This window comes from Mauremys reevesii, linkage group 8 (assembly GCF_016161935.1).
Source record: "Mauremys reevesii isolate NIE-2019 linkage group 8, ASM1616193v1, whole genome shotgun sequence".
Lineage (NCBI taxonomy): Eukaryota > Metazoa > Chordata > Testudines > Geoemydidae > Mauremys > Mauremys reevesii.
The window spans coordinates 105,792,105-106,076,365 of record NC_052630.1 but is presented as its reverse complement, the minus strand read 5'-3'; the positions used below and the strand labels follow the sequence as shown (position 1 = coordinate 106,076,365).

General features: G+C 54.7%; 3 protein-coding genes and 3 non-coding genes across 9 annotated transcripts in view; 4 read left to right on the top strand and 2 right to left on the bottom strand.

The window, feature by feature from the left end:
• BTBD19 (BTB domain containing 19) overlaps positions 1-36,132 on the top strand; it is a 66,403-nt gene extending 30,271 nt beyond the window's left edge. Inside the window, exons 4-8 of one of the 3 annotated variants that reach the window (XM_039483077.1) lie at positions 11,052-11,111; positions 32,146-32,214; positions 32,650-32,781; positions 33,567-33,692; positions 34,769-36,132. In XM_039483077.1, coding sequence (XP_039339011.1) covers positions 11,052-11,111; positions 32,146-32,214; positions 32,650-32,781; positions 33,567-33,692; positions 34,769-34,891 — 510 coding nt within the window. In that variant the 3' untranslated portion in view covers positions 34,892-36,132. The remainder of the gene's footprint in view (positions 1-11,051; positions 11,112-32,145; positions 32,215-32,649; positions 32,782-33,566; positions 33,693-34,768) is intronic. The other 2 variants (XM_039483078.1, XM_039483080.1) reach the window with 2 other exon arrangements.
• Positions 36,133-40,080: 3,948 nt separating this feature from the next.
• Positions 40,081-40,244, top strand: LOC120371231. The gene has a single exon (XR_005584226.1). It is a non-coding gene; the product is annotated as a U1 spliceosomal RNA (small nuclear RNA).
• A 4,130-nt stretch (positions 40,245-44,374) lies between these two features.
• Positions 44,375-44,538, top strand: LOC120371221. Its single transcript, XR_005584216.1, has one exon. It is a non-coding gene; the product is annotated as a U1 spliceosomal RNA (small nuclear RNA).
• A 4,452-nt stretch (positions 44,539-48,990) lies between these two features.
• On the top strand, positions 48,991-49,154 carry LOC120371210. The gene has a single exon (XR_005584205.1). It is a non-coding gene; the product is annotated as a U1 spliceosomal RNA (small nuclear RNA).
• A 6,677-nt stretch (positions 49,155-55,831) lies between these two features.
• PTCH2 (patched 2) lies at positions 55,832-83,212 on the bottom strand. The gene is made up of 22 exons (XM_039484998.1): positions 83,149-83,212; positions 82,835-82,904; positions 82,268-82,359; positions 77,023-77,218; positions 75,858-75,979; positions 74,968-75,115; positions 74,003-74,134; positions 73,769-73,924; positions 72,900-72,992; positions 71,223-71,348; positions 69,800-69,918; positions 68,499-68,895; positions 67,896-68,208; positions 64,699-64,841; positions 63,911-64,091; positions 63,263-63,546; positions 61,454-61,591; positions 60,363-60,505; positions 59,045-59,144; positions 58,363-58,617; positions 57,722-58,138; positions 55,832-56,073 (listed from the first exon to the last, which is right to left on the bottom strand). Exons 2-21 carry the CDS (start codon positions 82,844-82,846, stop codon positions 57,722-57,724), a joined length of 3,567 nt encoding a protein of 1,188 aa, XP_039340932.1. The 5' UTR covers positions 82,847-82,904; positions 83,149-83,212; the 3' UTR covers positions 55,832-56,073.
• Positions 83,213-141,949: 58,737 nt separating this feature from the next.
• Positions 141,950-282,588, bottom strand: EIF2B3 (eukaryotic translation initiation factor 2B subunit gamma). 2 transcript variants are annotated; one of them, XM_039485799.1, is made up of 12 exons: positions 282,465-282,588; positions 280,663-280,825; positions 276,511-276,650; positions 252,468-252,627; positions 245,683-245,794; positions 209,306-209,395; positions 186,985-187,112; positions 177,278-177,468; positions 173,449-173,529; positions 171,597-171,745; positions 154,053-154,156; positions 141,950-142,150 (listed from the first exon to the last, which is right to left on the bottom strand). In XM_039485799.1, exons 2-12 carry the CDS (start codon positions 280,808-280,810, stop codon positions 142,098-142,100), a joined length of 1,356 nt encoding a protein of 451 aa, XP_039341733.1. In that variant the 5' UTR covers positions 280,811-280,825; positions 282,465-282,588; the 3' UTR covers positions 141,950-142,097. The 2 variants fall into 2 exon arrangements, with proteins under 2 accessions (XP_039341733.1, XP_039341734.1); XM_039485800.1 differs by lacking the exons at positions 280,663-280,825; positions 282,465-282,588 and adding an exon at positions 279,408-279,482.
• Between the last annotated feature and the right edge of the window lie 1,673 nt (positions 282,589-284,261).

The window sequence follows — 284,261 nt, the reverse complement described above, 5'->3', positions numbered from 1 at the left end:
GGGCTGTGGGTCAGGATTGAGGGGCACGGGGGGGGCGAGAGTCCAGGGCTGGGGTAGCAGGAGCTGCAGATTGGGAGTGAGGGGCACCGGCTGAGCTGTGTCCTGGCCTAGCGCAGCGGGCGGAGGGTGCTGCTGGAAGGCCCTCTCCATGTGCTGCCTGCAGCTGGGCGCAGGCTCTGCTGATAACGGCAATCGGTCCGTGCCCCTCACTGGAGCAGACGGGATGTTCTCCGCAGCACTGCCCAGCCCAGTTCTCTCTGTCCCTGGCCCCCTTCTCTGTGCTCTGGGGTTTCATTCCCAGTGGGGTGGTCACCGGGTGACCCTGCGGAGCCATGGATCAGGGTGCCCACAGCCAGCCCTGCCCCGCAGGTGCCCAACACCCAGCCAGGAAGGTGCCAGTGAATTCCCTGCTGTGTGCCCCAGCTTGGCAGATGGGCCTGGCAGAAAGGTGGGAGCACGGGGGGCTGGCACGCGCTGCGGGGTTAACGAGAGGCCTGGCTGCCAGCCCCCAGGCACAAGGCCGGCTGTTTGCTTTGAGCCCAGGTTTGCCTCAGCATGGCCTATGGCTGGGAAAAGCTGGGCCTGCTTTCCTCCCCGCTGGGGCCAACAGGACAATGTCACGGAGCCCCCGGGCGCTGCTCTGGAGCTGCTCCCCACAAAGCCTGGCAGGACTCTGGGGAGCCTCCTCTCCCTCGGAGCAGCCTGTCTGCAGGGCAAGAAGCTCACACGGCTTCACCTCCTGGGTCTCTCCTTGGAGCATTCAGCATCCTCTGCCCCTCCGTGCGCTTCCCCCAGCGAGTCCGCCCAGGCGGGGTCCTGGGGGGGCCACAGGGTCCTGCACCCCCACTTTGCAGTCAGACGTGACTCTCAGCCAGCCAGTGACACAGAGGTTTATTCGATGACGGGAACAGGGTCTAACACAGAGCTTGTAGGTACAGAGAACAGGACCCCTCGGTCGGCTCCATCCTGGGGGGCAGTGAGCCAGACCCCCACGTCTGCCCTCACTTCTCGTCCCCAGCCAGCTCCAGACTGAAACACCCTCCAGCCCCTCCTCCTCTGCTGAGTTCCTTTCCCGGGCCAGGAGCTCACCTGACCTCTTTGTTCTCCCCACCTTTAGCATCCCCTTGCAGCGGGGAAGGGCCTGGCCATTAGTTGCCAGGAGACAGAGGGTCGGCCAGAAACTGAGGCACCCACACAGGATTCAGAGGAAACATTAAGAACAGCCCCACTTCGTCACAGATGGCAGCTGCCGCCTCTGCTGATCTGCTCCCGAGCCCCTGGCTGGGCAGTCGTCATGTCTGGGCTCTGTGCGTTTTGTTGTCCCAGGCCTGCGGTGCATGGGTAAGGCCCCTCACCTCCTGGGGAGAGGGGAAAGTTTGCCAGCACTGGAAAGTGCCTGTGCACTACCTCCCCCTACAGGCTGGAATCAGACCTGCTCTACTCTGTGTCATAGGCCCTATACTACTCTCTGCTAATGAGGAGTCTCCCTTTGCTCCAGAGGCAGGGGCTGCTGCTTTGGGAGCCGGCTCTGAGTCGCTGTCACTGTGGCATTATCTGTAACTCTGGCATGCAGCTGGGTGAGAACCAGGAAGCCGTGGGTGGCCCTGGAGTTGATGCAACAGCACAAGTGACCTTCCAGCCAGGGGCTCTGCAGCGGTGCTGCGCCTGTGGCAGCCGCAGTGCTCTCGCTTTCCACATCCTTGCTACACTGACCTACCTGAAGGTGTGGCGTCAGCCCGGCTTGCAGCAGTGCTCTTGCACAGCCAACAGCTTCGCCTGCGAGCTCCCAGGCCCACACACAGGAGCTGGGCACCTTGCCAAATGCTGACAGGGCAGGGCCCATCCACCCATTGGGGCTGTACCAGCACTCACTGGGCGGGAACAGGCATTTGCGCCCTGGGTGAGCTCCAGCACGGCCTCGGGCGCTCTCAGCGCGCTTTGTTCAGCCTCGAAGCCCCCAGCGTCTGGGAAGTGGCTGCCACCAGCTCTGTGCCCCACGCCCTGCACGGCATGGCGGATGCAACGGGTGTACGAATGCAGCAGTGTCCTGGCAGTGGCTCCGGCCTGGCGGTGGGGAGTGGGGGGCTCTCCTGCATCCCACAGAGATTTCCCCTTAACTCTCTGTGCTGGGAAAAGGAGCCAACTCATGTGACGAAGTGGGACTGTTCTAAATGTTTCCTCTGAATACTGTGTGGGTGCCTCAGTTTCCCCAATGCATTTCTTAAGTCTCTAGGGGGTGGGATAAAGGCCAGTGTGCATAAATCACCGACACTCTGTCTCCTGGCAACAAATGGCCGGGGCCCTTTCCCCTGCAAGGGAGTGCTAAAGGTGAACAAAGAGATCAGGTGAGCTCCTGGCCTGGGAAAGGAACTCAGCAGAGGAGCGGGGGCTGGAGGGGGTTTCAGTCTGGAGCTGGCTGGGGACGGGAAGTGAGGGCAGACGGGGTTGTCTGGCTCACTGCCCCCCAGGATGGACCCGGCTGAGGGGTCCTGTTCTCTGTACCTACAAGCTCTGTGTGTTAGACCCTGTTCCTGTCATCGAATAAACCTCTGTGTTACTGGCTGGCTGAGAGTCACGTCTGACTGCGCAGTGGGAGTGCAGGACCCTGTGGCTTCACCAGGACCCCGCCGGGGCGGACTCGCTGTGGGAAGCGCACGGAGGGGCAGAAGATGCTGAATGCTCCAAGTCAGACCCAGGAGGTGAAGCCGTGGGAGCTTCTTGCCCTGCAGACAGTCTGCTCCGAGGGAGAGGAGGCTCCCCAGAGTCCTGCCTGGCTTTGTGGGGAGCAGTTCCAGAGCATCGCCCGGGGACTCCGTGACAGCTCAGTAGCCCCAGAGCCTCTCTTGAGCCATGCGAGCAACCCCGTGTCTGAGCTGGAGAAGTGAGGGGGCCAGTCCCTCTCGGCCTCTCTCTGCCACTGAGGGGGCCAGCCACTGCCTGTTGGTGATGCAGGCACCTGCCTGGTGGGACTGGTCTGAGATCCACCCAGCTCATTGCACGTGAGGGCCATCAGCCAGGAGTGTGTCCCAGCCCCCGCGTCAGCCCATCCGCTCGAGCTGGCGTTTGGGGAAGCTGGAGGCCAGTTCCCTCTGTGGCTCATCAATCTAGCTCTTTTCCTTCCAGAGCCGAAAGGATTTCTCCCCCTGGCTGGGTGGCTGGCCGGGCGGATGTGGCTGGGATAGGCCTGAGTCGGAAACCCAAAACATCGGCCTCTGCAACGGCTGCCAGGGACTGCAGGCCAGGGCCTGTGCGTCAGGAAGGGACCCGGAGGAGAGAGCGTTTCTGTGCTATTTTCTCATCACCTGTGGGCATAATGAGCCGGGCGGGAGGGGGTGGCTAACGAGTCCCAGCCCCTGTGATTAGACCAGAGACCTCCACCGGCCAGCCGGCTGCCTCCTTTCCTAACGCCCAGCGAGGCGATGTGGCTGCAGCAGGCGGGGGTGGGGGGTTGCCCTCTGGGATGCAGGTGGAGGGGTAAGCAGGAAGCAGTGGGAAATCCCCACCCAGGCGGCCTGGCTTGGCTGGGACGCAGATGCGAAGTTTAGGCTCCCTTCCCAGTGCTGGCAGGCCCAGCCCCTGATGCAACGGCCCCAAGGCCATAGCCGGCTTTTCCCACACAGCGTCTGGCACTGAAGCTGCTGATGCAGCTAGACCAGCCCTGCACCTCCCCAGTGCCCCAACTCTGCTGGATGGGAGCCCCTGCCCCGGGCACTGCAGAGCCCCCTCCGTGGCACAGGCTGGGGGTGAGTGGGGCAGCGGCTGCACAGATACACTTATCCCTTGGCCCGCGTATATGACACAGGCGTGGGGCCCCGCTGCTCCAGCCCCCTCCTTTCCACAGGCTGCCTTTGGCCCAGTGTCTGGGGCTGACAACACCCCATTGCTCAATAAGGACAAATGCAGAATACTACACTGAGGAAGGAACAATCAGTTGCACATACACAAAATGGGAACTGCCTGCCTGGGAAGGAATGTACAGCGGAAAGGGATCTGTGACCACAACCTAAGTATGAGTCAACAATTTGACACTGTTGCAAAAAAAGTGAACATCGTTCTGGGCTGTATTAGCAGGAGTGTTGTAAGCAAGACACAAGTAGTAATTCGTCTGCTCTACTCTGCACTGATTAGGCCTCAACTGGAGTATTGTGTCCAGTTCTGGGCACCGCATTTCAGGAAAGATGGGGACAAATTGGAGAAAGTCCAGAGAAGAGCAACAAAAATGATTAAAGGTTGAGAAAACCTGAGCTATGAGGGAAGATCGGGAACACTGGGTTTGTTTAGTCTGGACAAGAGACAACTGAGAGGGGACATGATCACAGTTTTCAAAGATATAAACGGTTGTTACAAGGAGGAGGGAGGTAAATTGTTCTCTGACACTAGGACAAGAAGCAATGGGCTTAAATCGCAGCCAGGGCGGTTTAGGCTGGACATCAGGAAACACTTCCTAACAATCAGGGTGGTTAAGCACTGGAATAAATTGCCCAGGGAGGGTGTGGAATCTCCATCACTGGAGGTGTTTAAGAGCAGGCTGGACAAACACCTGTCAGGGATGATCCAGATAATACTTAGTCCTGCCATGAGTGCAGGGGACTGGGGGGGGTGTGAGTGGGACCGTGGCGGGCAGGTGTGGCTGAGGGGAGCATGGGTGGGCAGGGCCATGGAGGAGTAGGCAGGGCTGAGGGGAGCATGACTGGGCGGGTGGGGCAGGGCCGTGGTGGAGCCGGCAGGATCGTGAGGCATGTGGCTGGTGGGCAGGTTCATGGGGCACATGGCGGGGCGGGTGGGGCCGTGATGGGGCGGGTGGGACTGTGGCAGGGCCAGTGGAGCCATGGCGGGGCAGGTGGGGCGGGGCAGTGGTGGAGCCGGCGGGACCGTGGCAGGGTCGTGGGGCCCATGGCAGAGTGGGTGGGGCCATGGGGCACATGGCGGGGCAGGCGCGGCCGTGGCAGAGCAGGGTTGGGCTGGGTGGGCTCTGATGGGGTGAGAGGCATCTCACCCGCGTGTCACATGGTGGGCTCAGCTCAGTGCCTCCTGGCGCTCCTCACCGGCGGGCTAGAGGGGCCACCCGTGGCTGCAGCAGGAAGTCGCCAGCTTCCCTAAGCCCTGGCTTCTAGTGCCAGCATCGCCCTCTGCTGCAATTTCCTTTGCCCGTGGTTCGCTTTCCGGGGCCGCGCTGGCTGGACACGCCCAGCTGGGAGCGGGGCCAGGCAGGCTGGCCCCGGTGCTGAGCAGGGCGTAGCCGCCAGGGGGTCCTGGGAGGGGCGCGGCTTTTCCTTCCTCTGCTCACAGCCGCTGGGTGAAACTGGGGGAGGCGGGGGCGGCCAGGCCGTAGCGGGGGTGACCCGTCCCCTCCGAGCAGTCGCTCCTGGAGCAAGCGGGTGCCTGGCCTGCTCCCCCTCTGCTGCACCATGTCACCTCCTCGCGCAGAGTCCTGGCCTTGTGGCTGCCTTCCCACACGGCCCACGGTCTCGCTCTCCCACGCCTCCCCGCGCAGGAACCTGGAGCCTCTCAGAGAAGCCTCAGAGCCTGGGGCAGGTCAGTGGGGTGGGGACAGGACTGAATCACAGTCTGGGGCGAGTCACCGCCAGCTGGCAGCAGAGCTGGGCCTGGAGCCGAGGCCTCCGGACCCATCCTCCAACCTCCTCCCTCGTCGGCAAAGCACCGGTGATGGGAACCCAGTGACCGCCGGGGCTGGCACCTCTCCCGAGGGAAGAGGGGCCATTGGGGAGAGACACCAACCCCAGCCCAGCTCCCGCTCCCTTCTCCTGGGAGCTTGGGGACGGACTGGGCGTGGTTGGGATCACGCACTCGCCCCCCCGGCACATCTTCACCCGTCAGAGCCAGGGTGGGCCATGCTCAGAGACTGGGCGCTCGGAGAGGGCGCTGCCCGGCGGGGCCTTGCTCACCGGCAGCACGTGATTGCCTGCTTTCTGACTGGCCGAGGAGTCAGCCCATCCTCCGGGCTCCAGGGGAGAGGAAAGAGCCCGAGGCCGCCGGGGCAGAGCAGGGCCGCCCAGAGGATTCAGGGGGCCTGGGGCAAAGCGGGGGAGCTGTGGTGCTTGTACTCACCCGGCGGCGGGGGGGCCCTCAGTCACTCCGCGTCTTCGGCAGCACTGAAGGGCTCCCCGCTGCCGAAATGCCGGCTGAAGACCCGGATTGCCACCGGGCCAGGGCTCGCGGGGCCCCTGCAGGGCCCGGGGCCTGGGGCAAATTGCCCCACTTGCCTCCCCCCCACCCCCGGGCGGCCCTGGGTCAGAATCTCAGGGCTTCGATTTCCTCTTGTTAACAGTAACAAGAAGGGTTTCTTCAGGGATGTTAGCAACAAGAAGAAAGTCAAGGAAAGTGTGGGCCCCTTGCTGAATGAGGGAGGCGACATAGTGACAGAGGATGTGGAAAAAGCTAATGTACTCGCTTTTTTTGCCTCTGCCTTCACAAACAAGGTCAGCTCCCAGACTACTGCACTAGGCAGCTGTGACGAAGTGGGACTGTTCTTAATGTTTCCTCTGAATACTGTGTGGGTGCCTCAGTTTCCCCTATGCATTTCTTAAGTCTCCAGCATGCATAAATGGCTGACACTCTGTCTCCTGGCAACAAATGACTGGGGCCCTTCCCCCCCTGCAAGGGAATAGCTAAAGGTGAACAAAGAGATCAGGTGAGCTCCTGGCCCGGGAAAGAGACAAAGGCCAGAAAGGAGGGGCTGGAGGGGGTTTCAGTCTGGAGCTGGCTGGGGACGGGAAGTGAGGGCAGACGTGGGGGTCTGGCTCGCTGGGCCCCAGGATGGACCCGGCTGAGGGGCTCCTGTTCTCTGTACCTACAAGCTCTGTTTTAGACCCTGTTCCTGTCAGCTAATGAATCTCTGTTTTACTGGCTGGCTGAGAGTCACGTCTGACTGCAGAGTTGGGGTGCAGGACCCTGTGGCTTCCCCAGGACCCCTCCTGGGCGGACTCGCTGGGGGAAGCGCACGGAGGGGCAGAGGATGCTGAATGCTCCAAGGTCAGACCCAGGAGGTGAAGCCGTGTGAGCTTCTTGCCCTGCAGACAGTCTGCTCCAAGGGAGAGGAGGCTCCCCAAAGTCCTGCCTGGCTTTGTGGGGAGCAGTTCCAGAGCATCGCCTGGGGACTCCGTGACAGCAGCACAGCATGGGGAGGAGGTGACCAGCCCTCTGTGGAGAAAGAAGTGGTTCGGGACTATTTAGAAAAGCTGGACGAGCACAAGTCCATGGGGCCAGATGCGCTGCATCTGAGGCTGCTGAAGGAGTTGGCGGATGTGATTGCAGAGCCATTGGCCATTATCTTTGAAAACTCATGGCGATCAGAGGAGGTCCCGGATGACTGGAAAAAGGCTAATGTAGTGCCCATCTTTAAAAAAGGGATGAAGGAGGATCCAGGGAACTACAGGCCAGTCAGCCTCACCTCAGTCCCTGGAAAAATCATGGAGCAGGTCCTCAAGGAATCAATTCTGAAGCACTTAGAGGAGAGGAAAGTGATCAGGAACAGTCAGCATGGATTCACCAAGGGCAGGTCATGCCTGACTAACCTAATTGCCTTCTATGATGAGATAACCGGCTCTGTGGATGAGGGGAAAGCAGTGGACGTGTTATTCCTTGACTTTAGCAAAGCTTTTGATACAGTCTCCCACAGTATTCTTGTCGGCAAGTTCAAGAAGTATGGGCTGGATGAATGGACTATAAGGTGGATAGAAAGCTGGCTAGGTCGTCAGGCTCAACGGGTAGTGATCAACGGCTCCATGTCTAGTTGGCAGCTGGTCTCAAGCTGCGTGCCCCAAGGCTCAGTCCTGGGGCCGGTTGTGTTCAATATCTTCATTAATGATCTGGAGGATGGCGTGGACTGCACTCTCAGCAAGTTTGCAGATGACACTGAACTGGCAGGAGTGGTAGATACGCTGGAGGGTAAGGATAGGATACAGAGTGACCTAGACAAATTGAAGGATTGGGCCAACAGAAACCTGATGAGGTTCAACAAGGACAAGTGCAGAGTCCTGCACTCAGGACGGAAGAATCCCATTCACTCCTCCAGACTAGGAACCGAATGGCTAGGCAGCAGTTCTGCAGAAAAGGACCTAGGGGTTACAGTGGACGAGAAGCTGGATATGAGTCGACAGCTTGCCCTTGTTGCCAAGAAGGCTAACGGCATTTTGGGCTGTATAAGTAGGAGCATTGCCAGCAGATCGAGGGACATGATCATTCCCCTCTATTTGACATTGGTGAGGCCTGATGTGGAGTACTGTGTCCAGTTTTGGGCCCCACACTACAAGAAGGATGTAGAAAAATTGGAAGAGTCCAGTGGAGGGCAACAAAAATGATTAGGGGGCTGGAGCACATGACTTATGAGGAGAGGCTGAGGGAACTGGGATTGTTTAGTCTGCAGAAGAGAAGAATGAGGGGGGATTTGATAGCTGCTTTCAGCTACCTGAAAGGGGGTTCCAAAGAGGATGGAGCCGTGGTGGCAGATGACAGAACAAGGAGCAATGGTCTCAAATTGCAGTGAGGGAGGTCTAGGTTGGATATTAGGAAACACTATTTCACTAGGAGGGTGGTGAAGCACTGGAATGGGTTCCCGAGGGAGGTGGTGGAATCTCCTTCCTGAGAGGTTTTTAAGGTCAGGCTTGACAAAGCCCTGGCTGGGATGATTTAGTTGGGAACTGGTCCTGCTTTGAGCAGAGGGTTGGACTAGATACCTCCTGAGGTCCCTTCCAACCCTGATAGTCTATGATGCAACCCCCATCCCTGCGGGGCTGCTGAGCGCCTGGGGCTGGGAAATCAGCCTGCGGAGAGGAACCTCTTCCCCAGCTGCTCCAGAGTCCGAGATCAGCTGGGGGTGGATTTCCATGGTGACGCTGGGGCTCCCCTTCCCAGAACCTTTTCTCTGACATCCTGCAGAGGGCTGGGGGCATCACTTGCTAGGTCCCCAGTGGCTGGGCCATTATCTGGGCCAGGCCCCAGCCAGCTAGGCATCACCCCCACCTGGTTCTCGGGGTTCTTCCTGCAAACAAAACAACCCCCCCACCTAGTTACCCAGGCAGCCCATCGGGTAAACTGAGGCACACACACAAGTCATACAAAATATTATGAAACGTTCCACTCTGTCACACCGGGGTCGGGCAATCCATTCCTCTTCAGTCACCCCCCTCTCCATTAATTTTGCAAGGGGTAGAGGTCAGGACCCGCACCTGGCCATCCCACTGGAATGGCGCAGCGGGAGCCCCCTGCCCCACCCCTCTTTAGTACATCTTGGGGTGGGGGAGCTTTGAAACCCCCTCATTTCCTCCAGCCACAGTGCCACATCCCTGCCGGTGCTGCCTGGCCTCCCTCTGCGAACCAACCAGCCCAGCGCATCTGGGAGCAGCAGCAAGGCCTAGTGGTTAAAGTAAGTGGCTGATGTTTGTAAGGTGCTTTGAGAGCCTTGCCTGGAGGCTGCGCTGGCTGGTGGCTCCGGGTCCCTTCAGCACTGATGGCTGGTTCCCAGGCGTAGTTTATACCGCTGGGTCCTTTGCCCTGGGGTCCCGGCATGAAGCCCAAAGGCAGCAGCACAACCGCAGGCAGGGCCTGGTGCCACTGCCTCGCCCAGGGCTGGGGAATTGAATGGTTTGCGTAGCAGTGGGGAGCGGTGTTAGCGCAGCTGCGCCGGGTCTGGTCGCTGGCACCTGCCGGCTGGGCCCGCCAGGGTCTGCATCGGCCTTGGAGCAGCCCACCCCCTGCAGGGCTGACCCGTGTGCAGTGCCGACGCGGAGCGAAGCCCCCCCAGGTCCGAGGGCCAAGCCCAGAGCCTCCGAGTGCCTAACTTCCATTGGAGTCAAATACCTTAAACACCCCGAAAAACAGGCCCGAGGGCTCACATGGCTCCTTAACCCCAGCAGCATAGGAGAAGTAACTAACCCCCCAAAACCAGCCACCCGGGGTGGGGAGGGTATTAACAACAGTGGGCAAAGCGGGGGGGCTTTTCCTCCAGCGGGGACCTGGGGGCACGGCAGGGGTGGGTGGCATGCTGGGATTTCCTCTGTTCGGCTCCAGACTGAGCTGAGCCGGGCACGTCCCAGATTCAAGGTTACACCGAAACTTGGTCCCTGTATGTACATTGGCCCATCGCATTGCAGCTGCTCTGCAGTTCATCCCTGTGACAAACTGGGGCTGTTCTTACTGTGGCCTGTGAATGCTGAGGGCGGGTTGGTGTTGGCCTGGGAGGACGGTCTGCACTGGGGATGGGAGACTGGCTGGAGAGAGAATACCTGACGGTGTAACGTGAGAACCCAGGAAGGGGTTGGAGGCCAGGTGACACCTCTGCCCGGGAAGCTGAACAAAGGCTGGAGAGTGAGAGGGTTTCAGGAGGTGGCTGGGGAATGGAGGGAAGGACAGACGGGGCTCTGACCCCCCAAGGGGGCTCTGATGCTCCTGGGACCCCAAGATGGACCTAACTGGGGAGGATCCTGTTTGTAGCGGCAAGGCCTGTCTGCGACTGTGTTCCTGGCTTCCGAATAAACCTTCTGCTTTACTGGCTGGCTGAGAGTCCCGGTGAATCGCAGGAAGCCGGGGGTGCAGGGCCCCGACTCCCCCACACTCCGTGACAATCCCACACTCGGCGGTGGGCTTGGTCACCTGGGAGGAACCCACACGCTGGCTCCTTTCAGCTTCCTCTTTCCCTGTCCATCTCCCTCTGGCTCTTTGTGATGCTTCCCGACATCCAGGCTGGTGCTCAGTTCACTGAGCCCTTTACCTGCCTAAGTGGGCACAACCGTTTCCAGGCCATGTTCACCACCCTGCCCCGTCTTCCACGAAATGCAGCCTCCCCCGGGTTGAGTGCCCCACGTCATGCCAGGCCTACGCCGTGACACTCCCCCGGATCCACCTGGCCGAGGGGCCCCGGCGAGGGGCTGGGGGCTCTCCCTTCTGCCAGCCTCCCCACGGTGCTGAGTCAGACTGGAACGGTGCGTGTCAGCGCCGTGGTGGGGATCTCCTGGCGGCGCTCGGTGTGGGCGGGGGAGTGACGGTGGCTTCTCTCTTCCCCCACAGTCTGTCTGTCTCTCTGTCTCCTGCAGCTGTGCATCGACTTCCTCACGGGCGCGCTGAGCGTGGAGCTGGTGTGCGAGGTGCTGCAGGTGAGTCCCCGCCCTCCCCTTCTGCTGGCTCTGCTCCCAGGGGCCCGCGACTGTGATGCCTCCTCCTCCGCTGCTCTCACACACAGCCCCGGACACGTGGGCGGCTCTCTGCCCTCACGCCGTGCGGCCCCAAACAGCTGGGCCCCAACCCCTGCCAGCTGGGCCCGGGCCAACCCCTGGGCAGACAGGGCACGTGGCCTGGGGCGGGGTGTTGATGGCGAGGAGCAGGTTGGCCTCTCTCCTGAAGGGTCCCCCAGCAGGATCTGGCCCCAGGCAGTGGGTTGATGTCTAAGGTGAGTGAGAGGAAGACTGGGGCAGTGGAGGTGGGCATCCTTGGGACCCTCTGAGGTGTCCCAGAGATCAGCTGAGGCGCCTGCGGCAGGGACGAGGGATGCCAGCGGGATCCCTTATGAGAACTGCCTCCGGCTTCGGGGATCCCCCCTGCCCAAGCGTTCCTCGGCTGCTCCCTGAGCCCCTCCTCCAAGATAGCCTGGGCCCCAGGTCCTGGGAGGGGGGTACTCGCAGCTCGGCCCAGCTGGGCCCACGGCGTGCGTCCTGCCAGAGAAGGGGGAGGCCGGGCATCTTGCGGGGCTGGAGTGCAGCAGCCCCTCTCCAAGCCCTGGCTTCGATCCCCCCTGCGCTGCCCGGGAGGGGAGCCAAGGCCCCATTCAGCCCCCCAGGGGGCCTATTGTGCGGGGGACTCTTTGTGCCCGGACACCTGCCCCTAAGGAAGTGAACTGGGCCATGCCGGCACAAAGGAGGCCAGCCAGGCAGCTGCAGCGTGTGGACGGGCCCTGCACCAGCCGGCCCTTTGTCTGCCGAGCCGGGGTTTTGGTGGAGGGGGTGATCCGCGTCGGTCCCCCCGCTGAGAGGTTTTAAGCCCTGGCTGGTTGGTTCCCATGGCAGCCAGCTCGCCCCGGAGGAAGCGTGGCCTGGCAGTCAGGTCAGGGGCCTGGCGGAGGAGCGGGGTGGGCTGGTATCAGCCGGGCTGTGCCATGCGGTGCCGAGTGGGGCATTGTTCTGTGCAGCCGGCTCCTGGTCCCTTCCCCGCAGGCTCCGGGGGCTGGGCCCCTTTGATCTAACAAAAGGCTCGTGCTGACTTTGTCTCCTTTGCCCTGATTTGTCCTTGCAGCTGCCTGGCGCGATCCCGAGCGCTGGCTGGGGGATGAGGCTAGAGCCATCGCGCTGGGTGGGACACGGGCACGGTGGGCAGCAGGGATCCCGGGACGACTTGAGTAGCCCCCCATGTGCCAGGTGCTTTGCAGGCCGGTTGGCGACCACGTCCCAGCCCCACAGAGCCAGTGTTCTGGATACGTCGCCTGCGTGGTGGTTGTGGGCCCCTGGGGGAAATCGAGGCCGGGTTCCATGCTGCCTGGGCGCTCGGGTGCTGTGGGACAAGCACAGTGTGGAAACCTGGCTGGAGGAGAAGGCAGAGCCCAGCTCCCAGCCCCTCGGTGCCAGGATGGAGCAGCCCTGGGGCAGGCCCGGCCGAGGAGGAGTGGATTGGCCCCTGGCTCTGGGCTCTCAGCTGTGGCTGTGGCATCCGTTCCCCTCAGCCCTGCCTCATGGGGGTGACAGCGAGTCCATGTGCCGGCTGTGGACCGAGGGGCTGAGAATCTCAGGGGTTTGGGGCCGGATCCAGAGCTCCCTGGAGTCAACCAGCCTTTGCACCAGGCCTTGTGACACCAGGCACAAGTCCTGGGCAGCCGGGATAGCCGGGTGCAGAGCGCTGCCCCAGACAGGAGCTCTGGGGGCTGCAGGGGGTGGCTTAGGTCCAATTCTGCCCTCATGGAGCTGGGGTAAGTCGGGAGCTGCCCGAGCCGGGCCCTGCAGGCTCAGCATACAGACGCAATGTGCCGCTCCTGGCCCGTAGGTCAGCGTGGCTCCGGGAGGTGGGGGGCAAGGACTGGGGCTGCCTGTCTCTGGAAGCCAGGGGGTCAGAGCTGGGCGCCTCGGAGGCCGTTTGCTCCCTGGCTGAACAAGACCATCAGGCTGGAGGTTGCAAAGGGGGAGGCACTCGCAGCCCAACGGGGCAGGGGGAGGGAGAGTCATGCTGCCTAAGTGACCAGCTCCACCGCCTCCGTCTCCCACCTTCGGGGAGCCCTGCCCTGAGTGCTGGTGCCCAGGCCTGGCGCTGCCTGGGCAGTGACCCGGCGGGTACAGACTGCAGGGCCGAGGGCTGCGCGAGGGAGCTTGCTGGGGCGGTGACCAAGTTCCCCACCGGGCCCGTTCCCACGCAGTCAGGCCCCTGCCTTGGGGCTCTGTGCAGGCATCGGGACGGGGTTTCTGCTGCTGAGCGCCTGGACCCAGCACGGCCTGTAGCTCTCCACGCTCCTGTTCTCCCTGGGAGAGGCCAGCGCCCGCCCCGCAGCCAGTTCTCCTCGCGGGTTGTGCCTGAGGCCCAAGGAAAATCTGGGCTGTCATGGAGTCCCCGGACGATACTCTGGAACTGCTCCCCACCAAGCCTGGCAGGACTCTGGGGAGCCTCCTCTCCCTTGGAGCAGCCTGTCTGCAGGGCAAGAAGCTCACACGGCTTCACCTCCTGGGTCTCTCCTTGGAGCATTCAGCATCCTCTGCCCCTCCGTGCGCTTCCCACAGCGAGTCCGCCCAGGCGGGGTCCTGGGGAAGCCACAGGGTCCTGCACCCCCACTTTGCAGTCAGACGTGACTCTCAGCCAGCCAGTAACACAGAGGTTTATTCGATTACAGGAACAGGGTCTAAAACAGAGCTTGTAGGTATAGCGAACGGGACCCCTCAGCCGGGTCTATTCTGGGGCCCAGCGAGGCAGACCCCCACGTCTGCCCTCACTTCCCGTCCCCAGCGAGCTCCAAACTGAAACCCCCTCCAGCCCCTCCTCTGCTCTGGCCTTTGTCTCTTTCCCGGGCCAGGAGGTCACCTGATCTCTTTGTTCTCCCACACCTTTAGCTTCCCCTTGCAGGAGGGAAGGGCCTGGGCCATTAGCTGCCAGGAGACAGAGTGTTGGCCATAACTGAGGCACCCACACAGTATTCAGAGGAAACATTAAGAACAGTCCCACTTCGTCACAGGGCCCCTCCTGGCTTAGCCTGGCCGCTTGTAACCCCGGGGACAGTCTCCGCACGGCAGGCGATGGCGCGTTCGGCTGATGCCCAGGCCCTGGGGGCTCCCTGGCTCTTTGAGCCGCTGTCCGCCTCGTCCCCACTGCCTGGCTGCTCGCTACGGGCACAGGATGGTGCTGCCACACCCAGGACCTGCGGGAAGCGGCTCGGAGGCTGTACTGGGGTGGGTGTTTGTGAACCTCACTGCTGCGCACAAGGAGACTCGCACAGCCCGGCCGCCGGGGAGGCAGGAGCTAGGACGCCGGAACGAATAGCCGCAGCAATGTGAAGTCAGCCCCTGGCCCGAGGCCCCTGCCTGGCTCAGGGCACAGACGGACAGTGCTCGCGTCCAGCCCCGCCTGCGATAACCAGCCACACTGACTGGATCCCAGCTGCTCCGGATCGGGCTCCCTTGTGCAGGGAGGGGTGGGCCCTGCCCGCAGAGTTTATAATCTCCGGTGCTGAGCCGAGTCCCCCATGAGCGAGGCTCTTAAACTACCTGGCTGGGCACCGGCGCAGAGGTAGCAAACCCTGAGCAGGAGCCAGGGCCAGATTTTCAAGTGCTCAGCATCCAGACCTGGAGGCAGATTTCCCCGAGCTGAGCGTGCGGCGTGGCGCGGTGCCGGGGAGCCCCAGCCCGCGCTGCCTCAGTGCGGTGCCCGGAGCGGAACAAGGAACTGGCCAGACGGGAGACGCCCCAGAAGTGTTGAGCTGTGGCTGGACCAGCGGGGAGGCCCTGCGGGCGGCCTGGCGGCTCAGGCACAGTGGAAGGAACGAGTCGATGCCCCCCGCTGGGCTCTCCGTTGGCCCAGGTGTCGTGGTGGGGAGCTCGGTGAAAGGTCTCAGTGCAGTCAGCAGCAGCCCAGCACGCCGGCCTGGCACGGGAAGAACAAGCCAGAGCACAGCAGCGGGGGCGGCCTGCCCTGGCCCCAGAGGTCAGCTCCGGCTGCCTGTCTCGGATCACAGGCAGCAGAGGCGGGGTGGATGCAGCCAAGGACTAGCGACTTGGAAAGACCCTCTGTGCGGGAAGAGGGGAGAGAGCTTGGCTACGCCGGGAGCAGTTGGACAAGGAGGGCCTGGGCATGAATCATAGACTCATAGACTCATAGATTTTAAGGTCAGAAGGGACCATTATGATCATCTAGTCTGACCTTCTGCACAATGCAGGCCACAGAATCTCACCCACCCACTCCTGTTACAACCCCGTGACCTATGTCTGAGTTACTGAAGTCCTCAAATTGTGGTTTGAAGACCTCAAGCTGCAGAGAATCCTCCAGCAAGTGACCCGTGCCCCATGCTGCAGAGGAAGGCGAAAAACCTCCAGGGCCTCTGCCAATCTGCCCTGGTGGAAAATTCCTTCCCGACCCCAAATATGGCGATCAGTTAAACCCTGAGCGTGTGGGCAAGACTCATCAGCCAGCACCCAGGAAAGAATTCTCTGTAGTAACTCAGATCCCATCCCATCTAACATCCCATCACAGACCACTGGGCATACTTACCTGCTGATAATCAAAGATCAGTTGCCAAATTAATTGCCAAAATTAGGCTATCCCATCATACCATCCCCTCCATAAACTTGTCAAGCTTAGTCTTAAAGCCAGATATGTCTTTTGCCCCCACTGCTCCCCTTGGAAGACTGCTCCAGAATTTCACTCCTCTAACGGTTAGAAACCTTCATCTAATTTCAAGTCTAAACTTCCTAGTGTCCAGTTTATATCAAGGCAACACATTTATGGAAGGGGAACGCTGGCCCAGGTATGCAGTGCTGGCCGAAGTCTCGGCAGAGTCTCTGTCACAGTCTACATAGTGTGTGACCCTGGGCACGTCACTTCACCGCTCCTTGCCTCAGTTTCCCATCTGTGACATGGGGACAATTATCCTTCCTTTGTTTTGCTTGGACTGGGAGCTGTCCGGTGCAGGGACTGTCTCTCTCTATCTTCAGTACCCGCACAACGGGGCCCCCATTGGTCAGCTGAGGCCAAGGAGCCACTGTCCTGACAGACCAGAATTAACCAGGGGTCCAGGAAGGATCAGCCCGTTAGAATTCCCAGTGACGTGTCCCGGAGGGTAAAGGGGATCTAAACCCGTCTGCTTCGTGGATTCAGACGCTTCCCCACTGGCCAGGTTCTCCCAGGACTGTCCGTCCTAGGATTTCCCGCACTTTTCTGGGCCTGGCCTCTGTCAGCGACAGGATACCAGGATAGATGGGCCCCTGGCCTGGTCTCTGCCAAATCTTGTGGCCCCGTGGTCCTTGCAAGGGGAGAGGCTGCGGGGGCAGCATGCCAGGCAGACAGCTCAGTAAGTGAGGACGGACCCGGGAGGCAGCGGCTCCTCCCTGCCTTGAATCGCGCTGGTTTCCCAGTGGGCAGGGACAGTGAAATCGCCCCATTTCTCCCTGCCAGCCTGTTCCCAAATTCCTCTCGCAGTGAGACCCAGCGCGGGAAGGGGCAGCCCCTTTTTCTACAAATCCCCCCTCCTACTCTCTTGCCTGCCAGGGTTCACCAGCTCTACCGATGCTAGTGGCTATCAGCACCTAGGAAGAGCTTTGCTCCCCTGGTGCCAGCTCTGGGTAGCGGGTGTGTGATGGGGCATCTGCCACACACTGGCCTATAAAGGGCTTAAGGGACCCTAAGGAGGCTGCACAGAAAGCAGCCAATAGGAGAGGGGCTGGGAGTGGCAGCCAATCAGGGCCGGGCAGGCCTACATAAGAAGGGCTGCTGAGCAGAGAAGCATCAGTTGCTCCCTGGAGCTCAAGGAGGGAGGACTGGCTGCTTTGGACAGAGCAGCGCTGGGTGGGATCAGGGGGGAGAGAGAGAGAGTGAGAGAGTGCAAGCTCCTGGCTGGCTGCTAAGACTGGCATGCTGAGGCCCCGAGATAAGGGTGGCGAAGGTACTGAAAGCGGCCCAGGGAAGCAGAATGAGAGGTTGGAGGGGATGCATTGTGTGGCTACTATCCACAGGGTCCCTGGGCTGGGACCCAGATGAGTGGACGGGCCTGGGTTCCTCCACCACTCACCACTGAGGAAGGGGCTGGACTGTCAGACGGTGGTACCTCCCCGTGGAAGGGGAGAGCATAGGGTGGGGCTTTGTCCTGAGAGGACGCTGCAGTCCTTGAAACGACACGGGTCCAGGAGGAGAAGTGATGGTGATGAGACATCACCAGAAGAGGGTGCTCTAGCTAGCAGAACTAATTCCCAGGACAGCCAGCAGGAGGCGCTAGCGTGATGAGTCGCAGCCCGTCACAGAATAGTTTCCTTGAAGCCCCAGCTCCTGGAGTCCCGTGATCACAGCAGAGGCAGTTTTCATTTCAAAAGACACAAGTTTCCAGCCCCCATCACTGCAGAAAACCAGGCGCAGGTGACCCCAAAAGGCTCTGAAAGCAGAAGGTGAAGCACCCTGAACATGTGCGGTCTCATGGTTTGGGGGGGCCTGCCTCCCTGGGGGTGGGCGACCACATTGGTCTGAGCAAGAGACTGGGAACCAGGCACTTCCCTGGTATTGTGACCCCATTGCGGCGAGCTGGTGATCATCCGCCGTGGCCGCACCCCTCTTGGAGAGCTCTGCTGGGCACAGTTAGGTTGTGGGATGCCCTTCAGCTGCCCCCGCTGGGCATATCAGGGCACCTCCTGCTGGGCACACATCTGTGCCTCACCCTTACTGCCCCAGGCGGCCTTCCACAGAGCCGGTCCCTGCTGATGCGCCCGTCACCGCAGCGTCTGGGCGCCCCGCACCGGCAGACTGGTGGGCTCCCTCCTGGGAATTCGGGGAGCTCCCTGCAGGCCTCGGCGTGGGGCAGCCGCGTGTAAAGAGCCGCGTGTGCCCCACTCAGCGAGCTGCAGAGCTAATAATAGCGCAGTGAGGTCAGCGCCGTTCCCCAGCGCTTCCTGTTTTGCTGCAAAGGGCGCCGTCTGCGGGTGGGGGTGGGGGTGAGGGTGGGGTGAGTGCGCCCAGGGCGGCGCAGTAACCTTTGCTGGGGGAGTTTACGTTCACGCCTGGTGACGCGCTTGGGACGCTCCCCGGGTCCCTGCCCCAGGCTGACATTAAAGCAGTGTGCGCTCCCCTCCCCCAGCCCCAGCCAGAGGCGTAACCCTCTGGGCAAGCTGCTCCCCTGGGCCGGGGGGCCTCCCCCATGCTGCCAGCTCCGCTGGGCTCCTAAGCCTGCAGTGGGCCAGCCCGGGGGGTGGAGGAGAGGGATGGCGGAGTCAGGAGTGGAGCAGGGGACGGCGAATGGGGCAGGGCAGATCCGGGGGCACCTGGCCCACTCTGGGTGAGGCAGGGCATGGCTGGCAATTCCTCCAGGTTCCTGGCTGATGGCTGGGTCTGGGCCAGCGCAGCCCCCCGGCCCCGACAGAAGGAGTTTGCCTGTCCGCCCCCCTCTGCTAGCGGCAGAGCTGCGCTCACATGTCCGTGGGGCCTGGGCTGGAGGCGGGGATGGGCTCTGCACCGTGCCATGGCTCCGGCTTGGGGATCCCCTGGGTCCATGGTGAGGATGCTGAGAGGGCAGAACGTGCCGCCGGGAGGCTGAGCCGGGCGCGTCCGGGGCAGCAGGAGCCAGGGAAGACCTGGTCGCGGGTCTGCCGTGCAGCGCAGCCAGAGCCGCACCGAGACAGCTCAGCACCAAACCCACAGTCGCTTCCCCTCTGGCGGCACCTGGGCCGAAGGGCTTGCGGAGGGAAACGCCCGCCGGCTGCTCAGCAGGGCCGAGGTCGAACTGCCGTGTCCAGACCGAGGCCCGTGCATCCATGGCCGGGAAGGTGCTGGCTTGGCAGCCATAGACTGATGGGCAGCAGGCCTGGCCCAGCCTGGCCCAGCTCCCCCTCCGCTCCCACTCCCAGTTCATGTCAGCGGGGATGGCGGCTTTCATTTCCACAGAGCCCCGAGGCGAGTCTGTCTCTCCGCCCACCCCCCGGAGACGAGCCAGGATCCCCCCATCACCCAGCCCAGGGCACCGTGCGGGGCAGGTCTCCCCGAGGGTTCACGTGCCCCCTGAAGGGAAAAGTCGAGCATCTCGTTCCGGAGTTGGTCTGCGACTGAGATGGTGCCGGCTGGGACCTTGCCGGCTCGACCGGCTGGAGCGTTAGAACAATCCTGCCTTGGCTGGCTGGGCCCGGCTGGGCCTGCCCTGGGAGGCGAGCGCCACTCGCGCTCAGCGTCAGATGGGGCACGAGAGGTGGGGCCAAGCGCCAGGGGAGGGCCAGGGAACAGAGCCAGCCGCTGGCAGCACAGACGAGAGGAGCAGGCTGGCAGGTGTGGGAGGAGAGGGCTCCTGCTGCCAGGCAAGCGGGTACGGGAGGAGCTGGGTGCCAGCTGTATTGCTGCTGGGACTCAGCGCCAGGGATCCCATCCTTTGGGGGGTCATTGCCCCCCGGGGGAGGGAGCTGAGCCTCTCATCCCTGGGCCCCATGTGCAGGGGGGCTGCGGGTCCCAGGCAGGTGATGTGGAAAGTTCCCATGGTGCAAAATGGGGCACATCAGCCCCCATGTTTGACACCGAGGGGCTGGCAGGCCACGCAGCAGGTTGGTCACGTCCAGGCCGAGCCGGGAGCAATCCACCGGGGTCACCCTTTGGCCTTAGAAACCTCACCATATCCAGCCAGATCAGCCGCTCTCTGGGCCCCATCCTATGAGGCACTGAGCACCAGGTGGGAGCCGGTCAGGACCTGGGAGGATCAGACCCTGCATAAAGCCCTCTGGTGGCAGTGGGGTGTTCCCCGCCCTGCTCTGTCTGGCCACGGGAGTCAGCCAAGCGGGGAGCGTAGAGGGGAAACCGAGGCGCAAGGCCACTCCTTGCAGCCAGTCTCCAGAGACCTGCTTCGGAGCAGGCTGGTGATGCCCTGGCCTCCTGGGGGATGCACCCCTCCACCCGGGCGGCTCCTGGCTCCCACCAGAGCCGAGGCTGCCTCTGCAGGGCAGGGGAGGGCTGAGAGCAGGCGCTGACAGAGGCAGTGATGTACAGTGGACAGAGCACTGGGCTGGCTCCTATTCTTGGCTCTGCCCCGGGCCTGCTGGGGGAACTTGGGCACGTTGTTCCCCCTCCCTGTGTCTCCCACTCTGCTGAGGAGCTCTTTGGGGCAGGGGCTGTCTGTCCCCCTGCACAGCACCCAGGGCCGGGGGCCTGATCTCAGCTGGGGGTCGGCGGGGGGCCCCGGCTCTGCCGGAAGAGAGTCAGCGAGGGCACCGGGTCTGCGAGGGCCGGGCCGGGGAGGGGAGGGGACGGGGCGGCTTTCCGAGGCGCAGGGAGATTTCCCCCCTGGGACTGCGAGCTGCTCTCGGTTGCTGATTGATTCAGAGAGTGGCTCAGAGCAGGGCTGGCGGCGAGGAGGAGGCCCCGGAGAACATGCTGACGCCGGGGTTTCTGTTCTGCTCCCAAGAGCCACGGGGCCTGCGCCGGTGCAGTCTGGAGTCGCTCAAAGGGCCCGATTCTCCCCTCGCTGACGCTGGCAGGCTGGTGGGGCCCTGAGAATGGAGCTGTGGGTTCCTAGCTGGAAGGGGCTCTGTCGCCCGGTGGTGCCTGCGTGAGAACTACCCCTGGCGGGTGTCATTCCCCCCCCGCTGACTGAGGAGGGCTGGACGTGACCACAAGACATGGGCAGGCAGGACTCCCGACAGCTCCTATTCCAGCCTGGCTCCCCTAGACACAGCTCTGCCGGTGCCCCTCACTCCTGACCTGCAGCCCGCCGGCTATTCCAGCCTGGCTCCCCCAACCCCAGCTCTGCTGGTGCCCCTCACTGCCAACCCGCAGCCAACCAGCTATTCCAGCCTGGGTCCCCCCCACCCCAGCTCTGTCGGTGCCCCTCACTCCCGACCCGCAGTCCCCCTGCTATTCCAGCCCAGCTCCCCTAGACACAGCCCTGCTGGTGCCCCTCAATCCCAACCCGCAGCCCCCTGCTAGCCCAGCCCTGGGCTCTACCCACCCCAGCTCTGACAGTGCCCCTCTCTCAGGCCTGTTAAAATCGAAGGGATTGTTGCCTGAAGCAGGGCTCAGAGTTCAGCCTGCCAGGAGCTGCTGGTGCTCAGGACATGAAATGAGCTGTGACGATGCGGTTCTGGCGGGACCCAACTGAGAGTGCCAGTTCAGGACCAATTGCTCAAACAGGGCAGTCACAGCCCTAGGCTGGGGTTTTTCCACCTCTAAGGCAAACCAAACCAGCCAGACAAAGAGGACTCTGGTCTCACCCCACTGGCTAACCACAAGTCACACAAGCAATTTCCTTAGACACCCCAGTCTCCCAGTATCACCACCAGTCCCACTCGTCCTGGGGATGAATGGTTATGAAAACCAACACCCCAATAAAAGAAAAAGGTTCCCTCGATCCCAAAGGACCAAGCCCCAGACCCAGGTCAATACACACATCAGATCTTACCCACAAATCACGCTGTTGCCAGTCCTTTAGAATCGAAAATCTAAAGGTTTATTCATAAAGGGAAAAAGGTAGAGATGAGAGCTAGAATTGGTTAAATGGAATCAATTACATACAGTAATGGCAAAGTTCTTAGTTCAGGCTTGTAGCAGTGATGGAGTAAAACTGCAGGTTCAAATCAAGTCTCTGGAACATCCCCTGCTGGGATGGGTCATTCAGTTCTTAGTTCAGAGCTTCAGTTTGTAGCAAAGTCCCTCCAGAGGTACGAAGCAGGACTGAAGACAAGATGGAGATGAGGCATCAGCCTTTTATAGGCTTTTCCAGGTGTAAGAACCTCTTTGTTCTTACTGTGGAAAATTACCGCAAAATGGAGTCTGGAGTCACATGGGCCAGTCCCTGCACTTTGCTGCATTACAAGGCATATCTGCCTCCTCTCCATGGGTCAATTGTGTAGCTGATGGTCCTTAATGGGCCATCAAGCAGGCTAGGCAGAGCTAACACCAACTTGTCTGGGGTGTCACCCAGAAGCACACCACAAGTTTGAAATACAGACAGGGTAGAGCCAATACTCATAACTTCAACTACAAAATGACACATGCACACAGACAGCATAGGTATAACCAGCAACCCAGAACCTGGTCTTACACACCTTATATGACGCCCTGTACATAAGATTTGGTGCCACTACAGGACCTCGGTTGCAACCATGTTCTATATAGTCCCATTATATCAATAACGTCACATGAGCCAAGAGAAATGCTCCCCCTGCTAGAGCATCGCCTAGGAACAAGGCGCATTTGTGGGTGGGGAGCTGCCCCTGGGCCAGCTGGACCAATGATCGATCTCTTCAGCTACAGCTGCCCCATGTCCTTAGGACGTTGCCTCGTGACGTTTCTGAGGCTGGCACATTCCACATAGGCTCTTGTTGTGTGGATGGTCATGGCAGACATTACCGGAGGGGTGTGGGGGAGTGGGCACTGTCACACAGCCAGCCAAGTGCGCGAGCAAGTGCTCAGTCTTGGGCAGACAAGCTGCGGGTGAGGCCCTGGTTCTGTGCAGAGGCAGCTGAGCAAGCCGCAGCAGCGTTATTCTCTGCTTTGGGCTCTGATTAGAGTCGTGGTTTGAGGCGGCTGCCAGCTGGGATTTCCCCTGTGCTGGTTGTGACCCGCTCTGGTCCAGGCCGGGTGCATGTGAGTAAATACGCCAATTGCACTTTGAATAGACCCTGACTCCACGTCACAGATTCCTCCTGCGCTGAGAAGCCACAAGGCTCTGGGCGCCTGCTAGCATCAGTGGAGGAGCAGGCGTTTCTGTGCTCCAGGGCTTGCTGCATGCCTCAGTGGGTCTGAGCAGGGCTGGGTGCATCGTGGCTAATGGAGTCCCGGTGCCATCAGACCCGGATGGGAGCCCTCCCTGAGCAGGCCCTAGCAGGAGTCTGCACTCATCATTCTCTCTGCTGGCAGCTTTCACCCGGCTCACGGCTCTGTGGTTGCTGTGATGCGGCTGGGGCTGGTCTGTCTCAGCAGGATTTCCCTGGCGCGGGCGGCTGGCACCACGTGAAGTGTTGCTCAGCGGAAAGAAGCAGGAGGGGAAATCGGTGTCAGGTGCCCTGGAAAGTGCCGGTGCGCGAGGTGACGGTTGGGCCCTGGCGCGTGGAACAATCCGTCTGGTAGGGGAAGGAGCCGCCCCGCAGGGGGGTTCCCCTGGCTCCCCTTCCAGGGCAGGTTTGGCAGTGATGTGTGCACAGACCTGTCCCCGAGGTCCTGCCCCCAGATCTGCATTCGCCCCCTGCAGCTGGCTGGGGGTGAGGGATGGAGCCCGTCCATTCCTGTCCAGGAGGGCCCCTGGTGCCCCTCCCTGCTGTCTGCTCCCATGTCAGGGACCCCAGCGAGGGCCCTGACCTAGACTCTGTCACTCGGTTGTGGGGTATTTCGCTGTGGGGCGCTCAGCACGGCCACCCGCTCTGAGACTGCGGCTAATGCAGCTGCTGGGCCGCGTCCCCCAGGCAGGCCCGGCTCCCGGGGAGTCGCTCTCTGGCTCTTGGGGCGTCGCTGGCTCCGAGGACGGACATTGCAGCTGGAAGGGATTTCACTCAGCAAAGCTGGATCCGTCTGGACGGTGCCCCTGCCCGGAGCGCAGCCGTGCCAGGTCCCTGGCTCTCTGCTCCCCCCGGCGTGTTCATGGGCAGGCCAGGCCCCTGACGCTCTGCTCCCCCCAGCTTGTTCATGGGCAGGCCAGGCCCCTGGCGCTCTGCTCCCCCCGGGGGTGTTTGGGGCCGGGCCCCTGGTGCTCTGCTCCCCCAGGGGTGTTTGGGGCCGGTCCAGGCCCCTGGCGCTCTGCTCCCCCAGGGGTGTTTGGGGCAGGGCCGGGCCCCTGGCTCTCTGCTCCCCCAGGGGTGTTTGGGGCAGGGCCGGGCCCCTGGCGCTCTGCTCCCCCCGGGGGTGTTTGGGGCAGGGCCGGGCCCCTGGCGCTCTGCTCCCCTGGTGGTGATTGGGGCCGGGCCGGGCCCCTGGCTCTCTGCTCCCCCCGGGGGTGTTTGGGGCCGGGCCCCTGGCGCTCTGCTCCCCCCGGGGGTGTTCAGGGGCCGGGCCCCTGGTGCTCTGTTCCCCCGGGGGTGTTTGGGGCAGGGCCGGGCCCCTGGCGCTCTGCTCCCCCAGGGGTGTTTGGGGCCAGGCCCCTGACACTCTGCTCCCCCAGGGGTGTTTGGGGCCGGGCCGGGCCCCTGGCGCTCTGCTCCCCTGGGGGTGTTTGGGGCAGGGCCGGGCCCCTGGCGCTCTGCTCCCCCGGGGGTGTTCAGGGACCGGGTCCCTGGCGCTCTGCTCCCCCAGGGGTGTTTGGGGCCGGGCCCCTGGCGCTCTGCTCCCCCGGGGGTGTTTGGAGCCGGGCCGGGCCCCTGGCGCTCTGCTCCCCCAGGGGTGTTTGGGGCCGGGCCGGGCCCCTGGCGCTCTGCTCCCCCGGGGGTGTTTGGGGCCGGGCCCCTGGCGCTCTGCTCCCCCGGGGGTGTTTGGGGCCGGGCCCCTGGCGCGCTGCTCCCGGGGTGTTTGGGCCAGGCCTCTGGCGCCTGCTCCCCGGGTGTTTGGGGCCGGGCCCCTGGCGCTCTGCTCCCCTGAGGGTGTTTGGGGCCAGGCCCCTGGCGCTCTGCTCCCCTGGGGGTGTTTGGGGCCGGGCCCCTGGCGCTCTGCTCCCCCGGGGGTGTTTGGGGCCGGGCCGGGCCCCTGGCGCTCTGCTCCCCCGGGGGTGTTTGGGGCCGGGCCGGGCCCCTGGCGCTCTGCTCCCCCCGGGGGTGTTTGGGGCCAGGCCGGGCCCCTGGCGCTCTGCTCCCCCGGGGGTGTTTGGGGCCGGGCCCCTGGCGCTCTGCTCCCCCGGGGGTGTTTGGGGCCGGGCCGGGCCCCTGGCGCTCTGCTCCCCTGGGGGTGTTTGGGGCCGGGCCCCTGGCGCTCTGCTCCCCCCGGGGGTGTTTGGGGCCGGGCCCCTGGCGCTCTGCTCCCCCCGGGGGTGTTTGGGGCCGGGCCCCTGGCGCTCTGCTCCCCCGGGGGTGTTTGGGGCAGGGCCGGGCCCCTGGCGCTCTGCTCCCCTGGGGGTGTTTGGGGCCGGGCCCCTGGCTCTCTGCTCCCCCCGGGGGTGTTTGGGGCAGGGCCGGGCCCCTGGCTCTCTGCTCCCCCAGGGGTGATTGGGGCCGGGCCCCAGGCCCTCAGCTCCCCCCGGGGGTGTTTGGGGCCGGGCCGGGCCCCTGGCGCTCTGCTCCCCCAGGGGTGTTTGGGGCAGGGCCGGGCCCCTGGCGCTCTGCTCCCCCAGGGGTGTTTGGGGCCAGGCCAGGCCCCTGGCGCTCTGCTCCCCCTGGGGGTGTTTGGGGCAGGGCCAGGCCCCTGGCGCTCTGCTCCCCTGGGGGTGTTTGGTGCCGGGCCCCTGGCGCTCCGCTCCCCCCGGGGGTGTTCAGGGGCCGGGCCCCTGGCGCTCTGCTCCCCCCGGGGGTGTTTGGGGCCGTTCTGACATCGCTGCTGTGGCAAGTCAGGCACTTCCTGTTTACCCTGCGGCGGGGAGGCCGTTGCCTGCAGGCGTTAGAACCGAAATACTTGCCCGGGCTGTGGTCACCCAGCCCCAGAGCGGGGACAGGAAAAGCGGGCCTGGGGGTGGGACTGTTTGTCCTCAAAACAACTGGGCGTAACTGTGTCACAACACACGCACACAATGAGGGGCACACACAGTCAGGTACACATGTGGTTGGTGCCCACACACACGTGGTGAGGCACAGACGTACATAGATCAGGTACACACACACACATGCAGGCACGTGATCAGTCACACACCCACGTGCAGGCACACCTGGCTGGGTACACACACACACACACACACACACACACTCACACACACGCACGCATCCAGAGTCAGGTACGCGCACACGTGGTCAGCTACACACATGTACGTACACACTTGCCGGGTGTGCGCGCACATACACACAGCGTCAGGATGCGCCCGGCTCCAGCCCATGTGGTAGCAAATCGCAACCTCAGCATGAGTCAGCAATGCGACGCTGTTGCAAAAAAAGCAGATGCAATTGTCGGTTGCATTAGCCGAGGCAGCGCCTGCAAGACACGGGAGGTGACAGTACCGCTGTACTTGGCGCTGGTTAGGCCTCAGCTGGAGACCTGGGTCCAGTTTTGGTCACCGCTGTAGAGAAAGGATCCGGAGGCGAGCGACAGAGATGATGAGAGGGATGGAACGCAGCCAGTCTTCAAATACTTGCAAGGCTGCCCCAAAATAGATGGCGAAAGTCGTTCTCTCTTGCCCCAGAGGGCAGGACAAGAGGCAACGGGCTCAGACTACAGCACAGCAGAATTAGGTTAAATCTCAGGACAAACGTCCTAACCACAAGGCCGGTCAGCCCATGGAACAGAGGCCTTGGGCGGTCCTGGCGCTAGATGGGAAAGGCAGGGCCCCTGGGTGCAGGGTGTGCCTGGGGGTGGGTACCAGGCCAGCGTAGGTGCCTGGCACTAGATGGAAAAGGCAGGGCCCCTGGGTGCAGGGTGTGCCTGGGGGTGGGTACCAGGCCAGCGTAGGTGCCTGGCGCTAGATGGGAAAGGCAGGGCCCCTGGGTGCAGGGTGTGCCTGGGGGTGGGTACCAGGCCAGCGTAGGTGCCTGGCACTAGATGGAAAAGGCAGGGCCCCTGGGTGCAGGGGTGTGCCTGGGGTGGGTACCAGGTCAGGGTAGGTGCCTGGCGCTAGATGGGAAAGGCAGGGCCCCTGGGTGCAGGGTGTGCCCAGGGGTGGGTACCAGGTCAGGGTAGATGCCTGGCACTAGATGGGAAAGGCAGGGCCCCTGGGTGCAGGATGTGCCCGGGGGTGGGTACCAGGTCAGGGTAGGTGCCTGGCGCTAGATGGGAAAGGCAGGGCCCCTGGGTGCAGGGTGTGCCCGGGGGGGTGGGTACCAGGTCAGGGTAGGTGCCTGGCGCTAGATGGGAAAGGCAGGGCCCCTGGGTGCAGGGTGTGCCCGGGGGTGGGTACCAGGCCAGCGTAGGTGCCTGGCGCTAGATGGGAAAGGCAGGGCCCCTGGGTGCAGGGTGTGCCCGGGGGTGGGTACCAGGCCAGGGTAGATGCCTGGCACTAGATGGGAAAGGCAGGGCCCCTGGGTGCAGGGTGTGCCTAGGGGTGGGTACCAGGCCAGCGTAGGTGCCTGGCACTAGATGGGAAAGGCAGGGCCCCTGGGTGCAGGGTGTGCCCGGGGGTGGGTACCAGGTCAGGGTAGGTGCCTGGCGCTAGATGGGAAAGGCAGGGCCCCTGGCTGCAGGGTGTGCCTAGGGGTGGGTACCAGGCCAGCGAGGTGCCTGGCACTAGATGGGAAAGGCAGGGCCCCTGGGTGCAGGGGTGTGCCCGGGGTGGGTACCAGGTCAGGTAGGTGCCTGGCACTAGATGGGAAAGGCAGGGCCCCTGGCTGCAGGGTGTGCCCCGGGGTGGGTACCAGGCCAGCGTAGGTGCCTGGCGCTAGATGGGAAAGGCAGGGCCCCTGGTTGCATCGAGTGACCCGGCGTGTGTACCAGGCCAGGGTAGATGCCTGGCACTAGATGGGAAAGGCAGGGCCCCTGGGTGCAGGGTGTGCCTAGGGGTGGGTACCAGGCCAGCGTAGGTGCCTGGCACTAGATGGGAAAGGCAGGGCCCCTGGGTGCAGGGTGTGCCCGGGGGTGGGTACCAGGTCAGGGTAGGTGCCTGGCGCTAGATGGGAAAGGCAGGGCCCCTGGCTGCAGGGTGTGCCTAGGGGTGGGTACCAGGCCAGCGTAGGTGCCTGGCACTAGATGGGAAAGGCAGGGCCCCTGGGTGCAGGGTGTGCCCGGGGGTGGGTACCAGGTCAGGGTAGGTGCCTGGCGCTAGATGGGAAAGGCAGGGCCCCTGGCTGCAGGGTGTGCCCAGGGGTGGGTACCAGGCCAGCGTAGGTGCCTGGCACTAGATGGGAAAGGCAGGGCCCCTGGGTGCAGGGTGTGCCCGGGGGTGGGTACCAGGCCAGCGCAGGTGCCTGGCACTAGATGGGAAAGGCAGGGCCCCTGGGTGCAGGGTGTGCCCGGGGGTGGGTACCAGGCCAGCGTAGGTGCCTGGCGCTAGATGGGAAAGGCAGGGCCCCTGGGTGCAGGGTGTGCCCGGGGGTGGGTACCAGGTCAGGGTAGGTGCCTGGCGCTAGATGGGAAAGGCAGGGCCCCTGGGTGCAGGGTGTGCCCAGGGGTGGGTACCAGGCCAGGGTAGGTGCCTGGCGCTAGATGGGAAAGGCAGGGCCCCTGGGTGCAGGGTGTGCCCGGGGGTGGGTACCAGGCCAGCGTAGGTGCCTGGCGCTAGATGGGAAAGGCAGGGCCCCTGGGTGCAGGGTGTGCCCGGGGGTGGGTACCAGGTCAGGGTAGGTGCCTGGCGCTAGATGGGAAAGGCAGGGCCCCTGGGTGCAGGGTGTGCCTGGGGGTGGGTACCAGGCCAGGGTAGGTGCCTGGCACTAGATGGGAAAGGCAGGGCCCCTGGGTGCAGGGTGTGCCCGGGGGTGGGTACCAGGCCAGGGTAGATGCCTGGCGCTAGATGGGAAAGGCAGGGCCCCTGGGTGCAGGTGTGCCCGGGGGTGGGTACCAGGTCAGGGTAGGTGCCTGGCGCTAGATGGGAAAGGCAGGGCCCCTGGGTGCAGGGTGTGCCCGGGGGTGGGTACCAGGTCAGGGTAGGTGCCTGGCGCTAGATGGGAAAGGCAGGGCCCCTGGGTGCAGGGTGTGCCCGGGGGGGTGGGTACCAGGCCAGCGTAGGTCCTGGCACTAGATGGGAAAGGCAGGGCCCCTGGGTGCAGGGTGTGCCTGGGGGTGGGTACCAGGCCAGCGTAGGTGCCTGGCACTAGATGGGAAAGGCAGGGCCCCTGGGTGCAGGGTGTGCCCGGGGGTGGGTACCAGGCCAGGGTTGATGCCTGGCGCTAGATGGGAAAGGCAGGGCCCCTGGGTGCAGGGTGTGCCCGGGGGTGGGTACCAGGCCAGGGTAGGTGCCTGGCGCTAGATGGGAAAGGCAGGGCCCCTGGGTGCAGGGTGTGCCCGGGGGTGGGTACCAGGCCAGCGCAGGTGCCTGGCGCTAGATGGGAAAGGCAGGGCCCCTGGGTGCAGGGTGTGCCTGGGGGTGGGTACCAGGCCAGCGTAGGTGCCTGGCGCTAGATGGGAAAGGCAGGGCCCCTGGGTGCAGGGTGTGCCCGGGGGGGTGGGTACCAGGCCAGCGTAGGTGCCTGGCACTAGATGGGAAAGGCAGGGCCCCTGGGTGCAGGGTGTGCCCGGGGGGGGGGGTACCAGGCCAGCGTAGGTGCCTGGCGCTAGAGGGGAAAGGCAGGGCCCCGGGGTGCAGGGTGTGCCCGGGGGGGTGGGTACCAGGCCAGCGTAGGTGCCTGGCGCTAGATGGGAAAGACAGGGCCCCTGGGTGCAGGGTGTGCCCGGGGTTGGGTACCAGGCCAGCGTAGGTGCCTGGCGCTAGATGGGAAAGGCAGGGCCCCTGGGTGCAGGGTGTGCCCGGGGGTGGGTACCAGGCCAGCGTAGGTGCCTGGCGCTAGATGGGAAAGGCAGGGCCCCTGGGTGCAGGGTGTGCCCGGGTGGGTACCAGGCCAGCGAGGTGCCTGGCGCTAGATGGGAAAGGCAGGGCCCCTGGGTGCAGGGTGTGCCCGGGGTGGGTACCAGGCCAGCGAGGTGCCTGGCGCTAGATGGGAAAGGCAGGGCCCTGGGGTGCAGGGTGTGCCCGGGGTTGGGTACCAGGCCAGCGTAGGTGCCTGGCGCTAGATGGGAAAGGCAGGGCCCCTGGGTGCAGGGTGTGCCTGGGGGTGGGTACCAGGCCAGCGTAGGTGCCTGGCACTAGATGGAAAAGGCAGGGCCCCTGGGTGCAGGGTGTGCCTGGGGTTGGGTACCAGGCCAGCGTAGGTGCCTGGCACTAGATGGGAAAGGCAGGGCCCCTGGGTGCAGGGTGTGCCCGGGGGGGTGGGTACCAGGCCAGCGTAGGTGCCTGGCGCTAGATGGGAAAGGCAGGGCCCCTGGGGGCAGGGTGTGCCCGGGGGTGGGTACCAGGCCAGTGAGCTGGTTACGGGCATTGGACAGGCTGTGCTGGGACAGCTAGAGGCCTCCTGGCTCCCCCTCCCCTCCCCCACCCAGAGACTGTGTCATGGGGGGTGAGGACAGGGGTTGGGGAGCCGGGGTGATGCCGGGGCCTAGACCCAGCAGAGCCGCTGCTCTCGCAGCCTCTTAGCCTTGGAGGCCAGACGGGGCAGCGTGATCTGCCCTGGCCGGGCGCAGAACCTCTGGCCGAGTCGCTGCCCCTCTACCCAGGGGTCCCAGGCTCCCCGAGAATCCCCCATTGACACTAGCTCAAGCCAGCGAGTGACCCGTCCCCACGCTGCAGCCAGGGGAAGGCGAAACCGCCCAGGTCTCTGGCAATCTGAGCCGGGGGGGGGGCAATTCCTTCCCCGCCCCAGACCGGGCGATCAGTGAGACCCAGGGCAGGCGGAGACCTGGCAGAGCCCTGCCCACCCAGTGCCCCATCCCCGCCCGTTGGGAGATGTGCTGCTAGCAGGCCCAGCTCAGCCCCAGCCGGCTCGTCACCCCGGCCCCTCCAGGGCGCAATGGGCTGGGAATGGGAAGGGAGCCGCCCCGAGGAGCCCAGGCCACTGAGCCGAGCTGGCTGGGGACGGGGATCCCCCGAGATCCCGCTGGCTGGGCGGCAGAGCTGGCCCGTGCCATGGGCCGGTGGTGCTGAAGGTTCCAGTGGCAGCGGTGGCCAAGCCCTGTGCTGGCTGCGGGAGCAGCTCCATGCTCCAGCCTGGCCCTGAGGCGCCCCCTGCTGGCTGTGTGTTGTATCTGTGTGTGTGTGTGTGTTTGTGTTTCTCTGTGTGTGTGTGCCGTGTGTGTTTTAGCTGTGTGTGCCGTGTGTGTTTTAGCTGTGTGTGTGGCCAGTGCCCCACAGGTGACAACTCCCTCCTCCCCCGGCTCACTCTCTGCCGTCGCAGGTGCCTGGAGAGACACCGGTGGCAGTGCCAGGGGGTCCGGGCCCTGGCAACGCTCCCCTCTGCCCCCACCCCGAGCAGCAGCCTTGCTGGCCCCCCCAACCCTGGCCCAGTGCCTCGGGGCTGCAGTGACCCTGGGAGCTCTCTGGGGCGGGGATCCCTGCAAAGCTGCCCGGCCTAGTGCGGCCCTGACCCACAGGCTCCCTGGGGCGGGGCAGCCTCCCTGCTGGGAAGCACTAGGGGGTGCCGCCCCCCCCCAGAGCCCATGTCCCTGCGGCCCCCGAGCTGAGCCTGGGGCTCCCAGGGTATCGCTCCCGGCAAGCAGCAAATGGCCCCGTTTCCCTCCTAGCGAAGGGTAACAATGCCCCAGCGGGCACCGAGCGCTGGGCTCCACCGGCTGCGTGGGGCGACGTGGGGCACCCTAGAGCTCCTGAGACTGAGACAGGTTGTAAGCAGGTGCTAGTCAGACACCCCCCACCCCCAGCTCCACCGGAGCCCCTCACTCCCGACACGCAGCCCCTGCTAGCCCAGCCCTGGACTCCCTCCCCCCAGCTCCTCCAGTGCCCCTCACTCCCGACACGCAGCCCCTGCTAGCCCAGCCCTGGGCTCCCCCACCCCAGCTCCTCCAGTGCCCCTCACTCCCGACACGCAGCCCCTGCTAGCCCAGCCCTGGGCTCCCCCCCGCCAGCTCCTCCAGTGCCCCTCACTCCCGACACGCAGCCCCTGCTAGCCCAGCCCTGGGCTCCCCCCCGCCAGCTCTGCTGGTGCCCCTCACTCCCGACACGCAGCCCCTGCTAGCCCAGCCCTGGGCTCCCCCACCCCAGCTCCTCCAGTGCCCCTCACTCCCGACACGCAGCCCCTGCTAGCCCAGCCCTGGGCTCCCCCCCCGCCAGCTCCGCTGGTGCCCCTCACTCCCGACACGCAGCCCCTGCTAGCCCAGCCCTGGGCTCCCCCACCCCAGCTCCGCTGGTGCCCCTCACTCCCGACACGCAGCCCCTGCTAGCCCAGCCTTGCCCCCCCAGCTCCGCCGGTGCCTCTCACTCCTGACCCACAGCCCCCTGCTGTGCCAGTGCCCCAGTGTCCAGCTGACTCCAGCTGTCTGTCTGTGTTTTTCCCACAGGCGGCTGTGACCTACGGACAGACGGACCTGCAGGAGCACTGCCTGGTGTTCGTGGAGGATCGCACGCAGGTATTGTTACTCGGGGAGGGGGGGGCACAGGGCAGCAGGGCTTGGCCAGAGGTGCAGGGCCCTGAGGTCTAAGAGCACAAGGTGTGGGGGGCGGGGGCTGTGCATTGGCCTGCCCCTCCATGAGCTCTGACAATACCCCCGCCCCCTGCCACCCGCTAGCAGACTCGGGATGCGGCCAAGGCCCCACGTGGGCCCTGGGCAGCCAAGAGAAGGGGTCAGGACAGGGGTGCAGTGGAGGGGGGATGGGATGGGGCAGGGCAGGGGGTGGTGGGAAGGGGGAGGTGCAGAGAGCTAGTAGGACAGGGACGGGGGTGATGGGGGGTGGGTGGCAGGGTACATGCCCGGGAGGTGTGGGGAGGGGTTCTGTGCCCGCCTCGTGCCAGGAGGGGTCAGCCAGGCTGCCAGGGGTGACCCGGCCCGTTTGCGGCACCGCAGGAGGTGGTGCAGACACGGAGTTTCCACGAGCTGTCGGCCGCGGCGCTGGTGGCCGTGCTGCGCAGCGACCGGCTGGCCATCGACGAGCCACACCTGATCCGGGCCGTGTGGGAATGGGCCCACGTCAGCTCGGTGAGTGCCGGCAGCCCCCACGGCCAGGAGCTGGGGCCCACCAAGCCAGGGGCTTGCTGCAGGCATCTGAGCCCCCACCATGGGGGTCACCCAGTGAGTGCATGGCAGAGCTGGGAATGGACCCCCCCCCCCGACTCTAACCCGTAGACCCCACTCCTCACCCAGAACCGGGAGAGAACCCAGGCGTCCTGGCTGCCAGATCCCTCCCAGAGCTGGGGTTAGAAAGAACCCAGGCGTCCTGGCTGCCAGCCAGAGCCAGCTCCAGGCACCAGCGCAGCAAGCAGGTGCCTGGGGTGGCCAACGGAGAGGGGCAGCACATCCGGCTCTTTGGCGGCAATTCGGGGGCGGGTCCCTCAATCCCTCTTAGAGGGAAGAACCAGCCACCGAATTCCGCCAAATAACGAAGCGGCAGCGGTTATGCTGCCGCTGACGTGCCACCAATTGTGGCTTTTTTTTTCCCCGCCGTTTGGGGCGACGAAAATGCTGGAGCCGGCCCTGGTGCCAGCCACCCCCTCCCACCCTGGAAAAGCAGAGCGCAGGGCCCCAGGGTGTCCCAGGTGAGGGCACCTGTCCCCAGCTCCCAGGCTCCGGCTGCCACCCAGGCCCCAATCTCTGGGGCACAAGCACAGGTGATGCCAGTCCCTGCCCACCTCTCAGTGCTCCCCTGTCTGCCCTGGGGGCTCAATGCCAGATCATCCCCCACCCCCTGGCTCCCCAGATCATCCCCCCACCCGCTGGCTCCCGGGGTCATGGATCCGGCCCCTGACCCTGCACTCCTGTTCCAGGCTGTCCTGGAGCGGCCAGTGGCCGAGGTGGCAGCGGGGCCGGTGCGTGAGCTCCGCCTGCCCCTGCTCTCACCCCAAGAGCTGGCAGCCCTGGAGACCAACAACCAGAGGGATCCGCTCATCCCGGTGAGGAGCCGGCTGGCTGTGTCCGTCTGCCTGTGTCTGTCTGTCTGTCCATGGGCCCTGGCTGTGTGTGTCCGTCTGCCTGTGTCTGTCCGTCGGTCCATGCGCCCCGGCTGTGTGTGTCTGTCTGCCTGTGTCTGTCTGTCTGTCCATGGGCCCCGGCTGTGTGTGTCCGTCTGCCTGTGTCTGTCTGTCTGTCCATGGGCCCTGGCTGTGTCTGTCCATCTGCCTGTATCTGTCTGTCTGTCCATGTGCCCTGGCTGTGTGTGTCCGTCTGCCTGTGTCTGTCTGTCTGTCCATGGGCCCTGGCTGTGTGTGTCCGTCTGCCTGTGTCTGTCTGTCTGTCCATGGGCCCTGGCTGTGTCTGTCCGTCTGCCTGTATCTGTCTGTCTGTCCATGTGCCCTGGCTGTGTGTGTCCATCTGCCTGTGTCTGTCTGTCTGTCCATGGGCCCTGGCTGTGTGTGTCCGTCTGCCTGTGTCTGTCTGTCTGTCTGTCCATGCGCCCCGGCTGTGTGTGTCCATCTGCCTGTGTCTGTCTGTCTGTCCATGCACCCCGGCTGTGTGTGTCCGTCTGCCTGTGTCTGTCTGTCTGTCCATGGGCCCTGGCTGCGTCTGTCCGTCTGCCTGTGTCTGTCTGTCTGTCCATGCACCCCGCTGTGTCTGTGTCCGTCTGTCTGTCCTTGTGGCCCTGGCTGTCTACGTCCATCTGTCTATGTCTGTCTGTCTGTCTGTGTCCGTCTGGCCATGCGCCCTTGGGGGGGGCACATGGGATCCGCCGAAGGCCCTCAGGCCGCCCCTGGGGGTGGGTCTGGACAGTGCCCCCAGGGTGGGGAGCCTGCCAAGGGACTGGGCTCAGGACGCTGCTGCCGGGGACAAGCAGGGACGTTTGCGGCGCTGACCCAGACGTCTGCCCCACAGCCCCCTATGCCCTCTCCATCCCTGTCACTTCTCGGCACGTCTTGCAGCCCTGTCCTGCCCCCAAGCCCCAGGTGCCTGGCCCTGGGCCCGGCTGGGCCCGGCTCTGAGCCGTGTGCCCAGGGCCAGCCAGCACAGCAGCAGCCTGGTGTGCCCCCCGCAGGTCGAGAGCATCGCCGAGGCCTGGAAGTGCCATGTGCTGAGGAAGGGGAGCGGGGCACCACCCCGTCTGTGCCAGCGCCGCAGGGGCACCCAGCCCCGGGAGCACCACAGCTACCTCGAGTGAGGAGGCGGCAGCCAGTGGTGGGTGCCGGGCGTCGCCGGGGAGCAGGGAGAGGCTGGTCCCTCGTCTCCGGGATGAGTGACGGGGCAAAGTGCACTTCCCAGGACGCTGCTGGCCTTGCGCACCCATCGGGCCAGAGCCGGGGGCAGGCCTGGCCCATCCCACCTAGTGCCGGGCCAGGCTCAGGGCTGCCATTGTCCTGCGTGGGGGGGCAGGGCTGAGATGGCGCCTGCCCACAATGCTCCCCCTTGCCTGAGTCTGCTGGGAAGGCCAGGTAGGCTGCCCAGCTGGCATGGCTGGGGGGGGCAGGGCAAGGCTCCCACCCATCATCTCCTATTCAGGCACGGCCAGATCAGCTGAGAGCTCCCTGAGCCGACAGCCCCGCTCTCTAGCAGTGGATTGGGACAGGCCTGGATTTTCCTGTGGCCCAGACAGGAGGCTGAGTGGGGTGACATGACAGCCTCCTGTCTGAGCCTGATCTCGTGTGGAGCTGGGGAAGGTCAGGTTAGTACCTCCCGCAGCCCAGGGCCAGCTACAGCAGCCCAGGGACTGCTCTAATATACACCTGGGCTGTAACAAGGGCTAGCTAGCAGCCCAGACTAGCCAGAGGGCCCAGCCCAGTAGCGTAGCTGGGGGGAGCAGGGGAGCCGCCGCTCCCTCACCGAGCACAAGTGGCTCCGGGTGTCTTCAGCGGCACTGAAGCTTCATCGCCGAAATGCCACCGAAGACCTGCAGAGCGAGTGAAGGTCCTGCCGCCAAGGTGCTGCCAAAAACACACAGAGCAAGTGAAGGTCCCGCCGCCGAAGACCCGGAGCGCCGCCCCGTCAGTAAAAACACTGCAGCGGGTGGCGCCTTATTTTTTTTCCGCTCCCCCTCTTCCCTCCACCTGGCTACGCCACTGGCCCAGCCTGGTGGGTGAGCCCCCTCCTGCCTCCCCTGGGGTGTGTGCTGCCCAGGGACCCCCCTGAGCTGGAGGGAGCCCCAGCTTGGGATGCCAGCTGCTTTCCAGCCCCTTTGTGCCCAGGCCCTGCCTCAGGGCCGACCTCTCCAGCGTGTGCATGATCCCGGGCAGGGGTTGGAGGCCCACCAGCCCCAGGGCCACACCACGCCCCTCACCAGGTCACAGGGCCACCAAAGGCGGGGGCCAGCCCTGGCACATGCTGGGCCAGGCCTCCGGGGGGTCACGCGGGGCCCTGGGGCTGCCCTGCAGCACTCACAGGATCAATAAAACTCCGTGGAGCTCACTGCTGAGTCAGTGTCTTGGTTTCAGCAACGTCTCAGAGCTGTGGGGGAGCCCAGGGCTGGGCTAGCAGGGGGCGGCGTGTCGAGAGTGAGGGGCACCAGCAGAGCTGGGGGTGGGTAGAGCCCAGGGCTGGGCTAGCAGGGGGCGGCGTGTCGAGAGTGAGGGGCACCAGCAGAGCTGGGGGTGGGTAGAGCCAAGGGCTGGGCTAGCAGGGGGCTGCGTGTCGAGAGTGAGGGGCACCAGCAGAGCTGGGGGTGGGTAGAGCCCAGGGCCGGGCTAGCAGGGGGCTGCGTGTCAGGAGTGAGGGGCACCAGCAGAGCAGGGGGTGGGTAGAGCCCAGGGCCGGGCTAGCAGGGGGCTGCGTGTCGGGAGTGAGGGGCACCAGCAGAGCTGGGGGTGGGTAGAGCCCAGGGCTGGGCTAGCAGGGGGCTGCGTGTCGGGAGTGAGGGGCACCAGCAGAGCTGGGGGTGGGTAGAGCCCAGGGCTGGGCTAGCAGGGGGCTGCGTGTCGGGAGTGAGGGGCACCAGCAGAGCTGGGGGTGGGTAAAGCCCAGGGCGGGGCTAGCAGGGGGCTGCAGGGATAGACTAAGGGGGTCTGGGGAGGATTTGCCTATTGATGGCCTATAGCCAGCACCCCATGTCCCTGCACCTCACATCCCTGGGTGAGTCGGGGTGGGGGCAAGGGGCCGCTGGTCATTACTGCCTCCCGCTGGAGCTGTGCCTGGGAAGGCCCTTGGGACAGCAGGCTCCCCTGTAGCCCCAGCTGGGGGTCTGGACTCCTGGGTTCATTGCCTGTCTCTGCCACAGGCTCCCTGGGGAAGTTGTGTGCTCACTCTGTGCCTCAGTTTCCCCATCTATGGCAGGGCTGCCAGGCTCAGACATCCAGGGCCCACAGAGGGGTGGCACTGGAGATGGGGTCCTCCAAGGCTGGTAGTGAGGGCACCTGACAGCTGGGTGGGTCACAGCAGCGGGCACAGTGCAGCACGTCCAGACCGCCCCCCCCCCCATCTGTCTGTCTAGCCTGCCCAGCCCCCTGCAGTCTCTGCCCATCACATGTAGAAGCAGCCACTCCGGGGCAGTGCAAGGCACTGGATCCCGAGGCCGCCGCTGCTCTGAGCCGTCCCTGTGGCACTGATGGGTCTCTACCTCAAGGGACCCCAGCCAGCCCGTGGCCCCGCCCAGCCAGGGCCTGGTGCAGCCTGACAAGCCCTTGGCATCTCCTCTGCCCGCCTTCGGCCACGCTGAGCTCATGCCCCCTGCCTCACTGGCTCCAGGTCTGCGCTCGGTGCGGTCACCTCCGCCTGGCCTGCAGCTAGCCCCTGGGGGTGGGCAGAGCCGGGGCCACCCAGCAGCGCTCTCCCCTGCTGCCCAGGGAGACCAGAGGCAGAGGTGAGGGCCCGCCAGTACAGGGTGGGGACACTGAGGCCAGGATTGCCCAGGACAGTCAGTTCCTCCGGGGCCAATGGGGGCCAATGCCGGGATGTGCTGCCCTGCACGCCCACCCTGTCCAGGGGGTCCCGCTTGTCTCCCGCAGGCAGGGCGGGGGCAGGGCAGGGACCTTACTCCAGCTCCTCTTTCCCGGGCCCCGCACCAGGGACGTGACGGAATCTATTCTTGGCACCCTGGGAACTGGCAGCTGAGCCCCAGGGGAGTTTTAGCTCAGCCCAAAGCAGCTGCTGGATTTCTCCACTGGCTTCTTTGCCAGGGTGCTCCGGAGCGTCCGGCCAGGGCAGGCCCAGCTCAGGCACTTTGCTCCTGCTCACACCCAGGGGTTTGTCAGCCGAGAGGCAGCCAGCAAAGACCACGGGTGAAACCAGGGCGGGGGGGGGGGGAGCATGTCTCAGCCCAGGCTGCAGCTTCAGGGCTGGGCCTGCCCCGAGTGCCCAGGCTCAGCAGAGTGGGGCTGGGGCAGGACCTGGCTGGGGCACACCAGGGACGTGGTGATGGTGATTCAGTAGGGGGTGATGCCCTGCCGGGCCCATGCAGAGCTGGAGGGGAGCCTTCCCTGGCCTAGTGCCCCAGTGTGGGGGTTAGCTGGGGGGGCAGTATGAGCTGCTGGGGGGCTACGTGGGGATCGGCTGCGGGGGCACCACGCCCTGCTGTGGCCATAACACCAGGGGCAGCAAAGCAGCTGAGTCCAGGCCATGCGGCGAGGAGGGGCAGGCTACCACCCATGTTTGTTTCGGGTGTGGGTTGCTAAGTGGCCAAGGAGTGGAGCCCTGGCTGGGTGCCCTCTGGCATTCACTGACTCATCGGCTGGCGCGGGGAGAGGCAGGAGCAGCCTTGAGCCTTGGCGGCCTGGCCATCCACCCCCCTGCTGCTCTGCCTGCCTGGCTTTCGCTGGCATTACCAGTGCCCCCTACCCCGAACCGCAGCCCCTGCTAGCCCGGCCCTGGGCTCCCCTCAGCTCTGACAGTGCCCCTCACTCCTGACCCGCAGCCCCCTGCCAGCCCAGCCCTGGGCTCCCCTCAGCTCTGACAGTGCCCCTCACTCCTGACCCGCAGCCCCCTGCCAGCCCAGCCCTGGGCTCCCCTCAGCTCTGACAGTGCCCCTCAATCCTGACCCGCAGCCCCCTGCTAGCCCAGCCCTGGGCTCCCCTCAGCTCTGACAGTGCCCCTCACTCCTGACCCACAGCCCCCTGCTAGCCTGGCCCTAACTCCTGACCTGCAGCCCCTCCTGTCCTCATCGGAGCCCTGTTTTTCTGATGTGCCTGTGTGGGGCTCAGGATGGGTCCTCCCACTCCCGCTCGCATCTCCAAGCCTGGGTGCTGCCCATCCTCAGCCCCCCACCCCACCCCACCCCGCTGAGCCCTTTACTCCCAGTGGCTCTGGAGTCCAAAGGCTGCGAGGAGTGGGGTGCAGGGCCCCTGTTCATGCCCACTGCCCAGCCTGGCTGGGGTGGGGGGCAGAGGTTATTCCAGCAGCTGCCTCCTTATCTCTCTGGCAGGGGCGGGGGGGTGAAACGGGCGCCAGTCCCTTTATGGCACCATAGAAACCAGGCTGGGTCTAGCCTGAGGCGGAGCTGGGCGGGGTGGGGGAAACCTGCTGTCTCCAGCACCTGCCCCCAACCCCCCTGCCCGGGTTCTGGCTCCCAGTGGGAAGATGCCCCCACCCCGCCCCAACCCCCCACCCGCCGGGATTCCTCGGACCCAGGGAGCAGCCAGCCGCTGCTCTGCCGGGGATTAGCCACACCTGGCACCACGGAGGGGCCGGCTGCTGCTCGGAGCCCCCGCCCTCGCTCGTGCCCCCTGGAGCCAGCTCAGGCCTGGGGGCTGGGGCGGGGGCCGTCCACACACACAGGCTGGGGGTGCCGGGAGCTGAGCTGGAGAGTGACCCTCTCCCTAGTGCGGGGGCTCTGACGCAGCCTGTCCTCATGTGGGGGGGGGGGTAGTGAGTGATGGGTGCTGCCCCTGGGGGGGATTCAACCCTGGGCCCCCCGCCCCCAGCAGCTGTAACCCCTTGGGTGCCAGGCCCCCCAGGCTGCAGGGCAGGGAGCGGGGACAGCACTGGGGGCCGGGTCACGCCCCCAGGGGACCCCCAAATGCTGCTGGGGGCTGAGGAGCTGCCCCCCCCAATGACTGTGCCAGAGTGGGGCCGGGGTCCCCGCCGCCCTGGCTCGACGGGCACCACCCCCACCCGCCCAGGGGAGAGCGCCGGGCCCGGGCAGGCAGGGGGAGGGGCCCGAGCGGAGGGGCGGAGCCGCGGGAGCGGGTATGCAGATCTGTGTGCGAGCAGAGCATTGTGGGAGCGGACGCAGGCTGCCCAGCAGGGCCCGACTTTGGCACCGGGAGCTCGGCGTGGAGAAGGGAGGGGCTCCGGGGCCGCGTCGGGGCAGCTGTCGGCAGTGGGGGCCGGTGTGGGCGAGGCCGGCGGTCGGGGCGCGGCGGTCCGCCCCGTGTGTTATAAGTGTGGGGCGAGCGAGGGCGGGCGGCGGCCGGGCGGCAGGAACTCATACTTACCTGGCAGGGGAGATACCATGATCACGAAGGTGGTTTTCCCAGGGTGAGGCTCATCCATTGCACTGCGGGTGTGCTGACCCCTGCGATTTCCCCAAATGCGGGAAACTCGACTGCATAATTTGTGGTAGTGGGGGACTGCGTTCGCGCTCTCCCCTGGCGAGTGGTGTCAAAAACAGACAGATCAGAGTGGAAGAAGGTTTTTTTTAGCGCTTTATTTACTGTTTTCGGTTTCTCTGCTTTCTTTGCTAAAGGTTCCTGGGCTTTTCATTTCTTTTCTGCAGTTGCTTTGTTTTTTCGTTTCCTGGGACTGCTTTTTTGCTCTTTTTTTCATTTGCTAGAATTGCTTTCTTCTCTTGCTGGGGCCTTTGTTGATTACGTTCTCTTTCCTCTTGGGCTCTTCTTTCCCAAAGCAAAGCTCCCTTCAAAACCTGCCTTTCGGCTGCTTTTGCCAAAATAGTCTTTCTCTTGGGACCAACCATCTTACTGGGACAGACACTGGGCTGGCACCACCCTGGGGGGAGGAGGTTTTTCCATGGCTTTAGGCCCATGCCCTCCCCAAATGCCATTTGCTGCACTGGATCCACTGGCCCTTCCCCACAACACACCCAGCTGAGGGGCTGCCCCAACCCACTCAAGTGCTCAGCTCCACCAGGTAGGCGCGCTCAGTCATGGCACATGCAGCCCCTGCGGGGCTCTTGCCTCCCCTCACGGGCCTGGTGGGACATTCAGTCTCTCCTGCCTTGGGGCCGGGCTGGGTGTGCCATGAACACCTCGCCCCAGCTCTCGGGAAGGAGATTTCACCACCTCCCTAGGGAACCATTCCAGTGCTTCACCACCCTCCTAGTGAAAAAGGCTTTGCCTAATATCCAACCTAAACCTCTCCACTGCAACTTGAGACCATTGCTCCTTGTTCTGCCACCTAGTACCACAGAGAACAGTCTAGATCCATCCTCTTTGGAATCCCCTTTCAGGTAGTTGAAAGCAGCGATCAAATCCCCGCTCAATCTTCTCGTCTGCAGACTAAACAATCATGTGCTCCGGCCCCCTAATCATTTTTCTGGCCCTCCCCTGGACTCTTTCCAATGTTTCCACATCCTTCTTGTACTGTGGGGCCCCAAACTGGGCACGGTACTCCAGATGGGGCCTCACCAATGTCTAATAAGTGCTTCAGAATTGATTCCTTGAGGACCTGCTCCATAATTTTTCCAGGGACTGAGATGAGGTTGACTGGCCTGTAGTTCCCCTGATCCTCCTCCTTCCCTTTTTTAAAGACGGGCACTACATTCGCCTTTTTCCAGTCATCCAGGACCTCCCCCGATCGCCAGGACTTTTCAAAGATCAGGCGGCGCTTGCTGGCACGTTCAGCACCAGCTGGCTCGTTAGTGGGCACATTTCAACCTAGAGCCAAGCGCAGCCCTTTGGGCCTGGCCCAGCTGGGTGGGCTGCGATTCCTCGCCCGCCTGTGGGGGAAGGGCGGGCTGGTGCCCTAAACCCTGCCTGTGTGGGTCACATCAAGGGCACATCACACGCCTTAAAACAGTCCCTGTAACCCCGCCCCCACACCCACAACAGGCAGTGCCAAGAGCTCCTGCGCCCACATGCAGGTGTGCACAGGGGTCACTGGTTGTCATGGAGTGGCGGGGGGAGTCAAGGCCCTGCACCCCCAGCTTCCTGCGATTCACCGTGACTCTCAGCCAGCCAGTAAAGCAGAAGGTTTATTTAGATGCCTCAGTCAGGTCCCCCTGGGGGGCCATGGAGGCCAGAGCCCCATCTGGGCTCCCCTCCAGTCTCCCAGCCAGCTCCAAACTGAAAACTCCCTCCAGCCTCTCACTCAGCCTCCCCGTGGCTCCTTCCCCACCCTTTGTCCAGGTTCCTGGGCCGAGGTGTCACCTAACCTCCAACCCCCTTCTGGGTTCTCATGTTACCTGCTCAGGTATCCTCCCTCAAGGACAGTCTCCCATCCCCAATGCAGCCAGTCCCGGCAAAACTCCCCTGCAACCTTCCCAGGCCAACACTCCCCACGCAGCATTCAAAGAACACAATAAGAACACACTGGTCAGCAGGGCCGGGGCAGGATTGGGCCCTTGCTTTTCCCCTGAACAGGCCCCCCGGAGCTGAGCGATCAGCCCTGCACCCCACCCCGCCGTAGGCCACGCGGCTCCCCGGCCCTGCCCCCGCGGGACCTGCCTGCCCCCTGCCCCGGCCAGGTTAGACCCAGAGCTGAGAAGCTGTGACTAGACCTGCCACAAGCACATGGCTCTGCGCCCCACCCCCAGGAGCCTGCTTGCTGCCCCTGGTGCAGGCCCTCTGGAGCCCGGGTCGGGGGGACTCCGTGGCTTTAGGGAGCGAGTTATTCCAGCTGCTGAGTGAGAGCTGGGGCCCTGTGTGCACCCCCCAGCTCTGCCCCCCCCCAACTCCCAGCCCCCGCCTACAGCACCCCCTGCTGTTCTGCTGCCTGAGTTTGGCTGGCATAATCAGTGCCCCCCACCCTGACCCACAGCCCCCTGCTAGCGCAGCCCGGGGCTCCCCTCATCTCTGATACTGCCCCTCAATCCCGACCTGCAGCCCCTACCAGCCCTGCCCTGGGCTCTCCTCAGCTCTGACAGTGCCCCTCAGTCCCAAACTGCAGCTCCCTGCTAGCCCAGCCCTGGGCTCCCCTCAGCTCTGATAGTGCCCCTCAGTCCTGACCCACAGCCCTGTGACAGCCCAGCCCTGGGCTCCCCTCAGCTCTGACAGTGCCCCTCAATCCCGACCCGCAGCCCCCTGCTAGCCCGGCCCTGGGCTCCTCCCAACTCTGACAGCGCCCCTCAATCCCGACCCGCAGCCCCCTGCCAGCCCAGCCCTGGGCTCCTCTCAGCTCTGACGGTGCCCCTCAATCCCGACCCGCAGCCCCCTGCCAGCCCAGCCCTGGGCTCCCCTCAGCTCTGACAGTGCCCCTCAATCCCGACCCACAGCCCCTGCTAGCCTGGCCCTAACTCCTGACCTGCAGCCCCTCCTGTTCTCATAGGAGCCCTGTTTTTCTGATGTGCCTGTGTGGGGCTCAGGATGGGTCCTCCCACTCCCGCTCGCATCTCCAAGCCTGGGTGCTGCCCATCCTCAACCCCCCACCCCACCCCACCCCGCTGAGCCCTTTACTCCCAGTGACTCTGGAGTCCAAAGGCCACGAGGAGTGGGGTGCAGGGCCCCTGTTCATGCCCACTGCCCAGCCTGGCTGGGGTGGGGGGCAGAGGTTATTCCAGCAGCTGCCTCCTTATCTCTCTGGCAGGGGCGGGGGGGTGAAACGGGCGCCAGTCCCTTTATGGCACCATAGAAACCAGGCTGGGGCTGGCGCTGGGTCTAGCCTGAGGCGGAGCTGGGCGGGGTGGGGGAAACCTGCTGTCTCCAGCACCTGCCCCCAAACCCCCTACCCGGGTTCTGGCTCCCAGTGGGAAGATGCCTGGGGAAAAGGGGAGCTCCCCCCACCCCACCCGCCGGGATTCCTCGGACCCAGGGAGCAGCCAGCCGCTGCTCTGCCGGGGATTAGCCACGCCCCGCACCACGGAGGGGCCGGCTGCTGCTCGGAGCCCCTGCCCTCGCTCGTGCCCCCTGGAGCCTGCTCAGGCCTGGGGGCTGGGGCGGGGGCCATCCACACACACAGGCTGGGGGTGCCGGGAGCTGAGCTGGAGAGTGACCCTCTCCCTAGTGCGGGGGGCTCTGACGCAGCCTGTCCTCATGCGGGGGGGGGGGTAGTGAGTGATGGGTGCTGCCCCTGGGGGGGATTCAAACCTGGGCCCCCCGCCCCCAGCAGCTGTAACCCCTTGGGGGCCAGGCCCCCAGGCTGCAGGGCGGGGAGCGGGGACAGCACTGGGGGCCGGGTCACGCCCCCAGGGGACCCCCAAATGCTGCTGGGGGCTGAGGAGCTGCCCCCCCAATGACTGTGCCAGAGTGGGGCCGGGGTCCCCGCCGCCCTGGCTCGACGGGCACCACCCGCAGCCGGCCAGGGGAGAGCGCCGGGCCCGGGCAGGCAGGGGGAGGGGCCCGAGCGGAGGGGCGGAGCCGCGGGCGCGGGTATGCAGATCTGTGTGCGAGCAGAGCATTGTGGGAGCGGACGCAGGCTGCCCAGCAGGGCCCGACTTTGGCACCGGGAGCTCGGCGTGGAGAAGGAAGGGGCTCCGGGGCCGCGTCGGGGCAGCTGTCGGCAATGGGGGCCGGTGTGGGCGAGGCCGGCGGTCGGGCGCGGCGGTCCGCCCCGTGTGTTATAAGTGTGGGGCGAGCGAGGGCGGGCGGCGGCCGGGCGGCAGGATCTCATACTTACCTGGCAGGGGAGATACCATGATCACGAAGGTGGTTTTCCCAGGGTGAGGCTCATCCATTGCACTGCGGGTGTGCTGACCCCTGCGATTTCCCCAAATGCGGGAAACTCGACTGCATAATTTGTGGTAGTGGGGGACTGCGTTCGCGCTCTCCCCTGGCGAGTGGTGTCAAAAACAGACAGGTCAGAGTGGAAGAAGGTTTTTTTTAGCGCTTTATTTACTGTTTTCGGTTTCTCTGCTTTCTTTGCTAAAGGTTCCTGGGCTTTTCATTTCTTTTCTGCAGTTGCTTTGTTTTTTCGTTTCCTGGGACTGCTTTTTTGCTCTTTTTTTCATTTGCTAGAATTGCTTTCTTCTCTTGCTGGGGCCTTTGTTGATTACGTTCTCTTTCCTCTTGGGCTCTTCTTTCCCAAAGCAAAGCTCCCTTCAAAACCTGCCTTTCGGCTGCTTTTGCCAAAATAGTCTTTCTCTTGGGACCAACCATCTTACTGGGACAGACACTGGGCTGGCACCACCCTGGGGGGAGGAGGTTTTTCCATGGCTTTAGGCCCATGCCCTCCCCAAATGCCATTTGCTGCACTGGATCCACTGGCCCTTCCCCACAACACACCCAGCTGAGGGGCTGCCCCAACCCACTCAAGTGCTCAGCTCCACCAGGTAGGCGCGCTCAGTCATGGCACATGCAGCCCCTGCGGGGCTCTTGCCTCCCCTCACGGGCCTGGTGGGACATTCAGTCTCTCCTGCCTTGGGGCCGGGCTGGGTGTGCCGTGAACACCTCGCCCCAGCTCTCAGGGCCGAGCGCCGCAAACTCATTGCATGGCCAGGCCCAGGCTGAGATAGCCGGTGCCCTTAGCCAGCAGGAAATGACGCTGCGTCTGCCCCCTGCCACCAAAGAGTGGCGGGAATGGAGCCCTGGCATCTCCCCCACCCCCAGTCCTCCCAAGTATGCACAGGGGTGGGCCCGGCTCGGCAGCACGTGGCAGGTGCCAGACCAAGCTGCGTGCTGGCGGGTCCACGAGACTCCTTTCTGTACCGTACGGCTCGGCTTAGAATCATAGAAGATTAGGGTTGGAAGGGGCCTCAGGAGGTATCTAGTCCAACCCCCTGCTCAAAGCAGGACCAATCCCCAACTAAATCATCCCAGCCAGGGCTTTGTCAAGCCTGACCTTAAAAATCTCTAAGGAAGGAGATTCCACCACCTCCCTAGGTAACCCATTCCTGTGCTTCACCACCCTCCTAGTGAAAAAGGCTTTGCCTAATATCCAACCTAAACTTCCCCACTGCAACTTGAGACCATTGCTCCTTGTTCTGCCACCTGGTACCACAGAGAACAGTCTAGATCTATCCTCTTTGGAATCCCCTTTCAGGTAGTTGAAAGCAGCCATCAAATCCCCCCTCAATCTTCTCATCTGCAGACTAAACAATCATGTGCTCCGGCCCCCTAATCATTTTTCTGGCCCTCCCCTGGACTCTTTCCAATGTTTCCACATCCTTCTTGTAGTGTGGGGCCCCAAACTGGGCACGGTACTCCAGATGGGGCCTCACCAATGTCGAATAAGTGCTTCAGAATTGATTCCTTGAGGACCTGCTCCATGATTTTTCCAGGGACTGAGATGAGGCTGACCGGCCTGTAGTTCCCCTGATCCTCCTCCTTCCCTTTTTTAAAGACGGGCACTACATTAGCCTTTTTCCAGTCATCCGGGACCTCCCCCGATCGCCAGGACTTTTCAAAGATCATGAGGTGTTGCACCGGTTAGCTGTGCGCTGACCATTCTATGTCCCCGTGGCATCCGGCCGGCATCTCCTCCTGTACCACTCGCAGCAGCTCACGCGGTGCGGGGAGCCCCTGTGGCACGGCATGGACTAGACAGGCCAGCGCTCACACCAGGTGTCTGCCCAGCTTGCTGGCACGTTCGGCACCAGCTGGCTCGTTAATGGGCACATGCCAACCTAGAGCCAAGCACAGCCCTTTGGGCCTGGCCCAGCTGGGTGGGCGGCGATTCCTCGCCCGCCTGGGGGGGAGGGGGGGCTGGTGCCCTAAACCCTGCCCGTGTGGGTGCATCACACGCCTTAAAACCGTCCCTGTAACCAGGGGCGGCTCTAGCTTTTTGGCCGCCCCAAGCAGTCATGCGCGGGAGGCGCCCCGGAGCCGCGGGAGCAGCGGACCTCCCGCGGGCATGACTGCTGGTCCCGCGTGGCTCGGCTGGACCTCCCGCAGCTGCGGGCTGCTCGCGGGTCCGGCGGCTCCGCTTGAGCTGCAGGCCTGCGGGAGGTCCAGCCGAGCCGCGGGACGAGCGCCCCCTCCGCAGTCATGCCTGCGGCAGGTCCAGTCGTCCCGGGGCTCCGGTGGACCTCCCGCAGGCATGACTGCGGCAGGACCGCCGGCCCAGCCCGCTGCCCCCCGCGGCCGCAGGGGACGCCCCCTAGATGTTGCCGCCCTAGGCACCAGCTTGTTTTGCTGGTGCCTAGAGCCGCCCCTGCCTGTAACCCCACCACCCCCAAACACCAGGCAGTGCTGAGAGCTCCTGGGCCCACATGCAGGTGTGCACAGGGGTCACTGGTTGTTATGGAGTGGGGGGGGGGGGGAGACCAGGCCCTGCACCCCCGGCTTCCTGCGATTCACCGTGACTCTCAGCCAGCCAGTGAATCCGAAGGTTTATTTAGATGCCAGGAACACAGTCCCAGACAGGCCTTGCTGCTACAGACAACAGGACCCCCTCAGTCAGGTCCCCCTGGGGGGCCATGGAGGCCAGAGCCCCATTGGGAGACCAGAGCCCCATCTGGGCTCCCCTCCAGTCTCCCAGCCAGCTCCAAACTGAAAACTCCCTCCAGCCTCTCACTTAGCATCCCCCAGGCTCCTCCACCCTTTGTCCAGGTTCCTGGTCCAAGGTGTCACCTGGCCTCCAACCCCTTTCCTGGGTTCTCATGTTACCTGCTCAGGTATCCTCCCTCAAGGAAAGTCTCCCATCCCCAATGCAGCCAGTCCCGGCAAAACTCCCCTGCAACCTTCCCAGGCCAACACTCCCCACGCAGCATTCAAAGAACACAGTAAGAACACACTGGTCAGCAGGGCCGGGGCAGGATTGGGCCCTTGCTTTTCCCCTGAACAGGGCCCCCGGAGGTTAGGGATCAGCCCTGCACCCCACCCCGCCGTAGGCCATGCGGCTCCCCGGCCCTGCCCCCGCGGGACCTGCCTGCCCCCTGCCCCGGCCAGGTTAGACCCAGAGCTGAGAAGCTGTGACTAGACCTGCCACAAGCACATGGCTCTGCGCCCCACCCCCAGGAGCCTGCTTGCTGCCCCTGGTGCAGGCCCTCTGGAGCCCGGGTCGGGGGGACTCCGCGGCTTTAGGGAGTGAGTTATTCCAGCTGCTGAGTGAGAGCTGGGGCCCTGTGTGCACCCCCCAGCTCTGCCCACCCCCCCCCCAACAACCACCCCCCCCCAACAGCACCCCCTGCTGTTCTGCTGCCTGAGTTTGGCTGGCATTACCAGTGCCCCCCACCCTGACCCACAGCCCCCTGCTAGCGCAGCCCGGGGCTCCCCTCATCTCTGACAGTGCCCCTCAATCCTGACCCGCAGCCCCTGCTAGCCCGGCCCTGGGCTCCCGCGGGCGGGGGGGGGGGGGTGAAACGGGCGCCAGTCCCTTTATGGCACCATAGAAACCAGGCTGGGGCTGGCGCTGGATCTAGCCTGAGGCGGAGCTGGGCGGGGTGGGGGAAACCTGCTGTCTCCAGCACCTGCCCCCAACCCCCCTGCCCGGGTTCTGGCTCCCAGTGGGAAGATGCCCCCACCCCGCCGGGATTCCTCGGGCCCAGGGAGCAGCCAGCCGCTGCTCTGCCGGGGATTAGCCACGCCTGGCACCACGGAGGGGCCGGCTGCTGCTCGGAGCCCCCGCCCTCGCTCGTGCCCCCTGGAGCCAGCTCAGGCCTGGGGGCTGGGGCGGGGGCCGTCCACACACACAGGCTGGGGGTGCCGGGAGCTGAGCTGGAGAGTGACCCTCTCCCTAGTGCGGGGGCTCTGACGCAGCCTGTCCTCATGTGGGGGGGGGGGTAGTGAGTGATGGGTGCTGCCCCTGGGGGGGATTCAACCCTGGGCCCCCCGCCCCCAGCAGCTGTAACCCCTTGGGTGCCAGGCCCCCCAGGCTGCAGGGCAGGGAGCGGGGACAGCACTGGGGGCCGGGTCACGCCCCCAGGGGACCCCCCAAATGCTGCTGGGGGCTGAGGAGCTGCCCCCCCCCAATGACTGTGCCAGAGTGGGGCCGGGGTCCCCGCCGCCCTGGCTCGACGGGCACCACCCCCACCCGCCCAGGGGAGAGCGCCGGGCCCGGGCAGGCAGGGGGAGGGGCCCGAGCGGAGGGGCGGAGCCGCGGGAGCGGGTATGCAGATCTGTGTGCGAGCAGAGCATTGTGGGAGCGGACGCAGGCTGCCCAGCAGGGCCCGACTTTGGCACCGGGAGCTCGGCGTGGAGAAGGGAGGGGCTCCGGGGCCGCGTCGGGGCAGCTGTCGGCAGTGGGGGCCGGTGTGGGCGAGGCCGTCGGTCGGGGCGCGGCGGTCCGCCCCGTGTGTTATAAGTGTGGGGCGAGCGAGGGCGGGCGGCGGCTGGGCGGCAGGAACTCATACTTACCTGGCAGGGGAGATACCATGATCACGAAGGTGGTTTTCCCAGGGTGAGGCTCATCCATTGCACTGCGGGTGTGCTGACCCCTGCGATTTCCCCAAATGCGGGAAACTCGACTGCATAATTTGTGGTAGTGGGGGACTGCGTTCGCGCTCTCCCCTGGCGAATGGTGTTAAGAACAGACAGATCAGGGTGGGAGAAGGACTTTTCTAGCGCTTTATTTGCTGTGCGTGTTTTCTCTGTTTTCTCAGTTGGAGGTTCCTGGGTTTTTGATTTCTTTTCTGTTGTCGTTTTGTTTCATCGTTTTCTGGGGTCGCTCTTCTGCTCTTTTTTGCACTTGCTAGAACTGCTTTTTTCTCTTGCTGGGACCTTTGTTGCCTACGGTCCGTCAAGTCTTATTTCTTTCTCTTGGGCTCTTCTTTCCCAAAGCAAAGCTCTCTTCAAAACCTGCCTTTCGGCTGCTCTTGCCAAAATAGTCTTTCTCTTGGGACCAACCATCTTACTGGGACAGACACTGGGCTGGCACCACCATGGGGGGGAGGAGGTTTTTCCATGGCACCCCCTCCCCAAATGCTATTTGCTGCACTAGATCCACTGGCCCTTCCCCCCAATACACCCAGCTGAGGGGCTGCTCCAACCCACTCAAGTGCTCAGCTCCACCAGGTAGGTGCGCTCAGTCATGGCACATGCAGCCCCTGCGGGGCTCTTGCCTCCCCGCCCGGGCCTGGTGAGACATTCAGTCTCTCTGCCTTGGGGCTGGGCTGGGTGTGCCGTGAACACCTCGCCCCAGCTCTCAGGGCCGAGCGCCCCAAACTCATTGCATGGCCAGGCCCAGGCTGAGACAGCCGGTGCCCTTAGCCAGCAGGAAATGACGCTGCGTGTGCCCCCTGCCACCAAAGAGTGGCGGGAATGGAGCCCTGGCATCTCCCCCACCCCCCACCCCCAGTCCTCCCAGGTATGCACAGAGGTGGGCCCGGCTCGGCAGCACGTGGCAGGTGCCAGACCGAGCTGCGTGCCAGATGGTGGGTCCACGAGACTCCTTTCTGTACCGTACGGCTTGGCTTAGAATCATAGACTATCAGGGTTGGAAAGGACCTCAGGAGGTATCTAGTCCAACCCCCTGCTCAAAGCAGGACCAATCCCCAAATAAATCATACCAGCCAGGGCTTTGCCAAGCCTGATCTTAAAAACCTCTCAGGAAGTAGATTCCACCACCGCCCTAGGTAACCCATTCTAGTGCTTCACCGTCCTCCTAGTGAAAAAGGGTTTTCCTAATATCCAACCTAAACCTTCCCCACTGCAACTTGAGACCATTGCTCCTTGTTCTGCCACCTGGTACCACAGAGAACAGTCTAGATCCATCCTCTTTGGAATCCCCTTTCAGGTAGTTGAAAGCAGCGATCAACCCCCCCCCCCCCCCGCCCCAATCTTCTCATCTGCAGACTAAACAATCATGTGCTCCGGCCCCCTAATCATTTTCCTAGCCCTCCGCTGGACTCTTTCCAATTTTTCCACATCCTTCTTGTAGCGTGGGGCTCAAAACTGGGCACCGTACTCCAGATGGGGCCTCACCAATGTCGAATAAGTGCTTCAGAATTGATTCCTTGAGGACCTGCTCCATGATTTTTCCAGGGACTAAGGTGAGGTTGACTGGCCTGAAGTTCCCCAGATCCTCCTCCTTCCCTTTTTCCAGTCATCTGGGACCTCCCCTGATCACCATGACTTTTCAAAGATCATGAGGCGCTGCATTGGTTAGCTGGGCGCTGACCATTCTTTGGCCCCATGGCATCTGGCTGGCATCTCCTCCTGTGCCACTCACGGTAGCTCACGCGGTGCGGGGAGCCCCTGTGGCACGGCAGGGCCTGAGCCATGCTCAGGGACTAGACAGGCCAGCGCTCACACCAGGTGTCTGCCCAGCTTGCCGGCACGTTCAGCACCAGCTTAAGAGGCTCATGCCAACCTAGAGCCAAGCGCAGCCCTTTGGGCCTGGCCCAGATGGGTGGGCTCTGTGACGTTATTGATATAATGGGACTATATAGAACATGGTTGCAACCAAGGTCCTGTAGTGGCACCAAATCTTATGTACAGGGCATCATATAAGGTGTCCAAGACCAGGTTATGGGTTGCTGGTTATACCTATGCTGTCTGTGTGCATGTCTCATTATTTTTAGTCGACGTTCAGAATAATGGCTCTATACTGTCTCTACTTCAAACTTATGCTGTGCTTCTGGGTGACACCACAGGCAAGTTGGTGTTAGCTCTGCCTAGCCTGCTTGATGGCCCATTAAGGACCATCAGCTACACAACTGACCCATGGAGAGAAGGCAGATACGCCTTGTGACTCAGCAAAGTATCTATTGGGTTTCCGGGAAACGGGGCGGGCAAAGCCCGCCCCATGCTAACGGATTCCCCCCCCCCAGCCTAAGGGGAGGTTCCACAGGGCCTCAGAAACCCACTAATTGCGGGGGACAACTAATAAAAGAACAGGGACAGGAGTGCGGTCAAAGGGTCATAAGAAGGGAGCCTGACGGGGACACCGAGCAGAGAACCCCGGACAGCGCCCACAGCTCCTCGAAGGCATCAAGGGAGCCAGCGGACGCCGCCCAGAGGAACTTCGCCCGGAGACGTGAACGGACTAAGGATCGGAAACAAGCCCCACAGTCGCAGGAGTCTTCACTGGCCAACCGCCTCTCCCTGGTCACGTAGATGGCCATTTTCGCCAGGGCGAGGAGGAGGTTGACCAGGAGGTCCCGCGACTTCGTGGGGCCACGGATAGGGAGTGCGTGGAGAAGGAGGTGGGGGGAAAAGTGCAGCCAGAAACGCAGGAGGAGATTGGTGAGGAGCCGGTATAGGGGCTGCAGCCTGGCGCACTCTACGTAAACGTGCGCCAGGGTCTCCCTCACGCCGCAGAAGGGGCAGGTGTCTGGGACAGGGGTAAACCGCGCCAAGTACACACCCGTGCTCACGGCCCCGTGGAGGAGCCGCCAACTGATATCCCCGACGGGCCTCGGGATCAGGGTGGAGTACAGGCTGGCCCACCGGGGCTCCTCACCCTCCAGAGGTGGCAGGAGGTCCCGCCACTTGGTGTCAGGGCGGGACACGAGGGTGAGGAAATGAAGGGTGTGGAGCACGACTCAGCAAAGTGCAGGGACTGGCCCATGTGACTCTAGACTCCATTTTGCTGTAATTTTCCACAGTAAAAACAAAGAGGTTCTTACACCTAGAAAAGCCTATAAAAGGCTGATGCCTCATCTCCATCTTGTCTTCAATCCTGCTTCTACCTCTGGAGGGACTTTACTACAAACTGAAGCTCTGAACTAAGGACTGAATGACTCATCCCAGCGGGGGATGGACTCCAGAGACTTAATTTGAACCTGCAGTTTACTCCATCATTGCTACAAGCCTGAACCAAGAACTTTGCCATCACTGTATGTAATTGATTCCATTTAACCAATTCTACCTCTCATCTCTATCTTTTTCCTTTTATGAATAAACCTTTAGATTTTAGATTCTAAAGGATTGGCAACAGCGTGATTTGTGGGTAAGATCTAATGTGTGTATTGACCTGGGTCTGGGGCTTGGTCCTTTGGGATCGAGAGAACCGTTTTCTTTTATTGGGGTGTTGGTTTTCATAACCATTCAGCCCCAGGATGAGTGGGACTGGTGGGGATACTGAGAGACTGGCGTGTCTAAGGAAATTGCTTGTGACTTGTGGTTAGCCAGTGGGGTAAAACCGAAGTCCTCTTTGGCTGGTTTGGTTTGCCTTAGAGGTGGAAAAACCCCAGCCTAGGGCTGTAACTGCCCTGTTTGAGCAATTGGTCCTGAATTGGCACCTCAGTTGGGTCCCGCCAGAACCGCCTCATCACAGGCTGCGATTCCTCTCCCGCCTGGAGGGTGGGGGAGGGCGGTGTGTGTGCTCTAAACCCTGCCTATGTGGGTTAAATCTGGGGCACAATTCACATGCCTTAAAACAGTCCCTGTATGTAACAATCCCCCCCCCCCCACACACACACACACGGGGCAGTGCTGAAAGCCCCTGGCCCACATGCAGCTGTGCCCAGGGCCTGCAGGGGGCAGTGTTTGCACGTGGAATCGCTCGCCTGGCAGGAGCAACCCAGGTCCCCTCAGCACAGATCGTGCCTGGCTGGGGAGCCCAAGCCCCACGTTTGGCCTAGAATCCCAGCAGCTCCCTGGCAAAGAGCAATTACAGGGCTGGTGTGAGGGGGCTGCGGGTCGGGAGTGAGGGGCACCGGCAGAGCTGGGGGCGGGGAGGGGGCGGATGAACCCAGGGCTGGGCTAGCAGGGGGCTGCGGGTCGGGAGTGAGGGGCATGGGCAGCGCTGGTGTGTGTGTGTGTGTGGGGGGGGAAACCTCATGTGTGCCCAGTTCCCAGGGCGCCAGACCCTCTCCACCCCCCACCCCAGCCGTCCCTGCGGGGGGGAGCCAACCCCCACCCCCCAGGCAGCCTCGCTCCAGCCGTGAGCCCAGGGGGAAGCTCACCCTGCCCCCACCCCAAGGGCCGCAGGCCTCTGCCCTGGGACCCCCCAGATGGGGCCCCGGTCTCTGGCGGAGACGCTCACCCCTGCGCTGCCGATGTGGGCGAAGCCGCGAGTGCAGGGCGGGGCAGGGGGGCTCTACCTGGGGCGGGGGGACGGGACAGGACCCTGCCCTGTGGGCTTCCAAGGAGCTGCCTGGCCCCCAGCTTCCTCCCAACCTCCCTGTCACTGCCCCCCTTTTCTCTATAGCCCCCCCCCACAGTGTGCTCCCAGCTTTGTGCACACGCCCCTGCCTCCACGCAGCCATGGACACCCTGCCCCACACCCGCCTGGGGCGCACACCCTGCCCCACACCCGCCTGGGCGCACACCCTGCCCCACACCCGCCTGGGCGCACACCCTGCCCCACACCCGCCTGGGGCACACACACGCTGCCCTGCCACCAATGTGCCCACACGTGTGCATTCACTAACACTGCCCCCCCCCACAACCTGCAGAGATCCCCCCCTCCGGGCACGCGTGTGATCACACTCCCTCCCGGCCAGACGCAGCAGGAGGCCGGGACACCAGCAGATCCGGGATAGACAATATATATTTTACTCTTTAAAAATAAACCTTCCAGCCCACGGCTACGGGTCTGTACAAACTACAAAAATAAACCTTTCCTCTTTGTAATATAAATAATTTATATGGCCGGGCCTGGGGGGGGGGCGCTCGGCTCAGGGGGCACCGGGGGCAGTGGCCCCACGCGGTACTGACCAGCCCCCCCCCCACTGGCCCAGGAGGGAACAATCGCTGAGACGCTGCCCCCCATTGCCATCCTGGAAAGCCCCAGGCGGGGGCTGATAGGGACCCTGGGGCTGGGGGGGTTAAAGTGCCAGGGAACAGCGATTCCACACCAAACCCCCAGGAGCCCAGCTGAGCCCTGCCTGCCTCCAGAGAGTGGCCCCGGCTGCAGGATCGGGGCCTGGCCGGCGGGGGCGGAAAGTGCAGCCTAGGGGGCAGGGTAGGTTCCTGTTTTTCAAAGGCTCCCTGATCTGGCTGCAACTGCACAGGTGGGTGTGGGGTCGTGCACGGGAGTTGTGCAATCGCACGAGGGTGGGGGGGCTATTGGGAATACACCCTTCCCCCGCGCATCAAGACCAAGGAATCCCATAAAGGGCGCAAGAGAGACATAGGCAGTACCTAGGCCTTGGATGGGCCTGTATGGGGGGGGCACATCCCCCTCCAATTTGCCCCAGATCCCCTCCTTTCCCCGACCCCCTTCCTGCCAGGACACCCCCCCCACCCCCCGGCCATCAAACACACGGGAGGAGCCCTCACAGCCATTTACAAAGGAGGGTGGGTAGCATTGTCCCCATGGGGAAACTGAGGCAGGAAGGCAGGAGGGGCTTTTCCCAAGGAGCGGGGAGGAGAAGCCAGGTGTCCTGAGGCCCAGGCCCGTGCTCTAGCCACTAGGCCTCGCTGGATCTGGGCCCTGCTGGTGTCAGGATTTAGGTGTTAAAGTGAGAAAACGACCTTCCCCTCCAGCACGAGTTTCCCTTTTCAGTAACTAGGGTCGGGCCCGTTCCTGTCTCCCCGGTGGGGGCACACGGCCCCTGTTCCAGCCCCTCGCGTGAGTCCAGGGTGCCCCCTGGGCCAGAGCTCAGCCCCCTGACCCAGGCTGGGGAGGGGTCAGGTCTCCCCACTGGGGCTGGCATCTCAACCCCCTGCAGGGGGGTTGCTGGGCCCCTCCCCAGACACAGCTGCTCCCCACCCGTCTCCCGGGGAGCCCCACAACTCGGTGCTGGGGGCGGGGTAGCAGGGCACAGCTCCACCTCGTGCCCAAGGATCCGCTGAGCCCCCCAGCCCCCATATGCCAGTGCGGGGTGCAGAGCCCCAGGACAAGGGAACAGCGGAGGGGGGGAGAGGGAATGGCTGAGGGGCAGGGGGGGGTTCTAGCTCCTTTGCCAAGGCTCCCCAGGCCAGTCCTCCAGCCCGCAGCCGCCCCCGAAGTGACAAGGGGCCGGCGTTAGTGCTGCAGTTCCTAGGGTGCAGAAAAGACACCTAGTCTGGGAGGGGGAGGGGGGATACAAACCGAGACCCCGGGCCAGGGTGGGGGGCGTCACGGCAGCCCCTGGGGGTTTCGCCCGGCCACACACACCTTGCATAGAAACCTCGACGAGCGATTCACCAACAGGCCCAGCTGTGCCCCCCCCCCGGGGCAGCAGCCCCCGCCAGCCCAGCCCAGCCCAGCCCAGCCCAGCCCAGCCGTCTCCTGCTGCGGGGTCGGGGGCGCTGCCAGGCAAGGTCTCCGGCCCAGCGCAGAGCAATAAAAATAAAATAATAATAATTAATCATTGGGGAATAGCAGCACAATGCAGGGATGGCGGCAGCCCTGCTCCTGCCCCGCCCGTGGGCACTGCTCCTGCTGGCAGCGCCTGGCGCAGGTCACAGCTCGCTGCAGCTGAGTGTTCAGCTGGCGTCCACGCAAGGGTGCCAGTGCTCGCAGCGTCTCTTCTCCGCTCTGCCCGCTCCCTGGGCACGGGCGCTGGAGCCGGATGCACGGCCGGCGTCGGCTAGGAACCACAGCGCTTCCCAGGGCAACCTGTGTGGAGACACAAGGCAGCCGGGTTAGCCGGATCCCCCGTGCCCACCGGCTGGACTATCAGCTCTGCTGGCTTCTCCAAGGCGTCTGTCCGCAGGGGCCTCCCACACGCCACGAGCACCCGTGGAGTCGACACGCTCCATGGCCCACGTGTGCGAGGGTAGGCGTGCACCCTGCACGTGTCCCTGGCTACGGGCACGAGCGTGCAAGCTCACTAGGTATGTGCAGCTGTGCACTGTTTGTGTGTGGTACTGTGTGTGTACGTGTGTGCACCATCTGTGTGCGTGAGCGGACGTGCACCATGTCCCTGTCTTCAGATAAGAGCGTGCAAGCCCACTAGGTACATGTGACCGTGCACTGTCTGTATGTGTGTGCACCATCCGTGTGTGTCCCTGTCTACAGGCACAAGTGTGCAAGCCCACTAGGTACATGTGACTGTGCACTCTGTATGTGTGTGCACCATCCGTGTGTGTCCCTGTCTACAGGCACGAGTGTGCAAGCCCACTAGGTACATGTGACCGTGCACTCTGTATGTGTGTGCACCATCCGTGTGTGTTCCTGTCTACAGGCATGAGCGTGCAAGCCCACTAGGTACATGTGACTGTGCACTGTCTGTATGTGTGTGCACCATCCATGTGTGTCCCTGTCTACAGGCACGAGCGTGCAAGCCCACTAGGTACATGTGACCGTGCACTCTGTATGTGTGTGCACCATCCGTGTGTGTCCCCGTCTACAGGCACGAGTGTGCAAGCCCACTAGGTACATGTGACTGTGCACTGTCTGTATGTGTGTGCACCATCCGTGTGTGTCCCTGTCTACAGGCATGAGCGTGCAAGCCCACTAGGTACATGTGACTGTGCACTGTCTGTATGTGTGTGCACCATCCATGTGTGTCCCTGTCTACAGGCACGAGCGTGCAAGCCCACTAGGTACATGTGACCGTGCACTCTGTATGTGTGTGCACCATCCGTGTGTGTTCCTGTCTACAGGCACGAGCGTGCAAGCCCACTAGGTACATGTGACTGTGCACTGTCTGTATGTGTGTGCACCATCCATGTGTGTCCCTGTCTACAGGCACGAGCGTGCAAGCCCACTAGGTACACCTCTACCCCGATATAACACGGTAAAGCAGTGCTCCGGGGGGAACGGGGCTGCGCACTCCGGCGGATCAAAGCAAGTTCGATATAACGCAGTTTCACCTGTAACGCGGGAAGAGTTTTTGGCTCCCAAGGACAGCGTTATACCAGGGTAGAGGTGTATGTGCGGCTGTGCACTGTGTGTGTGTGCGTGCACCATTTGTGTGTGGTGGCATGTGTGCACCCTGCACATGTCCCTGTCTGCAGGCACGAGTGTGCGAGCCCCATGGGACCATGTGGATGTGCATCTGTGTGTGTGCAAGTGTGCACCATCTGTGCCTGTGAGCAGGTGTGCACCTGTGCGTGTCACTGTTTGCGGGCACGAGGGGTGCATACACAGCTGCTGCTTTGGCATCAAATTGCCCTGTGGTGCCAGGGCCCGCCAGGCACAGGGAGTGTCCCCCAAAGGCAGTGCTGGCCCCAAGGTAACCCCCGGGGCGGCCGGACACTGGCACTGCCTGGCAGGGGTGGGGCGAAGGAGCCCCTGGCACAGGGCTCAGTCCCAGGCTCACCTATGGCCTCGCGGAGCCGTCTGCCCGTCCCGGGTGGTGGAGCGCGAGGGTCTTGGGCACGGTTGAGCCGGGCTCCGGGCAGTCCGACTCGCTGTGCTCGTAGCTGTCATGGGTGTAACCCTGCAGGGAGCCCGGCAGCGGGGGGTGCAGGGCCAGTGTCACGGAGGCCGTGGCCGTCACCGTGGTGTAGCTGCCGCTGTAGGCGGGGAGGGCAGTCCGCAGGGGCCGGGGGGCTCGGTGCGGGGCAGTCCTGGCGCCGGGGGGGCCGGGCCGGGGCAGTCTGTGCTGGGGCAAGTCCCTGAGATCCGGGCCGGCCGATGGGAGGGAGTCGCTGGCAGGCAGGGACTGGGGCTGGCTGGTGCTCGGTGGCTCCTTCTTCCCCGGCGGCTCCTGGTTCTCCTGGTAGGTTTTCACCACCTGTGCAGGGCAGAGACTCCGGTGAGTCCAGCAGGCAATGGGGGGCGGGGGGCTGCTAACAGGGGGCAGCCGGAGGCCCCACCCGGGAGGCATGAGGACAAGAGCTCCCTCCTTGGCCCTCCCGGACAGTGCAGCCAAGGCCTGGGTGCCACCCCTCCCAGACGCTCCCTTCCAGAGCCCGGCGGGGGCTCCGCGGGCGGGTGGGGCACCGCGCCCGCACTCACCGTGATGGTGGGGAAGCTGGGGTTCCTGCCGGCCTGCACCAGGACCCGGGCCGGGGCGGGCGGCAGGATGTAGGCGCCGGGGTCGTAGGGCAGCCCCGAGCCCGCGGTGCTCTCCGAGTAGTACTCCGAGTCCAGGGAGTCCGCGAAGGCGCCGGGCCAGGCCGGGGGCGGCCGCATGTAGAAGCCGTGATGGCTGATGGGTGGGGGGATGGGCTCTGGTGACGGCAGGCGGCTGCCATTATCGGCTGGGATGACCTGGGGGGAGGAGGGCACAGGGTGAGACGGGAAGGCAACGGGATGCCCAGAGGGTACAGGGAACCGGGCTAGGGGCACTATCAGGGCCAGGGCTGGCCCTTCTCAGTGGGCTCCAGGCCTGCAGAGGCAGCCTTGGGACAGGTGCCCCCGGTCCAGCTCAATCGAGCGTTAACTCTGAAACCTAATGGTGGTGGTTTTAACCTCAGCCCTGATCATTCTCCAAGAAACATCTCACTCCCATGGGCTTGTGGGTAGAGCCTGTGGGTGTGGGCAGAGCCAGTGTGAGGCACAGATCACTGTTTCCCCCTCCCCCATCTGACCCAGGCACCCAGCAAGGCAGAGGCATCCTGGTGGCCATGCCCCTCTTCAAGCACCAGTCTCCACTCCCTGCCAGGCCCCATTGCAGAGGGGCTCTGGGGGCTCTCACCTCGGCTGGGGGCCCGATGACCGACAGCAGGACAGGCAGCAGCACCAGGCCATTCAGGAGGCCCAAGACAGTCAGGACGGTGAGCACGGCAAAGAAATACCTGGCAGAGGAGACGGAGTGAGAGGAGCCCGGCCGTGCCATGGGCACGGGGCATCCCAGCATGCTTTGCAAACAGGGCCCACCCCCTCAGCCCTGACAGGTAGAGCCTGAACAACCTAGAGGCAAATGGGCCTGGGGGGTGCACAGCACCCACACAGTGGGGCCTTGCACCCCACACCCCACCCGGCCCTGCTGCCCCAGCACGGCCTCTCTGCCCAGCCTCCCAACACCGCTGCCCTCATGCACCCCTGCACGCTTACGCACACCCATAAATCCCCCCAGGCACGCCCACGTGCACCCACACTCCCAGGAACCCCTGCACGCTCACACCCACCCACCCCTGCACGCTTACGCACACCCATAAATCCCCCCGGGCACGCCCACGTGCACCCACACTCCCAGGAACCCCTGCATGCTCACACCCACCCACCCCTGCACACTTACGCACACCCATAAATCCCCCCGGGTACGCCCACGTGCACCCACACTCCCAGGAACCCCTGCACGGTCACACCCACCCACCCCTGTACGCTTACACACACCCATACACCCCCCCTGGGCACACCCGCATGCACCCACACCCCCAGAAACCCCTGCACGCTCACACTCCTGCATGCTTACACACACCCATACACCCCCTCCGGGCACACCCGCATGCACCCACACTCCCAGGAACCCCTGCACGCGCACACCCACCCACCCCGGCAAGCTTACACACACCCATACACCCCCTCCGGGCACACCCGCATGCACCCACACCCCCAGGAACCCCTGCACGCCCACACCCACCCACACACCCCTGCACACTTACGCACACCCATAAATCCCCCTGGGCACGCCCACGTGCACCCACACTCCCAGGAACCCCTGCACGCTCACACCCACCCACCCCTGCACGCTTACGCACACCCATACACCCCTGCATGCTTACACACACCCATACACCCCCTCCAGGCACACCCCTGGATACCCCTGTATGCTCACACACGCCCACTCCCGAGCATCCCTGCGTGCTTGCACACAACCCCCGCACCCATGCCTGCACACTCGCCCATGCCCACCCCACACCAGTGCCCCACTGCATGCTCACCCCCCCACACACACATCCCCCCCCCCAGGCACTCTGGGCACATCTGCACCCCTGGCCACAGCCGCATGCACCCCCGGTCCCCGTCTGAGCTGAGCTAAAGAGGCACTCTCCCCTCCCCCGCGCGGGTACCTCAGGATGAAGTCGAACTCGGAGCCGGCCAGCATGAGTAGGCCCAGCAGCGTGGAGAGCGCCCCGTCCAGCACGGGCGCCAGCGTGTGCTCCAGGGCCAGGGCCGAGCGCAGCGTCCGGCTGCCCATGGCCGTCAGGAACCCCTGGGGGCAGGACACGGCTCAGCTCTGGGCCGGCGTGGCCGGCTGGCCTGCCCGACCCTGCCCCTCCCCCCGGGTCGGCTGGACTGACTCTGCCCCTCCCCCTGGGGCCAGCTGGACTGACCCTGCCCCTCCCGCTGGGGCCGGCCGGCCTGACCCTGCCCCTCCCCCTGGGGCTGGCCGGCAGGACTGACCCTGCCCCCCCCTGGGTCGGCTGGACTGACTTTGCCCCTCCCCTTGGGGCTGGCCGTGGAACTGACCCTGCCCCTCCCCCTGGGGCCAGCCCCTCCCCCTGGGGCCGGCCGGACTGACCCTGCCCCTCCCCCTGGGGCCGGCTGGACTGACTCTGCCTCTCCCCCTGGGGCCAGCTGGACTGACCCTGCCCCTCCCCCTGGGGCCGACCCCTCCCGCTGGGGCCAGCGGGACTGACCCTGCCCCTCCCGCTGGGGCCGGCCGGCCTGACCCTGCCCCTCCCCCTGGGGCCAGCCCCACCCCCGGGGGCCGGCCGGACTGACCCTGCCCCTCCCCCTGGGGCCGGCCGGACTGACCCTGCCCCTCCCCCGGGGGCCCGCTGGACTGACCCTGCCCCTCCCCCTGGGGCCGACCCCTCCCCCCGGGCCAGCCCGACTTACCCTGCCCCTCCCCCCGGGCCGGCGGGACTGACCCTGCCCCTCCCCCCGGGCTGGAGGGTCTCCAGCCAGCTGGGCCGGAGGGGAGCTGGGCTCAGTGGGGATGGGGGGTTGAGTGTGTCTCATGGCTGAGCACTGCTGAGTGGAGCTAGGCTGGGGGGTGGGTTGGCTGGACACCCCCAGGCTGGTGCTCAGTGGGGGGGCGCTGCCGGAACAGGTGCTGCCCTGGCCCAGGTGGGCTTCTCCCCACCTCTGTGGGGCTGCGCTGGGGGGTCCCCCCGGGGTCCTAGTGCTGCTGGCCCAGGCGCCCCCCCCCACTCACCAGGGCCACGTGGACGGTGAACTCGACGCCGATGCCCACCGAGGCGATGAGGATCACGGCCGGGATGGCGCTCAGCTTGATTCCCATCAGCCCCATGATCCCGAAGAGCTCGACCGTCATCATGGCCAGCACGGCCACCTGCCGGGCGCGGGGGAGAGTCAGCCAGAGAGCAGGGACCGCCCCACGGCCCTGCCCCACGGCCCTGCCCCAGTGCAGCCACCCCACGGCCCTGCCCCACGGCATCCGCCCCACGGCCCTGCCCCACGGCCCTGCCCCAGTGCAGCCACCCCACGGCCCTGCCCCACGGCATCCGCCCCACGGCCCTGCCCCACGGCCCTGCCCCATGGCATCCGCCCCACGGCCCTGGCCCAATGCATCCGCCCCACGGCCCTGCCCCACGGCCGTTCCCCACGGCATCGGCCCCACGGCCCTGCCCCACGGCATCCGCCCCACGGCCCTGCCCCACGGCCCTGGCCCATGGCCCTGCCCCACGGCATCCGCCCCACGGCCCTGGCCCATGGCCCTGCCCCACGGCATCCGCCCCACGGCCCTGCCCCACGGCCCTGCCCCACGGCATCCGCCCCACGGCCCTGGCCCAATGCATCCGCCCCACGGCCCTGCCCCACGGCATCCGCCCCACGGCCCTGCCCCACGGCCCTGCCCCAGTGCATCCGCCCCACAGCCCTGCCCCAGTGCAGCCGCCCCACAGCCCTGCCCCACAGCATCCATCCCACTTCCCTGCCCCATGGCCCTGCCCCAATGCATCCGGCCCACGGCCCTGCCCCACGGCATCCGCCCCACGGCCCTGCCCCACGGCCTTGGCCCACGGCATCTGCCCCACGGCCCTGCCCCAGTGCATCCGCCCCACGGCCCTGCCCCACAGCATCCATCCCACGGCCCTGCCCCAGTGCATCCGCCCCACGGCCCTGCCCCAGTGCATCCGCCCCACAGCCCTGCCCCACGGCCCTGCCCCAGTGCATCCGCCCCACGGCCCTGCCCCACGGCATCTGCCCCACAGCCCTGCCCCACGGCATCCGCCCCACGGCCCTGCCCCACGGCATCTGCCCCACGGCCCTGCCCCAGTGCATCTGCCCCACGGCCCTGCCCCACGGCATCCATCCCACTGCCCTGCCCCACTGCCCTGCCCCACGGCATCTGCCCCACGGCCCCGCCCCGCCCCACGGCCCTGCCCCAATGCATCCGCCCCACGGCATCCATCCCACTGCCCTGCCCCACAGCATCTGCCCCACTGTGCCTGCTGCATCACTCTGCACCCTGTCTGCCCCACTGCACTGCCCCATGTTCCTCTGCCCTACTGTTCTGCCCCATGGCAGCCATCCACTCTGCCCCAGACAAGAGCCCAGATGCCAGTGTGACGGGTGCCCAATTGCCATGAACGATACCAATTACAGATGCTTTGCCCAGCTGCCTTGGAAGGACATGCTGATGGGGAGGGGGATGCCAGGCCAGGTGGGGGATATTTGGAATGAACCTCCCCCCCATCGGATCTGCTTGCCTGGAGCCCAGGGGTCAGGGTGGGACCAGCGCTCCGGGCAGCAGAGCCGACTGCAGGGTCAGGGCCTGGGGAGCTATGCCAGGGACCCCCAGGCTGGCAGAGCGCCGGTGCCAGGGGGTGCAAGCCAGGCCAGGCCAGGGAAAGGCACTGGCTCCCTGTACCCAGCTCCGGGCTGCCCCTGGAGACGCTCGGGAGGCGCTGGAGGGTGTTCCAGGCTGGGGGCGATCGGGGGCTCCAGGGGGCGCCCCAGGCGAGGTCTCGAGCGTCTGAACCCCACCCCGTGGCGTACTCACGATGATGCCGGCGGTCCAGGGGTTGAGCAGCAGCACGGCGCACACCAGGAAGGTGCAGGCCAGCACGATGCTGACGGCCAGCAGGAACCAGTGGCGCAGGCCGATGTACTGCTCCCAGAAGAGGAAGGGGTAGCCGCTGGGGTAGCTGGCCACGCCGCGCTCCCGGGCCGCCTCCTCGCACACGGCCCGCACGCTCTCGATGGCCTCCACGAAGTCCGCAGTCTGGCGCAGGCCGCTCAGGTAGAAGGGGAACTGGGCGAACTCCAGGGGCTGGGCTGCAGGGACTGGGGGGAGGGGGCAGCGAGGGTCAGGCGGGGGGATGCCACAGCCCCTGCCCCCCCGACACTGCCCCCTTCCTCCTCCCACGCCAGCGCCCGGGCCAGCCCAGATGGGTGAGCAACACTGGAACGGGGAGCTCAGTACGAGGGTGCCAGCTGGTGTGTCCACCTGGACCCTGTGTGGTGCGCTGGCACATGGGGATGGCAGGACCCTGTGTGGCACATGGGGGTGCCCGGCCGGACACTGCATGGCAAGCTGGTGCATGGGGCCGTGCCCGGCAGGACCGCATGTGGCGTGTGTGGGGTGTCTGGCACGTGCCCAGCCTGCATATGCCCGCGTGTGCCCAGGCGTGCCTGCGACCGCACTCACTTCGCAGGTTCTCGCCGGTGGCATCGTACTTGTCGTGGATCCACTCGGGCGGCGGGGGGTAGAAGTTGGCATGGGAGGCGGCGACGCCCAGCGGGTCATTGCTCACCCACACAGTCAGGCAGATGTAGAAGGTCTCTGGGGGGATGATGCCGTTCTCGTCGACCAGGCGGCGTGTGGTGAGCTGCGGGGAGCAGACGGGCACGGGGTGAGCTGCGGGGGTTGGAGGGCCAGGCTGGCTCAGAGGCGAGCTCAGGGCCGGGCCAGGCTCTCGGGCAGGGCTGGGCACGGGATGAGCTGCGGGGGCCGGAGGGCCAGGCCGGCTGACAGGTGAGCTCAGGGCCGGGCCAGGCTCTCGGGCAGGGCTGGGCACGGGGTGAGCTGCGGGGGCCGGAGGGCCAGGCCGGCTGACAGGTGAGCTCAGGGCCGGGCCCGGCGCTCGGGCAGGGCACGGGGTGAGCTGCGGGGGCCGGAGGGCCAGGCCGGCTGACAGGTGAGCTCAGGGCCGGGCCAGGCTCTCGGGCAGGGCTGGGCACGGGGTGAGCTGCGGGGGCCGGAGGGCCAGGCCGGCTGACAGGCGAGCTCAGGGCCGGGCCAGGCTCTCAGGCAGGGCACGGGGTGAGCTGCGGGGGCCGGAGGGCCAGGCCGGCTGACAGGTGAGCTCAGAGCCAGGCCAGGCTCTCGGGCAGGGCACGGGGTGAGCTGCGGGGGCCGGAGGGCCAGGCCAGCTGACAGGCGAGCTCAGGGCCGGGCCAGGCTCTCGGGCAGGGCTGGGCATGGGGCTGGCTCACCTGGTTGTAGTTGAACGGCTCCTTCTTGTCGCCCGTCTGGATGAGCAGCTTGTAGGCCAGCGCGCCGTCCTCGGAGCCGTTCCGGTAGCTGTCCCGGGTGATGCGCCCGGCCTGCCACTCCTTGTCGAAGGCGGCCTGCAGGCCTGGGGACAGAGCGCGGGGGTTACGGGGACGGACGGAGACCTCCCCACACTGCACAGCCCTTCCCAGCCGCGAGACAGCGGCTGCCCGTCCTGCCTGCCTGAGCCGGCCCGTGGGCACCTCCATGCCCACCCCCTGCTACTGCTCAGTATCCTGAGCGAGTGCTGCCCCCAGCCCAGAGTCATGGCTGCATCGGGGCACTGAAGGGCAGAGCGGGCACAGGAGGGGCTGGGCCCATGTGCAAGAGAAGCGCTGTGCGTATGCGGGCCCCAGGCATGGCCGCGTGGCACAGAACTCGTGTGTGAGAGCCCAGGGGTGGGTGCGTGGCACAGAACTCGTGTGTGAGACCCCAGGGGTGGGTGCGTGGCACAGAACTCGTGTGTGTGAGAGCCCAGGGGTGGGTGCGTGGCACAGAACTCCGGTGCGTGACAGCCCAGGCGTGGCCGCGTGGCACAGAACTCGTGTGTGTGAGAGCCCGGGGTGGGTGCGTGGCACAGAACTCGTGTGTGTGAGACCCCAGGGGTGGGTGCGTGGCACAGAACTCGTGTGTGTGAGAGCCCGGGGTGGGTGCGTGGCACAGAACTCGTGTGTGAGACCCCAGGGGTGGGTGCGTGGCACAGAACTCGTGTGTGTGAGAGCCCAGGGGTGGGTGCGTGGCACAGAACTCGTGTGTGTGAGAGCCCAGGGGTGGGTGCGTGGCACAGAACTCGTGTGTGTGAGAGCCCAGGGGTGGGTGCGTGGCACAGAACTCGTGTGTCAGAGCCCAGGGGTGAGTGCGTGGCACAGAACTCGTGTGTGTGAGAGCCCAGGGGTGAGTGCGTGGCACAGAACTCGTGTGTGAGACCCCAGGGGTGGGTGCGTGGCACAGAACTCCGGTGCGTGACAGCCCAGGCGTGGCCGCGTGGCACAGAACTCGTGTGTGTGAGACCCCAGGGGTGGGTGCGTGGCACAGAACTCGTGTGTGAGACCCCAGGGGTGGGTGCGTGGCACAGAACTCGTGTGTGAGACCCCAGGGGTGGCCACGTGGCACAGAACTCGTGTGTGTGAGAGCCCAGGGGTGGGTGCGTGGCACAGAACTCGTGTGTGTGAGACCCCAGGGGTGGGTGCGTGGCACAGAACTCCGGTGCGTGACAGCCCAGGCGTGGCCGCGTGGCACAGAACTCGTGTGTGTGAGACCCCAGGGGTGGGTGCGTGGCACAGAACTCGTGTGTGAGACCCCAGGGGTGGGTGCGTGGCACAGAACTCGTGTGTGAGACCCCAGGGGTGGGTGCGTGGCACAGAACTCGTGTGTGTGAGAGCCCAGGGGTGGGTGCGTGGCACAGAACTCGTGTGTGTGAGAGCCCAGGGGTGGGTGCGTGGCACAGAACTCGTGTGTGTCAGAGCCCAGGGGTGAGTGCGTGGCACAGAACTCCTGGGTGTGAGAGCCCAGGGGTGGGTGTGTGACAGCCCACGTGCAGGTACTGTGGCTGTTCCCCCCAGATTTAGAGACGCGGGGGCAGGTTATCCAAACCATGCCGGCCAAACCTGTAGGCTGGCAGCAGGACTCCAGGGCAGGCAGGGGCACACAAGGCAGGCAGAGGCTGGCAGGGGCAGACAGGGCAGGCGGGGGCTGGCAGGGGCACACAAAGCAGGCGGAGGCCGGAAGGGGCAGACAGGGCAGGTGGAGGCTGGCAGGGCAGGTGGAGGCTGGCAGGAGCAGACAGGGCAGGCGGGGGCTGGCAGGGCAGGCGGAGGCCGGCAGGGCATGCGGGGGCTGGCAGGGGCAGACAGGGCAGGCGGGGGTAGGCGGGAGCTGGCAGGGCACACAGGGCTGGCAGGGCAGGCAGGGGCAGACAGGGGCTGGCAGGGGCACACAGGGCAGGCGGAGGCCGGCAGGGGCACACAAGGCAGGCGGGGGCTGGCAGGGGCACACAGGGCAGGCGGGGCCGGCAGGGGCACACAGGGCAGGCGGGGGCAGGTGAAGGCCGGCAGGGGCACACAGGGCAGGCGGAGGCCGGCAGGGGCACACAAGGCAGGCGGGGCTGGCAGGGGCAGACAGGGCAGGCGGGGGTAGGCGGGGCATGCGGGGGCCGGCTGGGGCAGACAGGGCAGGTGGGGGCAGGTGAAGGCCGGCAGGGGCACACGGCAGGCGGGGGCTGGCAGGGCAGACGGGGGCTGGCAGGGGCAGACGGGGGCTGGCGGGAGCTGGCAGGGCAGGCGGGGGCTGGCAGGGGCAGCCGGGGGCGGGCCGGGCGGGGGCTGGCAGGGGCAGACGGGGGCTGGCAGGGCAGGTGGTGGCTGGCGGGAGCTGGCAGGGCAGGTGGAGGCTGGCAGGGCAGGCGGGGGCTGGCAGGGGCAGACAGGGCAGGTGGGGGCAGGTGAAGGCCGGCAGGGGCACACCGGGCAGGGGGGGGCTGGCTGGGCAGGTGGTGGCTGGCTGGGGCTGGCAGGGCAGGTGGAGGCTGGCAGGGGCAGACAGGGCAGGTGAGGGCTGGAAGGGCAGGCGGGGGCCGGCAGGGGCACACAGGGCAGGGGGGGGCAGGTGAAGGCCGGCAGGGGCACACAGGGCAGGCGGGGGCTGGCAGGGCAGGTGGAGGCTGGCAGGGGCTGGCAGGGCAGGTGGAGGCTGGCAGGGGCAGACAGGGCAGGTGAGGGCTGGAAGGGCAGGCGGGGGCCGGCAGGGGCAGACAGGGCAGGTGGGGGCAGGTGAAGGCCGGCAGGGGCACACAGGGCAGGTGGGGGCTGGCAGGGCAGGTGGAGGCTGGCAGGGGCTGGCAGGGCAGGTGGAGGCTGGCAGGGGCAGACAGGGCAGGTGAGGGCTGGAAGGGCAGGCGGGGGCCGGCAGGGGCACACAGGGCAGGTGGGGGCAGGTGAAGGCCGGCAGGGGCACACAGGGCAGGCGGGGGCTGGCAGGGCAGGTGGAGGCTGGCAGGGGCTGGCAGGGCAGGTGGAGGCTGGCAGGGGCAGACAGGGCAGGTGGAGGCTGGCAGGGGCAGGCGGGGGCCGGCAGGGGCACACAGGGCAGGTGGGGGCTGGCAGGGGCACACAGGGCAGGCGGGGGCCAGCGGGGGCCTCACCTCGCAGCCAGTCCTGGAAGTAGTGCAGCCACATCTTGGGCGGCTGGCGGGCGTGGTCGCGCACCACGTGCTGCAGGGCGCCCAGGGCCCGGTGCAGGCCGTACAGCGCCTCCTGGGAGCTGGGGTAGTGGAAGCCGCCCTGGGTGGCGATGAAGACGTGGTAGAAGGAGAAGTACTTGGACTGGGTGGCGATGAAGGCGTGTTCCTTGGTGCCCCGCGGCACGATGTCCGTCAGGTACAGCCCGTCGTGCACCAGCGTGCTGCCGTACAGGCTGAGGCCCAGCAGCGCCAGGAACAGCAGCACCACGATGCCCTGGGGACGGGGAGCCCGTTAGGGGGTGCCCGGCACAGCCCCCTGCCCTGCAGCACAGGCCCACAGCGAGCAGTGGGCACCCAGCTCCCCCCAGAGTGCCAGGGAGCCCCCCAACCCCCAGGCTCCCCCCAGTGCCAGGGAGCCCCCCAGCATTCCCCTGAACAGCCTGGGAGTTAGCCCCAGGCCCCAGGACTGCCAGGGTCCGCCCCAGCCCCCGACCTTGCACCCCTGAGTCCCCAGGGAGACGAGGGGCCCACGTGAGCCGGGGGCGGCAGGCCCAGCCCCCCTACCTTGGTCTGGGTCTGCAGCAGGAGGGGGGCGTACTTCTCCCTGGCGAAGTCGGCCAGATTCCAGCGGCACAGGGGCAGCGGCACGCACTCCCGGCCCCCCTTGGCCCCGTCCAGCTGGGCCAGCAGGTCGCGGGTGGAGCTGGCCGGGGCGAAGAGCTGGGAGCCCAGCGGATCGGCGGGGGCCAGTGGCGCGGTGCACACCTGGGCGGTGGGCGGCAGGATGGTGACAACGTGCCGGCCTGAGGGGTCGCAGCGGGCGAAGGCCTGTACCGTGGTGGTGATCTGGGTGCTGGTGGCCACGGCTGGGTGCCCGTAGGGCGAGGGGGGAGAGGCGTGGGTCTCGCCGGCGTCGGCGTACTCCTGCGGCTGGATCTGGATGACACGGGAGGAGCACGGGCTGGGGGAGGAGGAGCCGGGGGACGTTCAAAGAGCTGCGATGGGTCCGGTGCCCCTCTGCCCACGCACGGCTGCCCTGGTGGTCGCCACACCCACTGCTGGGCGCAGCACCGCCCCTGCTTAGCGGGGAGTGGGATTTCTCCCTGGAGCGACCCCCACTGGCTGCCCCAGGAGAGGCGCCCATCTGCGGTCAAGCCAGGGAGCGAGGCCCCAAGCACCCCCCAGAGCCATGGCTTAGCCCTGCCAGCTGGGGCCCGATCCTGGCCTGGCAGGATGATCTGCACAGGGGCTGCCTGTGGGCACACGCTTGGGCCCAGCCGTGCCTGGCACGTGGGCTCTGCCGCCCATCGCTGTCCCTCCCGGAGCACTGCACGGGCCTGGCTCTGCCCTGGGCGCCCCCACCCCTTCCGGGGCACCGCACGGGCCTGGCTCTGCCCTGGGCGCCCCCACCCCTTCCGGGGCACCACACGGGCCTGGCTCTGCCCTGGGCGCCACCACCCCTTCCTGGGCACCACACGGGCCTGGCTCTGCCCTGGCGCCCCACCCTTCCGGGGCACCACACGGGCCTGGCTCTGCCCTGGGCGCCACCACCCCTTCCTGGGCACCACACGGGCCTGGCTCTGCCCTGGGCACCCCCACCCCTTCCGGGGCACCGCACGGGCCTGGCGCTGCCCTGGCGCCCCAGCCCCGCCCGGAGCCCCGCACGGGCCTGGCTCTGCCCTGGGCGCCCCCACCCCTTCCGGGACACCGCACGGGCCTGGCTCTGCCCTGGGCGCCCCCACCCCTTCCGGGGCACCACACGGGCCTGGCTCGGCCCTGGGCGCCCCCAGCCCCCGCCCAGAGCACCGCACGGGCCTGGCTCTGCCCTGGGTGCCCCCAGCCCTCCTGGCAGCAGGAGACGGCACCTGTAGAAGCAGCACAGGACGTCGAGCCGCTGGTCCTGGCGTCGGTGCAGGTCCAGGCTGAGGATGGCCGGGAAGATGAGCAGCACCATGGCGAAGTTAAACACCACCACCACGGCAGCCTGCGGGGACACGGGGCTCGAAGGGTTAAACCCTGCTCACAACCCTGCTGGGGAGCCAGGGTCTGCGGGGCCGACACTTGTGAGGCCATAGCACAGCTAGGCCAGTGACGGGGCCTGGGTCTCCGTGTGTGTCCGACACGTGTGTGGGGCCATGTCACCCGCAGGGAGAAGGGGCGCAGGGCAGGGGCGGGGCCCGTACCCGCAGGGAGAAGGGGCGCAGGGCGAGGGCGGGGCCCGTACCCAGAGGGAGAAGGGGTGCAGGGCGAGGATGGGGTGTGGTGGGTGTTGGGGGCCCGTACCCGCAGGGAGAAGGGGCGCAGGGCGAGGGCGGGGCCCGTACCCGCAGGGGGAAGGGGCGCAGGGCAGGGGCGGAGCCCGTACCCGCAGGGAGAAGGGGCGCAGGGCGAGGGCGGGGCCCGTACCCGCAGGGGGAAGGGGCGCAGGGCAGGGGCGGGGCCCGTACCCACAGGGAGAAGGGGCGCAGGGCGAGGGCGGGGCCCGTACCCACAGGGAGAAGGGGCGCAGGGCGAGGGCGGGGCCCGTACCCGCAGGGAGAAGGGGCGCAGGGCGAGGGCGGGGCCCGTACCCACAGGGAGAAGGGGCGAGGGCGAGGGCGGGGCCTGTACCCCCAGGGAGAAGGGGTGCAGGGCGTGGGTGGGGTGTGGTGGTTGTGGGGGGGCCGTACCCGCCGGGAGACGGGGCGCTGGGCGAGGGGGGGGCCCTTACCCGCAGGGAGAAGGCGCGCAGGGCGGGGGCGGGGCCCGTACCCGCAGGGAGAAGGGGCCCAGGGCGGGGGCGGGGCCCATACCCGCAGGGAGAAGGGGCGCAGGGTCAGGGCGGGGCCCGTACCCACAGGGAGAAGGGGTGCAGGGGGAGGGTGGAGTGGGTGTTGGGGCCCGCCCACAGGAGAAGGGGCGCAGGGCGAGGGCGGGGCCCGTACCTGCAGGGAGAAGGCGCAGGGTGAGGCGGGGCCCGTACCCACAGGAGAAGGTGCTGGGCGTGGGTGGGGTGTGGTGGGTGTTGGGGGGCCGTACCCGCAGGGAGAAGGGGCGCAGGGCGAGGGCGGGCCCGCACCGCAGGGGAAGGGGCGCAGGGCGGGGCGGGGCCCGCACCCGCAGGGGAAGGGGCGCAGGGCGGGCGGCCCGCACCGCAGGGAGAAGGGGCGCAGGGCGAGGGCGGGGCCCGTACCCGCAGGGAGAAGGGGCGCAGGGCGAGGGCGGGGCCCGTACCCGCAGGGGGAAGGGGCGCAGGGCGGGGGCGGGGCCCGTACCCGCAGGGGGAAGGGGCGGGGGTGGGGCCCGTACCTGCAGGGAGAAGGCGCGCAGGGCAGGGATGGGCACCAGGGCTGCCATGAAGAAGGCGATCATGTTGCTGATGGAGGTGAGGGCCACGCTGGTGCCTGTGCGTCTCAGGCAATCGCCCGTCCGCTCCTGGGGGGCAAACAAACAGGACAGATCACTGGTGCCCCACGCCCGCCCGCCCCGAGGCAGGTCACCCAGCACCACGCACCCGCCCCGTGGCAGGTCGCCCAGCACCACGCGCCCGCCCCCGAGGCAGGTCACCCAGCACCACGCGCCTGCCCCCGCCCCCCGAGGCAGGTCACCCAGTGCCCGGTGCCCTGTGCCCGCCCCCGCCCCCCGAGGCAGGTCACCCAGCGCCACGCGCCCGCCCCGCCCCGAGGCAGGTCACCCAGCACCACGCGCCCGCCCCTGAGGCAGGTCGCCCAGCACCACGCGCCGCCCGCCCCGAGGCAGGTCACCCAGCACCACGCGCCCGCCGCCCCTGAGGCAGGTCGCCCAGCACCACGCGCCCGCCCCTGAGGCAGGTCGCCCAGCACCACGCGCCCGCCCCACCCCTGAGGCAGGTCACCCAGCACCACATACCCGCCCCTGAGGCAGGTCACCCAGCACCACGCGCCCGCCCCTGAGGCAGGTCACCCAGCACCATGCGCCCGCCCCTGAGGCAGGTCACCCAGCACCACGCACCCGCCCCTGAGGCAGGTCACCCAGCACCACGCGCCGCCCCGCCCCGAGGCAGGTCACCCAGCGCCACGCGCCCGCCCCGCCCCGAGGCAGGTCACCCAGCACCACATACCCGCCCCTGAGGCAGGTCACCCAGCACCACGTGCCCGCCCCTGAGGCAGGTCACCCAGCACCACGCGCCCGCCGCCCCGAGGCAGGTCACCCAGCGCCACGCGCCCGCCCCGCCCCGAGGCAGGTCACCCAGCACCACGCGCCCGCCCCGCCCCGAGGCAGGTCACCCAGCACCACGCGCCCGCCCCGAGGCAGGTCACCCAGCGCCACGCGCCCGCCCCGCCCCGAGGCAGGTCACCCAGCACCACGCACCGCCCCGCCCCTGAGGCAGGTCACCCAGCACCACGCGCCCGCCCCGAGGCAGGTCACCCAGCGCCACGCGCCCGCCCCACCCCGAGGCAGGTCACCCAGCACCACGCGCCCGCCCCGCCCCTGAGGCAGGTCACCCAGCACCACGCCCGCCCCACCCCGAGGCAGGTCACCCAGCACCACGCGCCCCGCCCCGCCCCTGAGGCAGGTCACCCAGCACCACGCGCCGCCCCTGAGCAGGTCACCCAGCACCACGCGCCCGCCCCGTGGCAGGTCGCCCAGGCCAGGGTGGCCTCACCGTGAAGGGGACGTGCTGCTGCTTTGGTCACCCAGCACCACGCGCCCACCCCGCCCCGAGGCAGGTCACCCAGTGCCACGCGCCCGCCCCCCGAGGCAGGTCACCCAGCACCACGCGCCCGCCCCGCCCCTGAGGCAGGTCACCCAGCACCACGCGCCCGCCCCTGAGGCAGGTCACCCAGCACCACGCCCGCCCACCCCCGAGGCAGGTCACCCAGCACCACGCGCCCGCCCCCGCCCCCTGAGGCAGGTCACCCAGCACCACGCGCCCGCCCCTGAGCAGGTCACCCAGCACCACGCGCCCGCCCCCGTGGCAGGTCGCCCAGGCCAGGGTGGCCTCACCGTGAAGGGGACGTGCTGCCTGGTCTCGGTGAAGGCGTGAGCCAGGAGGAACATATCGTCCACCCCAATGCCCAGGGCCAGGAACGGCAGCACCTGTGGGGACAGAAACCAGCCTCCATACTGAGCGTCTGCAGCCAGTCCAGTTGCCACCACCCCAGCGCTGCCTCTCCCTGCGCCGGAATGCGCCCACCTCTGGGGGGGAAGCACCCACCACAGCTCCACCCGGAGAACCCAGGATCCCACGGGAACAGAGCAAGGGATCCCCAGGAGCAACCGGCACAGGCTGGGGCACAGCTAGCGCCCTGCACCAAGCTCAGACGCTGGGGAGAGCGCCCCCTACTGACCCCCCACCCCACTCCCTGCAGCACAGCGCCCCCTAGTGCTGCACCGCGGTGTTGGGACCAGCCCTAATGGCAAGGGGGAGAGCGCCCCCTACTGACCCCCCACCCCACTCCCTGCAGCACAGCGCCCCCTAGTGCTGCACCGCGGTGTTGGGACCAGCCCTAATGGCAAGGGGGAGAGCGCCCCCTACTGACCCCCCACCCCACTCCCTGCAGCACAGCGCCCCCTAGTGCCGCACCGTGGTATTGGGACCAGCCCTGACAGCGAGGGCAGAGTGCCCCTCCTGAGCCCCACACCCTGCTCCACAGCACAGCGCCCCTTAGTGCCACACTAGGGCATCAGGGCCAGCCCTGATGGCGAGGGCAGAGTGCCCGTGTTATTCCCACAGGTCTCCCATAGGGCTGCAGAGCAGGTGAGAAGGCAGGTCCCGGCCCCGGAGGTGCCAGCTCCAGCCCCCGTGCAGGAGGGTGAGCAAGGCCCGAGGGGCAGGCAGGTTCTCCCCATGGCCCTGCCGTGCGGTGCGGTACCTGGGTGGTGGCTGCGTTGAAGGAGATCCCCAGCAGCGAGCAGAGCCCGAGTCCTGACGCCACGGAGAGGGCCACCAGCAGGACACCGGCCAGGCCCACGGCCCCCTGGGATTTGGAGCAGTCCCAGCGCAGCATGGTCACGCAGGCGTACGCCAGCTGGAAGCAGAGCAGAGCAGGGGCGGGGTCAGCGGGGGCGGGGTCAGCGTGTGCGGGCGGGGGGGGGAGGGTACCTACCATCAGGAGGTAGCCCCCGGCCACGCGGATGGCGCTCACGTCCGAGAAGGACTTCATGATGTCGCTGAGCGTGGTGGTGGAGAAGGCGTGGACACGCTGGGAGCTGTTCTGCGGGAGGGACTCCTGCGCCAGCTGGGGAGAGACGGGGCCTCAGAGACACGACTGGAGGGCAGCCCCCCGGCCACGCCACACTCCTCCCACCACCCTCCGCCCCTCGCAGTGGGCACCCCACCCCCGCTACGCCGCACACCCCCCAGCAGCCAGTCTGCCCCCACCACGCCCCTCCCAGCGGGCACCCGGCCCCCTGCTACGCCCCTCTCAATGGGCAGCCCTCCCTCCCCCCCCACACACCTCCCAGCAGCCAGTCTGCCCCCACCACACCACTCCCAGCGGGCAGCCCACCCCCTGCAACGCCACTCCCAGCAGGCAGCCTGTGCCCTCTGCCATGCCACTCCCAGCATGCTCACACACCCCCAGCACGCTCACACACCCCTGGCACACTCACACCCCTGGCATGCTCACACATCCCCAGCACACTTACACCTCCTGGCATGCTCACCCCCACCCTGACACGCTCACACCCCCCTGGCACATTCACACCCCTCCTGGCATGCTCACCCCCCAGCATGCTCACACACCCCTGGCACACTCACACACGCCTGGCACACTCACACCCCCAGCATGCTCACACACCCCTGGCACACTCACACACTCCTGGCACACTCACACCCCCAGCATGCTCACACACCCCGGCACACACACACATCCCAGCACGCTCACACACTCCTGGCATGCTCATCCCCCCCAGCATGCTCACACATCCCTGGCACGCTCAGCCATGCACACCCACAGATGTGTGCATGCAGAGACCCCGCAAGTCCCACCGTGTTGCACTGTTGATGAGCGGCCACCCCCCTGTCCCCTCACTGGGTGGGGATTGGCCCCCCGCTCCCAGCCCCTCCTACCTCCACGAACTCCCTCTGCCAGGCCTCCAGGATGGCAGCTGCCTTCTCCTCACTCCAGCCGATGTCCTGGATCTCGTAGTCGTCCTTGAAGTGCTCGTAGAGCTGCCGCGGGCTCATGAGCAGGAACATGCTCTGCAGGGCCTCAGCGCTGCCAGGACAGGACACACCTATGGGCCCAGGCATGGGACCCCTAGTGCCCAACGGAGCGCCCCGACCCGCCCTGCGTCCCCCCCGCCCCACGTCCCCCCGAGTGCCCCAGCCTGCCCCACATCCCCGCCCGCCCCCAGCGCCCCAGCCCGCCCCGCTTCTCCGAGCGCCTGCCCGCATCCCCGAGCGCCCCAGCCTGCCCCCGAGTGCCCCAGCACAGCCCGTGTCCCCGCCCCGTGTCCCCGAGCGCCCCAGCCCGCCCGCTTCCCCTCCGAGCGCCTGCCCGCATCCCCAGCGCCCGGCCCGCCCCGCCCCCCGCCCCGCATCCCCGAGCGCCCCAGCCTGCCCCGCGTCCCCCCTGAGTGCCCCAGCAGGGCGGCCGGCCCCACCCCCAGCATCCCCCCCCCCGAGTGCCCCAGCCGGGCGGTCAGGCCCACCCCGAGCGCCCCAGCCGGGCAGTGTCCCCTCCAGAGCACTGCAGCCGGCCAGCCCCACAACGCCTGAGGCACCAGGCAGCAGAGCCCTGGGCTGGCCAGGGGGTTTGCCCGTCCCAGCGGACCCAGCCTGGGCACGCCCTGCCTGCTCGGAAGGAGATCTGAGAATCCCAAGTAGCTCGGGCGCCCAGGCAGGAGAGAACTCAAAGCACCTTCGCTCTGCCGGCCGCCGCGGGGGCTCGTCCATGGCCCCACACAGGGGGAGCCTGAGGCCCAGGCCTCACCCCCCCACCCCGTGCCCACGCTTACCTCAGCAGCCTGCCCTGCGGGTCCTTCGTGGTGCCACCCAGGATCAGCTCCTCTTGCCAGTGCATGAATTTCCGGGAGAAGCCGTGGCAGCCCCCCGTCAGCTCGGCAGGGATGTCGGGGTCCTGGGGAGGAGATGGGGGGGGTGAGCACAGGCACAGGAGCCGGGGGAGCCAGGCCGTGCACCCCCCAGGCTCAAAACGTGAGGGGAGGTGCAAGGGGCCCAGCTGTGCCCTCAGCCGCGCGGGCGTCAATCCGGAGCAGAGTCACCTTGGCGGGACACGGCCTGAGGCCTCCCAGCCGCCGGGAGCTGCATCAGGAGGCAGGAGCTGGGGCAGGGTCCAGGCTGTTTACAAGACCCGAGACCGCCCGGCTGGCACAGCTCTCCAGCTGCCTCGAGCCGTCGGGCCCGGCTAAATTAGGAACCGACCTTGGGGATTCTGCACTTTACTCTGCCGGGGGAGCGAAGCCGCTGGCTCTGTGGACCCGCAGGGCCCAGGGATGTGGGGCCCAGCGCTGTCTGCCGGGCGGCAGAGAAATAACCCTGCCAAAGCACTAGCTGCCGGCAGAGGGCCCCGCCCTGCGGGGGGGTGGGAGGGGTGTCTCTTCGCTCCCCGGTTCCTGCGGCCTGGCAGTCTCAGGGGTCACTGGGTGCATTGCAAAGGGTCAACGCAGCCCTGACAGCCCCGGAAACGGCTGAGGGACACGGCGCTGAGACAGGGATGGAGACGCAGCACGGAGAAGCTTCGAGACTTCCCCAATTCCCTGGCAGGGTCGGAGCCGGGACCATGGCCACAGGGACGGCCTGTCTGAAATACACGGCCGGCTCCTCCACGGCTGGCCACGGGGGACACCAGGGAGTGGCTGGCCCCACATTTCCCCCTGGCAGTGTCCCCCCCGCAGAGCCTGCGAGCTGAACTGAGAGAGAGACACACACACACACACACACACACAGGCAGGGACACACACACACACACACACACACACACACACACACACAGGCAGGGACACACACACACACAGGCAGGGACACACACACACACACACACAGGCAGAGACACACAGACACACACAGGCAGAGATACACACACAGACAGGCAGGGACACACACACACACACACACACACAGAGGCAGGGACCCCCCACCCCCGTGTCCGGTGGCACCCACCTGCTGGCTCAGCCTGTTGGGGGCGCTGGCGGGGCACGCGGGCTCGCGGGGGTTGAGGCAGGGCCGCTCCACATAGGCCTGTCCCACCTGCGCCTTGTCCAGCAGCTCCCGGAAGCCCTCCAGCGGGGTGTACTGGCCCAGCTCCTCCAGCAGCTGCAGGGGGTCCAGGTTCGTCCACTGGATGTCCGGCCGCCCCCTGCCAAAACAGGAGCATGCGCCCAGAGAGTCACGCACCCGGCCACTCCCCTGCGGCCACCTGCCCCTGGACTGATCGGGGCCCCCTGCACTGGGCACCTGCCCTCTGGCCATGCCCAGGCTAGTGACGCAGGACGGTGCCCTCTCGCGGGCCAGGGGCTGGCTGCACACAGGGCTGGTCCCCAGCCACCCAGACACCTCTGTCTCAGATCCCTGGGTCCCTGCGCCCAGGAGTCCCCCGCGGGGCCGGCCAGGCACCACCACTACCCGCTGCAGGAGGGACTAGGGAAAGGGTGGGGTGGGAGCTGTAGCAATGGGGCTGCGAGGATTTGCCAACCCCCTCCCCCCCATGCCCCTCACCCCCACCCCTCTGCAAGGCGGCTGCCCCCAAAGCCGGCGCCAGATGCCAAGTCAAATAGCATGGCTGATCCTGTTACACGCCCCCGGCCCAGCGCTGCTCCCGGCCCCTCCTTTGTGCCGCCAGTCAGGGCAATTAGCACCCGCGCCCTGACGTCTTGATAGAGGGGCGCAGGCGGCCGGGACGGGGCCAGGCAGAGGGGAAGGGGCAGCACCCTGGGGCAGGCGGGGGAAAGCGAGAACGGACTGCAAACTGCCCCCCAGGACCCCCCGCCCCTTCCGATCCTCCCTCTTCACACCTCGTCCCCCCCCTGCAGTGCCCACCTCTCCTGGGCCTCCCCGTTCTTTGCCACCCAGCTGCTGATGGCGCAGACAGGATGTAGCAGGCACAAGGGGACAGTGTCTGGCACCTGCTGCTGACATTTGCTTTACAAGAGGGCAGCAGGGTCCAGTGGGGAAGGAGCTTCTTGGCTCTGCTGCTGACCTGCTGGGCGACCCCGGGCAAGTCCCTCCTCCCGTGCCTCAGTTTCCCCTCCCACCCTGCGCCAACCTCTTCTACGCAGGATGTAAGCTGCTTGGAGCGGGGGCTGCTTGCTGCCATGCGTGTGACCTCCCCCCAGCCCCACCCTGCCGCGGCCCGCCCACAGCGCATGCCAACCCCCCCCCCACCTCCCCCCCCCCACGCAGCACCACCCACCGGGAGGAGCGCTGCTGCACAGCCAGGCCCCAGAGATCCCTGGGAAATCACAAAGGCGGGGGAAGAGCTGGTCCCCTGTAGTGTGTGTGTGCGGGGGCAGCTGGCCACGCCCTGGGGGGAGGGGGTGGGCGCTGGGATGGCCTGGCTCCTCAGCCATCTCCTCACTGTCCCCAGATGCAGGGACCCAGCAAAACTCCATCCACTGAAGCCGCCTGGACCCCCAGTGCACACCATGGGCATGGTCCCAGCCTGCTCCCTGCAGCCCCCACAAGCCCATCTGGACTGGGCACGGGGCGGAGAGGGACCAGCGGGGACCCGCTGGCGCAGGGGCTGCAGGTAGGCAGATCAACAGGGGGTCAGACCCCAGGAATCCGGCGCCCCCTGGTGTGCAGGCAGGAAATGGGGCACGTCTGAGTGGAGGAGGGGGAGCAATGCCCGGGGTGGGAGGGCTGTTATCAACCCCTCCCTCTCCCGTCAGCCTGGCCACTCACCCCATCCTCTGCCCTGGATCAGGCCCTGCCAGCTGCCATCCATGCCATACACTAACACCGCGCCAGCCGGGATCTGCCGCTCGCCTGGCCCCCCACGGGATGGGCCGAGGGAGCCTGGCCCAACGCCCCCCCAGCACAGCCGCCTTCTGCCGCCTCCTCCAGCACCGCACGGGGGACTGCAAACCAAACCATCGACCCGCAGGGCCTGAGCGAGACGGGCCAGGCTACGGGCACGGCCCAGCGGGACAGGGGCACTCCACAGAGGGGGTGCCAGCCACACGTCAGCGCCCAACGGACTTGGCCAGCCCGGAGGGACTTCGGTGGCCATGGGGCTGAGGCACAAGGCAGATGGCAAGCGAGAGCTCTGCATAGCTTGGGTAAGCGACACGCCTGTGCGGGGGTTAGGCAGTAAAGGTCTCGGAGCACGTGAGGAGTGTGGAACCTGCAGGGGAGCAGGGAAGGGCGACCCAGGTGTCTCGACAAGCTCAGGGAGGAGTGAGCCGGCGAACATACCCCAGAAGGATCCAGCTGGGAGCGACTCCGACTGCGGGGCCGGCTTCCGAGAGCAGGGTGGGAGCCCCCGCACCAGAGACGTTGGCCTGACCCCAGAGGTTGACCTGTAGGGAACAACCCTGCACTGGCAGCCGGGGATGGGCGTGGTGGGGCCAGACTCTGGCTTCCTCTTCTATGGCCCTGTGGCTAGAGGTGGGCCCAGCCACCGGACGATCGAGCTAGCACTGGAGATAGGGACTAGCCCTGGCCAATGGCACCAGCCACCATATGGCCCAGCGGGCCCCATATGGCCCTGATCTCGGGCTGGCAGAAGCTGGGGTCTCCTGTGCCAAGGACTCTCCTGCTGCTTTGGTCACGCAGCTCGGTCCAGCCATGCCAGCTGGCGGGAGGAGGGCACCATGGGTCCAGCCTCTGCATCTGCTTGCTCCAGCTTCCAGCAGGAAGGGCCCAAGGGACTCAGGCGCATCAGAGAGGATCTGGAGCCGGCCTTTCCTTGGACACACCAATGCCTCTTCACCCCCCTGGCCAGGCTCCTCCTGGTGCCCATGGGACCGGCCGGGTGCAGCAAAGCAGAGCTACCCCTTCAGACGCAGTCCGCAGCCCCGGCCCCATCTCCCGCTCCAAGAGCTGTGAAGCAGCTCCATCCCTGGGCTTGCCGGGAGAGGCGGGAAGGAGAGCCAGCTTTCCACAGCACGTGCGAACGCTGGGCAGGGGCCTCCGAACCACCTTGGCTAGGCCCGGCGAGGAAGTGGCAGAGATCCCGGTGGGGGAGCTGTTCCCAGTTCCTGAAGACGGCAGCGGACGTCCGTCGCAAAACAACCACAGACCCGCACGGGGTCCGAGCCCGCAAGCACCGAGTGCCCTGTCCGCTCACAGTAGATCCTGCCTGATGGAGCGAAGGGCGTCTCTGCGTCTCGGCTCTGGCCTGCCCTCCGCTGTATTTCCTCCTGGGTCCCACGCGAGAGCAGGAAGCAGGGATGGCAGGGGCCGCGCCGGCTGGCAGGGGCCTGCGTTGTGTCGGGCGAGGGCTCCTTTCTCAAAACGAACCGAAGGAAAGAATAACGAGCTCCGGGAGGAGAAAGGAAGAGCGGGAGCGGGAGTGAGACGAGGCGGAGAAGAGCTGGGCATGGGGCAGGAACTCCCTCCAATCATTCACGGCGGCTGGCTCGGAACTGGGCGAGCGCTTTGAGATTCCCACATACCAAACCGCGCTGCTGCCGCTGCCAGAGAGCCCCTTTCTCTGTCGCTTCTTGCTTCACTGAGCCAAGGCAGCTCCTTTTGTTTTTCCAGCGACGGCTGCGCTTTGTTCCCCCTCTCGCGGTGCAAGGGGGAAGAAAGGCTGAAGTGGAAGCCGGGGCAGGGGGAAAAGATCGGAGAGTTCAGCCCCTCGGCACTGAGACCCGCTCACGTTCAGGACTGGGAGAGAGGGGCTGGGCGTGGGGCAGAGAGGAAGGAAGGAGTGAGCAGCCGGGCCTGGAAGAGGGGTGATCCCACCCCGGCTCTGCCTGCTCCGTGCTCCGCTGACAGCTTTGGAGCGTGACCACACGATCCCCTTTTACCAGCCGGGGTGCTGTGGCCTCCTGGCTGACTCTGACGCCCGGCATGGCAGATCACAGCCCCCCAGCCACATTTTCCCCTGCCGCCAGCACCCCGTCCTTTTGCCACCCATCCCAAAGTCAAGGGGGCGGGGGGAGTTGCCTAGGCTTTGGGGGGGTTGTTTTACAATCCTGCCCTCCCTTTATGTGCTAGGGTTTGAAAGCCCCCAGGCCCCCCTTCCCTCCCGCTCTCTCGAGGGGCAGCAGGCTGAATACCACCACTATTTCATTTGTTGGGCAACTGGCGGCTTTCAGGGCGGCATTAGCATGAGAATGCGGGCGCTGCCGTTTGCTGACAAAGGGCCTCGCAGACAAACAGACGTGTAAACAGAAAGAATGCCAAGTATTGTTCCCCACCCCCCTCCAGACCCCCCCACGCACCCTCAGAGAAACCTGAGGACCAGCCCGGGGAGGTGGTCTCCTCCCAGCTCTGGCACTGAGCCACCAGGCAACCTTGGCCAACTCTCCCCACCTCAGTTTCCATGTCTGTATAACAGGGACAGTGACGCTGACTGCTGACATTTGGCCCCCTCTCTGAGGTGGGTGGCTATCGGTGTCCCCATGTACAGGTGGAGAAACTGAGGCACAGGGCAGCACCGCAACTTGCCCAGGGTCACTCAGGGAGGCAGTTGCGGAGCCAGGAACCCAGGAGTCCTGCATTCTGCTGCTCACTCGCAGGGAGGCTTAATTTAAATTCGTGAATAGTGCCTGCAAAACGCTCGGGGGTCTCGCAGCCTCTGTACCACCCATCCCTCCAGGGGCAGTGCCAACAGGGCTGGCACACGGGCTGGGCACAGAGGAGCATCAACTCAGCTACACAGCACGGTGCCCCCAGCCCAGGGCCACAGCCTGCACCGTAACCAGGAGGCCCTTGACCCTGCGTCACCCGCCAGCCCGACACGTACACAGGGTCACAACCACGCCCTGCCCTGGGGTGAGATCTGGATCTGGGGTGGCCCCCGAGAGGGGAGAGGCTGGCTAGGACATGAGCCCCCCCGTGCCCAGGAGCCTGCTCACAAGCTGGGGGCGCTCAGAGGAGAGCCATGGAAAGGGTCGGGAGGCCGGAGGACGGCTGTAAAGGGAGCAGCATGCACAGCTGGCAGAGGGGCGGTCGTCTCGAAGAGCCGAGCGGGCACAGACCCCGGCGGGCGGGCGGGCAGAGAGAAGAGTCCTGCATTGACTAGCCTGGGAATCCTGCCAGCTCCTGCAGGGTGGCCAAAGTGGGGTACCCCCGGGCGCTGGTGCAGCAGCTAATTGGCAAGCGGTAACTGGGCAGAGCTGGCCACGTGCGCCGCCCCACCGATACCCTGCCAGCCCAGCCGGGAGCCCGCAGACAGACCCCACTGGGAAAGGGGGACCCAGCGCCTCCCGCAGAGCAGCAGGGGGAGGGTACTCACGGGAGGTAGGCGGAGCCTCCTTGCAGCTTGGCGCCATCCCAAAAGCAGTCCAGCGGGGTCAGGATCACGCAGGGGAAAAGCTTCTCGATCATCTGGGGGGGAGGGGGGTGACAGATCAGAACCACGGCAGAGGCGCCATCCCCTCTGCCGGATCCCCTGTGGCACTATCACCACCTCCCGCACGCTTCTTCCCCTGCCAGCTCCGGCCCCCACCTCTCCAGCCCTGGCTCCCTGCCGCGGGGGTGAGAGCCTTCTCCTCTGCAGCTCCAGCAGCCTCCCTGGGACTGTCCCGCTAGGCAGAGCCAGACCCTGCCCCCTCGCCTCTCTACGCTGCACGCAGCCAGAGCAGGGCCAGGCCTGGACCTCGCACCGGGGCCAGACAAGCTCTGGATCCAACCCAGCCTTTTCCCATCGCCACCGGCCATGGAGAGCGAGCGCCCCTCGTGCCCCAGGCTCTCTGCCCCTGCGGGTGACACCAGTGCGTGGGGCCCGGGCAGCAGGATGTCAGCGATTTCCCTGGCACTTCCGGGCAATTCCTGCAGTGCCGGTCCGGTCCCAGGGCCTCACCCGCTCGATCATGCTGTTCTCAATGATGGGGACACCAGACTTGTAGCAGATTTTGTTCAAATCCCAGGATCTGGGAAAATAAGCAGAGAAATGAAAGGAAGGTGAGAATGGAGGCGGGAGCTGTACGGTGCTGGGCGTTGGGGGGGCATCAAGAGAGACAGGGTTATTAGGAAGTGTTAGGAGGGGCAGGGTGCCAGGAGGGGCCAGGGCAGGGGCATAAGGAGGGGCGGGCAGGGTGGAATCCAGACCCTGGGACCCCCATGGCCTGCGGCCCTTTTGCATCACACTCACTTTCCATACAGCGAGACTTGCACCTTGCTGGCTGCCAGCGCCGCCTCGAGGTGCAGCTCTAGCGCCTCCTGGGTGAGGACGTTCTCCCCTTCCCGTTTCGGGGTCTGGATCAGCATCTGGGACGTGTAGACGGATTCTTCCCCCAGCTTCTCTTTCGTGTACCTGAGCTCCTGGCTGACACGGCTGCCGGCTGGGGAGAGAACGAGAGAACTCCAATTAACGCACCACCCCCGAGGTGGCTGGGGACCCTCCCGGAGGCAGCTCCCCGCAGCGGACGCCCCCTGGAGATGAGGCTGGCTGGAGCTCAGCTCTGCCCAGAGCACTTGAACGAGGGGACACCCAACAAAATGAGGAGGCAAGAAATTAGAGAACATGTTTTTACACAATGCAAAATTAACCCGTGGAACTCCCTGCCACAGGATATCCCAGAGCTCAGCAGGGGATCAGACTTTTCTGTGGATCCTGAGACCTGCTGGGCCTACAAATTTACCCCTATTGTGAGCTCAGCTGTAAAAAGTTCATCAGATGTTACAATAACCTAAAATAACCAACGCTGGTGAGCAAAGGTCTGAAAGGGCGACAGAAAAACGGCCTTAGTCTAACCCAAGAGGCCGAGCTGACCTCACTCGAGGATTGAGCTGAAATGAGCAGGCGATGTGCAGCCGGAAGTTAATGTGCCAAAGCTGATACGTCCGATATTAGGCCTAACTGGTGGACAGAATCATAAGGAGCTGGGCTGGCCCTTGGTGGGGCCTTAAAAACGAGATTTGGTGGGGAAAGACATAACTAACAGACAGAGGCTCCCGTCCTCGCTGCCACCCACACTGCCTCCTGGAGCCCCGCGCCTTTGTCACGCTGAGCCCGAGACGGGTCCTGACCACAACACAGAGAGACGGACTCGGCCAACGTCGCCACCCCATCGGCTCCAGCTGCATCCCAGACGCCAGCTGAGGGGACGGTTCTGACCATCTCTGAGACCATCTAAAGCGACGGGCAGACAAGGGGGCTGCCGGGAGGGGCATGGGGCCTGCGTTACAAGAAAAGCCGCAGTTTCTCTTTGGCATTTCAAAGGCTTTAGCCGGTTTCCCTTTAACGGAAGGTTAGGAGGGTTTCAGGTGCGTTTGCCGTGGCACAAAGTGGGCTGAGTCTCTGTCTCCCAAGCCCCGGGGTTTGTGTAACCCTGGACGATGACTGCATGACGTTATGGGGCACCTCCCGCATACACCAGAATAGAAACAGAAGAGGAAGCAAACCCCCCCACCGCCCCTCCCCGGCATGTCCTGCCCGAGCCGCCTCGTAAGCACGGTTACGCTGCACGCACCCTGTGAGCAAGGCGCCCCACCGGGAACTACGGACACACGTGTTTGCTTTCGCAGCACCTAGCGCAGGACGGCGGTTTGGCCAAACCCACCCGACACCTGAAAAAACCCCTGGACAGATGCTGCCCTGGCTGGGCAGGATGTCTGGGAAGTGACTCGATTCTCAATTCAGCTTCGCTGTCACGTTCCTCCCACTCATCGGGTGCCCCAAGCCGAGACCCACCCCCCTTCCTGCGCTAACACGGATGTGGGGGAGCCGTCGGACCCTCCATTCAAAGCGAGACGAGAGGGACAGGCTGTGACGTTATTGATATAAACTGGGACCATATAGAACAGGGTTTACAACCAAGGTCCTGTAGTGGCACCAAATCTTATGTACAGGGGGTCATATAAGGTGTGTAAGACCAGGTTCTGGGTTGCTGGTTATACCTATGCTGTCTGTGTGCATGTGTCATTTTGTAGTTGAAGTTATGAGTATTGGCTCTGTACTGTCTGTATTTCAAGTTTGTGCTCTGCTTCTGCGTGATATCCCAGACAAGTTGGTGTTAGCTCTGCCTAGCCTGCTTGATGGCCCATTAAGGACCATCAGCTACACAATTGACCCATGGAGAGAAGGCAGACACGCCTTGTAACTCAGCGAAGTGCAGGGACTTGCCCATGTGACTCCAGACTCCATTTTGCTGTAATTTTCCACAGTAAGAACAAAGAGGTTCTTACACCTAGAAAAGCCTATAAAAGGCTGATGCCTCATCTCCATCTTGTCTTCAATCCTGCTTTGTACCTCTGGAGGGACTTTGCTACAAACTGAAGCTCTGAACTAAGGACTGAATGACCCATCCCAGCAGGGGATGTTCTCCAGAGACTTGATTTGAACCTGCAGCTTATGCCATCACTGCTATAAGCCTGAACTAAGAACTTTGCCATTACTGTATGTAATTGATTCCATTTAACCAATTCTAGCTCTCATCTCTATCTTTTTCCTTTTATGAATAAACCTTTAGATTTTAGATTCTAAAGGATTGGCAACAGCGTGATTTGTGGGTAAGATCTGATGTGTGTATTGACCTGGGTCTGGGGCTTGGTTCTTTGGGATCGAGAGAACCTTTTTCTTTTATTGGGGTGTTGGTTTTCATAACCAGTCATCCCCAGGACGAATGGCGCTGGTGGTGATACTGGGAGACTGGAGTGTCTAAGGAAATTGCTTGTGTGACTTGTGGTTAGCCAGTGGGGTGAGACCAAAGTCCTCTTTGTCTGGCTGGTTTGGTTTGCCTTAGAGGTGGAAAAACCCCAGCCTAGGGCTGTGACTGCCCTGCTTGAAGCGATTGGTCCTGAATTGCCACTCTCAGTTGGGTCCTGCCAGAACCGCATCATCACATGGGCTCTTCCCGCCTAGCTGGGACCAGCTGTGGGGTTTCTGTAATGCACTGCACGCTCTCTGGGGCAGGGAACGGTCCTCTCTGTGGTGAGGCCGGCGCTGGCTGGCCTCTGCACACTGAAACAAACAAACAACAATTCCTTCTTCTTTGCTGCCCATTAGATAAGTCAGACTGGCCCAGGAATCTGCCAGCCGCTGGGCCTCGGCTGGGCCTGTCCCTGGTGCGGGCAAGGGGCGTGCTGTGGGTTTGACCCGAATCTCCCTCGCGCTCCTTACGAATTTCAATCCACTGATGGCAGCCAGATGCAAAATGCAGACACAGCCCACCCCATTGGGTGGCTGGGACCCTGGCACACGAACCTCCTTTGCCAGCTTCGAGCCTGAGGGCGCCTGGGGAAGAATTTCTGAGCTACCAGCCTGCGTTTCAGGATGGCGTCAGGCACCTCTTGCTCCGCAGCAGGCGGACAGAGGCTGGGATGGTGGCACCAGAGCTGCTCAGACACCCTCTTCGTTTCCCATTGGCTGTCCCCTAAGTTCCTCTCAGCTGTGCGGCCGCTCAGCTGCCTCTCCCCAGCACCGACCTGCCGCGCCGGGGAGAGGCGCCTCTCCCTGCCGGCCCCAGCGCCGACCTGCCGCACCGGGGAGAGGCACCTCTCCCTGCCGGCCCCAGCACCAACCTGCCGCGCCGGGGAGAGGCGCCTCTCCCTGCCGGCCCAGCCCCAACCTGCCGCGCCGGGGAGAGGCGCCTCTCCCTGCCGGCCCCAGCGCCGACCTGCCGCACCAGGGAGAGGCGCCTCTCCCTGCCGGCCCAGCCCCAACCTGCCGCGCCGGGGAGAGGCACCTCTCCCTGCCGGCCCCAGCACCAACCTGCCGCGCCGGGGAGAGGCACCTCTCCCTGCCGGCCCCAGCACCAACCTGCCGCGCTGGGGAGAGGCACCTCTCCCTGCCGGCCCCAGCACCAACCTGCCGCGCCGGGGAGAGGCGCCTCTCCCTGCCGGCCCCAGCGCCGACCTGCCGCGCCGGGGAGAGGCGCCTCTCCCTGCCGCCCCAGCACCGACCTGCCGCGCCGGGGAGAGGCACCTCTCCCTGCCGCCCCAGCACCGACCTGGGAGAGGCGCCTCTCCCCTGTCCCGGAACTGCTGCGGCAAGAGAGGGCTGGGGGAGTCCTCTCTCCTCAGCACAGCCCCGAGGCATCCTGCACTCAAACCCCTAATCCCTGGTCCCACCCCAGAGCCCCCTCCCGCACCCTGAACCCCTCGGCCCTGCCCCCACCACACATCACCTCCATACTGGGGCACATAACAACATTCATTCCGCACACGGACGTAGAGAATTAGAGGGAACTCTGGTCCAGGCCCATGTCACCATCAGCCCTGCGGTGCAGCCGGGGACGGACCCGTTCAGCCCCTCCCACACAGCCCACGCTGGCTCCTCTCCAGACGCAGGCTCTCCAGCCGCTCACTGCCTCCCGCCTGCACCCTGTAGCCATCCCAGAGCGCTCCTCGTGTCGCCCCCGTCTGACGCACACTGGAGAGGTTCTGGTCCTTCCTTTTGGTTTGTCTCTGTTCCTGCCCCACCCAGCAGCAGGGCCAGAGCTTCTCTCCAGGGGACTCATTTCTGCAGATCCCCCCCACAAGGCGGCTGCAACTTTCTTATCAAGCTTGTCTTTGCCTTCCGCCTTCCACCCTTGCTCTCTGGCACGTCTGACCATGATGGACTCATCTGCTGCCCTCTCCCACGTGAGCACCCAGCCAGTGCACCGCGCTGCTGAGCCGCCAGTCTCCATACCATTCCCATCTCCCGCCAGAGGAACAACCCGCTTCCCCTCCACTCCCTGCATCCCCAGGCGCGCTGGCTCAGCCGAAGACACAGGCCGCCATGCAGCCCTGCTCCCCACTAGCCCATCTGCCGTACTGACCAGCAGCTTTCACCAGAACCCCCTTGTGAATTCAACCCAGTGGAAACCGGAAAAGCAGATTTATCCAGAACTACCTCAGCCGCTGCCGGCTGGGCCCACCGTCCAGCAACTCCTAGATTCAGGCAGCCCCAGCCCCATCTCTGACGGGCCCCCCACCCCCCTCCGGTCACCACCCAAAGGCGGCCGATTGCTCCCACTAACCACCCCCGTCTCGCCGGCTGCCAGAGACCAGACCCGTTTCTACACCCTGCTGCACTTCCAGAACCTTCCGGGTCTTTCCTAACAGGCCTCCCCATAGCCTGGGGTCTGGTCGCTTCCATTTTCCCTGGAGAAGCCTGAGATTTCCATTCCCCAGCTGGAGCAGCAGCTCGACGTCTCGGCTCTAGCTGCCTTTCCCATCTCGGCCGGGGCCAGGCCAATCATTTCAGGAGAAAGGGGAGTTCAACGCAGTGGCAGGGGGAGGGGGTTGCTTTCTGGAAATAAAATGGGGATTTGGCAAACCTGACACTTGCCCCTTCCTCTAAAGCAGCTGGAACCAGCACCAGGTGGGGGCAGATCGGCTGCGATACCTGCGCACTCAGCCAGCCCAACTGGGCACAGCCTCTGCCCGGTTGCCGTATTCCCTCTGCAGACTCCCCCAGTGTGCAGAGGTGGGATTTGACCACACAGCCTCCTCATGGCTGCTCATCCCGAGCGCCAGCGAGCGCAGAGCGCGCCAGCGAGCGCAGAGCGCACAGAGCGCGCCAGCGAGCGCAGAGAGCGCCAGTGAGCACCGAGCACAGAGCGCGCCAGCGAGCGCAGAGAGCGCCAGTGAGCACCGAGCACAGAGCGCGCCAGCGAGCGCAGAGCGCGCCAGCGAGCACAGAGCGCGCCAGTGAGCACCGAGCGCAGAGCGCGCCAGCGAGCGCAGAGAGTGCCAGTGAGCACAGCTTCGCAATCGCTGGCTCCCCGGCCCAAACAGCCTTATTCCCAGTGTCTCCCCCTCCAGCGCCAGAGCACCTGGGGGAGGGGGGCGGGACGCTGCAGGTGCGTGTCAATGTGGCGTTAGGGGCGCCGCCCGGGTGTGACTCTGCAGGAGCCCTAGTGCGTTCCCAGCTCTGCCACGGGACATTGGGCAAGGCTCCCCCTCTGTCCAGCACCAACTCTCCTCCCCGGGGTGGCGGCAGGCTGCGGGGGTGCTGTGATGAAAGGGGAAAGGCACGGGTGCTCTCGCTCTTCCCCCAGCCAGCCAGGGCCCTCACATTCCCATCCACCTGAGACAGACCATAGCAATGGCAGGCCTGAGAGGGGGGCAGACACCCCTCAGAACGGGCCTGGGACAGGATGGGACTCCCTGCAGAACAGGGCACCCCATGGAACAGGCCCAGGATGGGATAAGGCACCCCACAGAACAGGCCAGGGACACCCCACGGAACAGGCGGGGGATGCCCCATGGAATGAGACTGGGACGGGACGCCATGCAGAATGGAGCACCCCACAGAACAGGAGGGGGATGGGACACCATGCAGAACGGGGCACCCCACGGAACGGGCAGGGGACGGGACGCCATGCAGAACGGGGCACCCCACAGAACAGGAGGGAGACGGGACGCCATGCAGAACGGGGCACCCCATGGAACAGGCAAGGGACGGGACGCCATGCAGAACGGGGCACCCCACAGAACAGGAGGGAGACGGGACGCCATGCAGAACGGGGCACCCCACGGAACGGGCAGGGGACGGGACGCCATGCAGAACAGGGCACCCCATGAAATGGGCGGGGAACAGGATGCCATGCAGAACAGGGCATCCCACGGAATGGGCAGGGGACGGGATGCCATGCAGAACGGAGCACCCTATGGAACGGGCGGGGGACGGGACGCCATGCAGAACGGGGCACCCCACGGAACAGGCGGGGGATGGGACGCCATGCAGAACAGAGCATGCCATGGAACGGGCGGGGGACGGGACGCCATGCAAAACGGGGCACCCCATGGAACAGGCAAGGGACACCCCATGGAACGGCCCAGGACAGGGCACCCCATGGAGGGCTGGGCCTGTCCAGGTTTCCTTCTCTCATTCTGTTTATTATGGTGGCACCTACAGCCCCCCCTGCAGCCTGGGGCCCCGCTGTGCCAGGCACTGCCCATGCCCCTGCCCGGAAGATCTCACAATCTAACCCGATAGGGCACACTGAGGGGAACCAGCACCCAGGGAGGGGGTGGCTTGCCACAGTCACCCAGCCAGGCAGTGACCCAGCTGGCACCTGGCTCCCAGGCTGGCCGGCTGCTGGCCCCCCGTTCACAGTCAGTCCTTCAGGCCACGGCCGCTTGGCTCCTGGAAACGTGGGACGGATCAGTCCTGAAGCACAGATCCCAGCAGGGAGCGGCCTGGAGTGGGAGGGAACGCACGCAGCGGGCCCCAGCCACAGTCCAGCCCCTGCCAAGGGAGCAGGATTGGGACCACGCTCCGTCCCTCCAGCTCACGGCTCAGTGCAGCACTCTGCCAACTCTGGCTGCTGGCCAGCGCACGGGAGGCCAAGTGCAGCGAGAGCGAGACCACAAATAAGCAACAGAATCTTCGCCTTTAATGACTTATTATTTCTTTCATGCTTTTATTTTTCCATCCCTCTCCCCGCAGGCCCCGGGAACAGCTGGGGACAGTGGGATGGCAGTTGTGAAGGAGGCCGTGCCAGGGAAGGCGGGGGAGCCATTGTGCCTGTGAAAGGGGACAGGGAGACGCAGGGGGTGCTGCGTGGGTGTCGGAGGAGGCATCCAAACCACTGCCGGCTGTTTGGGAGGTCAGGCGGGAGGTGCACTGAGCTGCTCCGGGCTCAGCCCTGCCACCCAGGAGAAACCCAGCATGGAGACAGAGAAAAAGCAGGGGCGGGGGGGGGGAGGGAGATGGGGGTTATGAGGATGGACAGACAGCACCCGCTAGCGAGCGTGCAGGCCTGCTGTCTAGCCCCTCCTGCCACACACTCCCCAGGGACCCCCCAGCGATCCTGCCCCCCGAGCCCCGGCCATCCAGCTGCTGGGGATTTCCACAGCGTGTCTGTCGTTACCCCCGATTGCCGCTGCAGGAAGAACTGCACATCTGCAAGTGTTGGGGGGGGGGCGTCCCTTGTAATTAGTGTTAATTTGGAACAGGGCGCTCCGAGCCAGCCACGGGAGAGCTTCAAAGGCGACTGAGGAAGCCTCAAATTCCAACCCCCTAATTAACCAGGGAGCGAGATGAAAAGACAAGGCCGAAGCCCAGACCTGCCAAGCGCACTTCAAACGGGAGGCTCGCTGGCTGGCACAGGGGGTGCATGCCCACCCCGGCCCCCCAGATCTGAGCTGAGGGACAGCCACCATGCCAGCCCCGGCTGGCCGCTGTCGCCCCAGGGGCAAGGGGGCTGCGCAGGGGGAGGGGAGCATGCAGTGGGGGGAGGGGGCTCTGCCAGCCAGCAAGATAGCAACAATGAGCATGTTAATGAGGAGCGCTATGCAAATTCTCCTTTCCTCCAATTAACAAAAGGAGCACTTGGCTTTCTCATGCACAGGGCCCCTCTGGTTCCAGCCAGCCCCCCCCCCCAGCCCTGCAGGGGGAGCAGCCGGGTTCCAATCTCCTCTGAGCCCTGAGGGCTTGGGGTGCCAGAGCCTCCCACTCCCCCTTGTGCCTCAGCGTCCAGACACGGAGGGACCCTGCCCCCACTCCGGGAAACCCGTGGGGCTGAGGATCGGGCACAGGAGCCTCGGGGCAGTGCCTGAGCCCGCCCCCCGACATGCCCCCGCAGAAGCCCGGCTCCCCATGGCGCTGCACTGTAAGCTGGACCTCGCCCCGCACCAGGCCTGGGTAAAACCAGGGACCCCTCACATCACTGGCCGAGCACGGCCTGGCCCAGCCCAGCGGGCAGGAGATGGACCCACCGGGACCAACAGGGCTGTGCCAGTTCTGGTGCCAATCGGCCTCCAAACACAGCTCACGGAGGGGCCCCTACTCCCTCCCAGGCAGTCGCACCCAGCGCAGCGGGAGGAGACCCGGAGCCCTCACGGCCACGCACCCCATGGGCAGCTGCTCTGCGTGTGCCGGGCGAGGGCAGAGTGTACCCAGCCGGGGGGCAGGAGCGGACAGGCTGCACCCTGGGCCGGTGCCCAGAGCCACATGGGCTGGGGAACGCAGCCAGGAGGGGATGCTTTCCCAGACATTCAAGCTAAGGGGGCCCTGCCCCCCAGGGTGGCACCAGCTCCCCCAGGCAGCTCTTCCCCTGGTTCCCAGCAGCACTGCCTGGGGCAGCACCGCTGACCCCTCTGGCCAGGGCAGCGTCTGTACAGCAGCCTCCCCTGCAGCCGTAATTACAGCGTCCTCAGCTCATTGACAGCGCCAGGCACCTCCTCCCACCCAGCCAGGCCACCCCACTGAGCACGCCAGGCCTGGGGAATTATCGCCCCTCTGCCCAGGGCTCGGTCTGGCCCTACCCCCTCCCGCCCCCCTCCCCGAGCAAACTCTGTCCGGGGCATTTCCTCTGTCAGCACAACTCGCAGGCCAGCCGTGGCTGGAGGGCCCAGCCGAGCTCGGGGGCCCATTGTGCCAGGGGCTGCACCCCCTCCCCCGAGAGACAGGCCCTGCCCCACCGCAGCCTCCAGTCTCAATGCCATCTTTAGGGGCACTCTCCTTTGGTTGCTATAGCAACAGCATGGCGCCCACCCACCATCATCCAGGCCTGCTCTGAGCTGGGGTGCACAGTGGTACCCCCGGAAGTGCCCCCTGCGGGGCCTGATGCTGAATGCGCCCAAAGGAGCATCTCCTGCCCCGCCTCGCACAGGGGATGGACCCGGCCCCCTGCAGCAGGCCCTGCCCGTCTCTGAAGCAGCACTTGGTGCCCTGCTGGCCGAGGGGTCACCCCCCTTGGCACGCAGCCCAGCAGTGTGGCCCAGCGGGCGGGTATTTCCTGGGGGTTGGGGCATCACCACAGGGTCCCCCTGCATCTCTCAGTGTTGGGCTCCCAAGTTCCGGGGGACGCATCAGCATGGAGCTGAACGGATGGGTAAGAGGCACCAAGGAGAGGGCTATGGACCACATCCCACCCCTCAGGCCCACTGCTCCATCGCCCCCACCCACCAAGGAGCCAGGGGGCCTCCCCCTTTTCCCTGGGCAGGCTGGGCTGCAACCTGCCCTCCAAGATCTCCCCAGCCCCCACATCCAGGAGGGGCAGGGAGGTCCCCATGGCTGCCGGAGCCCTATACACAGCTCCACTGTCTGCACCTGCCATTCATGGGTTCAGATCCAGGCCGCTGCTGCCTGGGATGGGACGTGAAAGGGGACCCGAGGCCACCCCAGCTTCTGCAGGGCAGCACACCCAGCACCGCAGCCACTGCAGCAGGAGAGTTTTAGGGCTCCGCTGTTCAGGGCAGGGCGGGGTCACCGCGACCAGCCAGTGCCCCTACACTCAGCCTCCAGGAGCTGAAGTCATGCCACAACGCACGGCCCCTCGCTGCCTCCAGCAGAGTGAGCGAGAGGATCCCAGACACTGGCATCCTGCCCACGCTGCTGCCAGCTGCAAAGCCTGGCAGACTCAGCCCCAACCTGCCGCTGAGCCACCCAGGATGCCCTGAGCCGTGCCCCAAAGCTGGGGAGCAGAGCGCGGGCCGTGTGGGCACCCAGCAGCCAGCCAGCCCTACAGGGTGTTCGTGCCCCAGCTGGGAGAGGGCAAGTGGTCGGTTGGAGGAGAGGACAGGACAGGGCAGGACAGGGCTGGAGCCGGGCAGTGTGGAATTGCATACGGAGTCCAGGTGCACCGCTGTGTATGCCAGCAGGAACACGGCATAGCCGGATGCAACCAAACCGGGCAGGGAGAGCCGTTCCCGCCAGCGGGGCCTGTCACCACCAATATCCCTCAGCTCCTTGCCCGCCCCTTCGTGCTGCCTGCCCCCCTCCCCGGCACTCATACTACAGCCCAGCAGCACCCCGCCCCGCTCCGGGGGTCCTGAAGTCACACGCACACACCCCGGCTGGCAGCATCCCCTCTCACCCGCCCTGCAGGAACCAGCCCTGGCGCAGAGCCGGGAGCTCAGCCTGGGGTCCACCGAGCCCTGGGCCTCCCTGCTGAGGCTGCCGCCAAGGAGGCAGCAAGAACCAAGGGCGATGGCGGCTTCTGGGCCTATGGGGAGCCTAGCTGAGCACCCCCAACTCATCACACGAGCCACCCAAGATCCTTGGCCGGGAGGCAGGGCTGGCAAAGGCTGGATCCCGGCACCTGCCCCTCTCCCCCAGACGCTCCCACTCGAATGGCAGCCACACGAGCGGAGCTCCCAGGGAACCCGCCCACCCATCACAAACCCCCTTTGACCCCAACCGCAACATCAACCTGCCTGGCCAATCCAGGGGCATCGTGAGCTGATGGGCCTGTGAACCCCAGTCTCCCAGCGGGCTGCCCCCCACTGCACCTCCCAGAGGCTCAGAGCACCCAGCAGGGCTTCTATGGCAGGGGCACCCAAACTGCCCCCTAGACAAAAAGCCCCAAATATCGAGACTGTCCCTATAAAATCTGGTCACCCTGCTTAGAAATCTATAGGCTGAGTCGTCCAGGAGTGATGACTGCAATGCCATTCCCAGCCCTGGCAGGGCAGTGAGGATGAGCATCTGGAGTGGGGGGACAGAGTGTCAGGACACCTGGGTTCTAGTCCCCGTGCCTCAGTTTCCCCACTGGCAGCAATGGGACTAAAGATCCTGCGGGGGAGGCGGGCAGGCTGTGTGCCATCCTGTCTGCAAAGTGCTTTGAGATCCTGGGACAAAGGGCAGAAATCCCAGGGTTGTTCCAGGCACAGACAGGGGGACATGGCTCGCCCAGATGAGAGGCCCCGTGTGAAGCCAGCTCTCTCCTCGCAGCCGGGGGCTGCCAGGCAGACGAAGAAAGCCAGGGCCAGGAACACAGACAGACGGCAGTCTGGGGGACTCTGGATACTGGGGCTTCCCCAGCCCACAGCATGGAGCTGTCCCGCTGGGCTGGACACCACTATGAAGCATGGGGGGCAGTCTGGCACCTGGGTGCCTCCAGCTATGGGGCACCCCCACCAATACCACCACCCTACAACCTACCATAGGCTCAGAGCCCTGATCAGTCCTGCTTGGGCCCCTCCCTACTGCTCAGGCTCCCGGTCGCAGGAGATCTTAGCCTGAGCCCATCGCCCTGGTATCTGGGCTCCTGGAATCTCCTCTCCCCTCCCTGTGACGAGCCCTGTGGTAGCAGTTAGTGGCACCCACTGATTTCACAGCTCCCCCCACGGGGCCAGGGGCGGCTCTAGGATTTCCGCCGCCCCAAGCAGGGCGGCACGCCGCTGGGGGTGCTCTGTCGGTCGCCGGTCCCACGGCTCCGGTGGACCTCCCGCAGGCATGTCTGCGGGAGGTCCACCAGCGCCGTGGGACCAGCAGCCCCTCCACAGGCACGTCTGCGGATGCGCCACCAGGGCCGCGGGACCAGCGGACCTTCTGCAGGCATGCCTGCGGGAGGTCCGCCGAAGCCGCCTGCCGCCCTCCCGCAGCACGCCGCCCCAAGCGCACGCTTGGCACGCTGGGGTCTGGAGCCGGCCCTGCACGGGGCCCTCAAACATTAGGGTCAGTCCTGTTCCAACGGGGCTGCCCTGCTTTCGTACCTGCGGGGAGCCGAGTGGCACCAGTATGGGGACATGGCGCGGGTACAAAGTGCTGCAGGGCTCCTGGGCTGGGACAGCAGGGGGCACCCAAAGCCCCCCATGTAACACACAACGGCATCGCACACAGCCCGCCCTCCCCCCAGCATAATACACAACGGCATCATACGAAGGCCGGGCCCCCCGATGTAACACACAACGGCATCGCACATAGCCCGGCCCCCCACGTAACACACAATGGTGTCACACACAGCCTGCCCTTCCCCCAGTCTAAGTGTCACACAAAGGCCGGGCCCGCCAATATAACACAAAAGTGTCACATGCAGCCCAGGCCCCCCACGTAACAACAATGGTGTCACACACAGGCCACCCCTGTGTAACACACAACAGTGTTGCACACAGCCCGGGCCCCCTGTGTAACACACAAAGGCCAGGCCCCCTGACATCACACACAGTCACACAGCATCACGCCAAGTGGCACCGGAGCCGGCTCACCTGCTGAATGATTTAGATAATAATGTGGCATGGAGAGGACACTTATAAAGTTTGCCGATGATACCAAGCTGGGAGGGGCTGCAAGTGCTTTGGAGGACAGGATTAAAATTCAAAATGATCTGGATAAACTGGACAAATGGCCTGAAGTAAATAGGATGAAATTCAAGAAGGACAAATGCAAAGTGCTCCACTGAGGAAGAAGCAATCAGCTGCACACCTACTAAATGGGAACTGACTGCCTAGGAAGGAGCCCTGCGGAAAGGGATCTGGGGGGTCATAGTTGACCACAAGCTAAATATGAGTCAATAGTGTAATGCTGTTGCAAAACAAGCAAACATCATTCTGGGATGTATCAGCAGGAGTGTTGTAAGAAAGACACGAGAAGTCATTCTTCCGCTCTACTCTGCACTGATACGGCCTCAACTGGAGTATTGTGTCCAGTTCTGGGTGCCACATTTCAGGAAAGATGGGGACTAATTGGAGAAAGTCCAGAGAAGAGCAACAAAAATGATTAAAGATTGAGAAAACCTGAGCTATGAGGGACAACTGGAAACACTGGGTTTGTTTAATGTGGAGAAGAGAAGACTGAGAGGGGACACGATCACAGTTTTCGAGTACATAAAAGCTTGTTACAAGGAGGAGGAAGGTAAATTGTGCTCTGAGGCTATGACAAGAGGCAATGGGCTTAAATCGCAGCCAGTGCGGTTTAGGCTGGACATCAGGAAACACTTCCTAACTGTCAGGGTGGTTAAGCACTGGAATAAATTGCCCAGGGAGGTGGTGGAATCTCCATCATTGGAGATTTGTAAGAGCAGGTTAGACAAGGGACGGTCTAGATCAGGGGTAGTCAACAGGCGGACTATGGACCAAGTCTAGACTGCCAGACGCTTCCGAACAGACCACACAATCTTTATTTACTATCATCATTATTATTGTCATTGTTGTACTATTTTCTCTAGAGTCTGGACCGTGACTGTACCTGGCCCGAGAAACATGGACCTTGACAATAAATAATTGATTATCGCTGGCCTAGATAATCCTTAGTCCTGCCATGAGTGCAGGGGATGATCTCTCGAGGTCCCTTCCAGTCCTTCTATTCAATAAGAACCGTGACATCACACTGCGTCACACGTGACATCACGCCTTTCCGCCAGCTGGGGGAGGCTAGCAACTAGCCCCGCCCCTTCCATGGCCCCCTCCCACGGCTGCTGGCCCCTGCCCCAGGCTAGCGCCCCCAGGCCCAGAGCACCGAGAGGGCGGGTGACACGGCCCGAGCTGGGGCCACCACACAGGGGGAGCCACAGAGTGGGAAGCAAAGGGGGGCTCTGGGGGCGGAGCATGGGTGGGGACACATCTGGCACAGCTTCCCCAGCCTACAATACCTGTCACCCATGTCTGGCACCTCAAAATGACACGCCGTGACATCATGATCCCCCAAGAAAAGGCGGGGGAGGGGGAGACACACTGGGCTGGGGCTCCAGCAACCGGAGTTCAAATCCCCACTCTGCAATGTTGGGTAAATCCCAGGACGTGGGAGCATGCACACTGTTCCTCAGTTTACCATCCACGCAATGGGGCTAAGAATCCTGCCTTTGTCTGTGTAGCCTGGGGGCTCCTTGCTGGTAGAGGCCGTCTCATTGTGTGTCCGGGCAGCACCTAACACAACAGCGACCTGAGCTCAGCTGGGGCGGGCAGGTGCTACCGTAATACACCTGGTAAGGGCCCCACTCAGAAGTGGCCCTCGTGTGTGCATGCCCCCGGTCTCTGGGGTATTTCCCACACCCATCGGTGCGCAGGAGGCCACGCAGTGCCATGCACGAGGTTTAACAGCCCGGCCGAGTTAAATACGACAATCTCCTCCTGAGTGCACACAACCCTGCCCCTGCCGGGGCTGATGGCATAGCACTGCCAACTCCGGGGAGTGCCCAGCATAACGGGCCCCACTCCTGCGGCCAGGAGCACCCCACGGCAGCGATGGAGCCGCAGCAGCCAAGCGCTGGCCGAACACAAGAAGGGAGGGCGATCCGGGGCTGGGGCGGCCACCGGACTGCACCAGGCCCTTGCTGGCCCACGAGGCTGCTGGGTTCTCCGCAGAACAAGGCTGCTGCTATGAGACGAGCCAGGCTTGACTTAAGGACACGTAAATACGGGTCCTTCGCTGCCTAAGACGTCGCCAGGCTCCCTGCTCCTCTCCTGCCATCCGTCCAGCCCCAGCAGGGGCCAGCCCAAGGCCTACCCAAGCCAGTTAGTCCACAGGGGCCTTTCCAACAACATGCTCGGCTCAGGCCCCAGAGAGGAGTTGCCCCACTGTGCTCCGCTGGGACCTGGCAGCCCAGCCCTTCCCTGCCCGGGACGGGCCCCGATTCCCTTTGGGGCACAGCTATGAAAGCATGTGCGGGGGGGCCAACGAGAGATCTGGCCTCCCCCCACAGCGCTCACACACACACACACGCCTGTGCGTTCTGACTCAGCTCACTAGCCGCGGCCCCGAGGGCTGCAGTGCACACAGGCCGGGGGCCACCTTCAAAGTGTTGTGGGGCGGATTAGCGGGATTAGGGAGCGGGTGAAAGGAGCCGTGCTGCTCCGGAGGAAGTCGCGCCGAGGGCAGGCTAAAAGAGCCATTTTCACCTGGCCCGCCCGCGGTCGCCAGCTTCGCCTGTCACAACACGGCGGCGGGAGCCCCGCTCTGCTCTGCAGCCCCCGTGCCCGGGGGGGAGGGAATACAGCCAGTAAGGTGCCCAGGGTGGGCACTGGAGGGGTGGGTGGCTTGCAGCCCCCCTCCAGCGCCTCCCCCTCAGACAGCCCCAACGGGGAGCCTCTCCGCCCTGCTGGCGGGGACAGCAGCTGGGGGTCCTCCTGGCAGGCAGAGAAGACCCCGGGCTGGGGGATGAATGCCGCGGACTGTGCCCCCCACAGACCCTTCTCTAATAACCCCGGCCCCCCAAAAGCAGGTTCTCCAGCTGCCATTCCAACCAGACAAGGCAAAGGGCCACCAGCTTCCCAAGCCAGCGGAGGAGCCGGGGCCCAGCCCAGCCTGTGCCTCTCGGTGCCAAACAAACGTCTTTATCACTAGAAAGCCCACGGGCTGGCTTCTGGGGCTGGCGGCGGGGGAGGGAAAAGGCCTCTCCTGAAGGAGCTCCCAGAGCCGCAGCCGGGGATGAGGGGCCGCGCGACCCCCCAAAATATGGGGGGGAGAGAGAGTCGGTTGGGAACCATTCACTGCTAAGACTCCTGTCAGCACTGACATAAATTTCCACTGGTGTTGGCATTTAGGCCCTGGCTATTTCCATATGTATAGGGCTGCCTGGACTAATTATGCTAATCATCTCCTCTGTCGGGCGCTGTGAAAAATGGCTGCATTAGGCACTCCACTGCCTGCTAATGTGCCTTAATGCAGGGCTGAAACATACATTCATCCCCCTCTGAATGGGGGAATTTTTCCACTTTGCTGCCTTCATTCAGGCACGAAATGAAGGTTTTGAACTCAGACCACTTTTCCAGGCCCGAGGAGGAAGCAGAGAATAAAACTCTTCTCGGCCTCTCTCCCTGCCCCCTCCCCCCCACCCCAAATAGAAAACACCTAACACTAAAACCAAACACTGCTGTCCACAAAACTCTTGCTGGGTCTTTTAAAAAAAAAAAATCAGCAATTTTTCCATCCATCACAAGTGATCAATCGGTCACTCAGGGATGGGAGGGGGCTCTGAGGAAGATACTTCCCCCCACCATTAAAAAAACCAAAGATTTCTGCCCCCACGCAGCTTTGGCAGATTGAGCCCGGCTCCGACTCTGAGCTGGCTTCAGACAAGAAAGCGCCTTTCACAGCCAGCCCCGGCTGCAGGGAGAAGATGCTTCAGAGCAAATGTCACAGCGGAGGGAGCAAACAAAGTAGATTTTTAAGCTAATGGAGCAGGCCGGGGCAAGGTGAGGATCTTCCGCTCGCTGCCTGAATACAAACCTGGCTCCCTCTTTTGCTAGTGCGGAGAGCGAGGTCTGTCCCCGAGAGCCTGGGCTAGCATACGGGTCGCCCCCTCCCCCCCAAAAAGAGCAGGGGGGGGGAAGGCGGCAGAGTCAGCTGAACAACGACACCATGATGCAAAGGAACCAGGGCAATGCTCTGGACAGGGGCAGCAGCAAAATGGCAGCCACAAAAAAGTCTGGAGGAAGAATGATCTTGGGGTGCCAGCCAGAGGTGGGCGCACCTGCCAATCCCCTCTCCATGGGGCAGCACACAGCGGGGGAGGAGACACACCCAGGCAGCTGAACTGTACCAGACGCAGGCTCCAGTGAGTCTCATGTCCCATCGCCAGCTCTCAATAGCCGTGGGATTTGGGGGGGCACCCAGCTTGAGCCATCTCCCCCGGGCTAGAGCTTCACAGGGCAGCGGCTCAGCATTTCCCGACTGAGCGACTCCCGCGGCATCACAGCGCCCCAGGTCGGGCTCCCCACTTCCCTCCAGAAAACGGGGTCTCCCCGATCACTCTGCCGCCCTCCCCCAGAGCTCCTGACTCCTCTGGCCGCAGCCAGGAAGCAGCTACCAGGGGATCCGATGCGACTGCCCAGGCTGGTTGCCTGTGACCTCCACTGCTCACACTGTCCAGTGACAGCCCTGATGGACTATATCCCCCCACCCGAAACGCTACTCCCCCTCCCCAGGCTAGTGCGCCGCAGCATCCACAGACACTCCCCTCCCCCCCATGCACATACTGACTCCCGGTGGGCCTGGATTCCAGCAGCCTGGCTGATTCCTCGCAGCGCCTACACCCCTCCTCCCGCAGGCCGGCTCCTCGCTCGGCCGTTAGCACCCCCAGCGCCTCTCTGGAGCCTGCCATTAGCCAGGAGACCACCCAGCACTGCCAGTGCCCACCCCCAGCCTCCGCTCTGCAGACGCCGCCGCTCCCCTCCTGCTGGATTTCCTCGCCCCCGGGCCCAGCTGGGAGCAGAGGCCAGGGCGCAGCTCCCGGAATGTGCGCAGGCCCCCAGAACGCCTCCCCAGCCCCCCACGCTGCCCCTTTGACAGGTGGCTCCATCCCTCCCTTGCTTTTCCTCTTTCAAGGGGCCCTGCGTGGAGATGGCAGGTCAGCTCCAGCCCGATCCCCTGGACTAGGGCCCTGTCGCCCAGCTCCCCCACAGTGAGCTGCATGTGCCCAGAGGTTCATCCCCCTCCTGCCAGCCCACTGCGTGCCAGGACAGTGCCAACGCCTCCCCGAGCAGACAGCCCCCGAGCCACACTGGCTCTGTCGGAAACGAAGCCAGGCGGCTACAGAGAGGCCAGCGACGCCTGCCACACTGGGCCGGCCGACAGGCCACCAGTGCCTCCTGGTCCAACCCCAGCCAGGGCCAGGCCTGGCACTCAGGGTCCAACAGCGAGGCACACGGTACCAGTCTTAGGTGCGAGGGGTCCGGCATGCACATGGGCCTCTAGGGGGCGCTGCTGCCCAGGCGCTCGGGAGCCGTGGGGGGACCTGCAGGTGGGATCTCGGTGAGGGCCGCTGTCCAGCTTCCCTCCAGCATCTGCTACCCAACTTCCCTCTGCCCTCCTGGGACCTCCTCTTCTCTCCCTTTCCCTAAGTCCCACCCGCCCTCCCCAGGCTGATTCGCAGAGGCCAGGCTCAGAATCGCCCCTCTCTGCCCCCCTGGTCCCCCACACCGGAGCTTAGGGGCAGTGAGCTCCTCACTTCCCACAGTTCCTCCGCCGGGGACAGGGAGCGGGGGAGATTCCCGCACGCCAGGTGGCTGGGAAGCTGCTGCACAGGGCACTAACGCAGCCTTCCCCTGACCCAGCTCTCGGCCCCATAAATCATCCCCAGCCCAGCAAACACGCTCAGACGGCCAGGAACAGCTGCCAGGTGGCCAGAGGTAACTCAACACTCAGCCGGGGGGTTCAAAGCCTCCAAGAAGCTCATCGCTTTAGAGGCACCTAATTGAACATTTCCACAGGCAATCCCAATTTACGGGCAGCGCCGTCTCTTTTCCCATCCCCCCCCCCACAGTGGATCAGGCCAGTCAATAACCCCTTCTGCAGCACGGGCACGGCCTGTATGGCCCAGGCCAGTTTCCATCTTTCCACGTGCCACCCCTCCTGCTTCCAGCAGCAGCTGTAACCCTGCCACGTTCCCTCCCTCTGCAATGGCCCCGATCCCGCTGGCCTGGCACAGGAGGCGAACTCTCACGACAGGCTCCACCATGGGAATGGAGCGGGCCCCTCACAGGCCAGCCCGGTGTCAGCCTGGCTCCAGGAGGAAGCGGCTGCAGTGAGAGGAGGCCGCTCATCCAATCGCGGGCGCCTTTTAAAGTCCGACGGTAGAGAGATACCCAGATAACCCTTGCAAGTGACCCACACCCACTCGCTGCAGAGGAAGGCCAAAAAAAATCACAACGTCCCTGCCAATCTGACCAGGGGGAAATTTCTTCCTGACCTTACATATGGCATGAACCTGTAGAAGAGAGTGCTCGTTGCCACCTTAGAGCCCTGGCCCACCCAGCCCCATGTCCCATCTCCAGCCGGGGACATCTCTGAGGAAGGAGACAAAAAAATCCTAGAATGCATTGGGGGAGGGGAAATCCCTTCCTGGTCCCTGCCAGTGGGAGTCTGAAACCCTGAAGCATGAGTGTTGGGAACATAAGCCATGAACTGGAAGTGAGCCCCAGGGCCGCTGAGCCTGGCCCCCACCATCACAAGCGGTCCCGCCAGAGAGTCGTGCTCATACGTCTCCTGCCCTCTCTGCAAACTCATTATGTTCTTTCCCCCGACAAGTCCTGTCAGGAGGCTGTTCCAGAACCTGGGCCCTCTAACGAGGAGAAACTTTCTTCTAATTCCCAGCCCCTGGCCAGTTCGTACCCATTTGTTCTGTGCCAGCACCACCCTTCAGGTTAACGAGCTCGTCACCCTCCCTAGGTGGCGTCTACCCCAGGTGTATTACAGGAGAGCAAAGATCAAGTCCCGCCTCGGCTCCCCCAAGCTCCTTTCAGCAGCCAGGCCCTCAGTTCCCTGATCATCCTCACAGCTCTTCCCTGCTGGGGCAGGCTCCACACAGCAGCAGGGTGTGTGGCAGGGTCTGTGCTGCACGCTGGGGCCTGCCTGCCTGCTTCCTTCCCCCCACGTAACAGCAGAGTCAGACCCACGGGCCCATCCCTGCCATCACCTTCTGGAGAAGCCCGAGGCCACGGCAGCCGGCAACACGCCCTGGGGCCTGGAGCCCCTTCCCAGGCTGGGGGCTTGACCAGTTGCTGCTGTCGCCCGTGGCTCTGGGGGCACCCTCTCCCCCCCATAGGCATGCTCTGGGCAATGCTCTTCTGCATGCAGGGCAGCGGGTAGCTAGCTGCATTGTCGGGGAGCCAAGCGCTGGTGCAAGGTACCTGCCCGACAGGACCCGCAAGCCCTTGGCTTCGCCACAGACCAGTGTAAGCTTCCCATATAGCGCCCCCGGCCCACGGGACACGGCCCTGCCGTGGGGAGAGGGGACTTGAGCCTTCCTGGCCCATTCTGTCCTCAGTCTATCTAACAAAACTGCTCTAGTCTGCTCAGTGCCCGCCGCGCTGGCGGCTGGTTTGGAGAGGGACCCTTGGCACCCCCATGCCCTGGCCGACATCCGATCCCAACCCCTCTGTCACCAGTGACCCGGATCCGCGGGGACCCTGCAGCTCTACTCGTGTGACCCAGTGACAAAAAGAATCAGGGACTTCAGCTGACCCAGCTCCCCCCCGTCTCAGACCAGGGCTGATCTGCTCCGGCCAGTCCTTTGCAGCTGATTTATCATTTGCCCCACAGAGACACAAGCAGCAGCTGCCCTGAGCTGCCTCGTACCGGAAAATCAAACCCGCCCTTCCCGGGACAGAGGGACCCCTCGCTGCCACCCACCCCGGCCCCACTCCTCCCATGTATCCCGAGAGGCAGGACCGGGGCCAAGCTACTGCCACAGGATCCAGCCCCCGTGCCCACTTGATGAAGGGGTCAGCCCTGGCTCAGCAGACTGACGGGAATCCCCAGGGCGTGGGAGTCGGGCCGGCTGACGGAAGAGCTAGACGTGGCCCGAGTCCCTGTGGCAAGGGCTGTGCCATTGCCCCGCTGGGAACCAGGAGCGAAAGCCACTGGCACGTGCCACCCCAAGGGAGCGGCAGGCGGCAATGCCCGTGGGCAGAGTGAGCTGCCTGGGCACTGGCCAGCGCACAGAGCTTGGCTGCTTGGAGGTGTGATGGCAAAGGGATCCCGGGGGCAGCTGTTAAGCACAGACATAGCCACACCATTTACGTCCTGAGCCCAGCCACCCCTTCTCTGCAACAGCTCCTGACCTGGGCACAGCATCTCGCCCTGGCCTCCTCCTCGGGGGGCCCACCCACGACCCCTAGAAAAGGACAGCAGCAGAGTCCTGCAAACGCCTCTCCTGGAACGCCCTGTCTCCGTCCCGCATGCCCCTGCCTGGCTCCTGGGCAGCAGGAAGGGAGCCGAAGCCAGAAAACCCTGCAGAGCAGATTTCCCTGCACCAGGGGCTTTCGGTAGGATGTGAATTCCAGACTCCCAAACCCGCTAGCCAAGGGCCCAATCCTCTAGCCACCGCCGCAGGCGAGCCAGGCACGGACGGCCAAGGGGCTGCTGTACAGGGCGAGAGGCAGAGAGGAGCAGCTCTCTCAAGAGCAGGGCAGCCTACATGCAGGCCATGGGGGGAGGGATAGCTCAGTGGTTTGAGCATTGGCCTGCTAAACCCAGGGTTGTGAGTTCAATCCTTGAAGGGGCCACTTAGGGATCTGGGGCAAAAATTGGTCCTGCTAGTGAAGGCAGGGGCTGGATTTAATGACCTTTCAAGGTCCCTGCCAGCTCTAGGAGATTGGTATATCTCCAATTATTACCTTATTACCCCACGTTAGCACTGGAAAAGCTACTGCGGCCTTTGTCTGCACCCAGAGCCCAATCCCAGCCCCGGTGAAGTCGGTGGGATGGCAGGGAGGGTCTGATGGACGACGTCGCTGGGTGGGCCACTTTGATCTTGCCGAACCGCAACAGAGCCAGATCGATGCCCAAGCGCCTGCGGTGTCCATGCAAACACCGCAACCAGCAACGCCAAGGGGCCTGCCAGGACCTCGGCCACCAGAACCTTCCCTCGGGTCCCGCCACGCGGCCCAGCACTGTGCCAGGGGACACGGCAGCCGCTAGGCCTGCTCCGGATTCTCCAACAGCACTTACACCCTGCACAGCCCACGGGCAGGGCACTACACTGGGCCCCTCTTTGCACGGAGGCCCCCCCGTCTACCCATCGCTGAGCACCAGCACGCTCAGCACTGGCCAGAATGTCACGCCAAGCCACTGCTCAGAGGAGTTCAGTCTCGGAAGCACAGATCTGACCGCACAAGCTAGCCTCAGCCGGGTGATCATCTCACAGCCAGAAGGTTCACATGGCGTCGGCAGATATCTCTGTTATCGGCAGCGCTTGGCACTACCCTCTGCCCATTCAAAGCACTGGGCAGATGTCACCCGCCGCCACCTTGCAGCGCGCTACCAAGCAGGTAAAGGTTAGCATCTGCATTTCACAGGTGGGGAAACTGAGGCACAGAGCGGCCACTGGAAGTGCCCAAAGCCCAGCGTGTGAGTCAGAACTGGACCTGCCTCCTGAACCCATGACCGTTCCTCTAACCCACACAGCCCATCGCATGCCCGAAGCACTCGCAAAGCCACCGCCATCGCTCAGAGCACCAAACAACATCCGGCCAGCACAAAGCGGCCTCTTGGGTGAACACGAGCCAGCACAGAGCAGCCCTGAGCCAGACAGCATGGCACCCAGGCCAGCCCTGGCACATCCTATGGCATACAGAGAATCTCAGAACAACCACAGTCCTGGGCTTCTGTGTCACCTGAAACTCCTCCTGCACTTTGAGCTCTCACACGGAGCAGCATGAGCTTCCAGCAGGACAGCTAGCTGTGTCAGCACACCTTGATTCAAAGCACCTCTCCCCACACATCTCTGCCCCCCCATGCTGCACTGTTCCTATCCCCCCCTTTGAGACTCAGAGCCCAGCTCTTATCTCCCCCAGGAGCACATCGGAGATCCTGGTTCCTTGCCCCGTTCAACAGACACCAGCCTGGAAAGCTACCGAACCCAAGCGACCGAAATCCCACAGGGTACAGCCTCGCTTTGCATGCAGGCCGGTGTGTGTGGGATGTGTGTGTGTGTGTGGGGGGTGTATTTCCCGTCTTCAAATGCTGAACAGCTGCAGTTGGGGATGGATTTTTTTTTTGCCACAAATCTGTGTAATGCAGAGGAAGGCGGGGGGGAGATAAGACCTCGCCTCCTTTTCTTAAGAGCCGCTCGGACACCCCTCTTCTCTGTGTGAAACAGGTGTGTAAACGTTACTGGCATTCACGGTGGGGAGGGAGGGGGGCTCTTTTAAAGGGCTGGGCCAGTAAAGTTGCTTCTATTGTTGAACAAAATCCAAGCGTAGTTGAGGACCACACATGGAGCTGGGGGGCGGGGAGGGAGGAGCACTGTAGCTCAAAGATGGCTGACACAGCCGGAGGGTGTGAAAGTCCAACCTGATGTGGCCTCGGAGAAGGGCTGCGAGAAGAGGCTACACGGGTGTCCCAGGGGCAGAGAGGCCAGCGACCCTGAGAACGGAAAAGTCCTCCCAGAGCAGGAGAAGGAAAACCCGGAACGCCGGGAGCCGCGGGGAGAGCGCAGAATTCCAGGCTGAACTTATTAATAACAAAGGAATCATTTTTATCAAACGTTTCCACTAGGAAATGAGGCTTTGCTCTTGTCTGCCCCTTGCTTTTGGCTGTTTGTGTTCTCACTTACTTCCCGTCTCCCTCTCCCCCCGGGGGGGCAGGCACACGTGCCCCGAGCCAGCCCGTAACTGACAGCGCTGTCAGAGGTTTCATTATCTCCTCCGGCAGCACCTTCTGGATTTTCCGATCAATAATGCAATATCAGAGCAGGGGCCTGGTGGCATCTCATTCACAGAGGGAGAATTTAATTACACGCGCCTCCGCGGAGACACGGACGTGCATTGACAGCGATCCAGCTCCCACACAGAACCCCGCGCACCCGCCATGGCGTACACGCCCATGCACCTCCCCCCGTGCTGGGAAAGCACTCCCAAGGGTGGCCCAGAGCTACCGAAATCTTGGGGAATGCACTACTTCATCGGTCTCCACTCCCACCGGCTCAACTGTCATCCGAGCGCCAGGAGCTGCTCTGGGAGTGCCAGAGGATTCAAGGCAGCAAACACTTCCATAAGGGGCCGCGCATTGCTCTACGAATGTTTACACTGCGGGACGTGTGTACGATCATGTCCGGACATATATGTTTGCACGGGTTCACATATTCATGCATGTGCAGCGTGGGGCTCTCCCTTTCTGCATTTCTCATATGGCACAGCCGAAGCGGAGCAGAGCGTGGATCACATGCACGTTCACATACATGTTTGTATGTGCCAGGTGCCCACCCACACCTTGGGAGGGCGCATGTAGGATCCCTTCAGTAACGCTCCCAGAGCGGCTCAGAGCCGAACCCAGCTGGATTCTGGTTCAGCAGCCCAGGCTCATTCATTTCCTGCCTACAACAGCCACCATTTCCTCCTTCTCCCAGAGGGGCATGGAGATCCCCCCCACAGCGCCCAGACAGCCCTGCCCCCACAGTGCCCTCCCGCCCTACTGCGCCCTCCTGCCCCACTGCGCCCAGACAGCCCTGCCCCCACAGCGCCCTCCCGCCCCACAGCGCCCAGACAGCCCAGCCCCCACAGCGCCCGCCCCCCCCACTGCGCCCTCCCGCCCCCCCGCGCCCAGACAGCCCTGCCGCCACAGTGCCCTCCCACCCTACTGCGCCCAGACAGCCCTGCCCCCACAGCGCCCTCCTGCCCCACAGCGCCCAGACAGCCAAGCCACCACAGCGCCCTCCCGCCCCACAGCGCCCACACAGCCCAGCACCCACAGTGTCCTACCACCCAACTGCGCCCACCGGCCCCACAGCGCCCCGACAGCCAAGCCCCCACAGCGCCCTCCCGCCCCACTGCGCCCAGACCGCCCCGCCCCCACCGTGCCCTCCCCCCCTACTGTGCACAGACAGCCCTGTCCCCACAGTGTCCTCCCACCCTACTGCACCTCCCGCCCCACTGCGCCCAGACAGCCCTGCCCCACAGTGCCCTCCCCCCCTACTGCGCCCTCCTGCCCCACAGTGCCCTGACAGCCCAGCCCCCACAGTGTCCTCCCACCCTACTGCACCCTCCTGCCCCACAGCGCCCAGACAGCCAAGCCACCACAGCGCCCTCCCGCCCCACTGCGCCCAGACAGCCCTGCCCCCATAGCACCCTTCTGCCCCACACCGCCCTGACAGCCCAGCCCCCACAGTGTCCTCCTGCCCCACAGCGCCCTGACAGCCCTGCCCCCACAGTGCCCTCCTGCCCCACTGCGCCCCCAGCCCGGCGCTCACCTTCCACCCACAGCTGCTCCAGGTCGGTCTCGATGGCGGCGGCCCGGAGCCCCAGGGCCAGCGCGCCGAAGAGCAGCAGCCCGGCGAGCAGCACCTTCCCGCAGTGCCGCTGGATGCGGCAGCCCAGCGCGAAGAGCAGCGCCTGGAACCGGGCCCGCAGCCACAGCGGGGCCTTGGGGCCCCCGGCCTCGCCCTGCGGGGAGAGGGGCAGCGTTACCCGGCGCGCCCGGCAGGACCCCGCCCCGTGGGGCAGGCTGCGGGGGGGGGGGTGACAGGTGCTCGTATCACTCCCCGCCCGGGCCAAGGGGCATCGCAGGGACCCCGGGGATCCCCCTTCCTCGCAGCCCCAGGGGCCTGTCTCCCCCCCGGGGGTGTCCTGGGGGGCAGGGCGCCCCTGCGCGCAGCATCCCCCACCGCTGCCTCTGCCCTGCGAGACAAGCTGCCTCCAGCCTCGGAGACCCCCGCCGGCACCCTGCGCCCCCCCCCCCCACTGCCCCCGAATGTCCCCGAGTCCCCCACCCCGCCCGGCCGGCTCCCTGCGCCCCCTGTACTCCCCAGGGTCCCCGCGTCCCCACCGACCGGCCGGCTCCCTGCGCCCCCTGTACTCCCCCGGGGCCCCGCGTCCCCCCCCCGACCGGCCGGCTCCTGCGCCCCTGTACTCCCAGGGTCCCCGCGTCCCCTACCTGCCGGCTCCTGCGCCCCTGTACTCCCCAGGGTCCCCGCATCCCCTGCCCGGCCGGCTCCTGCGCCCCAGGGTCCCCGCATCCCGCCCTGCCCGGCCGGCTCCTGAGCCCCAGGGTCCCCGCATCCCCCTGCCCGGCCGGCTCCTGAGCCCCCAGGGTCCCCGCGTCCCCGACCGGCCGGCTCCCTGCGCCCCCTGTACTCCCCAGGGTCCCCGCATCCCCCCCTGCCCGGCCGGCTCCCTGCGCCCCCCCTGTACTCCCCAGGGTCCCCGCGTCCTCCCCCGACCGGCCGGCTCCCTGCGCCCCAGGGTCCCCGCATCCCCGCCCGGCTCTTGGCGTCCCCCTTCGGCAGTCTCCAGGGTCCCCGCGTCCCCCCCTGCCCGGCCGGCTCCCTGCGCCCCCCTTCTGCAGCCCGCAGGGTCCCCGCGCATTTGCTGGGTTGTCTCCCCTTCCTTCTCTCTGCCCCCGTCAGTTCCATCCAGCCTGACCCTTCCTCCCCCGGCCACTGGCTCGGGCCAGTGGCCAATGCTCAAACCACTGAGCTATCCCCCCCCCACCCCCGGCCGGGGCACCGCCAGGGCGCGCGCACCTCTCCAGGCGGCTCCCTCCCCGAGCTGCCCCGGACCAGGGCGGGGGAGATTTTAGGTACCCCCCGACCCCGCTTGGCCGCGGCCGCCCCGTTGTGTGTCCCCGGGGGCGCCGTGGGACGGGCTCTGCCACCCCCTCACCTTGGAGATCCGCTTCAGCGCCGAGGCGGCGTGGGCGCAGCCGGCTCCCCGGCCGGGCTGAGCTGAGCTCGGGGCGCGCTCTCCAAAGCGGGGCTCCGAGGCCATGGTCCGGCTCCAGCGGGGGTCGAGCGAGGACGGGCGGGGACGGCGGAACGGCGAGGGCGGTAATCCAAGGGGCAGCGGGCAGCACCCGAGGGCTCCGCTCTGCTCCGGGGGGCCCCTTCCAACATTATGTGGCCAGCCCCGGGGCCATGCGAGCGGGCCCCGTGCGCCCTCCGGCCGGGCTGTGCGCTACCGCCGCGTCTCCAAGAGCACCGGGCTGCGGGGGGGGACACCCACAGTGGAGCCACACGCAGCCCCCCACACGCGCGGGGAAAACCCCCTCCGAGCCGGCGGCAGCAGCCGATCGTCACCTCTCCCCCGTGCGCCTCGGATCCTGTCCCACCAACATTTGGAGCAAGCCGCAGCCTCCCTTCCAGATCATGAAGGGGGGGGGGGGGTGATGGGAAAGCGCTCCGGTTCCCATTGGCTAAGGAAGAGGCAAATTACTTTGCAAACATCTCCTATTATTAGCTGCTAAGCAACAGCTCACCAAAGTGGAGACAGGGGAGACCACCCAAGCAGCCCCCTCGCTCCCTCCCTCCCGCAAATCAATGAGGGCAGAGCCTGGAGGGAGCGGAGAAGAAAAAACTTCACTAAACACAGGAATTCTGCTCCAGAGCCTTTCAAATGCTGCAGCTTCCCCAGCTCCTGGCCTGCCGCTTTTATTTATTATTGCGAGCGGACATGGCCCCATCGAGCCAGCTGCAAACTGTCCCTTGCAAGGAGGGGAAGGGGAAAAACCAGACCCCCGCCCTTAAACTGGAACAGGGAGAATTTCGGGGGGGGGGAGCCCCTGGGCTTGGCATTGGAGTAGAATTGATTTTAAAAAGAAACACTATAAAAGTTGCAGCAAAGCAGGGCCAACAGAAACCCAAGCAACTCTCCCCCTCCCAGCAGCCTGGGCGAGGGGGTGAAACTGGCTGCTTCTTTTGGGAGTTTGCAGGCAATTGAGGGGCACCGACCCCCCGGCTCAAGGAAACTCAGCACCCCACTTGCAAGTGGTTCTGGTGGGAAAATGGACAGTAGGATTCCCATGTCCCCCTCCCCCTCACTCCCCACTCAGGGAAAGTGGGGGGCTGCCCCTTCTACGGACGGACCCTTTGCAAAACGCAGCTGGAGCCTCCTGCACCCACTAGGAGAGTGAGTCCTTGTCCTCAGCCCACTGGAGCAACAGCAGCCCCTGCGCCCGGCCATTAGGGCGTGAAAGCCAGAGGGCTACACCATGCAAAGCAGAGCCCCCCACCCCCGCCAGATGTTGTGATCAGCGCCCTCCACAAGGCTTGAGGCAGGAGACAGAAAGGAAGGAAGAAATGGATGTGGGGGGGGAGCCCCAAAGGGGCTTAATTACTGCGAACAAATGAACCCTCCCCGCCCAGCTGCCGGCTGCGTAACAAGAGGCACCGTGATGGGAGCAGCGTCGGGCTAAGGGCCTGCCCGCTGAGGATGGACCCCCCTTGGAAATGCCCCTTTCCCCCTCGCTGACGGGGAGGCCGACCCGAAGTGCAGGGCCCTGCCTGCCCCCCAGGAAGGAGCCGTTTTGAGGCCAACCTGCCATCTACTGCTAGATCAATTGGTTGCACTTCTTAAAGCGGCGCACAGAGGGCTCCCATCCATCTGCTACGGCCCAGGGCCTTTCACTGTGACCCCAGCTGCCCAGCCCCGGGACCCGAGGGGCAGGCCCCAGGCTGCAGGCGAGTCCTGCGCCGTTGGCTGGGCCCAGGACTCGGATGGGGTCAGGCCCCAGGCCCACTGAATCAGCATCACCTCTCTGACAGCAGCCAGCGCCACGTGCCGGGGCGAGGGCGGGGGGGGGGGGTTTGTTAGAACCCACCCATGGGGCTCAGCTGTTCCCAGAGCGTGAACCAGTTAAACCCAAGCCCAGGCCCTCTCCCTCCCCTGGGGGGCAGCTCCCTGCCCTGCACCACCCCACCCCATCCCACCCTGCAGTGACTGGAGCATTTCATCACGCCCCCCCCCCTTCTGCTAGGGGAGGTTGCCAGATGGACACAATCCCCCCCCTCAGTGGTGGGGGTCGCTGCTCTGTCCCCTCGCCCCCCGTTCCATACCTGGGCCCTGAGTGCTGGTGTCAGATCCCTCGTGGCCGGCAGCGTCCTCCGCCCGGCTTGCCCCAGGCCGCTTGGCCTCCGCTGCCCATTAGCCAGCCAAGGAAGCAGCCAGGGCCTGGGGCGGGGGGAAGGGCATGGTGGGGTTATCTGGTCTGCAGCCCCCGTTGTCCCCTTGACCTTGGTTCCACCCAGGACTGATGTGGCAGCCGCCCAGACGCTCTCCCTCGGCCATCTCCTGCGGGGCGCATGCATGGCAGCGCGTAGATCACCCCATGCTCCGCAACAGATTCCCGGGGGGCTGCTCCTGCTCTCCACAGCACCCCGTGGCCGAAAGCCCAGCTCCCCTGGGGGGCTGCATGGGATTGGGGCTGGTTTGCTCCTCTTACTGGGAATGTCAAAGACCCAACTCAAACCACGCAAAATGCAACCTGATGCCACAATGATGGGCACCAGGAGCTAATGCCTGAAATTCCGTCCATGTGAGAGTGCTGGGCTGGCCCACACCCAGGTCCGCCTCCGCCAGACGGTGGCAAACACCAGCTGCAGGAAACCCCCTTGTGGACAAAACTGGCATAACCTGCCCCCAAGAAGTTGCTTCCTAACCCCCAGCAACTGGCTAACGCCTGAAGCCCGGTGGGAAGCGCGGCTGCACCCCGTCCCCAGCCATGGAAGCGGCTCTGCTGGGCACCCTCCGGGGGCACCGGAACAGCTGGCTTTCAGAGCCAGAAATACGATTTATTCTCTTAAAAAAGAAAAGGGACGGAATCAGCGCAAGGCAACTGCCCTGACATCACTGTGACGGGACGTGGCCAAAGGCTCGCTTGGCAAACGCGCGGGGGCGGCGGGCGCGCAAGCAATATGGCTTTGAATACGGCTAAATGCAAATGTATCCATCCAGGAACAAAGGATGCTGCCCATACGCAGAGCATGGGAGACTCTACCCTGGGAAACAGCGATCCTGACAAAGATTTGGGGGGCCCTGGTGGCTAATCAGCTGAGCCTGAGCCTCCAGTGGGATCCTGTGGCCAAAAGGGCTAATGCCATCCTGGGGTGTATAAACAGGGGAATCCCACGTAGGAGCGGAGAGGTTATTTTACCTCTGGACTGGGCATTGGGGTGACCGCTGCTGGAGCTGTGTGTATAGTTCGGGTGCCCACGATTCCAGAAGGATGCTGCTAAAATGGAGAGGGTTCAGAGAAGAGCCAGGAGAAGGATTAACGGCTTAGTGACAGTGACCCACTGAGAGCTCAATCTATTTAGCTTCACAAAGAGACGGTTCAGGAGTGAGCTGATTACAGTCGACAGCCCCCATGAGGAACAAATAGCTAATAATGGGCTCGTCAGTCTAGCAGAGGGAGGTCTAACATGGGCCAATGGCTGGAAGTTGAAACTAGACAAATTGAGACTGGATATAAGGCGTGTATTTGTCACAGTGAGAGTAATTAACCACAGGAACCATTTCCCGTGGGGGGTGTGGAGGATTCTCCATCACTGGCCATTTTTCAGTCAAGACTGGCTGTTTTTCTAACGGATCTGTGCTAGGGATCATGCTGGGGGAACGGTCTCTGGCTTGTGGTCTCCAGGGGGTCAGACTGGCCTCGTGATCCATGAAGCCCCACTCCGCAGTGGCAATGATCGATCTGGACGGAACAGGAGCATCCTCAGTTTCTACACTGCAGCTGGTGGCCTCACAAACTTCCAGAGACGCCAGGACTTGGAATGGGGTCTCGTCAGCAGCACCTGGCTGGAAGGGGCTGGTGGGGGGGCGCATTAGAGACCTTGACTCTTTGGTGCCAGACGTCAGTTAGTGCGGAGGCTGAGGGGAAAGGCCTCTGTGTCTCCATCTGCAGCCCCAGGACTGTGGAGAAGACACAGGAAGTGAGGCGGGGTTGGGACTTTGACGCTCCCAAACATTAAGAGGTTAAGAGGATGTACAGCCCTGGCACACTGGGTCTGGTCCAGACCCACCTCCCCCCAGCAATCTGGTAAGGAGCTTTATTAAGAAACCATCTTGGAAAGAAAAAATAATCACCGCCCATCCGTCGTCAGGGGCCTGCTTCGCAGAGAGACAATCCCACTCCAGGATTGTCTCGTCCAGAGAAAGAAGAGCGACATCCTTCCTCCTCGGTTTCTGCGCCAGGCAAGCAGCCGCTCTCTGATTCAGAGCCCTCTGGTTCTGTCTGTTCAAACAGAGCTCTCTCTCTGGCTCCACGCGTCGCGGGTTCCACCAGCCGCGGTCCCTCCCCAGCTCTTTGCTGAGCTCCATGCTGCCTTGGTTACTAACCTTGAGCACGATAACGTGGAGGAGCAGGATCTGGAAGCCCAGGCGAGCTGTGAAAAGCTGGTTTCCCGAAGGAGAACTCCAGAAGCTCTGGGGCTGTGCAGAGAAGCTGCAGGACGTCTCGAGAGAGGTTCAACCAGCAAATTCCTCCCCTTGGCCTCCCTCCTGGAAGGAGATCACCCAAAAGGGCAAGGGAGCGATAAAGCTTGTGCCATCCCTCTGGGCCCAGCAGAGCTGTGGTAACCCCGACTCCGGATGGCCAGTGCAGACTCAGGGAGGCAGCTCTTCTGTGCTGGAGAGCGGGTTGCACAGCGGGGTGGTGAAGTCTGGGGCAAGTTAGAAGTGGGAGTTCTGAGCATCCGTAGGGTCACCAACAGCCGCACTCATGAGTCTTGCCGGCACGTCCACCAGGACACAGGTGCCCCAGGAGGTGGAGGGGATCTACACAAGTCGCTGCTAAACTCACGCCTCTTGGAAGCAGCGGTAGGTTAACGCCAGTCCTCTCCCAGGCAGGTTCTCTCACCCTGACAATGCAATGGGCACACCAGACACCACATACCGGCTAACAAGACAGGACTCATGGCCCCCACCACAGGCTGTTTTACAGCACGCTGCAACGTGGCACAACAGTTTAGGACAGGAAGTGAATCAGCATCCAATCCAAATGGCAGCGGCAGGCACCTTGTGCACCAAGAGACCCAGCGACGCCAGGCAGCACCAAAGCTGAGCTGCATTTGCCAGACGTGCCTTCCTGGCAACTCAGCTCGCTCAGAGCACCTGCCATCACCTCCCTGGCACATCACCCCTGCTCCGTGCTCTGAACTCCTGGGCCGAGATCTCCCAGATTCACAGTGGCCTGGGGGCAGCAATCCGCAGACACGGGGCCTGGGGACCGGGCCGCCCGACCCGCTGGCTCTGGCCCTGCGCTACGGGATGAAGCTCTCCATTCGCATATTACTGCTCACGGGCCCTGCAGGCCACAGCCACAGGCTGGAGACCTCAAGCGGGCAGGACGGTGCACCCAGCAGGGGGCAGCGTTCCTCCCCCGCCCCGTAATACGTGGCGCCGTATATAACACTCTCCCATCACGGCCCACTGCGGCTCCGCTGAGCCTGGCCCCGGCCCCTGCCGCCTGTCGGGGTTCTCGGAGACGAAGCCTTTGTCAGAGACGGCCCCTCGCCCGGCTGGCTGCCCCGGGAAGAGTCACCGTAAAGTTGGGGAGAGGGGAATCAGCACCCGATAGCCCAGGGCAAGGCCCCTAGGGCAGCCGGCCAAGCGGACGGGACAGTCACAGGGCAACTTCTCCTGGCTGGCTCTGATCCTGCCCCACCCGTAAATTTGTCTCAGGTGGGAGCAGTGGGGTTCCCAGGCCCCAGGGGTCTGTGAAGCTGCTCCCAGGGCAGCCCCCCAAGGCTCCCGGGTCCCAGCGAGCGGCTGCCCCGGCAAGGATCAGTCCAGAGGTGCTGGGGAAAAGCCGGCTGGGTTGGGCCCAGCTGGAGAGCAGGGAGGAACCACAGTACAGGGAGCAGCCAGCCCCCCTCGGACTTCCACGGGGCCGGGGTTGGCGGGGAGCGCATGAGCGGGAGCCCAGCCGGTTAGCCCGTAGCCTTGAGGGGGGACGCTGGCTAGGAGAGCCAGCAGGGACCAGATTCCTGCCGGGGGAGCCCTGCTGACGGCATGGCACAGTGCCTGGCACAGATTGGGCTCCGAGTGGCTGGGAAAGCAAGAGGAGGGCAGGCAGCAGGGTGCCCATGTTAACACTGGCACTGGGATCTCCCCATGGTCCGTACCCCCCCCCCCCCCCAGGGAGCAGTCGATGGGCACCAGGAAGCTGGTAGCGGGTAAGTTCGGTGACACTCAGCAGAGTCCAGCTCATGTCGCATCCCCCCTTTCAAGCCCCACCCCGGGCACTGAGCACACCAAGGGACCGGGCTGCTAACGCCCAGCCCGAGCCCCCGCCCTGCATGCAGTGACGGTCGCATTGCAATGGGCAGCTCCGGCACACCCCCAGCTTGGCAGGCTCCAGTTCCCAGCGACAGCCCGTTCACCTGGCGCCCCCTGCGCGTAGAGCCAGTGCCACGTGAAATGTCCCCTCTCTGCCAGGCCATTCCTGCTCCTGACTCCAATGAGAGCCCACAGCCTGGCCCGTCTTTCTTCCAGAGCCTCGCTAGACCCGCCCCCGCTGCCTGCTCCATCACTGGCGGGTCTGCTGGCCCACCAAGGGCGGATGGATTTGTCCCCACAGCACCCCTGGGAGGCAGCAGGATTAGTCCTGTTGCAATGAGCTGGCTGCTGTGCGTCACGGCTGCCCCCTCCTGCATGGAATCAGAACTGCTCAACGGCGTGTCATAGGCCCTACACTGCCAGCAGGGATTCTCCTCTAGCTGCTGTGGGAACAGCCTGCGGCTTTGGAGCACGAGGCTGGTGTGGCCGTGGTGAGCAGGCCGGGGACACGCGGGATGCCATGGGCAATGAACAAAGTGAGGCAACTACACCAAGGGAGGGAATGGCTTCCCCTCGGTCCCACGGCAGGTAACCGGCAGAGCAGGATCCGCGCTCAGCCCTCGTGATGCACAAAGCTTTGCCCCGGTCTGTCCCTCATGCCCCTGCTCCTCCCCAGCCCTGGCCCCGGGCCTGAGCCAGCGCTCGTCAGCCAGGAGCAGCTCCAGCAAAGCCAGTACACGTTCCTCGGGCACCCAGCTACAGGCTACCTGCACCGGGCACCAGTCTGCAGTGCCAGCCGTCAGTGCTAACCCAGGGCTCTGAGGCAGCAAATGGGGCCTTGGTGGGGGGGGGCAGCTCTGGAGGGGGAGCCACTTTGGAGCGTGGGCTGGCCTGGCCTGGTGGTAACATGGCAGGGAGCTGGTTCGGATCCCAACCATGGCCCTTCGTGCCAGCTGGCAGGAGAGGACTTCAGAGTCACTGACTCTCTAGCAACCCCATCTGGCCAGTGAAGCGTGAGAGTCTGGAGCAGAGGCTGGGATTCAGGAGAGCTGGGCAGGGGGGGGTCTATTCCCAGCTCTGCCACTGAGCTGGTGGGGGTCCTTGGGTATGTCACTTCATTGCTCTCTGCCTCAGTTTCCCCCTCACCCTTTGTTTGTCTTGGCGCTTTAGATTGTGAGCCCTGGCAGGATACCACTGGCTAAGTGCCATTGTTGGACCCATCTGCCATGAATTTATCTAGTGCTTTTTTTAACCCTGTTATAGTTTTGCCCTTCACAACATCCTCTGGCAAGGAGTTCCACATGTTGACTGTGCGTTGGGTGAAGAAATACTTCCTTTGGTTTGTGTTAAACCTGCTGCCCATTAATTTCATTGGGTGACCCTAGTTCTTGTGTTATGGGAAGGCATAAATAACACTTCCTTAGTTACTTTCTCCACACCAGTCATGATTTTATAGACCTCTATCGTATCCCCCCTTAGTCGTCTCTTTTCCAGGCTGAAAAGTCCCAGTTGTATTCATGACATTCTGTACCTTGGGGGAGCACCCTGGAACCCCCATGTTCCTCACTTGTATATAATCGTGACCTTCCATACAAAGCAGGTCATGTAAGGGATCAGGGGAAAGGGTATGATCTGCTGAAAGTCATTTCTCTCTCCATACCTGTGTATCATTAATACCTATGAGTATTGTGTAGCTGGGTTGTCACTAAAACACACTGTACGTTGGGGAATCAGCCCGATATTAGCTCCCCAGAGGCAACAGCAAGGAAAGTAACCAACACCCAGCAGGGTGTCAAACAGCCCATCAGCAGCCATTGTCCTGCAAGGGAGCTGCAATGCGATGACTCACCTGCATGGAGCCCCACCAGGGGAATTGCTCAACCTCGCCTGGAGACTCAGCAATGGCCCCAGACGTGCCTGGCCTTGTGCGCCCCAAGCACATGGACTGAGAGTATAAAACAGGCAGAGTGGACACATACTGCCCCCACCTATGCTGCAAGCAACCAGGACGCTGAGAAGAAGACAAGCCTCCAGCAGAGGAGACGGGCCCAGGTGTAAGGAACAATCCTGTATATTAAGAACTGCAGTATCCAGTGGGGTGAGAAAAGCTGCTGAATCTAGTTGTGGCCAGTCTAACAGGGTTGAGAGGTTCGATTGCAGGCTTGTCTTTGCTTTGTTTTGGTAACTAACTCTGACTTTTTGCCTAGCACTTAATATCACTTAAAATCTACCTGTTATAGGCAATACATCTGATTGTTTATCTTTACCCGTGAGTTTGTATGACGCGTGTGGCAAATCTGCTCAGGTTTTGCAAAGGCTGGTGTATGGCCACTTTCCATTGACGAAGTGGTGAACCAATTACTAAATCTGCCTTGCGCGTCTTGAGCACTTCCTGGGGTGCAGTGCGGGGAGCTGGGGGGATTTGGCTCTGGTGCCTCTCTCTGGGTGACTCATGAGTGGCTCTGGGAGCGTTCAGCAACCCAGCTGGGTGTGGGGCTCCACAGGCGGGTCTCAGAGACTTTAAGGTCAGAAGGGACCACCAGGATCAGCCAGTCCGAGCTCCTGGCCTGAGAGTTCTTTGGTTCCCAGAGAAGGAACAGCAGGAGCCTGGCAGGGCTGCTCTCAAAGAGGCTGATTGGCACCTGCGGAGCACCGCGCCCCCTGCAGGCAGGTTCTGCGGAGCTGGCCAGGCCTGGAAGAGGACTGGGGTGGGTGGGACAAGGATTTATTTGTGACTCCCCCACAGCTGCAGGGAAGCTGCACACGCAGGTCCCAAGGCTGAGATGGGGAACTAGCACCTGGCACTATAATTGGCAAATATCTATCCCCTGACTAGGACGTGAATCAACATACAGAGCCAGGGTTCACTGGGCGTGTGCACCACCGCCCTCTGCTGGATGGCATAAGAACTGCCATTGCGGGTCATAGACCCCATGCTGTGAGGTGCTCACAGAGATTCACTTCCAGCTAGTGATTTGGGAGGAAAAGCGGGTGGGGATCTCTGCCCGGGGTTGCTTTGCAATGCCAACGGGCGGGCGTTAGCTAGGCACGTGAAGTGCTGGAAGGGTGCGGTGCTTGCCGAGAGGAGAGGGACGAGCACGTGGCTGCTGCGACCTGGAGAAGGAAGAACTCAGCACCTCCCAGGTTGAAGCTGGTTGCTCTGTCCCAGCCCTTGGAACAATGGCCCTAGCCGAGGTACAGACATCGCCCTGTGCTGCATTGTGCCATCGAAGCAAACTGCTGGGATCTCGGCGTTAGAGACGGAGCCGAGCGCTTTGGCACGACAGCGGCACAGCACCATCGTGCGGATGCTTCCAGCAGGGGTCAGCCCGGCGTCGGAGCTGAGCCACCTCTCTGACGGGCAGCCGCGAGGCCAGCGGGAGAATCCGTCCATCCACCTGGCCGCACCTCCAGCCAGGCTTGGGCACCCTGACGGCATCGCATGGGGCGCGAGAGTTCTCCCAGCCCTGAGCGCTTGAGCTGCAGCCTGGGCCTGGCACGAGGGGCTGAGGGGGGTGGCACATGACCTGGATCCTTGGCATTTCTCAACGTAACCCATCGACCTTAATGCTGCCCTCGGTGGGATTCTCCAACGCCCCTCCCCCCTCCGCCAGCTAATGAATCTTCCCCATCTGGGATGCAAGTCCCATCCCCCGCACGACACAGGTGGGGAAACTGAGGCAGGGGCAGTGCCTTGTCCCTGGCTGGGCTCAGCACTGCTGGCCTGCACAGCGCGTGCCCCTCGTCACACAAAACAGGGCAAGAGAGAGAGAACAATCGAAGGAGCCTCTGCTGTAACCAAAGCGCAGAAAGGGCCGATGCCAGCGTCCCTCGGAGCCAGGGCCAGCAGCTCACGCAGACAATCTCCTCCTGCACCTGGGGCCAGGGCCACAGAGAAAGAGACCCGCAAAGTGCCCCAGCTGCCTCCGCAAGAGACAAGAATCCGGCCCTGCGAGACCCTCAGCTGGGACCGGGGCAGCGTTAGGCCTGGCAGAGGCACCAGGTGGCTGCTAGTCCCCCTGGAAGACAAAGGGAGACCCAGCGAGATGAGCGCGAGTGGCTGGATGCTCCAGGGATGGACGGACAGACGGACAATCCAGCTCTGCTCCATTTCCACCATAACCCAGCGCGGTCGGCTCCTGCCGTGTGTTCTCCTTTTCTTTTGGGAGCTGAAACCCATGCCCCCTGGAGCTCACTGTCTGGAAGCTGGCACGTCTCTTGGCACTGCCAATACCTACCATCTCCTGGCACAGCCGCTGCCCTCTTGGGGACCCTGGGCAAGTCCCTGCTTCCCTGGGCCTCAGTTTCCCATCTGTGAGATAGAGACAACATAAGAACATAAGAACGGCCGTACCGGGTCAGACCAAAGGTCCATCTAGCCCAGTATCTGTCTACCGACAGTGGCCAATGCCAGGTGCCCCTGAGGGAGTGAACCTAACAGGCAATGATCAAGTGATCTCTCTCCTGCCATCCATCTCCATCCTCTGACGAACAGAGGCTAGGGACACCATTCTTACCCATCCTGGCTAATAGCCATTTATGGACTTAGCCACCATGAATTTATCCAGTCCCCTTTTAAACACTGTTATAGTCCTAACCTTCACAACCTCCTCAGGTAAGGAGTTCCACAAGTTGACTGTGCGCTGCGTGAAGAAGAACTTCCTTTTATTTGTTTTAAACCTGCTGCCTATTAATTTCATTTGGTGACCCCTAGTTCTTGTATTATGGGAATAAGTAAATAACTTTTCCTTATCCACTTTCTCAACATCACTCATGATTTTATATACCACTATCATATCCCCCCTTAGTCTCCTCTTTTCCAAACTGAAGAGTCCTAGCCTCTTTAATCCTTCCTCGTATGGGACCCTCTCTAAACCCCTAATCATTTTAGTTGCTCTTTTCTGAACCTTTTCTAGTGCTAGAATATCTTTTTTGAGGTGAGGAGACCACATCTGTACACACTATTCGAGATGTGGGCGTACCGTGGATTTACCAAGAATTCCCACCGCCTGTGGGGGGCGCGGGGAGGGACTGGGCACTCTGTCTGTTGTAGCCCTCCATATTCACGGCGCCCGCGAGGGCGTTACCGGGGCCAGAGCTGCTGAGAATTTAAGAGCGGTGGGACGGGTGGAGGGTGGGTAGGGGTAATGCCAGCTCCCTGCACTCATGGTCTTGGCAGTTTGCCCCCACACCCACTGGCTGCAGAGGCCTCTGGGGAGGGGTGTTCGCTCGTGGGAGACGCGTCCCACCGCTGGCCTGGCCCAGCCTTCGGCGCCTGTGATCCCTGGGGGCGCAGACGGGGCAGGGAGGGGGCAGAGGTTCAGGGGGGGAATCTCCAGGGGGTTGGCACAGACTTACAGCCAGGCGCCCCAGTGCCCAGCCCCCGACGAGCCGTGCTCTTTGGGACACCCCTGGCCCCAGCAGCGGGGGGCTGAGTCCTGCCAACATGCCAGCTGTGCCATGTGCAGACCCACAGCCTCCGACAGGGCAAGAGAAATGCCACCCTAACGAGCTACTTGCCTGTGCGGGCACCGGGAGAGGCTGGCCCCTGCCCCGCTGGCCTGGGCTGGAGGGAAGGCACCTGCCCGGGGAGACAGAGGCGGTGCAGATGGGTGGGGCAGGAGCCATCACTCACCCTCCACTGGGCGCACCAGCGGGAGCCTGGCTTCACTGCTGCTGGACACTGGGCTCGATTCCCAGCTCTGCCCCTGAGTGACCTCGGGCAAGTCACGGCCCTGCTCCCTGCCTCAGTTTCCCCTCCCACTCTCAGCCTGTTTAGATTGTCAGAGGACTCCAGCCACAGAAACGCCTCCTTCTCTCTCCCAGGGGGCTGGTTCCTGTCCTGTTGGCCAGGACCTCTGGCCCCCGCCCAGGCCCAGACCCACGTGCTGGGCTAGAGTAGCCCACGTCCGGCCGGCCCTGTGAGCACCCAGCCCCACGGGCTCTGCCCCTGCCCTGGCTGCCCATAGTACAGTAGGTCCTTCCAGCCCAGCAGGGATCGGAGGGCACAGGCTGGGCACTGCCAGCTCAGCCCAACACCATGGGGAGCGGGGGAAGGGAGCAAAGCGTTCTGGGCAGAGGGCTTCTGCCACCAGCCTGAATTCCAGCCCTCCTGGGTGGCCGGGGCTGGAGCTCCCAGCGGGTGCCCCATGCAGTTGGCACCAGCCTAGTGGGCGTCTCAGGAGCCCTGGGCTGTCTAGAAGGAAGCCGGTGTTCTCCTGCCCATCTCTGGGGGCTCAGACACCCCGGTGATGGGCCCATGCGAAATGGGCATAGGCCAGTTAATGCCGCATCTAACAGGGTAGCTGCCCATTAGGAGACACAGGCCCAGTCCCCCTCCCAGAGCCACTTCACCCTGTGAACCAGGCCTGGTTGCTCGGCTGCACCTGACTCATTACAGCAGCCTCGGGGGATGGCCCTGGACGAGGCCAGGGTGCTGGAAGAGCGGCCCATGCCTGTTGCCATGCTGGCCATGTGCTTCAACATGGCACCAAGGACAGCACTTGGATCCGCCTGCTTCCAAAGCCCTTGCCACATCAGCCCTGGGGGAATCGCTGCGAGCAGTATAGGGCATATGACACACAGTTGAGCAGGTCTGACTGCATCCAGCAGGGGAAGCAGCGTCACACCCACGCTAGGCAGCCCAGTGCTAATATGGGGACACTGGGGGCCTGGCCAGGCAGGAACACCCCCGGTACTGCCAGGGAAGGTGGAAGGTTATCAGTGCCCGCTGCCGGAAGGGGTGCCCTGTGGCTCCCTGGCTTGGCCCCCGTTAGCACAGACAAGGGCAGACGGCCTCGACCCAGGCACACGATGGCGGCTTTGCATGGATGCTGCGGAGGAGACGGCTCCCCAGCGTGTGCCATGGCCCGGCTCTCGCTGGGGTTTGCTGCTGCCCCAGGGGGGGCTGAGGAAGGGCTGGGAGCACCCCTCGTGCCAACCCCTCCACCGTGCTCTGCCACCCCCACATCACAGCCCCTGGCCTGTGCGACCACCCCCCGCCCGTCCCCTGCAGCCCCTGCTGGCTTCAAACCCTCCCAAGCCAGGGAAAATGGAGTTAATACCCAGCCCTTCCCCGGGCAAAGCACTTTGCCAGCAGCAGCAGTGAACCCGCCCGGCCCCTCTGGTGCAGCAGGCCAGGGCCATGTCCCAGCCGGGGAGGCCATGGCAGAGCCTGGGGCTCTGGTCCCAATCCTGAGCGGGGGCCACTGGGCCAAGCCCGTCCCTTGCAGGCTGGGGAGCTGAGCACATTTGGCTCCCCCCAGAACAGGGCACAAATGCTGAGGCCGCCCCCCCCCCCCAGCAGATCCGTGGGGTCGCTCCCGGGCCGGGTCACTCGCTCTTTGTCCCTCCCGGCCGCATGGCACAATAGCCGGGCACGAAGCCGTCGGCCCGTGGGACGCTCCGGCTAGCCCAGCCGGCGGCCGCTCTGTGACATGGGCCCCGCGAGCTCCCCCTCCCCGCCCGGCTAGCGAGGAGCAAGCCACGTTCAGGGTCCCGGGGTCCCAGGCCCGGTCGGTCTGAAAGAGCCGAGAGGGGAGAACTGGGGACACAGGGAACCTTCTGCCCTGGCCCCTGCCCAGGGAACAACCCCCCCGCCAGGGCCCACGGGCCGCCCCGAACCCGCCGAGCGCCGCCCGGGGCTCTCACCGGCCTTCTCCCCCCAGGGCCCACGGGCCGCCCCGAACCCGCCGAGCGCCACCCGGGGCTCTCCCCGGCCTTCTCCCCCGAGAGGCCCCCCCTCTCTCTCACCCCCCCCCCCCGGACGAGCCCCGTGCCCGGGGACCCCTGTCACCCCCACCCCCCGCACGCCCAGACGAGCCCCGTGCCCGGGGGCACCCTGTCACCCCCACCCGAGCCCCGTGCCCAGGGACCCCTGTCACACACAGGCAGCTGCTGGGACTGGGGCTTGGGGCAGGCACAGGGACAGATTCCTCCCTAAGCCCCAGCTATTACCCAATGGCCGCTGGCTGCCCAGCGGCCCGTCGGCTGGCAACGGGCACCACGTGTGCCAGGCTGGGCTCAGCTCAGTGCCCCGCTCCCAGCAGTGCTCCCCCTGGCAGCCCTGGCTTGTGAGGTGTCTCCCTAGGCGAGGGCGGGAGGGGGATACATTGGGGCCACCCCAAATAAGCAAGGGGGTGAGGTGGGGGGCACTGTCCCCTGGCCGGAGGGGGGGTTGTTTTGTTTACAGAGCTAAACATACCCTGAGCAGCCACCCCAGCGTGTGGAGGTGGGGCCGGGCGTCCTGCCACCCACCGCCAGCCCCCGGATTAATTATGCTAATAGATTTCTTTCTTCCTTTGTCACCCTAATGAATGGGCCCCTTTAAGATGGCAAGGCCCTTTGTCTGGCCCCTTTTTAAGGGCTAGTGGCGGGTGGGGGCAAGCAGGTGGCAGGGCCCTTTTGTCGTCCTTAGGGGCTTTTGGGGGGGCTGGTTTGGGATGCAAGGCGGGGGCAGGCCGGGAAAATCCTTCAGCAGCTTCACAGCACTGGCCAACCCCGGTGCTGCAAACTGCCCCAGTGCTGGGGCCAAGCTCGCTGCGGTCCCACAGCCCCCCCAAAAAGCCCCCCACGGCCCCCTCCAGGAGACCCATCCACACCCCCTACCGAGAGCCCCCCCACGGCCCCCTCCAGGAGTCCCCCCCACGGCTCCCACTGAGAACCCCCCATGGCCCTCACCGAGAGCTCCCCCAAGAACCCCCCCACCGGGAGCCCTCCATGGCTGGGTGGGACGGGGGCGGGGCGGACACATTGCGCCCTGGCAGTCGTTTGGATGAGGGCGGCTCCGGGCCGGTCCTGCCCATGAGGTTCTCAGAGGGGCCCCGAGGCTGCCCCGGTCAGGGGCGGCTCTAGCGTTTTTGCCGCCCCCAGCACGGCAGGCAGGCTGCCTTCGGCCTTCGGCGGCGCGGCTGCAGAAGGTCCCCAGTCCTGCGGATTCAGTGCCCCTGCCACCAAATTTCCCCCGAAGCCGTGGGGGAGGGGCAAGGCGGGGGAGCTGCGGCACTGGTACTCACCGGGTGGCGGTCCGGGTCTTCGGCAGCACTGAAGGGCCCCCGCCGCCGAAATGCCACCAAAGACCCAGACCGCCGCCAGGCCAGGGCTCGTGGGGCCCCTGTGGGGCCCGGGGCAAATTACCCCACTTGCCCCCCGCCCTGGGTGGCCCTGCCCAGCACAGATCCCCTCCTCTGTTCCCAGCCATTTGGCTTGGCAGAAACAAGACAGGAGCCTCTGTTTGCCGGGCTTTTGACTTCGCTTTGGCACGGGGCGAAGTTCTAAGCTAGCCCCCCCTCCCCCCGAGAGAGCCGGACAGACCCCCCCCCAGCAGAGCTCCGCACACATTCTGGGGTCGGGCTGGCTCCTCGGTGGCTCACTTTTCACCAGCCAAACGACCAGCGGCACGAGCCTGGCCTCTGTTCTCACGTCTCATCCCCGCTTTGCTTCCTGGCTTCTCTCTCCAATCACTGGCTTGTCCCGCGGGGAGCCCCAGCCCCATGGGGCGGCCCAGGGAACCGGGTGCGGGCCCAGGCCCAGTGCGACGGCGGGCGGCTGCCCACGGCTGTGGAAGGTGGCACACGAAGGCAGACTGGCCACACCCAGGCGTTGCACAGCAGAGGTGACAGCTCCGGGCACGCCGGGCCAAGCGGGACGGCTGCCGTCTGGGCTGGCACTTCTGGCCCAGAACCAGCCTAAATGCTGCAGAGCCCAGGCTCCCACGTCGGGGCCAGTCAGGTGGGCGCACACAGATCCCACGGACCAGCAGGTCCACACGCCCCTCGACCAGAGGAGAGGCTGAGAGACGGGGCGGCCCGAGGGCGCGACTCCCTGGCGTTACCCTGGGAGAAGGAGAGGGAGGGCACAGCACTGCAGGGCAGCCTGCCCCGGACACATGGGCACCTGGGATCCACCCCCCACACCTCCGCCCCCAGCCTGAACCCCCAGCCCGCCAGGAACGTCACCCGAGGAGCCAGCTGGGCTGCAGGGCAGGGCCGGGCCTTCCCCAGGCCCACGGGGGGTGCAGAGCTGCGCTGGGGGGTGGGGTCCTGGGGGCTAGAAGGATCCAGAGAAGGCAGCAGGGGGGTGGATTGAGGTGCTGGGCCTGGGGCAGGAGCATCAGAGCTTGGCTTGAAACCAGGCCTGGGAAAGCCGGCTGTGGCCCAGCAGCCTCGGGACGTGATTCCTCCGCCCCGGGGTCAGGAAGCGCCGCAGGGGCTGGCTCCTGCCTCCGTCCAAACCCGGCCGGCTTGGGCCAGCGGAAGCAGTTACGGCTCAGCCTGGCGAGGCGCCTGGGCACAGGCAGCTGGACCAGGGTCTCAGCAGAGGCCAGGCAGACGCGTAGCAAGGGGAACCTCGGCACACGGCCCTGCCCAGGGGCCCAGGGAGCAGCTGGGGCACCGCGTGGGCAGTGCGGCCATGGCAGGGCCTCGGGAATCCCCAGCTCACCAGGAGCGCCCCTGCCGACTGTGCCGGCTCGCGGAGCAGGGCCCGGACAGCCGGCTGCCGGGATGGGCCCGGGCCAGCAGTGGGAACAGATCCAGCTCAGATGCTGCTGTGGATGCCGATTCCTGCCAGGTCTCCGTTAGCGACCCAAGGAAGCCAGCCCCAGCCCCAGCCCCACAAAGGGATTCAGGCTCCTGGCTTCCCTGGAGCATGGGGGTGGGGTGGGAGCCCAGATGCCTTTGGGCAGCAGCTGCCCCCCCCCATGCCTGGAGTGGGGTTGCCAACTTTCTAATTGCTGCAAACCGAATGCCCTTGCCCCGCCTCTTGCTGAGGCCCCGCCCCTGCCCTGCCCCCTCCAAGGCCCCGCCCCCACGTCCACCTCTCCCCCTCCCTCCATCACTCATTCGCCCCCACTCACTCACTCCCCCTCTCCCCAGACTCACCTGCTACCTGCAGAGCCAGGCTGGGAGGAGCTGACACGGAGCCTGGCCAATTGGGGCACAGCGGGGCGGGGGGAGGCTCAGTCCCTGGAGCAAAGGGCCAGGGCGGGGGCAATTGGGGCTTGGCGGGGCAGAAGGGGGAGGGACAGGATCCCCCCCCCCCCGCCCCGGGTGGTGGCACCTACCTTTTGGAGCCCGTCCGGCAGCCAATCACTGCTCTCGGTCAGGGGTCAGCAGCTCCTCCATGTGGCTCCAGCCACAGCTGCTGCTCTTCCCGCCCCCAGTGGCAGAGTCCAGTTACTGCAACCAACTGGACTTCCAGTGTCCGGTCAGAACAGCTGACTGGACACGCCAGGTTCCCTTTTTCGACTGGACACCTGGCAACCCTACAGCCTGGGACAGCGGCACGTGCCAGGGGCCGGTGAGATGGGCTGTGGGGGGTCACAGCCTGGCCGTGGTGGGAAGTCCCCATCCCCAGGAATCAGCCCTCGCCTGGAGCCAGGGCTCCCATGTGTGTTTCTCACTGGACCGGAGCCTCATTTTCTCCTCCTGCCCTGCTGTGTCACGAAACGTTGCCACAGGCTGGTCCACGGCCATGCTCCTCCCCAGAGGTGGCTTCGCGCCAGAGGCACCCTTCCTAGCTCTGGGGAGAAACTCCCCTTTGAGTGCCGCTGCCACAAAGCCAGTCAGAGGGGCCGGCTGCACAGCCCTCCGCCATCCAGCCCGCAGCCTGGTCCGTAGCTCGGGGGGGTGAAATTCAAGGAGCCAGCGCAGGCCCCGGCACCATGGGAACAGAGCCTAGCCCTGGCTTTGGGCTCACACTCTGCATGGGGTGACAGGCTCCTGGGACATGCCAGTGCAGAGACGCTGCTGACCATCCCCATCTGGTTTAAACTGGGGAGATGCCCTGGCATGGCCCAGGAGCAACCTCCTCTCCAAGGTGCATTCTCATCCCATCGCCCGGTGTACCTAGCCCGGCCCACCGCACCCCCACAGCCCCTGGACACGATCTTGCTGGGGCAGGACAGGGGGTTGGTTTGCCCCAGAGATCACATCCCCCTTCGCTTGCAGCCTGCCTCTGCTGTGCTCTGCCGCCCGCTCCCCCAGCGCAGCAGGTTCCCTGGGTGGTTGGTTTGCTGGATACTGAACTGGCAGGAAAGGCCGTGGCCCACTGGAAGTCCCGCTGACAACTCCCCCACCACAAAGAAAACAGCAGCGCCCCCGTGCTCCCCAAACCGGGCGGGTTTGATGGATTTTTCTTGATCCCCAGCCAAGCCCCGTCTCCTGCAAAGCAGCATGTTTCTCGTTTTCTGTAGGTTTAACTCCAAATTAATTTGTAAGCGATCTGGCTCTCTTGTTCCCCGACAGATATCTAATAGCGCCCGGGAGCGCCTGCCGGTGGGCCGGCTCAGCAGGCTAGAGGAACGGCAGGAAGTAGAAAGCCAGAGCCCGTGACCCCTGGCGAGGAGTTAACTAGGTGTCAGGGCGAGATGTTTTCTGAAGGCACTAAGTGGATGTGACAGTGCAAGCGGTTGGAGTGGGGGCTAGGCAGGGCCATGCCGGGGGGATTAGACACACGGGGAGGTGGGAACGGAGGACGACATGGGCAGGTTTTGTGCCCTGGTGAGGGTCCGATCCCTTTCTCCCTGCTTAGCTTCACAGAAAGGTGCTTAGCACCGGTCAGGATCAGAGGCTGGATCCAGGCCAGGGAGCCCCACGGAGCAAAGCCCAGAAGCCCAGGCTTACACCCAGCCTTACTCCAGACACCGCTTCAGAACAGGAGCAACTTGACGTCTGAGCCCAACTCTCATTGATTTCCAGGGGCTTAGCACAAGCGTAACTGCTGCTCCGAATCAGGCCCACCGACACCTAGGCAATGTCTTATCTGCTCGGACGTGGCCGGTGCCTGCCGTGGCCAGCTGCTCCAGAGGCAGTCCTGGGAGAACCTGCGTTTGGGGGAAATCTGCTCCGTCCCCACATCAGTCAGTGGCTGGGTTCTGTCCGGGGATGTTCCCCCATCTCCTCTGGCTCCTGTCCAGGCTTGCGGCTTGTCCTGCTTGCACCAATGTCCAGAGCTCCTTTGAATCCTGCTTAGCTCTTGGCCTCGGGAATATCTTGTGGCAGTGAGTTCCCCAGGGCATGTTGCTGCGGGCAGGTCTGAGCCCTGCACCTTCCGGAGGCCATGGGAGCCCTTGAGAACGCACGAACGAGGGCACGGCCGAGGATCCCAGGGTCGGAGGAGACGTCCAAGGAGAGATTGAGCCCCTGGGAGCCAGCGGGGGGGCTCTGAGGAGACACGGTCACGACCTGGAAGCACCTGGAAGGGGATTGGTTCCATTGCAGGCAGTGCCAGGGCAAGGATCAAAGCCTGACGCAGGGGAGGGGAGGGGGAGTTAGGCTGGAGACCAGGGAAAACTCCTTCCCCATCAGAGCAGCTGGGCCCAGGAACGGACTCGTGGCCCCCGGGCGGTGGTGGAGGCGTGAGCGGTCGCCGAGATCGGACTGGACGGACTGGGCATCGGACTGGACGGCCCAGCGGGCGGGGCATCTCTGGGCCCACATCTCCGATCCACACGGGCCTCCCCCCTCAGCAATGAACCCCCAAGGGCTGGCTCCAGTGTGGGGATGGGGCGCTCGGTCCAGCCCTGGTGCCTCGGGCAGCCTGGACTCGGCCCAGGGTCTGTGACACTGGCCGACCAACAGCAGCCCTTTGGTCTCAGCTCTCGCTCTCTGCCCGACAGCTCGCACCCAGGGAACGCTGGGAGATCAGGTGCTGCCCAAGGGTCCAGAGGGACAGGCCCTCGGCCCTCTGACGGGCCACACGCTATCTAACCCCTCGCAACTCGGACCACACCTGGCTTCCTGTTCCCTGGCCCCGAGCCCTCCCGGCCCATCGATCCCGGCTCTGGTGATCACACCCAGCCCTGCTCGGTGCCTGGCCCTGACCCACAGACACGGGCCGGCCGCGGCCCCGGGGCCAGACCGCCTGCACCGCCGGCCATCGCCACCTGGGGAGCTCTCAGCACCCGGCTCTCCGCTCTCGTCCGTTTCCAAGGTGCTTCGAAGGCAGCCGGCCCTGTCCCGGGCTCCCCAGTTCAGTCGCTGAGGGCAGGGGACAAGGACGAGCTGCATGGGAAGGGGTGGGGAGTACCTGGCAGGGCCCCCTGGCACCCAGCAATGCCCAGCCCCCGCCCCGCCCCACCCCAGGGCTCTGTGGGCAGGACCCACGCAGGAGAGAGGAAGCCCCAGGGTGCGGAAGGGGAAACAGAAGGAAACAGCGAATGCTGGGGGGGGGGCCTGATTCGACCCCTTCAACGGCCTTCACCATCACTCAGTGCTCACGCCATCCATGCACCGTACCCCGGGGCCCCGCTCCCCGGCTCTGCTCCTGGGTGTTAACACCCTGCTGCTCCAGCAGCCGGTATGGAGGGAGGCCTCTACCAGGTAAGTGCAGCGAGGAGCCAGGCCAGAGGTGAGGGGCTCCGGGATTCGGGATCCATGGGCAGGCAGCAGCTCTCCCCAGGCCAGCAGGGGAGCCCCCCCAGCGCAGCGCCGGAGGGTAATCGCGGAAAGGCTCCGAAGAAGCTGCTCCTGCCCCACACTCGCACAGGAAGGCAGGTGGACAGCACAGGGGCCTAAGACCCACCGGTCTTCCAGGGGGAGGGGCCAACACCCACCCACCTTCAACCGGGGGCTGAGACCCACTGACCTTCCCAGGAGGGCCTGACACCTGCCAGCCTTCCCAGGGGGGCCCAACACCCACCCACCTTCAATGCAGGGTCCTGACACTCACCAACTTTCAACAGGGGGCTGAGACCCACAAACCCTCCGGGGGGGGACACCCACCCAGACCCTCCAGGGGCCCAACACCCACAGCCATGTACAGTGGCCTGACACCGGCTCCGTTTTACAACTATTCAGACTGTTATTGTCAAGCCCAACAACGTGGCTCGGCTGCGAGGGGACGCCGAGCCCCGACCCCCCCTCGGCCCTGCTCCCCAGAGTTGGACTGTTCATCCCAGTGTCCCGGCCACGCTGGAAAGTCAGTCCTGGTCCACGCGCCTCCTGCGCTTTGAACTGAAGATGGTTTTCTCCACTTCCTGTCCGAAACTGCTGGGCAGCTGCATTCAGTGGTGGAAACAGGAGAGGCTTTGGCACGAAAGGGGCCGTGTACAGAATAGAGTCAGAGCCACCTTCCAGGCCAGGGAGGCAGGACTCCTGGTTCCAGTCCTGGCTCTGCCACTTTGACCGGGGGCCAGTCGACATGATGGATACCCCGGTCACACCCCCGGCAGGGAGGGAGGGGGTGAGTGTTAGCCCAGCAGGTCAGGGCGTGACCCGGTGGGATCTGGGAACATTCAAACTGTGCCCACTGTACCCCATTCAGCTCAGCCCGGGTAACGACCCCACAGCCCCTGCCAGGGCTCAGCAGAGGATATGCGGCAGGCAGAGTTGGGCACCACATCGTATTTAAACAGCCTGAAATTGGCAAGCGTCCCAAAGGAGGACCACAACCATGAGACGCAGTCTGGAGCACCAGGCCGACAAAGGGACTGGCCAGGCGCCACCCTGCGAAGCAGACGTGAGGCACCTTTCTCTTGTGCAGGGTCACACTGCAAGTTAGCGGCAGAGCAGGAAAAGAACCCAGGAGTCCTGCTCCCCCGACTCCCAGTCTCACTGCTAAAGCACAACGCTTCCCGAGGAGCAGGACTACAGCGAAACATGTTCACTGCCCGCAAATCCAGCAGAAATGGGAGCTCAGCATCTGGAACAATAACAGAGCTATCCACCAATGCTGGGCAAAGCTGCCCTCTTTGCCCAACTCCAGCATCGCCCTTCTGCCCGGCCACAGCCTTTGTCCAGTGGAGGATACGGAGTTGGGGTACATTCTAAGTGTACCTGGTAATTTACCCCGGCATGGAACAGAGGTGGTCACAGATAAGACACAGGCAAATCCTTTCTTTCAGGGCTCTCAGCTCACCACCAGTGCCCACTTCCTAAGGAGCAACTGCTTCAAGCATTGACTCTATTCAGAGCCCACAGCAGAGAGCGACTTCTGCAGCTGCTCACACAGCTCCTCCTCCATGGAGCCCCCGCCTCTGCCCTGAACTGCATGTCTTCCCAAGACTGCACACTTGCTCGCACACTATGAAAAAGGGCATACAAGATTGTGTAACGGTGCCTCCTGCTGACATCTGCCATAATGACATCATCAACAGACCAGGCAATGGATCAAGCTACCAAGCGACTCAGAAATCATCTTCACGCAGTGGCGTTTGTGGTTAGGTTTCATAGTGCATCTCTGAGGGATGAGAGATCGAATGGAATGACTCATAACAGTCACCAACCCAAATCACGCCACAGGCCTCGCATTAGGGCCGGCGTGCTGCCCCTCACGCTTGGGAGGAGCCCATGGGTGCTAAAATACGGGATGTGGACCTGAGGTTGAAAAGGATCCTAAGAGGAGCGGGTAAGAACCCTTTGATCATCCTTCAGAGGATCATGGGAGACTATGCCAGGTTGGGTATTGAGGCTCAGGTGATCTTCAGTGGGATTCTACCTGTGGGTGAGAGGATCGTGATGGTTAATAGTTGGCTGAGGAGGGCTTTGGGATGTATGGGCACTGGGAGGCTTTTGGGGACAGACAACTGTTCTCAAGGGATGGGCTCCACCTAAGTAGGGAAGGAAGTAGACTTCTAGGAGGGAGGCTGGCTCATCTGATTAAGAGCTTTAAACTAGACACTGAGGTCCTGGTGCTCTCCACGCCAAATTTTCACATTGGGAGTGAGGACAGCAAGATAACAGATATAGCCAGAGGGGGCAGTTAAGTGTAAGGAAGAGTGGGGACAGATTCTAGATCTACAAGTCATACTGGAAGTACTGTGTCCATACCGAGTTGGGTAAAAAGAGTGAGAGGAGCCCAACAGGAAAAATTAGGATGTTTGTTCACCAATGCAAGAAGCTTAGGTAACAAAATGGAGGAACTGGAGCTCCTGGTGAATAACAGAAACATGGTGGAACGGTAGCCATGACTGGAGTACAGGTATGGAAGGGTATGTGCTGTTTAGGAAAGACCGATGCAAAGGTAAAGGTGGGGAGTAGCACTGTATATCAATAATGAGGTAAAATGTAATGAGATAACTAGCGCTGCAATGGACAATAGTCTGTTTGGGCAATGGTCACATTGGGGAAGAAAACTACCAGAGCCTCATCCAGGATAGTGATTGGGGTGTGCTATAGACCGCCGGGATCTAGCTTAGAGATGGATAGGGAGCTCTTTAATGTTTTTAAGGAGGTAAACACTAATAGGAACTGCTTGATCATGGGGGACTTTAACTTCCCGGATATAGATTGGGAAACAAATGCTAGTAATAATAATAGGGCTCAGCTTTTCCTAGACGTGATAGCTAATGAATTCCTTCATCAAGTGGTTGCTGAACCGGATGCCATTTAGATTTGATTTTGGTGAGTAACGAGGACCTTGTTGAGGACATTGTTGTAGGGGACAACCTTGGCTGAGTGATCATGAGCTAATTCGTTTCCAAATAAATGGGAGGATAATCAATAGTGCATCTGAGACTAGGGTGTATGATTTCAAAGGGCTAATTTTACTAAATTAAGGCGACTAGTTAGGAAGTGGACTGGGCTAACATATTTAGGGATCTAAGGGCAGATGACGCCTGGAGTTACTTCAAGTTGAAGTTGCAGGAGTTGTCAGAGGCATGTATCCCGAGAAGGGTAGCAGTTTTAGACCGAGCTGGATGAGCAAGCGTCTTAGAGGGTCATTAAGAAAAAGCAGAAAGCGGAGTGGAAAATGGGAGGGATCAGCAAGGAAACCTACCTTATTGAGGTCAGAGGGTGCAGGGAAGCTGTGAGAAAGGCAGTGGAGATGGATCTAGCGAAGGATTAAAACCTTTTAGCCATATAAATAGGAAGAAAACCAAGAAAGAAGAAGTAAACTTTAAATGGAGTGGAGATTAGGGATAATCTTGGAATGGCACAATATCTGAACGAATACTTTGCCTCTGTCTTTAATGAGGCTAATGAAGGGCTAAGGAATAGTGATAGAGGGACCGATGGGAATGAAGATATGGGGGTAGACATTACGGTAGCTGAGGTAGAAGCCAAACTGGAACAGCTTAACGGAAGTAAATCGGGGGCCGGATAATCTTCATCCTAGAATATTAAGGAATTGGCGAGGATATTATAATCTTTAATAAATCCTAAATTCGGGATTGTACCGACTGACTGGAGATTAGCTAATGTAGTTCCTATATTCAAGAAAAAAAGTGACCCGGGAATTATAGGCCTGTTAGTCTAACATCTGTAGTATGCAAAGTCATGGAAAAAATCTTAAAAGAGAGAATGGTTTGGCAACTGGGATAGATTACAGCATGGATTTAAACCAACTTGATCTCCTTCTTTGAGAGAGTAACAGATTTTTAGACAAGGGAAATGCGGTGGATCTCATATATCTGGATTTCAGTCATGAAGAATTACTGGTTAAATTGGAAAAGATGGAGATCAGTGAAAATCCAGAGGTGGATAAGGAGCTGGTTAAAGGGAGACTGCAGAGGGTAGTATTGAAGGGGAACTGTCCGGTTGGAGGTTACCAGTGGAGTTCCTCAAGGCTCGGTTTTGGGTCCGATTTTATTCAATCTATTTATTGCTGACCTGGGAACCAAGAGTAGGAGTGGGCTGATAAAGTTTGCGGATGACACCAAGTTGGGGGGTATTGTCAATTCGGAAGAGGATCGATATTCTCCAGGGAGATTTGGATGACCTTGTAAACTGGAGTATTAGTAACAGGATGAAATTCAATAGTGAGAAGTGTAAGGTTATGCATTTAGGGATGTCTAACAAGAACTTTAGTTATAAGCTCAGTTGGAAGTAACGGAGGAGGAGAAGGACCTAGGAGTCCTGGTTGATAGATGACTATGAGTAGGCAATGTGATGTGGCGTTAAAAGCTAATGCGGTCTTGGGTTGCATTAGGCGAGGTATTTCTAGTAGGGATAAGGAGGTGCTAGTCCCGTTATATAAGGCGCTGGTGAGACCTCATTTGGAGTATTGTGTGCAGTTTTGGTCTCCCATGTTTAAGAAGGATGAATTCAAACTAGAACAGGTACAAAGAAGGGCCACTAGAATGATCCGAGGAATGGAAGGCCTTTCGTATGAAAGGAGACTTGAGGAGCTCGGTTTGTTTTCCTTAACCAAAAGAAGGATGAGAGGAGATATGATTACACTCTTTAAATATATCAGAGGATAAATACCAGGGAAGGAGAAGAATTATTTCAGCTCAGTGCTAATGTGGACACGAACGGATATAAACTGTCAGTCAGGAAATTCAGGCTTGAAATTAGACGAAGGTTCCTAACCATCAGGGAGTGCAATACTGGAACAGTCGAAACAGTGGGGCGAAGGACCTCCACGACTTTAAGATTAAGCTAGATAAGTTTATGGAGGGGATGGTATGATAGGATAACGGGCTTAGTCAATAGGTCAATTATGTGCCTGGTATGATGTAACCTTTTCCAGAGGGTTTGGCTGGAGAGTCTTGCCCGCATGCTCGGGGTTCAGCTGACCGCCATATTTGGGGTCGGGAAGGAATTTTCCTCCAGGGAAGATTGGCTATGGCCCTGGAGGTTTTTCGCCTTCCTCCGAAGCATGGGGCAGGGTTCACTTGCTAAGGAGTGGGTGGATCGGCTTATGTGGCCTGCATCTTGCAGGAGGTCAGACTAGATGATCATAATGGTCCCTTCTGATCTTGAATTCTATGATTCTATGATTCTATGATTCTATGGGAACACCCCTGGAGCAGCCTCATTATCCTCCTCAGCCCTCGCTTTTGCCCTGACGCCTGCAAAAAGCCTGGCAGTGGTGTGCAGAGACCCCAGCCTGCCCTGCCGACCAGCACCCTCTCCTTGTTTCCTTGTACTCCCGCCTGTCAGCATCCACTCTTGGCGTATCCCTGGATTGCCAGCTCTTTGGGGCAGGGGCTGTGGTCTGGGTTTATGCAGCACCTGGCACACTGGGCTCCTGGTCCCTGACTGGGGCTCCTAGGCCCTATGGTAACACAAATACTAAATCATCATATCAAACAGTGCTGTAGCATCCACCCGGGCACTTAGCCTGGGCCACCCCTGGGGAATCTCGGGGCCTTCCCGGAGGCAGGCTGACCTGATCGAGGGCGCACGAGACGCCTCAACACTATTGAAGGATGCACCAGCTCAGGGGGAGCCTCTGCAGACGTGGGGGAGGGGGTGAGAGCTCCCCACACCTGGTGGTTCTTCTCTGTACCTCCCTTGCACCGTTCATGCCCCAGAACGTTTTGGGAGGATCGCTGGGCTCTGGGGCTGGCACCGGGGTGGGAGGTGGGGAAGGAACTGTCACTTTTGGACATTACAGATCTGGACACAAAACAGACAGCTGCATTTTCACAGTGTGAACGCGCTGCGGGCTCGCCCAGCACCGCAGCACTGAACCAGGCCTGATCACGGCCCCCCCAGCGAGGTGATTGCTCACAGGTCCATGGTACGTGCCCACTCCCACTGAACTCCCATCGAAGCACAGATGACAACGGTCTGAAGTCGGCATCGCTCGATAACGTCTCGTCAGCGCTTGCCACCTCCCGACCAGCACCTGCGACTTTCCCATCAGTGGCCCACAGGGCGGGGGAGTCCAAGGAGCATTTTAGCCCTCTGAAGACCCCCCCCCCAAAAGTCAAAATTGGATTTCACCCTCCCCTGCCCGAGCCCTAAACCCCCTTCCTGCCCAAGGGTGCCTGAGAGAGACAGGTCTGAAATGTTCACAAGGCTCCCCCCGAGGCGGGCACCCCGCAGTGCTTTGCACACCAAGGCCGCCAGGATATCGTGGTGCCAACCCTGGGCAAACACCCAACACCCCCATGTCTAAGTGAGGAGCAGAGAGAGAAGCAGCCTGTGAAACCTAACGGCTCTAACAGACCCTTGGATTGTACAGAGGCTTTGATGCCCAATATGCAAGCATACAGCCCGGCCTCAGAGTTCAGCTCGCGGAAAAGGCAGCCACTGACCGGATTTACATGCCGCTGGCAACCCAGAGTTAAAACTCACAACAAACCAGCAGAGGAAGATTTAAAAAACAAACCCCAAACCAATCCCAAGAATTTGTTTCATGCTTCCTGGATCCCTCCCCACACGCAGCCGCGTTTCCCTGGATGGCCAATTTATAATCAGCAGAATGGAATGCAGTAAATTAAATATTTTTAAACAACTTTGCTCTCTCTCTGGTGAAAGAGCGCAGAGGTTGCTCTTTCTTGTCTGTTTCGTGCTGGGTGGTCTCCCCGTCCGCCCGCACATCTTCCCCCAACACAGTTAACCATTTCGACGATGCACAAAGGAGTAGCTTATGCACACAACACCGGGAGCTCGCTGCCTTGACGGCGGGGAGGGGGAGGGGGAGGGAAGCGGCAGGCCGCTCTTTTATTTTCTCTTAAAAACAAAAACAAGAAAATCCCTTTTTCCTCTCCAAAGCAGCCCACCATTTGCCTTGAGTTGTAAAGGCGCCGATCCAGGCTCAGCAGCTGTCCTTGAATTCACTCCAACAACCCTCCTGCTTTCTTTTAAAAAAGAAAAATTCAGCATTAGCCTTTTGAAAGCTGTAAACATACAAGTTTATATAGGCTGCTAATCTCTTGCCTTACTGATTTCTATCTGACCAGATCGGAGAGGACCGTCTAGAAGGCCTTCCAGGAATTGCTGTGGGCTGATGTGTCTAAGAGGCAGGGCGACGCTGCACATCTTGGCTCCTGGCACCCAGGAGATGAACCAAAAACCTGCAGGATCCAGAGAGAGACAAGAAAGAAACCGTACACGGGCCTAATCCTGCAGCACTCGCCCAGGCCGAGCTCCTGCTGCCATCAGTGGGTGCTCGGCCTGCTAGAGCCGGGGAGCTCGAGGTCCCACTTGAGAGCTAATGAATGACCCCTCGATCCCCCAGGATCCACTCGCTGGGAGCTCCTGGGATTCCCAGAATTTCCCCTCGGCGCTGTTCCTGCTGACACTCTGAATCTCGCCCCGGCTGCCTCCTTTCCTCGCCCAGCAGGCGAGGGACTAAGACTTGTTCTTCCCCTCACAGCCTCTGTGCGAGGATCTCCAAGCTCTCTGCCGCTTAGAACAGTGACGCCCCAGCCCTGGCATGTCGGTATCATTCCCCCCGGTACTGAGGGAGAAAGGAGATCAAGGGGGAGGTGCTGCCTGGAGCCGGCCCAGCAGATCTGCGTCAGTCCTGTTCCTCAGCACAAGCTCCTTTCTCCCCGATGGACAAGGGCTGGACCGAACTGACCCTGAGATGGGGGATCAATTAGCACTTCACTGTTCAACCCTTGCAAGACTCCTGCTCCCCCCATGTGTTACGGCTCCCTGGGGGGTCGTGTCGAAGTCCACATTTGAGCTCTGTGGGAGAGGGAGCCTGTCTGTCTATTGGGAAGCTACTCGTGGGTGTGCTCGGCCTAATCGAAGGATAAGCAAAGCTCGTGACCCAGCAGGCCACCGCCAAACGCATGGGCGGCGTTCCAGGTGCTTGGGGAAGCTGACGGAACGAGGGAGTCGCTGCCACCCTTCCTAACGCAGGTCTCAGCGCTGGCGGATCTCGACACGCTGACAAGGGGATTGGGGAAAATGATGGATTTGGGCACGGCCTGTGGAGACAACCCAGCTGCCCTTTTAGAACCCAGGCGAACCTGTTTTCTGACTTATGTGAAACGCAACGTAAGGTTCGGACCCAGCATTTCAGCTTCAGGCCTGGTTTTTGTGAGCTAGATCGTACTGGCGTTAGCACTGTGAACAAAGCAGCCACATCGCCCCAAGTAAACACCAGCCGGTCTGTCCTCTCCCTCCAGCAGGGCACATGGCTGCGGGAAGGAGCCATCATGCTCACTGGACGTCCTGAGTGTCTGTAGCAGGAGGTCAGTTTACCTTCCTTTGTGCCCCCCGGCTACACTCCAAAGTCCTGACGATTAGTCTCCAAAGGTCAGTGGATCTGAACGTTCTGATTAGCACCAGGCCCATCTACCCCTGACTGACAGGGGAGGCCCCAGGTCAATGGCAGTGGGCACAATTGGCCACAAGCTGCTTCTCTCCTCCTACCAGCTCATCACGTCTCCCGGATGGCCAGGCCACTGGCGTTACGGCGCTCACACGCCCTTGGGCTGCCCGTTTGAACATGTGGGGCAACCGCAGGAGTGAATGGGAGCAGGGGACTAGATCGGGAGCCCTGAGTTTGCCTCCTGCTGACAGTATCTTCTCACTGTCAAGGCAAATGCTATCTTAGGGCTCTTCCAGATTTCTCCATGCTCCTAGCCCAGTGAGCAGCAGCTGTGGCCTGAAATGCCGCCTGCTCTCTGCCTAGCCAGCAGGTTGCATTCTTTCCTGTTAGATGAAGCCAAAGCAATAGCTTTCCATGCCGTCACCCCTGAGGCTGAATGTCTGCAACGAGCTCCTAGGACTGAAGGAGAAGGCCACACGAACCGTTGGCTGGCCCAGCATTCAGCGGCCAGGCCACACGTCAGCACGCCAGGTCTGATGCTGCCTCCTCGCCAATTCCCGAGCTGCTGCAAAGGTCCTGCTGCTGAGCCATAAAGCGCCCAGTGGGCTGACTCCTCACTAAGTCTGAGGCCGAGGGCTGGATGTTCGTGGCACCAGGCCCTCCGCTGGCGAGCTCCCTGCCACTGGAAACGGTGAGCCCTGGCTTTGCTGCATTCTGGGCGTCCTGCAGGACTTGCCTGTTTCATGAGTCTTCTCGCAACAGTGACACCAACCGCCAGCTCCGCGTCCCCTTGGAAATGCTCAAGAACAAGCCTGCTCCGAAAGTGCCAGCATCTACAGAGAACTGGCAAGTCTGAGCCTTTCAAAGGTACGCGGCTTTGTCCATCACGGTCAGGGCGCCTCAAGACCCCGGGGATGGGCGCATTGCAAATGAGTAAGAGACACCAGCTTGCCCAGTTGCTACAGCACGGGAGATCAACAGTGAGAAGAGCCGCATGTACGGGGCTGTGCACTGTATGGAAGAGTCACATTCGCACTCCCAGAGAGCCATGCGATGAAGCTCTGGGGTAACATTTTCCAAAGCACGTCAGTGACTTAGGAGCCTAAGTCCTATTTTCAAAAGTCATCTAGGCGCTTAGTCACTGAGGCACTTCCGAAAATGTCACCCTGATCGCTGGTTCCGTAGATTCATCTGGTACACGCAGTCCAGGGCAGGTCAGCAAGGGTTAATTCCTGGTGCCTGCCTGGGGGGTTGTGAAGGAACCACTCTTCTGAAACACTCTTCTGCATCACTGCCACACACGTCGTACTTCAAGAGGGACTCTTCGCTTTGATAATTTGGGCTGTGAAATCTTGCTCTGCAATCTACTTTTATCTCACAGCAAACACCTGCAGGTCGTAAAGGGAAAAGAACCCAGCGAGGTTGGAAAGTGTCAGAGAAGCTCAATTAATACCGCAATTCAAATCGCACAATAAAGACCCTCGGCTTTCATGAGCTAAACGAAAGGACTAAAGCAAGGTGTTACCATAGAATTACGGCCCAAGGAGAGAAAACTGAAGCTATTAACCTAGGGGAAGCTGGTTTTTAAGAAGATGTGTAACGTCAATAGACGGAAGGGAAGGATGGCTTTGGGCTGAAGGGGAAGCCCCAGGACTCAGGGGATCGGGACTCCACACCCGGCTCTGAGATTTCTAGCAGAACATTAAGCGAGTCTCTTAAGCCTCTCTGTGCCTGTTTCCCATCTGTAAAATGGGTATGACACTTACCTCCCGCTCAAGGCATAGCTCATTAACATACACAAAACAGCCGAGATCCTTGGAGGAAAGGGATTTGACATCTATTCACAAACCAGCCTCGCAGCTGATGCTAACCCGAACTGAACCCTAGCTTGTGTTGTGCTCTCCACAGCCTGACACAGCCCGCCGAGCCAGCACACCACCCTTCCCATTATTAGGCGGGCCTTTGATGTGGGTTTTTAATGTATGAAAGGCAGGGCAGGGCTGGATTATAACCTCTCCCTCGTCGTGTGGGTCAGGAAGCTGAGATTTTCCGCCAGGGAGTCTGTGCCCATGAGACACGGCTTTGAACGTATCACGGCAGTTAATGAAATCTCTCTCCTGGCGAGGAGCTGGAAGCACCTCTCCATGTCACACTGCCAGGCTCAGACAAGCATCCCACTGAATCCGACTAGGTTCCACTCAAGAGCTTTTAGGCAGGAACCCCAGTCCAATTTGCAAAGTTGCAAGAACAGCTCGAGCCTCAATCCCATCCAGGTGCTTTCCAACCCTGGCAGGACGACCAACCACAAGGCCCTGGATTTCACATGACAGCCTGTTCCTCATCTCGCCCTGTGAGTCACCCACATACAGTTTAAGTGCATGGAGAGGGACTTCACGTGTGGCTTTACACATGCCGGGCTTTCAAGCAAAGGGGCCGTCCAAAGAAGGCTGATAGCGCTGATGGTGACATAACCTCTAATTATGTTCAGGTTTCCTCCTTCCCCGCTCCCCACACGTGCGGTCTTGGGCTTAATTTCAAAGCAACAGGCCAAATCCAGAGGGTACGAATGGGAACGCCTTTGGCGCACCAACCTCAATCACAGTATAGACGAAAAACAGCTGCGTAGATTCAACGTGTCTGTCCCCGCGTGGGGGGGGGGGGCAGAGGGGTTGGAGAAGCTGCAGGAACAGCAAGGAAGTAACCCTGCTTTGCTGCTGGGCTTTCCCAGCCCTCCCATTGTGCATAAAGCAGCTCCGGGCTTCCCTAAGGGATCGGGAGGGTGCTGCAAGCCCACAGAGCCTGGGTTTGTATCAGAATGAGATCAACTACGTCCTTCTGAATGGGCACAGTCTGTGTGGTCCCAGCTTAGTGCTGCTGGAAGAGTACAGTGCATTCGCTCAGCGGGCAGGCACCAATACCGGCCTCCACAAAGCAGCAGGCAGACCAGCCAGGTGGGGAGGGGCCAGAGAGAGAGACAGACAACTCGGGAAATGCTTCTTTATTAAGACAAATACCAAGTTGCACGGGAAAGGAGCGATGACAGGGTAAGCTCTGCCAGGCCTGCTCCAGACGAAGGGTCTTCCGATGGTGCGGGCTCTGGCTTCCTTAAAGGCATCTTTACAACCGGTATGTTAGATTTCCATCAGCTGTTCGCTGCCCACAATGACTTCGTTAACGTGTTTGGCTGAAAGATTAAAAACAAAAAGGAGGAATTGGGGTTTGTAGCAGAGTTTGGAACCCAGCACTTTTCAAATCAGCATCCTTAGGAGAAAATGGGAAAAGCAGATTCCAGTGAATTTCCACATTGCTTTGCTGATCCGCCCCCGCCCCCATCCCCATGTGTCTCAGTCACTGTCCCACCCACACGGCGAACAACTGACCAAACACCAGAAGGGTAATGGAATGAGATCTCACACATAGGTGTCACTTACTACCCAAGGCACAGCTGCTGCCGACAGGTGTGTGTCTAGGCACCGGCATGGAAGCGTCAAATCCAGGAGGAGACAGTGACAGGAACGTTATGTCCAGCCGGAGCCTTCAGAGGGCTGAGTGCCCACAACTTGCACTGCAGTCAGCAGGGGCTGACGGGGCGGCTCTAGGGATTTTGCCGCCCCAAGCACGGCAGGCAGGCTGCCTTCGGCGGCTTGCCTGCGGGAAGTCCCCGGTCCTGCGGATTCGGCGGCAGCGCTTGGCGTGCTGGTGCCTGGAGCCGCCCCTGGGGGCTGGATGCGCTCAGGACCCTGCAGGATCAGGCCCAGTGTCACAAGTAACTTGTAACGGGATTGTGAGCATCTATGATCTCTGGTCAAACAGGCTCACTTTACAAGTCAAGAGGCAGGATTTTCCTTTGCTGCTTCCTGCCCCCGGGGATCCAGGAATACAGACAGGCTCTTTCCAACATCAGCAGTGAGCAAGGGGCGGTGGGGACCCTTAAGGCAGACTCCAGCTCACACTCCCATATCCCCTCTGGGGGAGGTGAAATTGGAAACTCCCAGCTGTCAGGCGAGTCAGGAGGGGCCCGTTTGTCAAGGCCCCGTCTCTGGCTACTCTCCCAGCTTTGCACCAGCTGAGTGAACATTCAGTGGCCAAGGCCCAATCATCCCTGGCTCTGCCCCAGATTCCTGTGCGACCCTGGGCAAGTCACTTAGCCTCTTGCTGCCTCAGGGCCCAGCTGTCCAGTGAGGATCACAGCCTTGCCCTGCCTCCCAGGAGGCGGGAGGACAAATCCGTTCCAGGCCGTGAGGTGCTCACACACTGCGGTGATGGGCCGAGGGCAGACAGGATGCTGGAGGGCGGGGGCCATAATGATGGTAAAGACTCATGTCTCTCACTTGCCCATTTCCGTTACTCCCTGGGCGAGGAGGAGTTTGCCAGGCTGCTGGAAAGCAAAGATTACGCAAATCCTTAGCAGTCCCGATCTGCTGGCAAGTCGAGGTGTTCTCCTCGCTGCTGGTGTGTGCCGGGTACACGACCAACGCCAGGAGACCTTCCATTTTAACAGACCGCCAAGTTCCAAGGAGTCCTGGCCCCGCACCAAGATTCTTTCCAGCGGTCACCCTATCCCGGCACCACTCCTGCCGACCTTCATCTCTTCAGCACGGGGGCTGCATGGGCTAATCGCGGACTCACCCCAGAGGCCCTCCCACCAGTCTAGGGAGCACAACCCTAGAGTCGCCTGTGGCTTTCAGTACCATATTGCTCCTCACTGGCCTTCCAACCCCTGGGGATGCCTCAGAGCCCCCACCTGGATATCCAACTTCGAAATCCAATCCTCTGGTCTGGTGTCTATTTATTGTCAGACTCCTCAATGGCCAGAGCGGCAGGCCAGGGAAATTCTGGGGCTCTGCACAACGAAGGACTGACTGTCCTGGTGCCACGTATGAATGTGATGTAGGCAGGCACCATGCAAGCGGCAGCCCGGAGTCCCAGCCTGTAGCACCTACTCCTCTTCCAGTCCTGGACCCACCCAGCTTTGCCAGCGTCCCTCGAACCAGACCCGCAGCATGTCTTGCTATGCCATTCCTCGCCCCCTTGCAACCTTCCCAATACACCTCAGACAGGCCCTGGGGCAACTCCTGCTACTCCATTCCTGAACCCCTTCCAAGCAGATGGCCAGTCATGCTGATTTGTGTGATTGGATAAGACCCTGGCTAGATTTCAGTGGGAGTCATCACATTATAGCTTGCAGATTAAATGTGTCTTCAGTAAAGTTTGTAAAGACCCATGTCAATTTTGGATTCTGTATATACATTTGTAGCACTCATCTATTCTAACAAACACCTCATTTCATTTCATCCAGTGTCCCTCACTTCCTGTCCTAGGCTTGTGGAGCTTTGCTGTATCTTGTAAAGTATTTTGCCACCTTTCTGGGGTACTTTGCACTTCTACATCTCACAAGTATTTACAATAGCTCACATTTTTAACATTGGATAAGCTCAAAGTGCTTTGCAACAGCAGGTGAATACCACCAGGCCCATTTTACAGATGGGAAAACCAAGGCACGGAGAGTTTAAGAGACTCGCCAAAGGTCATGAAGTCAGTCAGTGGCACGGTAGAAAAAGACCCCTCGTTCCCAGACTCCTAGGCCCTTTGCTCGGTCTGCTAAATTACACTGCCTGTCGGTATCACCAAGGAGAGCCGGACGGTCCCAGTAGGTGACGCGTGGCCTTAGCACAACTGGGCCAATGACTCTGAAAGCCCGTTGGCTCCCCTGGGCCTTGCTGCTAGATCAGAGACTACAATGAAGCCACCAGCTCCATTTTCACCTGTCTGGGGGTGAACCTTAAATCCATGTTCTGGGGTTTAATAGAAGCGGAATGGTTTGGCTAGAAACGAAAAGCTGAGCAGCTACCTGGCAGGCACGCAAGAGGCAGGAGAGAATACCAGGTGCTTACGCTCCCTGCTCGCCTCCTCCTTGACCCCTCGGGAAAGCCCTAGGTCCAGACGAAAGGTCATTTGGAGTCCCTGGTGGGTGCCGATCAGAGGCTGCTAAGGAGAGCTGAATACAGACAGTGTTTCGTTAACAGACATGGCTGCTGCCCGCCAGTGGCTCAGCCTGATCTCCGCAATCTCAGTTCATGCCGAACCCCTGGGCGTAGGGAGAGGAGCATGGAGTGTCATCCCGCTCGCCCTTCGGGTTTCTGTGAGACTGCCAGGGTTACAGCTGCACTCAGACGGCGCAGAAAGAGGAGGCATTAAAGGAAGGACTTTCAAAGACCCTGAGCATTGGACTCTGCAAACTTAAATCGCGTTCGTCGAGATCTGCTCCCCCCGGGAGCATCTGGCGCTATGCAAACGCAGAGCAGTTCGACACTTTCGAACGCCCGATTAGCACTTTGCTGACGCGGCCCGGCCCAGAGTCGGTCTGGGCGCTCAAGCCCAACGTCTGTGGAGATTTCACTGGGCGCAAATCAAAAATCTGTCACTGGTTACAGATGTGATTCTGCTTCACAAGGCATTTGTTTACAGGCACTGTACGTCCAAGCGCCTTAGAAACGCAAGCCCGGTACGTGGGGAGCCAGACAGCCTCTGCGGCTTGATTCAAAACAAACTGTAATGCAAATAAACACAGGGGTGGAAGTGACTCTGAATCCCAGCACAAACCCAGCCATAATCCGGGGCGCTAATGGCCGAGGGCTTCCACTCCAGCCTGGGCCACACTTCCTGGGGGGAGGAGACGCCGCAGCATCCCGGTAAGAGCACCGTGAAAGCATCTCCTTGTTGTTTGCTCAATTAGCCCCTAGACACACTGCTGCTGCTGCTGGTGGCAATGCTCCCTTGTAGAGGGGAAAAAACAAGGTTAGGGCGGAGGCCCAGGACCACCCCGAAGGCCCAGCCCTCGGGGGCTCCAGAAAACGTTCCGTTTACTCACTCAATTACATACGCTGTTTTATAAACCCGTTAAAATCCAACAGAAAACAGTCCCTGGCACAGAATTACTGCTCCATTATACAGCAGGGAGGAAAGCCACCACCGGGCAGGGGAAGGGGAGGCTGCAGAAACCCACAGGAAAACCCGTGCTGGGTGGCTCCTAGCAGCATCTCCCCTAGACAGAAAGGCCGGGAGCGCCAGAGAGAAGCACCGCTCGCTCGGCTCGCTGCACGGACGGACGGACGCCGTGGCTAGCCCTGGGGAGGAAGTGGAAGGAGAGCAGGATGAGGGGAAGCAGCTGCCGGGGAGTTGGAAGGGGCATGTGGAGATAAGAAGGGAAGCAGGTGGCAGGGGCTGAGGTGTGTGTGTTTACAAGGCAGCAGGGGGTTCGCCAAGGCCTGCTCTAGCCCCCTCCGACTTGAGTTAGACAATCAGCAAGGATCGGGGGAGCAAAGCGCAGCCCCCCAGAGGTGGCTCAGAGTTCTGCAGAGCAGCCTGCCCGCTCGGTCGTCTGACCCAAGGGGAGACTGCAGACGGTGCATCTGGAGCCGAGAGCTGGGACGCCCTGGATTGGCACTCAGGAGCCTGCAATCTCAAGCAGATGGGCATGGCTGGCCTGCCCTTCCCCCAGCAGGGTAGCGGAGCCGGGCAGGCCTGGCACGGAGGAAGGCAAGGAGAAAAGCTGAGGGTAAGCTGTTAACTGACGCAAAGGACGCAGCAGCCACACTGCTCTACCCAGCAATGCAGAGGGGCCACATGGCAGAAAGCTGGGGGTGCCCGGAGGTAGAGTGAGCACCTCTTGACCCTACCACTCAGCCAGGGGCCAATACCCAGCTGGCAGCCAGCCTGCATTAACACTGGTGTGCTGCTCTGCAGGATGGTACCCTCAGGACTTGGGCGTACTCAGACTGCTCAACCCGTGTTAACTCCCCGGGGGGCTGGGCTGTTCGTTGGACGGGGTACGGGGGAGACAACAAAGTGGTGAAGCAGATGTCCCTGTGGGTCAGATCAGATTCCCGGTGCGGGGAGGAACGGTTGGAGAGCAGAGGCCACTGGGAAGCATGGTGGGTCTGCTCTAGGGGGTCTCAGGAGGCAGGCCGGTCAAGGTGATGGGAGAGGGAGTCAGTGGGAGCGAGAACTTGATTGGGTGTGTGTGTGGGCGAGACGGACTACGGTGGAGTCTTTATTCAGTGGCCTAACGGAGAGAGTACAAGAAAGAGCAGTAGCTCCGGGCAGAGTTGCTGAAATGAAAGATGTTCTCACTGCACCTGCAAGAAACTAGCAGAGAAGAAACGGAAGCAGGTGCTGGATTGTTTGCTGACTCGTAGGAAGAGATCCGTGGCTCTTTTCAAGGGAACCAGAATGCTACCAGCAATGCACCTCAGACGGCGGCTGGAGGATCGGCAAGCAGGGCAGCAGATTGACTTTCCAGGGGAGCCAATCACATGTTGGGACACATGGAAGAGAGGCAGCTGATGATGTGGCCAAAGTTCAGAAACTCAGGCAGGAATGACCAAGGGTGCCTCTATGTTTTTTGCCGCCCCAAGCACGGTCGTCAGTCAGGTTCGGTGGCGCGCCTGTGGGCGGTCAGCTGGTCACACGGATTCGGTGGCATTTCTGCCGGTGATCTGCTGGTCCCGCACCTTCTGCACCAGCCGCTGAAGCCGCGGGACTGGCAGACCTCCCGGAGGCATGCTGTCGAACTCTGCCTGACTGCCACCCTCTCGGCGACTGGCATGCCACCCCCCGCGGCTTGCCGCCCCAGGCACGCGCTTGCTGCGCTGGTGCCCGGAGCCGCCCCGGGAATGACATTGGGGGAGGATACTGACATGCTATCAAGGAACTAAACAATGAAAAGCTAAAAGATCATCTGATCGATATCAAAGTGTCTCTGAAAATAACATCCACTATCATAAGATAGGGGACGGGGCACACTGCAGGAATGAAAATCAGGAGAGGTGGGACCAAGATAGATCCACACGACAAGTCAGGTCGGGAGCAGGTTCCAGCACCTTCCCGCGCTTTGGAATGGAACACTAAGGGAAATGAAGCTCTTCAGATCTGACACCTTGGACCAAGCCTTTACAAAGCCTGTCAGAGTTGCCAGATTCATTCTTGAACTTCATGCCCTGATATGATTATGCTGGGACAAGACACCAAGCAGCACCACCCAAGCGAGATACTTTGCACTCTGATTTACGAAAGGTGCGGCCTACTGGGCTGAAGAATGGGAAGCGGCTTATACTCGGTTGTTCCCATACTGTTTCTGTTAATTATCAGCAAAATTACTCCTGCCAGCAGGGATCTCAGAAATGTCAATTTGAAGGACTTTATTCCCCACGGCAGCATGTGCCTAGTACAAGGAGCTTGTCACCACAAGAGCTTGCTGACTGCCACGCTGAGCACACGTCGAGTTTTCCTTTCCTTGTGTAGGCAAATCATCAGCGTATTTCTCCTGGCTCTTTAATGTGGCTGAATTCTAGGAGCGCACAAGTGGTTATTTTCTCTGGATGGAGCATGTGAAAATATTTCTACAAGGTTAAGAACTGAGGCCTTCTGGGTAGATTTTTTCACAATCAACAGGCAGAGTATGTGGCAGTTCACTTAACCCTTTCATGCAGGAAGCCTGAATTTCCCCAGCTGAGAATCCCAGGGCTAGCAACCAAAAAGTCCATAATAGCCAAAAGTGGTAGACAAAGTGTTTCTGAATGGATGCCCTAGGGAAATTACATACCACCACTGAAGGACAGATCTCCTACACCATCGTTATCCAGTGTTTGGAAAATGGACCTATGGGGGTCAGAAATGTGCCAATGACCTGGAAACGACTTCTTTAAGAGATGCCTGTTTTTACTGCCAAGTACCTCCTCTCCAAGGAAGCCAGCCTTCAACAACGATTTTGCACGAGTTTGACATCATCTCCAGCTCGCACTGGCCTTTGACAAACTGCGCGTGTGTGTGAACTGGTTTGCCTGTGTCTGCGCTGAACTGGGAACCTGGGGGAACTGAGCCGTGGCTACCAGCACAGCAGCAAGCGCTCTGCCATCACCAGGGGGCACCCCGAATCATTCAGGGTCAGACTCTAAATACAATGGGTGTTATTCCAACAGAGAGAGGCATTGGTAAGATCCATCAACTCACTCGCAGATCCCTCGGCGTACACCGATTTGGCCGCCTCCTGCCTACACCAGGATAACACATGCCAAAGAGTGACTGGCGATATATTCTTGTCTGCTGTAACCTTCCAGTCCTAGCTTGTCATCAGCCCCCACTGCAATACTGGCCTGCAGCTAAATGCCACTGACACAGTGGGGTATGGGTACGGCTGTACAAAATACACCTGGCTTCAGAGAATGAGAGTAGGGGAAAATACAATGGTTTGTCCTTATTAACGAGATTTTTACGACTGTTCTGTTGAGGAGCTGTAGTGCCTCCAGGCTTTGGAGCAGAGACCTGACAGTTTGCAGGGGGTGTTGCCCTGGTGTCAGGGCCTTTTGTCATACCTGTGAAAAACTGCCCAAATCTGGCCAATTTATGAGCCTTCGAAAAATCTCAGTTTGCACATGCTCAGTAGAGACTTGTTAGTTTGGCAACTAAATTCTCCGAAGAGTCTGTCTGCACTGAGCGTGCTCCAATCTGGGGTAGCAGGAGCTGAGCTGGACTTTCTCTGCAATTGCTGCTTCTGGCCGCTGTGACACCGGCACAAGGACCGAGTAGGGACAGTGTCTCTCCTTGCGCTCAGTGCTCCAGCACGGAGAAAGAAGTTGCCTGACTCAAATGCAGAAGGGACAAGAGCCTGACTTGAGAGTGGGGATGGCAGAGGGAGCTGACTGGGACAAGACGGCTCGGGAGAGCTGGGACTGACTGGTCAAGGAGACTGAGAATGGGAGCTGGAGGGAAGGGTGCGACTGGCACTGGGGTGTCTAAGATCAGATGAGGAGCTGGGGTGGATGACTGGGTCTGGTTAGGCAGAGACTGGGACAAGGAGTGTGGTGGGGGTAGACTTGGAGTGAGATGAGGAGCAGGGAGGAGGGGAGGGACAGACAGGACAGGGACAGGTTGGAGGAGATGACGCAGAAGGGGCCAGGCTTGGAGAAACAGGGGCAGAAAGATCTGCGATGACTACACCCTCCCCTCTACAACCTGGAATGGATTCCCAGTCTCAACAGTCCTCTACCGTCAGCAAATATCTGTGACACCGGCTGGCAAAGCGCATCTCATCCCCTTCTAGTGGTGGTCCACACAGAAGATGACAACCTACTACAGCTGGGATGATTTAGTTGAGTTTGGTCCTGCTTTGAGCAGGGGGTTGGACTAGATGACCTCCTGAGGTCCCTTCCAACCCTGAGATTTTATGATTCTAAGTTTTGCTGTGGAGCTAAAGGTTCCAACTCTATTGATGACCCAGGGGCCAGTATGATTCCACCTGAGGGAATTTGTTTTTTTCAGGCTTTTTTTTTTTAACCTAGGAAATTATCTACAAAAACTACATTAAAAGAATGTAGTTGCAAAGTCAAATACTCAAAAGTTACCAAATACTGAAGCCCCCTTGTGTATATGCATTAAGACACAGTCTTTAATTACATGATCTCATACTATTTTTTCTATAGGACCCCTGCTTCATTCAGTGCACAGAATGCACCTGCTCTGGGGAAGGGTTAGGGTTGTGTAGTAAAGGAAGCAAGGAAGTGCAGGCAGAGAAAGAAGTGTCGTATGGTTAAGGTAATGACTGCCATGCAGAGTTTGAGTCTATCCCTGCTTCTGCTACAGAGTTCCTGTGCGATGCTGGGCAAGTCACTTAACTCCAATGTTTCACAGGTGGCTGATAATTGTGTGTTCTTCATTTTCTGGGTGCCCAACTTGAGAGCCTGTGGCTGAGCACTCACAGCTCCAAGGGAAGTCGACGGGAGCTGTGCTCTGAACATACAACGTGCTAGAGAATGCTAAGTGCTCTGCAGAAATGAAGTCCTCCATCCGGCCCAGATCCACAAAGGTATCTAACTGCCAGTACTACCAATGGGCATTAAGCACCTAAATACCATAAGGAGCTGTGCTTGTGTGCCTCATCTGTACACTAGGGGTAACGACATCCCCTCCCCTCGCAGGGGTGAGGGAAAATAACGCCATGCCTGTTGGTGAAGCCCTCCGACGCTCTGGGGATGAGCGCCACAAAGCAGCCAGGAGGAAAAGAAGAATTCTGTCTTCAGAGCAGGGTTGGAATAGTGCGTAAGGCCCAGAGCCACACACTGTTCAGTGAGGAGAAAACCAAATATCGAGCAGCGGCGCCCTCCATGTGCACCGTCCATCCTGCGCGCTGGACACAAGACAGCCTGCAATCCCGCCAAGACTGGCTCCTAGAGCATGGCATGAGGGGGCTGAATGAAGGGTAAACGGGCAACCATCATTCTGGCATTTCCTAACTTCCAAGGATTTGCTGTGCAACTGTAACGTCCTTTGCACATAGTTTTGGGGGAGTTATTATTTATACAGCCCCTAAAGCATGCTAGCCCCCTAGCAACCAAATGGACAGGCAAGGGCCCTGCCCCAACGACAACAGGGATGAAGGCTGAGACAACAAGAGCATCCAAACCAAGGGAGCAGTGGGAATGTTTAGCGTGTGTTTTGCTAGTCCCACACTGCTTTGAAGGGAGGCTACGCCAATTCACTACTGAAGCCTGGTTTTTGACTAACTTATACCAGATGCGCAACTTGCTCGCTGTTGAATTTGGCCTAGTTACTCCCTTGGGAGTTGCACCCACTTACGCCAGGGGTCATTTGGCCAACTTTGCCCCAGGCTGGCTTCCTGACCAAGCCCCAGAAGCAGCCCTCCCTCTCTCTCACCCTACAAGACTTCAGTGTTTATAAAATATCCCTGTGCCTAGGGTTCTCTTCAAACAGGCTGAGTGTAATCCTAATAACAGAGTCCTGGAAACAGTGAACCATGGAAAGCTTTGCAGAATTAAGTTCTTCTAGAACTGCCATCTATCCCTTTACCTCCCTTGTCTTAAGCATTTTGTCTTTCAAATGCTAGCGAGGCCAGGCAGCCTGCAGAAAGCTTGGCTGGTGTTTCGCTGCTAACACATTCCCTGCATTAAGGCATCAAAGAGGAAAGAAAGTGGAGGGTTCCTAAGCAGGGTAGTAAAATCAACCAGCAAGAGAAAGGGCTTTCAGGACCCATGCTGCACAAATTCAGATGCTTACTAAAGCGACACAGCAGCTCCACGCCCACACTGTATCAGTGGCATTTAGCTGCAGTGGGGCCAGGGGTCAAGCCAGGACTGGAAGGGTGCTGCAGACAATCAGCTCTTGAGCCTCTCGGGCGCCTAATATTCTTTTGATTGTCAGGACCCTGGAGCTGGAGAAGCTTTAGCAGGCTGCCTCCAACCTATCGCCAGCGGCTACTGCGGGATTGCTTCGTCCGCAGGGCTGTGCCACGCCCTGCAGGAAGTCACGGGGCCTCTCACCACTGCCCTGGTCAGACTATTCCACAGCCTCGCAGGCCTGACTGCTGGGAAAATTGTCCAGCTTTTCAGCCCAACTTGTTTAACTCAATCCCAAGACTCTCAGTTGTGCTGTCTGAAGCACCCTACACATGCCCCGCCCCTTCTCTTTACATAAGGAGAGGGAGGTGAACTGGTGTGAATTATATCTGCCCATTAGTTGGGGTAGCCAGTCTTCTGACATCCTGCTCGTACGTAACTAGCTTTCATTTTGCAAAAGAGGTTAAAGAGCCAGCGAATCCAATGGCTCCCGCGCCCCCGACTGCTTCATCAGAGCGCTCAGGGGTCATGAGGAGAAGAGGCAGCATCTAGGTATCGGCATGAAGAATTCAGTGATCCATGCAAACATAGCTGGTGTTTTCAGACCCCAAACTCTCGGGAGGGCTTTGGGAAACCAGGTGTGTATCTCATCCCTGGAAAACAGCCTCATGCCACTGATAAGTGAAAACGGGTTCATGGCAGAGACTAACAAAATGTGACACAGTTCAGCCTTGTTGACAATCTGTGCTCGATGGAGCAGCAGCAGGACTGAGGTACACTGGCAAATCTGTGAGGACATGGGGCTGGCAGGCCGGTACTGCAGTAGCAGGAGGTCCCGTAGATTCAAACGGATGTGTATTGGCAGAGCTGCATGTGCTGCAAAACGATGATGCACTGGCACGGCTGTGTGAATACCTGCACAGAGCCTGCCTGCTCCATCTGTGGATCACATCCATCGTATTAATACTTCCCTTTCATGAGCAACAGTTTCACTCCTAAGTTTCCAGTTAAAGAGAAAACTGTAGCGTAGGCAAGTCTACAGCAGGGCTAACAACACACAGCCCAGGCACTAGAGCCAGTTAAAATGAAGAAGTACACTCTGAACATAAAAGCAAGCAACCAAATCCAGGTCAGAACGAATGACTTCACATGGAGTCTGTCCAGACTATCACTTTCATCATCACTCCACACCCTGAAGTAGAGATCTGCCAGCTCCCCACTCCATAAATATTCATTAACGCCCGTTTGTGATAGGATTATGTAGACAATCTGCCCTTTGTCATCTATGAAGGCAGGACAATTCTCCTCCGGCAGTTGCCAAGATGCTAGTGCTACCATGATGTTCCGACTTTACTCACCAGGCAAAGATTGTTCCCTTCCCCAGAGCCCAGAAGGTGCTTTTCATTTGCATAAAACAGAGCTGGTCGAAGCTGCTTTGATAGCTAGTATTGAGCAGATTGTAATGCAGGCAACACTCAATCCTGACTCTAACGATGTCCCCTTGGATCAAGAGAGGGACGTGCGCTGGTCCCTGTGGGCAGCAGCACTTTCAAAGATGAGGGAGGCAGGGGACTGCACAGGCCAACTTGGTGGGCTGCGTTCGTCCCCCTGGATGTAACAACTCTGTGCCAATGGCAACCTGCAGGGTGATTGTGGTCTCTGGGAACAGACTGTCTTGGGGTCCAGTGCTGATCTCAGAGATGTCAGTGGGAATTTCACCAGTGACTTCAGTGGGAGCACCAGTCCCTTAACTCCTCTTCATTCAAGAGGATGTTGCTTGGACCAAAAAATCCATCCTAATGTGAGAAGGACCCATGTTGCGGGAGCAGAACCTGCCCATTAGCTCACTGCTGCATCCAGGTGGAAAGAAGGATAAACCCTAGGGTAGAAAGTTTAGGAAATACCCCGTTCCTTTAATTAATTCTAAGCCCGTTATAAATACAGCCCCCTGCTTACATTTGGGTTCCAGACGCTGACTGCTTCCAATCAAACAGTCCCGGAGGTCAGCTCCTTTCTCTATCACGGCGTTATGACAGATGAGGCAGCTCTGGAGGCTGCACCTGTAAGGGGAACACAAAAAGAAGGCGGATAGAGAATTTAGCTAGAGATTCAAGCAAGTGCAGTAACTAAGTGCTCCATGCTCTCTGATGAGCCTAACCCACCATTCTGTAGGCAGGCCGAGCTCTGATGCAGCCCATCTCGCCTGGGCTTTCCCCAAATTCCACACGTTCCCTGCCTATTGCGCTAGTTGCTCTGATAGAACCTTCCTGCCAGCTGGCAGAATGGGTACACAACGAATGGGGGCATGCAGAAATTACTGGAAGACAGTTACACAGAGAGAATTTTTGCATTTAGCTGATTGGTAATAGGGGAGCACAGGACTTGCCAGGGTCCATCTAGGCCAGTATTCGGTCTCCAACAGAAACCAGCACCAGATACTTCAAAGAAAGTGTAAGAACCCCACTGCAGGCAGATGTGGGGTAATCTGCCTCCCAAATTAGGTCTCCTCCTAAAGCATGAGGTTCAATATCCCTTCCACAAAACTATTTTTAGTATTAATTATGACAACTTTGGATATTCTTCTTATCCATATAAATGTCCCTTTTTGAATCTTAAGTTCTTGCTTTCAGTGATTTCCAGCAGCATGGAGTTCCACAGTTTTACATGTGGTGAAGCCCCCAGCCATTTGAATCTTTGCTCATGAGCATCCCCCCCGGTTAACAGTTTCATTGTTCCGGCAGAGTGCTACAGCCATTGGAGGTCGATGGACAGGCAATCTACCGTGTAACTAGATAGAGCCAATCCCACGAGGGCTTTGAACAACAGGACGGAGCCGTAGAACTGGAGCCATGTGGATGTGGTTGAGGTGAGCCAAGTTAAGACAGGCTTCCCCACCACCACCTGCCAGCCCTACAAACTCACGCTGAGCTCCTCCCTGCTCGCACACCATCGTCAGACACAGATTCTGCCACCCAAACTTAGGCAGCAATTCTCCTGCTGATGTACAAGCCAGGCAGAATCCAGCTCCCTCTGAGAGCTGCAGCAAGTCTGCAGGGCTGAGAGGAGCAACCCCTCACTTCAGCCAGTAGAAGTTATCAGTTCAGACCCAGGAGCACACCAGGGGAGGTCTGGGGTGTAAGAAGGGGACACCAAAACCACATGCTCTGACTACAACCATGCGTGCGCCCAGTCCCTCCTCCCCCCCGAGGAAAGGCGAGAGGGATTCACTCTGGAGCTGTCCAGCTCAGGTTGCCATGCCAGGCTTCTATGAAAAACATGTTCATAAGATAATCAAGTAGGGAAAAGGCACCAGCCTGTCTTTGCTTTCTGTTCCCGTAGCGCTGTCCCAGCAGCTGCCTTCCCTGCAGCTCCAGTACAGCCCAGCAGCTTGGAGGTCGGCATGTTCCGGAAGAGAGCGTTAGCTTAGAAATAATATTTATCAGCAGAGGTCAGGTTAAGGATGAATCAGTTCAGCACAGACTGCCCGGTGCTGCTGAGAGTTTTCCTAGCAAGGACGGAGCTGCCCCCTACCTAGGAAAACCTACCCAACGCGTGCCCCATGCTCAAAAAGCCTTATCAGTGTGTGAGCACTGCACGGGCCAATTCTAGAGTATGTCTCCCAGCCTCACGTGGGGCCCGATCCTGGGCGGTCCCAGCACCCCTAACTCTTACTGACTACAAAAGGAACTGCAAGTGCTCAGCGCGTCTCAGGCTTCCACCAACGGTTACCACTACCCACCAGTGCACATATATGCAGAGAAGGGATTTCAGGAGTGACTGATAAGGCTCAGATAGGAGAATGCTAGATCTGAGTGTGGAGAAAATCTTGGAGGTGGCTTGATAAGGAGAAACTGGGGTTATAACCAAGAAACAGCTCACACTGCCATCTTTGCACTGCCATCAATGATGAGCAAGTTTTCCTGCAAACTGGGTGTGTGGCTGAGGTAGGCTGTGCTGGTGCCAGGGAACCAGGTCAAGTGCTAGCAAACCAGGGGAAACCTGCCCTTCTTCACTGCCGGGGGAAAAAAGAAAAAAATGACCTCCTCCAATGACCTCCTCCAATGCTCATAAAAGCACTCGGGCACACAGAATTCGAAAATCATTCGCAACATTGTCCCCCCATCACGCAGAGTAGCAGCGGATCCAGTTTTTATTGTTCGGGTGGAGCAAAACTTCAACAGATATAAACACATTTTGTGGGTGTTCCTTGCAATCGCTGACAGATGTAATGCAGCCATTTTGAAACCACTTGTAAATGCCTTTTTAAAAAGTATGCTCTGCAGGCTGCCAAGAGAACTATTCTGTGTGTTTATTTTATTTTTATTTATTTTGTAATGTAAAGAGCGAGGAAGGAACTTTTATTCTCTTGCAGAGTAAATGTCACATCTCAGGACAAGTCTATTGTGTTCTCTAACTCTTTGGCCACTGCACTTTGTGGCTGTTTCAAATACTCAATACTATTTTATCCTGGTAGGAGCTCTGATAGCAGTCAGTTTGATGAACATTGATTTACTGCATCCTAATGGGAACCACATTTTTCTTCCTAAAACGTAGCATATTTTTCAACTTTTCAGCACTGGGAAAATGGATATCTTCTGACCTTAAAACTCGAGGACGACATTCAAACCCACAAGAACAACTAATTTGAGTCGTTTGATTTACAGCTGAAATTTCAATTAGAATTTGTTTTAAGTGCGATCGCACAGCGGAAAGTCTGGCAGCTGGGTGTTTTGCTGAAAATAAATAGACCTATGCAGCATGCAGCTGCATTCTCAAGCGAGTGTTTTACAAGTCCAGTCCTGCAGCGGTAACTGATGTAGACGGCGGCTAGCGAAAGCGTATTCATTTGAGAGAGCGAGTGTGTGTCTCTCTCAAAGACAGAGAGACTGACTTGCTTTTTAAAAAGTGGGAGGAACAAGAGGAAGAGTAGTAATGGCCAAGGAGGCGGGGGGTGGGAGGGTTACAAGGATTTAGGTCTTTAAGCTGCAGACCACCTAACAAGATCACTCTGAAATGCCACTAATTTCAGTACGGCCACACACTACCCCCCACCTCCTCTCCCCTCCTCCCCACATTGTAAACAACTAATCCCAGCAGAAAACAACAGAGAGCAAAATGTACACACATTCGGCAACATTCCAGGCCCTTCTTTATCTTCTATTTATTTTTCTAAAAGGTCAGAGATTGTAGCGGAGGGGGAGGAAGGGAGAAGAAAGCCAAAAACGCCGTCCATCTCTTGTGTGGGCCGAGCCAGTGTCCAAACACACAACACGGAGCTTTTATTGCACTAGGCAGACTTTGCTCCCTTCCCCGCCCCCCAATTTGTGGCAAGATCTCAGAGCTTTAAACCAGAGGACAGGGTGGTCGATTGCATTTGAAAGAAATGTAAAGAACTGGGAAAGAATTCCATCTCCTGTCAAAATTATAAATAAGGAAATATTAGTCCCAGAGACAGGCTGATTTACGCAGCCCTGGAACTGTTGACTTTCAGGCTGGCTATCAGTCTATAAATCAAACTCTTAAATCAAATCTGTCAATGGTAGTTGCAACATGCTACTTAAGAAAAGCAAAGCATCTACCACCTAAGGTAGTCAGCTCTCCCAGGGATTGTGGGACTGTATCCTTCTTAACCTTTGCAAAATATGCAATCTCAGCACACAAGGAGCAGTCTGCAGGCATCCAACACGCAACCCATCATTACAGGCTACCCACTGATTATTTAGGACTCCATGATTAAAGTGATGAACGTTCCTGGAAGAAAGGGGCTTAAATAACGGAGGTCAAGACCTCAGGTGGAGCGCTGGCCCTAGACGTACAAGCTTAGGAAGGTATGGATGTCACAGGTTTGCCTTACAGCAAATCGGCTGAAACGGAGATGGAAAATATCCAGGGCCGCTAGCGTGATCCAGTTGTGCAACAAAGGTGAAGTGTAACACACCTAGGTTGCCTATCGGATGGAGGATTTCTCACTGAAAGGCTTGAGACGTGGAGGAGAGGTCGAGCGGGCTATGGAATGGGGATGTACAAGCTCTAAGAGGGATGGAGCCCGGAGCGCTGTTCGAGAGCTACGCGGCCGGCTGAAGAGAGGGCAGCACTGATGCATCCCAAAGGAGGTACAGCCAGTCCTGCTCGGCCAGGAAGATGGCAGCCACCACAAGAGGCCTTCATGGTGGCAGCTGAAAAGCAAGGAAACAAAGAAACGCTTGGTGCTCTAGCAGCTGCCAATACCTTCCAAAGGAGTCCCGCTTAGTCTCTCTTAGCCAGTGGCATGGGGGCTATGACACACAATCAAAGGGGCGGACACTAAGATCATGGAAAAAATGGAGAGCTCCTAAGCCCATTGTCAGGAACCTAGAGAATCCTGAAATTTCACTTCCATAAAAATACCTTTTCACGTGTTAATAATGAGTTGGGATAATGCAACTCCTCTGTTTATACACTCAAGTAAATCCCAAAGGCTACAGTAGATGACAACTGAATGTGCTTAAATTTAAGAGAATTTTCAAAGAAACCAGTTTGTTAAAAGAATATGGGCTTTGATCTCCAGCTCTCCCCCTAGGGAGTAACACAGAACTCCTACCAAACCCTTAAGTTCCTAAGCAATTTGTATGATCTCTGAGGGTGTATTTGCTGAGGAACTTGTTTCGTGTCTCTTCTAGCCAGGTATATATACTGTGCTCATTACAATGGTATGATTGCATTACACGTCTCCTGCCCCACACCCTAAATATTGAACTCCACACTGTGCGTACTTGCCTGCATTCATATTTTCCAGTTACAATTCATGGGATCTTTCACATAACTGACCCAGAAGAACTGCCTCTGAGCTATCATCACTGGTGTTAGAAGGTGAAATACAGGTTTCTGGGCAAGGTGGACTGGGAAGTGGTTCCTCACCTCTGACACTTCAGTTTAGTTACCTCTTGTTGATCTTGGAGTAAGTTCATCTGTGGCCCTTCATTTAGCTAAAAGTCCAGTTGTAATACAGGGCAGATCTGTTGCAGCCTTTTTCACTGTAGGAACCACAGTGCATGACAACTTGTCTCTCAGGATTCAATCGTTTACAAGTCCTATTTTAGGAGGGCTGTATCGCCCGTCATCACATGCATACTCATCTGATGCAGAAGCCATTTGTTCCTCATTTCAAAGGCTCGAAACAGAACAATTCTTTAATTTCCAACTCTGATTTAATCCACAGGTTTGCTAGCTGACCCACGACCCATGACAGGATGGCACTCTCCTTGGGATTGTTCAAGTGCAGTTCTTTGTGGTATTGTGGGGTGCCCCACTTAGGACGTCACATTAACTTCCATTCAAAGTGAGCCCATTTGAGAAGCTTTTTCTAAATGCCTGTCCTGCCGGTGGAGCTGAAACCTGACAGCCAAGCCAAGTTCTTTCCTTCTCTCACATTAGCAGTAAAAAAGGTTCTGCAGCCCAGTTCCGCCTTAGGCTACATTTGTTCACTTGCCACGGTCTTCAAATGACACCCTCCATTACAGCTGTGCAACCCCATCGTTCCCACGGGAACTTGGTTAACAATTGTGTTGATGCTACGGAAGTTCACCTCGCACTCCAATACCTAGGCGGGGGAGATTTTCAAAAGGTACTTAGGTGCAGAATTCCCACTGGAAGTCAGGTGCTTAACTGCCATGTGTGCCTTTGGAAGTCTCCCCTCTTGGATCTACACGGCTAGCAGGAGCAGAAGCTTATTAGTGTCTCTGAAGCCAGACAACTCTGACAGGACACAAGGAGCAGATCAGCAGAGCTGGAAGTGGTCATTGCACATAGTCACTCTTCAGAGTGGAACAATGCTTTAAGCTTAACCTCTGCTGTCATTTTTATTTGAACCAAATGTTCTGAAAACTGGCAAGAGTTCCTTGTGCTATCAGGGAAACATCTGTATTCATGTTAAAAAAGTGGTAATATATGTAATACAGCTTGATGTAAAACAATGTTAGCCAAAAGTAATCTCTTTGGGGAGTTTATTGATAAAAACAGCTCAAACATCCACAAGATGTAGGTATTTTATGAGGCGGAATGCCTTAAATATATATAAAGTGGACTTCAATAGAGTTGAATGTGGCTGAAAATCATCCCTCTGAGTAGCTCAAAGTTATTCCTTTCTAGAGGTTCCCGGAATGACCCACCTTTTCCATTTCCTCATTTAGACAATATGCTCTTTGGGGCAAGGATTGTACTTTGTTCATTGCCTTGTAGGGCACGAAGCATGTGGCTGTTGGTTAACAAATAATTCACAAAAACAATAACTGATCAAATGTGCAGACAACACCCAACATTGGAGGCACAACAAACAGAGACGGAGAGAGGAGAGAACCCAATTGCAGTGTTACCCGGAGAGATTAGACCTTGCAGTGGAGATTTGCTAAATGTAATGCCCTATGTTCAGGGAGAAGAAATAGAGAGCCCAGAACAGGCTGCATAACCCAGCAGCCATGCAGCTCACATTTAAGAAACTCAGGCCCCAACTTAGCAGAGCACTTACAGACCTATTTAACTTTAAGCATGTACATAAAGTCCACCCCATTAAGCACATGCTGAAATGTTTCTCCGTAACTGTCCTAATTTGACGACTTCTACTGCTGCCACAGGGAACATGTGGAAGTGGTGCTGGAGGAGACAACTGCCATCTTAAAAAGTGGTGTACGATATAAAATGTTTGAAGGTCACGGCATGAGCATAATTTTATTTCCAGTTTTGCAAGCTATTGGGTTCGAAGCAACTGCATGTCCTCATTCCTTCTCATGACGGGACGTGTTGTAAAACACATTTTACAATGCCACACAAATGGTGCCTTGGCAGTGGGATCTCTCCTTTGTACTGGTATTATCCAAAGGGAAAAATAAGACCCCTTCTGTGCTGAACCCCTGTAAAATTCTCCATTCCATCCTGGTTTTAATTAGAACTTTCTTCAAATCACTCCCAGTTTCATACAGCAGGTGCTGATTTAGCACTATCAAGGAAACAACCAATAAACTTCACAATCAATCTGCAGTTAGTAGTCAATCCAGCTTGCTTTGCTTGTTGTTTTCTCCCTTTGTACATGTTCTCATAGAAAGTAGCATTAAATTGGAGACATGTGGTAAACTAGAACAGCATTTAACTAGACACATGTGGTCCCTCTTAAGCCCGTTTACTGAGTAACAACTACAGCAAGCATTTGTGCTCTCTGCTTCAAGACAGGTAGCTGGAACTTGTTTAACAAAATCCAACACGCAGCTTATTATCTCACTACGTCTGACCAGGGAAGATCCCAGTTTTGGTCAATATAGAATCAATGGTGATAATTCTTGCTCATCTTTTGCCCTGTGCAACCAGGTCATGTCCAAATCTTGCTGCTTACTCCTCTGTACAGGTTTTAAAAGTTACCGGTTTCTTTCTCCTACGCACCCAGAACTCCTATGGTTTCCCATCCTGATCACTGTAAGCGCCTCCTCTCCGTCCCACCCAGCGGCGGCTCCAAGCACCAGCACTCCACGCATGTGCCTGGGGCGGCAAGCCATGGGGGGTGCCCTGCTGGTCCCTGCGAGGGCGGCAGTCAGGCAGTCTTCGGCGGCTTGCCTGCGGGAGGTCTGCCGGTCCCGCAGATTTGGTGGCAGGTACGCCGAATCCGCGGGACCAGCAGACCTCCTGCAGGTGTGCCGCCGAATCCGCGGGACCAGGGACCTCCTGCAGGCAAGCCGCCGAAGGCTGCCTGACTGCCGTGCTTGAGGCGGCAAAAAAGCTAGAGCCGCCCCTGGTCCAACCTCAGGTTTATATCAAAGACAGCTGCTAAGACCTCACCTCGATCGCTGAACCCCGCAGGTTCACCACATCAGCTTCTTGTCCTCAAGGCTCTTCACAACTCCACCCCTGTTTGTTTGCTCACCTTTACTACACTGGCCAGCTTCTCTCTCACACGTTTCTGTTCTGTCTTACTTTTAGCTCCTTACACGTGAAACAGCCTCCCTAAAGGGGGACACAAATCCTCTGGATCGCTCCAAACCCACTTGCACTGCAAAGTCCCCAAGGATTCGGCCTATTCACAATGGCAGAGATGGGAATTGTTGGAGCTTCATTCATATAGTTATAGTTCATGCAAATGAACACATGCATACACATATTTTGTATATACTTGATTGTATTCCTCTCCCCTTAATATGTACAGTGTCTACTTAGGTTGGTTGCTAAATGGGGCAGGCACCGTGTCTTTGAATGCATTTGCATAGTTCATTAGCACAACGGGGCCCCCATCCGAATCGCTGTTACTGAAAAATAAATAGAAATAAAAGAAGAAGACAAAGAAATATAACTAAGTTTCCTTTAATGCGCCAGTATTCTTTAAAACTCTTCCCTATCCTTACTAGTGCTCTTCTGGGTTGCAAAGTCAGATACAGCAATAATGTGGCATTTACTTTGTGAGAGAGAACGGGAAGTGACTGTTTTACACCAGTGGTTTTCAACCTGTGGTCTGCGGATCCCTGGGGCCCACAGACTATGTCTAACATTTCCAAAGGGATCCACGCCTCCATTTGAAAATTTTTAGGGGTCTGTAAATGAAAAAAAAAGGTTGAAAACCACTGCTTTACACAGATGGGCATGGTCAGATGGCTGCACAGGTGAGAATGTCTCTTTACAATAATTAGGTATCTGAACCCAACATTCTTAGTGATGTCCAGACATTGTTGGTGTGTGGTCAAATAACAGCTGAAATTCTGTCCACTGATTTGACAGACCTTCCCTGAAAGAGACACGAAAAAGGACACAAATATGCCCCATATCTGGAAATCATCATCAAGCCCTCTTTACCACATACTGCAACAGTCTGAGAACCAAAGGGACAAATTCCTTCCTGGCATAATGGAGTTCAATGGAGTGGCATCTGCTTACACTAGTGGTGAATTTGACCTAAAGCATGTAGGTTTTTCTCTCTTCCCCCTCAGCACTGCAGCACTGGAAGAGAAAGACCAAGAGATTCCGACCCACGTTGGGTTTAGATGATATTTATATTTGTTTATATAGTGCCAACATGTAATAGCTTTGCAAATACATAAGATGACAAGGTCCTTGCTCAGAAGTGTTTACAATCTAATCTATAAACCATACTCCTGGCACTCAGGGATAGCATGGTATTTAATAGAGGTGGATTTTACCTCCCTGGGAAAAACCAGTTAATCCCAGTTTAAGGCATTTTCTATTTCAAATACCATTCTATTAATGCACACCACATTACATATAGTTTCAGTTAAATATTCAAATTGTGGCTACATAAGGTAGTAGATTCATCGATTAATTTAGGGTTGTACCAATAAAACTGTAGTGGGCATAATAAGAATATATGTAATTGTAATACTAAACATTAGAATGTCTGTATTCATTTTGGTTGGATTTTCTCTCAAGGAAGTTCCAGGGCATGACTCATATTTCTGTTCTGAGTATTATATAAACAAAAGTCAGAAACATTCAACTGTATGAAAACACCAATAATGCAGTGCCGTAGGCTTGCAGGATTAAGCAAGCAGAAGCATGCAGCATTGCAGATGACCAGTCTAGGTCCATTTGGTCATGCAGCATTCTGGCACAGAAGACCAACTTTGACGTAGTGGACAGGTGAGGACCTATTCCTCAGTTCTGAATGGATGTACCCAAAGTTTGAAAAGGTTCAGTCTATGCTTGCTGGACACTGATACAATTATTTTTCCCGGGGTTAAGCCTGTATTTACTGTCCTCACCTAGTTTTTCCCCAGGAAATTGCCAACTCTGCTTGCACTTGGATCTCATGATACACTAAAGAAAGAGGATACACCTTCTCATCGACAAGGCCTATTGGCAAGGAAAGGCTGACCTCAGAGCTTGCAAGATTGTCATATTTGTTACTTGTCAAATTTGACAGTGGCCCTTTAAATCTATTGATTATACATACAATATAAAAAATAAATCTGGCTAATAGGCAGAGACCATCCAAAGTCAGAACCCTGCCAAACATGCTCCCTTTAGCAATGAGCTCAACATCACTGCCACTGGTGAGGACTTCCACGAGCACGGAAATGCTCATATCATAAGTCACGCACCTAGTTATGCCTTACACACTACGGTGAGAGTAAGAACCTCACTGAAATCCCGCATCTCTCTTTGCCCACGCACGTGTCACACTCCGACACAAGAACTGAAATACATTTACGCCTTGGGTTTGCCATTGAAAAATTAGTATAATTTCACCCCCTACGGCACTTTGGTGAGTCACGACGACTCCCTAAAGCCAAGGCTTAACTGGCACATGTAACAACGTAGTCACTTACGCTACATGCCTATAAAGTTCTCTCATTTGAACATCCTAGAGGTTTTTTCACTGTCGTTTTGTTGCCAGAAATGACAATCTGTTTAAAATCTTAACTTTGTTACACTATTTCTTTCAACACCGAGTAAACTCCGGTTAGCTGCACTCAAACAAGCCAGGCTATAAAGCAGTCAAGCGCTTTAAACTTGACCTGAGCCACCTTCTGCAATTCCAGTCCTGCGCCTCTCCTGAACCGAGATGACCAATTGTATCAGAGTGGCTGGCGAGTCAGAAAGGAAGCTTTTCCTCCCTGGTCTCTTCTGGCTTTTTGGCATTCTGCTTGAGGAATTAACAGCACTTTTTGTTGGGGAATCTTATGACACATCAGTTTCAAATAAATCCATGCAACTGAGACTGGGAAAAATGTGACATTTTTACAGTTGAAGGCAAAGAACTTACAGAGTTACAAGCAAAGCATTATTGTGGAGTGGCCACGACAGGGCTGAGCACACAAGGCATGAAGGGAGATACAGCCCCGCCCCTGAGGACTGTCCAGGTTTAAACTGCATCCATGCTGGAGCATGCTGACTTCAGAGGGTAAGCGCCTCAGGACAGGAGCTGTAACTTGACAAAACTGGATCCTTCTGGTGCCCATTTTTAACAGACATGTAAGTTAAACCCTGGAATGACCTGCCAATGGGGGTGGGGTGGATTCTGAATCACCTGAAATCTTTAGATCACAATTGGACGTCTCTTTCTGAACGATATGCTCCAGCTCAAGCAGAAACTATGGGCTGGATACAACAATAACTGGATGAAATTCTCTACCCTGTGTTATGCAGAAGGCCAGACTCCATGATCGCAATGATCCCTTCTGGCCTTAAAAAAACCCAGCAACTCTGAATAATGGCTTTGCTTCCATCCACTCTGATTAAAGCACTGGTGTAGCAGGCAGAGCTTCCTGGGCTTGTACTCAGAAGGTCCAGGCCTCATAGGTGTTCATTTAATTGGGAATCCTGAGGTAATTTTGGATCATAAGCATCTTGCCATCACCTCCATGATGGCTTCCTGCTTTCTAAGGAAAGTGCCAAACAGTATCTATGGCTGATGTGGAAACTCTTACTTACCAAGAGTTGGTTATGCCAGCCTGCTGCTTCGCTAAAGGTATTAGTCAAGGATGCAGCAAAATATGTATCTTCGGTTCATAAATCTACCATATGGTTACTATGGTACTGACTTCCAAAATTCAACAAGACAATTCTAAAATAGTGTTTACTTATAAAGCTGGTCATGAACCTTGTGCTACTTTGTCTGAGCTCCTGACGTCTTGCGCCCTCAGCTAAGCTTTGAGCTACCCAAGGACGAGAATCTTCCATTATGTTCCCATCTCTCGATTTTTTTCCCAGTGAAACTCTTGGATTCCATGTCCAAAGAGCAGAGATGATGCACAGGGTCCTTCCGGTAATTGTAACACTAAGAGTGCATTTTACAGACACACACACACACACACACCCCTCCAAATCTTCAACTGCCCTTTCCATGATTATTATTACCATGGCTCATAGGAGCCCAGTCACGGACCTGGACCCCCCACACAGAACAGAAACACAGTCCCTGCCCAAAAGAGTTTACAATCCAAATAAATCCCATTGTGTAGAAAACTGAAGGACCAAATCAATTTCAAAACTCTGAGCCAAGATTTCAAAAAATGGGGGCGAGGTGCTAAAGTTAGGCTCCTAAATCCATATTAAAACACCTAAATAAGTGGCCTGATTTTCAGAGAAGTCAAGCTTCGCTGGGAGCGATGATCTATGTAAGCGACCACTCCAGTCTACTTCCGAGGCACTACATGAAACGAGTTTAGAGAGCTCAGTTCAGCATCGTGCTGGTTATTTACAAGCAGTACTTTCTGCTCGGCAGAGGGATCAGGATGGAACTTAGTGATACCAGCTCTCTCTGTAATCAGCAGTGTCTCCCCGGGTAACTAGTTTCAATTGTCATCAGGCTGGCACTGCCGTGGGTGCTTGCACTATAAATGACCTGTAGTCAGAGGACTTTTATATCAAAGACTTTCAGACACACAAATCTCAGAACGCCTTGGTACTGCACCTCCTCCACCCCGACCAAAACAATAAGTAGAAAGGGCAGCCTCAGCTGCTAGGCAGATTGAAGATGCCCACAGCTACTGTGCAGTGTAGATAGAGAGGCAGGAGTTTTCAGGTGACCTATGATTTCAGCTCGATTAGTAGTTTTCCTCTATGTAACTCAGTGCAGCCATTTGTCACTGAGCTCCAGGGAGCTGTCCAGAGGGGAACAAGAACATTTTCCACACTGCAGCATGTCACCTGGGCACTCAGCATCTCTCAGCGCTTGCACTGTTCCATGAATTACCTCCTCTAGTAGCTTTCAGCTGCCCGTCTCTCCGAACTTGGTCAAGCATGTCCACCATTCAGCACATATGTAATAGCTGTTATTTTATTGTCTAACTGATGGAAGAATTCGCTGTGCAGTGGGAAACACATTAAGGAGGAACTGCTGATTATTTCCCCTACGTTATTAACTTCTTTAATCCTTTTGTAATCTCTTATGACAGAGATTCAAGTCCACCCAAATCATTTACCAAGAGCCAGGTTACAGAATAACGTCATACTACGCCTGCTTTCTTCTGAAGATTTCACAATAAAACTGCTTTTGGTCTGCCGGACCAAAACATGTCAATCATCAATGGAGAAATGGATCGAAATCTGAACACAGTATGAAGATGCCACTGTACAACACGGCCCAAAATTCCTCGGTTTATTTCTTTTGGAAGAAGTTGTCTCAGTCTGGAAGTATCATCCAGGTGATTACCTCAGGTTTTTGCATGACTAGCTAACTACAACCTCAGAATGCCAATCCAGTTTTATGAGGCTGCACCTTGTGATAGTCCCATCTGCTCCCATGGAAGCTATTTACCCATCTCCAAGAGCTGGTGTTAAATTTCATGAGGAGGCTTCCAAAAAACTCTTTTTGGTTGGGAAATGTAATTTTGTGAATCCTTAAATATCAGGAAATGCAGCAGTTCCTACAGCATCTTGGATTCGCACTGTAATGACCACCGTTTGCACTATCTCCTGGAAGTGCAAGGTGGTGGTGTCCAGGAATTTCAGAGAAAAACCTCCTGGCCTCCCTTGCACGTTATTTAGTGAATCAAAGCCTCTGAGGTTGGCCTCAAACACTGTAACCACACTCTGCAGTGTTCATGCAGGTTCTTCGGAGTGCCTTTGGCTTCACCCCTAGGTGGGCTATTACGGCGCTAACCGGCAAGATGGAGCCAGGTGCCCATGGATGCTGGAAGGTTTGCACTTCTTTCACTGACAGGGATCATGAATGGTTCCTTCCAGGAGAGCAATATCCCTTAACCAAAGGCTGACTAGGCCCTTGCTCAAGAAACCACCCTTTGGTGATTGTGCTCTTGCCATGAGTGCGCTGCCATAAACATTCCTTTTCGGGGAAAGTTATTAGAAAGGTCATAGTGAGGCGGCTCCGGGTTGATCTAAATCACTCCGACTTCTCTAGATCCCTAACACTCCGATGTCAGGACTGGCCATAACATGGGGACTGAATTACTGTCACCACTTGAGCCAGCCCACAAGTTTGGGTCTGCATGTTGACTTGGTGAGCTTTTCTGGCAGCTCTTCATTTGGCTGATCATGAGCTGTTGCTGATGTGCCCAAGAGACCAGGTAGGGTGCATGGGCTTGGTTTTCAGTAACTCTTCTCCCTTCTTTCTGATAGGCCTCAGTGGGTAGTATGGAGAAGCTGCTCAGCAGCCTTAAAAGACCTCTCATACAGGGCCACTCTCTCAGCCCAGTTCAGCAGGCAGATGAAACCGTTAGACTGAAGTATTTGGGGCTGCAGTGCCACCAAAATGTTGACAACACTCATCTATTTTTCTTTTGTATTTCTAAGGCTACCATCACTGTAATATCTAGGGAACATTCTACATGACCTTTCAATCAGATTCAGATGGGGGCAACTTCTCTGCTTTCCCTATACCTGGCAAAGATGAGAACCAGGGAAAAAAATGAACTAGCTGAGGTTCAATCCAGAAATGCGAGTGGTGAAGACCGGTTGGCAAGGGGAAGCAAGAAAAGGTATTACCAAGGGCAGTGACACCTGTCCCTAGAGTATCAACACACCTTCCTGATAGGCTCAGAATGTTGGGCTACTTTGGGGCACCCACCAGCTCTTGGGTTCCCAAAGAGCAGCAGTGGCTCACTTGACTTTTACATCTTTTGGTTAGCCAAGTAAGCTTTCTCTCCTTTCCTTGATACAAACTTTGCAACAATGTGCCTGTGTTCTATAAACAGCACTGCTTTCCATCTGCTTCAAGGTGCAATTCAAAGGCGTCATGTCTAATATCTAAAAACCTACCTGGTGATGGATCTGGCTTGCCTTAGGACTGCCTCTCTTCCTATGCAACATCAACATGGCTTAGATATGCTGTGGCATTTCTACTGGAAGTCATTAGCACAGCTTTGGGGGACTGGAGGCAGAACATTGCCACTGGATAGTCCCCATGTGAGAAAATCATTCTCTCTGCTGGTACAGAAGAGCCAGAGTTTACTGATTTTCTGACCACAGTGCAAGACATCATTTTATCAAGTCCTTTCTGGGATGATTGCTGGGTTACTTATAGATGTTTGAAGCACGGGAGATAGGGAAGCTGTTTGTGGAGGGGAGCTGTCTATTGGGGGTAGTTTAAAACACCATCAGCAAAGTTAATTTATGTGCTGCATCCAGATGCTACAGCCATGGACAAATCACAAAAAAACCCACCAGCCGTGATTAAGGATTTGAAAGAAATGAAGGTCAAAATAACAGCAGTCACTTTTCCTTTTCATTAAGTTCTGAGTAAGGTTTCTCTTACCAAAACTCAGCTTCCAGATACATTTCCAAACCTTCCTAGATGTTCACCAGAGGCTTCCCATGCCAGCAAACCCAAGAGATTTACATAACGTGATACAGGAATAAAGTATCGGCATAATATTTACACAAGCTTATCACATACAATATGAACCATGTTGCACTTTGAAACAAACCTTTATAGTGTATAATGTACATTCCACACAGAGAAAAGACACCGAGACTCTTCTGGTGCATCAACAGTCAACAGCAACAAAGCGGTTGGGTTGATGGACTTTTGCAACTATCAAGGCTGTTGCTACGTTTTGGAGCATGACTGATTGCTGAGAGCGGCTGCACTAGCTTTGTTACAATAATGGCTAGGAGGAGGAGGTTAGTCAAAACAAAACCAGTGTGCTCACAATGGTATTTTGCTTTCAAATCAATATTTGAACACACTGGAAGGCACACACTGATTATTAGGATAACAATCCCTATTGAGGGTTTAGAACAGAACATTGCTGTATATTCAATGCAGAGGAACACATGCAGATTTTGTTAGCTACCTATTTATACATTTAGCCCCCTTTGTGACTTCACCGTCGAGCGGCTTACCTTGTACGCAAACCCTGCCAGAATGCCTGTGGTACCAATCCATTAATCAAGACAACAGTGTAGCTCATTGTCAAATCAGAGTATTTCCTGGTACTTAGAGGACGGCGAATTCTGTGAGACTGCCATACTGGAGCCATTTACGAGTGAACTGGAGACCAGCTATTAGCTACACACCAAGGAATTCTGATTTATGATGTGCTTGAAATTACTGTGGATTTCTATTAAAGACTAAATGCTTGGCAGTGATGTACCATACTTACTTACCTGTAATTTAGCTCTGTAACAGTAGTATTCCCCACAGACCCAACATCCTTTGGGTTTTTGTTTTCAAGCATGTGACCGCGAGAGCCAACTGGGCATTTTTTAAGGGTTTGACTTCTCCCACAAGGACCCTCAGCAAACCTCATGGCATGAAGGAGCAGGGAATTAATAAAGGCCTGTACGGACTCTAATGAGCAGTTTCTTTTCCACTGACACCCACAGGAAGCCGGCTCGTAAGAGGAGGTGGGAACTTTCAGGCAGCAACTGGTTGGTTTTCCACTCACTGAAGAGTCAAGGGATGTTTCAGTAGCACAACACAAACAAGTGGGATAAATATCATCTATCTCGGAGACTAGGAGCAGAGCGAGCGCCTCCCTGAATATATAATACACGTAATACAAAGCAATGTTTACATGCACCTAGGTCACTTCTCAAAGACACTCATGAGAGAACAGGAGCCCCGGAACGTGTGTGTATTGGGGGACAGGGGGAACCTATGGAACACAAGTCTGGGAATCATTGGATGACTGGGCTGATTCTTCTTCCGATCTGCGAAGCAGATCCTCTCATGACGAGGACGTTGCACGTAAGTAATGACTCAATTTCCAGGCTTGGGAAGCACTGAGGCAGGATGAAAGATCAACTAGCTTCAAAACTTTTCATTTTATTGGTTTAATCTTTTACCGTTTGCAAGCCCTTCCAGCTAACGAGTTAACGAGTCTGCTCCTGGCCTTCCATAGTGATCAGCTAGAATTTTAATGGTGTCAAGACAGAGGAGGTCTCCTTTTTAAGTGTCCAAGTATCAGTGGTGACTGTTTGTGTGGATACCCCTTCATTAGCTAGAGTCTCATACACAAGGAACCTCTACCGGATGACAGATTTCCTTTTGGGAAAGCTTATTTATTTGCCCTGTTTTCTAGCAAATGTAATGCTAATGTAAAGATTCAAGGTGACAATGAAAAGACCTGAATGTCAGTGGAGGCTCTCAAAATACCAAGGGCGTAGGAAGATTTTTATTGGTAAATGTGGACGTTTTAAAATCAGCAACTTTATAGGAGTATAAGATTTTTGGTATAAATATCTGCAAAGTCTAAGCCATTAAAATAAGCTTTCAGTACTGGAAGGATGCGACCTAACCTCCTACAGACCAGTGAATCCATTCCATCTATATGACTTAAAATAAGTTGTGTAGATGACAGGCTCTCCAGAAGGATGGGATGGAATTAATCCTCCCCATCTGGACCCCTCTAGTTAACTCTCTCCCTTGTTATTAGCATCCTATTGATACTAGACAAAACTTATTTCTGATTCATTCTTACATCCCACAGGAGATGAGAAACAAGCTTCTTCCTGAGATCAATTGCCATGGCTGGGAATCTCTCACAGGACAGCCAGCATCCCAGTGCCTTTCTAAGAGAGGGAAACAAGCAGCTTAGGACAGGGAGATACAAAGAAGTAACATACCCTTCCTCAATTGTGACAGAGTTCATGATGATGCAGTTAGTTATTTTAACTCTGTCTTTTATGGTGCAGGTGGAGCCGATGATGGAGTGTTTAATGGATGTCTTCTCTCCAACCTGCGTGGATGAACCAATGATGCTGTCAGATCCAACCTAGAAAGGAACAGAGTGGAAACTTAGTCAAACCACCATGGCTGTATATTAAGTTATCTCAAAAATCAATGTTCTTCATATAGGATCTCTATCAACAAAACATGACTATTCTCCATACACCTAGACACCATGAATACAAGCTGTAGGTCAGTGATAGGCCTTGTTTATTTGTGCCCACACAAGACACTTCCATAGTTACTGGCATCAACATAAAACATCTTCAAAAAATCCTAGCAAACATCAAAATTCAAACTACCCAAAGGCTTGTAATGTCTTCTCAGTCTAGAGCACATTTAAGGGTAAGAAATTATTTTTTATCGTGTTAACTAAAGCAAAGATCTCATCTGTACAGTGCTTCTCTCATAAATCTATAGCATAACCAGGAGTGAATGATGACGCCTTTGTTCACAGATGAGAACACCACTTAAAAGTGATCCTTCATAGGTTAACTATCTTACTCGTGATTAAGGGGAAGATGTTTTCCCCAGTATGCAGTTTTGGAAGTAAAGCATATACCTCAAAGAAGTGAGTATGTGTGGGTGAGGCCTGGTGGACATGTCTAAAGCCTGCTGTATGATCTGTAGGGTGCAGATTTAAAAGAGCAATCTATGGACTTGTCTTCATGAACACTTAGTCCCACACTAAGTGGACCCTGTAGTGCGCTTTGATCTATCCCGCTTTGAAATGGGACTAGATCAAAGCACAGTAGGGAACTGTTAGTGTGCGGCAGCAGGGTCTACATGGATACCTAGTGAGCGACAGGCTAGTGCGGGGGAAATTCACGCCCCAGCTTGCTGCAAGCTAAATGTTCCCGGAGACAAGCTGTGTGTTGAAACAGGCAGTCACAGAGCAATACTGTGTCAAAAAAAGAATGGGGAATACCAGAAGTGGCAGAGGGATAAGATATTACCCTTGAATACATACAAAGCAGGACCTTGATGATCTGAATGTCTTGGAGAACACCTAAGACCTCTATAGATTCCAGGGTTTGGATAAATTGAGGTGGCCCACTCAACAGGATCCAGCCTGGTGACCCTTCCCCGAACAGATAGCTGGCCAGTTTCCCCAAGCCTCCCGTATACAGGGCCCCAGCTGTGTAACTCTTAGCCATGAAGGCAAGGACCTATGTGAGTAGTCTTAGTTAAGTCAGTGGGACTATTTGTGTGAGTTCAGAGCTCACCAAAGTGGGCCCAAAGCATAGGGGTTTAGGGCTGGGATGCAGCTAAAATACTTTAGCTAAGAGCCAGCACTAAAAAACTAAACCCTTCTAAGTTTGCTGGCCTTTGGAAAGCCAACTGATTGTCTATCATCATCTGCCAAACCTCACATCAGCCTGCTGGGGGACAAGACGCTGCAGTGGTTTGGGGTAAAATTTGTATAGTATCAAAAAGTAGAGTACAAACAGTAAAACATGTTTTTAATTAATAAAGATTGAAGGGCAGGAACTGAAGGACAAGGACACGTGGGTGCTTTGGGTTGTTTTCCATTACTCTGTTTGACTCAGTAGTATTTAGAATACGCAGCTGAAGGACAATACACAATTGGGACATTTTATTTTGCATTCAGTCATACCTCAGCTCAGTGCTTTAGAACCTCGGCTACATTTTTGAGACAGAAGTTAATTACAAGAGGCAGCTCTTGAAATTAAGGCCTAGCAAATAGTTCCACCTCCCTTCACACATTCTGCCAGAACAGTCACTCACCAGGCCTCTGTCGGTGACTTGAGCGGACATGTGAACCAATGGTTCTTCTGGACACACAAGAGCAGGTAACAGCTTAGGAACCTGGAAGAGGAGATCCCAAGTCACAGGTGAACAAGGTAATGATACATCAGTATATTACATGGACAAATCCAAGCAGGCTTATGTTTCATGGCACTTCGGTATATACTGTAAACATGCTCACTTACAGAAGACATTTTATCACCTGTGGTTTACACTTGCAACAGATGCGTGGTAGTTACCCTCTTCGCTCCATAGGAGAAGATAGCCAGCACTGTACCAGTACAGTCCATTAGTACGTTTCCTCTTTGCACACCCTGGTCTAATCAGGAATCAGCAGCAAGCTGCCAGGCTCCCACAGAACTCGAAGGACACGCAGTATTTGAGTTCGTACAGAATGTAACTCAGCATGCTGTAACACAACACAGTACACAACCGAGTACTCTGACATCCTAGGATGACTAAGTTAAAGCATTTAGTAGAAGGGAGCTTGCTGAAGCACAGGCAAGGGAGAAGAACTATTTCAGGTGTGTGAGGGGAAAACACAAAGGTGATGAGGTGTCTGTTCCAGAAAGCAGACGCTGCAGAGGAAAAGGCAGGTGCTAGAGAAGCAGACATAGCAGAGAAGGTAACAGAGAGAGACAAGGTCCAGGAAGTAGCCAAGGACAAATCCATGGAGAGTAATTTTGAACGGGCTCCTGAAATGAATGGGGAGCTAGGGTTATAGGAGGACAGGATAATCCCACCCTTCCTCTGTGTGCAGGAGGGAAGGCAGGCTAGGGCATCCTGTACCCGCTGGAGTCAGCCTGGAGCAGGCGGGCACAGGAGATGACAGTGTGGCTGAGGACTGCAGCGGAGGGGCAGTGGGGCACACAGGCAATGCTGCAGAGGTGGCCGGGGCAGACTGACATGCAAGATGCAGGAGAACAGTCCAGGGTTGGGAATGATGCCAAGGTCATGGACAATGAAAGGTCCATGTTGAGAAGAGAGCGGTCATGGGGCTGTGTTTCAGGATACTCAGGCTTCTTTCAAGATATTCAGGTAAATGGAGCTGAGAGAAAGCCACATTCAGTTAAGACAGACAGAGGAGTCTGAGTAGCACCTTTGTACGGACAACCAAGTATCACCTCAAGTGTGGCAGCGAAGGTAAAAGTAGAAGTACAATTACCAAAAGGGAGATGGTCGGTAAAGAAAAGCAGAAGGCAGAGAACTGAACCTCAGGGGATTCCATCAGGTGGGAGGTGTAGGGAGCAGATAAAAGAAAATAACCCGTGGTCTCACAGTGAGATGCCATTCGCAGTGGATTGTGCAGAGATGATCAGCCCTCTCCCTTCTGAAACGCTCTGATCACCAGAGAAAGAGTTCACAATACTAGCTTTTAAACTGTCGTAAGGGTTCAGAGTGGATCCCGCAATGAGATTAATGGCTAAATTCACCCCTCTCAGAGAGCAACTGTTTCAGGCTGCCAGCAGCCCCAGGCAGACATTGCTGCATCTGTCACTCTTCACATCTTGAAGGTTGTCTCTGCCACCACCAGGGCTAGAGACGGAGCTGTTTAAAGGATGAAAGGTGAGATCCTGATACATAAGATGCAGCCATTATTGAAAAGCAACAGCTCACTGAGCCATCCCAACAAGGCCAATTTTACCTCAGTGGTGCTGCCTCGGCACAGGGATGCTGCCATAGCTTGAGACACAGTAGTGCAGCCATGACAGAAGGGATCCAAGAGAGAAATGAACAGCTATGAAGTAGCATGGAATGGTCCATTCTGTCCAAGGCTGTTCTGAGAGATGAGGAAGGAGAAGCAGCCTTGATCAGCAGAAAGGAGGAGGTGGTTACATACATGAAGAACGATTTCTCATCTGTGGCCAGGGCAAAACCCAGATTGAAATCAGTCAAGGGTAGCACAGCATGGGAGGGGACCAGAATGATTAGAGAAGGCTACTAGCGCAAGCATTTCTGCTCTGAAAGGGAAGGCTAGCGATGGGGCGGGAGTTAGAGGGAGTCTCTGGGTCAAGGGAAAGTTTAATATTTTGCTTTTAATTCATCTTAGAAGGAAACTATTTCCTGCTATTGAAGCTAACTCCCCCTTGAACCCACTGCCCATGCATTGGCTTCAGCTGGAAGTGAAACAATTCCGGTCCAGTGTCTCCTCCCCATGAGGGCAACGGCTTAGAACGCTGCTCCTCCTCTGGCCGTAACAGCGCGGCTCGCTTTGAGCTGCCAGGTGCAGCCTTAGAGAGAAGGCATCAGAACTGTCCACAAAGCCCAAGAGGAGAGCAATTGAGACCCAAAGGGTCCTCAGAGCAGAACAAAATAGAGGTGCAAACCATAGATAAAATGAAGGATGCGTCTTTTACCAGCAGTGGTAAGAGAAACAAAATGCAGCAGGACTGAGGACAAGAGCTCCTTTTCCAGGGCTCCTGGTTCAGTTCTGTTATATGATTCACCTCCACAGAGTTTCCTTAGGAACCTTACCATTCTGGAAAGTTAAAAATTCAAGGAAAATCTTCTGCAGCATTGCAGGTCCCAAAGTGAATTCAAAGCACTAGCTTTACGTACCACCCAGGAGCAAATGCATTTCCAGCACTGACCAAAATGTAGAATATTTAGCTTAAAAAAAACCCCAAACCACATGGAGCCTGACTGGCTCAACTCAATAACTTTTCACTCAAGCGGCTGCTGCCAAATGCACATGCTCACTTCCGCTAGCAAGTGGTGCTCTCCCTTAACCCTTCCGACCCACTTGTCCTTGGGCTTATAAGAGAACTCGCTGGCTGCTCTCTGTTAGCAGCACTGCGCCCTTTCTACCTTCTGTGTGCTCGACTACAGCTCCTCCCCACCCAGCGCATGCAGAGCCTTTAAAACCCCAGCTCCTGGGTTCACACCAGTTCTGCCCTGCCCCCAGTTACGGTTTGCATTCATTCACCCGTCCATTCCAATGAGATACCACAAACGGAACCAGGAGGCAGAGACAGGACTGGCCATCCCCAGGATACCAATCCAGCCCCTTCATCTCCCAGCCACAGTCCCCGGTTCCTCCCCCGCAGCATCCCTCCAGTCCTCGCCAACCTCCCCAAACCCCTAAGAAAGTCAGTCAGTCCTGCCTGCGTACACCCCACCACTTGATAGGTGAAGTGAGGATGTGTACAGGGTGGGTGCCAGTTTGGAAGAAAATAGGGTCCTAAGGGGGTTAAAGCTTTTAATCCTCACGTCACTACCGCCTACTACTAAGGCCACACTCTCTCTCTAGCCCTTCCCTTTGATCCCACACGTAATGAAGTTCTCTACCAGGGTAAATGTGCACTGGAATTGTGCCTGATCGATGTTCTCTTCTCTGTCAGCTGGAGCGCCCTGCCTTACATTGTTTACACCAGACAGAAATCTGCTCAAGCAATGGTGCATTTAGAATGGAAGCTATTATGCAGCCTAAATATGTGGGTTGCTATCAGCGCCCCCAAATAACAATCACAATTGTTTTCCTCCGTAGCTCTCGGGGTGGGTATCATCATCCCCAGCTGACAACGGGGGAAGTGAGGGGCGGAAGGTTTACATGACTTACTCGAGGTTGCACAGCGAGTCAGAGGCACAACTGGAAATAACCCCCAAGTCGCAGACCCTCTGCAGCTGACCATGCTGCATTGCCCTATGCTGCTAAAAGGGGTGATGTGCTCGGTCAGCAGCTGGATACTTGAGGCAGTCCCCGTGCAATCCTCACCAAACGGAGGGGTCTCGCTGATGAAGCTATCCCTACAGATAACATTTTACACACACACACAAGTCCCATATACAATTTTTATATTTTCCTTACCTGTCTGTTTGCTTCAATGTATAACCCAAGAGTGTTCACTCGGTAGCAGAGCCCCTCTTTCATGATATGGACGTAGCAACGCACTTTTCCTCCGTGGAAGGCTTCATTCAGCTCTGCGCTGTGACCATTCCAACATGATTTATCAGGAGCAAATTCCAGCAAGCTATCACCCTTCATGTAACTGTAGATGTCTGCAGAACACACACAGGCCATGTGAGACGGGCTTCACAGAGACAGCAACACTCTCCACAGAAGGGTTCTAGACACAGCGGTTTTAAAATATCCTTGGGGAGGGGAAACCTGTCCAGGGCCCTCACCTAAGTCCTTGACAGTTACTAAGGATTTCCTCCCATGCGGTAGGGAAGTGCGACCATCCCCATGTTACAGCTGAGGAACTGGGGCCCTGGGTAGATTAAGTGACTTGCCTATGGTCACAGAGGAAGTCTGTGGCTGACCCGGAGCAGAAGCCAGGGCTCAAATCCCAGTCTAGTGCCCTACCCGCTACCCATATTTTCACAAGTATATTGATTTGCACTGTGGCACAGGAAGAAAAACACAGAGCCAGAATCTGGTTGACTCACTGATTACAATGGAGTTACTCCTGATTTACACCAATATAAGGGAGATCAGGATAAACCCCATAATGCATCCTCCTGTCCCATCGGGGAAGAAGCCTGTATCTCAGAAACTCCCCTACGATGCCCAAGGAAGTTTGACTTTCCAACCCCTGAACAAGGGGAAATCCAGGAAGCACACCAAGAAATCTTGGGGTTCTGAGTCTTTCAAAAGAGCAGGCAAACAAAACAGGGAATAGTTCTGGTTTTTTACGTCACTTGAAATGACATTAGCCAACCATAATATGTTTGACTTTGTAATGATGGGTTAGAGGAGGCTCTCAGAGACAGAGCTCTGTAGGCCACCCTGCTATATGCTAGTCCCACCTATGACCAGGAGCATTTGCCTACATTTCCTCTTGCCAACAAAACAAAGCAAGAAAATAATCACCTGAGCTGTAAAATCATCACACATTTTTGGTACACAAACGGACAGCTAAGAAGTGCAGGTTTTAGGGCCTGATCCTACAAGCTCTGTGCATGACTGCCTATTGACGTCAATGGGAACGCCGAATTCGGCCCTTAGTTCCACATTACTTGGCATACCCTAATGCAATCCTATGGGATTTAAAGTCTGCCTGGTGGGTCAGTGGTCAGAGAACTGGCTTTTCAACTCTGGGAATCAGCTCTACCCCTGCCTTTAAATTCTAAACCCCAGAGGTCAGATTTCCCAGCCCACTGCCTGCGTCGGTTCCACAGGCCCCACCACGACAAGCTCCACACTGTTCACCTGAGATAAGCCAGCTGGGTGCAGCTAAGTGTTGGTTGGATAGCAGCTTAGCTCTGGGGCCGGGGAGGGAGCGTAAGAAAACCTGCTCATGAGAACAGAGGCAGCGCTGCCTCTCACCCCACACTGAGTATGGCTTTTTGGGTTGGGGACTGAGGTGACTGACAGAACAGGGTGCAGCATTTTATCTCAGCACTATCCGGAAATGTACCGATTAAAATAGCCTACTACAATCTTTACTGTCATATGGGCTTGGGAGAAAACTGCGGAGATGAGCCAGCCAAAGACCCCAGCCGAAAGGGGCGGAAGCAGCCAAACCGGGGACCTTTGGCCATTCAGAGAACTTTCTATAGCTTTGACTGGACTGTGCCCTAGGCTAATTGGCTGTTTTTGTCAACTCTCCCACTCTCAACCTCTGCTTCAGTGCACACCTGCCCCTCTTATCCTCTTCTCCCCTTCCCCCTGCCAAAGACCATAAGAACGGCCATACTGGGTCAGACCAAAGGTCCATCTAGCCCAGTCTCCTGTCTTCCGACAGTGGCAAATGCCAGGTGCCCCAGAGGGAATGAACAGAACAGGGAAACATAAGGGGCTGATTCCCTGTCACCCCTTCCCAGCTTCTGGCAAACAGAGGCTCGAGACACCATCTCTGCCCATCCTAGCTAATAGCCACTGATGGACCTATCCTCCATGAACTTATCTAGCTCTTGTTTGAACCCTGTCTTGTCCTTCACAACATCCTCTGGTAAATAGTTCCACAGGTTGACTGTGCGTTGTGTGAAAAGACGGTTACCCACCTTTGTAACTGTTGTTCTTCGAGATGTGTTGCTCATATCCATTCCAATTAGGTGTGCGCGTGCTGCGTGCACGTTCATCGGAAGATTTTTACCCTAGCAACACTCGGTGGGTCGGCTGGGTCGCCCCCTGGAGCGGCGCCATTATGGCATCAGATATATACCCCTGCCGACCCAACGGCCCCTCAGTTCCTTCTTGCCGGTTACTCCAACAGAGGGGAAGGAGGGTGGGTTTGGAATGGATATGAGCAACACATCTCGAAGAACAACAGTTACAAAGGTGAGTAACCGTCTTTTCTTCTTCGAGTGCTTGCTCATATCGATTCCAATTAGGTGATTCCCAAGCCTTACCTAGGCGGTGGGGTTGGAGTGAGATGTTGCAGAATGCAAAACAGATGAGCCAAATGCTGCATCATCTCTGGACTGTTGAACCAATGTGTAATGTGAGGCAAAGGTGTGAATCGATGACCAGGTAGCTGCCCGACATATTTCCTGGATGGGAACATGGGCCAGGAAGGCGGCAGATGAAGCTTGAGCCCGAGTAGAATGGGCGGTGAGGTGGCTAGCCAGAACGTGAGCCAAATCATAGCATGTACAGATGCAGGACGTTACCCAAGATGAAATTCATTGGGATGAGACCGGTAGGCCTTTCATCCGGTCTGCCACAGCTACAAAGAGCTGAGGCAACCTTCGGAAGGGTTTTGTTCTCTCGATATAAAAGGCGAGAGCCCTGCGAACGTCTAGGGTGTGCAGCTGTTCCCGACGCGATGGGTGCGGCTTCGGGAAAAAGACTGGAAGGAAGATGTCTTGACTGACATGAAAGGCGGACACCACCTTAGGGAGGAAGGAGGGGTGTGGTCACAGCTGTACCTTGTCCTTATGGAACACCATATATGGGGGGTCCGCTGTCAGGGCCCGAAGCTCAGATACTCGTCTTGCCGAAGTAATAGCGACGAGGAAGGCTGTCTTCCAGGAAAGGTACGGCAGCGAGTAGGTGGCTAGTGGTTCGAAAGGAGCACCCATAAGCTTGGCTAGCACCAGGTTGAGATGCCAGGTAGGGGTCAGGCGTCTGACTTGAGGGTACAAACGTTCCAATCCCTTGAGGAACCTTGAAACTATGGGGTGAGAGAAGACTGACGAGCCATTTTCCCCTGGGTGGAAGGCGGAGATGGCTGCCAGATGCACCTTTATGGAAGAGACCGCTAGGCCTTGTTCTTTCAGGGACCAGACGTAGTCCAGGACAGGAGGAAGTGACACCTGCCTGGGGACTGAGTTACGTTGAGCGCACCAGCAGGAGAAATGCTTCCACTTGGCCAGATATGTCATCCTAGCGGAAGGCTTCCTACTGCCCAAGAGCACGTGTTGGACCGAGGCAGAGCAACGCAACTCAGACTGGCTCAACCACGCAGCAACCATGCTGTGAGGTGAAGAGACTGCAGGTCCGGATGGTGAAGTCTGCCAAAGTCCTGTGTTATGAGATCCGGCCAGAGTGGCAGGGGGATCGGGTCTGCCACTGAGAGGTCAAACAACATGGTGTACCAGTGCTGCCTCGGCCACGCTGGAGCAATCAGGATCAGGTGGGCGCTGTTCCTGCGAAGCTTGAACAGGACTCTGTGGACCAGCGGGAACGGTGGAAAGGCCTAGAGTAGGTGCTTCTTCCACGGGATGAGGAAAGCGTATGATAGGGAGCCCGGGGAGCGTCCCTGGAAGGAGCAGAACACCTGGCATTTCCTGTTCTCTCAGGAGGCAAAAGAGGTCTATGTGGGGAAACCCCCACTTCCGGAAAACAGAATGGATGACATCCGGACGAATCGACCGCTCGTGAGACAGAAAGGATCTGCTGAGGCGATCCGCCAGAGTGTTCTGGACTCCTGGGAGAAAGGACGCTACCAAATCGATCGAGTGGGCTATGGAAAAGTAACCCAGAGGTGGAAGGCTTCTTGACAAAGGAGGGAGGAGTGTGCTCTGCCCTGCTTGTTTATGTAAAACATGGCCGTTGTGTTGTCCGTGAACACTGATACACAATGGCCTTGGAGATGCTCTCGAAACACCTGGCATGCTAGATGGACCACCCTCAGCTCCTGCACATTGATGTGTAAGACTAGTTCTTGAGTTGACCAGAGGCCTTGAGTGCGGAGGCCCTCGAGGTGAGCACCCCAACCCAGAGATGACACGTCCATGGTTAGGGCTATCGAGGGTTGCGGTGGGTGGAATGGCATCCCTGCACAGACTAGAGTGGGGTTTAGCCACCAGGTTAGGAAGCCCAGAACCTTCCGGGGAATAGTGAGCACCGAGTCCAGGCTGTCCCTGCGTGGCCAGTATACTGGAGCAAACCAGGTTTGAAAGAGACGGAGGCGTAGCCTGGCGTGTTTGGTCCCGAAGGTGCAGGAGGACATGTGACCTACTAGGCTGAGGCAGTTGCGCACCGACGTTGTCGGGAAGGTTTGAAGTCCTCGAATAATTGTAGCCATCGCTTGAAAACGCGACTGTGGGAGGCAGGCTCTGGCCAGATTGGAGTCCAGAACCGCTCCGATGAAGTCTATTCTCTGCGAAGGTGTCAGAGTAGACTTCTGTGTTGATCATCAGGCCTAGGCTCCTGAAGAGGTCTTGGACGATGCACAGGTGACGTGACACTTGTAACTGGGAGGTCCCTCGAATGAGCCAATCGTCGAGGTACGGGTAGACATGTACCCAACGACGCCGGAGGGAGGCGGCGACTACGGCCATGCATTTCGTGAACACTCGTGGGGCCGTAGAAAAGCCAAACGGAAGTACGGTGAACTGAAAGTGTTGATGGTTGACCACAAAACGGAGGTACCGTCTGTGTGGTGGGTAAATTGCGATGTGGAAATATGCGTCCTTCATATCCCGGATCCAGGGACGGGATAATGGTCCCCAGGGTTACCATGCGGAACTTCAGCTTTATCATGAATTTGTTGAGATCTCGCAGGTCTAGGATCGGTTGTAGACCTCCCTTTGCCTTGGGGATTAGGAAGTAGCGGGAGTAAAACCCCTTGCCCCTCATGTCTTTTGGTACCTCCTCTATGGCTCCCATGGCTAGGAGCGACTGGACCTCTAGTAAGAGGAATTGATCGTGAGAGGGGTCCCTGAAGAGGGACGGGGAGGGAGGATGGGAAGGTGGAGTTGAAACAAAACTGGAGGTGGTATCCCCATTCCATCGTGTGCAGGACCCAGTGATCGGAAGTTAGCTGGGACCAGACTGGGAGGAAATGGGAGAGGCTGTTGAAAAATGGAGGAAAAGGATCCGGGAAAATAACTGGTGGGCCGTCCTCGGGCGTCCCATCAAAAGTTCTGATTGGGCCCTGCTGGTGGTTTAGGGGGGGGCCTGATTTTGACCCCCTTGAGGGCCACACTACCTCCGACGATTCTCTCTACCATGCCTTCTGCTAAAGTCCTGACGCGGCCTAGGCGGGGCGTAAGGGCGGTGTGGCTGGGACTGGAAGGTCCTGCGTTGGGTCACTGGCGTGTGCATCCCCAGCGAGCGCATTGTGACGCGATTGTCCTTCAGACTTTGCAATCTGGGGTCAGTCTTGTCTGAGAAAAGGCCCTGGCCTTCGAAGGGCAAGTCCTGACTAGTTTGTTGTAATTCAGGAGGAAGGCCTGAGACCTGGAGCCTCATTGTCACTCCTGACGCCAGAGTTCCGGCTGCAGAGTCTGCTGCATCCAGAGAGGCTTGGAGGGAGGTTCTTGCCACCTTTTTACTCTCCTCAAGTAAGGCCGTAAATTCTTGATGGGACTCCTGGGGAAGAAACTCCGTAAACTTCCCCAAGAACGTCCACGTGTTAAAGTTATACCTACTTAGAAGGGCTTGTTGGTTTGCCACCCTACGTTGAAGGCCCCCGGCTGAGTATATTTTGCAGTCTAGGAGGTCCATGCGCCTAGCCTCCTTCGACTTAGGAGCAGGGGCTTGCTGGCCATGACGCTCCCTTTCGTTCACCGATTGCACCACTAAAGAGCAAGGAGGTGGGTGAGTGTAGAGATGATATTCATACCCCTTTGAGGGGACCATGTATTTTCTCTCTACTCCCCTGGCTGTGGGGGGAATCGAGGCTGGGGATTGCCAAATGGTGTCCGCATTTGTCTGTATGGTGTGGATAAATGGGAGAGCCACTCTAGTAGGTGCGTCAGCCGAAAGGATGTCCACTACAGGGTCCTCTATTTCAGGGACCTCCTCCACTTGTAAGTTCACATTCTGAGCCACTCGTCTCAAGAGGTCTTGATGGGCCCTTAGATCAATTGGCGGAGGGCCTGAGGAGGATGTTCCTGCCACCGCCTTGTCTGGCGAGGAGGAAGAGGAGAGGCCAGGGACCAGAGGGTCCTGTGGGGGCTCCTGTTCTTGAGGAGCGTCATTTGCGTCAGGTGGGACCTGGGTATCTGCAGGTGGTATTGGAGCCTCATCCATGCCCATGGGACGGGGGGGAGCGGGTTACTGTTGCCTCTGGCACCCGGTGTTCTGACGGGGCCGATCGTGGAACCACTGAAGGAGCACCTTGTGCTTGGTGGTATGCCCACAGTGACCAGAAGGACCAGTGATGGGGTCCTTGCTCATGGCTCTGGCTCTCGGGCAATATATGGCTGGGGACATCCGAGTCGCGCTCCTGTGGATAGGAAGCGCTACCAGCCTGTGATGACACAGATGTGTGTCTCAACGGCCACGGCGGTGCTGACAGACCCTGAGAGGGAGCCACGGTTCTGGTTGCTCTTTCCCGGGCGGTACCAGAGAGTGGTACCGGGAGCTATAACGGTACCGCGAGCGAGACCGGGACCTGCGACCATAGCGGTGCCGGGAGGTTGACCGGGATCTCAAGTCCTTTCGCCTGGAACAGCTGCGAGATGCGCGGTGCCGTGAACGGTGCCAGGAGTCAGATCGGTACCGTGAGTATCTGGCCGAGCGGTGCCGCGAGTGCGACCGGTACCGCGATGGAGAGTGGTGCCGGGACTGCAAGCGGCATCGGGACAGAGATCGGCGGCGTGACCGAGATCTTGAACGGTGCCTCTCGGCGGCTCCCACGGAGGGCGGCCTCAGCAAGGCAGGCTTGCCAATAGATTGGATGACCCGCACCGGCGGTGCCGGGGGTTGAGGCAGCGCGGTCTCCGTCATCGCGATCAACTCCTGTGCCATGGAGAAGGTCTCCGGCATGGATGGGAGAGCAAGCTCGACCACAGCGTGAGCCGGGGAGCTTTCGGGCACCGGACTCAACGGCTCTTGCGGGACCGGAATGAACGGTGCCACACTCTGCAGTGCCGCACCTGGCGGTGCCGCGGCAAATGACGGTGCCGGGCGATCTGTCGTCGACGGGCGCTCCTTCTATGGTGCGGGTGGTGCCGAAGCAGCCGGAGCGCTGTGTTGCTTCCTGGGCCGCGGGGACAGGGAGCGGTGCCGAGCAGACGTCGGTGCCAGTGAGGGGCAGTGCCGTGGCTCCTTCGTGGTACCGGAGCGGTCCGGAGCCAAAGGAGCGCTCCTCACAGATGCAGGCTGTTGAGTGCTCGGTACCCACGTTGCAGGGCTAAGTGCCGCCTCCATGAAGAGCTGTTTCAGTCGAAAGTCCTGCTCCTTCTTCGTCCTCGGTTTAAATGACTTACAGATGCGGCACTTTTCAGGAAGGTGGGATTCCCCTAGGCACTTGAGGCAGGAGTTGTGGGGATCCCCTATTGGCATCGGCTTTTGGCATGCCGAGCACGGTTTGAATCCCAGTGACCTGGGCATGAGCCCGGCACCAGGGTAGAGGAAAGGGGATAATCCCCGATCCCCCCTCAACTATATACACTAACTATATATATACACACACAACAACTAACACTAACTACAACTGTAAAAACTCGAATTATAAACACAATTAACAGTAAAGAACAACGAGTAAGCTAGGGAAGTGGAGATCAGCAATGCCGCGCTCCACAGTTCCAACGACTGTCACGGGCGGTAAGAAGGAACTGAGGGGCCGTTGGGTCGGCAGGGGTATATATCCGACGCCATAACAGCGCCACTCCAGGGGGCGACCCAGCCGAGCCACCGAGTGATGCTAGGGTAAAAATCTTCCGATGAACGTGCACGCGGCGTGCGCACACCTAATTGGAATCGATATGAGCAAGCACTCGAAGAAGAAAAAAAGACTTCCTTTTGTTTTAAACTTGCTGCCTATTAATTTCATTTGGTGACCCCCAGTTCTTGTGTTATGCGAAGGCATAAATAACACTTCCTTAGTTACTTTCTCCACACCCAGCATGATTTTATAGACTTCTATCATATTCCCCTTTAGTCGTCTCTTTTCCATGCTAAAAAGTCCCAGTCTTATTAATCTCTCCTCAGATGGCAGCCGTTCCATATCCCTAATAATTTTTGTTGCCCTTTTCTGAACCTTTTCCAATATCTTTTTTTGAGATGGGGTGACCACATCAGCACAGTATTCAAAATGTGGGCGTACCATGGATTTATATAGAGGCAATATGATATTTTCTGTCTTATTATCTATCCCTTTCTCAATGATTCCCAACATTCTGTTTGCCTTTTTGACTGCCTCAGCACACTGAGTGGGTGTTTTCAGAGAACTATCCATGATGACTCCCAAGATCTCTTTCTTGAGTGGTAACAGCTAATTTAGACCCCATCATTTTATAGGTATAGTTGGGATTGTGTTTTCCGATGTGCATTACTTTGCATTTATCAACATTGAATTTCATCTGCCATTTTGTTGCGCAGTGACCCAGTTTTGTGAGAGCCTTTTATAACACTTCGCAGTCTGCTTTGGACTTAACTATCGTGAGTAGTTTCGTATCAGCTGCAAATTTTGCCATCTCACTGTTTACCCCTTTTTCCAGATCATTTATGAATATGTTGCACAGCACTGGTCCCAGTACCAATCCCTCAGGGACACCACTATTTACCTCTCTCCATTCTGAAAACTGACCATTTATTCCTACCCTTTGTTTCCTATCTTTTAACCAGTTACCAATCCATGAGAGGCCCTTCTCTCTTATCCCATGACAGTTTACTTTGCTTAAGAGCCTTTGGTGAGGGACCTTGTCAAAGGTTTTCTGAAAATCTAAGTGCACTATATCTCCCCTGTCCACATGGACGTTGACCCCCTCAAAGAATTCTAGTAGACTGGTGAGGCATGATTTCCCTTTACAAAAACCATGTTGACTTTTCCCTAACAAATTATGCCCTTCCATTTTCTTTCCATTTAGCTTATCCCCTCTTAAGTAACCCCCCAATCCCTCTCCCCAGAAGAATGGAACTAACATGACATTTACCATCACACTATTCTCCCTGTTTGTGTGTTCAACCTCTTCCCTAACCCTGCACCTGTCTTGGCTGTTTAGACTGTAAGCTCTACGGGGCAGGGACCGTCTACCACTTTGTGTTAGTGCAGTGGTTCGCACAGTGGTGCTCCACTCTTGCCTGATCCTTAAGCATTACCATAATAAGCATGTTGAATACATAAAAAAGAAAAGGACCCACTGATTTAGACAAACTCTGGAGTCTATCCAGTAGCTCAACTGCAGCATGAATGCTTCAAGATCTTCATTAAACCAGCCGATTCTTGCACTCACCTAATGACTTTTGATCCTTCTTTTGATCCTGCTCTTTGTTGTCCTGTCCTTGTCGTAATGATGCAGGAGAGGAGAACTGTTTCCTAACTAGATACGGAATCAGTTCACTTCGGATAGATGTTAATGACCTAGGAAAAAACAATGTCCACAAATGAAATCAATGAACATTAAGTGCTGACATCCATTTGATTTCTTCACAGAAGATCTACCAGACATTTTGCAAGTTGCTTATTTAGCAGAAATAAAAATGCCAGATGCTCAAGAGCATCTGGTACCCAGACAGCTTCCATTAAATGTGTGCTTTTTTACTATATATGAATCTAGGAGGGACTTCACTCAACCTTCTTTGCGAGATGGGGAATCAAAACAACCTTCTGACCTTCCCAGCAAATTCCCCATTTCTCTAACTTAAATCCCTCAGGTCTGCAAAGGGAGTGTAAAACACCACTGGATCACAATGGTGATGCTTGGAACCCACTCTGCATGGCTGCAAACGACGACACAAAGTGGGGCCAGGAAAATAAGAGAATCCAGTGCCTGCTGCAACGCCCTTCTCAGGGAAAAACAGTAAAGAAACTACTTGTTGAACAGTGAAACATTCAAGAATATTTGAAATATTCAATCCTTAAATGAAAACAATGAATCACAAGCCATAACGGTGTCCTGTTCCACTGCACATCTGAAAACCCAAAGAACATTTTCAGGCTTATTTCCTTAACCAAAGGAAGTTCAACACATATCTTAAGTTCAGGAATGAGGTGTCATATTCTTTAAGGGCCTCAATCCAACAGCCATGGAAGTCAATGGAAGGGGTCCCACTGACTTTACTGGGCATTGGTTCTGTCTGTCTTATGTCCTTATCTGGCCCCAGTATCAAAGAAACTCAGCACCTCACAATCTTTTGTTGTATTTAACCTCAAAACCTCATCCCCTCTGAGGCCAGACAGGGCTGTTATCCCCATTGTACAGATGGGGACTGAGGCAGGGAGAGATGACGTGACTTGCCCAAAGGGATACAGGCAGTAAGTGGCAGAGCAGGATTACAGCCAGGTCTCCAAAGTCCTAGGCTAGTGCCCACCACTGGGCTACTCCTTTGCTTTTATACAACAACAAATAAAGCCTGCTTCTCCCCCGACTCCCAGAAAGGCCAATGCTGTGTCTATTGCACTTGAGCTTGGGAGGCTACTACTTTACTGGAGAGTTAACTTTGGAAGATCATTTGAAGTTGCAATAAAAAGTGTTTGAAAATAACACACATGTAATCATTGAGGTACTACGTGAGGAGAAGTAGCCTGTGGCCTATAACTTCCTTACACTGGGTCTGAAACCAGTTTTATTGTTATTGCTTCATTACTTTAACAATATGCATTTTGTTGCTGCCCTGTTAATTATTTAAAGGCTGGGAAAACCATTCAGCAAACTAATCCAACTTGACCTATACAAAGGGGAATGTATAACTTCTGTAATGTACGAGGAAAGGTTAAAAGAAACAAATATGTATAGCTTGGTTAAATGATAGCAGGGGATATCCATAATCAGCGGAAGGGTGCAGACAGCAGAGAAAGAAAGGGGGTACCCAGGGCAGAACTAGGAGTTAACTATGGATTCAATTAAAGGAGGAATTATTTAGGCTGAATATTAGGAAAACGCTTTCTGGACAGTGAGATCTATTAGACGTCAGAGCAGACTCTCAAGTGGTGGAAGTCCTGAAAAATATGCAGCACAGAACAATCCCGCACCAGTACCCTCTGCCATGTGTGACACTGGAATGGGTTTGGGAGCCAAAAAGGACTTCTCCATCTGTAGCTTCCCTGGGCAAGTTCAGATTAGATCATCAGACCTACCACAAAGGCCAGAACGAAGCACTATCCTGGCATACTGACAACAGAGGTTGGAAGGCAACGTTTGTGTTATATATCCTGCCCTGTAATTTTTTAGGTTTCGCATATGGAACCATCTGAACCATCCCAAATCTAACCCTTTGATCGTCTCACTTTTGTCCTGAGCGAGAGCCCATGTGCTCTATCCGGCAATCTGTCCTTAATCTCCAAAACAGCATAATTATATATCATCTTGAGGTAGCCATATTTCAGGAACTAATGAAGCAAAACTCTTCGTTCTTTAATCACAAAATCTCTCACCGCTAACCATTTACAGACTCTCTGTGCCATGGTCTCCGAGCCCTGCATTCTGACATACGTGTGGGTATGCAGATGGGCAGTTTACTAGCTTAAAATGTTTGCCTGCAGCTGTGCCATTCAGCAACGATTTCCTGCTTGGGTTTTCTGCTCTGTCCAAAACCGACAATCATGTTTTTCCCTCAGAGGCTGGCCAGGGCATTTATGGGATCCATTACCTATAAAATATCTGAGTATTTGGCACAGTCTTAAACAGTCTGAAGCAGAGAACAACCCAACAGAGTAGGACGTGAAAGAGGTGGAAACGGGGAAAGACAAAGTTTTGCCCTATTTTGGATGTTTTATTCTTTCTTGGCCATACTTTTACAGTCTTCCCAGCAGTCTCTGAAATGCTATCCATGTTCCTCACTTACAAGGTGGGCCAAACGCCGGTCACCTATCGAATATCTCACTCTCACACTGTTTAAACAGGATTTCATGGAACTGTTAAAGGGAATTTGCTTTTGGAAGGTCTTAAAATATTAGCAGTAAGGCATTTGGTAATCAAGATTTGGAAATTTCTCTTGACATGTTTTGCAAATGTGGCTACTCAAAGTGGCCAGGTAAGAACATTTTTTGAGAGTCTGAAAAGAGGCAAACAAACATCTGGCCAGGGTGAGAATGAAGGTGAGGAAAGAGAAATCAGAAGGATTAGGTCTGAAAAACCTTAAACAGGAAAAAAAATTAACAAGAAGTTGGGAGGATGCCAACTGGCCTGCATGTAGATTCAGGAAAATTAAAGAAGAAAGGGTTTCTGGCTCAGCGCTATAAAAATATTCTTATAATAATAAAATCCTAAAGAGCAGTTACAAGAGCCTATGTAAAGAGTCAGAGAAGAAAGGATAAGCTTGTTAAATCTGGAAAAGGAGTCTCTCCTATTCGATCACCATGGCGTCTGTATTAGTACTGCCCTGACTCAAGCACCAAGGAAGGCCGAAACACACAATGAAAATGACATAAGGAAACCTCTACTGTTTCCAGAGTGAAGAAGTGAGGGGTAATGCAAAGTTAAGGGGAAAAGCCTGTCAAGAGCCATGGCTGGATGACTGTGTTCTGACACTCAACAGAAAAATATGGGGGCTAAGAAGCAGATGTACCTGCTTTTAAGAAACATTTGCTAAAACAAATGGACTTTCATAAATTGTAATTAAAGTAACAGGCCATTTTCATCTTCCATCCCCATGATTTTATTTTTAAATGTTCGTATCTGTCTGTTTTCATCTCGGCAGAAATAGGATTTCAATACAGCTGCCCAAGTGTTAGAAATGCTGCTCCTCTATCAAGTGTAAAGAGAGCGAACAAAATAGTGGAGCTCCAGTCCCACTGAGAACGATGGGAGATGGTGGCTCTTTTGAAAGGGGTCAATTCGTAATGACTCAAACTTTCAGTTATGAAAAATAACAGCCAAAAAATGACTATTAAACCCAAATACCTTCAAAAGCTACTCAACAGGCAGGCCAGGAGGAAGGGGGAAACAAGGGTGTATTGATGTGTGTTTGCAGGTGATGTAGAGAGGAGGCGGGAAGCTGGGATGCATGGGCAGGGGGAATTTGGTGGTGTGTGGACAGGGGAACATAAGGCGGTGCAAGAGAAGTGGAATTTCGAGAGGTTTGTGTATGAAATCTTTAAAAAAATATCCAAACAAAAACTACGTTAAAATGGAGGTAAAGTTGAGAGCAATATCAGTAACTTGAGTTAAACTACAATACCAGCATGTTGCAATCATCCCAAAACCAAGGCATTCTAAACCTAAGAAATGCACAATTAAAGTTCCATTTTAAAAAATCCAAACACATTAAGGTATGGAACAGAATAGTTAGAGCATCCAAACAACCTTAACTCTGCCCTCTGATGACACCATGGCGTGGGGAGAGAGAATCCAATGTGTCTTTAAGAATCACTTTAATTTAATCAGGGTCTCACACACTAGAATGCCTTAATCATAATAGTTTGATTTTTGCATGGTGTTACTATAGGGCAGAGTTTAGGTTTCTGCTAGAGGAGAAACTTTCAGTTATGAAGAAGAGTAAGGAGAAAAATGATCATTAATTCCCCCAAATAGTACTCAAATGTAGCCTTCGCACAAGATCGCCATGAGTTTTAACTGTACAGAAAGTTAGAGGAGTCTGTGACAGAGCAGAGTTATGGTTGTTTGAGTGACCCAATTTTGCATTTCTAGAGATTCTCTCTCTCTCTCACACACACACACACACACACACACACACACACCACTTCAAGCCACCAAATACAGCCACCTCTTGGAGGGAACATGGCAGCACTGGAGCTTGTGAAAACATTACATAAAAGGAAGTGAAGAACAATGGATCCAGCTGAAGCAGAAGGTGGAGTTGAGGCAGAATATTATCAGCTAACCTGGAATTTAGTCTGGGTTTGCTATAAAATGTGTGATGTGATTTTTATTAACCAAAACTGGTTAGAACCTTGATTTCCTGTGTCACAATACTCCTTAACATCATTAACAAAATAAAAATAAAAATCACAAACCACATTGCCTATTTAAATACATCATTTGATGTATTCCTCCCCCACCCCCCGAAAATGCATGAAGTCTAGGTGCTAGGATGGTGCCACTGGCTTGATCCACAGCAGGAATGGAAGCACCCACAGCCTTTATTTCCCTGTGCTAGTTTTCACTTGCTGGAGACGTTTGTAACAGAAGTGTCAGTCCCATTTACTGGCTGTCATTCATTTATATTTTCCATGTTTAACATTAAACACCATAAAACAATACTAATGAGAATGTTCATGTTAATACACCACCCCTCCCCCAGCCTTGTTTTTTTTTTTTTTTAATTTATCTGTGAGGAAGCGTGAAATCTACTGTTGTTGCCAGGACCCACCTGTAATATCTGTCACCCTTCTCCACGGTTAGTTCCTGGGGGGCAGGGGGGTTGTCTCACTTAGAATCAGCTATTTCCATAGGTGCAGACAGTGTTTATGATTCACAACCACAAAGCAGAAAGTTGTTTGTTTTCCTTATCTAGCATTGTCCCTCTCTTTGTGAGCAGTATAATGTTAGCTCTTGTACTGCTACGTAACAGTGGGTCAGATTCTGATCTCTGTTACCGGAATGATTCCATTGACTTCACTGCAGATAGTCCAGAGTCACATCAAAAGTAGAATGTGGCGCAATATTTCAAATCAGAACTTCTGGTTACAGTTCAAAGGCTCTACATATACACAATTGAACAAATCCTATGGAATATTACAGCATCAGCCAAAATGAGCGTTGCATGTTTACAGAGGATAATAAAGATCTAAGAAAAAAGGAAAGAGGAAGAAAATAGGGGGTGGAGGAAGAAAGAGGAAAGTTAATGATGAAGCTTGTAGGTAACATAGTTCATGGTTCTCATCATTTAAGGGATAAAGCCAAATAACGTTTAAAAATGCCATGTAAGCCGGGAGCTCTCTTGTTGAATCTCAATGTTATTTTCTCCTGATCCTTTGATGGAGATTAAAAATTTCCATGTGAATACAAAGAAAGAAACAACAGTTAGCCTGAGATTTTCCCCCCAGCTTTGAATTCTCTGAACTAGAGCAGCAGCCACCATTCTCATCCCCTCCTCCCCCGACCACTCTCCCTCAAAGAAAAAAGTCAACTCACTTTGAAGAAAGAGACAAAACAAGGCCAGGGCAAGGAGGATTAGGGAAATGATATTTATATCATGGACCAAATTAAAATGTCAATGCAAGAGGCAGGCAAACAGCCCTTGCCATACAGACACGCCAGGCATGTTTCCTCCAGGAAACAGGAAAGCGATTTGAAAAGAGTTAATGCAGTCCTGAGTTAATACCACCTGCCGCAGACTCAACACCACTTAGAAGACCGTGTTTGGGTCCATTTCCCACAATGTGGTTTTAACGAGCACAATGGAAGAAGCAATTACAAGCCTTTTTCCCATCTCCTTATTGATTCAGGGCAAAAAACGCTGGAATTTCTGAGACATGCTAAGAATTTGGAGCTAGCAGATGTGGGTTATATGCAGAAGGGGAAAAAAAGGAGCAAAAATTAAACAGCATGACCGGGGAGGGGGGGTTTCTGCTGCATTCTGCTATAAGACATTTTGCCCCACATCTCTCAACAACCTCTCCCCCATTCGTTTTCCTCTAACCCAGTGGTTCCCAAACTTTAACAACCTGTGAACCCCTTTCACTAAAATGTCAAGTCTCGCAAACCTCCTCCTAAAAATGAATATTTCCAGGGATTTTCTCCTTTACCTGAGTATAAATGATAAAAGCAGTGAAATATAAAATTTGTTTTTGTGACATGCTTATTACACGCTATTTATTATTAATTATTATCTATCATTACAGTATTTTTATTACATTATGAAAACGGCAACACTCTTCCAAGATCTCACTTTCGTAGCTTGTATCACTTTGAATAAGCCTGTTCTAAGACAAGGCTCCTATGTTTCATCAAGGAGTATCAGATGGGAAACAGCAGGAAGGGATTTAAGAAGCCAACTCAAAGAGTTCCTCCTACCCAAGCATTCAGGTCTTGAGCAGTCCAGGCAAACAACGCATGTTACAACAAAGCTTAAACTTGTTCTTCAGCATAATTTAAAAAACAAGACTAGCTGCCTATTTCATTTTAAAAACAGCAAAAAATATCCACCTCCCCTTTCCATTTCTCATAAGGAGTCTTAAAGTTTAAATCTCCTCAGCGTGATAGATGCGCTTGCTTTGATCTGCTTAGCTCTTGGAAGTCCAGGGGCTCTGGGCTGCTGGCCACAGGCTGCCCAGGGTCCCTAGGGACAGCTCTGTCCGCCATTAGGGATTTTTTTCCCCGAGAAACCCCTGTAACATTTTGCAAACCCCAGTTTGGGAACCACTGTTCTAACCCAAGACTAATTTTAACCAATAAAAGAACAACTCCAAAGAAACCAGGTGTGTCAATAAACTGTTAGGCAGTTCCTTGTACCTAACCTAATAACCAACAGCATTAACCAGGGCACTGAACAAACATTAGTGCTTCTTTCATTTTTGTCCCTGTTTTGCTACAAAAATGTTTGATGCAAAGAGAGTAAATCTCTATTTTTCAAATCTCACGTTAATTAGGAAATTTGTCAGTGTCTTTTATATTATTGGAGCTAAAAATCCACAAACGAGTCATGGAAACTTTGAGAAACATTCTGTTGAAAGACAATTTTTCCTGCCTGCTGCCATCCTTGTTGTCCCAGATTTTCAATAACTAAGACCTTCGGTTCTGACAAGTTGACCACCTGCATGTGACTCTTTCTACAGCCATCGTTCAGCGTTCCTGCCTACCCTCGGGCTTTTGACCTTAGACCAAAGTTTCTGAGTGAATTTCTCAAACCCCCAAGATTGCCTCTAAAAATCTCAGGACTCTTGGTGGTGATGACTGGCCAGAGGGAGCACACATGCGATGATCACAGACAGCATATTCTGAAAGTAGGGTGGACTAAATTATGGAAGGGACAGCGTGAAGGCAGGACACAGCAAAACTGTTCTTGAGTTCTATCAATGTTTGGGTTCACATAGGCCAGTAGTCACATTCCCAGGGACCTACTTCAGCCAAATTACATTAAGAGAACTAGGTAGCTTTCTTAAAAACAAACCATGGAAATGAAGGTTCCTCTTAACTAAAAGCCCAAACCATTTGAAAGTATGCGTGCGTGCACACACACTGGATCACCCAAACACCCTTAACTCTGCCCACCTAGAGCCACCCAGAAAACAACAGGAACACCAGACAGCTCCAGGTTAACCAAATACTTTACCTGGGAATGCCAACAGCTTTTCAGAATTGCTCTTTAACGGAAGTCTCTGCTGCCCTTGAAGGCCACCCAGGGAGTTTGGCAGTCCTCACCAACTGCTCAGTAATGGATCGCAATCTTTCCCAGACAGCATCCCCTTCTTCTGCCAGATCAGCCCCACCTGCGGTTCCCTGCCAGCACCTCCCCCGCATCATGTGTATCTGAGCCACACACTGTCTGCAAACTGCCTGAGGGGCCAGGCTCAATTTGCAAGAGGCTTTCTGATATCACACCTAGACAACGTGTGTATATAACGCACCAGACAAACTGGTATCTGTACATCAAAAAATGGTGTATTATGTAAACTTAAGATACATATGTATTCATTTAGATAAATGTATATAAAATACACCTTGAAAGATGTACCTATAGAACGTACACACTTCAAAATATAGACATATCTATAGTAAGTGGATAGAAGTATATACATTTATTGTTAATTTTATATTCTCACATTACATGTCTGTGTTTCGTATTTTTGCAAGAGCACCAAAAATATCTCCATAATCTCCACAAGCTAAGAAAGTACCTACTGCTTGTGAAGGAGCCGCGGGCTTTGCCGGCAGTAGGTCATTTCCCACTGCACCTGTCAGCTCTAGTGCGTTTCCCCATTGTTTCAGCTAACCCTGCCACAGAGCACTAAAGAAACGGGCTTAGAGTTATGAGGAAACCAAACATTTTTAGAAAAATCCTCAGAGAGAAACAGGGGAAATATTACAGTTTTCCTTAATTTTCCAGAAAAAAAATCAAGCTTTGGCTGAGAGGAAATCGAGATCATTCAGGTGGATCAGACTGTTTGTGATGGATCTGGGGTGGAGAGAAAGGAACTGGGAGCCAGCCTCCAAGTTAACCCTGGAGGGAGGGACTAGTGCTCCCCATAATTATTTTCCTAGTATAAACAGGGGGAAATTATGTCAGTTTTTAATTCTAATGGGAGAAAAAAACCTGGGAGAGGAAAGTATTCGGCTATTCAATTCTCAGCTGTAAACAGGTACCGTATGCTGTCACGTCATACACAGGGGACTGTGTCATCAAGTGAGGAACGCATGGCAGGAGTAAATGGCCCTTTCCCACACAAAAATCCTGCCTTATACACAAGTGGCACGGTGTGGAAAAGAACAAGGTATTACAATGATATGGGGAGGTTTGTACAATATTGTCCAGGAGACAAAGATTAAAAAGCCTAGAGGAGACAGGCCTGATAGAGTCACACAACTGGCTCAAAAAACATACTACGGGTTACATGGAGACAAAGTTCAATTGGACCAGGGGCTAATCGCTGAGGCTACAGGTAGCTGAATAATGCAAAAAGAATCCTATCAAAACTGCTTTAATTGTTAAGTGAATCACCACTGGCCGTTTTCAGGTCTTTTCGGAATTCACTTTCCGCCGTTAGAGTCAATGGGCCCGATCCTCAGCCAGAGTGCCTCCACTGGAGTTAATGGCTAAGGATCAGGCCTATTGAATCGTACTAGCACAAATGCTCATGGACGGCAAATTTCAACACCATACGCACAAGTATTTACAGAAACCAAATAGGAACATTTTCACTTCCAAGTATTTGTCACAGAGGTGCCTGCATGCTCACCCAGTCAGGGATCAGAAACACCACCATGTGACTTTGGACCAATCGTAACCAACCAGCATGGCTCAAATTTCAAATATGGCATATTGAGCTCTCACACCAAAGGATCTATGTATGATCAAGCCACAGAATTAAACTGACCCAATGAAATAAGCAAACTCACAGAAGCTGAGCTCTGCTTGTGGATATTCCACACACAGAAAGAGAAGTTGCATTCATCAGAGACCCGATTTGTTGAGAATTATTTGCTCAGGTCAAGTTTAAACAGTTGAGGTTTTTTCCATTTAAGTTTCAATAAAGGAATTTTGCATGAACAAGCTGAATCAATACCAGAAAAAGACGATGATCTGGCAAGTTCTGAGTCTTGTCACGCCTGGTACGGGGCAACATCTGATGTGAAAGGAAAATGGAGAAGATAAACACACATTTCATGTTCTAATTGCTTAAATGCACACGGCTGGGTGAGGTTGGGATTTTTTTCACTTGTTTGGAGAGCTACAATCTATTTGCTCTGTCTACATACAGTACACTTCCTGCAGGACCTGTTTGTTTATTTACCCATTTGGACCACAAGGAAAGTATTCATTATAAAGCCCCTCTTTAAAGCGAAGAAGAAAACATTCCAACCATACGGCTGACACATGTTAACTTGCAGGTATTCACAGAGCAGGTTCTGTTTTTAAGGCTGTACAAAGACCACCAAGCCGGGAGTTTAGCTCTGCCAGACCTCCCCCAGCCAGCAGCTCTTGCCAGAAAACACAGGTGACAGTCTGAATGATAAAAAGGCATTTACAGGGGAAAAAGGAAAAAACGCACTGGTTTAGTCTGCAGCACCTCAACATAAACTTGCAAGAGGCCTCTGTGTACAACCTACCACACAGACATCCAAGCGGGAGCATTCACACAAATTCACCCTCACCCCCAGTTTTAAAAGACCCATGTCGTCTCTCTGCTGTCCCGTTTTTTTCCACAGGGGAGGAGAAAAAGCCCGGTTTATTCCTATTTAGTTCAGCAGTGCAAAAGGCAAGGGTTAGCTTCATTAAAAGTGAGCCAGCGGATCGAGCTGGACTTTCACTACACAGTTTGTTGCAAAGGAAAGTAACTACACAAGGGCAAATGCAATATGGTATCTGCTTTCTGAAAACTCAGGCCCTAAGTTGCCATGTATGTTTATTACAGGCAAGTGGTGCCACCCAAAGTTAAGGTTGACCAATACTTTCCAGTAGAAGACCTTGTTTTCACTTGCTTATAAACTTTGCCAAAAGTTAACCATTTCAGCTGAAACTACCCATAACAGGTGTTTGCCTCAGGCTGATATTTTTTTGGAAAGTTTCTGCAAAAATAGTTCAATTGTTTCCAAGAATGAGAGTAGGGAAAAACATGTTGTTTTGTCCATGTTAAAAAACAAACAAACAATTCCCCCATCCCTTAAAAAAACAAAAACGTAGTTGAGAAGCTCTAGCATGCCTCCATGCTTCGGTGCAGAGACTTGACATTTTTCACAAGTTCACCTTTGTGTCAGGGACGTGTCGTTTGCCAGCCCCATGAAAAAATGTCCAAATCTGGCCAAGTTATAAGGGTGCACACACACACAAAAAAAATCACAGTTCACACATGCTCAGAAGAGACTTTGTTTTTCAGCTAAATTCTTCTAAGGGTCGATCTGCACTGGCAGGGGCGGCTCCAGAGCCCAGCGGGGCAAGCACCTGCCTGGGGCGGCCCTTTCCCAGGGGCGGGCCGCTGGGGTGGACCTGCGCAGTCATGCCGGCGGAGGTCCGAGCCCCGGGGGCGACGGGACCGGGGACCGGCATGACCGCGGGCGGTGGCTGGTCTCCGCGGCTCGGGCTGACCTCCGCGCCCGGCTACCTGGCAGCTCAGCTCGCGCGCCGCGCCGCGCGCGCGCGCGGCGCCTGCGCTGCTGAGCTCCAGAGCCAGCGCGACCAGGCGGACGCAGTCATGCCCCGCCAGCATGCCTGCTCCTCCGGGGCAGGCTCCTCCCGGGGGCGGCATTGTTGCGCCAAATTTGGCCGGAGTGCACTGGGCATGCTCCACCCGCTCACAATGCCTACACGATGGATGGTCTGTGCAAGGGCCATTGCCTAGTCCAGTACTGAGAGGAGCAGCGAAGGAGGCTTAAAAGCATATCTTGGTGCTGCGAAAGGTTCTGACGCCAGCATGGAAGTCGGTACAATTGGGCCAGACTCTCTCAGCCTCAATTTCTCTTGCGGTGTAATGCTGAGGGCTTCTTCCTCGACCTAGAGTTCTCCCTGTGGGGTGGATGCGTTGCCCACTTACAGCTGTTTATGCCTGGTGCAGAGCTGGGTCTCTCTGCCCTGGAGTGGGGCCGAGGTTAATGCAGCCAGTGTCAGGGATGTTGATGTCAGAGGTTCTGGTACCTTTGTTTCCCTGCTGGAAGTGAGCGTGGTGCCCAGCAGCCAAGGGGCTCGCTGAGACGATAGAGAGGGTTACTCACCTTGTGCAGTACCTGATGTTCTTTGAGATGTGTCCCCCCGTGGGTGCTTCACTTCAGGTGACGGTGTGTCCTGGCACCATTGATTGGAGGTTTTTCCATAGCAATGCTCAGCCGGGCCAGCTGTCTCATGGCACCTGTCTGTCCCATTGAGTGCACATGCGCAGCCCGCCCCCACCCCCCGGTTCCTCCTCTACCGTAGAGTCCTCGTATCAAACTCCAAAGTAGAGGGGAGCAGGGTGGGTAGTGGAGCACCCACAGGGACAACCATCTCCAAGAACCTCAGTTACTGCACAAGGTGAGTAAGCTTCTCTTCTTCTTCTTCGAGTGCTGTCCCTGTGGGTGCTCCACTTCAGGTGAACGTAAAGCAGTACCCATGAAGGATGAGGAGACTTTGGAGGTATATGGCTAACCAAAGTAGAGAGGACCGGAAGGCCAAGTATGCCATCGTCCCTGGAATGTTGTGTAATGGCATAGTTATCAGTAAAGGCAACAAAGAATCCTGTGGCACCTTATAGACTAACAGACGTTCTGCAGCATGAGCTTTCGTGGGTGAATACCCACTTCTTTTCAGTAGAGTGTAGTCACCACACACACAGCATGCCTGTGCATCTTCTATAAACCATATGTGGTTGCTGATGATGCTGCTTTGCTACTAACTACCCTACTTATCAGTAAAGGTATGTTCTGAAGCCCAAGTGGTGGCTTTGCAAATTTCTGAAATGGGTACATTGTGAAGAAAAGCCACAGAAGTTGCCATTGCATGTATGGAATGGGATGTATTGCCCACAGGGGGTTCTATTTCCCTTGTTTTGTAGCACAGACTAATACAGTTTGATATCAATTTTGAAAGTCGTTGTTTGGATATTGCTGACCCTTTGGAATTCCGTTGTCGAGACAAAGAGTCTCGGTGATTTTCGGAAAGATCTCGTCCTGTCCAGGTAGAAGGCTACTGCCCATCTGACATCTAGGGTGCGTAGTTCTGCATCCTGTGAGCACGTGCGCTGTTTGGGATAGAATGTGGGAAGGTGAATGGGTTGGTTGATATGGAAGGCTGATGACACTTCGGGGAGAAATTTTGGATGGGGTCATAATATGACCTTGTCCTTGAAAAAGATGGTGTAGGGTGGGTTGGCCATTAGTGCGCCAATCTCACGAACTCATCTAGTGGAGGTAATGGCTACTAGGAAAACCACCTTCATGGACAGGTGAAATAAGGGGCAGGTAGCCTTTGGTTCGAATGGAGGTCCCATGTGGGGGTGGGAGAATGTATCTCCAGATAGAGGTTTTGTAGACCAAGCATGAAGTGCTTTGTAATAGGGTGTGTGAAAACTGAAAAGCCCTCGATTGTGTCATGGAAAGTATTAATCGCCGCTAGATGAACTTTGATAGAGCTTAGCAATAGTCCTGAATTCTTCAATTCGACCAAATAGTCTAGTACTGGTAGTACATGTAGCAATCTGTTTGTTTGAACACCACGTGGAGAAACGCTTCCATTTCTGCAGGTAAGCAGTGCGTTTAGACTGGCATCTGCTGTTTAGTAAAATATTTTTCACTTGTTCTAAACAGTGGAACCACGGAGGAACCACACTTTCAGGTGGAGCTTCTCTAGTTGTGGACATAGGACTTGTCCGTTGTCCTGCAATAAAATGGGAAAGTCTGTGGCAGACAGATCGACAGATGTAACAAGTAAGGGTACCATGTTTGTCTGGGCCACGCTGGAGCAATCAGAATGATTGTGGCGTTGTCTTTCTTTATTTTGCATAGGACTCTGTGGATTAGTGGTATTGGTAGGAACGTGTACATAAGTGAATTGTCCCACCGAATTAGAAAGGCATCCCCTAGGGATCGGGGGCAGAGTCCTGCTCTGGAACAGAACCGGGTACATTTGCGGTTCCGGGGCATGGCAAATAAGTCGATGGAAGGGAACCCCTATCATCTGAATATTCGGTGGAGGGTTGTGGGGGTCATTTCCGATTCGTGTGCCCGTGAGAAGTGTCTGCTGAGGGTGTCGGCGGTGGTGTTTTGGCATCCAGGAAGGTAAGAGGTTGAGATGTCTATTTTGTAGCGGCTGCACCAGTCCCATAGCATTATGGCTTCGGTGCACAGGGAGTTGGATCGAGCCCCCCCTGGTCTGTTGATGTAGAACATGCATGCTACGTTGTCTGTCATGACTCAGATGGATTTGTTCCTTATTAGGGGGAGGAAGTGATTAGGGGATCCTTGTCTGATCCTGGGAGAAGTGATTTCTCCATTAGGATCATCTTCAGACGGAGGTCCCGGTCTCAGTGGGCTCATGCCCTCAAGTTGCTGCAATGAACACACTTAGAAGGAATGTGCATCTCTCCAAGGCACCTCACACACTGAGTGTGTCCATCGGATCTAGGCATTGCCTGGCAGCAGAAGCCGCATCTCTTAAAACCAGGGGAACCTGGCATAGTCATTAACGTTAATGTTCATGCCCTGAGGGGGGACTATGAACTAAGGAGAACTAACAAATTTTAAGTACTGAAGAAAATTTTTTTAAAACGAACTATGAATCTACAATAAAAGAAAATTTAACTACTAATTTCTATTTTTTTTTTATACTCTAGGGAGAAAGGGCTGTCACACTGCGGAGAGCTCTGTCTTCAGCCAAGGACGGTTGAGAAGGAACTGGAGGGGGGAGGCGGCTGCGCACGTGCACTCAACGGAACAGACAGGCGCCGTGAGACAGCTGGAGAGCGCATGCATGGCCCGGATGAGCACTGCTATGGAAAAGCCTACGATCAACAGTGCCGGGATGCACCACAAGGACAAGCCCTTACAAGGACAGCGTCGAAGAATCCTGGAGGACAGCCAAGGTCCTGGAGCTGAAGTTACCCTCATGGGTTGCTCCAAGAGGGGTAACTTGAGGCTCATATCTCAGGACTTTCGCATGCAAGACAAAAAGGAGCAGCAGATAAGACTTGCTGGGGACATGTGCTTCCCCGAGACAGAACAGGCAGCTGCTGTCTTCTTCTAGGGTGGATTCAGGGTTTAAACCTCGAAGATTTGGAGTCCACCATAGCTAGCGGTTGTCTCACCGCACTGTACAGGGAGGTCTCCCCTCTGTCTGTTCTAACTGCTCTCTCTTTTTTTTTGGTGTGGGGGTGGGGAGACACACAAATTATATTGGAATTGGAAAAGGTTCAGAAAAAGGGCAACAAAAATGAATAGGAGTATGGAACGGCTGCCGTATGAGGAGAGATTAATAAGACTGGGACTTTTCACCTTGGAAAAGAGATGGCTAAGGGGAGATAAGATTGAAGTCTATAAAATCATGACTGGTGTGGAGAAAATAGATAAGGAAGTGATGTTTACTACATCTCATAAAACAAGAACTAGGGGTCACCAAATGAAATTAATGGGCAGCAGGTTTAAAACAAATAAAAGGAAGTATTTCTTTACACAACACACATTCAACCTGTGGAACTCCTTGCCAGAGGATGTTGTGAAGGCCAAGACCATAACAGAGTTCAAAAAAGAACTAGATACATTCATGGAGGATAGGTCCATCAATGGCTATTAGGCAGGATGGACAGGGATGGTGTCCCTAGTCTCTGTTTGCCAGAAGCTGGGAATGGGCAAGAGGGGATGGATCACTTGCTGATTCCCTGCTCTGTTCATTCCCTCTGGGGCACCTGGCATTGGCCGCTGTCATCAGACAGGATACTGGGCTAGATGGACCTTTGGTCTGACCCAGTAGGGCCATTCTTATGTTCTTAGAGAAAATTAAAATAAAGAAAGGAATAAAAAGGAATCAGGGATGAACCTTCTTTACTGAGGTAAGGTTTGAAAGTCAGAACCGAGTCAGATACAGTCCCCCTCACGTCTCATTGCCACGAGTGGTAAGAGGGAATCGAAGGGTGCAGGACCGCTTAGCTCTTTACGTCCTGTTATGGGAGCATGAGGTGACTCAGGACACATGCGTGGCCCAGACACAGCCTGGTAGGCAAAAGATTCCAAGCGCATGCATGGGGTGCATGTGCAGCTCCAGTGGGATCCACACAGACATGGACTCGAGGGAGAACATGTATTTTATGGAGTCAGAAAAAATCTGCAGTAGGATGAAGTCTGACAAGTGATCTTAGCCAAGAACCACATTTTTTCATATATTATATATACAATAAAAATGATTTGGGGGGGGAAATTATAAGTAGGGCTATATTTGTTAAAGAGGCCTCAGCTTGGCCTCTAATTTACTGCCCACCATCAATTGAGGGTGAAAATGACAGCATTCAGCCGAGGAGGCCTCATTTGTGGGGACAATCAAGCCGTGAGCCATCTACCATAAATGCTATCCTTTGTGCCTGCAACTGACTGTGGGCACGATATTATTGATACATCCTGTGTACTATAAACACACATTGCGCACGCGCACACACAAATCCATACCTATTGCACAGACCCCCATTCTCCACTCTGCCAGCACAAATTCACAAAAGGGGTTTTGGGGTGTCAATGATAAGCTCTGTAAAGCAGAAAAGTTGCTGTATTATTTTTTTAAACAGAAATTCTGCCAGGGTAGAGCTTTGGAAATATTCTGGAAACGGAACAAATGAAAATCGACTATGTTATTTCATGTAGATCACTATTTTTCCACTGAAAGTTTCCTGGGGATTGTAAGCAAGCCAACGTTGAGCACGTACTGCATTGATATTAACACCTGCCTATACAGCATGCGTGTTCGAAGAGCACAGGCTCTGATCCTCCCTCTGCTACCGACTGTGCTCATAAGGGAAAAGGGAATAAGGACTCTTTTTCCATTTCCCCTGCAGGCAGCAGCAAGGCAGGATTCCAACCTAGTGCTCGAGAGAGAGTGCCAGAAAAGGGGACTGGCTACCGTGCTGGCCAGCACCACAGAGCCCCAAGGGTGTGAGGCCTGCCAGCTGTGGGGTGTGAGCATGCCCCCAAGCCAGCTACAGCCTCTGCAGCTGTCTGCAGCGTGCTGGCCTTTGCTGCATGCTGATCCTTTTAAGAGAAGCAATACTGTGCACTTCTCCTTGAGGTGCAGGTGTTCACCATGAGCCATCCAGCCCCACACTGGCAGAATGGCTCCTGTAATTAACACACGGCCAGCACTGTTCCACTTCTCCCTCACCACTCCAAGGGTCTCCTAGAACTAACAATTTGGCCCTCAAGTTATCTTTAACCTCATAAAGGAGGCTTTATTTTATTTATTTATTTATTTTTAAAAAGGAAAAACTTTCTCACAGGTGCCATGTTTTGGATCCTGCATAGAGAAGCAAGATCTTCTATTGAGTCACACTGGTATCAGGGTCTAGGGATTTAGCCCAGTGGTTTGAGCATTGGCCTACTAAACCCAGGGTTGTGAGTTCAATTCTTGAGAGGGCCACTTAGGGATCTGGGGCAAAATCAGTACTTGGTCCTGCTAGTGAAGGCAGGGGGCTGGACTCAATGACCTTTCAGGGTCCCTTCCAGTTCTAAGAGATAGATAGTTATGTAGGGGTATTCTGCTGACTCACCATGGCACCAATACCGAGGTGGTCCCATTAGCTCCAATCTCTCACAGGCAGAGGGAACAGAAGGTCCTGCAGGGAAAATCCCTAGGAACAGCCGAGCTCAGGGTAAATTTTAGACCAAGTCTGTTTCTTGCTGCTTAAGTTTACATTATAGGTAACTCCCCTGGAAGACAGCAAGTTTGGAGCATCTTAGTGTAATGTGTGTATTGTGCCGGGGCAGAGTGGGACTGTCACAAGTTTATAGACCTGTTCCGCTGGAATTCAGAATTGGGATAGTGTTAGAGAGTTGCGTGGGATTTGGGGGCCATTTTAACTGCCAAAAAGATCAACTTTTTCACACACAAAGTGTGTTTTTCCTTCTGTGAAGAAATAAACCCTGGAAAAACCTTTCCCAGGTTTAAACAAACAATAGCAAGGGTGTATGACCTCTTGACTTTGCAAGGACACAAACAGTGCAGTATTTTCCATACACATAATACATAAGACAAAAATAATGGCAGTTTTCACCGACCATCATTCAGATGCACTAGGGAACCTTGCTTTTCGGAAGCTCTAGAACTTGTTTTCTTTGCCAACAGACTTTGCTATAACATAACAGAACTTCTAGTGGGAATATCAGTTACTCATTCACATTTAATATATTATCAAGCCTGAAGTTCTGTGAGCCGAGTTATGGACTGGTTAATAAGAATTAGCGCGCTCATAGTATCTTCCATCAGATAGTTCTAAGCACTTTACAAACATTGATTAGTCTCCCAACAGTCCTGGGCAGAGGAGGAAACTGAGGCACAGAGAAATGAAATTACTTGCCCAAGGTCATGAAGGAAGGCATGGTAGAGCTGGTAACAGAACGCCAGAATCCTGACACTGCATCCTGTTCTTGAACCACAAGACTCGTGTCTTCTCTAGAAATCTTGCACTACTGGATGGCTTCTCTGGGGTGTGATCTTTTCATATCCAAAGCAACAATCATACTTCAACCAACTGTGAATTGGTTAAGCTGTTGTTAAAGGATATTCCCCCCCCCCCCTTTATAGCTGATGCTCACTTTAAGACATTCAATCAATTCAAATTGATTTAAGCGTCTCCCCATCCAAAGGCGCACTGATGTAATTAAACCAGTTTAAAACTCACATCTTCAATTAAACTGGCACTACGTTGCGTGTAGACCAGGCCCCTATGCTATGTGGAATGACAGGCACTCTGTGCTCCCCAGGTGATCCCACAACCTGCCAGTAATCATAATCTTCCTCGGCAACATGCTGCACCATAGCTGGCCCTAGGAGCCGAGGTTTTAACTGCTAGGCAAGGTGTTTTCTGCTTGTGTATGTTAAAATACAATGAAAACAAAATGTGGATCCCTCACTGATGCTGCAACAATGAAAAAAGACAAGTTATTCCTACCACCACATCCCCAAGTTCCAATATTAACACAGTGTAAATATTGCAATACCAAGGAAGTACACTGTGTCAGTGCTTCCTGGCACAGTACAACAGCTTCACTGTTCACTTCAGGCCCTGCTGTTAGTTTTAACCACACTCAAACTTAAACAAGGCATCTGAGCTTCTCCAGCCCCAGCGCGGAATTGAAGAAATGTAAAATCTTAATGAAAGTTTTCTCTCTACACTGAAAAACAATCATATAAACGTCAGTACTTTTGAGGCAAAAATATTCCACAGGATCTTTCAAAAGTCCTGGAATACTGCTACTGAGCATGGAAAGATCTGAGTATGTACTGTCCTTCCCTTCCCCCAGAAAAGAAAAACAAGCTGAGAATGCCCACCAGTGCCGGAAGCCTGAAAACCGGGTTATTCACTGTGGCAGGAATCCCATTTTCCAAGCATGGCAATACTGTACTGTGATTGGCTCTCTTGCAGTTGGTTATTGGTTGAATAATAAACATGTAGCTGAATAAAGCTAAACTAGCAGCCACCTGTGGTTGGTAATTGAGTTTTGTTATCAAGCCTTGAAAATGTTAACTAAATGGTCTGATACATGAAGCCAAGAAGTTAATCATAATTTAAAGGGCTTAGAAAATAAAACCTAATTTAAGAGATGTGGGCATGTTTAGCATACAGCTAAAGGACAGCCAATGATCACTGCACAAATGAAGAGGCCAGGGAGCCATTACAGGCATGGAGAACAGAATTGGCATTTCCATAACAGAAAGTGCAATCCTGCTCTTGCTGAAGTCAAACCTTAACCTGGCTTCATGCTACAAGCCTTAAAAATATTACGAGCCAAATTTTCAAAAATGAGATCTAATTTTGCACAGGCCTTTTATGGATGCTGTGACATTATGAGTGTGATATAATATCTCATTCAAAGATGACAGGGCCAGAAAGAGTTAATTAACTCACCTCACCGACTGACCTGACCCATGGGTGAACCTTAAGGACTGGTTAGGAAGATATGTAAATGAATAGAGCTTTGAAATGCAGTCTGCATTGTTAGAGATCTCAAGGATAGATGTTTGATCAGGTCTTGTGATGTAAGCAAACAAGTCTTGTCTATTGCTATAGTTTTAATTCAAAGATCAAAAAAGGAATATTAACATTTATGATGATACTTGAGTGAAATAGTATTATTGTCTATGTGTCTCTTTGAAGGTTGTGGTAACCTGTATCTGAACTGTTTAATGGATAAATTACTCTGTGCTAATTGCCAGGATGTTTGGGAGAAGGAGTTAAGCCTGTTGTTTTCTCAGGAGGAAAGGCTGCTGGAAATGTATAAAAACCCTGGGACACGATCCTTCTTCATCTCAAATCTGCTTTGGGTTTCAAGAGGGGGAAACCTTAAGCCACAAGGATTGAGATCCCCAATCATTGACTGGAGCCACCCTGAATATGGAAATTGCACTATAACCTATGGACTATTTCAAAAAGGACTTTTGGCAACTACAGGCTCACCTCTACTATGTATCTGAACCTCAAGAACTGAATTCAAGTCTGTATGTATATTGATCTTTTAACCAACACTCACTCTTTTCTTTTTAAATAAATTTTAGCTTAGTTAATAAGAATTGACTATAGCGTGTATTTTGGGTAAGATCTAAGTTATAATTGGACCTGGGAGTGTGGCTGATCCTTTGGGATTGGAAGAACTTTTTCTTTTATATAATGAGATCAGGTTTTCAGGAATCATCATCATATCTGACAGGTGTGTCTGGACAGAGGCCTAAGACTGGGTACTTTAAGGGAACTGCGTGGTTTGGACTTCTAAGTGACCAGTGAGGTACTAGAGAAGCTGTTTTCTGCTGGTTGGTAAATCTAAGTATTGAAATAACCACCAGCGTTTGGGGTTTGTCTGCCCCGTTTTGTTTGCAGTTCACCCTGACTGGGGGACCTCAGCTGGCTCCCACGGGCAGCACCGTCACAGATGCCAATAAAAAAAATGCTGATTTCTATCCCTCTGAAATTATTATTTGTATACACACAGGGACCAGGACTGAGCTATGTGAGGCACTGATGGCCCAGAGTTTACCAGCTACGTTTAAGACAAGACACAGACAAGGAGGGCACAATATAGGCAGTGAAAGGCATGAGACATCTAACATTCTCATTTGCGCCTGTAAAACTAAATGGGTTGAGGCCTTTGTGAAAATATGGCCCGATGTGTTCACTTAGGAAAGAAAGGCGCAAACTACGTTTCACTCTGATGTCATGTGACCCACAAACAAATGCCACCTGCCTTCCAAAATGAACTATAACCGAGCACTGGGAGCTTTGGCTGCTCCAAGTACCAGCTATCCGTGGCCAATCAAGATTTGTTACCAATGCCTATGATTAATTTAACTGATCCCAAGTGCCAGTCCCAGCAATAGAGAAGCACTACACTCAACAGCGGAGAGAGTGTCCCCTGGGGATTTGTCACTGATTTTCCATTTAAAAGAGACACACAAACAGTCCTGATCCTGCAGACTTTCCACATGTGGAACCTCCAAGCAATACCCAAGAGAGGGCATGCATCATGAGAACCTGTATTTGTGCCTTCCTTTGTGATCAAGGCCACTACAAGTTCCTTCCTTCCTCAATGTTCTCTCTCCTGTCAGTTTCTCTGCTAAGATATATGGCTATGAATTCAACATCTAGTTATGACCTTTAGCCTCCATCTCACTTCAAAGGGGGAAAATATATCTGAGAACTTAGTGAACATTCACTATCTGGAGTGGGCATGACAGATGCCACAGAAGATCTAGGAACTGAAAGTCGTCCCCAGGCTGAACTACTAGCTGTGTTTGGTTTAAGGTAAACACGTTGATTTTTTTTCCTGTTTCATGAAATGTTATAGCCAGGATCACTCTCGTCTTCCATAAATGGATGTTTTCCTTACCCTTGGTGGGTGGTCTCAGAGTTTCCACATAGGAACAACACAAACTAAGAACACAGGATGCTACAGAAATAGTGGGTGGGGAGGAGGAGAGAAAAGGTGATTACTGAGCACGTACTGGAGAAAAAGAAATAGGCCGGAAATGTATTTACATCTCTACCCGGTGAGGAAACCCTAGAAAAAATGACTAGCCTAGGAAGTACAGCTGCATAGGTAGAAGTAAGGGACACGGTGAGATTATCAGAACAGAGGCAAATTTGTCTGCTTTTTAATTCTGCTGTTGCGGGATTTAAAACAAAGGCTCAGAAATTAATAGAAATCAGAGCTTTTTAAACACAGCTAAGTGTTTGGACAAGTTATTTGATTTTAGAAACGGATGCAAAACGCTGCAGATAGACAGCTACGTATCACATTAAAGGTCTGGCATCATCACCTCCCTCTGCCCATTCCTTACCTGTTTTCTGCAAGGAAGTCCACCACGTACTTCTTCAGGCAGTATAGATGGGCATCCGCCAGCCCTGTCCTGATGTGCATTCGAGGATGCCTGGAAGGGAAAAGAAAACGGAACTCACACCACAGCCATTTTTAAGAGCTCTACCTTGTTGTTAAAGCAATGGATGGTAAAAGTTTACAAGGGGCAAACGTATTCCTACCCACCTACTGCAGGCTTCACAAAGAGACCATCACTGGAATCTGTCTATAAACGTACACCTGCTGGCTCTGCACTGACCAACTACACAGGAAAACACTTCCCCCCAAAAGTCATTATTTCTGCTACCTTTCCTTCGTAAGCGGAGATTGTACGCTGCTGGGGAGAAAGCCAAGGTAACAGGCCCAGCCTATTCCAACTTACACCGAGTAATGTCAGGGTGCTGTCATTTAAAGACTAACCTGTGGGCACTGCAGCTCCAGCCCCCTTTAATGTCATACTCCTCTAATGAACACAACTCGCTTCAAGGAGGCAACAATTGTATTTCTTCCAACACCACGTTGGGGGGGCCTTTGAGAGAAGGGGGTGGCTCACCTTTCCCACTGGAACACCACACTAGGTCACAGCTCGTGGTTCTGTGATGTAGTCACACAGAACAGGCCCTTGCTGACCAGCTGTGAATGCGGAGGTCCTACCTATGACTGGTCACAGCGAGAGCATTTCTGGTAACTCTCAGTATTCTCTATTGATTCGAATCTGTGTTAAGAACAAAGGACAGTTCACATCCTCTAGAGCAGTGAGGCCCATTTATCCCTTCCTCCTGCACACCCTCTTTCCCTTTAAAGACGGGGTGAAGCCCTGTACTGAAGGACTTGGCATTTCACATTGATTTTACTTTCCCCTCCATACTAAACTCGTCTCATTCAAAAATGTTCTAGCACAAGGAGAGGGATGTCAGATCATCTTTCCTATTGCCAGAGCAGAACACGGGGACTGTGCTAGGCTAGTCAATAACAATAAAACACTATCAAGTATTTTTAACGAGCCTCATCAAGCAAGAAGGGTTAGTAAGGAGGGAAACTCCCACCCACACCTGAATCTGACTTTATTTTTAGCTCTTTCCCCTTTGATGTCTGAATTCAATTATGAAGCTTGACCCAACACATCCTACCAGTGTGTGCTCCCCTCTACGCCACCCCACACCCTTGTTCTGCTTTCACCAGGATCAAGAGCACTTGCCTTTTTATTTGTGTGTGTTAGGCCAGGAAAAGGATCACTTACAACTCTGGGCAGGTTGTCTTGGGATGAGGTGGAAAGAGATGTTCTCTGTACAGAGCATGACAGAAACCCACAATACTAGTAGGCAGGGAACATTCTTTACACCTGACTACGGTGAGTGTTCTGTTGAAAGTGTTTTTCTGTGTATGTCCCTTATTTATTGGATTGGACTGGACTATCAAGGCACATAAGCAGGACAATTCTACTTTCATTTAGGAGCATTTCTCAAGTGTGTCATTCAGCCCAAGCTAAGGGTATTATGAACTAGGTATTCATTGTCTTAACATCCCACTTGTAAAGGAAAGATCTTACAATAATAGTGTAACACTTTATTGTAATGTAAAGCGTGTTACACTAAAAACTGATATGTAAACGTGGAGGGGATTACTTCACTAACAAAAACATGAGCTCACCTACTAATGCTCCAGGACCGATGTTATCAACGGGCCGGAAGTGGCTATGAAAGGAAGCCCTAATAGCAATGTTCTCTCTGCAAAGAGGATAGGGAATCCCACTAGTTTTAAAAAGAGTTTTGAGGTCTTGCATTTGAAAGCCAGAGGGCTCCCTCCTGCACAGCATCCTGGGAAAAGGTTTCCTCCTTTCTATGGAGGATGGAGAATTCTGATAGGCTCTCTCACGAAAACAGGTTTGCAAAAGGCCAGGACCATTCCCCCCGAGACAATATGAAGATGACACAGCGAAAGGAAAGGGAGCACACAGAAGGGGGGGGGGGGGGAGAGAAATGATGGGAGGAGACAACAGATGTGCGAGAAAGGAAGAGGGAAAAGACAGTGAGCAACAGAAAGACAGAAAAAGCAGGGGGACAGCAGGGAAAACAACGCGAGACAATTCCTAGCTTTAGGGTTTAAGTCAAGGAGCCCCATTCCTCTACACAATGCTGGGTTTCCCTTTCCTGAATGCACATGGCCTGGCAATCCCCGTTAAGTGCAAAGGTGAAGAGTGGAGGCTGCCTGGGCTACAAAGGTCTAGTAAATACTATCAGGGTGGCTTGCCCTAAAGGCTGGAAGGCCTGGGGCCAGCCGCCAGCCAACCCTGATTACTATGGAGCCGCACCTGGGAGAGATCAGGTGATTGCCCTACAAAGAGCAGCAGGAAGCTGCAGAGAAAGGGAGGGAAGCTCAGGAAACTGCACAGAGAAAGGCTCCTGCAGGGAACACGCGGACATCAGGGAAGTTTGGAGGCCAGAGCCCACGAGGCTCCTGGGAGAACCGAGACTGAGTTTGGGCTTGAGGCCAGAGCCAGACGGCTGAGCTCCAGCTAGGAAGAGCTGGGAGGACGGGCTGTGAGAACAGACTGGGAAGATGAGCTCTGGCTAGAAGATGCCAGAGCTAAGTTTGAGCTTTTGGGTTGTGGTGATGAACTTTAATTTGGGACCCTGAGGATTTTTGAACTGTTTGTAAAAGCAGCAAAGAGTCTTGTGGCACCTTATAGACTAACAGAAGTTTTGAAGCATGAGCTTTCATGGGTGAATACCCACTTCATCAGATGCATGTAGTGGAAATTTCCAGGGGCAAGTATATATAAGCAAGCAAGAAGCAGGCTAGAGATAACGAGGTTAGTTCAATCAGGGAGGATGAGGCTCTCTTCTAGCAGCTGAGGTGTGAAAACCAAGGGAGGAGAAACTGGTTCTGTAATTGGCAAGCCATTCACAGTCTTTATTTAATCCTGAGCTGATGGTGTCAAATTTGCAGATGAACTGGAGCTCAGCAGTTTCTCTTTGAAGTCTGGTCCTGAAGTTTTTTTGCTGCAGGATGGCCACCTTAAGATCTGCTATGGTGTGGCCAGGGAGGTTGAAGTGTTCTCCTACAGGTTTTTGTATATTGCCATTCCTAATATCTGATTTGTGTCCATTTATCCTTTTCCGTAGAGACTGTCCAGTTTGGCCGATGTACATAGCAGAGGGGCATCGCTGGCATATGATGGCGTATATTACATTGGTGGACGTGCAGGTGAATGAACCAGTGATGGTGTGGCTGATCTGGTTAGGTCCTGTGATGGTGTTGCTGGTGTAGATATGTGGGCAGAGTTGGCATCGAGGTTTGTTGCATGGATTGGTTCCTGAGTTAGAGTTACTATGGTGCAGTGTGCAGTTACTGGTGAGAATATGCTTCAGGTTGGCAGGTTGTCTGTGGGCGAGGACTGGCCTGCCACCCAAGGCCTGTGAAAGTGTGGGATCATTGTCCAGGATGGGTTGTAGATCCCTGATGATGCGTTGGAGGGGTTTTAGCTGGGGACTGTATGTGATGGCCAGTGGAGTCCTGTTGGTTTCTTTCTTGGGTTTGTCTTGCAGTAGGAGGCTTCTGGGTACACGTCTGTCTCTGTTATCCGTTTCCTTATTTCCTCGTGTGGGTATTGTAGTTTTGAGAATGCTTGATGGAGATTTTGTAGGTGTTGGTCTCTGTCTGAGGGGTTAGAGCAGATGCGGTTGTACCTCAGTGCTTGGCTGTAGACAATGGATCTTGTGGTGTGCCCGGGATGGAAGCTGGAGGCATGAAGGTAGGCATAGCGGTCGGTAGGTTTTCGGTATAGGGTGGTGTTAATGTGACCATCACTTGTTTGCACCGTGGTGTCTAGGAAGTGGACCTCCCGTGTAGATTGGTCCAGGCTGAGGTTGATGGTGGGGTGGAAGCTGTTGAAATCGTGATGGAATTTTTCCAGAGTCTCCTTCTCATGGGTCCAGATGATGAAGATGTCGTCAATGTAGCGCAGGTAGAGAAGGGGTGTGAGTGGATGGGAGCTGAGGAAGCGTTGTTCCAGGTCAGCCATAAAAATATTGGCATATTGTGGGGCCATGCGGGTGCCCATAGTGGTGCCACTGGTCTGGAGATATATATTGTCATCAAATTTGAAATAGTTGTGTGAGAGGATAAAAGGCACAGAGCTCAGCAACCAGTTGTGCTGTGGCATCATCAGGGATACTGTTCCTGACAGCTTGTATTCCATCTGTGTGTGGGATGTTTGTGTAGAGAGCCTCCACATCCATGGTGGCTAGGATGGTGTTTTCTGGAAGGTCACCAATGCATTGTAGTTTCCTCAGGAAATCAGTGGTGTCATGGAGATAGCTGGGAGGGCTGGTGGTATAGGGTCTGAGTAAAGAGTCCACATATCCAGACAGTCCTTCAGTGAGAGTGCCAATGCCCGAGATGATGGGGCGTCCAGGATTTCCGGGTTTGTGGATCTTGGGTAGTAGATAGAATAACCCTGGTCGGGGCTCTAAGGGTATGTTGATTTGTTCCGGTGTTAGTGTAGGGAGTGTCCTGAGTAGATGGTGCAGTTTCTTGGTGTATTCCTCAGTGGGATCTGAGGGAAGTGGCCTGTAGAATTTGGTATTGGAGAGTTGTCTGGCGGCCTCCTTTCTCCTCCCTTGGTTTTCACACCTCAGCTGCTAGAAGAGGGCCTCATCCTCCCTGATTGAACTAACCTCGTTATCTCTAGCCTGCTTCTTGCTTGCTTATATATACCTGCCCCTGGAGATTTCCACTACATGCATCCGATGAAGTGGATATTCACCCATGAAAGCTCATGCTCCAAAACGTCTGTTAGTCTATCAGGTGCCACAAGACTCTGCTGCTTTTACAGATCCAGACTAACACGGCTCCCCCTCTGATACTGAACTGTTTGTGTTATTAAACCAGATCCAGGCAGGTGTGGCTTTAACCCAGAGAGAAGCCTATGTACCGTTCTTAAGAGGTCCTGAAGAGAGGGAAACAGAGGCACGGTGCTGCAGAGTGATCTCTGGCCACGAAAGGGCGCTCGGGGGCAGCCAACCCTATTACATGGCTCAAACAGAAGAGTGGAAACCAGGAACTCCTCAGTTAATACTGGCTTAGACACCAACTTCATGTGTGGCCCAGGGTCAGTCACAACCTCTGGGTGTCCATTTCCCCACTGGCAAGATGGAGACAATAGTACCCCCCCTGTGGCATTGAGAGCGTTTACAAGCTGATCTTTGCGCAACATTTTGAAACAAATCTATTTAAGTCCAAGTATCATTATTACAAAATTACAGTCCTGAACACTACACAGCCAGAAGCAAAAGGATATCCTGCTCACAACTCCATCAAATAATATCTGCTCCGTCAACAAGACAAACTGATGGTAAGAATCCAGGCTAGCGTTCAGACCTGGACAAGAACAGAACAATAGGCTGGCTAAAGCAGGGAGTCTCTTGATGAGGACTCCTGTGCTCCAGAGATCACCTAAGTGATCTGCAACAGAACAGAGCCACAGATGACATCTGAAGCTGTGATTATAATGTCAAGTGGCTGAAGCTCTGGTCTAAGCACCGTAAACCTCTGGTGAGGACAGCCACGCTAAACTAGACTGATAATACTATTCTATCAGAACAGGCCACTGCGAAAAAAATGTGATTTAATGTATTAGTGCTTAAGCCAAGGTTACCTTCAGGTGAAAGTAACAAGAGGCAAGTAATCTAATCGATTCACAGGGCAGCAAACTCCATCACCAGTTCAAAGGCGCAGGCGGTACCGAAGAGCCAAAGCAGGATGGCATCCTGCTACAATCTTTACAAGAGTAGGAAAAATGGGTCACAGCCACAAGAGCCAGCTGATTGGGAGACAGACAAATACTGACTAACCCTGTCTTGAGCACCGATACACCCAGGTTTAGCAGCCTGAAAAGAGAAGGCAGCAGGCCTTTAATTATAGCATCAAAGTCACATAGTATTTGCTGGGAGGAGCTGGTTGCAGCTGGGTAAGCGCTAAATAATTAATGCAGTTGGTTTGTTTGTTTGTTTGTTTGTTAAAAACCTTGCCAGACATTTCACTGGGCGGAGCATTAGATGGGCAGTGATTATAGCCGCCACTGTTTGAATTCTTTAATGTCACATATGAAACCTTCCTACGAATCGCACCAAGCTACTGAGCAACACATTAGTCCAGCAAATGCTACTGAATTTAGGGCTTGATCCTGCCTCACTGAAATGAAATGGCAAAACTCCCACTGAATGCAATGGTGCAGGATCAGGCTACAGTGTTACTACCATGCGTATTTCCATGGACGTCAACAGGGCTGCTCACAGCAGTAAGCGCCTTGCGTGGCAGTACGTGTTTGAAGGATCAAGCCCTAGTGAGGAGGTCTGAGGGGCTCACTGGAGGGAAATCTACAATGGTGAAGTTACAAGAGGTCGGGGAAGATGGGGGATGAAAAGAGGCGGCTTGCAATGAATGAAAAAAGTCATTTCATTTGTCAAATTAGCGCTCAGTGGCAGGTGGCTCTATAAAATCCTGTGTTTGGATGTGTCTGCACTAAGTTCCCCAGGAGCAATCAGAAAAGTCTGTGCATGCAGTTCCTCACGCACCACTTAGAAACAGTAAGCAGCACTAACAGCATTCATGCAGACATCTCCCCTCCCACCGCTTTGAAAATGGAGCGCTACGCTTTTTCTTCCTGATAACCCCTCTCTCAGCATTTCCTCCCTCAGGGAAATCAGCCACTGATAGTGGAGATTCCTCTTGTTCGAAGAAAAAAAACGGACACTTGTTTGAACTGTAAACTAATTAAGAGAGACAACCACGAAGAGCTTAAGGTTCAAACCAGCCTTGCACTCCCACGGACAGTGAGGTAATTCCAGTCTGGGGTCAAAATCATAAATCTACAGGGAGCACAGGGAATGTTTAAAGCCGAAAAGTCTCTCTGCTCAGCATGGGATATTGCCACATTAACCCCACCACCTCACAAATAAACCAGCTGAGCACGAGGAATCCTGTGGCCTCTCCCCATAACTTCGTACAGCTGTGGATGGAGAGCAGAAATACCCTTGATGAAGCCCAAGGACTTGAAGTTGTCCACATTCCAACGCTAATCTGAGCAATGTCCTAAGGCAAAGGCACTAACACCTGCAGTGATTAATCTGGCCTCTGACCTTTGAACTAATTGACATGTGATCTATGGGCATCCCGTAGTCCTGGGCGGTTAGGGTGTGTTGTTCCCCTTTAAAAATTAAAACCTATGAAATGCTCTAGTATGCATAACATTCCTCACTCAATCTTCTTCTTAACTCAAGGCCATACAGCACTTCTATTCTGTATAACCCCCACACTGTACCAGGTCTTTCATATCTCCTGCTCCACGCGCTATATTCTTACACTCTCACAGGGGCAGCACCTGTTCCGAATGTACATCCCTGTTCCTCGACTGTTTACCCAAGATGCCGTTCTCACATAAAGCTGTGAATGTGAAAGCAATGTGCAGCTCAGCGCTAACAGAAATCTTACAGCAAAAGCAGCTAGCCAACCTTTAAATAGCTCAGGCATTCCTTTTTTTAGAGAAGGAAAGTCCTATAGAAAACGTATGGCTCATTACAGTACAGCTTTTGGCTGGAAAAATTACCAGTAAAAAAAACAACACACTCTTACTTCAGCTCTTCAAAAATCACAGCCACTTTATGACCTCAGTTTGATACAGTGCCTTTCATCCAAAGAGATCCCGAAGCACGGAACAAAAAGAATGTACCTACTTGTAACTAAGGAGCACTTTGCCCACCAGCGAAATGCTGCCACCTCTGGGCTGAAATGCAGTAGCTGTTTACCGTGCACAGTTTAAGGACAGCCTTGCAAAATTCTATTCACCCCCACACCCCAGACCAGACATGGTTTTGCATGGTGAGTAAAATAGCAGTAGTAGATTTTGTGCCTGCACTGGTAAGTTTTCATGACAAGTTTGGAAGACTGGTTTACAATTAGCAGTGAATACTCTATCCAAAGGAAACTGTGGGAGGAATGTAAATGGGCAGAGATGGGATTACCCGAACTGGAATTTAACAAGGACACGGGCTACTACTGCTAGTCTTACAAAATGTGCTGAGAGCATGTGTGACCGGGACCTGTTTTATATCTCATCCAAAATACGGCACCTGCAGCAGCTCCAGACTCCCCCAAACCATGCTAGAACATTAGCTACTGACAACAGAGGAAAGACGCAATTTGGTTTCTTAGGACAGTTATAAAGAATGGATATGCCAAATTCACAAATTAATTCCAATAGCAGATTACCACCAGCTGATGGGAGAGATCTTAAAAAATTACATGAGGAATATTATTTTTTGCACCTAGCTATTTAATACACTATTGCTTTCAAAGAGACACTGCATTTGTACAGCAACTGCAATGGGAAGGTGGTTTTATTTACCATAACGGTTTCTGATGCATTTTTGTCAGAAATAAAGGTCTCCGGATATTATGATTCAGAATGTCTCTCTCCCAACTTCTAGATCTGATGCAAGTGATAAATCAAAGGATAAAGCCATAGCTCTCGATTTCTTTAAACTGAAACAATACTCATTATTAAGAATGCCATACAACACTGGTCGTTACAACCATGAAACTGTTTGATAAACAATGCCTCTCAACAGAGCACTTCTTACAGCTGATTACCCTTGAGAAATGACTCAAACACTTCTACCCAGGGTATACAGCTGCATAGGCTAATAGACAGAGCACAGGATTAATAGAGTTTTAGGCCAGAGTGATATATGAACATAAGAATGACCCTACAGGGTCAGAGCAAAGGTCCATCTAGCCCAGTCTCCTGTCTTCCTACAGTGGCCAATGCCAGGTGCCCCAGAGGGAATGAACATAACAGGGAATCATCAAGTGATCCATCCCCTGTCGCCCATTCCCAGCTTCTGGCAAACAGAGACTAGGGACACCATCCCTGCCCATCCTGGCTAAGAGCCACTGATGGACCTGTCCTCCATGAATTTATCTAGTTCTTTTTTGAACCCTTGAACTTGATGATCCAGTCTGACCTTCTGCATAACATGGGCCAGAGAATTTCACCCAGCGTCTCCTGCATCTACGTTTTAGACAGGGACACTGTCTGACCTTGCCCCAGTTCCTCCATCTGTAAAGTGGGAATAGCGATACTATCTACCTCCCCAACTCCCAGGGACACTAAGTGCCATTGCTTGCAGCTGGTTCTGTAGGTGAGTTCCCAGGCTCTCTACTCAGCTAAATGCCTGCTGCTGCAGACAGCGCTTTCCTCCACTTGGCTCTGCAGGGCCAGTGGCTGAATGGAGGTGGGTGGGAGATGGCTCTGTACAATTTATTAATTCCGATTGATACTGTGACGTTGTGTTATGAAAGACTGTGGTATTCTGAGCGCCTGTCTGTATGTGGATCCATTATTGCGGATGGGGCCTGTAGCAGATAGCCCCAGACAGATACAAAGCAAAAGACTTAAGGCTGACAACAGTATTTAAGCCTCTAAGGTTATGCAAAAAAGCAGCTGCATCCTTAGGGGGAAAAAGAGTTTAGGTGACTCCTCTGAAGGGAGGCAGTAAGGTAGGATCAGTGGCCATTTATCAAGAGAAGAACAAAAAGGGCCAGAGCCCAGGAGGGGTTTAACAAGTAAGAGAAACACAGTAACGGGGGCCAGACAGGAAGAGGACGCTCAGGCCAGGAGACAGCAAGGTCGCAGAAGCTGGATACGTATAACGGAGCATAGAAGTGTCAGGCTGTGCAAAGTAAACATGTCCAGAGAGACTTGCACTGTGAACTCCAACCTTTGGGTGCCGTTCTGGCAGAGTGTTTAAGGGACTGGGGTACCTCAGGCAGTGCTGACATTGGGAGCTGAGGACAGATTGGCTGAAGAGCCCCATTTCCACAGAGTCAGTGCCCTGGAAACAAGCCAGGGAGAAACCAGTGCTGCAATCTGCGGAGGCTCTAGGAGCTTAACACAGCCCTGGGGATCTAGAGCATCAGCGGCTCGGATTCCCCGCCTGGGGGCGCTCACTGAGAACAGTGGGCACAGAGTTCCCCTTATCCCATCCTCCCCTCTCTGATCTTTCTCCTGCTTACACACGCATGCAAAAAAAGGGGATGCAGAGAAAGGGATGGAAAGATGAAGTGGGATAGGGAGTGGGAAGACTTGCCTGCACTGGGGTAATTTTGCACCAGTGTAGCTGCACTGATGCAGTCCCCTAGGGTAGATACGTTGTTCCGCTGTAGCTTACTTGGGACAGCGAAAGGGAGAGGCGGCACTAAGCAATGGAGGGGTTAGTATGAATGAGGGGGTAGGCTGACTAGAGAAACAGCCCAGTGAAACGGGGAGGGAATGGGAGAGGGCAAGAGGGCATTCACAGATCTTAAACTGGAACTCTGGCAGTTATTTGTTCCATACAAAACGGGAAAAGTTCCTTGTCATGTTTGCCAAGCGCTGTGAACATGTAAAGCACTGCCCACAAATGGTAAGCACCAATATTATACACATTCCATATAACATCTGAAACTACACCTAGAATCGGGCCAAGAGCAAAGCCATTTATTGCATACTAAAAGTGATTCAATTCTAACTGGAACTGAACTTGATTTAGTCAGTTTGGATCAGATCCAGTCTCCAAGTTCATTTTTCTTATGTTGGGCTAGAAAATGATTTAAAGAAGATAATCCAGCGTTGGAAGATTTTCTGTTTTATTAAGGAAGGAGTAACAACTGAAGCTCTGCAACTTAAAGACTTACAACCTTTAGCTCCTTTTATCCCTCCCAACACATGTGCTCAAGTGGAAAGTCACCTGGGTAAAGAATTATTCCATGAAATCAACAGGACTGAAGAGACGGCAACCCATAAGGGGAACAAGCTTTACGCAAACATGAGAAGTCAAAGGACTGTAGCGATGCTACTGGAGAACTGCAGCTCCAGTTGCTCGCTCCTACGCCAGTTCCCAAAGGGCCAAGCAGTAGACATCCAATATATTTTCTTAAATCAAATAGTTACAGTGAATGCATGGGAAATAGTGAAACTAAAAACTGGGTCGAAGCTGTAGGTCGTTGTAAGGTGGACCTGCCTCCAGCCCTGTCCTCTTCCCTGCAGAAACTGCACAGAGTCCTCCCGGTGTGCTCTTGGTGAAGCTTTCTTTCACTAGTGTCATCTCCAAGATTAGGTAGATTTTACTAGGGTTGGCTCAAAGGATAGAAGTATGGGCTGGATGAATGGACTGTAAGGTGGATAGAAAGCTGGCTAGGTTGTCAGGTTCAACGGGTAGTGGTCAATGACTCCGTGTCTAGCTGGCAGCCGGTCTCAAGCTGCGTGCCCCAAGGGTAGGTCCTGGGGCCGGTTTTGTTCAATATCTTCATTAATGATCTGGAGGATGGCGTGGACTGCACTCTCAGCAAGTTTACAGATGACACTGAACTGGCAGGAGTGGTAGATACGCTGGAGGGTAGGGATAGGATACAGAGGGACCTAGACAAATTAGAGGATTGGGCCAAAAGAAATCTGATGAGGTTCAACAAGGACAAGTGCAGAGTCCTGCACTTAGGACGGAAGAATCCCATGCACTGCTACAGACTAGGGACCGAATGGCTGGGCAGCAGTTCTGCAGAAAAGGACCTAGGGGTTACAGTGGACGAGAAGCTGGATATGAGTCAACAGTGTGCCCTTGTTGCCAAGAAGGCAAATGGCATTTTGGGCTGTATAAGTAGGAGCATTGCCAGCAGATCGAGGGATGTGATCATTCCCCTCTATTTGGCATTGGTGAGGCCTCATCTGGAGTACTGTGTCCAGTTTTGGGCCCCACACTACAAGAAGGATGTGGAAAAATTGGAAAGAGTCCAGCGGAGGGCAACAAAAATGATTAGGGGGCTGGAGCACATGACTTATGAGGAGAGGCTGAGGGAACTGGGATTGTTTAGTCTGCAGAAGAGAAGAATGAGGGGGGATCTGATCGCTGCTTTCAACTACCTGAAAGGGGGTTCCAAAGAGGGTGGATCTAGACTGTTCTCAGTGGTACTAGATGACAGAACAAGGAGTAATGGTCTCAAGTTGCAGTGGGGGAGGTTTACATTGGATATTAGGAAAACCCTTTTTCACTAGGAGGGTGGTGAAGCACTGGAATGGGTTACCTAGGGAGGTGGTGGAATCTCCTTTCTTAGAGGTTTTTAAGGTCAGGCTTGACAAAGCCCTGGCTGGGATGATTTAGTCAGGAATTGGCCCTGCTTTGAGCAGGGGGTTGGACTAGATGACATCCTGAAGCCCCTTCCAACCCTGATATTCTATTAAAGGAAATCTATGGTCTGCAAAATCTGCAAATTTAAAGCAATTGCTGGGATCCACACTGTAATTAAAACAAACACCCTAAACTGCAGCTAAAATAGTCACAATGCAACTAAAAACTTGATTGGGGGCAGAAAAGACAAGGTGAAAATGAGTGCGTCCCTTTTACTGGATGGTGCCAGCAGCAGGATAACATCAACAGCCTTCACAGCGTTCTATGGCTCCCACTGGGTGCCAACCTAATGGACATCCAATCAAAGCCATCCCCTTCTGCCCAATCAATTCATTAAAGAAAGACTTGAAAACCCCTCTACCCCCTGCCCCTGTTGTGCCCAGCCCCACACACGGGCAGAGGGGCAGCGAGTGCCACAGCGCTGAAATCCTCATTTGGAAAGCATGGGGTTGGTTTTTCAAGACTGAACTTGTGTAGTCTTAAAAGAGCGTCTTTTACAAGAGCGTTTGAAGCTAAAAGTGGCATGTTCATAAAACGCCAGCAAATACCGCTCCTCTTCACATGCTGCTTTTACAACGCAAACAAAAAGCAAAACACACGGGTTGAATTTCATAACTATTGTGGCTGCTCAGTGCCAGAGGCCACCAAACCTGTGGGATGCCAGTAGCACCATGACTCAGGGAGGCACTGGAGTTGCTTCAGAAGCTGGGCCTTGTAGGCCCGGTAGGTCCCAATAACCACTCCGACACACGTGCTAAGGGAAGGGGTATTTTACTAGGGCGGGCAGGAAAGGAAAAGGTTGCAAATACTCTAGGTTCCAAGGCTTAGGCAGTTACAATTCAACGTGAACAGCAGCAGTGGTTGTGGGTCCCTTGGGCAGCCCAGTAAAGAGTCAAGACTCTTCAGGGATAATGCCTGGGGTGCCCTCCCCCATCCAGTCTCTGTTCAAGCGTTTACCAGGCTCAGTTACCATCTCTCACTGGGGAGCCTCTGCACTGACTCCCTGCCAACCACTGCAGCTCCCCAGCAAGTCCCACGCAGTACGGTCTGGCAGCCACAGCCTGTTCCACATGCAGCTCTCAGTGCAGTTCTAGGGATTCGCCTCTCTCCAGATCCCTGCTTGCCACCCAGCTGCTGCTTCAGCTTCTCTGCAGCTCCTAGCTAGCCAACGTACAGCAGAGGCTTCCACACTGAGCCCAGCCATTCCTGGTCTAGGACCTTCCCCCTCACCTGGCCAGGAGGAAGGGGATGCACAGTGGGAAGCAGGCTGAAGGGAGTTGGAGTCCCCTGCTTGGCAAATCCATCACAACACTCATCTCTTTCCATGGGGCCCAGGAAGAGCCTGCAAAGACTGGCTGATAGAAGGAGAGGTTTCTTCTGGGCTTTTTTTTTTTAAACCAACTCCTCGTTTTTATGATATTATTTAGTGCGGTGAGCGTGGTGCTGTACAAAACTTGGGTAAGACTGTCTCTGGCCCCACAAAAAGCTTACAGCGTAGGAGGGAAGAGAGAGGGGACAGGAAGCATGTATAAACCCAAAGGGAAAAACTCAAGTATTCTTATGTTTTACATTATTAAAGGTGTCTCAGTCTAAGCCCATACAGGACTTCCCCCGCAGTAAATCTGGTACACGGTCACTTCCTTGGACCTTGATCTATGGTGGGGGAAGTACTGTCATTTCATGCTCCCTGTGCTCACTCTGCTGAACTAGTGTTCTGAACCTCAGTTCCCTTCGACTTCCCTACAGGGCCTCTGCTTCTGTCTCACCTTTGATACACAACAAGGATTTAAAACAAAGAAGCCAAATAGATTCCCATTGCAGATTCACAGAACTACTGCAATCAGGTAACACATCAGCCTCATTTTGCTCCTTGACAGATCTCACTCAGTATGTATGAATGGAAAGATATTTAGTCTGTCAGGTCAGGGCAATCAACTGAATGGCTCCAACCTAGCCAGAAGTTAATGAACATCACTGGCTATGTCTTCACTGCAGAGGAGCCCAGGCCCCTCGGTGATATATCCCTACTGGAAAACCCTACTGAGGTAGAGGGCAACAAAATACATCCAGCTAGAATTGTGGAAGGCTTTGGTTGACAACCAGCACCCAAGCTTGATTAGCCTGCATCCTCATTGCAAAATAGGTGGGTTGCCAGCCCAGGCTTCAGTGAAACCCTGGCCCAAGCCTATTCCTCAGTCATGCATGCTAGCCTGGGCTAACAAGCCCAGGTCAGAGGTGTGTGGACGGCAGGGGGGATAGGAGCAACACCCAGATTAGAGCCCTGCAGTGAAGTTATACCCTTTCCGTAATAAGGGCTACAAACACACTAGGATATTTAAGTATCAGAGGGGTAGCCGTGTTAGTCTGGATCTGTAAAAGCAACAAAGAATCCTGTGGCACCTTATAAGGATTCTTATAAGGATTCTTTGTTGCTTTTAGGATATTTAAATAATCTTTCCCTCAACGGCCATAAATTACACAGGACACATTTGTTTCCTGTCTAATGATATTCCAAAGGTATAAAATAACAAGTTAATGAAAACTAAACTAGTAATTAGAAAAGACAGAACTCTAGTACGACTGCCATCTCTAACCAGACTTAAAAACAAAGCAGAGTTGGAATTAAATTAAAACCAATTAACAGAGATCTCAGATCACTTGAATCCAGATAGAACTCTCTGCATGTAAACATTTTAATTATTAATTAGTTTATAAAGAACACCCTCAGAAATACCATGGGGCCATGGATGTAAGTGTCAGCGGAAAAAAAAGCTCAAGAAAAATCAATCGTTACTGCAAAAAGAATAAGATGTTCACCAAGAGTTCAAATTAACATTTTTAAACACATAATTACAGTGGCTGGAACCACACTGGCTTATTTTCTGTTTAGAATAGATTACTCATGATTTAAAATTTCCAGATCTTTTAATGGCAATAACAGAAGTCACTGCATCATATTACTTACTAGGAAGAAAGGAGCTTACACCTAAAATGCTTTTGGGAGGACGTTAAAGTTGGAACCCTACATCCTTAAACCCCAACTGAATGTCAATATACCATATATACCGCACACTGAAGACAGGTCTAGGTATTTAAAGAGTCTTTCTCATCTTTCACCCGCTTACCAGGGCCTGCATAACTGCTCAAGAATGAGAGCTGGTAATTTTGTTCCTTTTGCAAAGTGACCAGACTGCGGTTAAAATACCACAGTGGACAGAGGAAAACTAGAGCAGGAATCTTGGCTAACCAGATGGATTAAGCCAGTGTTTAGAGCAGTAGGGTACCTTCCTTCCTCTGTATAACTACTGCAGAATAGAAGCTCCATTGAAACAGAACCTTGTTCTTCACTTGTTAACTTATTTAATGCAGAAGATTGGTTGAGGGTGGGGGAATTGCTTTTAGAATAAATAGAAGAGATTTTTGCAGTGTTGTTGTAGCCTCGTTGGTCCTAGGATACGAGAGAGACAAGGTGGGTGAAGAAGTATCTTCTATTGGACCAACTTTTCTGTTGGTGGAAGAGGCAAGCTTTTTGAGCTCCACAGAGCAGAGATTTTGTCTGTTTAAAGAGACATTTTTAAAAAAGAAAAGCAGCTGACTTGAAAGCCAACAAGATGGTGCCCATCCCTGTATTTTTAAAATGTAAATGCTGGTGTCATTTCTTTGTTTTATGTGGTTGCAATTACAAAGTCTGGTTTCTAGTTGTAACTACTAAGAGCTTTATGGTTTTCTGGTGGGTGTACTGGCATATTGCTTGTCTGGAGACATACCACGACTGTCATGCTTAAACTGGTAGAAGAGATGTTACTAATCCAGACTTAATAGTCCCTGAATATTAGTGCAATGGCACAGAATGGCCTTTTCCACACAGGACACGGATCACAGACCACAGGATGGGACTGAGGAGCAAAAACACAAACAGCAACTGATGCTTTTACTGTTTAGCTTGCTCATTTGTGGCACCAACCTAAAGGTTCACGGCTAGAGGAAACGTACTGGCAATGACGGGCTGCTGAACTCAAATGCCTCTGTCATCTGATCTTTTAAAAAATCTCCATGCAAGTACCAGAGTAGCAACAAATCAGATCCTTGCACTTTAATGAGGATAAATGCCTTGTCGGACAATTCTCCCATCTTGAACCATTTAGCATTAAAAAAAGTAAAAAGGACCCTTGTGGTTGATGACCTGCAGATTATCACTTACAATTTTTTTAAACAATCTCAAATGTTATTAAAAACAAAACAACTCCCATTTCCCTTCTTGCCTGGAAGACACTGGGTCCATTCCCCAGAATGCCTCGGTATTCTCCAGCAGCCCCAACGAGACGAATGTCAGAAGTAGGCTTTCAATGGCTTGAGGTTTATAGGAATGAAAGAAGGAAGAATTAAATTTGAAACTCTGCTTGTTTACTAGCACTAATTAAATATGCCAGATTTCTGGGCAAGGCTTCTTAGCCTGTGGCTCCTAAGTTACTGGCTTGTAAAACAGTCAAAAATTACACAAGTGCAGAGTGAAAGTACAACAACAGAGTGTTTCATGTCCAGTCCTGCCCTCAGCTTGTAAAGAAAGAAATGTGTTAGAAACCATCTGAAACTATAAAGACCTATGCTGGCTTCCTAGACTGTAATACCGACTGCTAAAGGGTTGACTCTACAGCGATTCCTTCTGAGGAGTGAAGTATCAAGTAGGAGGGGTTAAGAACCAGTGGCCAGCACACAAAATGAACCTTAAAAATCCAGCGGCATGCTTACTCCTAAAATACAAGGGCTCCAATTCTGCTCCCACTGAAATTCATGGGAGTTTTTCCATTTACTTCAACAGGAGCAGGGTGGATCCGGTATCTGAACTGGAGAATCTACAGTCCTCAGAGCAGGACTGTTAATTTACTCAGGGATTCACTGAAAATTAGCTTGTTCCCCCCCGCCCCCGCGCACACACACACTTGGGATTCCAAAATTAAATCCAACCAAAGGCCACAGCCAATTTACATAATCCACTGAGACTGTAACCTCTTTGGGGCAGGCAGGGTGTCTTTGCTCTGAGTTTGTGCAGCACTTAGGAACTACTTCAGTAGTGACTGCTAAAAAAGCTGGGGAATACTGAAGTCAACTTCACCTTTAATGGAGCCTTGGGAGACTGCTCATCTCAATGTACAAGGGAGATAAAATGGAATCACGTATGTTGGGATTTGTAATGTCCACAGGCATTAAAAGGTAAGGCAAGGCGGGGGGGAACTAAAATTCCATGGACCACAGGTGGCACTTTTTACACTCCTGCACTATAGGGACAAGCTTCCCAATTACTATCAGAGACTGAAATGGAAGTTTCTGCAAAGAGTGGCAGAAACACTCGAGTGATTAAGAAACTCTTCGAAATGAGACCCGCAGCCCTGATGTCCTACAAAATTGCACAAGATCTTATGATGAATGTGAAATTCACACACGTCACCACTGTCCGGTAGTTTTGCTCGGTTTTAATGAAGGCTTGAGTTATGCTGCAACAAAAATATTCTGCTATAAAAATAAGGGCACAAACATATAACACACAAACTCCCAGAATAATGTTCACAAGGCAGAGAGAAACTATACAAAAATTAGGTCTATGTTTATAACTGAGATTTACAAAAGCAATTCCAGAAACTGCAAGTTCTTCCATGGAGGCATTAATTTAATTAGCCTGCATAGCGCACTGGGTTTGTACTACAGCTTCCAATGTATACTTACCAAAAAAAAAAAGCGCGGGGGGAGGGGGAGTAAGGGTATTTAGAAGCATGACTATTTACTGAACTACTTTAAAAATGACCATGTGCAGATAAGAAGTCTCCCAAACGTACTCCCACAAGATCCCTTTTACAAGCAAATAATATATATTTTACACGCATTCAGACTATATGCTTTAAATTAAAAATGTGACTGGATCATATAATCATATAATCTTGCAAACCTGCCAAAAATCAATTGCAAATTAAATGAAGGAATTTCTGGAAATACAACCCCTAGAGCGCTGCAGTATTATTTCTTGTAAAGAGGATGACGTTCCCTTTTAAAATGAATCCAGAAGTGACAGTACAGTATAAAATACCACCACACTTTGATATAATTATATCAATAAAGGAGCTTCATAAGAATTAGAACATAAGAACGGCCATACTGGGTCAGACCAAATGTCCATCTAGCCCAGTATCCTGTCTTCCGACAGTGGCCAATGCCAGGTGCTTCAGAGTGAATCGACAGAACAGGCAGATTTACTGTGTGTGATCCATCCCCTGTCGTCCAGTCCCAGCTTCTAGCAGTCAAAGGTTTAGGGACACCCAGAGCATTGGGCGGGGGGAGGCAGATAGCTCAGTGGTTTGAGCATTGGCCTGCTAAACTCAGGGTTGTGAGCTCAATTCTTGAGGGGGCCAGTTAGGGATCTGTGGCAAAATCAGTACTTGGTCCTGCTAGTGAAGGCAGGGGGCTGGACTCAATGACCATTGGGGTCCCTTCCAGTTCTAGGAGATAAATAAAATATGGAGATATACCTATTTATTTTTTTATGGGGCTGCACCTCTGACCATCTTGGCCAATAGCCATTGATGGACTTATCCTCCATGGAACTTATCTAATTCTTTTTAACTCAATTCTACTTTTGGCCTTCACAACATCCCCTGGGGCAATGAGTTCCACACATTGACTCTGCATTACCTGAAGAAGTACTTCCTTATGTTTGTTTTAAACCTGCTGCCTAGTAATTTAATTGGGTCACCCTTGGTTCTTGGGTTATGTGAAGGGCTAAATAACACTTTCCTATTCACTTTCTCCACATCATTCATGATTTTATGGATCACCACCATATCACCCCTTAGTTTGTCTCTTTTCTAAGCTGACCAGTCCCAGTCTTTTTAATCGCTCCTCATATGGAAGCTGTTCCATCCCCCTCATCAGTTTTGCTGCCCTTCTCTGTACCTTTTCCAATTCTAATAGATCTTTTTTTGAGATTGGGCAACCTGAACTGCACACAGTATTCAAGGTTTGGGCATATCATGGATTTCTATAGTGGCATTATGGTAATTTCTGCCTTATCATCGATCTCTTTCCTAATGGTTCCTAACATTGTGTTAGCTTTTTGACTGCTACTGCACTTTGAGCAGATGTTTTCCAAGAACTATCCAGGATGACTGCAAGTTCTCTTTCTTAAGTGGTAACAGCTAATTTAGACCCCATCATTTTGTATGTATAGTTGGGATTATATTTTCCAATGTGCATTACATTGCATTCATCAATACTGAATTTCAGATGCCATTTTGTTGCCCAGTCACCCAGTTTTGTGAGATTCCTTTGTGACTCTTTGTACAAATCTTGATTAATTTAGTATCTTCAAACTTTGCCATCTCACTGTTTACCCCTTTTCCCAGATCATTTATGAATATATTCAACAGCACTGCCCCAGTACAGATCTTCGGGGGACCCAACTATTTACACTACTGTAGCAAGCAGCGATCAAACAATTCTGACAAGTCAACCCAATTTAGAGAAGTCGGATTTGGTTTTTAAAAAGACTTGGCCTGCTATCTTTCAGCTGGATGTGTTGATGCCCTCCTTGACCCTCTCACACGGCAAGCCCTTTGCTACAGTCTAAAGAAAATGAATGGTGTATATTTTTTTCTTGAATGTTTGAATAATTCCTGGCAAGAAGTTGCAGAAAGCAGGCTTCAACATCCTCCCAGGAGGGGATATCTGCGATACTGCGCAAGAATTCTGAGCAGAGTGGTGGGAATAGAATGGTTTGGGAGAGGAGCAAAGAGGGCAAGAAAAAATATTTCTGTACCACAGGAAAGGTTAAGGACAAAGACGATTCAGAGAGACCAAGAGAGGATCAGAAAGAGGTATAATTTTGTTCTCTTTCCGTCTGACAAAGGTGCCTGGACTTAAAACACCCATATGAATAGGGCTTTCCGCAGAATCGTTACAATCTAATATCTTCCTGCCACTCTCACTGATTTCAACGGATGTGTTATTGTTTTTGCAGATTAAGGGCTCAATCTGGCAAGGCACCGACTGCCTCTCTATTACCCGATAACCTGCAAAGTGCTGATCACTGATACCATTGTGAGAGGCTGCTGTAGACTACCCAGAGCAAGACAGACAAGAGATTTAGAACACCTCTGGATTAAAGTTTAGGACTGTTTTTCTTAGTGCCCTGTGAGGAAGGCTGTTAGTGATGAAGCTGGCAACTTAACAAGTATGAAGACTGGAGTCTTCAGAAACGGTGAACAAAATCATATGGACAACTTCTCAATGGACACACACCACCCTCAGTGTGCTGCGACCACTGCCTGTCACTCTTACCAGTAGTGTCCCATTGTTTCCTTGGACTCCCCCATCTGGTGTCTCTTGTCTTGAATTTAGCTTGCCAGCTCTTTGTTCAGTGTGTACATTACCTAGAACAAAGGGGGCCTGGTCCACAAGTGGGGCTCCTAGGTGCTACTGTAATATGAATATTTAATGATCTCATCAATTGAGTGAGGGGGAGGAAATCAGGAAACGTATACACTAATTTGCAAACTGACCTTGGACCTTCACCACTGTAAAGGTGAGAAGATGGCCAGATGTGATTCACTCAACGCTGTCCTGATAAAAGCTTTGGAAGAACTGAAGTGAGGAGTAACATGAAGCCCAGCTTTCTGAGGAATAACTGCTCCGTCCTGCTGCAGTATCTGAGGAGAGAACAAGTCTAGGTTGGCAGGGAGATGCGTTAGCTGATCTAACATGTCCTTCCCCATCTCTAATTTCTAGTATTCTGTGGTTTATTTTGACAGTCATCTGGCAAGAATGTATTATTTTGATCGGATCCTTCTCTCTGAGTGGCCAAAAATCCTTGCTGTTCTCCACATCTGCACCATGAAAGCTAAGACACTGAGAAGGAACGAGACTTACAAGACCTGGAACAGAACACCTCTCTCCCAAGGCTCTCGCTTGGCATGAAAGGATTTCCTGCACTATAAAAAGTTGTGAAGAGTCAGTCGTCTTACTAAGAACAGCTGTGTACCCATAATTCTGAAGTATTCAGTGAATGTTCTGAGCGTGGAATAAAGTTCAAGAAAGAGGCAGTTGCCACCCTTTCCAAACAGAGCACACTCCTAGCTATACCCAGGATGTAGCTACGAGATTCTGCTTACCTAGCACAGCATTCCACAGCCTTCCTGCTCCATAATCACAGTGTTCACATTTACATAAGACAGAACAAGAAACCCCCTGTCCAGGAAAGGGAGGTAACAAGCTCTGTAGTGCCACCTCCTCATGAGACAATCAAGTATGAATGATTCCTTAGAAGAGAAGATAGACAAATGTAAATGGTCGAAACACAACAGCAATAGCCCACTTTTGTGATTTATAAAACCCACCTGTTACTGACTGACGCAGAAACCAGAAGCGCATTCAGCAAAGAAGCTAGAACAGCTACTCTATGGAACCGCATAACCGCGTTACTATTATCTGCAAAGCTACCTCATTGTCCCCATGAAAACTCTCCTTTTCTATGCTGCCTCCACCAGTTACAATGAGAAACTTAAGGAGTTCAATCTATGTCACTTCGCTGTCTGCACTGCGCTGCAGCGCATACTGTGGGGCTGACAACTGCAGAGTGCATTGCTGGCGCGAACTAACAGATACCCAGCTCACATTAAGGTAGCCCTGAGGACTGTGTTAATGTGAACCAGGTACCTTTTAGTTCATGTCAACAGCATCACACAAGGCAGTTGGCGTGCAACACTTTGGTGCACTCTGCAATTCACACCCCCATACTCTGCAGTGCAGTGTAGACACACCAAAGAGAAGCTTAAACAGTGACTTGATCACAGTTTACAAGCACTACACAGGATGAAGTCTGATACTACAAGGCTCTTCAGTCTAACCATAAAAAACATAAGATTCAATGACTGGAAGTTGAAACTAGAAAAAAAACAAGTACATTTTAAAGCAAGGATAATTACCCAAACATCTTATCAAGGTGTGTGGTGGATTCTCCATCACTCACAGTCTTTAAATCAAGACAGGATGCCTTTCTAAAACATACCCTAGTTCAAGCACTAGGTATTGACCTTGCAGCAGGAATTACTGGATGAAGTTCTATGGCCTGTGTTATGCAGAAGATCAGAGTGAATAATAATGGTCCTTTTCTGGCCTTAGACTCTAAGAATAAAAGAAGCCACCAACATGGACCTCCTTCCCCCATGTTGTTCTCAATTCTACCCCCAGCCCCACCCCCGGTTTGGGGTTTCTTCCATTTATAGCTTTCTTGACCTATGATGTATTTGTTATATCTTCAGTTATGAAACTGACCTTTCATGAGGTCATTACTTAGCAAAGCAATCATATCACCTCTTGTTTTGTTTCTAGTTTGCCATTTCATACATAAAATATTCATTAATAAGACAGGCAAGAAGAACAAACAGCAGCCCAAACAAACAGGGCAAAAGAGAATAAAAAACAAGACTAGGTATACGGGAACTGTTGGCAGGTTTTTAAAAACACTGGTTAGAAGAAACGTGCAGGAGAAGAAGCGCTGACAGACTGTTGCTGATGAAATCAATCTCTGGATAATTCATTTCATATTGAAAGTAAACTAGCCAAAGGGAGAGAAACGACAGATTTTTGTTATTATTGAACATTTGTACCGTAGTAGCATGTGGAGGCCAAACCCAAGGCTGTACAGCTGTACAATGAAAAGCCAGCCCCCACCCCAAGGAGCACAGGTCCCCTGAAAAAATTACCATTGGGTCAACCTGTCTAGAAGTAAATGACTGGAAAATAAACACCAGGGTTAACAAGTACTGGGCAAAGCCAACTGCTGTGCCAGTAACTCACTCCACATCGGTGATGTTTTATGGTGAACATTTGGAAAATAAAGTAATCTGAGAAGAAATTACATGCACTGTAATAATTACACTAACAGTAGTATGGAACATGACAGTATGTAATAAACCATACAATCATAGAGTTAAATATTAGAGGACTGACAAACACAGAAAATCCAAAGTCAAGACTGAAAATCCAGGTTTAAATATGACCCTTAATTCATCATGTATACAAGTATGAAATGTTAGAGCAGCTGCTTCTTGTTGCTTATGTTTGAACAGTTATTTGGATTCTAAAAAGTAGCAAGTCTGTAATAATACCATTTTTTACTTATACACCAGTGGTGCCCAAACTTTTCCTGTCGCTCCCCCCCACCATCCCCTTACCACCCGCCCCGCCCCCCCATTACTGCACAGCCAAAGCTTCCTCAAGAGCAGAGCCTGGGCTGAAGGGGGAGCTGGGGGCAGAACTGGGGATAGGAGAGGAGCTGAGGCTAGAGGCAGAGCTGGCCTGCAGACAGAGAGGACATGAAGCAGGGGGTGGAGCAGGGCTATGGCTAGGACCGGTGGTGGAGGTCGGAGTGGAACTGCAGCTGGGGGGCAGAGCTGGGCGGCACTCCCTCCCTACCCGCCCCTCGGGCCCCACCGTGTGCCCCCCGCACCTCTCTAGGGAAACGGCCCACAGTCTGGGACCACTGTTAAATAGAATTTTGCATGTAAGGAGCTTACATAAATAATATGAATTAAGTCTTGACACTCTGAGGAGGTAGGCAAGTATTATTACCTGTTCACACAGAAGGGAATCCCAGGGGAAGCCGAAAAGATAGAAGCTTTCATCGCAGTGACTGTCTATAGTCAACCAACAAATTAACTTCTCTATTTCTCCCCGAAGGAACAAACAGAGCACTCCGAAGTTGATGTTTTGAGTAAGACCAGACAACCTTCCTGCAATATCAGTTCTATTCCCAAGCACCACTAGGCTTGAGCTTCTCTGTGCTAGAGCTCACAGCCGGTGGAACAGTTTACTTGTCTTGTCTTCCCCTTTTTCAGCTAGATAAAGTCTAATGCTACAGTGAGACTTGTCAGAGTCCAAACGTTGCAGGTCTCTGCCTCCATACAGGACGCCATTTTTAAAACTACATTCTACAGCTACATTCTCAGGGCTTACGCATTTATAGCTGAAAAAAACAAACGCAACCGATATAGTCGTCAGACTTTAGATATGTGCTATTTTTGAAGTGGAAAGATATCAAAAACACACCAGAAAGTAGTAATTGGGCTCATGGAGCTGTGCCCTCAATGAACAGATGTAACTGGTCTTTTCTGTTAAGTGTGTGCTGATCTACAAGGAATCTAACTTCTATAAATCAATCACTTGAGAAGGATTTTATGTTTGGGAAGGGGAAAGGAGGAAGAAACAGACCGTAAGCAGGGAAATAAAATTATTTGACACAACGGTGGCTCCAGAGTCCTGGCAGTGTGGATATGAAGAATGGAGTTGAATCTGGGAAGAGCCCATTATTCTTTCAATAGCGTCTGGGTGCTGCTAAATATGTGCTCACATACTTTCCTAATTGAAAAGCTTAAATCTATAATAGCCGTTTGGTCTGGGAAAGTGGCACTCATTCAAATGCTAAACCAGGGACCTAGGAAGGAGACCTACCTGAGGAACAATATTTTTCAAGTGCTCTTAGAAGCAAAGATGGACAGAAAGAGCAGAAGCTTGGAGAAGTCTCATTCACAGGGGATTTTATCCATTCTGTCTGGTGCCTGCCCCTCAGGTGCCGTTCTCTGCACACATCTCTAACACATTCTATTGCATGAATGGAAATAGAGCCCCTCTGCAAATAATCACACTTGCTGAAAGACCTGCCCTGCATAAATATCCTTAATAACAGTACAAATAGAAACCAGCGTTTTTTTCTATAGTCTAGTTGAAATTTATAGCACTGCTGGCCTTGGTTCTGTTATTACTGTTCTACCTGGCTGAGACTCAAAATCACAAAACTGGGAAGTTCAGAAATATTTTCAGCAGTGCTATAGTTCATTAGACAAAAGACAAAAATCCAGTTCTATGAATGCTGCATTAATACATTAGGAAGGACTAATGCATATAATAGAAATCAAATCATAAAAATGTAGGGCTGGAAGGGACATTAAGAGATTATCTAGTCCAGGCCTCTAGACTGAGGCAGGACCAAATAAGCCTAAATCATCCCTGGCAGATGTTTGTCTAACCGGGTCTTAAAAACCTCCAATAATGGGGATTTCACAACTTCCCTTGGAAGCCTGTTCCAGAGCTTAATTATCCTTATAGTTAGAAAGTTTTTCCTAATAGATAACCTAAATCTCCCTCGCTGCAGATTAAACCCATTACCTCTTGTCCTGCCTTCAATAGACATGGAGAACCACTGATCACCATCCTCTTTATAACAGCCCTTAGCATAGCTGAATACTTATCAGGTCCTGTCGCCCCCCCTCCCCCCCCCCGGTCCATCTTCTTTGGCAGGACTAACCAGGCCTAGTTGTTTTAACCTTTCCTCAGCAGTCAGGTTTTCCAAATATTTTTTTTCATTTTTGTTGCTCTCCTCTGCACTCTTTCCAGTTCACACACATCTTTCTTGAAGTGTGATGCCCAAAACTGGACACAATACTCCTGCTGAGGCCTCACCAGTGCTGAGCAGAGCGGGGCCATTACCTCCCATGTCTTACGTGCGACACTCCTGTTAATATATCCCTGAAAGATATTAGTCTTTTTCGGAACTGCACCACATTATTGACTCATTCAATTTGAGATCCACTATAATCCCTAGATCCTTTCCAATAGTACTGCTGTATTTGTGCATTTGAGTTTTCCTTCCCCAGACTCATTGCATTTGTGCAGAGACATCTAAGATGCCAAACAGATTGTCCCACGGTTTTGCCTCTGTTTGCTCCTATGGCACTACTGTAATTTCCTATGTCTCCAGTAACATCTAGCCCTCTGTTAAGATCACCTTTTTCTTTTTCTTATGCCTTCCAGTGAGCTTTTGTTGCCTGACCCCTCTGAACCGAGTTTAACGCCCTCCTCGCTAGCTTGGTGAGTTATCAAAAGATGCTCTTCCCTTTCTTGGTCAGTACATCCCATCTTTTCCCAGCAGTCCTCCTTCCCAGAACAGCATCCCAGGGTTGAGGGAGACAAAACCCTCCCACTGATACCATCTGCGCTGCCATGCATTAATCTCCAGAATGTGCGTGTCCCCACCTAGGCCCTTATCCTCACCCAGAAGGATAGATGAGAACACCACCTCTGCCCCGACTCCTTCACCCTCACTCCCAGACCCCCGTAGTCACTACTGATATGAGGGGGAGAGAAGTTAAGAACACGTGATGCAAATACTTAAGGTCTCCAAAATGATATCTAATGCTATGACTTGGGGCTAGTAAGGCAAGGAAATTCAAAGGGGAGTCTGAAAGACAGAGTCCTTCACACCTTTGTAAAGTTCACCAGCTGCTCAAAGAATTATATACAGGAAACAAGAGGGTAAATTCAACTGTAACTTAGGATCTCCCTTGCTTTTTACCCAACCTTTGGAGCTAATTAAGATCCATCAGCCAAAGTTTTAAATGTGAGAGCCTAAAGTTAGGCTCCTAAATGCTTACTTAGGCAACTAAATAAAGTGGCCAGATTTTCAGACGTGCCAACTACCCACCAGCTCCCACTGATCTCAATTTAAGGACTTGGATTTTTTCCAGATGAAAGGATTTCAAGATGACCAGTCAGCAAAATACTACTAGATATTATTGCCCAAGGTTTAAATATATGTAAATTATGTTTAAAATGCAAAATAGTGGATGGCACAGTGCTCTGCATAGTCATTTAGGAGATCCAGTTTGTGATAATCTCTTGAATCCCAGGTAGGGAAGGGCACGATACAATAAGGTATGTCAGATTGAGCCACTGGGGAAGGAGAGCCTTATGTCATCTAAAAGCCATCTCCTGGACCATGTAAGAAGGGAATTTGCTACCTAAAAATGAACTTCCATCTAAGCTTCCTAGCAGCATCAAAATGAATTAGAGAGGGGAAGTATCTAAAGCCAGGGAACGTGCGGGGAATTTTCTGGATGAGACAGAAATGCAAAGGATATACTGTCTTTAGAAAAAGATCTGTGTTATTTATTCCATCCACTGGAAGAACTCATGGGAAGCACGTCTTAGCAAGAGAAAAGAAAATCTGTTATGCTCTTCATTTCCTGTGTAATGCCAGCACAATTCTGTTTTGGGAGAGTCGCACAATGGCTATTCAACAGGGAATGGAGAATTTTAGCCTGAGTGGAATCATTTAAAAAGATACATCATTACTGTAAGTAAAACAGAATGCTCACTTTGTAAGGGTCTCAGGCACATATCTAACTTTACACAAGCTAATTGTATATTCTGATCCTTTCCATTATCGATTTTTATGATCTGAGTTTAGCACTAAGAACAAGTCATTCACAATCTAGAGCCCCAGTAGACAACACAGTAGGTGTAACAAATTGGAATTTGAAGGATTATGTAACAGTTTGTTCAATCAAATGGTTGCTAATTTTAACATGAGACCACTGTTCTGTACCCCTGCATCACAGTCTATTTGAGATCTGAATGACTATGCTTAAGAAAGAGTTCTTTAAGGTCAAGATTTCTTAGTATGAGATAGATGAATGGTGCTTTACAAGAATTCCACAGGTATTTCCATCCTGCCAGCTGAAAACCCTTCTGTTACGCATGACATTAAGGAATTTAAAAAAAAAAAAAGTACAGAATAGTAAGACAACCACAAGCATGAGCTCTGGCCAGGGTTGGGAGTCAGAACCTCAGCTCCAAGCAGAATTGAACCTTTTAACTTTTATAGAATTTTATATGCTTCATTTCACCCTTGCTTTGCTTTAAAACTAGGTGATTTTTTTTCTCCCCTGCATTCCTGCCTGCTTTGCGTCATGGAGTTCCATAATTCACTGATGAGTAACACATGTCTAACATGTGGCAGAGGAGAATCTGACAGCATTCAAACAGGCATAGATAACTCCTCTGGCCTTTGATGTCCATCCCAACAGCACAATAACACAGTTGTGCCTATTTCAAGAACGTAGTCCACAAACTGAGATCCCTAAGATTTCAGCAGGCTGGTCTGCTACGCAACACCAAATATACTCTGTGCATCAAAATACAAGCCCAAAGAGAAAATGTTTAATAGTGCTGTGTCTTTTCTCAAAGTATTCATAGGAACAGCTGGTTTGATTAGAGTTAACATACCACAAAAAACAGCCAACAAACGATGGGCATGCTTCCCACTGCCCCCGTGACATACACTAACTCATTCCATTACTAAAGACCCCAGACACGGTGCTGAATATTTTAAGGTATCAAAAGTTCTCTTTAAAACAAACAAAATATTGATCCAGTTTTCAAGATCCAGGCCTCTGGTAGGGTAGTGATGGGAATTAGTGCATGTATTGTCTAAGGGGATACGCTCACACAAAATATTGTATCACCAGGCACATGCCTTCTAAGATGTCCAAGCAACACAATAATTTCTTCCTCTTCTGGAAACTCTGAATAGTAAAACAGACTCTCAGGACGAGCACTGGTCTAAAACCAAGCCCTAACCAGCATGACATGGACAAATGACAGTCAATTCAGCACAAACTCCGTAACAATTAGAAACCAAATACCGAATCTCTCCTCTCCTTTTTTCATCTTGCAATTTTTGTAATGCCAGTAATAATCATATAATAAAATGAAATTAATCTCCAAACTTTTTTCTAGCTACATTCAATAAACAAATATTTCTAGATTTGATTCTTACATCCCAGAACACTATTTTTCGGTTCGCAATTCAACTACCTGGAAGCGGGCATGCTCCTTTTTCCAGAAATAAAGGAAGGTTATGTTCCATATTCCTCTCAATCTTTTCCTCTCCCCCAGGCCTGAATAGCAAAACATACCAACATCCATACCAATCATTAATGTAAATGTATTCCCCAAAACAGCGAGCTCAACACTCAGTAAATGGCTTTTGGAATATACATGTGTTTGTTGTACAAGCGCAAAACAAAAGAACACAGCACTGAAGAGAAAAATGACAACTTCCCCCATTATTTTTATTTGGGTCCAATACCTATTTAAGAACCATAAAAAAGTAATTCAAAAGTATGTCAGCTTGTGAAGTTGGAGACTATATCCATCCCCAATGTATTTTCAGCAAAGAGCAACTAAAGTTAAGCAAAGTTTAAAAGCATAATAAAAATGCAGACTTGTTGAAAAAATGATTGTCTTTTAGCTGTTGGCAGTTATACTTAATAAACTGAGAAACTTATAATCAGGCAAGCAAGAGCTACAAAGAGAACCTTGAGAATGTCTGTTCCCTACCAGTGGCTGATACAGCGGCCAACCTGCCAATATCCTGTTGCTGAACTATTCAGCAAGATATCCATTTGTAAAGCAATATGATTAAAGCCATACCATGCTTTTTAAAGTGTGGTTTTACTCTGAAAAGTTAGTATGTAAAAATCACAGCTTTTTATTCAATAGACCTGGCCCCCTGGTTTAATTCAGAGTCAGTTCTGCTTACTTTCCTGGCAAAAATGTTACTACACTTTAACTGCTGTTAGCACTATGGAGCCAATGCAACCCTGAGAAAGGGAGCAGGATTCTTTTCTGCTCATGCATCAGCAACAGGCTCATTAATAACTAAATTCGTATCAGAAAATGTTCATTTTCAGTGATGCATGAGCAGAAAGAACCCAGCTTGACTTTCAGATGTCAATTAGAAAATCTTCTTACTTATAAACTGCACAAATCTAGAGACTCTGAAAAGACAAATATAGACTCGCACGTTGTTCTTAAAAAGTGACTTTTCAGAGCAGAACCACAACATTAAACATCTTTCCTCAATGGTTTCCAATCCCTCGCTGCTTGCAAAGAGAAGACAGACTTTTTTAAAGAAAGTTTGAATGCTGAAGCCTTCCAATTTTACCAACATATGTGAACAGTGACAAACTAATGTAAAATATTTTACCCAACGGGAGTCACTGCGTTTGTGTATGTCTCACACACACACACACACCTCCGTTCTCATGGCGTTACATTTGAGGATGAAAGGCAGATGAGTCAGTAACACTAAGCGTCATGGATTATTTCAGAAAGATAACTTTCTGACTGGAGCACGGCTGCACAGACCAGAAATATTCAGAAAGAAGGCAGGATCTTATGGCAATACAACAGAAATAATATGTACCAATGCTCTTTCTGAACTCTCATTAGGCACCTGGCACGATGTTGACTTTTTCCTATTAGCAGATCCTTAAAGTGAGGCTATTTCATTAATCTGTATCCTTCCAGCGTGAGGGGGAAGGGAAGAAAAGAATTCTCCAACTCTACCCCCTCCCCCCTGCTTTTTTGTATTTAAAAAAAAAAAGATCTTAAAAACAAGTCTGCAGTGCTACTTCAGAGTTATTCCCATAATTACTACATACATTGATATATGAGGGATTCTTTTCTGTCGAAGCACATGAGGTAATGAGTAGCTGAGATTGTCCTGGTGATTTATTAGCATATCCTCTAGGAGAAGGACAACACCTGCGTTTACACAGATGGAACACCCACGAAGACGGATAGTTTATTAGGGACGACTCACCCTGAAACATCCCATGGTATCTTAAAAGGAAATGCTCCAAATCTAGACCTGCTCCAACAGGTGCCTTTTACTATCTTACTTGTGACCATAAATGTCTAAGGTGGAGAAAACAAATGCTTCAGCCTCCTCTTTCAAAAGGGGGAGGGGGGAAAGCCCATGGAATTCTCATTATTTTCTCAGTCTTACGGCCTGCCAAGCCCCAAGTCAGAGAGATGTAACTGGTGAATTCAGGCTTCAGGGATGAGCACGCTGCCTTCATTTCTTTCTTTAAAGGACCCCAGCTTGGCTCAGAAGTTTCTCCAAGGCATTTCCTTTGGTCTTATGCCTCATTTCTCAGCCATTTACCACAATTCACCTAATGAAGGGCCCACACAGTTTATTCATAAATTTTCTATAAACCCCTATTACCCAAGCAGGAAATCTCTTCCCTGAACATTCCTTCCCTAACAGCATTGCTCTCTCTAGGTGCTCTCAACAAATTTGCTTACCTGCCCCCTCCTGATGTTTTGTTACATATCTACAAATGGGCTGAACATGGATATCTGACCCCGCTGCGTCTGTTAGGATATGTACTCCTGGGCCACTGCGCACGTGCAGAATTTATGTCTCTCGCAGATTTCCTCAGTTCCCTACAGACAAATGGCTTTCTGATGGGGAAGCAAAGGGAAGCCACCACGGTGGCCACGCGACCCTCCCCCAGCAGTATGTTTCGGGTGCCCAGGGCAGCCGGCAGAGAAGTAAATCACTGTGCAGCAGCGGGTGGGACTGCAGAAGACCTGGCTGGTGGCTCCTACCCTATGCCAAGCTCAGCTGCTAGTCCCAGCTGGGCTGGGAAGGACAAGACTTCCTCTTCCCCTGCACGGCATCTGGGGCCCATGTCAGACCCTCCCCCAGCTGTAGGAAGCTCTGCAAACTCCCTCACCCCCTACTTCCTGCACCCATCACTCCTCAGCTGCAAGGGAAGGGATCACTGTGCAGGGAGCTGCTTCCCCATCCGCCCAACCCTCATGCATCCAGACCCCCCGGCCGAGCCTCACACCCTCCCCCCACACTCAGAACCCCCTCGATGAGCCCCACTCCCCCTGCATCTGGACTACTCCAATAAGCCACCCTCACCTGGATCCCCACCCCACTGAGCCCCAACCAGCTGCACCTGGATCCCCACCTGACTAAGCCCCACTCCCCCAACATCTGGACCCCCTCTACTGTGCTCCCTACACCCAGACCCCCTACTGAGTTCTATCCCCCTCCTGAGCCCCAACTACCGTCACCTGGGCCCCCCTGCAGAGTCCCATTATTGTTGCACCCAGAGCCCTCCAACAAGCCCCTGGGCATCCAGATACCCCCGACCCAGATCCCCCACTGAGCCTCCCACACCCAGATTGCCCCACACAGAACCCTCTCATCCCACACCTGGATCCCCCCCACACTAAGCCCCTCCACACTTGGATCCTGCCTAGCTGAGCTTGCTTGCCCACACCTGGTGCACCTGGCACGGAGGGGCAGGGCCCTGGGGTGTTTCTAGGGCAGGCCGGGTCCTTGCGCTATGTCAGAGGTGGGTAAAGCCTCTCCGCTGAGTCTCTGGCACTGGGGGCGGGGGAGCTGCAGTGTGATCTCCCACCTCTGTGCAGTCAGTGGCCTGTGCCCCCCAATGCCACGCTGGAGCCTCCATATTTATTTGACAAATACAATTTGCAGAATTTTAAAATATTTTGGCACAGAATTTTTAGCTTTTTGGTGCAGAATGCCCTCAGGAGTAGATATGAAGCCTTGATCGAGAGAAATTAGGTATCTCAGCAACAGGAGAACAAGATACTTTGTCAAAATGTGGCTTGATGTTTTCATGATCGAAACAGCAACATCCAGAATCACATGTCTGATGTGTAAGGCGGCACAGTTTCCCTTTGTTAATCACAGTTGCTGCCCACAGCTAGCAGAAAGTGAACACTACTTCAAAGAAACCCTACGCCAAACTGAAGAGCCGAATATTAGGGAGAAAACCAGATCACTAGGTAAACTTTTCCTTCGCCTCAAAAAAGGTTCATTCTGCGGCAATTTTGTTACTGCTGACCCCCTCTGGGCGAGGAGCAAATGAATATTTAATCCACAACAGTCAGAGCGGGAACCGTGTTAGTCTCGATCTGTAAAAAGCAACAAAGAATCCTGTGGCACCTTATAGACTAACAGACGTATTGGAGCATGAGCTTTCATGGGTGAATACCCGCATCTGACAAAGTGGGGATTCACCCACGAAAGCTTATTCTCCAATACGTGTAGCAATGACGAAGCCAAGTCAGTCAGTCTGTTCCCGTGGAGCGCCCCCAACGGGGCTGTCCACGTCTATTTATTATAATTGGTTACATAAATCATTCTATTATACGCATGTACAAACTCAAGCCAACGTCTCGCCCCCTCTCCTGATTGGTGCTTTATGCACTGCGTACTCCAGAGATATACACCCAGTCGGCGCTTAATCAGTGTGTCTCCTGACCGGAAGTGTGGGGGGGGTGGGAACCACTTCAGCCGCTCTAAATATTGGGGGCGGTTTTCCTACCTCCTTAGTGCTTAAGAAGTGTAAAGTTCCTACAAATACGTCTATAAGGTGCCACAGGACTCTGTCGCTAATCCACAACAGGTACTCAGGAAAGTCTGCATTTCCCCCTTTCCCACTGCCCTTTTACAGCAGCAAAGAGCTTGAAATCCAGTGGTAAGAAAAAGGCAGGGAAGGTCAGAACAAAGGATTTTCTGGGATATTTTGTTTTGTTTTAAGTAAGTGTTCTACAGCTTTAGTTCTTTTGCCAGAGGAGCTTCCCACCTGTGACAGGTGGAAGTCAACCAAGTTCTGACTACTTCTCCTGGTGCGATAGTGTAAAAGAAAATTCATTCCCTTACCCCCTCCTCCCCCAAACACAAACCAGAAATGAAGACCAGACCATGTATTGAGAGCATTCTCCTTGATTGATTGATTGATTTATTTATTTTGGAGTATAACAATCATGCAACAAGGCCACCATAACTTTTCAAAGTATTGATAGAAAGATAGAAAGAAATCTGTTTCACTTTCTAGGGGAATCAAATGTGCCCTGGAAATTCTTCTCTCTCAACATGAGATCAATGGGCTATAATTCCACTAAATGAGGAAAGTCCAAAGAACAAGAAGCGATCAACACAGCAGAGACTAGCTGAAGGATGGTGACCTACAATGGGAAGTAAGATTGGGCACACACCCTTTTCATAGAGGTCATCCAGTCCAACTCCCTGCTCAAAGCAGGACCAACACCAAACTAAATCATCCCAGCCAGGGCTTTCAGGGCTTTAAAAACTTCTAAACATGGAGATTCCACCATCTCCCTAGATAACCATTCCAGTGCTTCACCACCCTCCTAGTGAAAATTTTTTTCCTAATATCCAACCTAGACCTCCCCCACTGCAACTTGAGACCATTGCTCCTTGTTCTGTCACCTGCCACCACTGAGAACAGCCGAGCTCCATCCTCATTGGAACCCCCCTTCAGGTAGCTGAAGGCTGCTATCAAATCCCCCCCTCGCTCTTCTCTTTTACAGACTAAATAAGCCCAGTTCCCTCAGCCTCTTCTCATAAGTCATGTGCTCCAGCCCCCTGATCATTTTTGTTGCCCTCCGCTGGACTCTCTCCAATTTGTCCATACTCTTTTTGTAGTGGGGGGCCCAAAACTGGACACAGTACTCCAGATGAGGCCTCACCAATGTCGAATAGAGGGGAATAATCACTTCCCTCGATCTGCTGGCAATGCCCTTATTAATGCAGCCCAATATGCCGTTAGCCTTCTTGGCAACAAGGGCACACTGCTAACTCATATCCAGCATCTCGTCCACTGTAATCCCCAGATCCTGCTTTTATGATGATGTTTAAAAGAGGCTTCAAAGGTTATTTAATTTAAATGTTTTGCTTGTTTCTCACCTGAAAAATTCAGGTCTTGAGCAAATTAGTTTCAGAGCAGGTCTAGACAACACAGTGATTAACCTGCCATTGGCTGCCAGCATTTTGTCTCTAAGAGTGCTCCTTCAATGGCTACCCCCGTGGAAGTGCACCACTGGGAAATTTTAAGGAAAAGGCTTTTCCTACACTACACTGTTTGACTTAAAATTTCCCCAAGATGGAAGCGGTTCTCAAACTTTTTTTGTCAACAGACCCCTTTTCAAATGCAATGTTAATCACGGACTCCCAACTGAGAAACTGATGGACAAAAGGTATACGTGTACTTCATATAAACATGTACTGTTAGTAATGCTTTAAGGAAAAGAGCAGAGTACTTAGACGTCAGTCAGAGGGGTGTACCTGCTTCTCACTGCAGTCTGTCGTTGGTGTGATTGTTTCCATTTTGAGGACCCCCCGTGCAATCTCTAAGGACCCCAGTTTGAGAACCGTTGCGCGAGTGTTCACTAAACAATGGTGGCCACTCTGAGTAGTGTAGACAACACAACACAGTGGTGCTGGTGATTCAATAAGCGGTGCTGCCTCCTCTGAATCAGTCAGGCCTCAGTGTGGTGCTCCAGAATGCCACACCACTGCAAGTGCTACCTGCAGGGTGAGGCGTGAAACCAAGGTCTTGGCCACTTGTGCATTCCAAGAAGCAAACTGCACATATACTCTCAGCTACCCTAAGCGGAGTGTTGTGAAGCTTAAAATAGGGTTTTCTCCAAAATATGATGTACAAATGGTCTTCTCTTAGCAGATCTTCTCCCTGCAGAATCCCATGTGCTGACCTGAATGACAAAAGTAAGTTTTTACTGCTTTTTTCTGCCTGCACAACACACACAGGCAAGAGGGAGAGAACTGCAGAGGCTATCCCAGCTTGTACATCGTCAATACTACTATTTATTAAGTTCCAACCTACTGAAGGCAATGGAGTTGAGTGGGTATCCCTGAGGTCTGCAGGATGAACACTGAGTAAGTCTCACGCTGGAAGCTAAATTAAGTGAGGTAACAGGAGTGAAAATCCACTGGTGAGATAAATCTGTAAAATCAATCATAGGTCAACTAAAATCACATATGTTGCAGCAACTGCTAAGCTGTCATACCATAGCCACCTGTAAATGCAATGACAAAAAACACCTAGAAAAGCCTCCAATAACAATAGCTGCAATATTCTTTACTAGCCCCACAGAGAACGACTAGTGTTGGTTCACTAATAATCAGAGTCACAGAACACAACTCTAACAGCAAGCACATCAATCGGGAACCAGTTGTAACAATTCTGTGGCCGCCTTGGATATCAATGAGACAAATTTTTCATTTACATCAACGGCTCTATCACAAATATAAACTATTGAATTTGAACAACATCTGAATGTAGCCACCCTGGCTTTTCTTAAAAACCACATGGCTCTTTCACTCATCCTTTTCTCCTTCCCTGCTCTTTTTCATGATAATCCTTCTGTTCTTGCCGAACAAGGACACCGGCCAGTTGTAAGTGCAAAATACTTCTCACTGAAAAATAACCCTGTGCTTTCATTGTCATTTGCGGGAGCCACCTATCATGCATCAGGAAAAGTTCCTTCCCCCCTCCTCTCCTTAACCCAGTTCATCTTTCGCCATCAATCCCATCTCCAATATTTTTCCCCACTCCAAGCTAAATTTCCATTAAAAGGACTCCAGAGGGCTTACTTCTGAAGGAGGGATCTCTTAATGACAAGTTCTTCATCCAAGTCAGCTTCATTAGCCATGAAGAGCAACCGCTTTCCTGTGTCATCCACTCCAATGAAGTCACGCTGCTCCACTGAAGTAGAAAATCAAACAACCGTTTTACAGTCTTATCTTAATGGAATCTAGAAACAAGAAGGATTGGTCAAATTGCCCTGGACTTCAAAACACAAACATAAGCAGAGATTAACCCATCAAGCCAAAGAACCTGCATTAATGCTCTACGACATACATTTATTTAATCTTTTCAACCAGGGTAGCCAAAATGCGGCTCATGACGTTCTAAAACATGGCCCCTGAAACCACCCATATCTTTATATGAAGATGCCAACTGTGGAGACAGCAGGTCCCAGCATGCAATACTCCATCTTGATTGAGCTAATGCGTACTTCTCTTCCCTCTTTCTTTACTACAACTTCAATTTGCACTAAAAAGAATCCATGATAATTAATAGCTAATCCGAGCCAGTTCCTCCTCCTCCACCATAAATCACTCTCCTTTTCTCATGTCGCAATTAGCTGGTGAGGAGAGGATTATGGATTTCAGACAAGACTTTGGAACTAGTATCCTGTTTTCATACACGTTTTGTTAGTAATAAACATCTAGGTTACACGCACACACAGCTCCAGACTCCTAATACTTGGATGCCCCAGGACACGTATTGGTTTAAAAAGGGCACCCACCCAAAGGGTGTCTATGATGTCAATTTCTCTCTAGGGTAATGCTACTGAAATCAATGGCAATACACTAGGAGTGAGTCTGGCCTAATGGTCTAGAGTACGTTCTTTTTGAACAGTCTGTCCCAAGCATTGCATACAGTGAGGGCAAAACTCCATTCTCACAAAACTCTATGGATATGGGTCAAACCATCTCTAGAGTAAAGAGCTCAGGAGAGCTGGGGGAAAGCCAGTTGGAAGGTGATTTCACTTTGCAATGAATATGGAATGCAACACAACTTTGGTGGCATCCACAAGCTGTTCCCTTACCCTGAAGCTGAAAGCACAGGAATATCTCAATGGCACAATTCTGACGCAAACTTTTCTTTTTCTTCCCAGAGACGGTATTTTTGGTCAAATACTGGCATATGCTTACCCTCCCCAATTCCTAAACCTCACACCAACCTTGTGTGAGAAATGAATGCCTTGGGAGAAAGAATTTCCTTACAGTCTTCTTTTTTTCCAGCCAAATTGCATTTTAACTCCACTTTTCCTCCTTCACTTTCTTTCTATTTGCATCTTAATAGCTGCTATAGTAACAGCCATCACCAAAATAAGGTCAAAACTATGTAGCTGTTGAAAGCTTCCCCACTGGCAGCCTTTGGGTATGGCTACACTTGCAACTTCAAAGCGCTGCCGCGGGAAGTGCGAGTGTGGTCGCGGCGCCAGTGCTGGGAGAGAGCTCTCCCAGCACTGCAGGTACCCCACCTCCCCGAGGGGATTAGCTCCCAGCGCTGGGGCACTGTTTACACTGGCGCTTTGCAGCACTGTAACTTGCTGCCCTCAGGGGGGTGCTTTTTCATACCCCTGAGCGAGAGAGTTGCAGCGCTGTAAAGCGCCAGTGTAGCCAAGGCCTTTGATCCAAATGGTCAAGCTAGCTCCCTTCAGAAGCTTCCCCTCTCAAATTAATTATATAGCTAAGGAGCACAAAAATAGGCCCTGAACACATAACAATGTGCAAAATTAAGCACAATTAGGATCAAGCTAACCAACTCACAAAATTCTTGAGAGCAGTGGCTCTACTCATTCTAGGCAGTAAATCAAGCTACAAGCCATGGTCCTAATTCTAAGCAGAGATAAACAAATGCCTGCTGCACCTAACCCTTTGAAATCCTTGTCTGCGCCTACATACAGACTAGCGACAGCTTTCTCAATAAGGGCATCCTGCTTCTTAAATTCAAGTCAGGTCCTAAGCCACCGTCTAGTCTACTGTATCTTTATGTCTGTTCAGCAAAGAGCCTGTCTACAATAAAAAACAGAACCATGATTAAAACAGGATTGTGCAACATGGTTGTGGCCAAACAGGTTTTTCTCTTCCCTGCGTGGATAGGGGAAAAAAATGGCATAATAAATGTTAGTGAACTGTTTTACCCCTAGGAGAAACCTAGATAAAAATGTGCTCTTCCATGCACAGGCAAGAGAGATGGTTATTTTTGTGCTAAAGACCAGGCAAAATGCATCACCAAACCCTGTAGTGAAAAAGGACAGTTCTGAAAGGCACTGACGTTAACAGGCTGGGTGCAGGCAGATAACTAGCTTAATTAGTCCCTGAGGGAAAGGAAGGGGAAAAGGGAGAACGTGCAGGAATGGTAACTTAAAGATGACCCACAAAGGGGAAAAAAAATGGACTTGTACCCTGGTCTGTATTTTGATGTTGGGTAAAGATGGCTTGAAAGATTTTTGTCCCAATAAAAAATAGTTCTACTTGGGATATGTCTATACTACCCAGATTACAGCATGGCCACGGCAGCGCTGTGACATGGGCAGCGTAGTCACACTTTATCGCCGGGGGAGAGCTCTCCCGGCGATGATAAAAAAACAAAAAACCCCAATGAGCGGTGGTAGCTTTATCGCCGGCAGGGCAGCTCCTAATGATAAAGCACTGTCTATACTGCCACTTTTCAGCGCTAAAACGTTTGTCGCTCAGGGGAATGGTTTTTTCACACCCCTGAACGACAAAAGTTTTAGCACTGAAAGTGGCAGTGTAGAGACAGCCTCAGTTAGAAATCTAGGCTCTGTCTACCTTGGGGACTCTGAAGAGTGGAGAAATGATGACATCACAAGAGAGAGAGGCTGAGCAATTCAGGGGAGGAATTGTTAGTCACATTTCTAAATCTTTGTTTTTAAACAAACCTGTTTAACTCCAATGCCTAATTGACATATGGGGAAAATGTCTTTAAAAATTCAGAACTCCCACCCCTTTTTGATTTAGGTGAGAGAACTCACATGACACATCCATCATGAGGTCGTTCCACAACCATACCAACGATCCTCAGTGACATTCCTAAGATCTTTAAGGTAAGAAAAATGATCAGGAAAGAACCACACCCTCACAATCCTTTCAGACTTTCTTTATACATATAAAGACAAACAATCCTTTGCCTGGGACTGTCTGGGGGAGGACCATGGGTCTGGGACACAGAGCCAGGGATGGGAAGAGACAGGACTGACAGCAGATGCTGGGACAGGTTTAAGGCACATATTTTGGGTCTAGCCTGGATGTTTGAACTTCTCATACTGACAGTCTCAAAAAAATCATGGCAGGCACATTTGGCATGTACGCCTTGGTCTTTGCCTCAATGCCCAGAGATGATAATATACTGGCTTAGCACCCTAATATTGGGGTTCATTCTTTGTACATTCTCTGCCTATCTGGGCTACTATCACTCCCCAGGGGCCTACTATGTTTACATTGCTTCTTATGACTATGTTCCACAGGTGTTAAGGCCAGAAGGGACCGTTATGACCACTAGCCTGACCTCCTACATAAAAAGCCAAAGAACTTCACCCAGCACTTGCTGCAGTGACCCCATAACTTCTGGTTGAACTACAGCCTACGTTTTAAAAAGGCATCAAGGTGCACAAGAATTATTAAAGGTGGTCAATGTTTTAGCCTCTATAACTAACACCTCTGTTTAAAGCTGACTGTGACACTGCATCCCATAATGCTTTATGGGAATATGACATAACTGGAATAAGTTTTGTGCTGCCTGTGCCATGTAACATATCTCTGTAAAGGTTATAGTCTACTATATCTCTTCATCCTATTTGTACACATATATCATTTTGTACTTGAGGTTAAGAATATTGCCTGTACACCTGCTTGATTTCTAAGTAAGCTTTGTGAGGCATTTGGGCAGCTTCTTTAGGAAGGAATTTGCAAGGTTAAGTACCTGAGCAGGAAGCACTTGGGGAACAATGCATCTCGGAATGCTCCAATCCACATAAAAAGTCTTCCTGGAGACATACAAGATACCATGTGGACAATGGCTTCTGCCTGTAAAGACTGAGTCATGCATGGACATGGGACTTGCCCAGGTGACTCCAGAACTCCATCTTGCATAGGAGTGAGGAGGGGGTCTCCATCCACAAGAGAAAGTCTATTTAAACCCCTGGGAGACCCCTCCATTTGGTCTTCAGTTGGCTAAAGAGGGAGCCTCTCCCCCCCCCCCCACCGGATACTTGAAAGAAACTGGAACAAAGGACAGTAACTACAGGGGGTGTGAGTGATTGCTGGACCCAGGTTAAAAGGAGATTAGTCTGTAAAAGGGAGCATTCTGGAACTGGTGAGGATCTTATCTGTATTCAGTTTGATTAGACATAGATTTGTGCATTTTATTTTATTTTGCGTGGTGACTTACTTTGTTCTGTCTGTTACTACTTGGAACCACTTACATCCTACTTTCTGTATTTAATAAATCACTTTTTACTTATTAATTAACTCAGAGTATGTGTTAATACCTGGGGGAGCAAACAACTGTGCATCTCTCTCTATCGGTGTTATAGAGGGTGAACAATTTACAAGTTTACACCCTGCATAAGCTTTATCTGGGTAAAACGGATTTATTTGGGTTTAGACCCCATTGGGAGTTGGCAGCTCCCGGGGGGTTCCTGTGATCCAACCTGCCACACTGACTACAGTGGCAAATTCATCCTGATTACAGCTACACAGTTTATTTCTAAACTTTTCTCTCCAGCAGAGATATTAAACATCTAGAAAGCAATGAAATGACAGAAAATGGCCCACAGGGAATAACTATCAGCCCGGGGTGATCTGGTAGATCTCTCCCATCTCTGACTTCTACAAATTTATGAACTGATGACAACATTTATTGTTAGTTTAACAGAGCTCCCCAGGACTCAGGGTCCACAGGCAACCTTAACTGTGGCATTCCCTAAGCTTTGAGTGCTTGACTTTGCAACCTAAACAGCATACTTGTAACAGTGTTTCGTAATAATTTTCCAGGGTTTTTAAAAAAAGAGCAAATTGTAAAACAGATTCCATCATGTGGCATCGTGCTACGTCCACATGGCTCATCAGCAGGGTTCCAAACTTTAGATTTACTGAACAGATCAGGGCTGTCCCTACCCATATGCACAGTATGCAGCTGCATAGGGCACCAGGAAATCTGGGGCACCAAATTGCCTGGTACTCTACGCAGCTGCGTGCTGCTCAAGTGTTCAGCCCGATCCCCCAGCCGGCTGCGCCGCCCCGGAAAGCTGCCCCTGCCCCTGCTCCGCCCCGCCTCTTCGCACCCCTGCTCCGCCCACCCCTTCCCCTGAGGACTGCTGCAGAGGTCGGGCTTGCCCTGCACTCATTACAGCGGTAAGTGGAGCAACCCAACCCCAGCCTGCTCTGCACCGCCGGCTTCCAGCCACGCCGCCGGTGAGTGCTGGGGGGCAGTTCCCCCCTGCCCTCCAAGACCCAAGGCTGGGAGCCAGGGGAGTAGAGCAGAGCAGGCTGGGGCTGGTCACTCCACTTCCTGCTGCCCCATGAGTGCGAGGTCGGGCCTGCCCTGCAATCACCGGGCGGCAGGAAGTGGAGTGACCTGGCCACAGCCTGCTCCGCTAGTGAGTGCTGGGGGGCAGTTTCCCACTTGACCCCCATACCTGCCCCCGCCCACAGAGGCCTGGGGTCAGCCCCCCAGCCCGCCCCACGGAGGCCTGGGGACGCCCCCCTGCCTAGGGCACCAAAATGCCTAGGGACGGCCCTGGAACAGATCTCCACCACATGAGCTAATGGAGTAAAACTGATAGCAACAGTAGGTTGTCATCCTCTAAGTGGACCAGCACTGGAGGCCGATTAGACACACACTTTGCCAGGGGTTTTCACAGAGATTTGCTGTTAGCAGAGGAATGGTGAGACTTGGAGATCTTGGGTTCTTTTCCAGGCTCTGGAGGGGCGTGTGCTCTAGTGGGCACAGACCCTTCTGCTCATTCCTCTCAAGCTTGACTCTTTCTGCCTCATCCCCTCCAAACCTGTCTCTGCCCCATCCGTCGCTCCATGTCCCAGTCCCATTCTCCTCACCTAGCCAGTCCCCGTCTCCTCAGGCTTCTCACCACACTTCTAGGCTCCCCTTCTCTGGCTCTCTGCAGGGGGTGGGACTAGATACCTCCTGAGGTCCCTTCCAACCCTGATAGTCTATGATTCCCTTTGCCCAGTCTTTTTTGACCAATGGGGCAAAACCAGCATGTCCCCCTGTGCGTATGTCTTAGGAGACAGCCTTTCATTACATGATCACATACTATTTTTTCCACAGGACCCTTGCCTCTCTCAGTGTCCAGGTTGGATGGTGCTCACTTAATGAGCTATTTCAGATTTTCTTCTACCCTCATTGCTCAACGTGCACCATTTCTTAACTTCCGAGTGCTTGCCTGAGAAACTGTAATAACGCCCTTCTAAGGTGGCGTTTTGTGGTCACTCATCCACCCTCGCTTTACAAAGCAGTGTTTCTTTCAGAGGCCTTCAGTGGAGGGATGATCCAAGCTTTCATTTCAGTCCTATTCCCTGTCCTTAAATCCTTCAGTCGAAAGCAGTAGCCGAACAAAATAGTTTCAGCTTTTTGTGTCTTCTTTTCAAGTCCCTCCGTCCTGGGGCACACGTTAAGGCCACTTGTTGGCTTGGCCCTTCCATTCTACATTGTTGTTATTCTTTTGTATGACTTTAGTGCCTAGGAGCCAGGACCCCACTGTGCTGGATTTCTAGTTTGCTCAGGTGCACGGAGTCAGGAAGAACACTGTTAATCTACTTACCTGGCTTTTTTTTCCCTTTCTGTCCCGGTACCATTTCTGTGGGTTCATGAACTTTTTTCATCAACATGGAGAGTGTGGCATCATGGGCTCGAAACAGATCCACAACCTCATGTAAAGCAACATCTGTGATCAGATCACAGCTCAGTACCAAGACATCAGTCTGCCAAAACACAGAAGAAAAAATAAACATTTCAAAGACAGACCATACCACATACTTGTCAACTTGGGATACCTTAGCAACAAACAGTCCGTAATGTTTCATGGCTTTCTCATGTGAGAGCCACATTAAGCCACCAGCCAGAGTTGCGGGTGTATGTTTTTACTGGCATGAAGAGGATATCTAGTGGTAAGGTTACTGAATTTGTTACCATTGCCAGCGCACATCCGAAAATGGGACAAAGCTCATGCAACCATCCAGTTTGTCATCCTCTCCTTGCAACCCAAGCAGCAGGATCATGGACACACAGATGAGTTCACAGCCTTCAGTGCTGCCATTAAATTCTGCAACACTTGCCATGGCTATTTTACATTAATTAATAATAATGACCTTTCTGGAGTAATCTTAGTAGCTGACTTCCCATCTTGCCTAAACAATTTAAAAATGTATTTAAATGAAGTCACTCTTATTGGAAAATCAAATGCTGGACAAATCTGGCACCTGATTTACTCAGACATCACACCTCAGTTTGCTCACTTTAGAAGTATGCCCTCTAAAAGCCAACATCGTCCTGCAGCAAATTTTAATAAGCAAACGCCTATTACATTTAACTTTGATCTCAAAGGATCCCAAAGTGCTTTGCAAACTATACAAGGGAACCACTTCACTCACCACTAAAGTACAGCCACTTCTGAGGTGAAACATGATCAATTACCCACTATTGCCAATTACAAATACGCATGTTAGACCAGATGCTCTCTTGTTTAGGATCAGCTTCCAATTTCCTATGAGTGGCAGAAAACTACATTTCCAAAAACAACTAGTCAGACAGCTATCCTCGCCTCATTTCAATTGCTACTAACACCCCATTTCTAGAGCTTTGCCAACAGCAAAATTAGTGAGTTTGGACTTTATTTTTTAATTTTAGTCAATCATTTTGCTCCTAAATGGCGTAATGACAACATTATGTTTCAGGGACACAGTTCTTCCCTCCCTGGTGTTTGTTATTTTCATTTTTTCATCAGTCCATCGTTTACTATGCAAGCTCTATGGCACAGAGACACTGATGTTTTTTGTGAAGCTCCTACCATAGGATACATCGCTGTGATAGGAGTTGAATTACTTCATTCATGATTTCTACTTTAACTGTGAACATCACATCAATTCAAAGAGAAAACATGAGTGTGCACTTTTTAGTTTGGAAAGGATTGCAAGATAGCCCTTCACCCAATATTAGGAGATGTGAAAGTCATAACTAGGAATAACTTTGAGGTTTGATATACTGAAGGGCCTACAGGGTCTTTCCCCAAAAGTGTTTGGAGATTTTCAGGTGTTTACCCGTAACTTTGGGGAATTCATCATGCGACAGACTGCGACACAGCTACAGCGTTAGCATGCTGCACATGGGAGATGTCTGGTACCTTGCAGGGCCATGCCTATCATTTTTAGTGTAGTATATCTGCACTAATAATTTATTATGATGAAGATTATAGCCACTTAGTTTGAAGGGATAACATCCAGGTTGGAAGTCTGATGGGTCTAAATTGTGACCTACCTCTCTCCATCTAATGTTGCTTATCAAAATCCATATTTTATATGGAGGTTTTGCCTAGGAGAAATGCTATGATTATCTCATCTGAAAACCAAACCAAACAATCCAATGCCAGCTGCCCACCACTCAAGAGCAACTCTATATCAGCAAACCAATATGCACAAATAATGGGAGAAAAATCTGGTGAAGAAGATTTCAGCCTGCAGCTTTATGACTGCAAAGAGTGAGACATGCAATGAATGTCTTTCAGAGTATGTAACATTCAGTCTTTTCAAGCTGTAAAACTTCCAGCTATTTGATTTTCTGCAAGAGCATGAATTTAGTCACAATACTGTCAAAGAAGGGCAAAGATTTGGCAAGGGCGTTTGAAAACAGACCAACTTTTCTTCTTCTACCTAATTTTGTAGAGGGAAAGGATCGCTGTTTAAATCTAAATGCATTCACTCCAACGGTGAATAAACAGACAGATCAGATATATCGTAAGGAACGACTATCTTGACTTGTAAAACAAATCTCATAATTATTTAACATTTTATTAAGTGCTTTAATCTGTCATTGGAGTAAACTGCCAACAAGCCTTTCGTAATTGTGAACAGGCCCCTGGGTTTTTTCCCCCTCTCACTTTTGCAAAGACTGAATGCAAGACCCCTGAGGAGCGCTGGGGAACAGAACCACCAAATGTCTGGTTGCCATCTGTTCTACCCATTTACTCTCCCAATATGTAAATAAACGTCAGTGAGCACAGGGACCAGTGAAACACACAGCTGCTCTGTAAAGCCCACATTTCTGCCTCTCCTCCTGATGAGCAGAGCGCTGGCCTCAGAAGCATGCTGAGAATACACCGTGAAAGGCTCTTTGGGGACTCGACAGCCTCCCCTTTGAAACACCACTCCTCCCATAAATAAAGCCCTCACTGTCTAATGGATGCATTTTTTTCCAGCGTTGAGCCCATGAAAGAATAAACTAATGGCTGAATGAAAAAATAAACTCTACTAGCACCCTAGTAGAAGTGCGTGTTTTTCTTTACTTTCTTAAGGCTGGTGCAGTAGAAAGAAAACAAATGGTTAAGCTTGTATTTGTTCAAATATGTACTCCATATACGTGCTCTAAGTACAGTGCATTGTCCTGACAAAGCATCGATATATAGGAGACATACTGCAGGCACACATGTGCAGTCACATCCCCTTAGCACTCGAATTAATGAATTATGCCAACACTGAACAAACATCAAAATCTTTACATAATTAAATGCAACACTGATTACATCAACCCCAAACTATTATACAAACACGATAAGCAACAACATGAACTGGTTAAAAAAAAAACAGCATATGCCATACTTAATAAGCACACACCCTGCAAGCTCAGTTGCCACAAGGGAAAGAAGAAAAAAACCCCAAAAACTTCTTATTCATTATTCAGACTGGATGGATAAAAGAGGAGGTGAGGATAGCCCAGACAGGGATGATGGTCCAGTGGTTGGAGTGGTAGCCAGGGACTCAGGAGACCCTGGCTCCACCAGAAATCTCCTGTGTAACTTTGGGTAAGTTATTCAGGGCTTGTCTACACCGTGCCTTCATCTGTGCCAGCAGGAGGGGTAAATTCAGTGCACACATGCTGGCGTGCATTAAACTGGCTTGTGTGGATGCTGCTGTTGTATATTAAAAGCTCCCTGGTGTACATTAATCTAGTCCTGTTTCAAATCACGACTACATTAACGCACATTAAGGAACTTTCTAGTGTGTGCCAGCGGGGTCCACGTGGACTAGTTAGTGAGCGAGATGCTGATGCACATTAGAATTTACACCCCTGCAGGGGCGCATTAAGGTACCGTGTAGACAAATCCTTTGTTTCTTAACTGTACTTCCCCACAATGCATTATAACTGTGACGTATCCAGGTACTACAGGCGCCATGTAAGTATCCTCCTTCTTCTGTGTGGCTTAAAGACAGCAGTGTTAAATGTCCAAGTCTAGGTTGGCAATCCAATTGACTGCTTGAGGTGATGTGGAGCGGATGGCAGAGATGCCATCAGGATATGATCGTTTGGGACACTGTTAACGAGGTGTTCCATAGTTAAGTCCCTTTCCACAGATGCAAATAGGATTGTGTCTCAGTCGCAATTTATGGAGGAGGTAGGTGGACCTGTCATGTGATCTGTAGATGCAGTTCAAAGTGGACCATATTTTTCACGGGGGAGAAAAGCCACTGGTTTCCTCAGTTACGTCCTTGATCAGCAATTTGTTCAGGACGTGAATCCTTCCACTTCGCTTGCCATTGATCTTTGGGGGAAACCCAGAGTTGTCAAGCTCTTGCACTGCAAGCCAAAAAGGTTTTCTGAATTTGAGTCAGACTCTTGGTATATTATACCGTATTATGTGGATCTTCATGTATTGAAAATCCTTGTTCCCTTGAATACAATGGAACTCCCAAAGGATTCTCATGGTAAGTAAATCCCATGCAGTCATAACAATGTCATCAGCATAGATAAATTTCTGTGATGATGTTCAGGGAAGGTCGCTGGTGTAAGTACTTACCAGGATTGGTGCAAGGACTGATCCCTGTGGTAGGCCATTATTGAGCATGTATGGCCTGCTGACCTGGTCACCAAGGAAAATGCAAAACAATTTTCCGAACTCTTGGGATGAATTTTATTATTGCATTGCATGGGATCATTTTGATGGCTTTCAAGAGAAGGGCATTCGTTCCTGCTTACAGTGTCATAGGTGGCAGATAAGTATAAGAAAGCTGCCCCAGTCTTAAGTTTTCACTGGAATCCCACCTTGATGCATGTTTTTAAAAGGCGAATACTTGGTCGGTGCAGCAGCAGCCTAGTCGGAAACCCAATTATTCATTCAGCAACATTGCTTCTACAAGCAGCATACTTCTTGCCAGTAATATTACGTAAGTATTTAAGATGTATTTATCCATCACACCATACCACACCAGGCATCAACAGGAGGACAGAATGCAATCCAAAACATCAAGATATTCATGGAAGTTTTGATACCATGGTGACAGGCACCATATAAAAAAAAAAAAAAAACCTATAGAAGACATATTGCCAAGAACTGCCCACCATGGGATGCCTACCCAATGACGAAAATAAGTCCCCAAAAGATCTTAAGATTTCAACACGAGATTGACTTAAAAATAGAAAACACATTTTGAACTGGAATTAATTCACAATATAGATCAAAGGAGGTATACAACAACTATATAGTATTGTATCCCAGCGTAAATCAAAAAGCTTGGATTTGCTCACACCCCGTATACAATGGACACCATTAAAACCTCAATGTCCCACTCAGCAGTGATTGAAGTATCTCTCCTGCTCTAATAGTAGGATGATATCAAGGTAACCACAGACAACTGGCAATGAATGTTGAGTTTTTAAATAGCATCCATTATAGTTTTTCTATCAAGTAAAGTTACAGAAAAAGGGCTGGACCTTTGTAGACTAAAAACAGCCACCTAAATACCAGTCCAAAAAATCGGAAAACATATGCTACAAGGAAAATCTCTAATTCAGACAAGATCAGCATTGAGAGAAAAAGAACAAATTTCAGTAGATTAACATACAATTTAAATTAACACATAACCACTAGAGGGAATAAACAGTTTCTAAGGGAACTAAAGAAAGACGTGGTAAATACAAAAAAAAATTATGGTAATGCAATATTACAGTTGAGATGTTACAGGAACAAAAGGCAGGAAGTTGAAAGGTTTCGTTTCTACAGCAAGCACAACTCAATTTATTTGCACAAATGAAATATTTTGCATTACTTTATATAGCATTCATACCTTAATATAGTATAACCCAAATGGGGCCACGTTACAGTTACTGTTGGAATCAGGACTCTGATGTTCCTTACTTTTGGGAAGGCAATGTCTCAACCATATGTTGCATTATCATCAGATTATGTATCAAGTGTCCCTGTAACTCTAAAAATGGAGGAAAAAGAACAGTTCTCCTGTGGGCAACTGCTTGGATTAAGCAACTGCCTCCATAGGAACTGCATTACCCACCATGGCTTACATTAAAAATCTAATTGCATCCAAGGAGGTAGTAGAACCTGCTGCCCCCTCAGTCTCTAAAGTTACCACACCCCTCCAGTTACCACATCCGTGACCTTTTTAGGGTATTTGAGGCTCTTTGGCTGCTGCTGTAAGTGCAGAAGGGAATCTGTATGTCACCTTCTGCTTTGATTTTTCAGAATCTATAGGATTTTGTTAGTTACTGAAACGTCCACCTTTGGTGGGGAATTCCCACTGCTACTCAATGGCAGCATTTAGCACCAAGCCAAGATTTCCTATCTAGTAATGAAACAAAAATAAAATAAAAAATGTTCACCTGCTGTGCACTTAGCCTCACGCGCCAGAGTTTACTGGTAGTCTAGAGCGTTAGCCACTCTTGTGAGTAGAGTCTCAAGCAGTTCAGGAGGATAAATTCTGTACAAGCTAAGCTCTTTCTCATGAGGTCCCACAGCTTGGGCTCTAGCCTGAACCTGAACATCTGCACTGCATTTTACAGCCCCATAGCCCGAGCCCTGAGAACCCGAGTCAGCGGATCCGAGCCAGCCTTGGGGGTTTACTTGCTCAGTAGATGTACAGGTCTGTCACATCTTGTGCGCATTTAACATGAACAATTTCAGCTTTAGGCGGTTGGCAAACCCCCCCCTCCCAAAAAAAAAAAAAAGGAAAAACAACCATTTTAATACTGTACCTGTAGTGCGGGCGATTCCGCCCACCATTACACTCAATGTCATTTTGACTATACACGATTTTTGCTTTACACGCTGACTGCAGAATGTAACCCCAGCATAAGATGCAACAGGCCTGTACCCTGAATCAGAAAACTGTTCTCCTTCAGCAGGCAGGGGAAGAAGACTTAAGAAGAGTCTGATCCCCTTTAAAAAAAAAAAAAGCTATAGATTCTTCTGGAAAAAGAGGAAGAAATAGGGAAAGTCTCAGGCGCCAGGGCAGGCCCCTGAACTCCCAGGTGGGGTGAAGCTATCTTGAGGCAATGTAAACACTTTCACCTACATAACCTGTTAGTTTCACTGCCTGGCCTCTGCCAGTGAGCTGAAGGAAAGCCACCAAGGGCTTGGGAGGAGACCCAACTCGTATCCTTTAGTACAGATCATCCTGCCCACCACCTCAGGAGGGATCTCACAAGGCAAACACTGTTCTATCTTATCTCAGTGTCTCAAGAACAGCCATGAAAGATTCCAATTTTTTAAAGTTCACATAGGCTCAGAATAGGAATGAGCTGTTTCAGTCCAGAGTTTATTACCAAAATTGACATCTGGGATGGAAAAAGTAACTTAAAAAAAACCCTAAGTACCTGAAAACAGGAGCTTAAGGATGAGCATATCGAGTTCATGCACATATTAGGAATGCTCTCAAAACAGAACTTCAGTGTAGTGACGTTGTTATTAAAATGTGAGAAACAGCCACAAGATTTGAAGTCTGGAAAACATGCCTTACAATACATTTGTTTCTCTGCTCTTGACAAATGCAACCTTGCCCCACTTATATCCATTCAGAATGGTGCTGCAAAGATCATTTTCCTATGACCAAGTAAATCCTTTCTTGGCATCCCTTCGCTGGCTAATCCTTCTCTATGCATCAAATGTAAGTGACTCGTCTTCATTTTCAAGGCCCTTCACAACCTATGCTCACACTCCTGAGCATCTTTCACTACTTAGATGTTGATTCCTGCCTCACCACTGGGCTGAGACCATAGCCTGTCATCCTGGCCAATCCTGTCTCATTGGGTCCTTGTACAAATATAAGAATGGCCACACTGGGCCATACCATAGGTCCATCCAGCCCAGTATCCTAGGTCGCCTAAATGGTTGCACTGGCCCTGAATGCACTGCTCCAGACTAGGGACCGAGTGGCTAGGCAGCAGTTCTGCAGAAAAGGACCTAGGGGTTACGGTGGACGAGAAGCTGGATATAAGTCAACAGTGTGCCCTTTTTGCCAAGAAAGCTAATAGCATTTTGGACTCTACAAGTAGGAGCATTGCCAGCAGATCAAGGGACGTGATCATTCCCCTCTATCTGGCACTGGTGAGGCCTCATCTAGAGTACTGTGTCCAGTTTTTGGGCCCCACACTACAAGAAGGATGTGGAAACATTGGAAAGAGTCCAGCAGAGGGCAACAAAAATTATTAGGGGGCTGAAGCACATGACTTATGAGGAGAGGCTGATGGAACTGGGATTATTTAGTCTGCAGAAGAGAAGACCGAGGCGGGATTTGATAGCTCCTTTCAAGTAGTTGAAAGGAGGTTCCAAAGAGGATGGATCTAGACAGTTCTCAGTGGTACCAGGTGGCAGAACAAGGAGCAATGGTCTCAAGTTGCAGTGGGGGAGGTTTAGGTTGGATATTAGGAAACATTATTTCACTAGGAGGGTGGTGAAGCACTGGAATGGGTTACCTAGGAAGGTGGTGGAATCTCCTTCCTGAGAGGTTTTTAAGATCAGGCTTGACAAAGCCCTGGCTGGGATGATTTAACTGGGGATTGGTCCTGCTTTGAGCAGGGAGTTGAACTAGTTACCTCTTGAGGTCCCTTCCAACCCTGATAGTCTATGGGTACGTTCTACTACGGACTACTATTCGAATTTGCATAAACGTTTTTTAAAAAAGATTTTTAAAAAAAAAAAGTTGCGCACCACACACACAACACATTAAATCGTGGTGTGCGTCCATGGTCGAGCGAGCGTTGATTTCTCTGCTGTGGGGCACTGTGGGTAGCTATTCCCAGTTCCCCCCCGCCCCCCCCGCCCCATTTCGGTTTGAGATGTGCCTGATGGGGGGGGGGCAATAATTGTGGCAGGTGGTGTGTAAAAAATGTCGTCAGTCACTTCCTCTGGGAAAGCAACGGCACAGACAATTTTTTTCTTTTTTTTTTTGGCAGATGCCATAGCATGGCAATCATGGAGCCTGTTTTTTTTTTTGTGACTGTCCGTAGTGTGTACTAGATGCCTGACAGGAGCGATTCAGCGCAGCAGCACAGCAGCATTTTTTTTTTTTTTATTTGAGAGATGGTTATCAGCCATACATACCATACCATCATACCATAAATACCATAAAAAGGGGGGCATGGCTACCAGTCCTTTTTCTTTTTTCCATTGCTGCTGTCATAAGTGCCCTGCTGCCTGGCTGCTGCCCAGCCAAAAAAAAAAAAAAATGGATTGACTCTGAGTCAATCCCCTCTTTTCTTCTAAAAAAAAGAGAATAGAATCAGTCCTGCCTAGAAAGAAGGTGTGAGAAGAGAAGAAGAGAAGAGAGAGAGAGAGCACAGCTGCTCTGTGTGTGCTGATCCAGAGAAAGCTATTCAGCTGTATGCTATTCAGGGGGCCTGCTGCTGCAACCCCCCCTCCTGTTGATCCCCTCTTCCCTCAGCTTTCCCTGGGCTATTGTGTGTGTTCCCCCCCCACTATGATGAAAGAATATAGACATGATGAAGAAGTGAGATGTTGTTGAGATATGCAGAGGACAGCAGCACAGGCCAGAGAGGTGAGAGTCAGGGGAGACAGTAGAGGAGTGTGTGGAGAGAGAGGAGCCTCTCTAGCTTCAGGCTTTTGGAATTTTTTTTTCTTTGGGGGGGTGGGGGCTGGGGGGGCTCAGCAGCTCTTGTTATGTACATATGACGATACCATTAGGCACCACATACCAGACCACCCAAGGAAAAAACGACCAGGCCTGATCAGCCTCTGTGCCAAAAGTAGGTTAGTGGTCAGTCAGTCCTTGCACTGCCACCCATGATGAGCTGGATGAGATGAGGACAGGTACCAGTCAGCAGCCATCAGCATAGAGCAGCGTGGGGGGAGGGGAGCAAGTTGAGTGTGCTGCACCATCTGCAGTATCTGCAGCATCTGCAGCAATCAGTAAACATTTAAAGTATTCAGAGGAGAGTCAGAGGGGTGTCGCTGGGGGTGTGTGTGGGGTGGTGTGTTGCCAAGCTGACTACTGACCCACCCACCCAGTGACCCTGACAAGCACCCTAGAAGAGCTGAGCCAGAGCTTAGGATAACTTTAGCAGCCAGGATGGAGCAGGAACTGTGGGAGTCCTTCAGTCCCCATCCATTTCGCTTTTGATTTTTCCTTTTCTTCTTCACGCTTGCTGCAGTCGCTGTGTCCTGGCTTCCCTGCTATGGCTGGAATTTGAAAAATAAAAAAAAAGGATTCTTTCTGTTTGCTCTGTGATCCTGCTGATTTTGCTGCCCCACTCTTCCCTCTCACGCGCATGGTCCGTGCTGGTCTTTTTTTTTTTGATTTCTTTGATTTGCGACCTGGGTGAACGGAGCTCTGATCGAGCTCAAACTGGGGGAATATTCAAAAGTTCAAAGTTTTCTGGGCTTTCCTGTCTACCTGACCAGTTCAGATTGCGCGGTCACTGGTGCACTGTCGCACTCACTGATAGCTGGATGCAGCGGAGAGCATCATGTCGTATAATAACAATACACACTAACCTAATCCATACTCTTATTACGACTCTAGCGTTACTCCTCGTTTTAAAATTAAAAAATAGAAAAAAAGAATAAAAATGGATATAATGTGTTCCTAGTGTGGGTGTGTTGTGTTGTGGCGGTTTTTTACTTTTAGCGCCCTAAACCGTAGTCAGGCTTATGATTCTATGATAAGGTCAAGATGCAGTGGCTAGAAACTGAAGCCAGCAAAGTTCAAACTGGAAATAAGACAAACATTTAAGAGTGAGGATAAACAACTAATGGAACAAGTTATCAAAGGATGTGGTAGATTCGCCATCACTTGGAGTCCTTAAGGCAAGATGAGATGTTTTTCTGAAAGATACTGTCTAGCACAATCACAAGGTGTTGGGCTAAATGCAAGAATCACTAGGTGAAATTGTCTAGTCTGTATCATGCAGGTCAAACCAGATGATCATAATGGTTCCTTCTGACCCTCAAATCTATGAATATAAAACAGCAGCAGCATGCAAGATTAAAAGACACATACGTAACAGAGGCTTCTGAGGTCATTTCTTCAATCATTATCAGTTTGATTCTAAAACTAAATATGCTGCTTTTGGGGGATGCAGGGGAGAAGGAAAATGTTTATCTCCCAGATCAAACCCTCAAAGAAGCCACTGTGCAAAGAACAATTTCAACTTTGCTTTGACAAACAGAAATACCATGGCCTCGTCAGTTCCACATTATATTCTAGGCCGAATGAATCACTGAGACCTTGAAACGTACTCAACTGTATGGGGCTTTCAGGATTTCCTCCTTTGAACTGAAAGCTATATCTTCCCCCAGAACTGTTCCTGGTGACATGACTGGCCTTACAGGAATAAAGAGAGCTGCCACAAAGATAAATCAAAATTATGAGTGCTCAACTACCTATGTAATCCAACCCATTGTTCTGCTGTATCCACACCATCCTCTCTCTGAATATTCCTAAACCAGTCTGTTCTCCAGGTCAGCTGTCCAATTTTTCAGGGACTCACAGTCCGCAATGTCCGTTATTTAATAACCTGTTCATTATTAAATAAGGCTTTGAGATCTTCATTGTTTTCTCCAACATCATGTGGGTTTCCAGAGTCCTCAGATTTCTTGTCTATTACTGAGGCCTAAATGACAGAAGAGTGCATGAATTTCTTCAGACAAATCAGGCACTTGGTGATGTGTCATTCCTCCAGTGTTTGGCCGAGTAAAAACAAATGCAGAAATATCTAGGTCTCGCGCAGACACACAGCTGAATTCTTGGGCAGCAATTTCAGTTACCCTCAACAGGGCCTTCAACAAGGTAGAAGATCATGGAAAAAGGGCAATAAGTAAACGGCATCCTCAATCTCATACTGTTGAGATCACATCTTTCCCCATCATCACCATTTAACTACAGCTGGTAACAACACCAAATTGCAAATTCAGAAAGAAGGAGAATCCTTTTTGGAGGATCATTAGGAGGATGTGTGTTCGTTTTGTTGTTACCTACTCCCCCATTCACTTTTCAACAAACTGGGACTACCTAAACATAAGGTTAACATGTACTTTCCCATTACATTGTTTTTATTTTCCTCAGTTTAACTCTTAGATCTCAATTCTTCTGTTTATTTGTGTCTATTTAGTGCTTATAAAAAATGCCACTCTACATGACAACTGGGATTGGTGGACAGAGCCCAGCAAAGCAACAAAAGCCTTCACCCCCAGGGAAGGAATTGGCCACAGAACCCAGAAATCAATAATTTACAGGGAACAAAAAAATGAACAATCAGGGACAGTGTGAAGGTCAAAAAAATTTTAAAAATGAAAGAATTGAATGGAGACACCAAGCACAGAAACCTGGGCAATGACCACTGCTCCGAGGTGCCATCGCAGGAGTCCATGGACACTACCCAGTGGAAGTTCCAGATCGCCAGTCTCACAGAACCAAGTTCTCTATTTTTCTTGATAAGGAACAGCATAGACAACTCTCTCATCCCAGATACGGCCTCAAACCTGACCTGAAGGGCCCAAATCTAGGGTGAGAGAGTAGTTAGGTCTCCAAGGCTCATTCAACCCTTGGCCTCTCCACTGAGATGGCGAAGAAGGTTGCCAATTACTGGCACTAGTGTCTGAGATATTGATACGTTTGTGTAAGAACACAAGAACAGCCATACTGGGTCAGACCAAAGGTCCATCTAGCCCAGTATCCTGTCTTCCGACCAGGGCTTTGGAGCGGAGCCCGGAGCTGGAGCATGGAGCAGCTCCGGAGCAGTGGAGCTGCAGGTTTTTGCCTGGAGCTGGAGTGAAGCCAGAGCACAACTCCAAAGCCCTGCTTCCGAAAGTGGCCAATACCAGGTGCCCCAGAGGGAATGAGCAGAACAGGTAATCATCAAGTGATCCATCCCCTGTCGCCCATTTCCAGCTTCTCGCAAACAGAGGCTAGGGACACCATCTCTGCCCATCCTGGCTTATAGCCACTGAACTAAATTGTGTAGATTCTTAACTAAGATTGTATAGATTTTTACACCTTCATAACAGCAGAGCATCTGCTGGGAATGAGGTCACCAAACTCATTTCATACAAGCCTCTGAATATGCATCAAATTCAACAACTTCTGATCACTACAAATATGAATTTGAACTAGCAACCTAGAAGTGAAACATTCTGTATTCCATTATCAACCCCCAAGCCATACAGTCCTTTCATCTCAATTCCCTTAAAACACTTGGTCTGGATACCTCTATGAAAGCTGGATATAAATATTTTTATAGAGGCGTTCCAAATGAGATTTATTCAGATTAATTTTTACTTAAGACTTTTTATTTTTAAAATATTCCCATTTCACTCATATTAATTCTTCCTAAAACACACATTGCAATAAAATATTTATGCAAAAGTTGTGATTTATTTTAAATGAAGAAAACATGAGCTGATTGCAAAAGGCTTTACTAATAAAGAGGAAAACTATTTTAACTTCTGCTGTTTATGCCATTAAATGAAAACTACAATGGGAACACACAAAGCCTGCACTGCTCTGGAATAAAGTCATTATTTTTCAGGATCACTTTAGCAAAGCGATTTTAATAATACACTTTTGTAAAGAGTCCAATACTTTTGCAATTCAAATACCATCTTGTTTGTGGAACTCACACGGAAATGTATACGAGTGTGTAGATGGGAAAACATACATATTAACATGGGCAAAAAATATCGATAATTAAAATCAATAAAGGACTTCCAAGTGCAAACAAGCTTCAGAGAGGTACAGTCTAGTGGACTGGGCACAGGACTGGATGCCTGGAACTTTAGCCCCTCAGAACAAGTGATACAGCGATCTAGTGACTCCCTCTAGGACACGGGTGCCTAACGCGGTGCCTGCGGGCACCATGGCACCCGCGGGGGCATCTAAATGCACCCGCGTCCTGGTCGGCGGTCGAGCATCCGCCGAAATGCCGCCGAAATTCGGCAGCAATGCCTCTGGATGACATCATCCAGAGGCGTCGCCGCCGAATTTCGCCAGCATTTTGGCGAATGCTTGACTGCCGCCACGGTCCTTCGTCTGGCGCCCACCAGATGAAAAGGTTGGGGACCACTGTTCTAGGACCTTGCAGATGCAGGGAGTTTACCAGCTCCCATTTCATCTTCCCCACGTGAGATTGCGCGAGGACTCAGCGTTTGCGAGGCACTGTAAGAGCACGAGAAGTCATCATCATTATTCACAGCTCAGCAGGTTAAAATCAATTGCCTTGTGCAAGCTTCTAGTGTTTTGTTACTAATCCACAGTAAACAGGCAGCAAAATAAGTAGCCATATCATTTTAAAGCTGTGCAACTTTGGGGTTTTTTTGGTTTTTGGGTTTTGTTTTTTTTAAGTTTGGAAAGACAATTTAACTCTGGAAATGTGCCAGAGAGAACACAATTAGAGGGAGCCCTGTATATAGCCACCAAACAGGTACAGCAAGGACAACAGCACTGCAGGCTTCCCCCCCACAGCATCACCAGCCTGCTTCAGAGGCCCATGGAGCAGGGACGGGGGCAAGGCTGTCTGTCAGGATCTGTACTTCACCACCAAGACTGTCAGCTGTGGTGACTGCGGTTTGGAGATGTCCACTATCCATTAGGAACTGGCAAATGACATACAACCCACAATTCGGTTCACCTAAGGCATCCAACAGCCATCAAACGGTAGTAACTCTTAGTCACTTCTACCTTGGCTGGATGTGACGCTGAGACAGAGGTGAAACACTGCACATCCATTGCCAACCCCTTGAGCCATCTAGTTCTGCTGTGCAGCATGTTAACGTCATGTGAAAAGCAGAACAGTATCTTTGGAGTCATCAGAACAGAGGGGTGAGACAGGGCTTTTTTTATTTGCATTTTGTATTTGCTGTCAGCCATGCTGAAGAGACTGGTGAAATGCTTTTAACTGAGCTAAACGTTCTGTTAATCTATTTCAAAATTAAGTGCTGCTTAGAAAGAGATCCTGGTTGTCTCCCTATAGATGAATTTCACTCTTTTTTTATTTCCACTGACAGTACAAAAATCTCTCTCTGTATATTACGGGGATTCAAGTTTTTCTTTCCACGGTCACCAAATGTTGCTCAACTGTACAAGGAGGATTCAAATTCCCCCTTCCAGCCGTTACAGTGAGCTTACTTACATCATGTGTTTGGAAAGGAGATTTTTCAACAAAGGAAGTGAAGCGCTTAGCCATGCTGTCCAAGACTATACGGATCAGTGACCTTCAGCAGCATACAGACCACCGCTGTGACATCACAATTTCCACAACATGGCTCAAATAGATGCACATACCAGGAGAATCTGGAGTTTCAATCTTTGTTTATTTGTTTGAGGAGGGAATTTTCTCTCCTTAATGGCCGGCCTTTATTACAATTTTTGGAAATTTTATTTTAGAAACCGGGAAAACCAGGTAGACCACCTGAGATGGAACATTTCATATGCAAGCACTTACCGGTGATAGTAGCAGAAGGCATGCTGATTAGTTCACAGTATATTAGTCAGGGCTTCCATTAACACAACTAAGGGCTCATCAAGGAAGGAAAATGTGAAATCATTTCATTGCTATTACTCTCCTGGAATGCCACATTTTAACAGCTGGCCTGAGTATAGTTGGGTGACACAAGGGAGAGGAAAGCTTAATACAAGATTAAAAAATATGGACTTAGTGAAGACAAATGTTTAACACAGGTATACCTACCCTCCCTCCGCCCAAAACCCAGATTTCATTACCTAACCAGGTTTCTCAACCTGCCACCTAGCGGGCTCCAGCCTGAGAGGGTGGCACCAGACAGCAGCTGCATGGGGCTGATGAAACCTGGCATCAAAACAAGGTGGCCAAAAATTAAAGCAGCCCAAGTTTAAAAAGAACTCATTTTTAAATTACACTCTCAAAAAGAAAAGCCGATCACAGAAAGTTTTGAAGCAGTTTTGATAAATGATATAAGCAGCTCAAAGGATTAACCCAGAGGACGTGATCACATCAAGTGCCTGCCAGAACACTACAGTCAAACACAGCATCATGATTTTGGTGTTGATGAATTACCCAACGGAGAGGCTAACGTTTTACCTTTGCTTAGCCCTTGCTTTGGAAGAACCACAATTTAGAAGATTCTTCCTCCCCAGTTATGATTAAAAAAAATAAAAAAAACCTTTCAAAACTTATTTTTTCTATGTGTAGTACATTAAAAGTACCTCCAAGAGCTAAACACGATGTTATCCTTTATAGCTTTTAATTGGTGTTGTTAAACTGCTTTTTTGTTGCAAAAAAATGAGAGGCAATTCAGAGAAGCCCAACACAAAATGGGCTGTGGAGAGATTGATGTATAAGAAAATTAAACAGGAGGTAAATATGTATAGCTTAGCTAAATGGCAACTAAGTGAGAAAATAACCATCTACCAGCAGCTGTACAAGGGAACATAACTAGGAGTGATGGGACGAAATCAACAGAAAGAAAATTTAAGCTGAATATTAGAAAAAAACCCATCTTAACCACAAGAACTAGTAGACTGTGGAACAGTCCCTACAGGGAAGTGGTGGAAACGCCTGTTGGCGGACGCTGAAACTACACCAAACAAAGCACTGGGAAATGTATTGGATGGAGCTAACCTACCTAGCCCCTATGGATGGATTAGATGACCTAATAGCAGGGCTTGAAAAACCATTCACTCACACCAGCTGAGTGGGAAGCCTGCTCTGTTGAAAAGGGATGTATATCAACTACTTCCAAATCTAAGCTTTCTGAGCATGTTAATAGAGATCACAAGAAATTAAAAGCCAGTCTAGTTCTTATGCTTGTGAAGGTAACAATGTAAACATGAACCACCAGTAAACCAATGCAGTACTGTCCTCCTGAGTCTGCAGCACACACCACCAGCATCTTTCCTGCTGCTAAGACCCTTGCCAAGTAGCAGGCATGAAACTGACAGGACTGATCCGTTTCACAGCTGCTATTCAGATTCATGTTAATTTCATACTCCAAAAGCTGCTGGCTTGGTAAAACATCTTGGGCAGCAACACAGGTAGGCACTAGAAACAGATACCGGCTAGGAGTAAAAAAAACAAAACAAAAACAACCAGAGGCTGGGGAAGGTCTAATGGACACCTCCTCCTGGGTGACTCCAGCAACAGACAACAAGCACCAGAGGTAGAGAAGAAACAGAAAGCACCTTCCTCTTTCTAGCAGCTACAAGAGTGCAAAGTTCCAAATTTATAAGACCAAGTTCAGCATCTTCTTAATTCCAGGTATCTGGTGTCAGGACAGCCAGGCACTTTTCCTGGACCTCACACATGAAGCTCTTTTCTCATCTCTCCCCACTCATCTTATGTAATTACCTCTGAATTAGGAGATGTCTTAAATGTTTCAAGATCCGCCTAATAGGTCTTCTCCATCCCTAACTCTATAACCATGCTATTTTCCCCCACACTAACTTTGTAGAGCGAATCTTCTTGTTGCTGTTCTTTAAAACTTTAAATGATTCTACTACCACCAGTAATTGAGATTATATAATTTAGGCGCAATAAACAAATAAAGTTACTGGGCCGTGATCTTACAAATGTTGACACATAAGCACCGTTACTCCTATGAATAATTCCAGAAAAATCAAAGTTGTAAATTCCAAGAAAGATTCCAGTGATCTAGATTCTGATAAAGATGTCAATCACTGTGTACAAGTCCCTTCTACTTAGCCACACATGGCTATCGTTTCTGAAAGTCATATTGCTACTTATGAGGCAGCTATTGTTTTGAAATACTAATAGATTTGCTTGCCTGACCAATATTAAGGACTTCCATTAATTATTCCAAAGCTGAAAATATGATGCTGTGAGTCACTGAGGACCTCCTGCAAGGTGCTGATACTTTCTGCTCCCATGGCCACTTAACAACCAGAGTCAGGCTCTACAGTCTTACTGTAAGACAATTTCTATTATAAACCTGGTTTTGATCCAACTCTAACTCAAATTAAAAATTCTCAAACCTGACCTATAATGCATACTTCATTTTACTCCAAAGAATTTGGGGAAAGTTGGTTCATTTTTGGTCTGCTCACAAGTCAAATAGATTGGCCTAGTCCATGCTTACTTAAAAATTATTTTCACATTCATCCCCAATGAAAACCAGGACTTTGGATGACTTAACTTTTTAGAGTGCCTATTCTTTGGAAGTTTAGTTATTTTTCCACTAACAAAAAGTCTTCAGGCATCCTGGCAAAGCAAATGCCACCTGCTTCATATATCCAGAGAGCAGGGAAGATAGACACACACACACACACTCCAGAGTCCAGTGGTTATAGCACTGACCTGGTAGGTGAAGATAAAGGGTCCAGCCTCTCTGGTCCAATCACGGTATAATTACTCACGCAAAGAGGAACAGCTTTGAGAGGAGAGATTGAGGCAGGCCCCACATCAGACTCTCCCATAGCTCAGTGGTTAGCACACCCTAACCCTCTTCTGCCCCACTCAGGCAGAAGAAAGTGAATCTTCGCCTCCCGCATCCCAGACAAGTGCTCTCTAACTGATCTAAAGGTATACCGTGGGCCCCACCACCTCTTCCCAATTTTGGGCAGTGAGGCAGGGGTCTAACTCATTCCTGCAAGAACCTACCTGGGCATGATCACTGGCAGAGGTAGGGGCCTCCCTGCCGCCTGGACTTAGGCACCCAGAGCAGTGGATCACTTTCCTCCCCCACCATGTACTGTACAGGTAGCTGAGGCGCCTACCTCAGGCTTTGTGGATCACAAAGCTGTTCCTGTAATTTTCTAGGGGCCTAAAAGTTAGTCCTCCTGACACTGAGCGTTGCAATGCCCAAGTTCCTTCGTGGATCCAGGCCTTACGGTCTAATTTAAGGAAAGATGTGACAAGTGGATGCAATCGATCAGAAGGAGGGTGGGTAACAGTGACAGGAAAACATGGTTACATACACTGTGCACCATCTACATCAAGAAGAAAATTTCAGTGACACCTTCTGGCTACCTGCCTCTGGTATGGAAAACTCTAGTAGGTAGATATAGCAGAAGTTGTCTTAGTTATTTAAACTACTGAATTTTCACTCCTAGTCTTTATAGACACTCAAATTTCTGAAAACAGACAGGACTATATAGCAAGAGCTAATCAGAAGAATGGAATATTAACGTACTGTACAAGATAAATAACATGTTGTGGCTGCTTCTGACTTCACTGCAGTATAACTGGAGGCCAAATACACAACTGCTTTATTTCTCTCCTGCAGAATCCAGCAAAGCCACTTGTTTGTGACTAAACAGTTAGTTAAACTATGTTATCCAATGCAGGATGTTGTTCCCTTACTTTATGCAGCATTTTCAGTGCTGCCAACAAAACAATGTGGATGAGATCCACAGGAGTTTCATTTTGTTGTATGTATCCATCTAAGTTTTGTACACTGCAGGGTTTGAAGTTTTCTACTCCACTGGTGATGCAACTATCAAAACACCACAGAAAGTACTGGAGTCTTCCATAAATAACAGCAGAGGACTACACTGCTGCAACATTATATCTGCACATTTAAGAGAAAAAAGAAAATAAGTCAAGAAATGCAAAATTTAAAACTTGCACAATATTAACTCAGTCAAGAGGCTTTATGTTTTATAAATATACTGTTTAATACACTATAAAATACCATCAACTTGAAATCTAGTCAATTTTCTAAAACCTGAGTTAAAATTAGTTTCTAATATGATAACTGCCTGAGCCCTCTTTCAGACTTTTTAGTTTTATAATCACACTTTTTTATTTTACAAAAAAATTTATCTCTGCGCTGTTGCTGTGTGAAAGATACATACATATCAAGGAAACTGACTGATTATATACAGACAGCAATGAAATTGACCAAACACACAGACAAAATTTTATATTTTTTCAGTATACTTGGGATATTTGACATCTTAAAACCCCAGTCATGCAAACTGCTCCTTGCAGGCACCACCCCTAGACCTACACGCAACCCTGCTGAATTCAGCCACGTTCTGCACAGGGTACACTGCATGGCAGCCATGAAGGACTGGGTTGTTAGATGTTACTTGTAACAATCAGTACAAAGTTTTCAGACAGAAATAAAATCCTTAAGGGTCCCTTTACAAGGAAGGCTTAAGAAATACAAGAATAGCAGCACTACATATGTGCAACCTAGCCAGGTTAACTTTTGTATTTCAGAACCTGGTGATTTGAAATGTGTGATCTTAATGTCACATTAACATCAATGTTCTGCACTTAATTAATGTCAGCATTAACAATCCCAATTCAAGTTTGAAGTTCAAATGATTTGTAGCAGATTCTACTGCATGGGCTCAGAAATGATTCTTCAATTATTTATCAAATTTAGACAGAAAGTCACACTCCCGCTAAACCAAGGTTTCCTTTTGCGCCACTTTTAAGTGCTCTTTAAACCACGGTGTCTTGAGGGCTTGCAGCTCTGTTTGGTACAGCATTTCAGTAGTTTCCAACAAAAAAGCAACTTCAGCAACAATCTCTGATCTTGTGTATTGTAGTTATCCACCTTGAACGAGCTGGCATCTCACCCATGGAAGAGAGGAAGGAGGATCTTGTGGTGAAGGCATTGGTCTAGGATTTTAGAGATTGGGGTTCAATTATCCGCTCTGCCACAGACTGCCTGTTTGATGTTGGGCACTTGAGTTCATTTTTCTGTGCCACGGTTCTCCACCCGCAAAGTGGCAATACCACTCCTCTACTTCACAGGGAGTGTTGTGAAGATAAACCTGTTACTGGCTGTCAGGTGTTCAAATACCGGTGTTAAACACCACAGAAGGTCTTGAAAATAAATTAATTATAGACTCATAGAAGAAGGTTGAGGGGGGATATGATTGCTCTTTATAAATATATCAGAGGAATAAATATTAGGGAGGGAGAGGAATTATTTAAGCTTAGTATCAACGTGGACACAAGAACAAATGGATATAAACTGGACTCTAGGTAGTTTAGACTTGAAATTAGACGAAGGTTTCTAACTATTAAAGGAGTGAAGTTCTGGAACAGCCTTCCAAGGGGAGTAATGGGGGCGAAAGACATATCTGGCTTTAAGACTAAGCTTGATAAGTTTATGGAGGGGATGGGATGATGGGGTAGCCTAATTTTGGCAATTAATCTTTGATTATCAGCAGGTAAATATGCCCAGTGGTCTGTGATGGGATGTTAGATGAGATGGGATCTGAGTTACTACAGAGAATTCTTTCCTGGGTGCTGGCTGATGAGTCTTGCCCACACGCTCAGGGTTTAACTGACCGCCATATTTGGGGTCGAGAAGGAATTTTCCTCCAGGGCAGATTGGCAGAGGCCCTGGAGGTTTTTCGCCTTCCTCTGCAGCATGGGGCATGGGTCACTTGCTGGAGGATTCTCTGCAGCTTGAGGTCTTCAAACCACAATTTGAGGACTTCAATAACTCAGACGTAGGTTAGGGGTTTGTTATAGAACTGGATGGGTGAGATTGTGTGGCCTGTGTTCTGAAGGAGCTAATTTAGGCAAAGAGAGGGCAGATCCAGATGTCTTTACCTAGGAACTCAAAGCCTAGAATTCACGGGATTAAGTTATCAGCATTGTCCATTAACTCCCAAATACAGATGTTTAAGGATAAGAGCCTTACTAAGGAAGAGCTGCCGCAGGAAGAATTTACTATATTGACAAGACGCACATCGTGGGGGCTGGTGATTGAATCATTATGAAACACGAGATGTTGGCTGAGTGGTAGAGCTTACTGGATAGACTGGTGTTCCAATCCAGCATAAACACTGACATTCGGAGTCAACTCTCAAAGCAGACATGCCTGACAGATAAAGGCAGAGGATGCAAAGCAGGTGAAATGGAGACTGAGGAGATTTTGTACAAGTTTGCTTTGCCCTCATTCATTTCAATAAATGGGGGACAGAGCCCGAAATTTGTGGAACCAGCTGCTTGCTGCTCTCAGCTGTGAGAGTTTGTCTTGTGTTTGAATAATCAAGGCTAATACTGTAACAAGGGATAGAGGAAAGATGGTCCAGTGGTTAGGGCTAGGGAGACAGGTTCAATTCCTCTGTGACCTTGGGCAGGTCATTTAGTGTCTCTATGCACTTCAATTCCCCATCTGTGAAATGGGGATGATGATACTTCACAGGGCTGTTGTAAGAACAAATGCATTCAAGATCGTGAGGCACTCAAATACCACAGTGATAGAGGCCAGGTAAGTATGAGAAAGGAGAAAGTCTTTTTCCTACAGCACTTACAGGCTCTGCAGACCTGAGCTCTTCTGATATCAGTGTACAAAGTTTCTGAAGTCAAATCTTGGCAGACTCATCTAGCCTTTGCAAAACCAAACTGTTTACTTTAACCATGGTTGCAATAGCTGAGCTTCCACTGTATTGCAGTGTGCTGAGACAGCGAGTCATAACAGCGCGACATCCCTGCATAGGAGAACATACAGAACAGCTAGATCATGTGTATTTCATGATTTCCAGTGGTCTAATACCTATTCATAACTTACTGAGGTTTGCGCTCATGTGTTGGAACTGGCTTGAGGGTTATTTCTCACTGTATTGTATAATCTTGGCTTTACTCTCCCTCACCTGCACTAAATACAGACAAATTGTCTAGAGTGTTACCTCATTTTTAGTGTGTTAAATAGACTTGTTCTTCTGGGGGTGGGGGTGTAATTAACTCAATTTGTGACAAATAAAAATGTCAACAACCAGTACAGACTTCTCACCAGTTTTTGGCAGTGGCTGTGATAAGGCTACCGGCAAACTGTGGCCACAAGCATCAACGGTTTCAGCACGGAAACTTCAGATTCTCCAACCAGATCCTCTCCTGTTATACCTGAGCTCTACTAGACAGACTCGGCAAATGTTCAGCTTCCTCGACTGTGCAGTTCTCACCCCTATACCAGACAGGAGATGACGTATCCCGTAAGAGGTATACCAATTGTATGCATTAACCAGTGGAATGGCTCCAAAATACATACCATGCAGCAATCTGCTTAAGAATTCAGTGTCAAATTATTTGCAATGAGAGGGCACTATTTCCTTCTTTGCTGGGCAAACAAAGATGGGGAGCAGAGGGAACTGCAGGTGGCTGCCAATACACACACATACCGCAAACTTTTACTACAGCAAAGCCTCACACTGATTCCAACTCTCACCCTCAATTCCTCTCCGGGCCTTCTTTAGTCTCTTTGCAAAATATACTTCCACGAAGCAGTATGTCCTTTTCTACGCCTCTCCTTACCCTTCACCCTCTTCACTGCTGTCTCCCTAAGTCTCCAAAAGAGAGGTGCAAGGATGGCCAAAAAGAGGGATGTAGGGATAGACCCAGCCAGCCAATACAACTGATAGAGCAGTAGTCCTGCTTCATTACCGCGTTCACACGTGGGTCAGAATACCACCCAAACAGCTCCAAACTGTGACTTGCACTTCAGTGCTCTTTGTACCACAGCTCTGCCCATTGGAGTTATTTTGTATACTCATCCTACGAATCACCTTTCCCAAATTACTCCCATTGTGTGTATCCAGAGTGTAGGTTTGCCCTGTAGGGTACGTCTACACAGCAAAGAAAAACTCTTGGCTGGCCCATGACAGGCTGCGGGGGGGGGCAGCATTTGTGTGTAGATTTCCAGGCTTGGGCTAAAGCCCAGGCTCTCAGACCTCAGGGTCTACACATAGCAATGAAACAGCCCCACAGCCCGAGCCGGCCAGCATGGGCCAGCCTCAAGTTTTTCTTTGCTGTGTAAATATACCCAAAGAGTCTCATCTTGTCTTTGTGGGTGTCTGCACCTAGAAAGGAAAAGTCTCTGCTTATACTTGGGTTTCTTTTTTCCAATACCATATTTGAAGAGGGAAAAAAAACAGATACTTGAAATCTTAACTGGTCCACTGGCATTCTATTGGAACCAAAAAGAGCATTTAATGCCATGAGTTGACAAGGGAATTAAAGAAACGGGCGTGGGGGGGAGAGGAGAGAGAGAGAGAAACAACCAAACACGTTAAAACATTAAGCATCTGACTTCAATCCACAAAACCAAATTCAATATTAAGGCAGAAATTATCTCCCTAACCTACACAGTGTGCCTAGGTATTGGAGAGAGCTTATACATACTGAAATAAGTAGACATAACAGACAATTTTGAACCTATCTCAGAACTTCCTTACTATTGTCGTTTTAAATTAAATTCGTTTGCATGCCTATTTGTATTATAGGCCCCAACCAAAATCATAGCCCCGTTGTTCTGCGCGTTGTATGGCACACAGTGGAGATAGTCATATCATTACACAGTAGAATTCCTAAAGAACTGCTAAGATTTTAAACCACACGTGAAAGAAAAATCTTAAAGGAGACATCCTTTAGCCAAGGTAAAAGAGTTGTACCTTAATTTTCTGATGAATATGCCTTAGTGAGTCTGCAGTACCCATGTCTGCATCATCGGGGATACACACTATATCTAATTTCATCTTTGTGTCTAGGTTTAGCAGCTTCTGGACTTCTTTGGTTGTAACCACAATGACCTCTGTAGTAGAAAAGAAGAGAAGGGTAAGGGGAAAACAACAAGGCAACAAATATTAATGTATTCATCTATCCAATGCACAGGACACACACACACACACACACACTTTCAGACTTTCTCCAACTTCCACTGTGCTTTATGAATGGATTTAGTCCTTTAACAGAGTTCTTCAAATCCAAAAAAACAAGTTCCAGATTAATAAATTTCACAGAACTAGAGGATTAAGTTTTTGACTGACATGAAAGTAATCTCTTGTACATTTTTTTTTTTTATCATGAGAGACATAGTATGGAATTGAGAGGGCAGCAGGGAACATTTCCTGGTACTGTTAGCAAGCGATTTACCGTATATACTCATTCATTAGCCCGGTCATTTATAAGCCAACCCCCCAAAATGGTTAGGTAAAAATAGCAAAAACTGTATGATCCTTTCATAAACCGACCCTGTCTTTCAGGGGTTGGCAAACTTTGGCTCCCGGCCCATCAGGGTAAGCCAGTGGCGGGTTGGGTCATTTTGTTTACTTGGAGCGTTTACTTGAGGGGCTCCATACCTGCAGACGCTCCAAGTAACAAAATGTGCCGACCCACCAGCAGCTTACCCTGACGGGCCGGGAGCCAAAGTTTTCCAATCCTTGCTATATTTTAAAAGCTGGCATCACAAGAAACACTCAAAAGTTTTGCTTGAATTATTTTAATGTAATCTAACGAAAACCCTGTTGTTGTTATAATAATACAGAATTCATGAGCAGCGGCGCAATTATTGTTTGCTTCTGCATATTCAACAACTTTAAGTTTGAATGCTGCATCATAAGCAGACCTTTTTCTTTTGATTTCACTGTTGTTCATTTTAAATACGAGTATGAAAATAGATTATTGTAGTTATAGATTTTGTAGGACTTTATATAGGAATGTCACCTGCTTTATCACTAATTATTATTGTTCTTTGTTTATTTCAAAGCAGCCCTGTAGATTGGCATGTCCGTAGGGATAACAGGCAATTTCAATCTGAATAGAGATTCCATCGATCCTGCATGTTATATTTTCATATTGGCTCGAGACTTGTGAGGTCCATTTCAAGCCAATCTAGTCCACTAAACAAAGCCTTTGCAACTTTAAAAGGCTGCACTATTGACATCAATAAATGGGTCAGCAAACTTTGGCTCCCGGCCTGTCAGGGTAAGCCGTTGGCCGGACATTTTGTTTACTTGGAGCATCTACAATGTATTAGATATTCAATGCAATGATTCCATAGAGTCTAAAATCATCAAATTTTGGTGTAGACCCATTTATAAGCTGACCACCGCTCTCTGATGTGTCACTTTTTTACCAAAAACATTCGGCTTACGAATGAGTATATATGGTATTTAAACTACATGTCTGATAATGTCTCTGACACCTTGAATATCCCTGTCTTGGTGCTCCTAAGGATCAGTAATTTTAGCAATGAGGGATACAGAGTTAACTTTCTCCCCCTACCTCTCAACTTGCACAGTTCACTCTAGAGAAACACCAAACATGCTATTGGAGACAATAGTTAAATCAACTCTCCTAGCGCCTGCCTGAGAGGTAAATGGAATAGTATGACCTAGTACAACACAGTTGGGTTCAATCTAGATAGGAAAGACAGAAAGGACATGGGGGATGGAGTGGTATGTGGGAGCATTAACAATGCCACGGAGATACAGAGGGAAAATGAAGACTATGATGGTAAAGTACTTCAGGTAAGGGAACAAACATTATAAACAAAACATCAACCGCAACAGGCATTTACTACTGACACCCAGGAACGAAGGACAGAGTGAAAAGCAAAACTTCTTGAAATTAGTCTTGAAGTAGATAAAACAAAATACTGTACGCCTGGGGACTTTCCCAAGACTTACGGTAGGTAACAAACACAACCAGACATGCACCAGAAATGTCCCCAAGTTACAAAAGAATGATCCAGTATGAAAAGAATCTAACCAAAGAAGCCATCCTGGATTGACTAATGAGACAGAGGAAATAAATGAACACATGAGAACAATAGGGCAGTTTGGTACCACTGACTAAGAGCTACTTTTCAAAGTTGATTTATTTTGTTTACTAGAATTATAAAGCCAGAGTATGAAGGGAGCATGGGATTGCAACTGATTTTATGTAAAGCAGTTGCTACAGTGTCCCACAAAAAATATATATATAAAAAAATTAAAAAAATCTCAAAATCAAACGAAACTGCCTTGGATTCAAAACTAGCTAAAGGACCTAAAGAAAGGAAAATGATAAACGGCAATGTCTTGAGTTGGGGTGAAAACAGCCAGTGGACCAGGGGTTGTTAGTACATCCAGTCTTATTTGACATTTTTATTAATTGTCTGATTAGGGGAAGACATCAAGTTACTGAAATTCATATACTGAGACCCGTGAACACTGGCAAGAATAGAACAGTGATATAAAAAGACCTAAACAGGTTGGAAATGTTAAAAAAAAATTAATACAGAATTCAAGTATGAGAATATAATTAAGGTTAAGATTTTGTCATGGTTATTTTTAGTAAAAGTCACAGACAGGTCACGGGCAATAAACAAAATCTGACAGAAGCTAAGACCTGTCTGTGACTTTTGCTGCTGTGGCTCCGTGGTTTCCCCCAGAGGGGGCTGTGGGGTTCTCCCTCTGCCTGTGTCAGCTAGGAGCTGCAGCAGGGCCCCCGCTCCACTCACGGCAGCTGGGAGCTGCAGGGTGACCATATTTCCCAAAGAGAACATGGGACACCCCCAGCCGCTCACCCAAGGTGTGTCCCCCCACGTGAGGCTGTCGCCTGTCGCTGAAACCTTGCAGGGGGCCCCCTGTCACTGGAACTTGCCCAGAGTCGGGCAGCACTTGGGGCTGAAGCACAGAATGTCACAAAGGTTCCATGACTTCTGTGACGTAGCCTTAAGTATAATTAATGCCAGACAACACGGTTTTATAGAAAAAAGGTCTAATCAAACAAACCTGATTTCATTTTTTTATTAAAATACAAGTTCAGTTGATAAAGGGGATGCTTCTAGTTCCGCAATCATCAGTCCTATCAGGCCTAACACTATGTAACATTTTTATCGATGATCTCAAAGTAAATACAAAATCACTGCTCATAAAATTTGTTGCTAACACAACGATTGGCAGAGTGGTAAATAATGAGGAGGATAAGGCAGTCACACAAAGCAATCTGGACTCCTCAGTAACCTGGGCCCACCTAAATAAAATTCCTTTTATTACAGCCAAATGCAAAGACATACAACTAGGAACATAGAATGCAGGCCATACTGACAGACTGGGGAATTGTATCCTGGAAAGCGATGACTCTGGAAAGGATTTAGGGGTCATAGCCCATAAATAACTCAACAGAGCTCCCAAGGCAATGCTGTGGCAAAACGGGCTAATGCAACCCTTGGACGTATAAACAGGGGAGTAATGAGGAGGAATAGAGAAGTGATTTTACCTCTATCTACAGCACTGGTGAGACAGATGCTAGATTCGAGTCAATTCCACCATACACACACAACCTGACAAAAACACTTTTCCATTGACAATAAAAGACATTTACAGCTAGCTAGGCAAAGTAAGACAAATGCTGCTTGAGAACTTATAAGAGTTTGATTTAAGATATTTACTTTGTATATTTTGACATGTGATGTTGACAATTTGTTTTTTTAACAGTTATAAAACTAACTTTTTGAATCTCAATGTCTACTGGATTCTTTGCTGCTTTTACTGTCATTAAGTAATTATTGTCTGGCCCCCCAATAATTTCTCACAACTGTTTAAATTTAAATTGATAATTACAGTTTAAAACCCATAATTTTACAGAACTGTAAACATTAAAATAAAAATCTAAATTATCGTTACAGATAAACATCCATATTATACATTAAAATTATAAGTTATAAAAAAAACCAGCACTGAATTTCTGTCAAGCCTGTGTGTCATGTAGAGAACTACCCTGCACTGACAGCAAAATGGATAAATTAACCTATGGGTTAGCAACTGGCAATCTCTCACCTTCAAATCCGATTCGCTCTAACAAATTTAATGGGTACCAGATTAAAGGTTTGTTGCCTACTGGCAGGAGGGGCTTCGGGATGCTGGAAGTTAGGTCCATCATTCGGGATCCCCCACCAGCCGCCATCACCACTGCTTGAAACTCCATCTTTACAAACTGCAACTGCAAACATAGGGTGATTTTAGCACCATAGAATAAAGCTTTCAACCCCTCCTCATAATCACCCAAATGATACCACAACATTTCAGTTCAAAGCCCCCCACTTGGGGAAACTATTCATTCCCCAATACCAAATCAGCCATTCTTCTTTGGCAGATTTCAGACAATAGTTTTCTGCTGCTTGAACATTAACAAGTTAAACAACACACAAACATGTAATGAAACCTCAAATACCACCAAATGCTGAGATCTTCAGCGTATGGAGAGTCAAGAACGGTTTAGGCCTGTATGTGTTCAAGAATTCAGAATACCAGTTTCTGCCTGACATGAACATTTTATGTAAAGGAGCAGGGCTGCTACCACATGTAGAGACCCACAGCAGCAACAAGTGCTGTGTTAAAAGCAATAGTGCCATGGTTACCCCATAACAGTGGGCCAGCAGCACTGGATGGGCTGACAACCCATCCTCTGACGCTATCCCAACACAACAGACTCTGAGCACCTGGCGTGCCGCAGAGATGCCATTCCCGGCCGCTCCAGTCACTGTGTTTATCAGCTACCAACGCGGCTCATGGCATTGCCTGTGTCAGAAGTGCCACCTCCTGTCAGGGCAGCTCGCCCCTGCAACGGAGCCCTCGCCACCCCCCAACACAGGTCCCCGGGGCAATTCTCACAGTGTTGGGGTCGCCGGCGAGGTTGGCACTGCCAAGGATGGCAACTGTTACACCCCCATCCCCAGGCCGGGACCAGCCCCTTGCAGCACGAGCAGAGCTGGTCCTGTCCAGGGGTGATAACTGCGCCCCTTCCCCCACCCCCGCAACCAGGGGAGCCCGGCCCTGTCCGGGGATGGGAACCACCCCCGCCCCACAGCCAGGGGAGCCCGGCCCGGGGATGGGAACCGCCCCCCCCCCCGCAGCCAGGGGAGCCCGGCCCTGCCCGGGGATGGGAACCGCCTCCCCCCCGCAGCCAGGGGAGCCCGGCCCTGCCCGGGGATGGGAACCGCCTCCCCCCGCAGCCAGGGGAGCCCAGCCCGGCCCTGCCCGGGGATGGGAACCCCCGCAGCCCGGCCCGGCCCGGGGATGGAACCGCCCCGCAGCCAGGGGAGCCCGGCCCTGCCCGGGGATGGGAACCGCCTCCCCCCGCAGCCAGGGGAGCCCAGCCCGGCCCTGCCCGGGGATGGGAACCGCCCCCCCCCCGCAGCCAGGGGAGCCCGGCCCGGCCCGGCCCGGCCCGGCCCTGCCCGGGGATGGGAACCGCCTCCCCCCGCACCCCGGGGAGCCCGGCCCGGCCCGGCCCGGGGATGGGAACCGCCCCGCAGCCAGGGAGCCCGGCCCGGCCCTGCCCGGGATGGGAACCGCCCCGCAGCCAGGGGCCCGGCCCGGCCCGGCCCTGCCCGGGGATGGGAACCGCCCCGCAGCCAGGGGCCCGGACCGGCCCAGGGATGGGAACCGCCCCCGCAGCCAGGGGAGCCGGACCGGCCGGGGATGGGAACCGCCCCCCCCCGCAGCCAGGGGAGCCCGGCCCGGCCCGGCCCGGGGATGGGAACCGCCCCCCCCCGCAGCCAGGGGAGCCCGGCCCTGCCCGACCCTCCGGGGAAAAGCGGCTCCTCTGCCCCACGGTGGCCGCTCCGCCCCTCCGTTACCTCAGCTGCCGCCTCTACCGGCTTCTCCCACCCTCGCACTGACAGGACAGCAATGGCAGCACCGGCAGCTACTGCGCCTGCGCTGCGGTTACCCAACGAGCGCCGAGAGAATCGATAGGTGGCCGGAAACTACGGGGGGAAGGTGGGGGTGAGCGCCGAGCTATAGATCCCCCAGGAGAGACGGCAGCAAGGACAGAGGAGGAGCACAGAGTCATCGATCCCCAGCAGCCTGCTGCAGGGGGCAGGCCTAGAGAGGGAGGAGGCCCTGGAGTGCAGACAGGGGGGAGCAGCAGGGGCTCATCCTGCCAGCCCCCTCCAGTGGTTGGGCAGGGACGCACATGCTGCAATAAAGGGGGGCTTTCAGGCAGCTGTGGCCCCTGCAGAGCTACTTAGCTGGCTATCAGCACCCAAATACTGCAGGGAGGGGCCACGCCTGGGTGACCCCATTTCCAGTGGGGGGGGGGCTTCCTTGGCAGCTCTGTTTCCTACGGTGTCAGAAGCAGCATGGGCAGCCCACGCATTCAAGCCTCAGGAGTCAGGCCGCAAGTGATCCTGAGATCGGCCTAGCCCTCCAGAGATTTGAGGGGTTCTTTCTTTGCCTGCTGGTTCCAGAGCTCTAAGGTAACACGTGGCTCCCATTTTGGAGCTTTTCTCCCCACGCAGGAGCATCAGAAGCTTGTCTACATTTTAAATGGAAGTTGAGATTCTCACACAATTCCAGACGCGGGGGCTTTAAGAAACCACCAAATACCATGATAGACAAAAGCACATGGTCAAAACATGCTGGCGGCATTGTTACCTCAACAGCACCATGTGTGTATTTCTCGGCGTGGAGAATATCCCCCCCGTAAATGTTATGATTGAATTTGTCAGGAAACACTGAACAAGTGTTGTTAACATCCTCATTCACTGAACTTTAGTCTTTGCTCCAAGCACCATTCATCACGCTCAGCGCTTGTTCCATGGGGCACCTGTTGTCTGGTAAACACCTGATTTTATAGGGACAGTTCTGATATTTGGGGCTATTAGGACCCACCCCCCTCGTGCTTATTCACATTTGCAATCTGGTCACCCTACTCCCCAACTGTTGTTATTTTTGTTATTACCAAATTCCTATTTGATAAGTTGCATGTGGTATTGGAAATATTTTGTGATCAGACAGGGCTCTGTTTCCAATTTGAGCTAAACCGCTGAATATGGACCCCAGATCTCTTTCCTGGCATTTGAACCCCACTTTCCTTCCAAGGCACTCCATTTAAGAAGCATCTGCACTGCTGGATCAATAGAAACTATTTGCACAGATGAATAATATTTTCAAGTCCAACCCAGTAGGGTTCTGGGAAAGCGCCAGGGCTTCCTGACAACAGCTAAAATTATTATAACTGTCTTAATTTCTCCCAGAAGAGGCATTGTTGCAGCCAGTCAGAGACCTCACTGATGCTTGGAAGGCTATCTCAGGACCACCAACCAAGCCCACAGGTTACCTTCTGAACTTAGCAAAGCAGACAACCACTGCTTGCTGTAGCAGCCAGAAACCCTTGCTGACTCCAAATTCAAATCCAAGGAACAGGTTTATTTCAGCATAGGTACAGAATGCCACTCCCCAGGGATCAATTGGGGCTAACAGGCCAAGCAAAGGCTATACATAAAGGCAAAGGCTTCATCTCAGCACACTTTTTATACCCAAGAGGACACCCTACTTTTATCAACACCCCCTCCTCTGATTCGTTGCCTAATAGTTATGGCCATAAAATTCCACACTACACACTAGATTATATAACATGTTATCTACTTGTG

Coding starts and splice junctions, on each gene's coding strand:
- PTCH2 (XM_039484998.1), bottom strand. Junction 73,925..74,002: donor CCGGGGGCTACCTCCTGATG/GTAGGTACCCTC, acceptor CTCTGCTTCCAG/CTGGCGTACGCCTGCGTGAC. Junction 61,592..63,262: donor CCTGGACCGCCGGCATCATC/GTGAGTACGCCA, acceptor CGCGCCCGGCAG/GTGGCCGTGCTGGCCATGAT.
- EIF2B3 (XM_039485799.1), bottom strand. CDS start 280,810: ATGGAGTTTCAAGCAGTGGTGATGGCGGCTGGTGGGGGATCCCGAATG. Junction 252,628..276,510: donor ATATTCATCAGAAAATTAAG/GTACAACTCTTT, acceptor GTGTTTTGGCAG/ACTGATGTCTTGGTACTGAG. Junction 171,746..173,448: donor AAGTCACCGACAGAGGCCTG/GTGAGTGACTGT, acceptor GTTCCTTTCTAG/GTTGGATCTGACAGCATCAT.